Source organism: Dermacentor albipictus, chromosome 10 (assembly GCF_038994185.2).
Source record: "Dermacentor albipictus isolate Rhodes 1998 colony chromosome 10, USDA_Dalb.pri_finalv2, whole genome shotgun sequence".
Classification (NCBI taxonomy): Eukaryota; Metazoa; Arthropoda; class Arachnida; order Ixodida; family Ixodidae; genus Dermacentor; species Dermacentor albipictus.
Genome location: NC_091830.1, coordinates 20,233,387 through 20,493,070, shown reverse-complemented (window position 1 = coordinate 20,493,070; position 259,684 = coordinate 20,233,387). Strand labels below are relative to the sequence as shown.

The following is a 259,684-nucleotide window of genomic DNA, read 5'->3' as shown; positions in this document are numbered from 1 at the left end:
CTTCGCTCAGGGGGTCCGCGAGCCGCGACCAGCACGACAAAGGACCAAAGGTGCAAGGAACAAAAACCGCTTTAATTTACGATAGAATGTAACACTCAATATTACCGCAGTCTCGCGGCCAATAGCAGAAAACAACAAGGCAAGGAAGCAGGCAACAAAGATGCAAAGCAGCAAAAAGCAGCAAAAGCAAAGAGGCAAGCAGCAAAACAGCGAGGCAACAAAATATACAAGCGAAAGGGAGCGATGAAAGAACGGCCGCTACCAACCATCAACCAACACAATCTTTCGGGCGATAACCGAATGCATAAAGCGCAGAAAGCAAGCAAGCACCGGACCAGGCGCGCAGACAGTCCCAAAAGCGAACAACAAGAACAACAACACTCTTTCATGCAGACACAATGTAAAGACGCTTTTCCCCCTGCTCTGCAGCACGCTCGGTAAAAGAAACCTCAACGGGCAACGCCCCACCAGCGCCTCCCCAAGCCCGCGCCCCGCAAAAAGCCCCGAGAGCCGTCTCCGCTGCCTTCTTATCGGGCAGCCGCCTTCCCGGCAGTCCCCGCGCGAGTTCTTACGCTACCGCGATCGACGCGCATGCTCCATGCGACGAGTGCCGTTGTGGCGCGCGATTCAAAGGCTTCCCCCGTGCGCGCTGCAGAGAGGGCCAAGGGCCCGACAGGGTAAAAACAAAAAAAGTGAGCGGTGGGCACGGCATGGGAGAAAGGGGGAAAGGGTGTGGAGCGGGTTGGCATAATAAAAACAAAAAGGAAAGAGAAACGTTTGGGAGAGGAGGTGCCGTGCGGCTGCTGTTGCTGTTGCCATGACAACGTAAACAATCATGTGCGCCGCCATTTTGCTTAATGCGTCGCCCATTGGTTAGGGCCGTAACTGAAGGGGACCTTGGCGCTAGCGTCGAAAGAGCGTCTGCTCGAAAACGGCCAATGGGATGTATACGGAGTGTCCCCCCCCCTCTGCTTTGGCCGGTAGAACGTAACACCTCTGTACAGCGGCAAACCTCGCAAGGCCCATAAACGTCCCGTGGAATTGGACGACAATACATGTTAACGCATGTGTGTGGTGTACGTGCAACACTGCACCGTTCTGGACTTGCGATTTCTCGAGCCGTTGACTGCTGGTTGCCGGCGCGAGATCCTAAGTCCTCAGATGTAGCCTTCGTTTGCAGTGGCGCTTTTTTTCGCGTCTACGGCTCTCCTCCCACTTCAGGGCTTCTTGGCACCTGTGAAGGAAAGAAGGAAATCAACTTCATTCAAGGTCATGCAGGCCACGATAGCTTTGGGGCTCTCATGCAGTGGGCGTCTGCCATGACGGAACCGGGAGGTTGAGTTTCCTGGCGTCGGCGTGGACCTGCTGGACGGCCCAGAGTTAGGGAGCGAGTTCTTCGCTCCGCAGCAAAACACTTGATGACGTCGATTTACGCGATGAATAAACGGATATGAACACACTGGCTTTTCCGGAAGAAAAAAGGTAAGTCTGTAGCCCATTACAAGGTCAGCACAGCCAGGTCCACCCACTTCTCAGGAAAGCGCCGGTTAGGCCGATGCGTCACTCTCCAAGCTAATGCACTCGCTGACGTCGATTTACGCGATGAATAAACGGATGTGAGCAGATTGGTTTTTCCGAAAGAAAAAAGGTAAGTATAAAGCTCATTATAATGTCAGCGCAGCCAGGCCCAACCACTTCTATGGAAAGCGTCGATTAGGCGGATACATCACTCTCCATGCTAATGAACTTGCTGAAGTCTATTTACGTGATGAATGAACGCATATTCACAGATGGGCTTTTCCGCATGAAAAAGGTAAGCCTATACCCCATTACAATGTCAGCATAGCAAAGTGCACCGACAACTCTGGAAATCCCTGATTCGCCGGATACATCACTCGCCATGTTAGCTCTTACCACGCCAACGAGCTTTGGGAGAGAGCCTTGGCCAGCACCGACCTCGAGGATCAGCATCGGCTGATTGCGAGGGCCCAGGACGCATCCCGAGGTCAAGGCGTTCTAGAATGAAGACGCCTCTCCAAAGTTGCATTCACAAAATAAAAATGTTTATTCTCCCTCTCTCACACACTCGCCATGTTTATGCACTTGCTGAAGTTGATTTCCGCGAGGAATAAACGCATATGCGAAGATGGGCTTTTCCGAATGAAAAAGGTAAGCCTATAGCCCATTACAATGTCAGCATAGAGAAGTGCACCCACATCTCTGGAAAGAGCTGATTCGGCGGATACACCACTCTCCATGTTTATGCACGTACTGACGTCGATTGAAGCGATTAATAAACGATATGCACAGACATGCCTTTGCCGAAAGAAAAAGGTAAGCCTAGAGCCCATTACAATTTCACAGCCGCCAAGTCCACCCACTTCTGTGGGAAGGATTGGTTCGGCGGATACATCCCTCCCCACGCTAATGCACTTGCTAAATAGGCGCAGCATAATTTTGTCAAATCAACGAAAAAAAATTAAAATATCGTTTCAGAAAGGCAAAATAAATTTACTCGGAAGAGCTTCGCACTAATTTCAGCGAAATCACTACGCACTATCCCCTTGGTAGGAGGACTTCTCCTCCCTCTCATTGCACACTGGCTTGTCCTCTGGCGTCCACATTACGCAGGCTTCAGACTAAGTGCTATCCAAAGCTGGTCCTTTTCCATACGATCACTGTGGGGCGCTTAACATAACAGCCCCGACTCTGGGGCTGTTAGAAATCTCGCACACATGCTCTTGCAATGCCTCTCGTTACAGGGACCCAATCGCATCACGGAAGTAGAATGGAGCTCTGCCACCCCGAGCTCAGAACTTTCACGACAAACGGGCTGTCCAGAGAGCCAACGATGCGGCGGTTAGGCTCGGCCTACCAGGCCCCACGCGGGATCGGCCCGCAGCTCTGACCTAGAGCAAAGCTTCCCAGGAACTTGTACATAAAGTTCTTTGTCGGTCGAAAGCGCAGATTATTCCCAGAGAGGACTCCCCCCGCATTTTTAGGAGATAAATAAGCCAATAGGCATAGAATAATATTCTCGAAAAAAGTGAAAAACAAGCCCATGAAAATGTCCTTTCGGAGAGAAACATAAATTTACTCGGAAATGTGGATTATTCGCAGAGAGGGCTCCCTCCGCAAGCGCTGATTACGGTTCAGGCGGTAAATAAACGAATGGGCCGAGAATAATTGAAAAATTAATTTGCTCACTAAAGCCATATATTCGCAGTAAGGACTACCCCCGCACGTGCTGACTACTACTTAGGCGGTAAATGAGCGAATAGACGGAGAATAAATTTCTCGGAAAAATTGAGAAAACACTAAGCCGATGAAGGTTCATCAGGTTAATGTTTTTTTAAGGAAAATATCGTTTCAGCGACTAAAAATTAATTTGCTCGGTAGTGCCAATTATTCGTAGAGAGGACTCCCCCCGCACATTTAGGCGATAGATAAGCGAATAGACATAATCTTCTTGAAAAAAGGGAAAAACAAGCCCATGAAAACATCGTTTTGGACAGGAAATATAAATTTGCTCGCAAGTGCCAATTATTCGCAGAGAAGACTCCCCCACGCACGCGCAGACTAATATTTAGGCGGCGAATACGATAATAGGCCAACAATAGTTTTCTCGAAAAAATTGAAAAACACTCATTTTCCTGGCAAAAATATCATTTTTGCCAGGAAAAGTGAAGTGCCTCGAAAGCGCCGGTACTCGGCCTATATCAGCCCCTGGGCATGCGTGGAAACCGTTTAACACGATAAGTAAACGATCAGGCAAAGAATAATTTTGCCCCTAAAATGGAAAAAACCGCAAGCCTATAGCCCATGAAAATATCATTTTTGAGACGAAAAATAAAGTGCCTCGCGAGCACCGGTACTCGGCATATATCTGTCCTTGGGCATGCGTAGAAGCCGTTTAAGGTGATGAGTAAACAATCAGGCAAAGAATAATTTTGCCCCAAAAATGGAAAAACAGTAAGCCTATAGCCCATGAACATATCCTTTTTGAGACGAAAAATAAAGTGCCTCGAGAGCACCGGTACTCGGCATATATCTGTCCTTGGGCATGCGTAGAAGCCGTTTAAGGTGATGAGTAAACAATCAGGCAAAGAATAATTTTGCCCCAAAAATGGAAAAACAGTAAGCCTATAGCCCATGAACATATCCTTTTTGAGACGAAAAATAAAGTGCCTCGAGAGCACCGGTACTCGGCATATATCTGTCCTTGGGCATGCGTAGAAGCCGTTTAAGGTGATGAGTAAACAATCAGGCAAAGAATAATTTTGCCCCAAAAATGGAAAAACAGTAAGCCTATAGCCCATGAACATATCCTTTTTGAGACGAAAAATAAAGTGCCTCGAGAGCACCGGTACTCGGCATATATCTGTCCTTGGGCATGCGTAGAAGCCGTTTAAGGTGATGAGTAAACAATCAGGCAAAGAATAATTTTGCCCCAAAAATGGAAAAACAGTAAGCCTATAGCCCATGAACATATCCTTTTTGAGACGAAAAATAAAGTGCCTCGAGAGCACCGGTACTCGGCATATATCTGTCCTTGGGCATGCGTAGAAGCCGTTTAAGGTGATGAGTAAACAATCAGGCAAAGAATAATTTTGCCCCAAAAATGGAAAAACAGTAAGCCTATAGCCCATGAACATATCCTTTTTGAGACGAAAAATAAAGTGCCTCGAGAGCACCGGTACTCGGCATATATCTGTCCTTGGGCATGCGTAGAAGCCGTTTAAGGTGATGAGTAAACAATCAGGCAAAGAATAATTTTGCCCCAAAAATGGAAAAACAGTAAGCCTATAGCCCATGAACATATCCTTTTTGAGACGAAAAATAAAGTGCCTCGAGAGCACCGGTACTCGGCATATATCTGTCCTTGGGCATGCGTAGAAGCCGTTTAAGGTGATGAGTAAACAATCAGGCAAAGAATAATTTTGCCCCAAAAATGGAAAAACAGTAAGCCTATAGCCCATGAAAATATCGTTTTTGAGACGAAAAATACAGTGCCTCGAGAGCACCGGTACTCGGCATATATCTGTCCTTGGGCATGCGTAGAAGCCGTTTAAGGTGATGAGTAAACAATCAGGCAAAGAATAATTTTGCCCCAAAAATGGAAAAACAGTAAGCCTATAGCCCATGAAAATATCGTTTTTGAGACGAAAAATAAAGTGCCTCGAGAGCACCGGTACTCGGCATATATCTGTCCTTGGGCATGCGTAGAAGCCGTTTAAGGTGATGAGTAAACAATCAGGCAAAGAATAATTTTGCCCCAAAAATGGAAAAACAGTAAGCCTATAGCCCATGAAAATATCGTTTTTGAGACGAAAAATACAGTGCCTCGAGAGCACCGGTACTCGGCATATATCTGTCCTTGGGCATGCGTAGAAGCCGTTTAAGGTGATGAGTAAACAATCAGGCAAAGAATAATTTTGCCCCAAAAATGGAAAAACAGTAAGCCTATAGCCCATGAAAATATCGTTTTTGAGACGAAAAATAAAGTGCCTCGAGAGCACCGGTACTCGGCATATATCTGTCCTTGGGCATGCGTAGAAGCCGTTTAAGGTGATGAGTAAACAATCAGGCAAAGAATAATTTTGCCCCAAAAATGGAAAAACAGTAAGCCTATAGCCCATGAAAATATCGTTTTTGAGACGAAAAATAAAGTGCCTCGAGAGCACCGGCACTCGGCATATATCTGTCCTTGGGCATGCGTAGAAGCCGTTTAAGGTGATGAATAAACAATCAGGCAAAGAATAATTTTGCCCCAAAAATGGAAAAACAGTAAGCCTATAGCCCATGAAAATATCGTTTTTGAGACGAAAAATAAAGTGCCTCGCGAGCACCGGTACTCGGCATATATCTGTCCTTGGGCATGCGTAGAAGCCGTTTAAGGTGATGAGTAAACAATCAGGCAAAGAATAATTTTGCCCCAAAAATGGAAAAACAGTAAGCCTATAGCCCATGAAAATATCGTTTTTGAGACGAAAAATAAAGTGCCTCGAGAGCACTGGTACTCGGCATATATCTGTCCTTGGGCATGCGTAGAAGCCGTTTAAGGTGATGAGTAAACAATTAGGCAAAGAATAATTTTGCCCCAAAAATGGAAAAACAGTAAGCCTATAGCCCATGAACATATCCTTTTTGAGACGAAAAATAAAGTGCCTCGAGAGCACCGATACTCGGCATATATCTGTCCTTGGGCATGCGTAGAAGCCGTTTAAGGTGATGAGTAAACAATCAGGCAAAGAATAATTTTGCCCCAAAAATGGAAAAACAGTAAGCATATAGCCCATGAACATATCCTTTTTGAGACGAAAAATAAAGTGCCTCGAGAGCACCGGTACTCGGCATATATCTGTCCTTGGGCATGCGTAGAAGCCGTTTAAGGTGATGAGTAAACAATCAGGCAAAGAATAATTTTGCCCCAAAAATGGAAAAACAGTAAGCCTATAGCCCATGAAAATATCGTTTTTGAGACGAAAAATAAAGTGCCTCGAGAGCACCGGTACTCGGCATATATCTGTCCTTGGGCATGCGTAGAAGCCGTTTAAGGTGATGAGTAAACAATCAGGCAAAGAATAATTTTGCCCCAAAAATGGAAAAACAGTAAGCCTATAGCCCATGAAAATATCGTTTTTGAGACGAAAAATAAAGTGCCTCGAGAGCACCGGTACTCGGCATATATCTGTCCTTGGGCATGCGTAGAAGCCGTTTAAGGTGATGAGTAAACAATCAGGCAAAGAATAATTTTGCCCCAAAAATGGAAAAACAGTAAGCCTATAGCCCATGAAAATATCATTTTTGAGACGAAAAATAAAGTGCCTCGAGAGCACCGGTACTCGGCATATATCTGTCCTTGGGCATGCGTAGAAGCCATTTAAGGTGATGAGTAAACAATCAGGCAAAGAATAATTTTGCCCCAAAAGTGGAAAAACAGTAAGCCTATAGCCCATGAAAATATCGTTTTTGAGACGAAAAATAAAGTGCCTCGCGAGCACCGGTACTCGGCATATATCTGTCCTTGGGCATGCGTAGAAGCCGTTTAAGGTGATGAGTAAACAATCAGGCAAAGAATAATTTTGCCCCAAAAATGGAAAAACAGTAAGCCTATAGCCCATGAAAATATCATTTTTGAGACGAAAAATAAAGTGCCTCGAGAGCACCGGCACTCGGCATATATCTGTCCTTGGGCATGCGTAGAAGCCGTTTAAGGTGATGAATAAACAATCAGGCAAAGAATAATTTTGCCCCAAAAATGGAAAAACAGTAAGCCTATAGCCCATGAAAATATCGTTTTTGAGACGAAAAATAAAGTGCCTCGCGAGCACCGGTACTCGGCATATATCTGTCCTTGGGCATGCGTAGAAGCCGTTTAAGGTGATGAGTAAACAATCAGGCAAAGAATAATTTTGCCCCAAAAATGGAAAAACAGTAAGCCTATAGCCCATGAAAATATCGTTTTTGAGACGAAAAATAAAGTGCCTCGAGAGCACTGGTACTCGGCATATATCTGTCCTTGGGCATGCGTAGAAGCCGTTTAAGGTGATGAGTAAACAATTAGGCAAAGAATAATTTTGCCCCAAAAATGGAAAAACAGTAAGCCTATAGCCCATGAACATATCCTTTTTGAGACGAAAAATAAAGTGCCTCGAGAGCACCGATACTCGGCATATATCTGTCCTTGGGCATGCGTAGAAGCCGTTTAAGGTGATGAGTAAACAATCAGGCAAAGAATAATTTTGCCCCAAAAATGGAAAAACAGTAAGCATATAGCCCATGAACATATCCTTTTTGAGACGAAAAATAAAGTGCCTCGAGAGCACCGGTACTCGGCATATATCTGTCCTTGGGCATGCGTAGAAGCCGTTTAAGGTGATGAGTAAACAATCAGGCAAAGAATAATTTTGCCCCAAAAATGGAAAAACAGTAAGCCTATAGCCCATGAAAATATCGTTTTTGAGACGAAAAATAAAGTGCCTCGAGAGCACCGGTACTCGGCATATATCTGTCCTTGGGCATGCGTAGAAGCCGTTTAAGGTGATGAGTAAACAATCAGGCAAAGAATAATTTTGCCCCAAAAATGGAAAAACAGTAAGCCTATAGCCCATGAAAATATCGTTTTTGAGACGAAAAATAAAGTGCCTCGAGAGCACCGGTACTCGGCATATATCTGTCCTTGGGCATGCGTAGAAGCCGTTTAAGGTGATGAGTAAACAATCAGGCAAAGAATAATTTTGCCCCAAAAATGGAAAAACAGTAAGCCTATAGCCCATGAAAATATCATTTTTGAGACGAAAAATAAAGTGCCTCGAGAGCACCGGTACTCGGCATATATCTGTCCTTGGGCATGCGTAGAAGCCATTTAAGGTGATGAGTAAACAATCAGGCAAAGAATAATTTTGCCCCAAAAGTGGAAAAACAGTAAGCCTATAGCCCATGAAAATATCGTTTTTGAGACGAAAAATAAAGTGCCTCGCGAGCACCGGTACTCGGCATATATCTGTCCTTGGGCATGCGTAGAAGCCGTTTAAGGTGATGAGTAAACAATCAGGCAAAGAATAATTTTGCCCCAAAAATGGAAAAACAGTAAGCCTATAGCCCATGAAAATATCATTTTTGAGACGAAAAATACAGTGCCTCGAGAGCACCGGTACTCGGCATATATCTGTCCTTGGGCATGCGTAGAAGCCGTTTAAGGTGATGAGTAAACAATCAGGCAAAGAATAATTTTGCCCCAAAAATGGAAAAACAGTAAGCCTATAGCCCATGAAAATATCGTTTTTGAGACGAAAAATAAAGTGCCTCGAGAGCACCGGCACTCGGCATATATCTGTCCTTGGGCATGCGTAGAAGCCGTTTAAGGTGATGAGTAAACAATCAGGCAAAGAATAATTTTGCCCCAAAAATGGAAAAACAGTAAGCCTATAGCCCATGAAAATATCGTTTTTGAGACGAAAAATAAAGTGCCTCGCGAGCACCGGTACTCGGCATATATCTGTCCTTGGGCATGCGTAGAAGCCGTTTAAGGTGATGAGTAAACAATCAGGCAAAGAATAATTTTGCCCCAAAAATGGAAAAACAGTAAGCCTATAGCCCATGAAAATATCGTTTTTGAGACGAAAAATAAAGTGCCTCGAGAGCACCGGTACTCGGCATATATCTGTCCTTGGGCATGCGTAGAAGCCGTTTAAGGTGATGAGTAAACAATCAGGCAAAGAATAATTTTGCCCCAAAAATGGAAAAACAGTAAGCCTATAGCCCATGAAAATATCATTTTTGAGACGAAAAATAAAGTGCCTCGAGAGCACCGGTACTCGGCATATATCTGTCCTTGGGCATGCGTAGAAGCCATTTAAGGTGATGAGTAAACAATCAGGCAAAGAATAATTTTGCCCCAAAAATGGAAAAACAGTAAGCCTATAGCCCATGAAAATATCGTTTTTGAGACGAAAAATAAAGTGCCTCGCGAGCACCGGTACTCGGCATATATCTGTCCTTGGGCATGCGTAGAAGCCGTTTAAGGTGATGAGTAAACAATCAGGCAAAGAATAATTTTGCCCCAAAAATGGAAAAACAGTAAGCCTATAGCCCATGAACATATCCTTTTTGAGACGAAAAATAAAGTGCCTCGAGAGCACCGGTACTCGGCATATATCTGTCCTTGGGCATGCGTAGAAGCCGTTTAAGGTGATGAGTAAACAATCAGGCAAAGAATAATTTTGCCCCAAAAATGGAAAAACAGTAAGCCTATAGCCCATGAAAATATCGTTTTTGAGACGAAAAATAAAGTGCCTCGCGAGCACCGGTACTCGGCATATATCTGTCCTTGGGCATGCGTAGAAGCCGTTTAAGGTGATGAGTAAACAATCAGGCAAAGAATAATTTTGCCCCAAAAATGGAAAAACAGTAAGCCTATAGCCCATGAAAATATCGTTTTTGAGACGAAAAATACAGTGCCTCGAGAGCACCGGTACTCGGCATATATCTGTCCTTGGGCATGCGTAGAAGCCGTTTAAGGTGATGAGTAAACAATCAGGCAAAGAATAATTTTGCCCCAAAAATGGAAAAACAGTAAGCCTATAGCCCATGAAAATATCGTTTTTGAGACGAAAAATAAAGTGCCTCGAGAGCACCGGCACTCGGCATATATCTGTCCTTGGGCATGCGTAGAAGCCGTTTAAGGTGATGAGTAAACAATCAGGCAAAGAATAATTTTGCCCCAAAAATGGAAAAACAGTAAGCCTATAGCCCATGAAAATATCATTTTTGAGACGAAAAATAAAGTGCCTCGAGAGCACCGGTACTCGGCATATATCTGTCCTTGGGCATGCGTAGAAGCCATTTAAGGTGATGAGTAAACAATCAGGCAAAGAATAATTTTGCCCCAAAAATGGAAAAACAGTAAGCCTATAGCCCATGAAAATATCGTTTTTGAGACGAAAAATAAAGTGCCTCGCGAGCACCGGTACTCGGCATATATCTGTCCTTGGGCATGCGTAGAAGCCGTTTAAGGTGATGAGTAAACAATCAGGCAAAGAATAATTTTGCCCCAAAAATGGAAAAACAGTAAGCCTATAGCCCATGAAAATATCGTTTTTGAGACGAAAAATACAGTGCCTCGAGAGCACCGGTACTCGGCATATATCTGTCCTTGGGCATGCGTAGAAGCCGTTTAAGGTGATGAGTAAACAATCAGGCAAAGAATAATTTTGCCCCAAAAATGGAAAAACAGTAAGCCTATAGCCCATGAAAATATCGTTTTTGAGACGAAAAATAAAGTGCCTCGAGAGCACCGGCACTCGGCATATATCTGTCCTTGGGCATGCGTAGAAGCCGTTTAAGGTGATGAGTAAACAATCAGGCAAAGAATAATTTTGCCCCAAAAATGGAAAAACAGTAAGCCTATAGCCCATGAAAATATCGTTTTTGAGACGAAAAATAAAGTGCCTCGCGAGCACCGGTACTCGGCATATATCTGTCCTTGGGCATGCGTAGAAGCCGTTTAAGGTGATGAGTAAACAATCAGGCAAAGAATAATTTTGCCCCAAAAATGGAAAAACAGTAAGCCTATAGCCCATGAAAATATCGTTTTTGAGACGAAAAATAAAGTGCCTCGAGAGCACCGGTACTCGGCATATATCTGTCCTTGGGCATGCGTAGAAGCCGTTTAAGGTGATGAGTAAACAATCAGGCAAAGAATAATTTTGCCCCAAAAATGGAAAAACAGTAAGCCTATAGCCCATGAAAATATCATTTTTGAGACGAAAAATAAAGTGCCTCGAGAGCACCGGTACTCGGCATATATCTGTCCTTGGGCATGCGTAGAAGCCATTTAAGGTGATGAGTAAACAATCAGGCAAAGAATAATTTTGCCCCAAAAATGGAAAAACAGTAAGCCTATAGCCCATGAAAATATCGTTTTTGAGACGAAAAATAAAGTGCCTCGCGAGCACCGGTACTCGGCATATATCTGTCCTTGGGCATGCGTAGAAGCCGTTTAAGGTGATGAGTAAACAATCAGGCAAAGAATAATTTTGCCCCAAAAATGGAAAAACAGTAAGCCTATAGCCCATGAAAATATCGTTTTTGAGACGAAAAATACAGTGCCTCGAGAGCACCGGTACTCGGCATATATCTGTCCTTGGGCATGCGTAGAAGCCGTTTAAGGTGATGAGTAAACAATCAGGCAAAGAATAATTTTGCCCCAAAAATGGAAAAACAGTAAGCCTATAGCCCATGAACATATCCTTTTTGAGACGAAAAATAAAGTGCCTCGAGAGCACCGGTACTCGGCATATATCTGTCCTTGGGCATGCGTAGAAGCCGTTTAAGGTGATGAGTAAACAATCAGGCAAAGAATAATTTTGCCCCAAAAATGGAAAAACAGTAAGCCTATAGCCCATGAACATATCCTTTTTGAGACGAAAAATAAAGTGCCTCGAGAGCACCGGTACTCGGCATATATCTGTCCTTGGGCATGCGTAGAAGCCGTTTAAGGTGATGAGTAAACAATCAGGCAAAGAATAATTTTGCCCCAAAAATGGAAAAACAGTAAGCCTATAGCCCATGAACATATCCTTTTTGAGACGAAAAATAAAGTGCCTCGAGAGCACCGGTACTCGGCATATATCTGTCCTTGGGCATGCGTAGAAGCCGTTTAAGGTGATGAGTAAACAATCAGGCAAAGAATAATTTTGCCCCAAAAATGGAAAAACAGTAAGCCTATAGCCCATGAACATATCCTTTTTGAGACGAAAAATAAAGTGCCTCGAGAGCACCGGTACTCGGCATATATCTGTCCTTGGGCATGCGTAGAAGCCGTTTAAGGTGATGAGTAAACAATCAGGCAAAGAATAATTTTGCCCCAAAAATGGAAAAACAGTAAGCCTATAGCCCATGAACATATCCTTTTTGAGACGAAAAATAAAGTGCCTCGAGAGCACCGGTACTCGGCATATATCTGTCCTTGGGCATGCGTAGAAGCCGTTTAAGGTGATGAGTAAACAATCAGGCAAAGAATAATTTTGCCCCAAAAATGGAAAAACAGTAAGCCTATGAAAACAGTAGGCCCATGAAAATATCGTTTTTGAGACGAAAAATACAGTGCCTCGAGAGCACCGGTACTCGGCATATATCTGTCCTTGGGCATGCGTAGAAGCCGTTTAAGGTGATGAGTAAACAATCAGGCAAAGAATAATTTTGCCCCAAAAATGGAAAAACAGTAAGCCTATAGCCCATGAAAATATCGTTTTTGAGACGAAAAATAAAGTGCCTCGAGAGCACCGGTACTCGGCATATATCTGTCCTTGGGCATGCGTAGAAGCCGTTTAAGGTGATGAGTAAACAATCAGGCAAAGAATAATTTTGCCCCAAAAATGGAAAAACAGTAAGCCTATAGCCCATGAAAATATCGTTTTTGAGACGAAAAATACAGTGCCTCGAGAGCACCGGTACTCGGCATATATCTGTCCTTGGGCATGCGTAGAAGCCGTTTAAGGTGATGAGTAAACAATCAGGCAAAGAATAATTTTGCCCCAAAAATGGAAAAACAGTAAGCCTATAGCCCATGAAAATATCGTTTTTGAGACGAAAAATAAAGTGCCTCGAGAGCACCGGTACTCGGCATATATCTGTCCTTGGGCATGCGTAGAAGCCGTTTAAGGTGATGAGTAAACAATCAGGCAAAGAATAATTTTGCCCCAAAAATGGAAAAACAGTAAGCCTATAGCCCATGAAAATATCGTTTTTGAGACGAAAAATAAAGTGCCTCGAGAGCACCGGCACTCGGCATATATCTGTCCTTGGGCATGCGTAGAAGCCGTTTAAGGTGATGAATAAACAATCAGGCAAAGAATAATTTTGCCCCAAAAATGGAAAAACAGTAAGCCTATAGCCCATGAAAATATCGTTTTTGAGACGAAAAATAAAGTGCCTCGCGAGCACCGGTACTCGGCATATATCTGTCCTTGGGCATGCGTAGAAGCCGTTTAAGGTGATGAGTAAACAATCAGGCAAAGAATAATTTTGCCCCAAAAATGGAAAAACAGTAAGCCTATAGCCCATGAAAATATCGTTTTTGAGACGAAAAATAAAGTGCCTCGAGAGCACTGGTACTCGGCATATATCTGTCCTTGGGCATGCGTAGAAGCCGTTTAAGGTGATGAGTAAACAATTAGGCAAAGAATAATTTTGCCCCAAAAATGGAAAAACAGTAAGCCTATAGCCCATGAACATATCCTTTTTGAGACGAAAAATAAAGTGCCTCGAGAGCACCGATACTCGGCATATATCTGTCCTTGGGCATGCGTAGAAGCCGTTTAAGGTGATGAGTAAACAATCAGGCAAAGAATAATTTTGCCCCAAAAATGGAAAAACAGTAAGCATATAGCCCATGAACATATCCTTTTTGAGACGAAAAATAAAGTGCCTCGAGAGCACCGGTACTCGGCATATATCTGTCCTTGGGCATGCGTAGAAGCCGTTTAAGGTGATGAGTAAACAATCAGGCAAAGAATAATTTTGCCCCAAAAATGGAAAAACAGTAAGCCTATAGCCCATGAAAATATCGTTTTTGAGACGAAAAATAAAGTGCCTCGAGAGCACCGGTACTCGGCATATATCTGTCCTTGGGCATGCGTAGAAGCCGTTTAAGGTGATGAGTAAACAATCAGGCAAAGAATAATTTTGCCCCAAAAATGGAAAAACAGTAAGCCTATAGCCCATGAAAATATCGTTTTTGAGACGAAAAATAGAGTGCCTCGAGAGCACCGGTACTCGGCATATATCTGTCCTTGGGCATGCGTAGAAGCCGTTTAAGGTGATGAGTAAACAATCAGGCAAAGAATAATTTTGCCCCAAAAATGGAAAAACAGTAAGCCTATAGCCCATGAAAATATCGTTTTTGAGACGAAAAATAAAGTGCCTCGAGAGCACCGGTACTCGGCATATATCTGTCCTTGGGCATGCGTAGAAGCCGTTTAAGGTGATGAGTAAACAATCAGGCAAAGAATAATTTTGCCCCAAAAATGGAAAAACAGTAAGCCTATAGCCCATGAAAATATCATTTTTGAGACGAAAAATAAAGTGCCTCGAGAGCACCGGTACTCGGCATATATCTGTCCTTGGGCATGCGTAGAAGCCATTTAAGGTGATGAGTAAACAATCAGGCAAAGAATAATTTTGCCCCAAAAATGGAAAAACAGTAAGCCTATAGCCCATGAAAATATCGTTTTTGAGACGAAAAATACAGTGCCTCGAGAGCACCGGTACTCGGCATATATCTGTCCTTGGGCATGCGTAGAAGCCGTTTAAGGTGATGAGTAAACAATCAGGCAAAGAATAATTTTGCCCCAAAAATGGAAAAACAGTAAGCCTATAGCCCATGAAAATATCGTTTTTGAGACGAAAAATAAAGTGCCTCGAGAGCACCGGTACTCGGCATATATCTGTCCTTGGGCATGCGTAGAAGCCGTTTAAGGTGATGAGTAAACAATCAGGCAAAGAATAATTTTGCACCAAAAATGGAAAAACAGTAAGCCTATAGCCCATGAAAATATCGTTTTTGAGACGAAAAATAAAGTGCCTCGAGAGCACCGGCACTCGGCATATATCTGTCCTTGGGCATGCGTAGAAGCCGTTTAAGGTGATGAATAAACAATCAGGCAAAGAATAATTTTGCCCCAAAAATGGAAAAACAGTAAGCCTATAGCCCATGAAAATATCGTTTTTGAGACGAAAAATAAAGTGCCTCGCGAGCACCGGTACTCGGCATATATCTGTCCTTGGGCATGCGTAGAAGCCGTTTAAGGTGATGAGTAAACAATCAGGCAAAGAATAATTTTGCCCCAAAAATGGAAAAACAGTAAGCCTATAGCCCATGAAAATATCGTTTTTGAGACGAAAAATAAAGTGCCTCGAGAGCACTGGTACTCGGCATATATCTGTCCTTGGGCATGCGTAGAAGCCGTTTAAGGTGATGAGTAAACAATTAGGCAAAGAATAATTTTGCCCCAAAAATGGAAAAACAGTAAGCCTATAGCCCATGAACATATCCTTTTTGAGACGAAAAATAAAGTGCCTCGAGAGCACCGATACTCGGCATATATCTGTCCTTGGGCATGCGTAGAAGCCGTTTAAGGTGATGAGTAAACAATCAGGCAAAGAATAATTTTGCCCCAAAAATGGAAAAACAGTAAGCATATAGCCCATGAACATATCCTTTTTGAGACGAAAAATAAAGTGCCTCGAGAGCACCGGTACTCGGCATATATCTGTCCTTGGGCATGCGTAGAAGCCGTTTAAGGTGATGAGTAAACAATCAGGCAAAGAATAATTTTGCCCCAAAAATGGAAAAACAGTAAGCCTATAGCCCATGAAAATATCGTTTTTGAGACGAAAAATAAAGTGCCTCGAGAGCACCGGTACTCGGCATATATCTGTCCTTGGGCATGCGTAGAAGCCGTTTAAGGTGATGAGTAAACAATCAGGCAAAGAATAATTTTGCCCCAAAAATGGAAAAACAGTAAGCCTATAGCCCATGAAAATATCGTTTTTGAGACGAAAAATACAGTGCCTCGAGAGCACCGGTACTCGGCATATATCTGTCCTTGGGCATGCGTAGAAGCCGTTTAAGGTGATGAGTAAACAATCAGGCAAAGAATAATTTTGCCCCAAAAATGGAAAAACAGTAACCCTATAGCCCATGAAAATATCGTTTTTGAGACGAAAAATAAAGTGCCTCGAGAGCACCGGTACTCGGCATATATCTGTCCTTGGGCATGCGTAGAAGCCGTTTAAGGTGATGAGTAAACAATCAGGCAAAGAATAATTTTGCCCCAAAAATGGAAAAACAGTAAGCCTATAGCCCATGAAAATATCGTTTTTGAGACGAAAAATACAGTGCCTCGAGAGCACCGGTACTCGGCATATATCTGTCCTTGGGCATGCGTAGAAGCCGTTTAAGGTGATGAGTAAACAATCAGGCAAAGAATAATTTTGCCCCAAAAATGGAAAAACAGTAAGCCTATAGCCCATGAAAATATCATTTTTGAGACGAAAAATAAAGTGCCTCGAGAGCACCGGTACTCGGCATATATCTGTCCTTGGGCATGCGTAGAAGCCATTTAAGGTGATGAGTAAACAATCAGGCAAAGAATAATTTTGCCCCAAAAATGGAAAAACAGTAAGCCTATAGCCCATGAAAATATCGTTTTTGAGACGAAAAATAAAGTGCCTCGCGAGCACCGGTACTCGGCATATATCTGTCCTTGGGCATGCGTAGAAGCCGTTTAAGGTGATGAGTAAACAATCAGGCAAAGAATAATTTTGCCCCAAAAATGGAAAAACAGTAAGCCTATAGCCCATGAAAATATCGTTTTTGAGACGAAAAATACAGTGCCTCGAGAGGACCGGTACTCGGCATATATCTGTCCTTGGGCATGCGTAGAAGCCGTTTAAGGTGATGAGTAAACAATCAGGCAAAGAATAATTTTGCCCCAAAAATGGAAAAACAGTAAGCCTATAGCCCATGAAAATATCGTTTTTGAGACGAAAAATAAAGTGCCTCGAGAGCACCGGCACTCGGCATATATCTGTCCTTGGGCATGCGTAGAAGCCGTTTAAGGTGATGAGTAAACAATCAGGCAAAGAATAATTTTGCCCCAAAAATGGAAAAACAGTAAGCCTATAGCCCATGAAAATATCGTTTTTGAGACGAAAAATAAAGTGCCTCGCGAGCACCGGTACTCGGCATATATCTGTCCTTGGGCATGCGTAGAAGCCGTTTAAGGTGATGAGTAAACAATCAGGCAAAGAATAATTTTGCCCCAAAAATGGAAAAACAGTAAGCCTATAGCCCATGAAAATATCGTTTTTGAGACGAAAAATAAAGTGCCTCGAGAGCACCGGCACTCGGCATATATCTGTCCTTGGGCATGCGTAGAAGCCGTTTAAGGTGATGAGTAAACAATCAGGCAAAGAATTATTTTGCCCCAAAAATGGAAAAACAGTAAGCCTATAGCCCATGAAAATATCGTTTTTGAGACGAAAAATAAAGTGCCTCGAGAGCACTGGTACTCGGCATATATCTGTCCTTGGGCATGCGTAGAAGCCGTTTAAGGTGATGAGTAAACAATTAGGCAAAGAATAATTTTGCCCCAAAAATGGAAAAAACAGTAAGCCTATAGCCCATGAAAATATCGTTTTTGAGACGAAAAATAAAGTGCCTCGAGAGCAGCGGTACTCGGCATATATCTGTCCTTGGGCATGCGTAGAAGCCGTTTAAGGTGATGAGTAAACAATCAGGCAAAGAATAATTTTGCCCCAAAAATGGAAAAACAGTAAGCCTATAGCCCATGAAAATATCGTTTTTGAGACGAAAAATAAAGTGCCTCGAGAGCACTGGTACTCGGCATATATCTGTCCTTGGGCATGCGTAGAAGCCGTTTAAGGTGATGAGTAAACAATTAGGCAAAAAATAATTTTGCCCCAAAAATGGAAAAAACAGTAAGCCTATAGCCCATGAAAATATCGTTTTTGAGACGAAAAATAAAGTGCCTCGAGAGCACTGGTACTCGGCATATATATGTCCTTAGGCATGCGTAGAAGCCGTTTAAGGTGATGAGTAAACAATCAGGCAAAGAATAATTTTGCCCCAAAAATGGAAAAACAGTAAGCCTATAGCCCATGAAAATATCATTTTTGAGACGAAAAATAAAGTGCCTCGAGAGCACCGGTACTCGGCATATATCTGTCCTTGGGCATGCGTAGAAGCCATTTAAGGTGATGAGTAAACAATCAGGCAAAGAATAATTTTGCCCCCAAAATGGAAAAAACAGTAAGCCTATAGCCCATGAAAATATCATTTTTTGCGAGGAAAAATAAAGTGCCTCGAGAGCACCGGTACTCGGCATATATCTGTCCTTGGGCATGCGTAGAAGCCGTTTAAGGTGATGAGTAAACAATCAGGCAAAGAATAATTTTGCCCCCAAAATGGAAAAAACAGTAAGCCTATAGCCCATGAAAATATCATTTTTGAGACGAAAAATAAAGCGCCTCGAGAGCACCGGTACTCGGCATATATCTGTCCTTGGGCATGCGTAGAAGCCGTTTAAGGTGATGAGTAAACAATCAGGCAAAGAATAATTTTGCCCCAAAAATGGAAAAGCAGTAAGCTGTAATGGAAAAAAAAATGGAAAAAATGGAAAAGCAGTAAGCAGTAAGCCCATGAAAATATCGTTTTTGAGACGAAAAATAAAGTGCCTCGAGAGCACCGGTACTCGGCATATATCTGTCCTTGGGCATGCGTAGAAGCCGTTTAAGGTGATGAGTAAACAATCAGGCAAAGAATAATTTTGCCCCAAAAATGGAAAAACAGTAAGCCTATAGCCCATGAAAATATCGTTTTTGAGACGAAAAATACAGTGCCTCGAGAGCACCGGTACTCGGCATATATCTGTCCTTGGGCATGCGTAGAAGCCGTTTAAGGTGATGAGTAAACAATCAGGCAAAGAATAATTTTGCCCAAAAATGGAAAAACAGTAAGCCTATAGCCCATGAAAATATCATTTTTGAGACGAAAAATAAAGTGCCTCGAGAGCACCGGTACTCGGCATATATCTGTCCTTGGGCATGCGTAGAAGCCATTTAAGGTGATGAGTAAACAATCAGGCAAAGAATAATTTTGCCCCAAAAATGGAAAAACAGTAAGCCTATAGCCCATGAAAATATCGTTTTTGAGACGAAAAATAAAGTGCCTCGCGAGCACCGGTACTCGGCATATATCTGTCCTTGGGCATGCGTAGAAGCCGTTTAAGGTGATGAGTAAACAATCAGGCAAAGAATAATTTTGCCCCAAAAATGGAAAAACAGTAAGCCTATAGCCCATGAAAATATCGTTTTTGAGACGAAAAATACAGTGCCTCGAGAGCACCGGTACTCGGCATATATCTGTCCTTGGGCATGCGTAGAAGCCGTTTAAGGTGATGAGTAAACAATCAGGCAAAGAATAATTTTGCCCCAAAAATGGAAAAACAGTAAGCCTATAGCCCATGAAAATATCGTTTTTGAGACGAAAAATAAAGTGCCTCGAGAGCACCGGCACTCGGCATATATCTGTCCTTGGGCATGCGTAGAAGCCGTTTAAGGTGATGAGTAAACAATCAGGCAAAGAATAATTTTGCCCCAAAAATGGAAAAACAGTAAGCCTATAGCCCATGAAAATATCGTTTTTGAGACGAAAAATAAAGTGCCTCGAGAGCACTGGTACTCGGCATATATCTGTCCTTGGGCATGCGTAGAAGCCGTTTAAGGTGATGAGTAAACAATTAGGCAAAGAATAATTTTGCCCCAAAAATGGAAAAAACAGTAAGCCTATAGCCCATGAAAATATCGTTTTTGAGACGAAAAATAAAGTGCCTCGAGAGCACCGGTACTCGGCATATATCTGTCCTTGGGCATGCGTAGAAGCCGTTTAAGGTGATGAGTAAACAATCAGGCAAAGAATAATTTTGCCCCAAAAATGGAAAAACAGTAAGCCTATAGCCCATGAAAATATCGTTTTTGAGACGAAAAATAAAGTGCCTCGAGAGCACCGGTACTCGGCGTATATATGTCCTTGGGCATGCGTAGAAGCCGTTTAAGGTGATGAGTAAACAATCAGGCAAAGAATAATTTTGCCCCAAAAATGGAAAAACAGTAAGCCTATAGCCCATGAAAATATAGTTTTTGAGACGAAAAATACAGTGCCTCGAGAGCACCGGTACTCGGCATATATCTGTCCTTGGGCATGCGTAGAAGCCGTTTAAGGTGATGAGTAAACAATCAGGCAAAGAATAATTTTGCCCCAAAAATGGAAAAACAGTAAGCCTATAGCCCATGAAAATATCGTTTTTGAGACGAAAAATACAGTGCCTCGAGAGCACCGGTACTCGGCATATATCTGTCCTTGGGCATGCGTAGAAGCCGTTTAAGGTGATGAGTAAACAATCAGGCAAAGAATAATTTTGCCCCAAAAATGGAAAAACAGTAAGCCTATAGCCCATGAAAATATCATTTTTGAGACGAAAAATAAAGTGCCTCGAGAGCACCGGTACTCGGCATATATCTGTCCTTGGGCATGCGTAGAAGCCATTTAAGGTGATGAGTAAACAATCAGGCAAAGAATAATTTTGCCCCAAAAATGGAAAAACAGTAAGCCTATAGCCCATGAAAATATCGTTTTTGAGACGAAAAATAAAGTGCCTCGCGAGCACCGGTACTCGGCATATATCTGTCCTTGGGCATGCGTAGAAGCCGTTTAAGGTGATGAGTAAACAATCAGGCAAAGAATAATTTTGCCCCAAAAATGGAAAAACAGTAAGCCTATAGCCCATGAAAATATCGTTTTTGAGACGAAAAATACAGTGCCTCGCGAGCACCGGTACTCGGCATATATCTGTCCTTGGGCATGCGTAGAAGCCGTTTAAGGTGATGAGTAAACAATCAGGCAAAGAATAATTTTGCCCCAAAAATGGAAAAACAGTAAGCCTATAGCCCATGAAAATATCGTTTTTGAGACGAAAAATACAGTGCCTCGAGAGCACCGGTACTCGGCATATATCTGTCCTTGGGCATGCGTAGAAGCCGTTTAAGGTGATGAGTAAACAATCAGGCAAAGAATAATTTTGCCCCAAAAATGGAAAAACAGTAAGCCTATAGCCCATGAAAATATCGTTTTTGAGACGAAAAATAAAGTGCCTCGAGAGCACCGGCACTCGGCATATATCTGTCCTTGGGCATGCGTAGAAGCCGTTTAAGGTGATGAGTAAACAATCAGGCAAAGAATAATTTTGCCCCAAAAATGGAAAAACAGTAACCCTATAGCCCATGAAAATATCGTTTTTGAGACGAAAAATAAAGTGCCTCGAGAGCACCGGTACTCGGCATATATCTGTCCTTGGGCATGCGTAGAAGCCGTTTAAGGTGATGAGTAAACAATCAGGCAAAGAATAATTTTGCCCCAAAAATGGAAAAACAGTAAGCCTATAGCCCATGAAAATATCGTTTTTGAGACGAAAAATACAGTGCCTCGAGAGCACCGGTACTCGGCATATATCTGTCCTTGGGCATGCGTAGAAGCCGTTTAAGGTGATGAGTAAACAATCAGGCAAAGAATAATTTTGCCCCAAAAATGGAAAAACAGTAAGCCTATAGCCCATGAAAATATCATTTTTGAGACGAAAAATAAAGTGCCTCGAGAGCACCGGTACTCGGCATATATCTGTCCTTGGGCATGCGTAGAAGCCATTTAAGGTGATGAGTAAACAATCAGGCAAAGAATAATTTTGCCCCAAAAATGGAAAAACAGTAAGCCTATAGCCCATGAAAATATCGTTTTTGAGACGAAAAATAAAGTGCCTCGCGAGCACCGGTACTCGGCATATATCTGTCCTTGGGCATGCGTAGAAGCCGTTTAAGGTGATGAGTAAACAATCAGGCAAAGAATAATTTTGCCCCAAAAATGGAAAAACAGTAAGCCTATAGCCCATGAAAATATCGTTTTTGAGACGAAAAATACAGTGCCTCGAGAGGACCGGTACTCGGCATATATCTGTCCTTGGGCATGCGTAGAAGCCGTTTAAGGTGATGAGTAAACAATCAGGCAAAGAATAATTTTGCCCCAAAAATGGAAAAACAGTAAGCCTATAGCCCATGAAAATATCGTTTTTGAGACGAAAAATAAAGTGCCTCGAGAGCACCGGCACTCGGCATATATCTGTCCTTGGGCATGCGTAGAAGCCGTTTAAGGTGATGAGTAAACAATCAGGCAAAGAATAATTTTGCCCCAAAAATGGAAAAACAGTAAGCCTATAGCCCATGAAAATATCGTTTTTGAGACGAAAAATAAAGTGCCTCGCGAGCACCGGTACTCGGCATATATCTGTCCTTGGGCATGCGTAGAAGCCGTTTAAGGTGATCAGTAAACAATCAGGCAAAGAATAATTTTGCCCCAAAAATGGAAAAACAGTAAGCCTATAGCCCATGAAAATATCGTTTTTGAGACGAAAAATAAAGTGCCTCGAGAGCACCGGCACTCGGCATATATCTGTCCTTGGGCATGCGTAGAAGCCGTTTAAGGTGATGAGTAAACAATCAGGCAAAGAATTATTTTGCCCCAAAAATGGAAAAACAGTAAGCCTATAGCCCATGAAAATATCGTTTTTGAGACGAAAAATAAAGTGCCTCGAGAGCACTGGTACTCGGCATATATCTGTCCTTGGGCATGCGTAGAAGCCGTTTAAGGTGATGAGTAAACAATTAGGCAAAGAATAATTTTGCCCCAAAAATGGAAAAAACAGTAAGCCTATAGCCCATGAAAATATCGTTTTTGAGACGAAAAATAAAGTGCCTCGAGAGCAGCGGTACTCGGCATATATCTGTCCTTGGGCATGCGTAGAAGCCGTTTAAGGTGATGAGTAAACAATCAGGCAAAGAATAATTTTGCCCCAAAAATGGAAAAACAGTAAGCCTATAGCCCATGAAAATATCGTTTTTGAGACGAAAAATAAAGTGCCTCGAGAGCACTGGTACTCGGCATATATCTGTCCTTGGGCATGCGTAGAAGCCGTTTAAGGTGATGAGTAAACAATTAGGCAAAAAATAATTTTGCCCCAAAAATGGAAAAAACAGTAAGCCTATAGCCCATGAAAATATCGTTTTTGAGACGAAAAATAAAGTGCCTCGAGAGCACTGGTACTCGGCATATATATGTCCTTAGGCATGCGTAGAAGCCGTTTAAGGTGATGAGTAAACAATCAGGCAAAGAATAATTTTGCCCCAAAAATGGAAAAACAGTAAGCCTATAGCCCATGAAAATATCATTTTTGAGACGAAAAATAAAGTGCCTCGAGAGCACCGGTACTCGGCATATATCTGTCCTTGGGCATGCGTAGAAGCCATTTAAGGTGATGAGTAAACAATCAGGCAAAGAATAATTTTGCCCCCAAAATGGAAAAAACAGTAAGCCTATAGCCCATGAAAATATCATTTTTTGCGAGGAAAAATAAAGTGCCTCGAGAGCACCGGTACTCGGCATATATCTGTCCTTGGGCATGCGTAGAAGCCGTTTAAGGTGATGAGTAAACAATCAGGCAAAGAATAATTTTGCCCCCAAAATGGAAAAAACAGTAAGCCTATAGCCCATGAAAATATCATTTTTGAGACGAAAAATAAAGCGCCTCGAGAGCACCGGTACTCGGCATATATCTGTCCTTGGGCATGCGTAGAAGCCGTTTAAGGTGATGAGTAAACAATCAGGCAAAGAATAATTTTGCCCCAAAAATGGAAAAGCAGTAAGCTGTAATGGAAAAAAAAATGGAAAAAATGGAAAAGCAGTAAGCAGTAAGCCCATGAAAATATCGTTTTTGAGACGAAAAATAAAGTGCCTCGAGAGCACCGGTACTCGGCATATATCTGTCCTTGGGCATGCGTAGAAGCCGTTTAAGGTGATGAGTAAACAATCAGGCAAAGAATAATTTTGCCCCAAAAATGGAAAAACAGTAAGCCTATAGCCCATGAAAATATCGTTTTTGAGACGAAAAATACAGTGCCTCGAGAGCACCGGTACTCGGCATATATCTGTCCTTGGGCATGCGTAGAAGCCGTTTAAGGTGATGAGTAAACAATCAGGCAAAGAATAATTTTGCCCCAAAAATGGAAAAACAGTAAGCCTATAGCCCATGAAAATATCATTTTTGAGACGAAAAATAAAGTGCCTCGAGAGCACCGGTACTCGGCATATATCTGTCCTTGGGCATGCGTAGAAGCCATTTAAGGTGATGAGTAAACAATCAGGCAAAGAATAATTTTGCCCCAAAAATGGAAAAACAGTAAGCCTATAGCCCATGAAAATATCGTTTTTGAGACGAAAAATAAAGTGCCTCGCGAGCACCGGTACTCGGCATATATCTGTCCTTGGGCATGCGTAGAAGCCGTTTAAGGTGATGAGTAAACAATCAGGCAAAGAATAATTTTGCCCCAAAAATGGAAAAACAGTAAGCCTATAGCCCATGAAAATATCGTTTTTGAGACGAAAAATACAGTGCCTCGAGAGCACCGGTACTCGGCATATATCTGTCCTTGGGCATGCGTAGAAGTCGTTTAAGGTGATGAGTAAACAATCAGGCAAAGAATAATTTTGCCCCAAAAATGGAAAAACAGTAAGCCTATAGCCCATGAAAATATCGTTTTTGAGACGAAAAATAAAGTGCCTCGAGAGCACCGGCACTCGGCATATATCTGTCCTTGGGCATGCGTAGAAGCCGTTTAAGGTGATGAGTAAACAATCAGGCAAAGAATAATTTTGCCCCAAAAATGGAAAAACAGTAAGCCTATAGCCCATGAAAATATCATTTTTGAGACGAAAAATAAAGTGCCTCGCGAGCACCGGTACTCGGCATATATCTGTCCTTGGGCATGCGTAGAAGCCGTTTAAGGTGATGAGTAAACAATCAGGCAAAGAATAATTTTGCCCCAAAAATGGAAAAACAGTAAGCCTATAGCCCATGAAAATATCGTTTTTGAGACGAAAAATAAAGTGCCTCGAGAGCACCGGCACTCGGCATATATCTGTCCTTGGGCATGCGTAGAAGCCGTTTAAGGTGATGAGTAAACAATCAGGCAAAGAATAATTTTGCCCCAAAAATGGAAAAACAGTAAGCCTATAGCCCATGAAAATATCGTTTTTGAGACGAAAAATAAAGTGCCTCGAGAGCACTGGTACTCGGCATATATCTGTCCTTGGGCATGCGTAGAAGCCGTTTAAGGTGATGAGTAAACAATTAGGCAAAGAATAATTTTGCCCCAAAAATGGAAAAAACAGTAAGCCTATAGCCCATGAAAATATCGTTTTTGAGACGAAAAATAAAGTGCCTCGAGAGCACCGGTACTCGGCATATATCTGTCCTTGGGCATGCGTAGAAGCCGTTTAAGGTGATGAGTAAACAATCAGGCAAAGAATAATTTTGCCCCAAAAATGGAAAAACAGTAAGCCTATAGCCCATGAAAATATCGTTTTTGAGACGAAAAATAAAGTGCCTCGAGAGCACCGGTACTCGGCGTATATATGTCCTTGGGCATGCGTAGAAGCCGTTTAAGGTGATGAGTAAACAATCAGGCAAAGAATAATTTTGCCCCAAAAATGGAAAAACAGTAAGCCTATAGCCCATGAAAATATAGTTTTTGAGACGAAAAATACAGTGCCTCGAGAGCACCGGTACTCGGCATATATCTGTCCTTGGGCATGCGTAGAAGCCGTTTAAGGTGATGAGTAAACAATCAGGCAAAGAATAATTTTGCCCCAAAAATGGAAAAACAGTAAGCCTATAGCCCATGAAAATATCGTTTTTGAGACGAAAAATACAGTGCCTCGAGAGCACCGGTACTCGGCATATATCTGTCCTTGGGCATGCGTAGAAGCCGTTTAAGGTGATGAGTAAACAATCAGGCAAAGAATAATTTTGCCCCAAAAATGGAAAAACAGTAAGCCTATAGCCCATGAAAATATCATTTTTGAGACGAAAAATAAAGTGCCTCGAGAGCACCGGTACTCGGCATATATCTGTCCTTGGGCATGCGTAGAAGCCATTTAAGGTGATGAGTAAACAATCAGGCAAAGAATAATTTTGCCCCAAAAATGGAAAAACAGTAAGCCTATAGCCCATGAAAATATCGTTTTTGAGACGAAAAATAAAGTGCCTCGCGAGCACCGGTACTCGGCATATATCTGTCCTTGGGCATGCGTAGAAGCCGTTTAAGGTGATGAGTAAACAATCAGGCAAAGAATAATTTTGCCCCAAAAATGGAAAAACAGTAAGCCTATAGCCCATGAAAATATCGTTTTTGAGACGAAAAATACAGTGCCTCGAGAGCACCGGTACTCGGCATATATCTGTCCTTGGGCATGCGTAGAAGCCGTTTAAGGTGATGAGTAAACAATCAGGCAAAGAATAATTTTGCCCCAAAAATGGAAAAACAGTAAGCCTATAGCCCATGAAAATATCGTTTTTGAGACGAAAAATAAAGTGCCTCGAGAGCACCGGCACTCGGCATATATCTGTCCTTGGGCATGCGTAGAAGCCGTTTAAGGTGATGAGTAAACAATCAGGCAAAGAATAATTTTGCCCCAAAAATGGAAAAACAGTAAGCCTATAGCCCATGAAAATATCGTTTTTGAGACGAAAAATAAAGTGCCTCGCGAGCACCGGTACTCGGCATATATCTGTCCTTGGGCATGCGTAGAAGCCGTTTAAGGTGATGAGTAAACAATCAGGCAAAGAATAATTTTGCCCCAAAAATGGAAAAACAGTAAGCCTATAGCCCATGAAAATATCGTTTTTGAGACGAAAAATAAAGTGCCTCGAGAGCACCGGCACTCGGCATATATCTGTCCTTGGGCATGCGTAGAAGCCGTTTAAGGTGATGAGTAAACAATCAGGCAAAGAATTATTTTGCCCCAAAAATGGAAAAACAGTAAGCCTATAGCCCATGAAAATATCGTTTTTGAGACGAAAAATAAAGTGCCTCGAGAGCACTGGTACTCGGCATATATCTGTCCTTGGGCATGCGTAGAAGCCGTTTAAGGTGATGAGTAAACAATTAGGCAAAGAATAATTTTGCCCCAAAAATGGAAAAAACAGTAAGCCTATAGCCCATGAAAATATCGTTTTTGAGACGAAAAATAAAGTGCCTCGAGAGCAGCGGTACTCGGCATATATCTGTCCTTGGGCATGCGTAGAAGCCGTTTAAGGTGATGAGTAAACAATCAGGCAAAGAATAATTTTGCCCCAAAAATGGAAAAACAGTAAGCCTATAGCCCATGAAAATATCGTTTTTGAGACGAAAAATAAAGTGCCTCGAGAGCACTGGTACTCGGCATATATCTGTCCTTGGGCATGCGTAGAAGCCGTTTAAGGTGATGAGTAAACAATTAGGCAAAGAATAATTTTGCCCCAAAAATGGAAAAAACAGTAAGCCTATAGCCCATGAAAATATCGTTTTTGAGACGAAAAATAAAGTGCCTCGAGAGCACTGGTACTCGGCATATATATGTCCTTAGGCATGCGTAGAAGCCGTTTAAGGTGATGAGTAAACAATCAGGCAAAGAATAATTTTGCCCCAAAAATGGAAAAACAGTAAGCCTATAGCCCATGAAAATATCATTTTTGAGACGAAAAATAAAGTGCCTCGAGAGCACCGGTACACGGCATATATCTGTCCTTGGGCATGCGTAGAAGCCGTTTAAGGTGATGAGTAAACAATTAGGCAAAGAATAATTTTGCCCCAAAAATGGAAAAAACAGTAAGCCTATAGCCCATGAAAATATCATTTTTGAGACGAAAAATAAAGTGCCTCGAGAGCACCGGTACTCGGCATATATCTGTCCTTGGGCATGCGTAGAAGCCGTTTAAGGTGATGAGTAAACAATCAGGCAAAGAATAATTTTGCCCAAAAAATGGAAAAACAGTAAGCCTATAGCCCACGAAAATATCGTTTTTGAGACGAAAAATAAAGTGCCTCGAGAGCACCGCTACTCGGCATATATCTGTCCTTGGGCATGCGTAGAAGCCGTTTAAGGTGATGAGTAAACAATCAGGCAAAGAATAATTTTGCCCCCAAAATGGAAAAAACAGTAAGCCTATAGCCCATGAAAATATCATTTTTTGCGAGGAAAAATAAAGTGCCTCGAGAGCACCGGTACTCGGCATATATCTGTCCTTGGGCATGCGTAGAAGCCGTTTAAGGTGATGAGTAAACAATCAGGCAAAGAATAATTTTGCCCCCAAAATGGAAAAAACAGTAAGCCTATAGCCCATGAAAATATCATTTTTGAGACGAAAAATAAAGCGCCTCGAGAGCACCGGTACTCGGCATATATCTGTCCTTGGGCATGCGTAGAAGCCGTTTAAGGTGATGAGTAAACAATCAGGCAAAGAATAATTTTGCCCCAAAAATGGAAAAGCAGTAAGCTGTAATGGAAAAAAAATGGAAAAAATGGAAAAGCAGTAAGCAGTAAGCCCATGAAAATATCGTTTTGAGACGAAAAATAAAGTGCCTCGAGAGCACCGGTACTCGGCATATATCTGTCCTTGGGCATGCGTAGAAGCCGTTTAAGGTGATGAGTAAACAATCAGGCAAAGAATAATTTTGCCCCAAAAATGGAAAAACAGTAAGCCTATAGCCCATGAAAATATCGTTTTTGAGACGAAAAATACAGTGCCTCGAGAGCACCGGTACTCGGCATATATCTGTCCTTGGGCATGCGTAGAAGCCGTTTAAGGTGATGAGTAAACAATCAGGCAAAGAATAATTTTGCCCCAAAAATGGAAAAACAGTAAGCCTATAGCCCATGAAAATATCATTTTTGAGACGAAAAATAAAGTGCCTCGAGAGCACCGGTACTCGGCATATATCTGTCCTTGGGCATGCGTAGAAGCCATTTAAGGTGATGAGTAAACAATCAGGCAAAGAATAATTTTGCCCCAAAAATGGAAAAACAGTAAGCCTATAGCCCATGAAAATATCGTTTTTGAGACGAAAAATAAAGTGCCTCGCGAGCACCGGTACTCGGCATATATCTGTCCTTGGGCATGCGTAGAAGCCGTTTAAGGTGATGAGTAAACAATCAGGCAAAGAATAATTTTGCCCCAAAAATGGAAAAACAGTAAGCCTATAGCCCATGAAAATATCGTTTTTGAGACGAAAAATACAGTGCCTCGAGAGCACCGGTACTCGCATATATCTGTCCTTGGGCATGCGTAGAAGCCGTTTAAGGTGATGAGTAAACAATCAGGCAAAGAATAATTTTGCCCCAAAAATGGAAAAACAGTAAGCCTATAGCCCATGAAAATATCGTTTTTGAGACGAAAAATAAAGTGCCTCGAGAGCACCGGCACTCGGCATATATCTGTCCTTGGGCATGCGTAGAAGCCGTTTAAGGTGATGAGTAAACAATCAGGCAAAGAATAATTTTGCCCCAAAAATGGAAAAACAGTAAGCCTATAGCCCATGAAAATATCATTTTTGAGACGAAAAATAAAGTGCCTCGCGAGCACCGGTACTCGGCATATATCTGTCCTTGGGCATGCGTAGAAGCCGTTTAAGGTGATGAGTAAACAATCAGGCAAAGAATAATTTTGCCCCAAAAATGGAAAAACAGTAAGCCTATAGCCCATGAAAATATCGTTTTTGAGACGAAAAATAAAGTGCCTCGAGAGCACCGGCACTCGGCATATATCTGTCCTTGGGCATGCGTAGAAGCCGTTTAAGGTGATGAGTAAACAATCAGGCAAAGAATAATTTTGCCCCAAAAATGGAAAAACAGTAAGCCTATAGACCATGAAAATATCGTTTTTGAGACGAAAAATAAAGTGCCTCGAGAGCACTGGTACTCGGCATATATCTGTCCTTGGGCATGCGTAGAAGCCGTTTAAGGTGATGAGTAAACAATCAGGCAAAGAATAATTTTGCCCCAAAAATGGAAAAAACAGTAAGCCTATAGCCCATGAAAATATCGTTTTTGAGACGAAAAATAAAGTGCCTCGAGAGCACCGGTACTCGGCATATATCTGTCCTTGGGCATGCGTAGAAGCCGTTTAAGGTGATGAGTAAACAATCAGGCAAAGAATAATTTTGCCCCAAAAATGGAAAAACAGTAAGCCTATAGCCCATGAAAATATCGTTTTTGAGACGAAAAATAAAGTGCCTCGAGAGCACCGGTACTCGGCGTATATATGTCCTTGGGCATGCGTAGAAGCCGTTTAAGGTGATGAGTAAACAATCAGGCAAAGAATAATTTTGCCCCAAAAATGGAAAAACAGTAAGCCTATAGCCCATGAAAATATAGTTTTTGAGACGAAAAATACAGTGCCTCGAGAGCACCGGTACTCGGCATATATCTGTCCTTGGGCATGCGTAGAAGCCGTTTAAGGTGATGAGTAAACAATCAGGCAAAGAATAATTTTGCCCCAAAAATGGAAAAACAGTAAGCCTATAGCCCATGAAAATATCGTTTTTGAGACGAAAAATAAAGTGCCTCGAGAGCACCGGTACTCGGCATATATCTGTCCTTGGGCATGCGTAGAAGCCGTTTAAGGTGATGAGTAAACAATCAGGCAAAGAATAATTTTGCCCCAAAAATGGAAAAACAGTAAGCCTATAGCCCATGAAAATATCGTTTTTGAGACGAAAAATACAGTGCCTCGAGAGCACCGGTACTCGGCATATATCTGTCCTTGGGCATGCGTAGAAGCCGTTTAAGGTGATGAGTAAACAATCAGGCAAAGAATAATTTTGCCCCAAAAATGGAAAAACAGTAAGCCTATAGCCCATGAAAATATCGTTTTTGAGACGAAAAATAAAGTGCCTCGAGAGCACCGGTACTCGGCATATATCTGTCCTTGGGCATGCGTAGAAGCCGTTTAAGGTGATGAGTAAACAATCAGGCAAAGAATAATTTTGCCCCAAAAATGGAAAAACAGTAAGCCTATAGCCCATGAAAATATCGTTTTTGAGACGAAAAATACAGTGCCTCGAGAGCACCGGTACTCGGCATATATCTGTCCTTGGGCATGCGTAGAAGCCGTTTAAGGTGATGAGTAAACAATCAGGCAAAGAATAATTTTGCCCCAAAAATGGAAAAACAGTAAGCCTATAGCCCATGAAAATATCGTTTTTGAGACGAAAAATAAAGTGCCTCGAGAGCACTGGTACTCGGCATATATCTGTCCTTGGGCATGCGTAGAAGCCGTTTAAGGTGATGAGTAAACAATTAGGCAAAGAATAATTTTGCCCCAAAAATGGAAAAAACAGTAAGCCTATAGCCCATGAAAATATCGTTTTTGAGACGAAAAATAAAGTGCCTCGAGAGCACTGGTACTCGGCATATATATGTCCTTAGGCATGCGTAGAAGCCGTTTAAGGTGATGAGTAAACAATCAGGCAAAGAATAATTTTGCCCCAAAAATGGAAAAACAGTAAGCCTATAGCCCATGAAAATATCATTTTTGAGACGAAAAATAAAGTGCCTCGAGAGCACCGGTACACGGCATATATCTGTCCTTGGGCATGCGTAGAAGCCGTTTAAGGTGATGAGTAAACAATTAGGCAAAGAATAATTTTGCCCCAAAAATGGAAAAAACAGTAAGCCTATAGCCCATGAAAATATCATTTTTGAGACGAAAAATAAAGTGCCTCGAGAGCACCGGTACTCGGCATATATCTGTCCTTGGGCATGCGTAGAAGCCGTTTAAGGTGATGAGTAAACAATCAGGCAAAGAATAATTTTGCCCAAAAAATGGAAAAACAGTAAGCCTATAGCCCACGAAAATATCGTTTTTGAGACGAAAAATAAAGTGCCTCGAGAGCACCGCTACTCGGCATATATCTGTCCTTGGGCATGCGTAGAAGCCGTTTAAGGTGATGAGTAAACAATCAGGCAAAGAATAATTTTGCCCCCAAAATGGAAAAAACAGTAAGCCTATAGCCCATGAAAATATCATTTTTTGCGAGGAAAAATAAAGTGCCTCGAGAGCACCGGTACTCGGCATATATCTGTCCTTGGGCATGCGTAGAAGCCGTTTAAGGTGATGAGTAAACAATCAGGCAAAGAATAATTTTGCCCCCAAAATGGAAAAAACAGTAAGCCTATAGCCCATGAAAATATCATTTTTGAGACGAAAAATAAAACGCCTCGAGAGCACCGGTACTCGGCATATATCTGTCCTTGGGCATGCGTAGAAGCCGTTTAAGGTGATGAGTAAACAATCAGGCAAAGAATAATTTTGCCCCAAAAATGGAAAAGCAGTAAGCTGTAATGGAAAAAAAAATGGAAAAAATGGAAAAGCAGTAAGCAGTAAGCCCATGAAAATATCGTTTTTGAGACGAAAAATAAAGTGCCTCGAGAGCACCGGTACTCGGCATATATCTGTCCTTGGGCATGCGTAGAAGCCGTTTAAGGTGATGAGTAAACAATCAGGCAAAGAATAATTTTGCCCCAAAAATGGAAAAACAGTAAGCCTATAGCTCATGAAAATATCGTTTTTGAGACGAACAATACAGTGCCTCGAGAGCACCGGTACTCGGCATATATCTGTCCTTGGGCATGCGTAGAAGCCGTTTAAGGTGATGAGTAAACAATCAGGCAAAGAATAATTTTGCCCCAAAAATGGAAAAACAGTAAGCCTATAGCCCATGAAAATATCATTTTTGAGACGAAAAATAAAGTGCCTCGAGAGCACCGGTACTCGGCATATATCTGTCCTTGGGCATGCGTAGAAGCCATTTAAGGTGATGAGTAAACAATCAGGCAAAGAATAATTTTGCCCCAAAAATGGAAAAACAGTAAGCCTATAGCCCATGAAAATATCGTTTTTGAGACGAAAAATAAAGTGCCTCGCGAGCACCGGTACTCGGCATATATCTGTCCTTGGGCATGCGTAGAAGCCGTTTAAGGTGATGAGTAAACAATCAGGCAAAGAATAATTTTGCCCCAAAAATGGAAAAACAGTAAGCCTATAGCCCATGAAAATATCGTTTTTGAGACGAAAAATACAGTGCCTCGAGAGCACCGGTACTCGGCATATATCTGTCCTTGGGCATGCGTAGAAGCCGTTTAAGGTGATGAGTAAACAATCAGGCAAAGAATAATTTTGCCCCAAAAATGGAAAAACAGTAAGCCTATAGCCCATGAAAATATCGTTTTTGAGACGAAAAATAAAGTGCCTCGAGAGCACCGGCACTCGGCATATATCTGTCCTTGGGCATGCGTAGAAGCCGTTTAAGGTGATGAGTAAACAATCAGGCAAAGAATAATTTTGCCCCAAAAATGGAAAAACAGTAAGCCTATAGCCCATGAAAATATCATTTTTGAGACGAAAAATAAAGTGCCTCGCGAGCACCGGTACTCGGCATATATCTGTCCTTGGGCATGCGTAGAAGCCGTTTAAGGTGATGAGTAAACAATCAGGCAAAGAATAATTTTGCCCCAAAAATGGAAAAACAGTAAGCCTATAGCCCATGAAAATATCGTTTTTGAGACGAAAAATAAAGTGCCTCGAGAGCACCGGCACTCGGCATATATCTGTCCTTGGGCATGCGTAGAAGCCGTTTAAGGTGATGAGTAAACAATCAGGCAAAGAATAATTTTGCCCCAAAAATGGAAAAACAGTAAGCCTATAGCCCATGAAAATATCGTTTTTGAGACGAAAAATACAGTGCCTCGAGAGCACCGGTACTCGGCATATATCTGTCCTTGGGCATGCGTAGAAGCCGTTTAAGGTGATGAGTAAACAATCAGGCAAAGAATAATTTTGCCCCAAAAATGGAAAAACAGTAAGCCTATAGCCCATGAAAATATCGTTTTTGAGACGAAAAATAAAGTGCCTCGAGAGCACCGGCACTCGGCATATATCTGTCCTTGGGCATGCGTAGAAGCCGTTTAAGGTGATGAGTAAACAATCAGGCAAAGAATAATTTTGCCCCAAAAATGGAAAAACAGTAAGCCTATAGCCCATGAAAATATCATTTTTGAGACGAAAAATAAAGTGCCTCGCGAGCACCGGTACTCGGCATATATCTGTCCTTGGGCATGCGTAGAAGCCGTTTAAGGTGATGAGTAAACAATCAGGCAAAGAATAATTTTGCCCCAAAAATGGAAAAACAGTAAGCCTATAGCCCATGAAAATATCGTTTTTGAGACGAAAAATAAAGTGCCTCGAGAGCACCGGCACTCGGCATATATCTGTCCTTGGGCATGCGTAGAAGCCGTTTAAGGTGATGAGTAAACAATCAGGCAAAGAATAATTTTGCCCCAAAAATGGAAAAACAGTAAGCCTATAGCCCATGAAAATATCGTTTTTGAGACGAAAAATAAAGTGCCTCGAGAGCACCGGCACTCGGCATATATCTGTCCTTGGGCATGCGTAGAAGCCGTTTAAGGTGATGAGTAAACAATCAGGCAAAGAATAATTTTGCCCCAAAAATGGAAAAACAGTAAGCCTATAGCCCATGAAAATATCATTTTTGAGACGAAAAATAAAGTGCCTCGCGAGCACCGGTACTCGGCATATATCTGTCCTTGGGCATGCGTAGAAGCCGTTTAAGGTGATGAGTAAACAATCAGGCAAAGAATAATTTTGCCCAAAAAATGGAAAAACAGTAAGCCTATAGCCCACGAAAATATCGTTTTTGAGACGAAAAATAAAGTGCCTCGAGAGCACCGCTACTCGGCATATATCTGTCCTTGGGCATGCGTAGAAGCCGTTTAAGGTGATGAGTAAACAATCAGGCAAAGAATAATTTTGCCCAAAAAATGGAAAAACAGTAAGCCTATAGCCCACGAAAATATCCTTTTTGAGACGAAAAATAAAGTGCCTCGAGAGCACCGGTACTCGGCATATATCTGTCCTTGGGCATGCGTAGAAGCCGTTTAAGGTGATGAGTAAACAATCAGGCAAAGAATAATTTTGCCCCCAAAATGGAAAAAACAGTAAGCCTATAGCCCATGAAAATATCATTTTTTGCGAGGAAAAATAAAGTGCCTCGAGAGCACCGGTACTCGGCATATATCTGTCCTTGGGCATGCGTAGAAGCCGTTTAAGGTGATGAGTAAACAATCAGGCAAAGAATAATTTTGCCCCCAAAATGGAAAAAACAGTAAGCCTATAGCCCATGAAAATATCATTTTTGAGACGAAAAATAAAGCGCCTCGAGAGCACCGGTACTCGGCATATATCTGTCCTTGGGCATGCGTAGAAGCCGTTTAAGGTGATGAGTAAACAATCAGGCAAAGAATAATTTTGCCCCAAAAATGGAAAAGCAGTAAGCTGTAATGGAAAAAAAAATGGAAAAAATGGAAAAGCAGTAAGCAGTAAGCCCATGAAAATATCGTTTTTGAGACGAAAAATAAAGTGCCTCGAGAGCACCGGTACTCGGCATATATCTGTCCTTGGGCATGCGTAGAAGCCGTTTAAGGTGATGAGTAAACAATCAGGCAAAGAATAATTTTGCCCCAAAAATGGAAAAACAGTAAGCCTATAGCCCATGAAAATATCGTTTTTGAGACGAAAAATACAGTGCCTCGAGAGCACCGGTACTCGGCATATATCTGTCCTTGGGCATGCGTAGAAGCCGTTTAAGGTGATGAGTAAACAATCAGGCAAAGAATAATTTTGCCCCAAAAATGGAAAAACAGTAAGCCTATAGCCCATGAAAATATCATTTTTGAGACGAAAAATAAAGTGCCTCGAGAGCACCGGTACTCGGCATATATCTGTCCTTGGGCATGCGTAGAAGCCATTTAAGGTGATGAGTAAACAATCAGGCAAAGAATAATTTTGCCCCAAAAATGGAAAAACAGTAAGCCTATAGCCCATGAAAATATCGTTTTTGAGACGAAAAATAAAGTGCCTCGCGAGCACCGGTACTCGGCATATATCTGTCCTTGGGCATGCGTAGAAGCCGTTTAAGGTGATGAGTAAACAATCAGGCAAAGAATAATTTTGCCCCAAAAATGGAAAAACAGTAAGCCTATAGCCCATGAAAATATCGTTTTTGAGACGAAAAATACAGTGCCTCGAGAGCACCGGTACTCGGCATATATCTGTCCTTGGGCATGCGTAGAAGCCGTTTAAGGTGATGAGTAAACAATCAGGCAAAGAATAATTTTGCCCCAAAAATGGAAAAACAGTAAGCCTATAGCCCATGAAAATATCGTTTTTGAGACGAAAAATAAAGTGCCTCGAGAGCACCGGCACTCGGCATATATCTGTCCTTGGGCATGCGTAGAAGCCGTTTAAGGTGATGAGTAAACAATCAGGCAAAGAATAATTTTGCCCCAAAAATGGAAAAACAGTAAGCCTATAGCCCATGAAAATATCATTTTTGAGACGAAAAATAAAGTGCCTCGCGAGCACCGGTACTCGGCATATATCTGTCCTTGGGCATGCGTAGAAGCCGTTTAAGGTGATGAGTAAACAATCAGGCAAAGAATAATTTTGCCCCAAAAATGGAAAAACAGTAAGCCTATAGCCCATGAAAATATCGTTTTTGAGACGAAAAATAAAGTGCCTCGAGAGCACCGGCACTCGGCATATATCTGTCCTTGGGCATGCGTAGAAGCCGTTTAAGGTGATGAGTAAACAATCAGGCAAAGAATAATTTTGCCCCAAAAATGGAAAAACAGTAAGCCTATAGCCCATGAAAATATCGTTTTTGAGACGAAAAATAAAGTGCCTCGAGAGCACTGGTACTCGGCATATATCTGTCCTTGGGCATGCGTAGAAGCCGTTTAAGGTGATGAGTAAACAATTAGGCAAAGAATAATTTTGCCCCAAAAATGGAAAAAACAGTAAGCCTATAGCCCATGAAAATATCGTTTTTGAGACGAAAAATAAAGTGCCTCGAGAGCACCGGTACTCGGCATATATCTGTCCTTGGGCATGCGTAGAAGCCGTTTAAGGTGATGAGTAAACAATCAGGCAAAGAATAATTTTGCCCCAAAAATGGAAAAACAGTAAGCCTATAGCCCATGAAAATATCGTTTTTGAGACGACAAATAATGTGCCTCGAGAGCACCGGTACTCGGCGTATATATGTCCTTGGGCATGCGTAGAAGCCGTTTAAGGTGATGAGTAAACAATCAGGCAAAGAATAATTTTGCCCCAAAAATGGAAAAACAGTAAGCCTATAGCCCATGAAAATATAGTTTTTGAGACGAAAAATACAGTGCCTCGAGAGCACCGGTACTCGGCATATATCTGTCCTTGGGCATGCGTAGAAGCCGTTTAAGGTGATGAGTAAACAATCAGGCAAAGAATAATTTTGCCCCAAAAATGGAAAAACAGTAAGCCTATAGCCCATGAAAATATCGTTTTTGAGACGAAAAATAAAGTGCCTCGAGAGCACCGGTACTCGGCATATATCTGTCCTTGGGCATGCGTAGAAGCCGTTTAAGGTGATGAGTAAACAATCAGGCAAAGAATAATTTTGCCCCAAAAATGGAAAAACAGTAAGCCTATAGCCCATGAAAATATCGTTTTTGAGACGAAAAATACAGTGCCTCGAGAGCACCGGTACTCGGCATATATCTGTCCTTGGGCATGCGTAGAAGCCGTTTAAGGTGATGAGTAAACAATCAGGCAAAGAATAATTTTGCCCCAAAAATGGAAAAACAGTAAGCCTATAGCCCATGAAAATATCGTTTTTGAGACGAAAAATAAAGTGCCTCGAGAGCACCGGTACTCGGCATATATCTGTCCTTGGGCATGCGTAGAAGCCGTTTAAGGTGATGAGTAAACAATCAGGCAAAGAATAATTTTGCCCCAAAAATGGAAAAACAGTAAGCCTATAGCCCATGAAAATATCGTTTTTGAGACGAAAAATACAGTGCCTCGAGAGCACCGGTACTCGGCATATATCTGTCCTTGGGCATGCGTAGAAGCCGTTTAAGGTGATGAGTAAACAATCAGGCAAAGAATAATTTTGCCCCAAAAATGGAAAAACAGTAAGCCTATAGCCCATGAAAATATCATTTTTGAGACGAAAAATAAAGTGCCTCGAGAGCACCGGTACTCGGCATATATCTGTCCTTGGGCATGCGTAGAAGCCATTTAAGGTGATGAGTAAACAATCAGGCAAAGAATAATTTTGCCCCAAAAATGGAAAAACAGTAAGCCTATAGCCCATGAAAATATCGTTTTTGAGACGAAAAATAAAGTGCCTCGCGAGCACCGGTACTCGGCATATATCTGTCCTTGGGCATGCGTAGAAGCCGTTTAAGGTGATGAGTAAACAATCAGGCAAAGAATAATTTTGCCCCAAAAATGGAAAAACAGTAAGCCTATAGCCCATGAAAATATCGTTTTTGAGACGAAAAATACAGTGCCTCGAGTGCACCGGTACTCGGCATATATCTGTCCTTGGGCATGCGTAGAAGCCGTTTAAGGTGATGAGTAAACAATCAGGCAAAGAATAATTTTGCCCCAAAAATGGAAAAACAGTAAGCCTATAGCCCATGAAAATATCGTTTTTGAGACGAAAAATAAAGTGCCTCGAGAGCACCGGCACTCGGCATATATCTGTCCTTGGGCATGCGTAGAAGCCGTTTAAGGTGATGAGTAAAAAATCAGGCAAAGAATAATTTTGCCCCAAAAATGGAAAAACAGTAAGCCTATAGCCCAAGAAAATATCGTTTTTGAGACGAAAAATAAAGTGCCTCGCGAGCACCGGTACTCGGCATATATCTGTCCTTGGGCATGCGTAGAAGCCGTTTAAGGTGATGAGTAAACAATCAGGCAAAGAATAATTTTGCCCCAAAAATGGAAAAACAGTAAGCCTATAGCCCATGAAAATATCGTTTTTGAGACGAAAAATAAAGTGCCTCGAGAGCACCGGCACTCGGCATATATCTGTCCTTGGGCATGCGTAGAAGCCGTTTAAGGTGATGAGTAAACAATCAGGCAAAGAATAATTTTGCCCCAAAAATGGAAAAACAGTAAGCCTATAGCCCATGAAAATATCGTTTTTGAGACGAAAAATAAAGTGCCTCGAGAGCACTGGTACTCGGCATATATCTGTCCTTGGGCATGCGTAGAAGCCGTTTAAGGTGATGAGTAAACAATTAGGCAAAGAATAATTTTGCCCCAAAAATGGAAAAAACAGTAAGCCTATAGCCCATGAAAATATCGTTTTTGAGACGAAAAATAAAGTGCCTCGAGAGCACCGGTACTCGGCATATATCTGTCCTTGGGCATGCGTAGAAGCCGTTTAAGGTGATGAGTAAACAATCAGGCAAAGAATAATTTTGCCCCAAAAATGGAAAAACAGTAAGCCTATAGCCCATGAAAATATCGTTTTTGAGACGAAAAATAAAGTGCCTCGAGAGCACTGGTACTCGGCATATATCTGTCCTTGGGCATGCGTAGAAGCCGTTTAAGGTGATGAGTAAACAATCAGGCAAAGAATAATTTTGCCCCAAAAATGGAAAAACAGTAAGCCTATAGCCCATGAAAATATCATTTTTGAGACGCAAAATAAAGTGCCTCGAGAGCACCGGTACACGGCATATATCTGTCCTTGGGCATGCGTAGAAGCCGTTTAAGGTGATGAGTAAACAATTAGGCAAAGAATAATTTTGCCCCAAAAATGGAAAAAACAGTAAGCCTATAGCCCATGAAAATATCATTTTTGAGACGAAAAATAAAGTGCCTCGAGAGCACCGGTACTCGGCATATATCTGTCCTTGGGCATGCGTAGAAGCCGTTTAAGGTGATGAGTAAACAATCAGGCAAAGAATAATTTTGCCCAAAAAATGGAAAAACAGTAAGCCTATAGCCCACGAAAATATCGTTTTTGAGACGAAAAATAAAGTGTCTCGAGAGCACCGCTACTCGGCATATATCTGTCCTTGGGCATGCGTAGAAGCCGTTTAAGGTGATGAGTAAACAATCAGGCAAAGAATAATTTTGCCCCCAAAATGGAAAAAACAGTAAGCCTATAGCCCATGAAAATATCATTTTTTGCGAGGAAAAATAAAGTGCCTCGAGAGCACCGGTACTCGGCATATATCTGTCCTTGGGCATGCGTAGAAGCCGTTTAAGGTGATGAGTAAACAATCAGGCAAAGAATAATTTTGCCCCCAAAATGGAAAAAACAGTAAGCCTATAGCCCATGAAAATATCATTTTTGAGACGAAAAATAAAGCGCCTCGAGAGCACCGGTACTCGGCATATATCTGTCCTTGGGCATGCGTAGAAGCCGTTTAAGGTGATGAGTAAACAATCAGGCAAAGAATAATTTTGCCCCAAAAATGGAAAAGCAGTAAGCCTATAGCCCATGAAAATATCGTTTTTGAGACGAAAAATAAAGTGCCTCGAGAGCACCGGTACTCGGCGTATATATGTCCTTGGGCATGCGTAGAAGCCGTTTAAGGTGATGAGTAAACAATCAGGCAAAGAATAATTTTGCCCCAAAAATGGAAAAACAGTAAGCCTATAGCCCATGAAAATATCGTTTTTGAGACGAAAAATACAGTGCCTCGAGAGCACCGGTACTCGGCATATATCTGTCCTTGGGCATGCGTAGAAGCCGTTTAAGGTGATGAGTAAACAATCAGGCAAAGAATAATTTTGCCCCAAAAATGGAAAAACAGTAAGCCTATAGCCCATGAAAATATCGTTTTTGAGACGAAAAATAAAGTGCCTCGAGAGCACCGGTACTCGGCATATATCTGTCCTTGGGCATGCGTAGAAGCCGTTTAAGGTGATGAGTAAACAATCAGGCAAAGAATAATTTTGCCCCAAAAATGGAAAAACAGTAAGCCTATAGCCCATGAAAATATCGTTTTTGAGACGAAAAATACAGTGCCTCGAGTGCACCGGTACTCGGCATATATCTGTCCTTGGGCATGCGTAGAAGCCGTTTAAGGTGATGAGTAAACAATCAGGCAAAGAATAATTTTGCCCCAAAAATGGAAAAACAGTAAGCCTATAGCCCATGAAAATATCGTTTTTGAGACGAAAAATAAAGTGCCTCGAGAGCACCGGCACTCGGCATATATCTGTCCTTGGGCATGCGTAGAAGCCGTTTAAGGTGATGAGTAAACAATCAGGCAAAGAATAATTTTGCCCCAAAAATGGAAAAACAGTAAGCCTATAGCCCAAGAAAATATCGTTTTTGAGACGAAAAATAAAGTGCCTCGCGAGCACCGGTACTCGGCATATATCTGTCCTTGGGCATGCGTAGAAGCCGTTTAAGGTGATGAGTAAACAATCAGGCAAAGAATAATTTTGCCCCAAAAATGGAAAAACAGTAAGCCTATAGCCCATGAAAATATCGTTTTTGAGACGAAAAATAAGGTGCCTCGAGAGCACCGGCACTCGGCATATATCTGTCCTTGGGCATGCGTAGAAGCCGTTTAAGGTGATGAGTAAACAATCAGGCAAAGAATAATTTTGCCCCAAAAATGGAAAAACAGTAAGCCTATAGCCCATGAAAATATCGTTTTTGAGACGAAAAATAAAGTGCCTCGAGAGCACTGGTACTCGGCATATATCTGTCCTTGGGCATGCGTAGAAGCCGTTTAAGGTGATGAGTAAACAATTAGGCAAAGAATAATTTTGCCCCAAAAATGGAAAAAACAGTAAGCCTATAGCCCATGAAAATATCGTTTTTGAGACGAAAAATAAAGTGCCTCGAGAGCACCGGTACTCGGCATATATCTGTCCTTGGGCATGCGTAGAAGCCGTTTAAGGTGATGAGTAAACAATCAGGCAAAGAATAATTTTGCCCCAAAAATGGAAAAACAGTAAGCCTAAAGCCCATGAAAATATCGTTTTTGAGACGAAAAATAAAGTGCCTCGAGAGCACTGGTACTCGGCATATATCTGTCCTTGGGCATGCGTAGAAGCCGTTTAAGGTGATGAGTAAACAATCAGGCAAAGAATAATTTTGCCCCAAAAATGGAAAAACAGTAAGCCTATAGCCCATGAAAATATCATTTTTGAGACGAAAAATAAAGTGCCTCGAGAGCACCGGTACACGGCATATATCTGTCCTTGGGCATGCGTAGAAGCCGTTTAAGGTGATGAGTAAACAATTAGGCAAAGAATAATTTTGCCCCAAAAATGGAAAAAACAGTAAGCCTATAGCCCATGAAAATATCATTTTTGAGACGAAAAATAAAGTGCCTCGAGAGCACCGGTACTCGGCATATATCTGTCCTTGGGCATGCGTAGAAGCCGTTTAAGGTGATGAGTAAACAATCAGGCAAAGAATAATTTTGCCCAAAAAATGGAAAAACAGTAAGCCTATAGCCCACGAAAATATCGTTTTTGAGACGAAAAATAAAGTGCCTCGAGAGCACCGCTACTCGGCATATATCTGTCCTTGGGCATGCGTAGAAGCCGTTTAAGGTGATGAGTAAACAATCAGGCAAAGAATAATTTTGCCCCCAAAATGGAAAAAACAGTAAGCCTATAGCCCATGAAAATATCATTTTTTGCGAGGAAAAATAAAGTGCCTCGAGAGCACCGGTACTCGGCATATATCTGTCCTTGGGCATGCGTAGAAGCCGTTTAAGGTGATGAGTAAACAATCAGGCAAAGAATAATTTTGCCCCCAAAATGGAAAAAACAGTAAGCCTATAGCCCATGAAAATATCGTTTTTGAGACGAAAAATAAAGTGCCTCGAGAGCACCGGTACTCGGCGTATATATGTCCTTGGGCATGCGTAGAAGCCGTTTAAGGTGATGAGTAAACAATCAGGCAAAGAATAATTTTGCCCCAAAAATGGAAAAACAGTAAGCCTATAGCCCATGAAAATATCGTTTTTGAGACGAAAAATACAGTGCCTCGAGAGCACCGGTACTCGGCATATATCTGTCCTTGGGCATGCGTAGAAGCCGTTTAAGGTGATGAGTAAACAATCAGGCAAAGAATAATTTTGCCCCAAAAATGGAAAAACAGTAAGCCTATAGCCCATGAAAATATCGTTTTTGAGACGAAAAATAAAGTGCCTCGAGAGCACCGGTACTCGGCATATATCTGTCCTTGGGCATGCGTAGAAGCCGTTTAAGGTGATGAGTAAACAATCAGGCAAAGAATAATTTTGCCCCAAAAATGGAAAAACAGTAAGCCTATAGCCCATGAAAATATCGTTTTTGAGACGAAAAATACAGTGCCTCGAGAGCACCGGTACTCGGCATATATCTGTCCTTGGGCATGCGTAGAAGCCGTTTAAGGTGATGAGTAAACAATCAGGCAAAGAATAATTTTGCCCCAAAAATGGAAAAACAGTAAGCCTATAGCCCATGAAAATATCATTTTTGAGACGAAAAATAAAGTGCCTCGAGAGCACCGGTACTCGGCATATATCTGTCCTTGGGCATGCGTAGAAGCCATTTAAGGTGATGAGTAAACATTCAGGCAAAGAATAATTTTGCCCCAAAAATGGAAAAACAGTAAGCCTATAGCCCATGAAAATATCGTTTTTGAGACGAAAAATACAGTGCCTCGAGCGCACCGGTACTCGGCATATATCTGTCCTTGGGCATGCGTAGAAGCCGTTTAAGGTGATGAGTAAACAATCAGGCAAAGAATAATTTTGCCCCAAAAATGGAAAAACAGTAAGCCTATAGCCCATGAAAATATCGTTTTTGAGACGAAAAATAAAGTGCCTCGAGAGCACCGGCACTCGGCATATATCTGTCCTTGGGCATGCGTAGAAGCCGTTTAAGGTGATGAGTAAACAATCAGGCAAAGAATAATTTTGCCCCAAAAATGGAAAAACAGTAAGCCTATAGCCCATGAAAATATCGTTTTTGAGACGAAAAATAAAGTGCCTCGCGAGCACCGGTACTCGGCATATATCTGTCCTTGGGCATGCGTAGAAGCCGTTTAAGGTGATGAGTAAACAATCAGGCAAAGAATAATTTTGCCCCAAAAATGGAAAAACAGTAAGCCTATAGCCCATGAAAATATCGTTTTTGAGACGAAAAATAAAGTGCCTCGAGAGCACCGGCACTCGGCATATATCTGTCCTTGGGCATGCGTAGAAGCCGTTTAAGGTGATGAGTAAACAATCAGGCAAAGAATAATTTTGCCCCAAAAATGGAAAAACAGTAAGCCTATAGCCCATGAAAATATCGTTTTTGAGACGAAAAATAAAGTGCCTCGAGAGCACTGGTACTCGGCATATATCTGTCCTTGGGCATGCGTAGAAGCCGTTTAAGGTGATGAGTAAACAATCAGGCAAATAATAATTTTGCCCCATAAATGGAAAAAACAGTAAGCCTATAGCCCATGAAAATATCGTTTTTGAGACGAAAAATAAAGTGCCTCGAGAGCACCGGTACTCGGCATATATCTGTCCTTGGGCATGCGTAGAAGCCGTTTAAGGTGATGAGTAAACAATAAGGCAAAGAATAATTTTGCCCCAAAAATGGAAAAACAGTAAGCCTATAGCCCATGAAAATATCGTTTTTGAGACGAAAAATAAAGTGCCTCGAGAGCACCGGTACTCGGCGTATATATGTCCTTGGGCATGCGTAGAAGCCGTTTAAGGTGATGAGTAAACAATCAGGCAAAGAATAATTTTGCCCCAAAAATGGAAAAACAGTAAGCCTATAGCCCATGAAAATATCGTTTTTGAGACGAAAAATACAGTGCCTCGAGAGCACCGGTACTCGGCATATATCTGTCCTTGGGCATGCGTAGAAGCCGTTTAAGGTGATGAGTAAACAATCAGGCAAAGAATAATTTTGCCCCAAAAATGGAAAAACAGTAAGCCTATAGCCCATGAAAATATCGTTTTTGAGACGAAAAATAAAGTGCCTCGAGAGCACCGGTACTCGGCATATATCTGTCCTTGGGCATGCGTAGAAGCCGTTTAAGGTGATGAGTAAACAATCAGGCAAAGAATAATTTTGCCCCAAAAATGGAAAAACAGTAAGCCTATAGCCCATGAAAATATCGTTTTTGAGACGAAAAATACAGTGCCTCGAGAGCACCGGTACTCGGCATATATCTGTCCTTGGGCATGCGTAGAAGCCGTTTAAGGTGATGAGTAAACAATCAGGCAAAGAATAATTTTGCCCCAAAAATGGAAAAACAGTAAGCCTATAGCCCATGAAAATATCATTTTTGAGACGAAAAATAAAGTGCCTCGAGAGCACCGGTACTCGGCATATATCTGTCCTTGGGCATGCGTAGAAGCCATTTAAGGTGATGAGTAAACAATCAGGCAAAGAATAATTTTGCCCCAAAAATGGAAAAACAGTAAGCCTATAGCCCATGAAAATATCGTTTTTGAGACGAAAAATAAAGTGCCTCGCGAGCACCGGTACTCGGCATATATCTGTCCTTGGGCATGCGTAGAAGCCGTTTAAGGTGATGAGTAAACAATCAGGCAAAGAATAATTTTGCCCCAAAAATGGAAAAACAGTAAGCCTATAGCCCATGAAAATATCGTTTTTGAGACGAAAAATACAGTGCCTCGAGAGCACCGGTACTCGGCATATATCTGTCCTTGGGCATGCGTAGAAGCCGTTTAAGGTGATGAGTAAACAATCAGGCAAAGAATAATTTTGCCCCAAAAATGGAAAAACAGTAAGCCTATAGCCCATGAAAATATCGTTTTTGAGACGAAAAATAAAGTGCCTCGAGAGCACCGGCACTCGGCATATATCTGTCCTTGGGCATGCGTAGAAGCCGTTTAAGGTGATGAGTAAACAATCAGGCAAAGAATAATTTTGCCCCAAAAATGGAAAAACAGTAAGCCTATAGCCCATGAAAATATCGTTTTTGAGACGAAAAATAAAGTGCCTCGCGAGCACCGGTACTCGGCATATATCTGTCCTTGGGCATGCGTAGAAGCCGTTTAAGGTGATGAGTAAACAATCAGGCAAAGAATAATTTTGCCCCAAAAATGGAAAAACAGTAAGCCTATAGCCCATGAAAATATCGTTTTTGAGACGAAAAATAAAGTACCTCGAGAGCACCGGCACTCGGCATATATCTGTCCTTGGGCATGCGTAGAAGCCGTTTAAGGTGATGAGTAAACAATCAGGCAAAGAATAATTTTGCCCCAAAAATGGAAAAACAGTAAGCCTATAGCCCATGAAAATATCGTTTTTGAGACGAAAAATAAAGTGCCTCGAGAGCACTGGTACTCGGCATATATCTGTCCTTGGGCATGCGTAGAAGCCGTTTAAGGTGATGAGTAAACAATTAGGCAAAGAATAATTTTGCCCCAAAAATGGAAAAAACAGTAAGCCTATAGCCCATGAAAATATCGTTTTTGAGACGAAAAATAAAGTGCCTCGAGAGCACCGGTACTCGGCATATATCTGTCCTTGGGCATGCGTAGAAGCCGTTTAAGGTGATGAGTAAACAATCAGGCAAAGAATAATTTTGCCCCAAAAATGGAAAAACAGTAAGCCTATAGCCCATGAAAATATCGTTTTTGAGACGAAAAATAAAGTGCCTCGAGAGCACTGGTACTCGGCATATATCTGTCCTTGGGCATGCGTAGAAGCCGTTTAAGGTGATGAGTAAACAATTAGGCAAAGAATAATTTTGCCCCAAAAATGGAAAAAACAGTAAGCCTATAGCCCATGAAAATATCGTTTTTGAGACGAAAAATAAAGTGCCTCGAGAGCACTGGTACTCGGCATATATATGTCCTTAGGCATGCGTAGAAGCCGTTTAAGGTGATGAGTAAACAATCAGGCAAAGAATAATTTTGCCCCAAAAATGGAAAAACAGTAAGCCTATAGCCCATGAAAATATCATTTTTGAGACGAAAAATAAAGTGCCTCGAGAGCACCGGTACACGGCATATATCTGTCCTTGGGCATGCGTAGAAGCCGTTTAAGGTGATGAGTAAACAATTAGGCAAAGAATAATTTTGCCCCAAAAATGGAAAAAACAGTAAGCCTATAGCCCATGAAAATATCATTTTTGAGACGAAAAATAAAGTGCCTCGAGAGCACCGGTACTCGGCATATATCTGTCCTTGGGCATGCGTAGAAGCCGTTTAAGGTGATGAGTAAACAATCAGGCAAAGAATAATTTTGCCCAAAAAATGGAAAAACAGTAAGCCTATAGCCCACGAAAATATCGTTTTTGAGACGAAAAATAAAGTGCCTCGAGAGCACCGCTACTCGGCATATATCTGTCCTTGGGCATGCGTAGAAGCCGTTTAAGGTGATGAGTAAACAATCAGGCAAAGAATAATTTTGCCCCCAAAATGGAAAAAACAGTAAGCCTATAGCCCATGAAAATATCATTTTTTGCGAGGAAAAATAAAGTGCCTCGAGAGCACCGGTACTCGGCATATATCTGTCCTTGGGCATGCGTAGAAGCCGTTTAAGGTGATGAGTAAACAATCAGGCAAAGAATAATTTTGCCCCCAAAATGGAAAAAACAGTAAGCCTATAGCCCATGAAAATATCATTTTTGAGACGAAAAATAAAGCGCCTCGAGAGCACCGGTACTCGGCATATATCTGTCCTTGGGCATGCGTAGAAGCCGTTTAAGGTGATGAGTAAACAATCAGGCAAAGAATAATTTTGCCCCAAAAATGGAAAAGCAGTAAGCCTATAGCCCATGAAAATATCGTTTTTGAGACGAAAAATAAAGTGCCTCGAGAGCACCGGTACTCGGCGTATATATGTCCTTGGGCATGCGTAGAAGCCGTTTAAGGTGATGAGTAAACAATCAGGCAAATAATAATTTTGCCCCAAAAATGGAAAAAACAGTAAGCCTATAGCCCATGAAAATATCATTTTTGAGAAGAAAAATAAAGTGCCTCGAGAGCACCGGTACTCGGCATATATCTGTCCTTAGGCATGCGTAGAAACCGTTTAAGGTGATGAGTAAACAATCAGGCAAATAATAATTTTGCCCCAAAAATGGAAAAAACAGTAAGCCTATAGCCCATGAAAATATCATTTTTGAGACGAAAAATAAAGTGCCTCGAGAGCACCGGTACTCGGCATATATCTGTCCTTGGGCATGCGTAGAAGCCGTTTAAGGTGATGAGTAAACAATCAGGCAAATAATAATTTTGCCCCAAAAATGGAAAAAACAGTAAGCCTATAGCCCATGAAAATATCGTTTTTGAGACGAAAAATAAAGTGCCTCGAGAGCACCGGCACTCGGCATATATCTGTCCTTGGGCATGCGTAGAAGCCGTTTAAGGTGATGAGTAAACAATCAGGCAAAGAATAATTTTGCCCCAAAAATGGAAAAACAGTAAGCCTATAGCCCATGAAAATATCGTTTTTGAGACGAAAAATAAAGTGCCTCGCGAGCACCGGTACTCGGCATATATCTGTCCTTGGGCATGCGTAGAAGCCGTTTAAGGTGATGAGTAAACAATCAGGCAAAGAATAATTTTGCCCCAAAAATGGAAAAACAGTAAGCCTATAGCCCATGAAAATATCGTTTTTGAGACGAAAAATAAAGTGCCTCGAGAGCACCGGCACTCGGCATATATCTGTCCTTGGGCATGCGTAGAAGCCGTTTAAGGTGATGAGTAAACAATCAGGCAAAGAATGATTTTGCCCCAAAAATGGAAAAACAGTAAGCCTATAGCCCATGAAAATATCGTTTTTGAGACGAAAAATAAAGTGCCTCGAGAGCACTGGTACTCGGCATATATCTGTCCTTGGGCATGCGTAGAAGCCGTTTAAGGTGATGAGTAAACAATCAGGCAAATAATAATTTTGCCCCAAAAATGGAAAAAACAGTAAGCCTATAGCCCATGAAAATATCGTTTTTGAGACGAAAAATAAAGTGCCTCGAGAGCACCGGTACTCGGCATATATCTGTCCTTGGGCATGCGTAGAAGCCGTTTAAGGTGATGAGTAAACAATAAGGCAAAGAATAATTTTGCCCCAAAAATGGAAAAACAGTAAGCCTATAGCCCATGAAAATATCGTTTTTGAGACGAAAAATAAAGTGCCTCGAGAGCACCGGTACTCGGCGTATATATGTCCTTGGGCATGCGTAGAAGCCGTTTAAGGTGATGAGTAAACAATCAGGCAAAGAATAATTTTGCCCCAAAAATGGAAAAACAGTAAGCCTATAGCCCATGAAAATATCGTTTTTGAGACGAAAAATACAGTGCCTCGAGAGCACCGGTACTCGGCATATATCTGTCCTTGGGCATGCGTAGAAGCCGTTTAAGGTGATGAGTAAACAATCAGGCAAAGAATAATTTTGCCCCAAAAATGGAAAAACAGTAAGCCTATAGCCCATGAAAATATCATTTTTGAGACGAAAAATAAAGTGCCTCGAGAGCACCGGTACTCGGCATATATCTGTCCTTGGGCATGCGTAGAAGCCATTTAAGGTGATGAGTAAACAATCAGGCAAAGAATAATTTTGCCCCAAAAATGGAAAAACAGTAAGCCTATAGCCCATGAAAATATCGTTTTTGAGACGAAAAATAAAGTGCCTCGCGAGCACCGGTACTCGGCATATATCTGTCCTTGGGCATGCGTAGAAGCCGTTTAAGGTGATGAGTAAACAATCAGGCAAAGAATAATTTTGCCCCAAAAATGGAAAAACAGTAAGCCTATAGCCCATGAAAATATCGTTTTTGAGACGAAAAATACAGTGCCTCGAGAGCACCGGTACTCGGCATATATCTGTCCTTGGGCATGCGTAGAAGCCGTTTAAGGTGATGAGTAAACAATCAGGCAAAGAATAATTTTGCCCCAAAAATGGAAAAACAGTAAGCCTATAGCCCATGAAAATATCGTTTTTGAGACGAAAAATAAAGTGCCTCGAGAGCACCGGCACTCGGCATATATCTGTCCTTGGGCATGCGTAGAAGCCGTTTAAGGTGATGAGTAAACAATCAGGCAAAGAATAATTTTGCCCCAAAAATGGAAAAACAGTAAGCCTATAGCCCATGAAAATATCGTTTTTGAGACGAAAAATAAAGTGCCTCGCGAGCACCGGTACTCGGCATATATCTGTCCTTGGGCATGCGTAGAAGCCGTTTAAGGTGATGAGTAAACAATCAGGCAAAGAATAATTTTGCCCCAAAAATGGAAAAACAGTAAGCCTATAGCCCATGAAAATATCGTTTTTGAGACGAAAAATAAAGTGCCTCGAGAGCACCGGCACTCGGCATATATCTGTCCTTGGGCATGCGTAGAAGCCGTTTAAGGTGATGAGTAAACAATCAGGCAAAGAATAATTTTGCCCCAAAAATGGAAAAACAGTAAGCCTATAGCCCATGAAAATATCGTTTTTGAGACGAAAAATAAAGTGCCTCGAGAGCACTGGTACTCGGCATATATCTGTCCTTGGGCATGCGTAGAAGCCGTTTAAGGTGATGAGTAAACAATTAGGCAAAGAATAATTTTGCCCCAAAAATGGAAAAAACAGTAAGCCTATAGCCCATGAAAATATCGTTTTTGAGACGAAAAATAAAGTGCCTCGAGAGCACCGGTACTCGGCATATATCTGTCCTTGGGCATGCGTAGAAGCCGTTTAAGGTGATGAGTAAACAATCAGGCAAAGAATAATTTTGCCCCAAAAATGGAAAAACAGTAAGCCTATAGCCCATGAAAATATCGTTTTTGAGACGAAAAATAAAGTGCCTCGAGAGCACTGGTACTCGGCATATATCTGTCCTTGGGCATGCGTAGAAGCCGTTTAAGGTGATGAGTAAACAATTAGGCAAAGAATAATTTTGCCCCAAAAATGGAAAAAACAGTAAGCCTATAGCCCATGAAAATATCGTTTTTGAGACGAAAAATAAAGTGCCTCGAGAGCACTGGTACTCGGCATATATATGTCCTTAGGCATGCGTAGAAGCCGTTTAAGGTGATGAGTAAACAATCAGGCAAAGAATAATTTTGCCCCAAAAATGGAAAAACAGTAAGCCTATAGCCCATGAAAATATCATTTTTGAGACGAAAAATAAAGTGCCTCGAGAGCACCGGTACACGGCATATATCTGTCCTTGGGCATGCGTAGAAGCCGTTTAAGGTGATGAGTAAACAATTAGGCAAAGAATAATTTTGCCCCAAAAATGGAAAAAACAGTAAGCCTATAGCCCATGAAAATATCATTTTTGAGACGAAAAATAAAGTGCCTCGAGAGCACCGGTACTCGGCATATATCTGTCCTTGGGCATGCGTAGAAGCCGTTTAAGGTGATGAGTAAACAATCAGGCAAAGAATAATTTTGCCCAAAACATGGAAAAACAGTAAGCCTATAGCCCACGAAAATATCGTTTTTGAGACGAAAAATAAAGTGCCTCGAGAGCACCGCTACTCGGCATATATCTGTCCTTGGGCATGCGTAGAAGCCGTTTAAGGTGATGAGTAAACAATCAGGCAAAGAATAATTTTGCCCCCAAAATGGAAAAAACAGTAAGCCTATAGCCCATGAAAATATCATTTTTTGCGAGGAAAAATAAAGTGCCTCGAGAGCACCGGTACTCGGCATATATCTGTCCTTGGGCATGCGTAGAAGCCGTTTAAGGTGATGAGTAAACAATCAGGCAAAGAATAATTTTGCCCCCAAAATGGAAAAAACAGTAAGCCTATAGCCCATGAAAATATCATTTTTGAGACGAAAAATAAAGCGCCTCGAGAGCACCGGTACTCGGCATATATCTGTCCTTGGGCATGCGTAGAAGCCGTTTAAGGTGATGAGTAAACAATCAGGCAAAGAATAATTTTGCCCAAAACATGGAAAAACAGTAAGCCTATAGCCCATGAAAATATCGTTTTTGAGACGAAAAATACAGTGCCTCGAGAGCACCGGTACTCGGCATATATCTGTCCTTGGGCATGCGTAGAAGCCGTTTAAGGTGATGAGTAAACAATCAGGCAAAGAATAATTTTGCCCCCAAAATGGAAAAAACAGTAAGCCTATAGCCCATGAAAATATCATTTTTTGCGAGGAAAAATAAAGTGCCTCGAGAGCACCGGTACTCGGCATATATCTGTCCTTGGGCATGCGTAGAAGCCGTTTAAGGTGATGAGTAAACAATCAGGCAAAGAATAATTTTGCCCCCAAAATGGAAAAAACAGTAAGCCTATAGCCCATGAAAATATCATTTTTGAGACGAAAAATAAAGCGCCTCGAGAGCACCGGTACTCGGCATATATCTGTCCTTGGGCATGCGTAGAAGCCGTTTAAGGTGATGAGTAAACAATCAGGCAAAGAATAATTTTGCCCCAAAAATGGAAAAGCAGTAAGCCTATAGCCCATGAAAATATCGTTTTTGAGACGAAAAATAAAGTGCCTCGAGAGCACCGGTACTCGGCGTATATATGTCCTTGGGCATGCGTAGAAGCCGTTTAAGGTGATGAGTAAACAATCAGGCAAATAATAATTTTGCCCCAAAAATGGAAAAAACAGTAAGCCTATAGCCCATGAAAATATCATTTTTGAGAAGAAAAATAAAGTGCCTCGAGAGCACCGGTACTCGGCATATATCTGTCCTTAGGCATGCGTAGAAACCGTTTAAGGTGATGAGTAAACAATCAGGCAAATAATAATTTTGCCCCAAAAATGGAAAAAACAGTAAGCCTATAGCCCATGAAAATATCATTTTTGAGACGAAAAATAAAGTGCCTCGAGAGCACCGGTACTCGGCATATATCTGTCCTTGGGCATGCGTAGAAGCCGTTTAAGGTGATGAGTAAACAATCAGGCAAATAATAATTTTGCCCCAAAAATGGAAAAAACAGTAAGCCTATAGCCCATGAAAATATCATTTTTGAGACGAAAAATAAAGTGCCTCGAGAGCACCGGTACTCGGCATATATCTGTCCTTGGGCATGCGTAGAAGCCGTTTAAGGTGATGAGTAAACAATCAGGCAAATAATAATTTTGCCCCAAAAATGGGAAAAACAGTAAGCCTATAGCCCAAGAAAATATCATTTTTGAGACGAAAAATAAAGTGCCTCGAGAGCACCGGCACTCGGCATATATCTGTCCTTGGGCATGCGTAGAAGCCGTTTAAGGTGATGAGTAAACAATCAGGCAAATAATAATTTTGCCCCAAAAATGGAAAAAACAGTAAGCCTATAGCCCATGAAAATATCGTTTTTGAGACGAAAAATAAAGTGCCTCGAGAGCACCGGTACTCGGTGTATATATGTCCTTGGGCATGCGTAGAAGCCGTTTAAGGTGATGAGTAAACAATCAGGCAAATAATAATTTTGCCCCAAAAATGGAAAAAACAGTAAGCCTATAGCCCATGAAAATATCATTTTTGAGACGAAAAATAAAGTGCCTCGAGAGCACCGGTACTCGGCGTATATATGTCCTTGGGCATGCGTAGAAGCCGTTTAAGGTGATGAGTAAACAATCAGGCAAATAATAATTTTGCCCCAAAAATGGAAAAAACAGTAAGCCTATAGCCCATGAAAATATCATTTTTGAGACGAAAAATAAAGTGCCTCTGGAGCACCGGTACTCGGCATATATCTGTCCTTGGGCATGCGTAGAAGCCGTTTAAGGTGATGAGTAAACAATCAGGCAAATAATAATTTTGCCCCAATAATGGAAAAAAACAGTAAGCATATAGCCCATGAAAATATCATTTTTGAGACGAAAAATAAAGTGCCTCGAAAGCGCCGGTACTCGGCATATATCTGTCCTTGGGCATGCGTAGAAGCCGTTTAAGGTGATGAGTAAACAATCAGGCAAATAATAATTTTGCCCCAAAAATGGAAAAAACAGTAAGCCTATAGCCAATGAAAATATCGTTTCAGAGAGGCAAAATAAATTTACTCGTAAGTGCCAATTATTCGCAGAGAGGACACCCCCGCACGCGCTGGCTACTACTTACTTAGGCGGTAAATAGGCGAATCGGCATAGAATAAATTTCTCAAGAAACAGAAAAAACTGTAAATATAGGGTTTTACGTGCCAAAACCACTTTCTGATTATGAGGCACGCCGTAGTGGAGGACTCCGGAAATTTTGACCACCTGGGGTTCTTTAACGTGCACCTAAATCTAAGCACACGGGTGTTTTCGCATTTCGCCCCCATCGAAATGCGGCCGCCGTGGCCGGGATTTGATCCCGCGACCTCGTGCTCAGCAGCCCAACACCATAGCCACTGAGCAACAACGGCGAGTATATTTAGGTAGTAAATAAGCGAATAGGCTGAGAATAAATTTGGCGAAAAAATTGAAAAACAGTAAACCTATTATAGCCCATGAAAATATTGTGACTTGGTGGTGACGTTGAAGAACACAGTAGCAATACTGTGAAAGAAAAAAAAACTTTTATTGGGCGAATCCGTGCCCACAAAAAGAGGCTACACTTATAGCGCAACGATAGCAGCGAACACGGTTGGCGATCGTCGAAAATCTGATCAGCGGGTCAAGCGCGTCGGCTTTTATAGATAAGTCGTCGAATGTTCCAGAGTAACTGCTGGGACCCGCGTGTCTTCAATAAAGTTCTGCACTATACGCGTCGCGCATACATGCAATCAGAGAACACAGGTTGCGGGGAAAGACAGCGGATGGAACCATCGATAACATTCCAGAAACTTCTTTTACATGCAGCGCGTCCTGCGCTGTGCGATAACATTTGTTATGTGGTGAGAAGTGGTCGCTCGATAAAGATAAAGAAGTACACGCGTCATTACCCCCCTCTTAAAAAGCATCGTCTCGATGCTACAAATATATAAGAGCGAAACACAAAAGGACGCTTATTAAACAAAAGTGACAAAACATCGAAAAGAAACGAAGTGGCTGGGGGCTTCAACGCTCCCAACAAAGAATGTGGCTGTGGTCATCAGAGCGTCAAGGGTACTAATTTAGCAACCACTGCAAGTGAACTAAAATTTGCTCTTATTGCAGATGCTAACTTCCCAACGAGAACTGGCACCTCCACTACCAGGGATACAACCCCGGATGTAACATTCCTTTGGGGAATTGAAAGCCCATGGGACAATCTGCAGGAGAATTTAGGAAGTGATCTTTACATAATTGAAGTCATCTTACAGACGCAACCACCACCACCACTAAGGAAATATGAGTACGTGGACTGGGATCTCTTTCGTAAGTTGCGTAAGTTGCGTAAGTTGCGTAAGGGACGGATGGATGGACGGACGGACGGATGGACGGATGCATGGGCGGGCGGGCGGGCGGGCGGGCGGGCGGATAATGTCTTACATAGGTTAAAAAAGAAAAAGAAAAAGAACACTATGAACTCCCACAACCAAATTTTCAGATCACCTATTGTGAACTTTGCTTTTGTACGTCTCCGTTTTTTGTCGTTTCCTTTATTTTCTTCCACCAATCTTCCAATCGCCTCTTACTAATCTCTATTGTGGATATGTTTACTTTTCCACTGCTCTCTCTGAACCCAAGGCCTTCAAGGAGGCCAGTGGTGCCTAAATCGACTGCTGGGCAGACGTCTTCACATTCTAATAAAACATGCTTCATCGTTTTCCTAGCTTTACAGCAGCAAGCACATGCTTCTTCGCCTTCTTATATCTCGCTTTATAGGTGCGTGTTCTAAGGCACCCTGATCTCGTTTCGAAAAGAGATTAGCTTCCCTTTAAGTTATAATAAATTGCTTGTTTCCTGAGTTCGTTTTTTCATCTTAAGTAGTTACTCATGGCAGGTTTTTTTGTTTCCATTGCCGCCACCCATGAGATTATTTCAGCCTCTCTGACTTCCCGCTTGCCGTTCTTTGTTGCTGTGTAGCCCACCCTACAGGCCGCATACTTGCTCGTAAGCTTCCTAGTTCTTTTCCTCCCCTGTGAATCAGTGCTTTTCCTGCGCAGATACCTCAACACTCCTCCAGCCCATTTACTTCCTTCCATATTCCTCAGTCGTTCGTCATATGATATGGGGTGCGTGAAGCTGAGCGCCCTCTGGTGGTGTTCAGCAGGACCACAGCAGCAGCGCCCGTAAAGTTGTGAGGAGGGAGCGAAGCGGACGCACTACAACGCTATATGTTCAATTTACGAGACCGTAAAAGAAGACTCCAGCATTAATAACGCAGCAATAAATGACACACTCACTATCTCTACATATAAACTTTAAATACAAGAGATACAAAACAGGCACAAAACGTGATGGGAACGTTTCCCTCAGAAATCTGGCAATAAGTTTATGAATATCATCATATATTTATTTAAATGTGCTCGAAACTCCATGGTGATAGCTATCTGCTTATGCTAGACACGCGTTGCGTCACTGCCAGCGTTATGTAATACGCAGCTAGTGGCCAAGGTTTCACCAGTTCTACAAAGCACAAATACAGGCAAGTGACATCCCAGGGCCCTGACACAGAAGACGGGACGTCGTCCGAACAATGTCGGTCCAGCGGTTGTATACTTAAACAGTCGCACGTTGTGGGTTTTTTAGTAATCTGGGTATGGTTTATTTTATGTCTACTTTTTGTCTTTATTTGTTTGACTTTTATATATTCTTCTCCAGTTCACATCGCATCAAACGGTCATATGAAGTTGCAAGACCTGGAACAGCAGGGCTGACGTGTACATCATCCATTAAAATCTTGTTTTCTCCATTTTTGGAGAACTCTGTGGGTCGAAAAGAAAAATTACAGCGCATTCTTGTGGGCCCTGCTACAGACTCTTGAAAGACGAGCATAGTTGGATCCTTCATGGCTTGAAACAACTACGCTATAGTGGGCATATCTTCTCCACAAAACTCGTACAATCGAGTATTAGACACGAATAAGCTTTGCACAAGGACTTCGTTTTGTTTGCTTTAATATTTGCCCACATTGCTAGGTTTCACCGAAATGGCCGTATGAACTTTTGTAGCGGCCCAATATGTAGTTGCCAACCACCTGCGTTCAATTTTTTTTATATAGAGGGTGTGGCAGCTAACTTGGACCAAATACTAAAGAAGAAAACATAGGCCCTACGCGGGTCATATCGGCGCAGTATTGTTCTGAGCCGTATGGAAGGAAGGAAGGAAAACCTTATTTGGTCCTGCAAGTAGTGATAATTCATCACTAAGCGGGCCGCCTCCACGTCGGGACCGGAAGACCAAGCCTCACGGCCACATCGTGAGCCTGCTGGACAGCCCAGAATTGTTCATCCAGGTCTGGGCTGCGAAGTGCAGCCTCCCACCTGGACGCATTCTTGATCGCCGAGTCTTCAATTATTTCGCAAGACCAGAGCATGTGTTCGAGCGTGGCTAAAGCACCACAATCTTGGCAGTAAGGCTCTGTATACGTCTCTGGATAAAACATGTTCAGTCTCCGTGGGCAAGGATAAGTACCAGTCTGTAGTAAGCGTAATGTGAGTGCCTGAGCCCTGTTTAGTTTAGGATGCGGCAAACTGTAAACCCTGCGATTAAGAAGGTAATACTTCGTGATTTCATTGTATGTGGAAGGGGAGTCTCTATTCTCGGGGAGTACCGCCACGCCGTTGCGCGGGGCAGAGCGGAGGAGCACGCCATATTTATTCCGATCCGCCAAGCTGGGTTATTAACAGATATTGCTTAATTAACCTTTCAAATATTAACTCTAGCGAAAAATCTTCAATATAAAAGTTGTAGCGCTTGTTCAGAAACATCGGACTATTTCATCTATCCTAAGACAACCGCCCTGTTTATAATTTTTTTTCAAGCCTTTCTTTAAAGAGCGCGAAAAAAAAATATCACGTAACTTCCGGTTAACGCGCCGCGTTTTTAGTGCCTTCTAATTTAAGTTGAACTAGTAATTGTTGAATTACTTACAGTAATAGTTTAATAGTAAGTTGAATTAGCAATAGCTGCCCCCCGCTCAGAGGTTTGTTACTTAGACTGAACTACCTTTCGATATTGGCCTATATATTTAGATTTTACTGCATCCCGGTCCATATATTTATCGACTAAATGTAGCCACACTTCCTGCAGCGGTTTAGACGCGCCCAATTTCAACGACTGCATTTAGATTTAGTTTGAACATATTTGCGCTAATTACGCGTTGTTACTGCTGCGTTCATGGATATACGTTAAAGTGGGGTGGCTTTTTCATTCCAGGCTCTATTTTGATGATTTTTTCGTTCTCCTGCGCGCACTTGAAGGCCTCATGTCCCCTTATGACAAATGTGGGCAGAAAGTAGCAGCTAAATACGCAGGTCCCATAAACCCCCATCTGAAGTGTCGGAAGACCTTGTCTTCAAAAAGAGGCACTAACGATTAGTTGGTTATCTGAACAATTGCTCTGGTGGCGCTTGTTGATTAATCGAAGCCGATACACCTGCCAAAGGTGACGGAGGACGACGGAACAGCAAGCAGACAATGAACGGATAATTAAGGCCAATAACGTCCACCAATAACATAATAACAACCAATAACATCAATTGGTTTGATCATATGTACTTATTTGACAGTTCATTATCCCACTTCCATAGCCAATTTTTCCGCAAATCATGGCGCAGGAAAGGCTTTACGTCTGTGGGAGAGATAGCTATGTTTGTGTCTGTATATTCAAAAATTACTGACGTGGCACTTTCATCTGCAGCTACATTGCCTTTCATGCCTTTGCCCGGATACCCAGCATAATATTTTCTTACAGTTTATGAGATTTAACGCCGTTGAAAAGTCAAGAAAGTGTTCCGAAGCCTTATTTTCTTTTCTTCGTGCTTGGATACGGACCTCGTTCCAGCAGAGAACAAGTCGTTCTGAATGCTTTCCTTGTTTTTCTGGGATGCATATGGACGCTACGTTCGCAATAGGTGCTGTGAATTATGCCACTGTATCGTTGATGTTTAGTGTACAGATGTCATCCCATGAGCTCTCTGTATTGCTTCCAGTCGGCCGCGTCAAATTTGCACTGAGGGATATGCGGAGAGTTTTCATCACTTTTGGTTAATGTAGAAGCGATCGGAAAGTGGTCAGTCCCATAAGTGTTTTTGATGACGTTCCACTCCAAGTATGGCAGGAGTGTACTTGATGCGATGTTTAAATCTACAGATGAGTATGTTTTGTATGTGGCGCTGTAGGGTGCGGGCTCCTTTTTATTTAGCAAGCACGCACCTCTGAAGAAAAGAAAGTTTTCTATTAATCGCCCTCTAGCGTCACAGCGAGAATCACCCCACAGGTTGCTTTGGGCATTCAGATCTTCAACAACAATATATGATTGGGGAAGTTCAGCAATTATGCTTAGAAAATGTGATCTAGAAAGTTGAAAATTCAGAAGGACGTATAGGGAACTTACAAAGACCAAATTCTTATAGAGCACCTCTCGGACTGCGACGGCTAAGCCGCACACGGTTAAACTCGGGAGGGTCCAACCCTCGTGTGTTCGGGTACATGGTGTCCCAACACACCAAAGGTCTGCCGTACCAGACGCCCCTGCGTTGACCTGTCACCAATCACAACTCATGATATCCCTTGAGGGAGTTTCAGTCGAGCAGCGCTGTTTGGCGAGCTAGTTAGTCCTGTGTACATGCCCCCTTGCTATCAACTTCCCAAAACACTACTTTAGAGCCTAATCGATGAACTTCCCTAGACATAAAAAACTGTAGTAGATATAAGTGCACATAACATCCTGTGGGGAGACCGTCGTTGCGATGCGAGAGGTCGCATAATCGAAAACTTTCCCTTTTGCTCAGGTGCATGCATACTGAAAAGAAAGAGTCAACACACAAAAGCATTGCGCTTAACACTTACCCTGCATAAACTCAAGCATAGTGTCAAGTACATTAATCAAATACCTGGAGTGATCCGCTCTGAAGAGCCCCTTACGGAGTGACCACTTCCAAATTATGTTAAACCAAGAGTAAACAAGATGGATACACGCCACATTTTTCTTCTTGGAACGTCCACTCAGCCAACTGGGAACTGTTCCGAGAGCTGACCCATTTAGGCTGGAATGACATTGCTGCTTTTAATATTCAGGACGCTTTGGCATCCTTAAGATATCTTACTATTAACGCTGCTACGAAATTAATTGAACAAATTAGCGGACTGGCTGAGAAGCGCGCATCCCATGGTGGGAAGAAGAAATGCCAGAAGGGCACAAAAATCAAAACAAAGCTTGCGGACTGCTTCGCGATTATCACACCACCACATACCTTATGAATTTCGAACAGGTTAAATCACGAGGATAAACACGTCGACGCTCAAAGAGAAACAGTTGGGAGAGGTGCATTTCCGGTACAAGAGGCTCACGAATACATGCAAAAAATTGGAGGACGCTTAAGCTTCGCCTTCAAGAGTGGAACGCGATAGCGTTCCCGTCGACCCGCCAATGGGTGTAAGACAATGGGCTACAGGGCAGCCATCACTTACGAGGCGCCCCGCATCAGACGCGGTGAGCGTCGAGCCATATGGTCGAGCAACGCGGCGTTCGGCGCAGCAATGAAACGTGCGCCTGAGCAAGCGGAGCGAACCAAAGAACTCGGTATCCCGGAGGGGGAAATGATGCACGCCAGCCAAACGCCGTGATCGGCACGGGCAGAGAGATAGAGAGATAGTGATCTAAAGAAAGGAAGGACGCTTGATTCTACAGAGGGAGAAGGCGAAGCGTTGTCAGGGGAGAGAGTCCGAACCGCGACAGCTCCAATGCGCGCGTGGCGCGCCATCTGTCGGGGCAGCACCGTACATGGAGAGGAGGGGGTCTTCTGTGTTTGCCGCAAGATGGCTCTCCGTGTGCGGAAAGCGCAGAAGAAATGCAGCGAAACGCACTTCGCTACTCGTGTAATTGCGACTTCTGTAAGTTACATGTTCATAATTACCGATATACACCACAGTATAACTTTCCACGGCTCGTTTCGAAGGCAACACCGCATTCACTAGAGGCGCGTTTGTACCTTTTGGAAGCATCGAAATCGTGGCTGAGTGGTAGCGTCTCCGCCTCACACTCCGGAGACCCTGGTTCGATTCCCACCCAGCCCATCTTGGAAGTTGCTTTTTATTTATGGAGTGCCTGCCGTGATTTATCGCTCACGGTCAACGCCGTAAAACGCTGACGCCGACACCCGACGCCGACACCGACACCGACGCCGACGACACCGGCTTTTCTGCGACACGAGCTCCTTAACGCTATCGCGTTAAAATTGCCACGCGACTGGCCGCTTGAGGCAGTTTGCGTGTATTCGCGTGCCTCTTTGACGCTCGAAAAAACACTTTTATGTAGCACATATTGAGCTACAGAAAGCTGTATCGGGGTATCTCATGTTGTTGTACAATTTTCTCCTTCTCAATTTCCATCTTTACATGACATTTGAGAACTTGTCCAAATAATTAAAGCTAATCATATAATTGAGCGGAATGCAAAAAATAATCTCATTACCTCCAAGCGACGCAATACGCTGCTTTGGTAGTTGTGACACACTGCATATATATATATATATATATATATATATATATATATAGTCATATAATGAGAAGCCAACAAACACCGACACCAAGTACAAAATAGGGGAAATTGCATGTGCTTAATAAATGAAATAAAGTAATGATAAATTAATGGAAATTAAAGTGGATGAAAAAACAACTTGCCGCAGGTGGGAACCGAACCCACAACCTTCGCATGTCGCGTGCGATGCTCTACCAATTGAGCTACCGCGGCGGCGTTTTCCCATCCACTTTCTTGGGTATTTATGTGTACTAGTAGAACCCTGGGAGTGTTAGCCAGCGCCCCCACTCACAAACCCTGGCGGCGGACGTGGAACGTCTTTTTCGCCGCAGGCGTCACGAGAACGTGATCTTTTCGGGTGAAGGCAACTGGTCAATAAACCCACATATGCTACCTGAAGGCATCAATGTTGCCGGATTCGAGACCCTCGTTAAGTAATAAACGAGAAGAAAGGGGGTTAACCGAGGGACCCGATATCGGGTCCCTCGGTTAACCCCCTTTCTTCTCGTTTATATATATATATATATATATATATATATATATATATATATATATATATATATATATATATATATATATATATATATATATATATATATATATATATTTATATATATATATATTTGCACACATGTTCTAAGCTCTTCTATGTTTTCTCTATCTCTACCACCTTGCCGGCCTCCCCACTTATCAGACAATAAATGTTTTTCCACTTTGACCCTCCTGTTAATTAATACGGTTTATTTAAGGGAATGATGGCCATGGGAGGTATATGTAATTGTTGCACTAACAATATATAGCTACCCTTTGATGTAAAGCTAAGCATTCCTTGTGGACCTTCTCGGAGATTCCTTACCGTGGCTGCTGCTGGGTACTGCGGCTGTCGCCTTTAAGAGTTGTTCAAATTTGAACTCTTAGACATTTCACGAATCGGTTTGTATTAGCATATGTGCTTTTCCTCTTGCATTTATGTAGGTGACCTGCTCTAGTTTCTAGGGAATCGCGCAGTGAAACAAGAAATGATCCATAAGTATCCTCCCTGCAACAAACGTGCAGGTTAAAGGGATTGATTTCTTTTTTAAAACTTAACTTTCCGTGCCTCATTTCTTCCTATTTGGCGCGTCTTCCCTGTCAGCTACTTCTCCGGTAAGATGTTACGCTCCTGGAGATATTGTAATAGCAAGCTAGCTGCATTTATCTGTGAGGTGAAAAGTGGGCCTGTCCCGGAGATGGAGTGGCCACGTGACCTCCGGTTGGGGACACCTGGGGCTCTTCATGTCTTTCCGTCGTGCCGGGCAGGCACGTGAACGCCATGGTGAAATCACGGTGCAGTAGACGAATAGTTTTAGGCCATTTAGATAATGATTTCACATCTTCAAATGTGTACATCCCAAGAGCTATACTTGTAAGTTTCATGTTTAAGGATGACACACATGGATAAGAGATTTTCGAAGTCGACTGAATGCCGCGGTCTTCTTATTGCGCAAATTCTGGCAAAATTGTTAGGCAATATTTTGGTTGCTTCATGGGAAAAAGAATGTATACGTTTTCACATTAGTTCTGCTTTTCTTTAGCACTGCAACTTTAAGGCCTCCTCAGCAATCTTTTACTTCCTCCCCAGTGAACAAGGGCACAGCACGTGAACATGCCTCTCACACTCAAGCGACAGTTGTGTAGTGGGAGATCAAGTCTATCATGTGGCTGTGGAGAATATCCGTTGCGTTAAAGCCCATGATGAAATCTAAATGGCCAAAGTCTGGATCCGGAACCATATACTTCAGCACCAGCACATGCTTGAGCCGCTCGCTCAGGTCATCCATGTCCTGGGGAACGGCGAATTTGTCGCCCGGTCCCTGATAGATTGCCACAGGGACTCGGATTTGTTCCAGGGGATAAGCTGGCGGCTTCACCTGAAACAGGCATCGAATTTTCAAGTCTTCGTTTTCACATTTGAGCAGCAAGAGCTTTCTTGTGCTTTATTAAAAGAGAACATGATGTAACAGCGCGATCTTTAATTGAAGCGAGAATACGGTAGAAGCAACGTAGCAGCAGATGCTGGGGTATGATTGCTTTAATAGGCCGACGAACACGACGACAGTAGAGAATACGTTTACTTCTCGGACTGTCTTCGCCTTTATTGACCTGCGAGGCACTCCTGCCTTCGTACAACCTCTTCCCACCCTCAGTTCTTCTAGGCAGCGGCAGAAGTAATAGTGTAATAGTGGTGGCTCTGCTGCTATGGTGTTCCGCTGCTCGACGCGAGGTCGTGGGATCGAATCGCAGCCGCGGCGGACGCATTTTGACAGCAGCAAAATGCTCAAACGCCGGTGTCTCGTGCATAATAAGTACGTTGAAGGTATCCAATTTCCGGAGTCCCCCTCAACGGGGTCCCTAATGATCATATTGTGGTTGGGGCACATAAAACCTCATAATTTATTTTTTAGTGTAGTGATGGTTGATGGTAGCAGTAGTAGCCGTAGTAGTGGAAGTAAGACGAGAAGGAGGAGGATGTTAATTTCAGCGTATACTGTTGGCAGTTATATATAGCCGGCACATTCATGTTTATTTGTAAACTTTATTCCGTAAAGTTTCGAGACTGATTGATTTTCTTCTTTAGTAATGATTCCCCAAGGCAAATGCTTGTGCGTATGTGTAGCCCCATCTTTTCGGGCTAACCTGAGCTATTTCTGTTAATTGCTGTGACAGGCCTTAGATGGCACTACATGTAGAAAAATACGTTGTCACTAGTCGTCTGCGCATTCTACTGTGAGTGAATGTGTACAGATGGGCGTCCATCTCGAACAGCGTGTAAACACAAAATTCTGTGTGAAGCTTGGCAAGACAGCCGCACAGATGTATGAGCTCCTTCGTGACGCTTACGGCAACGAGACATTGTCGCGGGCGCGAGTTTTCGAGTGGCACAAGAGGTTCTTTTCGGAAAGAACGTCGGTGGAAGACGACACAAGGCAGGGGCGCCCTGCAACCTCACGGAATGAAAACAACGCGGCTCGGATCAGGGAGATCGTACAGCAAGACCACACCATTACACTGCGCATGCTATCGGGTGCTCTCGACATTAGTAAGACAACATGCCACCAAATTTTGTGTGAGAACTTGGGGAAACGAAAGCTGAATGCTAGACTTGTGCCGCACTCCCTCACACAAGACCAGAACTACACGCGGGCATCAGTGAGCGCTGTTTTGCTCTCCGAGGCAGAGAAGGATGCTGCATTTGTCGACGGCATCATTGCTGAAGAAGAAACTTGGGGATTTTAATACGATCCTCAAACAATGAGGCAGAGCGCCAAATGGCGGTCCACAAGCTCTCCAGCGTCGAGAGGTGCGGCGACAGAAGACCAAGACAAAGATGATGCTGATAGTTTTTTTTTTCGATGCTAGAGGTGTCACACACGACGAGTCGGCGTTATAACGTGGAAAGTCTGGGATCCAAATAATTATAGTGGTTATTGTTTAGTAGGTTCTTGTTAATATAATGCATAACGAAGAAAATTGCGCTTGCTAAAACTGTGTATGTCATCAGTAGAGATCGCTGAAGAATTTTTTTTTTCATTTGCATTTTAGTCGGTAGAGGTAAATTAAATAAAACATTGCGGCATACTGCACACTATCATTGAGCATACATTTCTTATCCCATACCCATGTATGCCCTGAGGCATTAACCCTCGCATAAAAAAAAGTACGTATGGGCTGGTGTTCAGCCAGTCCTATTTGTCTGTAGCGCAGAATTCTGCAGCAAGAAAGCAACAGCTTTCAGACAGCCTTCCCGTTCCTGAAACTTACGCATTCACTTAAATATTATAATCGCGTGAAGTATGTCGTACTGCGCAATACAGCCTAAAAAAAATTTTTTTCTGTATAGCGAGCACATACCTGTCCATACTTGACCAAGTTCTTTAAGATTCCGTAGTCAAACCTAACACATTTCCTTGCCCTGTAGACCTAAAAATATGAAAGAAAGAGTTAGAAAATGAGGAGGGTCGTTAGATTGTAAGAGAATAAGATAGCAAAGCAGTCCGCGCAAATATGCCTGCATGACGATTTAAGGCGTCATGGCGACGTCAATGCTTAGACGAGGTCTTGGAAATACATTTTTTTTCATGCATAGCAGAAATCTTTAGCGGAGGCGGACATCTGAATACCGTCAGGCGGACATGCAAGTGATTTAGCGAGCCTTCATAGGCATGTATACGCCACTTGAGCGTTTGTACGAAGGCTTCATTTACGAGCCACATCGAGAATGAAGCACGGGCGAACGTCACGCGTTAGAATTGAAGTCAGAAAATAGAGGGCCCAACATGAGATCCTGCCGCGGCAAGTTTTATGCTACCTTCGGCTTGTCGTTGTTGACCACACTAGAACCCCCTGACACGCAACTCTGTATTCGGCTGGTTCAAACGGAGCACTCAAAACGTGCTCAGCTGGTTCCATCTATGTAATCAGATCCGATCCAGATCATTCTGAACCACTCTAATTCGCCCGTCGGAGCAGCTACGAGATCTCGCCGAGCTCCACTCTCGTGATGCTCTCTACTTCTGTTTGCAGAGCGGCGATATCGGATGTCAAGTGACAGTGACAAGAACTTTATTAGAGTGTCCTGAGGAACTTGATTAGGGGGCAACCGAAGGCTCCCCGATCAAGTTGGTGGCTCCACCCACGACGGGACAGGGAGATGGTGACTCTCCGCGACGTCGCGGGCCCTCTGGACGGCCTGTAGTTGGCTTGGGAAATCCGAGCTCTTCAGCAAGGCGTCCCACTTGGACTCGTTATGAAAGTCGGAGCCCGCGTTGTACGGGCACAGCCAGAGCATGTGGTCGAAGGAGCAGCACGCTAGACCGCATTTGGAGCACGATTGCGGAAAGTTCGGGTCTATCCAACTAAGCGCTCTCGGGGTGACGTACGATCTCGTCTGTAAAAGCCTGAAAGTAACAGCCTGAGCCCTGTTCAGTTTAGGACTGGGGGGAGGGAATTTTCTCGTGCTGTGTCTGTAATGTGACGTAATTTCGTGAAAGGTTGTAAGTTTATCTTTGAAGGGGCAATCCTGCGGGAGAGCCGGACTGCTAACTCTGGCGCGGTTCGTGAATTCACCGCCAGGCAGTTGGCCCGCTCGTTAGGGTTGCAACCCGCTCGGTTAGTTGCATCGTCCATGTGTGCCGGGAACCATGCTATGTTGATATGACCTGCAGTTTCTTCTCGCGTATTAATACGAAAGCATCTGTTAACGATGTTGGCTGCGTGTTTGCAAACTAGAGCGGACGAGAAAGCCCTGACCGCCGTGCGCGAGTCAGAGAAAATGGACGCCGGGCCTTTTGCGGCTTGAAGAGCCAAGGCTATCGCGGTTTCCTCCGCCTCATTCGCGTGTTTGGCGTAGATTGATGCGGCGCTGATAAGCGTTCCGCGCGCGTCAACGACCGTGATTCCAAAGCTGTCTTCGCTGCCATATTTGGCGGCGTCAACGAAGAATGCATCTGCCCCGTAAGGATCTATTCGTCGAAGGATGGCTCTAGCCCGCGCTCTTCTGCGACCTTCGTTATATATTGGGTGGGTGTTCCTCGGCACGGGCTCGACCTTTATACCTTCACGGGCTAATTTAGACAGGGGGTGTCGGTTGAGCGGTGCCTGTATAGGGAGTTGACCAGCTTCATCAAGAATTTTGATTCCCGGCTTAGTTGACGAAAAAGGAGATCTGTGCAATAAACTGTGCTTCAATTATTTCGTCTGTGGTATTGTGAATTCCGAGTTCAAGTAATTTTAACATTTTTTTTTTTTGCGTCCGTGCGTGGTGGGCGAAGACTTTCTTTCTCGTACTTGTCCGAGTGTCGTGCGCATGCGTGAGTTGCAATAGACGCATCCGAGGACTTTAGCATCTCAGGTTATGCCTTCCTCGAGGTACACAGTACCACGGAGGAAGACACAATATGTCCTGTTTGCCTACAGTGACATAATATGCCTAAATGTATACTTTTCTTTGTCTTTTCTTCGTAGCCACAAATAGGCGTCAGCTCAAAGAGCGTTCACACAGCGGCTTTCTGTTTCATGTTACCATGGGGATGCCGCTCCCAAGTTCGTCTATTCGAGGATACCTGTAAACGGAGCATACACGGACAAGCTAACGTGTCCCCTCTGTGGTCAAGCAATGAAATATCATGTTTACTGGTATCTAAGCCAGCCTAAAATCTAAGCTGATAGCCCGTAAACGGATGGCATGAGGAGGACGAGAAGCCAGCAGATGTCAGGGATTTCTCCTGCTTCAAAGTTTAGATCGCGACAAGTTTGAACATGTTTCATCAAAGAGGACATGGGCCCTCTTTGACTGCATTTGAGAGCATTATGACACTCTGAATGTCGTTCTAAATAGGGGGGGGGGGGTATATTTTGGCAGGAAGTCATGACTGTATTATGGAAGCTCTGCACATAGCAGCATATATAACGAATAAATAGATATATGTGGACCGCCAGGGTTCGTTAATGCTCCCTGATGCATTCAAGGAGGACAAATTTTCGAAACACCGGCGCACAGCTTCTCGGTTCACTGTACCTGTGTATAGTGCAAAACGGTTTTAGTCGAAGTGCCCGCAGGGAAGCTTGCGATGTAGACAGGTACCCTAGTCTTCGTAGATGAAAAAGAATTGTATTTCATGAGACGTTAAAAATACAAGTTGAAACCTGTTGGTTTCAACTTCTTTTCATCCTATCTTGAAATTTTTATAGTTATAAAAAATGTCGTACTACGAAATTATTAGAGCAGAAGAGAGCAGTGAGAACATAGATAAAACATACGGAAAATGCTCAGAAATAAAATTTATTAGCAGGTGAAAATTAACAAAATTCTAAATTGCACAAAAGCAGGATGGCAGTAAACGACATTAAAAATTTAAGAACTCTCAAAGCTACAAAGTGTTTTCCACAACTTTTATTTGCGGGAAACAATAAATCTCGAAGGACATTTGTTTTTGTGCTTGCATCCATTTTACAGACAAACCTGTATGTTACAAGCCACCGAGAGCAAAAAAAGAATTCCTTCCAAGCCTGTTATGTGATAGCATTACAAACGAAACTCATCGTCCTTTGTTCGAGATTTCGAGAGAAAAATGACAGTTGGCCCATCGCGAAGGCAGCGTAATCAAAGCCGTGGTTAGGTTGATCCTGACACAAGTGCGAGTCGTATGTGCTCGCGAGGGTCGAAGCCAGAAAGACAAATCAATAATTACAAATGTTGTGCTTGATTCCGCACTTTGTGAGTCAAACTGTAGTGTCGCTGTGTTGCTGTGGTACATGGTGTACCACCGACCATAGCGCGCAATAAGCATAGCACTACTTATTACATAGCATTGCGTATGTATGTGGTAAGCGCATGGGGGCGCGTATATATATATATATATATATATATATATATATATATATATATATATATATATATATATATATATATATATATATATATATATATATATATATATATATATATATATATATATATATATATATATATATATATATATATATATATTACACAACTGCCGCCTCTATATCCGAAGTGTCTATCGACTGCAAGAGTCCCAGAAAACTGGAAGCATGCAAACTTCATACTAATCCACAAAAAATAAGACGTTAACGAATTGAAAAATTATAAACCCGTTAGCTTACTTCCAGTATTATATAAAATAGTCACCAAAATAGTATCTAATACAATAAGGGCAACGCTAGATTTTAGTCAACCAATGCAATAGGCTGGCTACAGGAAGGGATACCCTACAATGCATTACATCCATGTCATTGATCATGTAATCGAGAAATCCGTAGAGTACAATAAGCCTCACTATATGGCTTCCATAGATTACGATAAAGCGTTTGATTCAGTAGAGATACCAGCAGTCATAGAGGGACTACGTAATCAAGGAGCACAGACCGCATACGCAAATACCTTCGAAAATATCTACAGAGACTCCACAGCCACCTTAATTCTACACAAGAAAAGTAGGAAGATACCTATAAAGAAAAAGGTCAGACATGGAGACACAATTTCTCCGTAGCTATTCACTGCGTTCTTGGAAGAAGTATTCAAGCTATTAAATTGGGAAGGCTTAGGAGTAAAGGTTGATGGCGAATATCTCAGCAACCTTCGGTTGGCCGATGACATCGTTCTATTCAGCAACAATGCAAACGAGTTATAACAAATGATTGAGAATATTAACAAAGAGAGTGTAAGAGTAGAGTTGAAGATTAATATGCAGAAGACAAAGATAATGAAAAATAGCCGGGCAAAGGAACAAGAGTTCAGGATCGCCAGTCGGCCTCTAGAGTCTGTGAAGGAGTACGTTTACCTAGGTCAACTAAACACAGGGAACCCTGATCATGAGAAGGAAATTCACAGAAGAATAAAACTGGGTTAGATCGCATACGGCAGACATTGCCAGCTCTTGACTGGAAGCTTACCATTATCATTCAAAAAGAAGGTGTAGAATCAGTGCATTTTACCGGTGCTGACATATGGGGCAGAGACTTGAGTTTTGACAAAGGAGCTTGAGACCAAGTTAAGGAACGCGCAAAGAGCGATGGAACGAAGAATGCCAGACATAACGTTAAGGGACATAAAGAGAGCGGTTTGCATCAGAGAGCAAACAGGTATAGCCGATAGTCTAATTCACATCAAGAGAAAAAAATAGAGTGGGGCAGGTCATGTAATGCGCAGGTTAGATAACCGTTGGACCACTAGCGTTACAGAATGGGTACCAAGAGGCCCTAGGTAAACGAAGTAGAGGATGGCAGAAGACTACGTGGCGCGATAAAATGAGGAAATTTGCGGGCGCTAGTTGAAATCGGTTGCCGCAAGGCAGGGGTAATTGTAGATTGCAGGGAGAGGCCTTCGTCCTGCAGTTGACATAAAAGATGATGATGCTGTGTTGCTCCACAAAATCTGAACGAATGATCCAATTAAATTCCGGGGTTTTACTGGCCAAAACCCCGATTTCATTTTGAGGCATGCCGTTTGACCACCAGAATAATTTTGACCACTAGAGAATATTTAATGTGCCCCCAATGCACTGGACCTTACTACACAGCAACGGAGCCACCACGATGGCACCGCTGCCTTGGCATTCTTCTTTTCGGCACGGCATCATGTAATCGACTCCCTGCTGCAGCCCCTGCATTATTTAGCAAGGGCTTTGGATAAGGGTTTTTCTGTTCACTGTTTGTTTCTAGATTTCAAGAAAGCATTCGATGTTGTCCCTCACTCTTTGCTTATAGAAAAATGTGAAATGTATAATATAAGCAGTAGGACTGTTCAATGGATAAAAGAATGCCTCAATTAACGAAAACCGGAAGTTGTGCTTAATGGCAAAACATCCCATGAAGTTTATGTGTCCTCTGGCGTGCCCCAAGGATCAGTCATAGGATATCTTTTGTTTCTTATCTATGTAAATGATATTTGCTCCGGTATTTCATTGCAAATCAGGCTATTTGCCGATTATTGTGTTTTGTACAGGGCTATTCATACTACCCACGACTGCAATGTTTTACCGAGTGACCTGTATAAGATAAATGTGTGGTGCAACGAGTAGCACATGCTCATTAACTTGAAAAAAAACGTTCATATGCGTTTTTCGAGTAAAACAACAACTCACGACTTCTGTTACACTTTAAATTCAACCACAATATTATCGATTCAGGAGCACAAGCACCTCGGTGTTTATTTCACACCTGTTCTTTCTTGGAGCCGTCACATTAATCATAGCACAACTAAATCATGCCTCGTTCTAGGTTTCCTGCACAGAAATGCAAAAAATCTGCCACTGGAGACAAAGGTGTCATTGTAAAAATCAAATGTCCGATCGGTTGTAGATTATGCTTGTGCTGTGTGGGATCCGTGGTCGGCACGTGATGCGAACAGTTTAGAAAGAATTCAAAGCATAGCCGTTCGTTTTGTTTATTCAATTTACACCAGGAATTTCAGTGTTTAAAAAGCAAAAGAAAGCCTCGGTTGGGAACCACTACAGCAACGCAGGAAATATCCCAGAATTTAACAACATATTCCAGTCTCGAACAGGTATAGATCTCGGTAAATATTTTTCCAAGCCTGGTTACGTTTCTCAGGGGCTGGACCATGAAAAAAAGGTTAAAGATATAGCCTGCTAAACTGAAGCGTTTAAAATGTCATTTTTCCCCAGAACCATAAAGCCAATGAAACAATCTACCATCCGATGTCGCAACAATTCTCTCAACGATGTATTTTCAAACTCTATACGCCTACTGAAGTAAGATAGTGTTCTTGTGTGTATGTGCGAGTACAGAAGTGTTCCGGGCACATGTTTTGTTCTGCCTGCTTTATTTATTGGTTCTTCATTTCCTTCTCCCCCCCCCCCCGCTGTAATGCCTACGGGCGCTGCGGGTATTGTGATAAATAAATAAATAAATAAATAAATAAATAAATAATTAAATATATATATATATATATATATAAATGAATAAATAAATAAATAAATAAATAAATACAAAGAACAAAACAAGACGCGTATCGTACTTTCAGTGCAATATAAAGAATCCGGAAGAGTGTCAAAATTAACCAGCGCTATTCTAATACGGAGTATTTCATAACAAGCGCTGTGTAGCTTAGGATCATTGAACAGCAAATATTTTATGATTTGGCTCTATACCCAAAACCTCAACTAGAATCAAAACACTAAACAAAAGAAAGCAAATACGTATTAAAGTGGGATTACCGTCAACGGTTCTGCCAGTGGAAATAGTAGCCTCAGTGGAGTAGTGAAGTGCGTTATGTTTGCAATGGGAGCGTAAGCGACAAAGATATTTACCTGAAAAAAAGAATAAAAATGACTGTCGACTTAACCTGGCGGACTAGGCTGGCGAACTAAATCAACAAGCGCTTCTGCGCAGATAGGCCTGCTAAACTCAGTGTGCAGCAGGTACTTTTGTGCGGCATGGGAGATAAGGTAAACAGAAGTGCACTGTGTAAGCACACCGTCTGTGGCCTTGATAAAAGAAGAAACGTCTTTTCTTTTTTGCGAGAAGCTCCAGAGCGTTATAGGGGATAAGATTTGGCGACGAAATAAAAAGCGTGGGAATATTAACGAAGAAATCAGTTGGCAGTACAGTTAACTACACGTCTGTATCGTTCCTTTATGTGTCCATGTTGTACAATTTCTGCTGTTACAATCCTTACTACGCTGCCGAAAAATTACGTCACCAGTGACGTAAAATACACTTTGTTACTGCAATATTAACTGTGTTTGTATGGTTGTTCGAGCTGTGCGCAAGCAGGTAGCTGCACCACGCAGAAATACATTAACTCAAAGTGTAGGGAAAGAACTAGGAAGCTTACCAGAAAGTATGCGACCCGCATAAATAAACAAACATGGCAACAAAGAACGTCAAATGCGATCAGAGAGGCTGAGACGATCTCGTGGGTGGCGGCAATACAAAAGAAACGTGCTATGAGTAATTACACAAGAAGAAAAAGCAAAATCAAGGGTACCCTTTCAGTTTCACGGACTCCAAGCGCAGGTAATAGTGGCGAAATTCACCCGGAAGCTCCATCAGGACACGCGTAGTGACTGCACAGCCGCAATTATGCGCCATTTTGGCTCGCTGACTGCTACTTTTTTTAATTGAAATTGAAGCCAAGAAACGGAAGCATTGCAAAAAAAAACATGCTGCGTTTACATGAAGATGGAACTCTACGTAAATATGTGCACTTAAATGAAGAACACTCGCCTTTTATCAATGTAAGTATGTTGCGATGTTAGCACTTTAAAAAGTGAATAGTAGCGAGCACAAACCTGCGCAATGCATTGGCAATTTTACGCAGACAAAGAACGATTTACGCAGGAAATATTTGGCGAAGTGGATGTGCTAAAAAGCTGTAAAATGAGGATATGTGTACCTAGTCTAGGCATTCGCAAGTAAGCATTTTTGTGAAGCAACCAAACCTTTTTTATAAAAAAAAAACCACACTCGCCTCCAATTCCAGAATGCAGCGTCATTCGTGGTCAGGGTCACGTGATAGTTGGACTGTGGCACGCCCCTAGTGTTTACTAACCAGACGTCGTAGCCAGAGTCTGCAAGAAGGAAACCTGGAAGGAGGAGAACTCAGTTGTACGAAGAACAACTTATATATGGCGACGATCCAGTAACATTGCTATGAATAACGACCATATAACTTGGAGATTTCTTATAAATACGGGGGTCAGATGATCACGATAGCTCATTTCCGTGATGTCTCAGTGCAGGTGAGCAACCTTCATTTTTGGATTCTCTCGGAAGATATTTTCTATGCGGAGGTACCGTGGGCAGGTACAGTGGGTTCTGTGGGAGAAGCTTATATTAAATTCTTAAGTTGTAGCTAAGTTTAGTTTATGTAGATATCCTCCTCCAGGGTGAGATTCAGTTCGTTGAGCAATGTAGAAATGTGGGTCCCTCGAGCTTTTAAAACAATCGCCTTTTGTGGCCCAGTGCTAGCACTAATATGTTCCTGATGTGTCGTGAAAAAAAAGGTATTTCGCACCCCGTGCTTTTCATTTTGAAGATTTCAGCTAACGACTGTGTCTAACAGCGCCACCTAGTTTCTGTTGTACAATTTGTTGAAGAAGCGCGAAAAACTACACCGACAAAGATAACTTAAAATTTAATCACCTTCCGGCTTCCCATAAGTAAACGTTTATATAAATAATTTAACTAAACATTCATAATTTATATAAACCATTTAGCAAGCCACCCCTAAACTCTCCACCACTTTCGATCATTTCTGTTACGCCAAATCTTACGCAGTTATTTGGCAGCTATGTATCTAAATACGTGAGCGCTGGTCAGTGCTTCAATGATAGTGCACAGAAACACTAACTCGCCGCTACACTGGTGCAATCCGACAACGGAAGGGCTAGATAGATGACAACACTTAAACGCCCGACTGTTTGTCACCTCACGACGCTCTAAAGACACTGATGCGTATTGCGCCATTGTTTGGCCTATGTGAACATGCGAGGTGCTCGGTGTTCGTTTCTTATGTGCGCAAGTGTCTGCCGGAATGTGGCGTCAGATATCTGGGCTTCTATTTTTCGAGATATTCCCACGAGCCTTCCTTTTATTTATTTTTGCATTTTCTCCGTGATCCTTACGATTGTTTCGTGGGCGTTATGTCATGTTATTAAACAGCACATTTCCATTTAAATACATTTTCTAACGTATCTCTATTTATTTCTTGTGAAGATGTTGGTGGATGAAATGGTGGATGAAATGGTGGACGAAATTTATCCATAGCTAATACTTACAAATAAGAAGAAGAAATATGAGAGGGACAGGCGGTGCGGCGCCAAACATTGGGATCGCTCCCCAGCCCGAAGTGGCGCCAGGTTGCTGTTGCATAAAACCCTAGCCCAACTTACCGGAAGCATACAAAATGTTCTTCGGTGCGTTTAAAGGAAAACAAAGATACTTCGCATGTTTCAACTCACTCTAACTCTTCTTTCTCTGGAAGATAGATGCGCTTTAAAAGAAGAAATCTGGACCGACAATTCTTTCTTTTTTATTTTGCTCTCAAACAACTGCCCCCACGACGTCAGGTTTTCGTAAAGGTTGTGATTGTATTTCTGTGTGCTTAGCGTCCCGGCAGTGACGCTAAGCTGGTGCGGAACCGCTCACATGGCGCTTATGCTATGACATCCCACGAAATTGGGACGAAAATTTCAAGGTGACCCATTATCTTTTTGCGTGGTTTCTGGTATTGCTCTCATGCGCAGCCGATGGTGGTCCCGAGAGCGGTGATGTAATGGCGTCGGCTAATGAACTCATTTTTGTAGTCTGCTAATTATGCTGAATGCATACTCTATGGCGTGCTCGTCTAGCATGACGCAGTCCTAATACAGCCTAAACCATATCTTTTTCTAATGCTAGTTTGGTAAATGTAAATGTAGATGTAAATGTCAGTATTACAAGGACCGCGACCTACCTTTGTTATATGCCTTCCGTCAAACAACAGCTGTTGCAGTCTGCGACACGGTCTCGTAACTCAGCTGCAAGATGTCTAGGCCAGTGGGAAAACTAGGTAGACAGCATCTCCAAACCGAAGCTATATGTTACAAATCATATGCAAAATGGAGAGCTGACTAAGCCGCAATGTAATCTAATGTACATTTTGCATTTCGCTCATAACTCTACTTACTTGTTCTGACATAACTAAAGCTACTGTTGACGAGCAAATCTCATAAGTTCACATTCAAATGACTGCTGCTGTGCAGTAGTTGTGCCATGCTTTATTATGTTTTCTAATAGCAAAATACAGTTTCTACTATCCTAATGCAAAGGAGCATCCCGGTTACTTTTCAATGTAAAAATGTAATTCCCCAGAAACGCCCATGTACCGTGCTTTGGATGCACGTTAAAGGAAACCTTTAAAAAGGATCAAAGCTAATACGGAGAGCCCCACAGCGGGTGCCTCATAATTATATTGTGGTTTTGGCACGTACAACCCCAGAATTTATTTTATTCTAATCCCCATTCTGTTTAGTAGAATGTTGTGTTCCTGTATTAGGCTCATCTTAAGAAAATATAAAACCAGCCGCAGCACGTCACTTTGGCAATGTATATATATATATATATATATATTGCCAAAGGGACGTGTTGCGGCTGGTTCTATATTTTATATATTTATATATATATTTATATACATATAAATATGTTTCGTAACATATTGCTTCGTTTTCGAGCTGCTTTCAACCTAGTTTTCCCACTTGCCTAGACATTTTGCAGCTGTGTTACGCGACCATGTCGCAGACTGGAAAAGCTGCTGTTTGACGGAAGGCACAGAGAATAGGCAGGCCGCTGGCCCCGTCATACTATCATTTACATTTTCAAAATTAGCATATATGATTTAGGCTGTAAGAGAACTGCGTCATGATATATATATATATATATATATATATATATATATATATATATATATATATATATATATATATATATAAAGAAGAGAGCGATGAGGTAAAGTGATAACAAAGTATATATAAAGAAAGAAAGGAGCACAGGCATACAATCACAGTTGGTCACTGTCGCCGCACACTGTCACCGCACAGCACAGTCGCACTTGCAGCACTATGAACATCTGTTCATGCTGCAGCCGCTTGTCCAATTCTGTAGCCCTTAAAAACTGCAACAGTGCCTTGTCACCCTCTGCTGCGATGGCTTGTGATGGCGGCATTTTAATATAAGTTCCTCTGTTAGAGTCTTCGGTCAAAGCGCCCTATCGCGTTTACGAGCGATCGTCTCTAAACTATAGCGAGGACAGTCACAGAGGAGGTGCTGAGAAATGTTAAGCGATAGACTGGTCGACTTCTGTTTTGAATGAAGATGTATGTGCGATGTGAATGATGGGAAGCAGGATGGTGGTTCAGGTCGACGATAATGCGGGGTAAAAAAGAATCGTATTGTACATGTTCGCTCGGGAGGATGGGACAGCAACTTTATATCTATAGTCATATCGAGATGAAACAGAGAAAGGCTGGGTGATAAGTTCATTCTTTAGCACGTCGTTAGAGTGATAAACATTGTGAAATAGGCCAAAGGCGAGAAAGTTTGCGGTGTAATGAAAGATCTGGCAGATTTAGGATTTTTTTCATACGTTACACTGGAACGGCACGAATACTTAGATAACACAAAAAATCTATAAAGAATAAAAATTGTTTTCAGGCTGCAGGAGTAGCCCGTATAACTTTATAATGATGATTGTGATAATGAAACGCTTTTATGGCGCGTAACCACAAAAGTTGAATAGGCCAAGAACTCTATAATTCGCTTCTGCGCGTATCCTACCTTGTACATGTCTCTTTAACACTTCATGTACTCATGTGGTCAAGTGCTCTAACGAGCCCAAATTACTAAATTTTATTGCTTTAGTTTCAAAATGCATGAGACGCGCCACAAAAATATATGCACTAACTATCTGGCCGTGCTTGTTGTTTGTTTCATTTGCACAATAGCACTCATTCACATAGATTTTGGTGAAATTATCGTGTTTGAAAAATATATTGCTGTTGAGCTCTGTAGTGCCCAAGGCAGGGGTGAAGAAAGAACTGTCTTTTATAAGAATTAGTTTACCGGCTTCCGTTTCTTGTTCGGAACGCTCAGAGCATTAACGTGCAGGGGGCCGAGCTGAGTCCTTTTTGAATGGTCGTTTGCATAGTTAAGGGCGTAGTGAATATGATCAAGTTTTATTTTCCTCTGCCATTAAGGACTACAGCAGAAGACTAAGTAACTTTGTCTGCTGGCCCACTATGTTTGTCCGCCCTAGCGCATGGTTTCAGATGTTCCAAAACCGCAAGAACGCCTACAAAAGCGTCTGGAGGTGCATATTAAAACGTGTACCGTGGTGCTTCTCTGAGTTTAGTCAATTTGCGGGTAATAAAATAATGTTATTGCAGTTTATTCATAATAGACCCACGTCTGACGTCATTATTTATAGTAAAAGCCAAGAACCTTGCTATCGAAAGTAAACATGGAACGACAGGAAAACCTGGGACCTAGAACTCAGCTAGGCAGTCCAACGATCTGTGTTTTCACACTTTCTTCGTGCTTTCCGTGCACGCAGGGCTTGCATCATGCTCAGCCAATTAACCCCGCTTTCCGTCAATCACTTAATGCCACATTATGACGCTAATGGAACACTAAGTTGCCGCTAAGGCACTGCATTAAAACGCGCCACGCACACCATTGAATTTTTCAGTGGTTACAGGATATTTTTAGTGTGAATTTACAGCCTCAAGCAAGTTCTGCAATGGGCTTAAAGTTCAGGACGACCACAAAATTTAAATATCCATTGTAAACGTAGCATGCGACATGTCATGCTGCGCACACGGGACAAAGGGAAACACTGTTTTACTGCTGCGCAGAGATGACAGCGCAATACGTAGGTTTGAAGCTAATCTTCATAAAAAGGACAGGCAAGTTATTGTGAGCACACACCATCAAGAGGCAACTTTTCCAAAAGATTTTCACCCCCTCACGCACGCATGCACAGTTGTGGCTAATGGACGACTCGATGAGAAATTACAATAAGAGTGGATTTGGCTGCCCGCCAGACGGCTACTGTGGTTCATCTTGCGGTGAAGAGCGCAATAGAATATCCCGTAAACTGTAGCAAACTTTGCAGACTAAGAAAGGTTTGGAAACTCGACCGGTGGAAGTCCACATACTGCTACGAGCCGCATTCAAGTAATGACCACGCGCATGGAAGCGGGGCCGCCAGGTGACGTCACACGGTAGGAGAGGGCGCCACTCAATTCTCTCGCAGTGAATACGAAACCGCAGATCGCGACATAAGGGTCACCTGCTGTCAATCCCTAATGTGTAATCTATCACGCTGAATGTATAAAAGTACTGTTTGGTTCCTCTTGATGTGCATGTCAGTTATACTGTTTTGCATTAGGATATAGCGTACTGGAATAAAAAGATATGAAAATACACCTGCGCTTTGCGAAGGCAAGTTTTTCACCCAGGAGCCAGCGTCTCCGAGCAGTCCGTGCACAAGCAGCATCGGCGTCCGCATTATCGTGGCGCCACCTGACGACCTTGGAAGAATCCTGTCCACTTCCAGTATGTAGCCGTCTTCGGTGGTAACCTTGTGTACTTCGACGTCGTTGCCAAAGTATCTCATCACTCCAGCCTGTTTAAAGCGACAAATTATTTTAATTGTCCTTATTCTACGCGTTAATGATTTCTTTTTCTTTAATGAACTCCCATTTGGGGGAGTTGGTGTAGCTTTTAAGCAGCACAACGCAGAAGTGACACAAATAAGCACGAACAAGCAATGGTAATGACGTTCGGCTCTCAACTCGGATCGTGGTTTACTTACTGCAAAACAATCCATGCAGAAAACCAAGTCACGTGGATTCTTAAGAGTGCCGTGCGCAGTAGCACTTTATCGCGTCAGCCCTGCTTGAGGGCAGCGAACGTTGGACTTCTCATTCCCTCCCCGTTCCTAACGTGACCAAGCAGGTGCTAGCAGGTGGAACAGGAGTGGGGGAGGGGGTATCGTGGCCTACCAAAAAGCTAGAGGCGTTAACGTTGTCCGTGAAAGAGGCTAGAGGATAAAAACCGGCTTACCTGGTTCGTAAATGGCAGTAACTTGCCAAAGAAGACAATAGAAAGTATTAGCGTGTCCGCTATTCGAGTGAAATTAAGCAGACTGGGCGTTCCAGAGGGTGAGCGGATGCGCAAACGTACACGACCTGCACGGTGAAGCCATCCGGTAGCGAAGAACTCAACCAGACAATCACATAGCTAACATTTCAGTAACAAAGTGCATATATCTGACTTCGCTGCTGGTGCAAAGTTTCGGCAGTAGCGTAATATTGTTGCTGCGGAAAATTTACATCATCAGCTAAGTAATATACACTGCATATACATTATCCAGACCACATGACTTGCAGTTTGGACTCTGCACACTCAAAGTTTGTAAAAAGAAATATCGTGCTTCCTTTCTTGCTGGGCGCTCATTGCAAGTCATGCCATCATTTCATGGAAGAAAGCCTTCAAACGCAAGGCGCACGCTGGGAGGAGGCTGGTTATCTGAGGCGTATGGTAGACTCAGTTACCGAAGGCCTGTATCGCAAAAGGAATGCTGAATAACGCATGAGCGATTAACAGAGAGTGGAAGACAAGAGAAAGAAAGAGGAGACAAGGAGATAGCAGTGATTGCTTATCTGCATTAAGCCCCTCACACTCTCATAGTAACCTTCTTAGGTAGGGCAACGTTCCGGTGTCAACGTGTTGTTACCAACGCCAAACCAGTTTGTGAGTTTGTGTAAGTTGAGTTGCCTCACAAGTAAGCGGAATCCAGACTGCACTATCAAGCTCCGGGTTACCTACGTCCCCTGCGAAAGGGGCGTTATTTCCCAAATCTCACTACCATGTGAACGACACTACATAGGGCAAACACGCAGATGCCTGAACGTGCGTCGGCAAGAACACAACAATAAAATTTGCAACATTGCTTCAGACGACCAACTGGCTGTCGATTGTAAAAAAAAATTGACTCGCCATCCCGGCGCTACAACACTGGATGTCCAGTGAAGCTGTTGAAAACCACCACTACAACTGCTGAGGGTGCTATTCAATGCTTTCTATTAATGATAGTAATGGCAATTTAGGCCAATGGTAGTAACGGAAGTAATATTATTTGCGGCAGCGCACCACCTCTAGTTTAGTGCCGCATCTTTTTCCCTTTACCACTCCTCGTATTCCCGCTGCTCCTCTGGAGTCCTAACTATGCGTTGCCTACCCACAGCTGTGCTGCAATAACAAGGAAATCAGTTCCTAGGCAGATACTTTTATTACGAAAAGATAGTGACATCACTCCCCACATCGCCAGCTGCCGTCGCCATGGCAGTTCGCGTAACAGTAATCTTTACCGGAAAATGTACGCGAGAAGCGCTACGTGCTTCACATTGTTAGCATCTATATTGTATACCTGCCCTCGATACGATGTCCACGCCTCTGCGGGCAACTTTACACCGACTGGACTCGAGACCGTTGACCGAGTCAAATATACTCGGACTGTGGCGACACCCGTCACTGGCTTGAAAAGTGATTCGTGCACTAGTGCAATACTTCAAGTGCACCGGCTTAAGAGACAGTTTATAGTGTCCGTATCATGTGGTCCAGCAAGCATCGCCCGTGAAATACGCCGTCGAACCAATTAAGCTTTCTTCTCATCAACGACGTCGAGAGCGTGAGATAGTGCATATAGAACGCCTAAAGCCTGCAGTCGTGTCCTGCCTCTCAGTCGCCAGGACGCCACTTTACCGGAGGGAAAATGAATGTAATGAAGAAGATCAGCAGTGCAAGCCTAGCGCCGATTCATTCATTGCCGGTTAACTTTCTGCGTTTTAACTAGTAGTAAATAAGAGTACTGATACCAAATGTTCCATTGTAACTGAAATATTGATAGGAAGTTTCAACTCCCCGGAAGTGGATATATAATGGTGGGGGGAGGAGCAATAAAGGAGGTCAGACCAGATAAAGTGAGCTCGAACTTCCAAGATAGGACAACTTCCTAAGCAGTTGATTGTGCGACACAACGTGGAATACCTGTCTGGAACCCAGGAAAACTGCATCGTTATGCGCACGTTGGTTGATACCCATTGTAATATTGAAGCGAAATAGGTTTGCACGTGTTGACACCGGACCCTTAAGGCGAGAACGACGAAGTTCGTGGTTGCGCGCGGGCTCTCCGAGGACCAGCCATCGCTAAAGGCAGACGTTTTGTCCCAGTCTGTCGGTGCTAAACTGTTTTAGTTGCCATAGCAGGGTGACATTTCTGGTGGAGGTGCTGGGTACGGTCGATGTTAAGATCTCCGGAGCATACCCCAGACCTAAGCCCGGCGAGTAGTTCAACCGAGCTTACCCCTGTGCACGTACGTGCCAGCCGACGCCTCCAGGGACTCCAGCCACAGCACGGTCTGCTACCTGAACGAACTAAAATGACGACCCAACCACCTCCCGCCACTCCTGCAGCATCGCACGTTGTCGTCAATCACATCCGGACGCCGAATCTGTTCCACGGAAGTGCTTCCGAGGACGCCGATGACTAGCTTGACCATTTTGACCGGGTTGCCAACCTCAACGACTGGAACCACAAGCGTAAGCTACGTTACGTGTACTTCGCTCTTGAAGATTCCGCGAAAATATGGTTTGAGAACCACGAGGCGACACTGACGTCATGGGAAGAATTTCGTAGGCAGTTCCTCAGTGCCTTCGCCAGGGCGGACAGGAAGGAGAGAGCGGAGTTAGCGTTGGAGGCAAGAATTCAAGGCCCCAATGAGCGAGTGACTGCGTACGTAGAAGACATGAATCGGCTGTTCAGACGTGCGGACCCTTTGATGACTGAAACAAAGAAGGTGCGCCATCTCATGCGCGGCGTCAAAGAGGAAATCTTTGCTGGCCTAATTCGAAATCCGCCGACGACACTTGCAGAGTTCCATGACGAAGCCACTACTATGGAAAAGGCCCTTCAACAGCGGGCCAGGCAAAACAACCGCGACGCCGTGATTTCAAGGGAGCTCTCTGCCGTTACCCTCGGTAACGACGTTGGCGCCTTGCGAGAACTCATCAGGGCTGTCGTCAAGGAGGGACTGCAGAAGATGCAGACGACCACGGCCCCTGTGGGACAACTTTCCATTGCGGAAATGGTGCGCGCCGAGGTCCGACAGGCCGTCCATGTTCCTGGACAGTACGAGGCACCACAGCAGGTACCGCACGCCGAAATGAGTTACGCTGAAGCAGTACGCCGTCCGCCACCCTCAAGTGCATGCAGCATGGTACACCCCACTCAACAAATGGACGTAAGCTTCAGGCCGCCTCGGAACCCACCACACATCGCCGAAGCAAGGACTAGGAAGAGCGACGTCTGGCGCACCCCAGACTACAAACCTCTTTGTTTTCATTGTGGCGAAGCCGGGCACATCTACAGAATGTGTCCTTATCGTCATGTGGGGCTTCGTGGATTCTCGCCGAATGCACCTCGTCCACGACCTGGTGAGCGGCCGCCGGATATAGAGAGTTTCGTCGCAAATCGTCGCAATGTTGATCAGCGATGGCCGGAGCCCCGTTCGTCGTCTCCTGCTCGTTACAGGTCTCCGTCACCAAGCCAATCCTTTACTCGCGGCGCTCTGAGACGCCGCTCGCCTAGCCCGGTGGGTCGGGAAAACTGAGTTCAGCGACCTCCGGAGGTGAGGCCGCTGACGACGACCGTACGCAATATCCTCCACTACGACGACAACGACGAAAACAGAACGACGCAGACGTACAGACGGAGTCGAACACCTTACGAGAGGTAGTAACGTCGAACATTCCCGTCACCATAGACGACGAAGAAATAACGGCGTTAATCGACACTGGAGCGGACACCTCAGTTATGAGCATGGACCTTGCCTGCAAGCTGAAGAAAGTTTCTACCGAGTGGACAGGGTCACAGATTCGAACTGGAGGAGGACATCTGCTAACCCCGGTAGGAAGATGCACAGCCCGAGTGAGCATTCGTGGGTTTACGTACCTCGGAGATTTCGTTATCCTCCCAAGCTGCTCGAGGGACCTAATTCTGGGAATGGACTTTCTGCAGGCTAATGGAGCTGTGATCAACTTACAAAAGTCGCGGGTAACGTTTTCGACGGCGCAGGCCTTAGCAGGGAGCAGCACTGACGACACGTATGTCAACGCCTTGAGGATTGTTGACGAGAACATCACGGTGCCGCCAAGGAGCAGCGTATTGACCCTCGTCACCTGCGACGCATTCGACGGCTATGAGGGTATTGCCGAGGCAAATATCCAGCTGCTGCTTGAAAAACACATCTGCATCGCCCGCGGCCTTGTTCGAATACAGCATAAGTGCTCGCAAGTGTTGTTGACAAACTTCAGCCACGAGTATCAGCACGTCCCTCAAGGTACAGCTGTGGCATTGCTGAACGAAATTGCTGACTTCTCCGATATCGGCACGTTACAAGTGACTTCACTGGACGCAACAGCTCACGCCAGCCTGAATACCCGCGTCCACATTAATGCTGACTTAGCAGATGTCCAGAAGGATCAGCTGCTGGGCCTACTGACAGAATTCTCCGGCTGTTTTTCCACGGAATCCAAAGTCCAGCGCACTTCCGTTACGCAACACCGGATAGTTACAGAGGAGTCGGCGCGGCCTGTTCGTCAGCATCCGTATCGCGTGTCACCTATGGAGCGGGAGGCGATTAAGCGTCAAGTTCAAGAAATGCTAAATGATGACGTCATCCAGCCGTCGACAAGTCCGTGGGCATCGCCTGTCGTACTAGTAAAAAAGAAAGACAACACACTGCGCTTCTGCGTTGACTACAGACGGCTTAACCGAGTCACCAAACGCGACGTTTATCCCCTGCCACGGATCGATGACGCTTTGGACCGTCTGCGTCATGCTCAGTTCTTCACTTCGTTAGACCTAAAGTCAGGCTACTGGCAAATCGAAGTGGACGAGCGTGACCGTGAAAAAACCGCCTTCGTGACTCCCGATGGGCTGTACGAATTTAAAGTGCTGCCTTTCGGTCTCTGTTCCGCCCCTGCTACGTTCCAACGAATGATGGACACTGTACTCGTTGGACTATAGTGGCAGACGTGTCTAGTGTACCTAGACGACGTTGTTGTGTTTTCCAGCACGTTCGATGAACATCTCGCCCGGCTACGAAGTGTTCTTACCGCAATACGCAAGGCCAACCTCACCATCAAGCCTGAAAAATGTTACTTTGGCTTCCAGGAACTCAAGTTTCTAGGCCACGTGGTCAGCGCCCAAGGAGTACGACCAGACCCAGAAAAACTCGCTGCCGTTGCCGAGTTTCCTCGTCCTAAAGACAAAAAGTCTGTTCAGCGGTTCCTGGGCCTCTGCGCTTACTACCGTCGTTTCGTTGAAGGCTTCTCAAGGATTGCTGAACCGCTCACGAGACTGACGCGACAAGATGTGCCCTTTGCGTGGACGGAAGAACAAGAGCAGGCCTTCACCGAATTCCGTAAACGCCTTCAATCCGCTCCAGTACTGGCGCATTTTGATGCCACCGCGGCAACTGAAATACACACCGACGCCAGCAACGTAGGACTCGGGGCCATTCTGGTTCAATGGCAAGATGGCGCAGAACGTGTAATTGCGTACGCCAGTCGTAGTCTGACAAAAGCAGAAGCTAATTATTCAACGAGCGAAAAAGAATGCTTAGCAGTCGTGTGGGCCATCAGCAAGTTCCGACCCTACTGATACGGCCGGCCATTTCGAGCGATCAGTGATCACCACTCGCTCTGCTGGCTTGCCAATCTACGAGACCCGTCAGGTCGCCTCGCTCGTTGGAGCCTCCGCCTCCAGGAATACGACATAACTGTTGTCTACAGATCCGGCCATAAGCATAGCGACGCTGACTGCTTGTCACGTTCTCCTATTCCCTTGACATCCTCCGACTTGGAGCTAGATTTGCCGTTTATTGGTGTCGTCGACGTGGTGCGCATGACTGACTATCAACGTGCAGACTCTGAGCTGCTTCCAGTCATCCGATATCTCGAGGGAGCTGACGTTGTTGTCCCACGCCCACTTTCACGAGGATTGACGTCGTACTGCCTGCGAAACGATGTCCTGTACAAGAAAAATTTCGAGAACAGCCAGGAAACGTTCCTTCTCGTCGTTCCGACGGCACTGCGCGAGGAAGTTTTACAGGCGTGTCACGACGATCCCTGTGCCGGCCACTTAGGCTTCGCGAGGACATTAGCGCGCATACGGCAAAAATACTATTGGCCACACCTATTTTCACCGGTTCAGCGCTATGTGCTAACATGCCGTGACTGTCAGAGGCGTAAAGTTCCACCCGTCAAGCCTGCCGCCCTCCTCCAGCCTTTGGATCCGCCTCCGGCGCCGTTCCAGCAAGTGGGAATGGACCTTCTTGGGCCGTTCCCCACGTCCTCCTTGCAAAATAAGTGGATAATCGTGGCAACTGACTATTTAACTCGCTATGCGGAGACAAAAGCTGTGCCGCGGGGAACTGCTGCTGAAGTCGCCAGCTTCTTCGTCCACAACATCGTGCTTCACCACGGTGCACCCGCTGTACTCATTACTGACCGCTGTGCAGCGTTTACAGCGGAGTTATTGAAACAAGTCGTCACACTGACGCACACCGACCACCGAAAGACCACAGGCTATCATCCCCAAACTAACGGCTTAACAGAGCGCCTAAACAGAACATTAGCCGACATGCTCTCCATGTACATTGATGTGGAACACAAAACATGGGATGAAATTTTGCCATACGTCACGTTTGCTTACAATACCGCTGTGCAGGAGACCACCGAGTTTACACCATTCGAGCTTGTTTACGGACGTCGCGTTACAACCCCCTTAGACGCCATGCTGCCGGTAAACCAAGGAACCACAAGGAATGACAACACTGAAGATTTCGTCGAGAAAGCCGAGGAAGCTCGCCAGCTTGCTCGGAATCGCATCCGCACCAAGCAGAATGCCGACGCCTGCCGTTACAACCGGACCCGACGGAATGTCCAGTACTTACCAGGCGACCGCGTATGGGTGTGGACGCCTATCCGGCACCGCGGGCTCTCAGAGAAATTGTTGCGCCGCTACTTCGGCCCCTACGAAGTCGTACGCCGCCTCAGTGATGTGAACTACGAGGTGGTGCCTCGAACCTCTGATCCTGGTTCGAACCGACGCCGTCCACGTGCTGAAGTCGTCCACGTAGTACGGATGAAGCCGTACTACGCACGCCAGGGCTAAGCAACCCTCACAAACCGCTTCAGCATTGTGTACATTCCTTTATGTGTTTTTTTTTGTCTTTTCATGTTGACACTCTTGCCCATAGTGCGCGCCCGCTGCCCTTGAAGCGACCGGGCCGGTCGCTTTTGAGAGGGGAGCAATGAAGCGAAATAGGTTTGCACGTGTTGACACCGGACCCTTAAGGCGAGAACGACGAAGTTCGTGGTTGCGCGCGGGCTCTCCGAGGACCAGCCATCGCTAAAGGCAGACGTTTTGTCCCAGTCTGTCGGTGCTAAACTGTTTTAGTTGCCATAGCTGGGTGACAATATAATGACTTAAATAGGCAGATCATATCGTACAGGATAGGCGATTACCATGACACGATCGACGAAATTGCTGAACAAAGCATACTTGGAATTAAATGGCTTATACGCTCCTTTCTCATTCCCAACTCGCTGTGGACGACGTTGTCTTTCGTCAACGCCAACTGCTTTACTGCATTCGAGCATAATAACGCAACATCTGATGCATATCATCATCATCAGCCTGGTTACGCCCACTGCAGGGCAAAGGCCTCTCCCATATTTTTCCAACAACCCCGGTCATGTACTAATTGTGGCCATGCCGTCCCTGCAAACTTCTTAATCTCATCCACCCACATAACTTTCTGCCGCCCCCTCCTACGCTTTCCTTCCCTTGGGATCCAGTCCGTAACCCTTAATGACCATCGGTTATCTTCCCTCCTCATTACATGTCCTGCCCATGCCCATTTCTTTTTCTTGATTTCAACTAAGATGTCATTAACTCGCGTTTGTGCCCTGACCCACTCTGCTCTTTTCTTATCCCTTAACGGTACACCTATCATTCTTCTTTCCATAGCTCGTTGCGTCGTGCTCAATTTGAGTAGAACTCTTTTCGTAAGCCCTGATGCATATATCCGCATGCTATGCCGACTCTACTGAAGCCAGGGGTCCGATGGCATGTTCCAATGGCCGACTCATACAGCCACTTCGGAGCTCTAACTTAGATTGCGTTGGTGGCTTTCTCAGTGACGATGCATAATTGACCCTGGGGCGGATGCGTTCGATGTTATACGACACGTACTTTTGTGTTCTCACCGTTGTCCTGGTAACAGAGCCACTGCAAGCCTAAGAAGCACTCTGCATTGCTGGCTGTTCTCTCGCTGACATTTGATGCCGATGACGCTGCCACAAGAAAACCATTCAGAAATGTCCCCCTTGTCAGCTTCGGCATAAAACGCTTACTCGAACTTGTCACATTTAGGCATGTGATACCTGAATCCTTACTAAAAAAAAGGAAAACACAAGCGTCGACATACCGGGTCCAGAATAGCCTCTTCGGCAACATCGCTGCCCGCCGACCTCGATATCGTCAGCGGGGCAAGCAGCAAAAACAACCTTACCCAATGCGGTGCGGGCGCGAGCACAGCCATTTCCAAAGGGTGTAAAACAAAAATTCCCTTCTTTCCTCGAAGGTGGGCATGTGTGCTTCTAAACTGGTGGACAGGGAACAGGGAATTGTGGCTGTGCTCGCAAGTTATTTACAGGTGCGCGGGAGCAAGCTCCTCCCTTGTTTAATTACACTCAAGGGCGAAAGCAGCTGCAATTGCACAATGTTACCCTTCACATAGCAGCATACGGACAGCAGAAGACATCTGTAAAAATGAACGTTCGCTGTAAAACGGGTCTCCAAACTGCGGGCACAGTTCTCGCCGGTCAGTGCTGCAATAATGTGGCTAAAAATAGCTTGTGTAGTAATATCTGGCGGTGGATCTGCAGTTACGTGCTACAGGTGGGAGAGAGAGAAAGAAAACAAGGGCAGGAAAGGTAGGGAGGTCAACCAGAACCAGCTATGCGGTCGAGTATGCTACCGAAAACGGAAATCAGGCTGCGGGCCGCCATTTCGACGTCACCGAGAAGATGATTCGCACGTGGCGACAGTCGTCCGCCAAACTGCAGGCGATGAAGAGCGGAAAGAAGGCTGACCGCGGGAAGAAGGCGCGGTGGCCTGAACTTGAAGACCGGCTCCTCAAGTGGGCTCTTGAACAACGGGCTCAAGGTAGGGCTCTGTCAACCGTGCAGTTGCGCTTGAAAGCACGCACTTTCGCGAGTGAAATCGGTGCCGCTGATTTTGTTGGTGGGCCGTCATGGTGCTATAGATTTATGCAGCGCAAAGCCTTGTCAATAAGAGCGCGAACGACAATGTCTCAACAACTACCAGACGATTTCGGAGAGAAAGTGGAGAAGTTCCATGAATTTGTGAAGAAGGAAGTCGAAAAGAATAACATCATCGACAGCCACATCGTAAACATGGACGAAGTGCCTCTAACATTTGACATCCTTATGTCAAAAAGTGTCGCTCAGAAACGTGATAAGACTGTCACAGTACGAACAACTGGGCACGAAAAGTCTCACTTCACTGTCGTACTTGCGTGCTGTGCTGACGGAACAAAGCTGCCGCCGATGATAATTTTTAAAAGGAAAACGATGCCAAAAGAAAGCTTTCCGCCTGGTGTTATTGTCACAACTAACCAGAAGGGCTGGATGGATGAGCAAATGATGGGAGTTTGGCTCGAAAAGTGCTTTTCGAAGCGCCCGGATGGATTTTTTCACTCCCGGAAAGGCCTTCTGGTTATGGATAGCATGCGGGCGCACATTACTGACTTGACACTGAGGCAAATCAAGGCGAAGAACTGTACCCCTACAATAATACCCGGTGGTTTGACGAAGGTTCTACAGCCTTTGGATATTTCCGTCAACCGCAGCTTTAAAGCTATTTTGCGACGTATTTGGGAGGCGTGGATGACGGAAGGCGAGCACAGCTACACCGCAACTGGACGCATGAGGCGCGCTTCTTACAGCGAAGTTGCAAAGTGGGTCCATGAGGCCTGGAGTGCTGTTAGAGTGGCAACCATAACTGCAGGGTTCCGGAAGGCTGGCCTGCTAGCTTCATCGCCAACCGAGCACGACGACAATCAGACCAGCGGTTCTGAGTATGAAGAGAATGCTTCAGCCGCGTTGCCTCCAGAAATGGGCGAGCTTTTTGAGAGCGCATCCGAAGATGAAGACTTCGATGGTTTTAAGTAAAAATAAAATGTTGTTATGGACATATGGGAGAGTTCTTTCGTCGTATTTTTCTTTCTTTTTTGCTAAAACGTGGGCGGGTATGGCGTGAGTGTTGCCTTTTGCGATCACTTAGCGTTGCTTAAGAACTTCTCACAGGCCGCCGCGGTGGCTCAGTGGTTATGGTGCTCGACTGCTGACCCAAACGACGCGGGTTCAATGCCGCGGCGGCTAGAATTTCTTTGAAGGAGAAATTCTTGAGGCCCGTGTACTGTGCGATGTCAGTGCCCGTTAAAGAACCTCAGGTGGTGGAAATTTCCGGTGCTTTTCACTACGGCGTCTCTCATAGCCTGAGTCGCTTTGGGACGTTAAACCCCATAAACCAAGAACTTCTCACAGATAGGTAGGTAGGTGGGCAGGATAACTTTATTTAGCTCCACGGAGCTTTTATGCGATCAGATGAGTCCACCCATGGTTCATTTCGCGATGGTCGATCAAGCGTGTTTAATTAACCCTGACTAGCCTAAGTGGGTAAATTGGGGTGCGTCTTATACACGGGTGCGTCTTATATACCAACTTTTTCAATGAGAGCCTTCATATATGGCGAGTGCGTCTTATACAAGGGTGCGTCTTATACACCGGAAAATACGGTAATATGTAACTGCGGCAGTATCAAGTTTAAGGCGCTTGAAAAGATGGGGAAGAAAAAAGAGGACACAGCACACGTGCACGCTTTAAACGAAATGTTTACTTGAAACCAGTCGATTAAGGCAGAGGTACACAAACACTGACTACGAACATATATGCCACAAGAGATGACATACGCAGATATAAGCGCACCTTTAAAGAACGGTACCAGGTCTAGAAGCATAGTCAAGCGCTCGTGGATGTGTAGTTTGAGACGAGGTTTATCATGTGGCGGTGGAGAAAGTCAGTGGCATTGTAGCCGAAGATGAAGTCGAGGTGGCCGAATTGCGGATCCGGCATCACCTGCTTCAGCACGAGAACGTCTTGTAGCCGCTCTGCTAGGTCGTCCACGTCTTGGGGATCGGCGAATATGTCACCCAGGCCCTGATAGATTGCGAAAGGCACTCGAATCTTCTCCAAAGGATATGGTGGTGGGTCGGCCTACGAAAAGTCAGTTTAGGTATTTTGTCATTAGCATGCTGATCTGAAAGGCCCTTAGACGCAAACAGTCAATTGATCCCAAATGAGTTTTTCGCAGCCTCTGTCTGCAATTTCGCCGGTCCTGCTCAGTGCATAACCTCCGAGCACGCTGTCCAACGAGAAGCGATCTCGAAAACACCACAAGGGTATCCATAATACTCTGTCATCGAAGCGGCCTGAGACTAAGCGAAAGCCGTTTACACAATCATTTGCTGCGAACGAAGTGCATTTTATAAAAGCAACGCCAAATTCAATTCGAAGCGGGCAGCAGGGAACGCCGCCATGTTGATGGCGAATTCCTTCCCATCAATCCTAATGCGACGATCCTGCGTTTACATGCTCCGCGAGAGTCGACTCGCGCCCGTAAATCTACCCTCGCCTGGCGCGTTAATGCGATGCGCCTTCCTAGCGCATTACCGCTGTTTACATGTATGCGATGCGCTAGAAATGCGATGCGATGCGACACTGTCGCATTCATGTAAACGCGGCTATATTCACTAACTAAATACAAACACGTTACTTGTCCGAAAAAGCACTACCTTTTTAGTAAGTGCAAGTATTAAAATATTGGTTAGTACTTTTATAACCTGCTGAAGCTAGCAAAAAGCACTAACCTAGTACTAGACAAATACAACATCGGTAGTGCAGTTACTAACTCAATAGAAATATAATTACCAATAATGCAGTGGATCCTATTCGATTTATAGGTGCCGCTTCCATTTGCGTACGAAATCAGTGGTATTCTAAAACCATAAGGAACTATAACAATGAATATATATAATAATTACTAATAAGAACAGCGTCCTTTCGTTGTGTATTGCGGCATCAATTTAGGGCATATATATACGTAATGTTTACCAGGGACCTTATAAGGCGCACTGACTCCGTGTAAGAATGTGCTACGTATCTCCAACAAGCGACAGTAGGCAAGAACACACACACAGAACGACGAAGGTGCTACGCGGCACTTACTGATAATGTAATTTCAAGAGTATTTATATCCATAGATTGAGGGATCACATGTTGCACAGATGAGCACCTCTGTATTTGCTTAAATAATCAAACCTTTGCGCAAAAATTTCTAAAGCATACTGTCTGCATATATTTGTGCAACGACGTCGCACGTAGCTGTTAGTCCAACATAATAAACAACGCCACTGTTTATCACAGTTTTGCATAAGATTGCCACAATCACAGCATAATACGTCATGGTCAGATGACATAGTAGTGGCGTCGCTTAATAATTACTTAGTAAAACTATTAAGAATTATTCCTGGCTAGTTGTATGCTGGTTTGTCCTCATTGTGATTTGATTACAGTGATATGTTTGTTACAGTCCTATGTATGAAATGCTGTAATGTCACGTTTGCTTTCTACGCCTACCACTGCCTAATGCCGGGTACTCAGGCCGGCAGTATTCTTCTAAATATATAAATAAATTACAATGGCGCTACACTACTGCTAGAACGAGTTTGCTGGCTTGTGCGACTGCCCCGCTTCAAACGGCATATTCATATCAAATATATTCATACCATATTCTTACCGTGGGCCACCAGAGCCAGTCAGCCCAATGACCTCAGTTTAATCTCCAACTTTCAATAGATGAAGCGCCAAAAGTGACGGCACTCAAGAAGAAATACAGACAGATTTCTTCTTGTGTGCCGTCACTTTTGGCGCTTCATCTATTGAAAACTATGCACCAACTAGCCCCACAACGTGTTTTACTAATCTCCAACCCGTCCAAGGTTTCTGATTTACAGCACAGAATTACATTTGTGAACGTTCACCCTGTCAACATTGCAGCGCAGTGCAGCGTAGGATACGTCGATGACGTGCTTCTCGGAGGCCACGCAGAGGTCGAGAAACCGCAATACAGCGCAGTGTTACAGCACAGGTTCCTATAGAGTAACTCTAGTGCAGCAGTGCTCATGGCGCCGTCTTGCGACGCTGCCGTCAACTCAAGCACGCGGAACATGGCCTCTGAGATTGCGGAGGGCATGCGCGAAAGTACAACTGCAATGAGCACGTTCTATTCATCTGCTGGTCCGAAGGCGTCGACAAGCAACAATTATTGCCCTTATAGTGAACTTAATTCTTCTCGGTTTTTGCCCCTACGAAAACCAGCTTAGTGCAGACTCCATTAAGAGTCGCTCATGCCCCCCGGGCATGAGCGACTAGTAGTAGTAGTAGCGACTAGTAGTAGTACTTATTAGCACTACAACTACAATTATTTAAGTGCTATTCGCATTAGCCCGCATGATAGTGCAGTACTTGGGGAATAACTGCGCAGCATATTCGTTCACTTGAGCATGTACCTGTCCATATTTCGCCATGTTCTCTTCCTTTCCGTAATCGAATCTAACAAGATTCTTGGCCCGGTAAACCTGAAACAAACAAAGAAAGAAAATAAATAAATAAAGCTGTCAGTGAGGGAAGACCTTACTGGCAGCGTCTGTGCATTTCGCCCTCATCTAAATGAGGCCTACGCTGCCAGGATTCGATCCCGGGACATTGGGCTTAGCAGCACAATGACATAGACACTAAACCACCACGGCGGGTAAAAAGATAGTTTTTTTTTGCTGCTCCTTTGCTATTGCGTTAAAATTCAACTTTTTCTGTTAGGTTGTGCCTGCTTGATTCTCCTGCGGCGGTGCTTTGGATGCAACTTCCCGGTGAATATAGAAGAAAGGTTTCCTCACATCCAACGCTTTCAAATTCAGGTTCTTCACAGGCGCTCTTAATTTCATAACATTTGGTTTAGACCTTTCCTGGTTGCATGAATAAATTATTCAATCAAATAATGTATATAACATGCACTTTCTATCTTCGCACAATGTTCAAAGGCAGGAAATGGGGACCGAATCAACTGAGGTAAGATTTCCACGATTATTTTGCGCTTATTTCAGTGAAACTATTTCTTTTTCTAGGTGGCCATGCCTTTTGTGGACTGCGATAACACGACGAGAGGTCGGCGTCAAAGCGAACCAAGTTTCAGCACGGAACCCGAAACGTCAAAATTTTTATTGGAAATTGGCAAGTGGCCCTAATTTTCGCTCAATAAAGGTGTAGCTAAGCTGACGTCACGACCCGAAGCGGTAGCTCAGTAGCTATGGCGCTCTGCTACTGAGCACGGGATCACGGGTTTGATACCGAGCTCTGTGTGACGTCACGAGAGTACCGACCACGTGACAGCGTAAGCCACACTCTATATAGGAATAACACTATAATAAGAGTTAAGCTGACACATACGCGTTATCAGATGTGAGCGGTAGGCGGTATCCGAAACACACGAACCATGACGTTTTTCCGGCTCCGGAATCGTTTCCGGCGTATGCAACATGCGAAGGCATCGCGTCTGAGATCTGTTTCCGTGACATTGAAGGCGCGGTGGCTCGGGGATGAATTTGGACACCGCCTGTAGCTGTTGACTTACCTGGGCGTAGTGAAGCAGGTTTTGGCTGGAGGAGCCCACTGGTAAGTTTGCCACGTAGACAGGCACCCTCGTCTGCGTGGGTGAAAGTATACGACATCCGTTCGCTAAAAGTATACAAGTCTCAGAGAACGCTTCCCACGGTTTCAAGATGCCTCTACGGAAGTCTTTTGTGTCGCATTATACCTGAGTTGCTGTGGAGAAACTGAGGTAAAAGTACATCGGCTACTCCGTATTTCTCATGTTATGCTGCATAAAAGCTAAACGAATACATGATAATGACACAATAATAAATGATATAAAGTTATACAGATAAAGAAAGCGACTAAGCCACGGAGATTTCACTGATATCCATATAATATAGTCGTCTGATTTGGCAGCAAGCTGTCGCCCAGTAAAAAAGTGAGTGGCATTGTGACGTTGCCGATACTGCCCCCTTGCCCCTTTTCTAATATTTTTGAGCTCGAGATTTCGAGATGCCCGGAGTCTTGTGCAAAAAGCACATGGGTTCACACCAAGGCCGGAAAAAACATTTCATTCTGCCTATATTCCGAGATATCAGAGTTCGAGTTAACGAGGATCTACTGTATACCCTTTGTAGTCCCTAAATCTTGGCTCCAGATTCCTTCTCGCAATAATGAATGGTGTGTCTAAGCACACGCCTCCATACCAGTTCCGTCAACAGTAGAAAGCCCAAGCGCATCACTTCATATACATATGAACAGTGTTACTTTTGTCATAAAGGTCCATCTGTGTGCCCACTAAAAGGTATTTCAAATATATGTTTGCCTTTGACTATATAGATGACCTGGTGGCCACGATCACAGCAACTTCTTGCATTGTAAAGGGGGCGCTTGTAGAAACCTCGTAGTTTTTTGCTAACATTCTTCCTTTCCGCAATGTATTTTGAACATTCAGGAAGAAGGTAGCAACTTTCTCAATTTCATGACCGAAGGAGCACTCAGGCACTTTATTTGGCAAGTTTTTACTACAGACTGGCACTCGCTTTCAAAATAGCGTATCAGCGTTGCGAGCTACAGTATCAGTCTATTAACGATGATAACCATAAAATCCACTTTTGACACAACCGGCCTGAGCGACAGCCTGATCCGTCGCTCGAAGCCGTCGCTCGTCGCTGTCGGGCACAAGATCGCTCTCATCGGAGTTTAGTTTTTAAGGGCGAAGCTTAAGCGTCCTCCAAATTTTCCTGACTGCTTGTAAATATTCGCGGTAGCGCTGTTACTTCACCTTGTCGCTCAATCATGAGAGTTTGCCCGTGACGACGAGAATTTCTCTGCAGCTCTACTTCAACGTGCACTGTTTGAGTGACGCAATGACATTGACATTTTGACTCAGCGAGTTGTGCTGCGAGAGGAGGGCAGTGGCCCTTTGAATCACTTTGGCTTTCAGCCGTTCCTTCATACAGGTGCAACAAGCGCACTTTCGATCGCGATCAAGCCCGATCTGAATAAACTTTTTCGATCGTGATCGAAAAATTTCGCAGTGAAGCAGCGGCCAAGGATGGTTGTTGTTTCATGGTCAAATAATCCGGATTGCGTTGGTTGAGCTGTGCTCAGTATGACAGTGTAAACGACAGCCTACGATCGCAATTGATTGGATCCCGGTAACGCAAAATTGAGGTCGAAAGTGCCTGTGTAGAAGAACCCGATCTGGATCAGACTTGCCGGTGACCCAAAGTGCTTTTGTCAGGAGGGTACAAAATCGCCGTACATTTAGGGACCTCAGATAGGTCACAGTCGTGTCACCTGAAGCGATTCCCTTCGTATAATTGTGAAGCAGCTTTCCATGCGAGTCTCTTCCCGTTTATTATTTTCAGTTTCTGACAAAACTTTTGCTTGTTTCATTTCCTTTTACTTTTGACATGCATTGATATCGCATCACATGACGCCACTCACCGCACCTGCACAAAGCTTCCTGCGGTCAGTGGTGGCGCCCAGCTGAGGCTACAAGCCTGCAGTGTCCCGTTTAATAATGAGCCAGGGTTACACGCGATAGCCCCCATCGACTGACTTCAAGTTTACCATGTACTGAAGCGGATAAACATTTCACAAGCGAAAGAGAACAACCGCGACTTACTCGACCATTCCCACAAGAGTAGTGCTGCACTCTTGCCTCCTTTCTTTCCTGCGCTATGCATACCTGCCCGGAAATCCGTAGAACTTCACAAGCGACCGGTGTCGACCCTTCGTGTTTTCGAGGCCGTTGTGGCACAGAACGACATGCTTGTGCGAACAAATGCGTGGGAGATCCAGTCTTGCATCCAGTAGTTCCGTACACCGCACGCCAACGCAACAGCACACACACACTAGCCAATTTTTTTTTCATTTGCACACTCAAGCGGCGCTGCTAATGTAGCTCCCATAGCACCGCCTGACCCAGGCTTGGGAGCCTATACTAATAAAGTATACTGTTTTTAAATTGTACATTCGCTCATTTTGTTGGAAGAGAGTTATTGCAATAACTAGTAGAAAGAATGAAGGCTAAAATTTCCTGAATTTCTTTAATTTCGTGCGTATAGACCAGCGCCCGTACATCCCAGGGTGGCGTCATGGATTTCAAAGTACTCGCTCGTATTTGAGCCGTTGTGGCACACTAAATACTCTCGAAAATCTTAAGTATTACCCTCGGATCCTTAACAGCACAATGCAGTACGGTGTAGTCTACAACCTTTTGCAATCAAAAATATAGCTAGACCTGAGGAGATGCCATCAATATCATCATGGTTTGTTGCTTTTGCTGGTATGAATATATGGGATTCTTTCACCTAGTTCAGGAGCCTTCTTTGGTAACTATATATATATATATATATATATATATATATATATATATATATATATATATATATATATATATATATATATATATTGTCCAGCATTCATGTTGTAAGCGGACCTACACTAACCACTCATACACGTACAACGCCCATATACATCATCGCTCGTCTGCTGTAAGCGCCACTAATGTATTAGGCTGTCCTTACGCTGTTGTGCTGTTTGGGATTCTTTCCGAAAAGGATGGCCAGTGGCGCGTAGCAGATTTCACGAATCACGCTGTCGCAAGTCGTGGCGAGCGTTGCTTGTTGCACGGGGTTCGTCACCAGGAACCCACCACGCGTGATGAAGTCGTTGACCCCCTGCAGGAGGGTAATATCTCATGAAGAAGAGCCGGCTCCAACCCCCCTGTGCGAAAATGCATCTCAGCTTGAAGGCCACGCCTATTGACTTGATTTTAATGACGCCCGGTGTGAAAGTGCCCATGACCTTCATTGCATTTTCTTCGGCGCCTTCACGACAGGTGTCACTTAGATCACGTCAAGCGTGCGGCTTCAAGATTCGTTTCTGAATACGCGGGTAAGACAGGCCCGCGAAGCACGAACAACACAAAAGTGAAGGGTCCGTTTATTTTCTCTCAAATCCGGTCAGTAAGTTTTCTCGATTATTTTTTCCTTTCACTTTTTATTCCCTTCACCACTTTCCCCAGCACAAGGTAGCCAGCCGGTACTTACACTGGCTAACCTTTCTGTCGTTCCTATCCTTTTGTCTATCTCTCTCTCTGCCTCGTGCTGCTAACTGCACAGATTCGTTTGCATGAACCCGACAATAACCTAATCGAATCATATGACGAGCTGCACAGCCAAATCCGATTGTGTTTACGTCGCTGGCCAAGCGGGTTATCCAATGCGCACCTTGCAGGTTGGTGGCAGAAATTCGCCTCAATGCTCGCTTGGCCTGACAAACTATAATTTGCACCAGCTCGACGACCGTTTTTCGGGCCGACAAGCCGACTCTAGCCAAGTTTGTCGGGTTCACGTAAGGCAACTTTTGCGATGGAGTCTTGAGAGGAAGCTTTAGCTTGGAATATCTTATCTGTATACATCAGAAAGGAGAAATCGTTTTCTCGGCAACCACTGCACTGAATTTGATGAAGCTTGTCACAAATTAAAAAGAAATTTAAAACCTAGGACCTACGGAAGCGAATATTATTATCTAAAACTTCAATTTCTTAATTAATATTGTAAAGGATTCCAAAATTTACAAGAACAAGGCTATCAAGTTTGCATATCTGTAACGCAGCCATGAAAAACGATATCACAATTCTGAAAACGGCATTTAATGATACATCTAAAGTGGGAGAAAATTGTATATTTACACTCCTGTCAAATATGCTACTAGTACGAGAACATGATTTTTGCAAAACTCTTGAATACATTCCAGCGATCCCTGAGAGGCGGAAATAATAATAATAAAAAGAACAAGTTTGTCCGTTTTAAATGCTCTAACAGATGCAGTTAACATCCATATATGTTTTTGGTGCGACGCTACACATTTGTAAACTTAGCGCTTCAACTTTTCTTTCTTTCAAACTTACCAATTACAGGCAGCTTTTATAAAAAACTTTGCTACAGTGATTCCATGCAAGTTATCGTTTTCCCTCATATGCAAGGAATTTCATCAATAATCACCCCAGTGGTGTTCTCAGAAATGCAGTTCTGTGTTTTACACATTCTTGGATATGGGGCATTGGAGTTGGGTCCTAGCTACACCTTCCCATTAATGAGAATTCACATCAGAGAGAAAGAGTGCATACGTGAAATAGAAACAGGTTCATCAGGCAGTGTCAACGCTTGGCTGTCCTGTCAGAGTATTTCTGCACAAAAAAGCCGCAATCATTCTCGTTGTCACGATGATGCAACCTGAGCCTCAAAACCTGCTAGCAACCCATTTTGACACGGCCTTCTCGCAGAACTCGGTCGAGCTATTCTAGCGCATAATGAAGACAGCTTTAGTTTGTTCGTAAACGTATTACCCTTCACGAAATATTAGGTTACTGGAGACGTGAACTGCCGCAACATAGTTGTTGATGATGATAATGATTTATTGCCCCGCCCACCCTTTAAAAACAGCGCGATGACAAGTATTCACCTAGCCGGCTTAGGTTAATCAGGTATGCTGTGCATGCTTTTCATTATAGAATTTTCGTATGCATCTCCTTATTCTTGTTTCTCTTCCTCAAAACTTCTCTATCTACCTTGTACCACTACACATGCTTGTAACGGATTCGCTCGCATCAAACTCGATGCTACCTGTCTCGGTGCCAGCGCCACCTGTTTGGCATCGAGGCACGGTACAGCAACAGCGCTGGTTGCGACATCTTGTAACGCTTTTTTGCAACCACAATTTATGCGCCCTGTTATTGTGTGAAATGTGCGTTCTTGTCGAAGAAAAATGGAAGCAGAAATAGGCTGCATGTTAAAGATTACGTCACTGCCAAAACTTTGCACCTGACGCGAAGTACAATAAACTTGGCTCTCGCGCTCTTTTCTTCCCGGTTAAACCCAACGCCACCAGATGGCGATACCAACCCGTACGCGTTAGTGATCCTGTGTATGCTCGGGAGCATATACAGGAACACTAGTACGCGTACGTCTGGTAATACGGCATTGAGCATATAGCGACATGCATACGGATAAGCTAGAAAAACCCGATTATAAAGAAAGCACTACACTCAGTGCTGCCAAGAGGGTGTCAATAGTACGGCTATCGATTAGATGCGTGGAGATATAGAAATTCAAGGTGAAGGTTCGTACCTTGACTTCTTCAGCGAACGGAATGAGCAGCCTCACCGGCGAGGTGAAGTACGTCAGGTTTCCCACGGAAGCATAGCCGACGAAGATGTTCACCTGAGAAATAATTGACTCCTAAGTTCCCGTAATACATGTCGCCTGCAGTGTAAAGGATTTTCAAAATGCGCCGCCATGGCCGTCAGTGTGCAGTGGCAAACACTCCCAGGGCAAGAGCCTGTACACACATACAAACACCCAAGAAAGTTATGGGAGTATGGCCACAGCACCAGGTTAATTTATAGCTTAATGCTAAAGCACCGCACGCATAATGCAGAGGATGTAGGTTTGAGTGCTGCGGCAGGTTATGAATGCGATAGCATTAATGGCGCCGTGTCGCAGAAAATCCGCTGTCGGTGGAGTTGTCCGTGTGCGAAAATTTTCTGAATATATTTATGTGTGTGTATATGCCATGCATCGCTATATGACATGCGATATATGCGGGTTACATTCACACGCCATTCTACTACTAACTACAGGACCGGTCTATTGCGCCTTGTTCTTTACAGATTCAAGCATGAACCAACTAGCCCAAGCAAGAGTTTTACTATAAGTAAGGTTGCTCACTCCATGTCTTACATTCCTGACAAAGTCATTCCTCGGCATTTTGAGCATGACAGCCCACAAACAAATATCATGAAACAAAACACCGGCAGCTCAAGCCTCCTCTGTTAATTCTTCTCAGACTGAATTATTAAAAGTGCGAAGCCATAACAGAAACCTGGAAGTTATGAAACTTTCTGGCGCGGCTGTGCAGTACCTCCGGTATCGGCCCATGCAAGGGGCGTCGTTTCTACAGAAAGCTCGCATTTGTGCACAGCATTCGTCACCAGCCGTTCTCGGTAAACATTCCGGCTACATAAGCTGCTGTTGCAGAGAAGCCTGAGAAACAGTAAGCGATCTTTGAATGCTATCGCACTCCAGTCCTAAAGGCGAAGCTTGAGAGTGCTCTAAGATTTTTTTCGTCCAAGTTAATCTTCATTTTTATTGCTTTTTCACATTTTATTGCTTCTTATTGTTTACTCTTATTTTCATTTCTTCTCAACATTTTAGTCAAGCTAACAATTAACATCCCTTACGCTTTTCCTTGCGTTACTACCTAATTGCTTATATTTCGCACTGAATTTTACGGGTTGTGACAAAAGTGTAGCGTTGCTAGCAACGATGCCGCACCATATTCTGCGCATCCCTTTGATGTTTTCCCATGCACCCTCTATGAATACCTCTTTATAGAAATATGCTGTGGACGGTTGAATAGATAATTGTTTATTTCAAGCACGAGTGCTGTGCATCGGCATAGTGTTGCAGTGGAAGTGTTAGCTCATTTATTGACCACATGTATTTTGCGAAGATGCATTAGGAACTCGGTTTTGAGTTAATCTTTCCCCTGACTGCAATTTGTAATGTCACAGCGAAAAATATTTTAGTGAAAGCTCATGATATTTGGGCAGTTTAAGCAGAATTACTGCATATGAAAGCATTGATGACACTGCCCTTCCCCACACATACACTGGAACCATCTGCTCTTTAAATAAGTACCTGAATGCAACATTGATGCATTCAGGTAGCATGTGTGGGTTTATTGACCAGCCGCCTTCACCCAAAAAAGATCACGTTCTCGTGGCGCCTGCGGCAGATTGGCGTTCCACGTCCGCCGTCAAGGTCTGTGAGGGGTGGCGCTGGCTAATACTCCCAGGGTTCTACTAGGAAACCTAAATACCCAAAAAAGTGGGTGGCAAATGTTGCCGCGGTAGCTCAATTGGTAGAGCATCGCACGCTGAATGCAAAGGCTGTGGGTTCGGTCCCCACTGCGGCAAGTTGTTTTTTCATCCATTTTCATTATTTTATCGTTTCTTTATTTTCATTTATTAAACACAAGTAATTTCCTCCATGTTGTCCTTGGTGTCAGTGTTTGATGGTTTCTTATGATTTGTCTTCAAGCATGCCATTTGCTTGAGGGTTTCCAAGGTAGCCTAAGTGGCACATTCCAGAAATGGGAAAAAAGTCCTACTTTACTTGCTTGTATTAGTGCATCTTCTTTGCTCTTTATTTTGTTGGTTTACTTGCCTCAGTCCATTTTTTTAAGTGAAGCCACAATGTAAGCATCGTAACCTAAGGAAAGAGTACTGAACGGAGGGGAGCAATATAGGTAAACGCACGGCAACTCGCCTTTCCTATATAGGCTTCCGGCCAATGACGGTTTTTGTCGCGAACGGCAAAATTCACCTGCCGTAGACTGGATGAGTTCAGGACGAAGTTTTCGGGCAGCCGCACGGCGACGTGACCTGCAGTCAGTGGTCGCTGACTGTGGGCACACCCACGCAGGTTCGCCGTGCAAAGCTAGCAGAGCCGGAATTCTCCTTTGTGCATACCGTTTGCCAGTGGATATCGATTTTTCACAAGGTGTACAATTTACGCCTTCCTTTTACCTAGCGGACAGTATTTTTCGATGGGTTCCCGCTTACGCCATGATCCTTAGTGATCGTCGATTGGCTCGTCGGTCGTGCAACAGGTGGCGCGCCACCTAGTAATCACTCACATTGAAAAGTAACGCAGGAGTTGAAACTCCATTGCTCGCGATGAAAAATTAATACATATCGCAATTCGGTAAACTCTAACAATTAGGGTGCCCAGAGCCAACAAATATAGAAGATGAGTGTTTGGCCTGAATCACTATAACGCATTTTGCAATTTTATGGTAAACCAATGTCACTTGCGCACGCTGGTTTAACTATTGGTACCTGAGCATATGCTGCTGAAAGGGACTCTCATAGAATTTCCTTCCATCTCCGTTATTGCAATTTTTCTTATATTCTTGTGCAGAAGGCTACCCTGATGGTGCTTTACAACAGACACAACATACGCAAACTTTTGGACAGAGACAGATGACGTGCCCTTTCAGAGTGAAATACTAAATTTCCTGTCCTTGCTTTTTCTTTTTATCTAGGATGAATGATTGACCCTTTTCACGGACCTTGTCGTTGTACTCTGGTAGCATCGACAATAGCACCAGTGACGATGTCGTCCCCTGCGACGTGGTTAGGAGGCCCACCTTGGAGAATCCTGTCACGTTCAGGATGTAGTCGATGGTGGCAGGTATGTCGAACGTGCCAACCTCCTCGAAACTGCGTTGCAAATACGCGATGTCATCCTATACTTTGCTTGGCGCAGGTTTATTTCATAGAGTAATTCACTTACTGATTGCTTGAATATCTGAACTGGAAAGTGCGTTTAGGTTCCGCTACCCGATATTTCAGACAGCATCCGATCTCGCCAACACAACCATTCCTGCCGGTGACATCCTTTTAGAAAGCAGTCACCGTTTCACTCTGCTCAATACTTGCTAGAGTGTCTCAATGCTCACCTTCTCGTCCGCTTCATGTACGAAGCGGAGTGCTAGGAGAACGTTGGGGCACCCTGAACGCTGCATCGACATCCATCGATGGTAGCAACGCTGGCCCTCCTTTTCACAGAAGTGCACGTCCTGCCAAACTTCTTTTCCGTAACTATGACGTTAAGAACAGACTTTGGCCCTGATTCTTTAGGGTGACGCGACAGGCCGCTCAAGTGTGAAGTGCTTGCAACGGACAAACCCTTGGCAACATTTGTTTCAGGCAATGATCCCGCAGCTCTCGTCTTCATTCTTTTCGGCATTCTTTTACCCAGAAATGACACGTTGTCGTTCGGATGGCGTAACTCTATCAGCAGCCCTGAGGGCCCGGGGACACGCTTACCCATCTGGTGCAGGAATGATCGGTTCACAGCAGCGAGTATTCTGCCTAACTTGTTCCTTGTCGAAGGTAGGACATAAAAAGCAAACTTTGGCCATACTTCCTTAAAAAGGCCATGCAGGTATTAGAAATTGGCTAGCTTTTCGCAACAATTGTTTCAGACAGTGAACCCGTAGCCTTAATCTGACTTTTTCAGGATTCTTGCACATAAAAATGCCACGCTGCCCTTAAGATACCATGATTCTATGAGCGACCCTGCTTGGCTGGTGAAGCTTTCGCCTACTTGGGACATGCATGATGTTTTCAAAAGTGTTATTAAAACAAAAGACGGCAATATGGTTCTTTAAAATCATTCAAGAAGCCAATAATGGGCTTCATAGACCCTAGCAAACACACCCACCAAGCGTGACAACTTCCATATTGTAAACTCAGCTCCAAAAACTGCATGCATCTGTCATTAGAGGCCTCAATCGCCGAGTTCCCCTTTAATTTTTTTTTCGTTTGAATACCTCGAAAATGTCCATTGCAGCGTCAACGCATCAGTGCGTTGTTAAATAAAGCAGTTTTGAGCGTATCAAAACGTTTTCACCTCAACATCTGCGAAGTCGATTCAAGCTCTCGGTTAGCCGCACTCAAATAAATGTCGTCATTTTTCACTCTGCAGGACTCCACCCTCGACGACCAAACCTGGGCGACCCCGCACGCCCGTGAGGCGGTGGCGAGGAAAGGACTCGACGTGCCCTCATGGGAGGCCATGGCCCTGCCATCATAAAGTGCTGGTTCTACAATAAATGTTTATCCCCCCACCCCCTTGACGCTAGCCCTCCACGATTAGTCAAAAACGTTTTGGTTCATCCACACTTCGCCCGTCTGTCATGCAACAGCACGCAAAGTGTCAAAACTCCACACCCGAAATGTACATTGATTATGCGTTTGAGACCGAACGAAAAAAAAAAGTAATGTTTCTACGCCATTTTTTGTCATGAGTCCTGTGCCGTTAGTCCAGTCCGTCAAAAATGTTTGGAGTGCGTCGATTTCACTTGCCTGTAACGCAACGTCACAGAACCGCGAAAACTCACTATGTCAAAGTCACGTGTGCACACTAAGCGTGCATTATAATGCCGAATAAAAAGAAAAAGTCTTTTTCTTTGGAATAGCCGGTGACTGCCAAGTCCCAAGGTAATAAAAGATGCCTGCCCGCCGATTGCTCTTGCGCTGACTACTAGTAGCTGACGAGTAGATTGAATCCATGATAGAGCGTGTAAGCGCGACTGAATGAGGACGTAGAAAGAAGCAGATACACAGAGAAAGCGCTGTCTCTTTGTATCTGTTTCTTTCTACGTCCTCTTTCAGTCGCGCTTACACACTCTATCCTGGATTCAGACCAACTATCCCACCAACGTGTCTTAACCAGGTAGATTGACGTTCTCTGCGTATAACAGAAGTTTTTGAGCGGCAGTATATGACGTTGGCGGGCCCTTTCAACACGTATGCGATATCGCTGTGCCATCACTTCTTTGCTGAGGATGCACCCTAGCGGTATTTTGAACCTTCCGTTGCAAGCCGTCGCGATTTTCAACCGGCCACCGCAAGCTAAGCAAGAAGTGAACCAATCGTGGACCCTGGTGCCGACCTCCTCAACCGGTCGTTTACTTACACTGCGATAGCTCGGAGCCACCAAACCCCACTGAATATATCCGCACTCTTCGACTGTCGCCAGCCAATTAGGTAAGAAAATACTGTCAAGGTAAGCAATGGCTTTTTAAGCAAACAAAACTGAGCTCTTATTAGCGAGGAGAACGATTGATTGGGTCGTTCAAACAACGCCGGATGTCGCTGCCTGATGCTTGCGCTGGCGGTTACGTAAATTTGACGTCACAAGATTGCAAATAACTCAGATTGGAATCATTTTCGTTAAATGGCCCTTGTATTCTAACACATCAACCCTGTACTCAGTCATGACCGAAGTAAAAAAAAATACACAAACGTTTATTGAAAAGACAAAAAAAATAAAGTACTGTTTAAAAACTATGAAATGTTTTTGTGGCCATCTTAATAATGACATACATTATAAAACAAAACGAAAAAGGTGCCACATAACAAACTCGCCTCCATTTCCAGAACTTCGGGTCATTCGTGGTAAGATTAACGTGGTAGTTTGACTGCGGCACACCTCTCTCGTTTAAAAGCCATACGTCAAATCCGTCGTCAGCCAAGAGAAAGCCTGAAAAATGATGAGAAGTGAAGCCAGCAGGTTTTCTTTAAAACAGAGCTTTCTTTGCCTGCAGGAATATACATCAAAATTTGTTTGCTTGTGCACTGAGTACACGCGTGACATTTTCAACGTTTGACGTTTTTTTTTACCTTATTTGCGTATCCCAGACCTGTAAACTTCTGCAAAAACTACTGCAAGTTTTTAAGCACCCCCTAATAATTTACTAAAAAACATTTATTAAACTTGGTAGAGGAAACTACTGCGCTACAGCATTCAATATATCAGGGCAATAATTGCTGGTATACCCGCCGTGGTTGCTCAGTGGCTATGGTGTTGGGCTGCTGAGCACGAGGTCGCGGGATCGAATCCCGGCCACCGCGGCCGCATTTCGATGTGGGCGAAATGCGAAAACACCCGTGTGCTTAGATTTAGGTGCACGTTGAAGAACCCCAGGTGGTCAAAATTTCCGGAGTCCTCCACTACGGCGTGCCTCATAATCAGAAAGTGGTTTTGGCACGTAAAACCCCGAATATTATTATTAATAATTGCTGGTATAATATTTTCCCGCGACTGCGAGTCGCTTCCTGAAGATAGAAAACTGCGACTTCTTTTACTGCTCTTTGTGGTTTAGCTGTGTTGCGTGGTAGTCGGACGAAGGTTCTTTAAAGCAGTAGAGTAGTGTACGTTAATGAATGCCTCATTTCGTTATGCACTTTTGAACGCATAAATAATCATCAACGTTTCCAATTATGCATGCCGCTAGATCTGCGTTAGGCCGTGACAGCACTCCCCATTGGTATCTATTTTATACATCATGAAGTGTTCGTCTGACTTGTGATATTCTCAAAGCAGTTCGATGGTAAGCATTGCAGGGTAAACCAGGCTAAGCTTGCCACACAGGAAAATGTTATACCACAGCATTATGTTAGAACAAGAGCTCATAAACTTATTCCATGCGAAGAGAACGTTGTTTAGACAAATCCTTGTACAGCTGTTTCATCGCACGCAGGGTGACAGTCTGGGCCGGCAGGTTGTGGGGACAGCTGCGTCAGATTCTGCACAACAACACTTTGTATTTCCCATGATGAACCTCGCTTGGAGCACATATGGCGCGACTTGCATGACAAGTCATAACCTACAGTTTACCGTTACGCTTAAAATGAAAAGTGTACAATCATTCCATTCTACCGGTACTAACATAAGGAATTGGTGCTTGGAGGTCTGCCAAGAAGGTTGAGAAGAACCTAACCAAGCACTCAACGAGGGATGGAATATAAAATTATTGGCGTAACGCTAAGACATGGTAAGACTGCAAGTGAAACAAGTATAGCCCATATTCTGGTTGAAGTCGACAAGAAGAAATGGTGGTTTTTGGGTTGGCCATTTAATGTGTAGGACAGATAACCTATGCTTTATTAGCATTACTGAGTGGGGCATGGAGAGGGGAAGCGCAGCCGAGAACGGCAAAGAACTGGGTCATGGGATGAAACAGGAAATGTGCAGACATAGCATGATGACAGCTGGTGCAAAACAACGGTAAATATAGGTCGATAGAAGAGAGCTACAAGGTATGCAGGTATGTAAAATGAGATGATAATAATCATGACCATGATGATGGTGATGATGCTATTCTACATAAAATCCATGTAAGAATAAACGTATACAAGCGTGGTCGCCTGTATCGTTGAATGAAATGCGCACCTGGACTTTGCGAAGGTAGGTTTGCCACCCAGGATACGGCGTTTCCCAGGAGACCATGCACGAGCAGCATTGGCGTCCGCTGTTCCGTTCTGTTATCCTTCGAGTTGGGTAGTATCCTGTCCACTTCTAGGATGTAGCCGTCCGCAGTGGTGACCTTGTGGACTTCGACGTTGTAGCCGAAGTACCGCATCAGTTCCGCCTGTGAGATTTTTTATTTACTTCAAACAGTTATTCAGCATCATTACACTCTTGAAGGCTACCTTTTACCCGCCATGGTTGCTCAGTGGCTATGGTGTTGGGCTGCTGAGCACGAGGTCGCGGGATTGAATCCCGGCCATGGCGGCCGCATTTCGATTGGGTGAAATGCGAAAACACCCGTGTACTTAGATTTAGGTGCACGTTAAGGAACCCCAGGTAGTCTAAATTTCCGTAGTTCTCCACTACTGCACCCCTCATACTCAAAAAGTGGTTTTGGCACGTAAAACCCCATAATTTAATTTAAGGTTACCTTTTACGTGTGAGCTGAGCCCGACCAATGATTTGTCTGAGCTCGTATGTACGACTGTAGGACGGCTGCTGTAAGAGAGGATTTGCTTTGTGACACCTTATTACCCAACTGCTTCCTTTATCACCAATGCTTTTAGCCAGAATACTCAGACATACTGAAGCCACCACCACGGTCCAGTGGCAACGGCGTTTTGGCGCTCTCCACGAAATCGCTGGTGTCGATTCTCAAAATATAAGGGACGCAAAAAACGATCGTGTGTTTCTAAATTAAGCTCTAGCTGGTCGAAATATTATTCCCCCCCCCTTCCACTATAGCAGCTCTCATAGCACGTGAAGTGGCTTTGGAGCTGTAAATCACGTAATTTGATCTCGCTTTGACCTAATTATACTTTACATTAGTGCGTTTAAAATGTAGCATTATAACGTGGGACAAAAGAGACACAGAGTGAGAAGCGGCCGTTCGAAAGTGTCTCTCCCGCTTTCACGTTCAGAGCAACATTTCGAACGCCCTTGCACACCAATTGGCTCGGCAATCAACAACTCTACAGCTGCATCCAGCATCATGTGGCCTCTTTGGGACATAAGCTGGCCGAACCACGCACATGCGTTGAATACAACGCTCATATCTATCTGCGCGCATTCACCTTACAGACAACTGCAGCTGTCACGTTGCAGCTGCAACTGCAAAAAACCACAAAAGCTACGCGGTCCATAGGCAGCAATTGCTTTTACAGCCAAGCTTTCACTGGGACTATAGAACCGTTCGAAAAAAACGTAACCGTGAGCACCGGAAGTGCGAAACTTGGTGCTGTCGGCCGATATTAGAACTGAACGTTGTAGCTTGCTGAAATTTGAACAGGATGTGAGGAGTTAAAAGGGTGACGGGGGCTTGAGCAAAGTTGCAAGTCGAACTAACAGCGTCGTTGGAAAGTATAGACTACGATACAGCAGTACGGTGCTAGTCTCCTGTTTTCTTGTTCAATTTATTTACATGCTGCGTTTTTTTTTTTCTTCAGCGAAGCACTGCATTGTTTTCATGCGCAAATATAACAATGTGCTTTGGAGCGTAGAAAATTCTGGCACATAAGGAAAATGAAAGGCAGCGATAACGTATGCTAAATAAGTGACGCAGATGTGGTATAAAGCAACAGCGGCTCATTAACTATGAAAGATCCGCAGTTTCAGCAGGATTTCAAGCACTTATGAGGGCTGCCCTATATAAGCGTCACTGTAGGAGCAGAATGTGCGCGCACAACAAGGTTACAAAAATCTACTCGCCCCAAAAGAAGCTACACATTTCTTACTTTTCTATATATACGCTTGTCGGCGTATTTCAATAGCCAGACGCCGACATGCAAAAATTCTTTTTTTTAACAGTTTTATTCCTACTGCGTTGTTTACTTAGCGCTGATGCCGACCAAACACATTACGTGCGCATCTTTTCGTATGTCTTTCTGGATTTTTATTTTGTTTTGTTTTCCTTTCCGACGCGTTCACTGCACATTGCAGTAGTATTCGGAAGGAGTAGCTTTGTCCGCACCTTGATTATGCTTACTCACCAGAGCGCGTTGTTCGGCTGCAATTCTTTGCCGGGCTTTAGTAACGGCAAAGATGCTTAATAATTCCGGTGAGGACAAGCAAGCGACCTCCAATTCTCTCAAAGTGGAGAGTGCAAGAGAAAAGGAGAGAGATTCATTCCGAGGGAAAGCTTTGTCCGGTTTGAATTGCTGACTTTAAGCTTGCTGCTCAGCGTTGCGCTAGATGGAAAATGGGGGCAAAATCGGAGGTAGAAATTGAAGAAAACTACCATGATGAGGAGTAGCTCTAATAAAAAAAGAAGTATAAATTATAAAGTATTAAAAAAATAAAATTATAAGCGCGTAATTTCCTACGCTTTCACTCGTCTATTATAGCGGAACAGTGAAAGCCTAATTCTTTATTGAACTGAAATACTGTTTAATGTCAAGTTTAACTTCCATTGGCAGTGAAGTTTTATGAGTAAAACGGGGTTAGCAGTGAGATTAACCGTACCGCGGACTTTTGTAGAGTGAAATGCTCAGATTCCATACACTTTGCCCATGTCTGTTGTGCCCCTCATCGTTTCCGCCGATGAAAAGACGCTTCAGGAACAGCGACACTCCGGAGCTATCAAGTACGAAGCCATTTTGAAATGGTCGCATGACGACGATTTTGTTTGCTTCTGTGATTGGCTGGCGTAGTAATTGCGCGGTCCGTGTGCCTTGGCTGCCAACTGATGTTTTTTTAAGTTGTATCCTACTATAGCCGCTTAGCTGAAGTATATATATTTAATATTTGGGGTTTTACGTGCCAAAACCACTTTCTGATTATGAGGCACGCCGTAGTAGAGGACTCCGGAAATTTTGACCACCTGGGGTTCTTTAACGTGCACCTAAATCTAAGCACACGGGTGTTTTCGCATTTCGCCCCCATCGAAATGCGGCCGCCGTGGCCGGGATTCGATCCCGCGACCTCATGCTCAGCAGCCCAACACCATAGCCACTGAGCAACCACGGCGGCTCGCTTAGCTGAAGTCCTCTCACAACCTAATGACATTGCTCTGCTATTAATGCTAGCCCGATCGGAAAGTAACAGCTCATTATTTTGAGGTAAATCGATTACATAAGGGTGAACTCCAATTTGCTATGACGCTCAGGTTTCGTCCTAAAACCAGCGCGCGAGAGAGAGAAACAAGCTTTAGTGATGTGCTGGAGATGTTAACATATAGCTGTTCACCCGACATGCTAAAAGCAGTCGTAAAAAGACAGGTCTATACAGAGAAAAGGTACGTTTTTAACATGCAAAACTGCATGAATCTATGGACAGAATACATTTTGCTTTTGAGTGGGACATCGTACATGTAACATTTCTATTGTTGCGTCGTCACCGGCTATATTTAACTGATGTTCATAGAAAACTGGATAAGTCTTAGCAGGGAACGTCCATCGATACGGAACAGCCCACTAGAGAAATACAGCCTCCACCGTTAACATACCGGAGGTAGCTTTGCCTGTTCAGCTACTTCGGTGGCCGCGGAGCCGATAGTCATCGACGGATTCAGCAGTGACAGCGACCCCAGCAAGAACGCGGCGATGAGAAATCCGGTCATGGCTTCGGAAAGAAGAAGGCAGACTCTTCGGATATCAACTTCACTCAGGCGAAGGACATCATGTGAGGGACTTCACGTTCGTTTCTACACGTCGATGCTTAACGCATCTGGCAAAAGCACCATCCCTTATAAACGCGCGTGTCCGTTGTCAACGTCCCCACACGCAAAACGCCAACAAAAGGAGAGAACTATCGCACGTCGACCGCTGATGCTGGCGCCTGGAAAGCGTTATGCGCGCGTCCGCGCAAGTGCGGCAAAAAAGCAAAAAAAGAAAACAATAACAAAAAGAAAATAAAGGAGACAAAAGCGTGTCTGTGTCCCGCATGTTGTCGCACGGAAACACGGCCCATATGGGATCATTTCTGTGCGCCCGACAACAGCCCGCTACAGTTAGGTTCAGCATTAGGTGTGCTTGACGGAACCTCGCCGATTGTGCGGCGCGGCTGCTCTTCAAAGGCAGAACGGGCGTGGAACACACTCTTGACGTAATATTCGCGCTACGGTGCGAGTTACAAAGCGCGCCCTCTTTGCCACGCGCTTTGGCATTGTAACTCATAGCGAGCGCGATAGTGCATGTATTTTCCCGAGGCCTCCCCATCGTCGGCGCGTCCGTTTTACCGTGCGCCTAATTGGACAATTCTCTTCACATTTCTTTTATGGTTCGAAAGCGATGAAACACCTTCTTTCTGGGCAGTTCGTTTTTTTTTTGCTTTTCTTTCCTCTTCGTTATTGTCTCTTGCTTTTCTTTCTTCTCTATAAGGTGCAATGTGAACTGCCGTACTTGATATATATTATCAGTTCGCTTGGACACGTTTGCTGCTCTACACGATATTGTGTGTGCAGCATTAAATCACTTGACACTTCCTAACTGTTAGCTGCATATCGAAGAAATCATTGCGTGCGTCAATATAGTGCAGCCCACTGCCTGTGTGCGTGCGACTCGTTGCGCGACCTTTTCAACACTTTAAACCCTGCTGCATCTCCGGGATGCAGCAGATCACGTGACCTCCAACGATGGGTGCACGGAAAGGTAGTGCACGCACGAAGCCTACCCATGGCGGTGTGTGTGTGTGAAAACATTTATTGGAATGAGGTCCGGAGGCTCGACCTCTTAAGTCAAGGCGGGCCGCTCCCACATTGGGGTGGTTTTCCTTTTGTATTGTCTTTTTTTTTGCAAAGCCTTCTTGAAGCCACCAGCGTTCAGGGCTCACATCGGCAGCAAACCACGTGTCTTTCAAACGCGGAGCGCGGGTCGCGTTAATTTGGCTGCGCGGACAAAGCGCATGGCAGAGCTGGCTCGATCCAAGGAGGCTTACAAAAGAAAGCATACTTGGTTCGATCGCCTGACGTCTGACATTGGATACGAGCACAGAGGTAGCGCACAAAAAGATCAACCCGTCTTGTTGGCTCGCCCTTGCCTGCGCGTGCTTCAGCTCTGGCAACCGCAAGCAAGTGACGTGAGCCCCAACACACGCTGGGCTCGGCCAGGCATGCATCTCGCACTCGAGACGGCACGGCGACGGCGACGGCGGAGGTGAAAACTTGCCTCGCAGTAATATACACTCCACAGGTACATGGACGACCCATCCCAACGAGTTCAACGAGAGTGATACAGGCGACGGAGAAGAGATTACCAGTACTGCGTGCTATAGCGAAGAAGAACTGGGGGTCAAAAGCTGCAAACGGGGACGCCTGGTCAATTAAGAGCAAACTGAGGCTAACAAATATTGGGGCAAGATATAGGAAGTATGTTGTGTAGCGGGTGCTCAATGAGTACAGGAATCTTTGAGGTATGAAAGAATGAAATGTACATAAACAAAATAATGTCGCCATACGATAGAATAGGAATAAACTTTATTTGTCCAGCAGTTGCTGATGTTGGTGCCCGGGGCTAGGGTGCCAGGGGTCCATCGCCCGAGGAAGGTCTTTCAAGCATGCCAGTAACCTCTTGGTTCTGGTGGCAATTAAGTTACTGGTGCTGTACTTTTCTTTTTCATTTCTAAAACATTGCAAATACCTCTATACTTAAAGATATGCAAGTTGTGGTCGTAAATAAAATCTTGCGTCACGCACCTATATGAATGCATGACTGAATCAACTTTTTAGAGTCTGCACACAGAACATTAAGTGGAGAAGCACTGATACAACAACCCGCTGTGGTGGCGTATTGGCTATGGCGTTGTGGTACTAACGAGGAAGGCATGGGATCGAGTCTCGGTCCGGCGGCCGCATTTCGACGGGGATGAAACGCAAAAACTTCCTGTACCAGGCATTGGTAGCCCGTTACAAAACCCTAGATGGTCAAAATAAATCCAGAATCCTCCACTACGGCGTGTCGCGTAATCAAATCGTGGTTTTGGCCCGTAAAACACCAAAGTTTATTTATTTTTGTAACTGACAAGAGCTGAGCAGTTTAGTTCAATAACGCCTGAGAAACTTTACATGCCTTCATGCCTTAAGAAACGCCCGCCGTGGTTGCTCAGTGGCTATGGTGTTGAGCTGCTGAGCACGAGGTCGCGGGATCGAATCCCGGCCACGGCGGCCGCATTTCGATGGGGGCTGGGGGCGAAATGCGAAAACACCCATGTGCTTAGATTTAGGTGCACGTTAAAGAACCCCAGGTGGTCAAAATTTCCGGAGTCCTCCACTACGGCGTGCCTCATAATCAGAAAGTGGTTTTGGCACGTAACCCCCCCCCCAAAAAAAAAATGCCTTAAGAAACAGACTTCGAGGAGCCATAAAGAGTGGAATACATATTTAATTTCACTCGATTTCAATGCTGCTTTACGCTCTATACAAAAAAGAAAGAAATGGCGATTCGTGTGAGTCACTCCACCCTCCTCCTTAAAATATGGCAGGAAAAATGTAAAGCAGTAGAAGCTCTGTTCGTACGCAAAAGGGATGAAGCAGCTCTGAGTTGAACTAAAGTTAAATCTTAATAAGGGGAACACTCTATGAATGCAAGTATAGTTTAAACAAACGTGAATTTATTTTTGTGTGCTTTTGCTGTCGTGTGTGTGTGTGTGTGTGTGTGTGTGTGTGTGTGTGTGTGTGTGTGTGTGTGTGTGTGTGTGTGTGTGTGTGTGTGTGTGTGTGTGTGTGTGTGTGTGTGTGTGTGTGCGTGTGTGCGCGTGCGTGCGTGCGTGCGTGTGTGTGTGTGTGTGTGTGTGTGTGTGTGTGTGCGCGTGTGTGCGCGTGCGTGCGTGCGTGCGTGCGTGCGCGTGTGCGTGTGCGTTTCGCTCGTTCTAATTCAGGGTGCCTGAGCAGCTGTATGGTTGATATTGCCCGCAATCGTCGACATCCAGAGCAGCGAACACCACAACGGGGACATTATTTATCACAGTGCCGTGGTCCCACTCACACCTGCCTGCATGTCACATTAGATAGATTTAGTTACACGTACGTAGAGGCTTCACGTACGCAAACGTGAAAAGCCTACGTACCTTACGTGCACGTTATCTGAAACGCTTTTAGCTACACGTACGCGACGCACGCCAAGAGGGACCCCGTAGCTCCATCTATCGGGAAATGTGAACACGGCGGTAACCAATTCAACCCCGTCGCCATGTTTCGATGCGAGCCGTCTGCGCGCGCGCGGCCCGCTATCGCTTGTTCGTGATCTTGCGGAACTCCCGCGCGAAGCTGTCTACGTGCGCAAGAAACGCACGCAAAGAATTGAATCTCACGTACGTCCGTGAGACGCGCGCGCGCCCGCTACGTTTTACGCATGCGCACTCCTGACACGTAGAAGCTCTACGTACGCAAAGCCTCTACGTACGTGTAACCAAAACTGTCTATTAAGCCTGCTGCTTCGTTATCTCATCGTCGCGTTGACGCAGGGTGCCATATGTGGAACGAAGCGCCGCTCTTGGACGCAGATGCAAATGTATATCCTTTTAAGCCCGCACCCATCCGCTCTTAGATTGCTCCCACACTGCTCGTCTATTCAGTACATTCACCTTTATACTGGTGAATAATGATGGTGGGTGAAAGCTGTGGCATCTATAGTCAGGTTGTTTTCGTGAACTAGTAAGCCGAATTCTATTATTTAAAAAAAAAACGTTGAACTTTGTTCATTCTGTACAGAGTCATCACCAGCTAGAGAATACCCCCAATTTTGAAAATCCACCGAATTCAGTTATTCCTCCGCGCTTCTCAGCTAATTTACTGCTGCAACAGCGAGCTCACGCAGTGGGGGGTGTCGTATTCTGAAGAACTTAGCCTTTGCTCATGCAGACAACTTCGTCCTCGTCCGCTACAATACTGCAATTGTCGTGACCTCGGAAGTGCTCCCAAGAGAAAAAGTTGTACATGCACATCGGTGATTCTGCGAAAATGCCGTTCTTTTTTCTTTGACTACGGATTTAACTTGAAATTGAGGAACGCCAGTCCAAGCTTGGCAAAGCGAACTTTCCAGTGCACTCATGAATTTCCGTTTGTGCGCAAGAATACTGTTATGTTCAGTGACCATGTGGTCTAGTGTAGGATGCGTGTCACGCCGATGTGCTCAACCAACGCAAGCGACGTGAAAACGCCGTGGTTAGTGCATGTAGCTCCCAACTGCACATTGACTTAGGGGGGGGGGGGGGGGAATTCTAATACTAGGAGGGTTGCTAGAAAATGCCTGTATAGCGAATTATTTTTTACCATAAATGCGTGTGATGAAAGGTTGGCATCATTGGTTTTGCCCGCTGCTCTTTCTCTTCTAGGCAAACCGTGCATTGCAAAAACGTAGGGCGGTTCAAGCAAACAAACGAGCCAAAAAAGTGCATAACAAAGCTAAGCTAGCTCAAATTATTCGGATAGATGAAAATAAGTGCCAAGAAATGCCAAGAGCACTAACGCAGAGCTCACATAAAGTTCAAGTTAGCACATTGTGCGTCAAAACACTCACAACTTGCACAGCAAGTAATACCATCTACGATTACAGAGCAGTCAGTATCATTTCAATTGTATTTCAAGGAAGCACAGTGTACAGTAAACATACACAAGGTTACCCCACCCATCAACATCAAGGGACACTTCGCAAGAATCCTCAATCGGAAGCGCATAACCGCTGGATATATTCCATGGAGAGAATCCTGTTAAGCTCCGGCAAATACAACAACGGGAAGTCTGCTAGATGCCTAAATGACCGTCGATTTTGGAGAACACATCGGTAATGTGCGCATGCCGAAGGACGGTCTTCTTGCCACGAACTGCAGCACGTGGGGTAGTCAGCCAGATTTTCAGGAAGCTGAAGAGATAGTGAAGAATAAAGAAAAGCTAGCAAGAGAAATAATTGAGATCGAGAGGATGGACAGGCTTGGCACACGATGTGTCAATACGCCATCTGTAGGGTTATCTGGAAAAGGACATTGCGTTCCTTTGTGCATGTATATTTAGGTATGTACCGCATCAAATAAACATTTGTCGAAAGTTAGTTCCTCTGTTGTCTTGCCTCCTTTGCCCCGGTATCAAGTATGCGCTATGGAACGTTTTCCAGAAAGGGCCCCTCTAGCGGCCGCCACGTCAACTAAATTTTACGGGCAATAACACATTTTATATTTACCGACGTGAAGGTGACATGCATGCAACGTGCACACCGTTTGTAACGAAGATTTGAGAGATGCACCAGCCTTTTTTATATAACAACTTGGCGAGTACTTTGAGCCATCTGGTAAGGACATGAGTAAGCGTCAAACAGGTCTCGGCAGGACAGTCAGTAACATGAGGTTATTTCTTTTTTAAATTGACGAGCGCGCCCTGCCAATACAATATGTTGAACATTCCCAGCCGGTTTGTGCATGTGACGGCACAGCGAGTGTCTGGCATCAGACTCGTCGCACTGAGCCTATCGCTCGAGCGTTTGTTCTTGGGGTCGTTTTCGTCGACAAAACTGCTTGCAGTCTTTCCTGGGAACTGCTGAAGTGTTTCCTTTAAACGATATTCACACTCCTAACACGAGCAAAATTATTATTCAGTCCCTCAAGCTCCGGAAATTGCCGCCGATCATGCAAGGGATGGCGCACTCGATTCGCACACCTACCCTGCGGTAATGACGGTGCAGCTTCGAATACAGCTGGGGCGAGGGTACGCGCATGCGCATAGCAGGATAGGAAAATAGCACCGCCCTCCCCCGCCCCCCCCCCAAAAAAAATAAACTTGTTGCCCACTTTGCAGCAGACTCGTCATAGCATGCGGTGCCGGAGACGGGCGTTGAAAAATAGGATAATAAGGTCTGGCTTCTCGAAACTCAGCTGCACAGGAAGCACCGAACATGAATTCATTCCGGTACACACAACACGAAGGTTCTCTTTTAGAAGAAAAGAAAAAAGAGAGCGAACACAGACCGCACAGGCCATCATTCGATAATAAAAATTTTATAAACTGAGCCCTCCCGTTCTGAGGCCACATTTCAGGGGCTCCAAACTTAAAGATTGTGCGGCGACATCACCGATTCCTTTCTCTACATACGAAAGCCAATTGCCATCGCACAGTAATTCGGCAAATTCGGCATGATTAATGAACACTTCTATACAACGTATGCTAATGCGAAGCCATGCGCATGCTTTCAGTGCATTAAGCACCTAATGCGAATGTTCTCAAGCAATTCATGGCTAAAACGACTGCCATGTGCAGAGGGAAACGTGCAGGATATCGCCAGTGTCAATGACCGTGAACGAAGAGTTCTTCCCTTGAATGCAATACCACTCCTGGTACATGCTCACACCCTTTTTTCCACATCCTACCTTCTCCAAAAAAGAAGCAAACGAAGAGAATGTAAATACTATGTAAACTGGCATGTCCGGCGATCCTCTAACGTTTTTTCCTACTCTGACCATGACGAAGTAGCAGTGCCTGCTAGTAATCTCCTATGGCTGAACGCGTAAAACGGGACACTTTTTTTGTATAGTTTCAAGTCAAAGATCCATTTAGCAGACATTTTACTGTGATGGATTCAGGCCAATGAATCAGACGTGAATAAATTGTACTCAATAGAAATTTCACAGAGCGCCAATGCTGCTTTCCTCTGGGAGATTTCAAGTTCGTTTACTGACATGCCTTTTCACAAACACCCCACGTACCAATTTTTTCTTATAATGCCATTATTAGTAAAGACCGTTCCTTAAAGCAGGTTAGGCATGCAGAAGGTTTTAATTATTGATGGGCAGAGAAGCAAGTATAACCGTGTGTCACGGGTTAGATCTTTTCACCGTACTAGGTTCTTTAACGTAGTCAAAACAGACCAATTTAGGAAATACGAAGCGCAAGCTCTTTGTCGCACATGCACAAACAATGATTTATATGAATTCGACGACATATAACTGCTCACAAAGGTCAATATAGATCTCTTAAAGTATGGAGTCTCTAAACAGTCTCCAGACTACACAATCAAATTATTAAAGTTCACATATCATTTTATTTCTCGGTGTGGGGCGTCGGATGACGTCATGACTGTAATGGTGCAGACAAGTGGGCTACTGCTGAGGTAAAAACGTCTGGTGGCTGGAGTCGGGAGGTGAGACGTGTCACGACGTGGTAGGAACGTAAGCCATGAGGGAAGGTTGCGAGCACAGAAGCTGTGGTTGGTGCTCCACTGGACGGCTCGCAGACACACACCAGCTTCAGACGTTGAATCGTAGGCTCAAGAACACCAGATCTAGACAGGAGCCCGGACCCATGGGTCAACGGGCTGCTTCTTCCGCCGTGGGTCTTCTTCGCCCGACTCCTTTATCACCAAGGCAGGAGGCGCTCCAGCGTTCCACGCTCGCGCCACGAGGCTCCCAGGAGGTCTTTTTTTTCACCTTTTTCTGGTCCCTTCGCACGATCATGCTCGCGCCTTCGTCGTCATCGTTGTCGTCTTCGCCTTTCCTTTTCAACGCAGTATGTGCACCTGAGTGAGTGAGTGAGTGAGTGAGTGAGTGAGTGAGTGAGTGAGTGAGTGAGTGAGTGAGTGAGTGAGTGAGTGAGTGAGTGAGTGAGTGAGTGAGTGAGTGAGTGAGTGAGTGAGTGAGTGGGTGGGTGGGTTAGTGAGTGAGTGAGTGAGTGAGTGAGTGAGTGAGTGAGTGAGTGAGTGAGTGAGTGAGTGAGTGAGTGAGTGAGTGAGTGAGTGAGTGAGTGAGTGAGTGAGTGAGTGAGTGAGTGAGTGAGTGAGTGAGTGAGTGAGTGAGTGAGTGAGTGAGTGAGTGAGTGAGTGAGTGAGTGAGTGAGTGAGTGAGTGAGTGAGTGAGTGAGTGAGTGAGTGAGTGAGTGAGTGAGTGAGTGAACTTTTATCGGGTACAGCAAAACGCGATAAAACGCGCACCCAGCTAATCCTACAACGGGACTGACAGATCTAGCCTGCCGGCCCAATCGCGGGTGCGCCAGACAGCCAGGATTTGTTCCTCAAAGACGGGACTTCATGACGCATGCCTGCAGAACCTTTTTTCGAAAGGATTCAAAGATACAAATCCTTAAAGTGATTTCAAAGACATGCAACAGTTAGTTACCGTGTCTGATGTGTGGAGGTTATATCAGTATTTGTCATAAGTGGGCTGAGGTAATTATGTATGCAGTGGTGCACTTATGTTCTCTTGTGTAGACTGAGCCCGAAGTTTTATGTACGCCTGGCATTTGCGTAATATGTAACAGACTTCTGCAAAGGTTAACCCCGCATTTGTGTAGCAGCGTGTACAGTGGTTTGAGAACGGAACTGCCGTCGTGGTGTTTTAATCTTTATTATCATTCTAGTTACTATCACATTTCTCGTTCATTGTTCCATTAATCCCAATAACACAGATAAAAAAGGAGCAGGAGAGCTGTTTTTGACCTCATTATGCCCACACTAACCCCTTTATTGAGTAATATTGAGAACCGAGTATTTTTTTTTCAAACAACATCAGAGTTGTCGTTGTCCTATTAAGTGTGATGAACGTTGCACTTATACAATGCCACCAACTGGTTTGGATGACATAGTGGCATATATCCACTAGGTGAGCTGTTTTACTGCTAGTAATATTATTCCTTTTCTTTTGTCTCTAAGATTCGATAGGAAATATTCTTTTGTTTCCAGTGCTGACGCAGGGTTCTTTGAGAAATCCCGCTGGTTGATCGTCCATTCATCTGCTATCCTAGAAGTGTCGTAGCTAGGAGCCTGTCCAACATCGGCTGGAGCAGGACGCGACACAACGTGACACCACATTTCTTCAAACTCTACTAACCTCGGCACCCCGTTCAACGTTGTAGTTGTCTCAGATTATTCATTCAACATCCTGAGGGCAGAAAATGTGGTTTCAGTGTTTTAGTTTCAAGCTATCTTCTGCTAAATGTGCGAACTGTATTCTTATGAACGATATGAGTTATGATAACTATTTAGTCAAGCTACAGACTTGGTACGTTAATCAATGTGCGATATGTCACGGGAGATGAGCCAGATGAAGTAAAGAGAAACATACATACGTGTGAACGAAACTGATTAGCACGTGAACTCCAGCAAACCAAAAGCCTCGAACCGTGTCCAATGCTGCCCTGCAGAATAGTGACGTGGTCTGTGACGCACGCTTGAAGGGGCCTATAAGGGCAGCCTTTAAGCATCAAACACGTCTCCAAATGCAAATTACATAATTATAGTCCTCGTCAACATTTCAAGTGAGACACATAGGCACGGCGAACAATCGAATTTTATATATATAGCGATTTCACTGATCCAAAGGCAACATGTGACATAGACACACGATGGCGCCTATCTAGATCCTTCCTTCCTAACAGTGCGAAATACACTGTTGGCAAGGTGACAATGCAGGGCCTATACGGCCGCTCATCTTAACGTAAGCGCTGAGTGGTACTAGGCGAGGGTAGCCGAAAACAGCCCCAATTTCCTTTCGTCTGAATCGCTATTTTTGTCACCCCATAGAGTACGCTTTAGGATCAATTTGGCTGACTCATTGTGTGCAGCTCTGACAGCGTGGGTAGCTTTAACGTTGCCGACTACGGCACAATGGGCGGGTAACAGGATAGAAGGAAATAACAAAGAAATAGCACTTCGCAACACGGTTGAAGGTAAACGTATCGGCCCGACACATTATCGTCACAACACATCGCGTGGTAGGCTTCAGTCTTTCAGTTCTGCAGGCATTGTTACGACAGGGCAGTTGAACAAGGGTGTACAGATGCAATATATGATAGCAGGCTGGTGCGAACTTGCAGAATCACAACCCAATCTCCAGCGAAGCTGGTTTGTTCGAGCAGTTGTAAGAATTTCAATTCTTTCATATTCTCTGCCCGTGACGGCAAATGACACAATTAACCCACATTCTTATTCTAAAGATGAACCAACCAGCCCCATTGAACACACTGCTAACCACTCACATTGAACTTGGCCTGTACATCACCCATTACCTGGGTGTTACCATCTCCAAACATAAACAGGGTGTCTCGTTTAGTCCACTGAGAACACTGGGTGAGCCTCGTATAACGCGTGAAAATCGAAAACACGAAAGGAGGTTTCCATAATTAGTTGAAATGTTATTATTAGAAAATAAACGTTAAAATTGCTGGACACTTTGACATTAGGGTGCATCCAATTTCAATTAAATACAAACTTTCTATAACCCTGAGTATCCTCGGCACATTAGGAAAGGTAGCTCATAACGGCAGCGGGACATTGAGCACTCGGCAAGTGTCTGCGCTGAAACCCAATGATGTGTTTTCAACGGGTCAGGTAGTTGTTCCTTGCGGGAATCCGTGTACCGTAAACCTTTAGCTTGGGCGAGTTAGTTCATACTTGGATAAAAAATGAAGCGCGACTGAGACAAAGACAGGAAGAAACGCAAAAGCTATATCACAAGTGCTTGTGGCATAGCTTTGTGTTTTGTAATCTTCTCCTGGCCACGGTCGCGCTGCGCTTTTATGCGCATAAAGGTTAGTTTCCCCAGGGTGGCAGCATGCTCAGTACTAAAGGACCCCGCGTCTCCATGTATGCAAGCGATTATTAGAGCCTCGTCTTCGTAACGTGCAGAAAACAGCGCGTAGTTTTCGACAGACTTCAAAGTCATGATGTATATTCAGTAAAAAGAAAAATGCCTTTGCAAGTACATTTTCTTCGCACCTAAAAATACATTTAATGTTTGTGACTGCGCAGGCATTAAGTTCATGCGCACCGTTTAAACAAATGGATTAGACAACCTGACCGAGCGACACAGTACAAAGCCCTGAAGCAGCAGAGAAAAATGACATGTACATCTAAACAAATAATTCAAAGCAGTAATATAGAAACAAATGCAGTACGCACATTTTTTGTTGTGGAAATCCGGTGACACACGTATACGCACCCAAAGAAAGAAAAGCGCATATGTTAGCGTCATATAACATTTTCTAAGCGATATCTTCACCTCTTCATACTTCATAACCAATGGTTGCCCAAGTGGCAACTAAATTCTCTAGATCTTTTACGGTGATTTGCGCATTCTCTATGCGCATAGTATTTTCCCGCTCTCTGTAAGGCTCTCTTTTTATGCGCTGGTATGTTAAAGTGGGCCTTGTTGGTACTGAAGATAGCGTGTCTGCGTGATTGCTGACGTTTGAGTGTATACCGTTGTTTTCTTGATTCATCGGTCTCGTTGTTCTATATTCTTGAACGATATGCAACGTGTCCATTCCAGGTATTTTAATTCTTCCATCTCTCTCTGCCTGAACAGGACACATCTTTCAGCGTTCCACATTTAACCTTACGGTGCCAAAAAGGGTCTTCGTGTTCGCAAAGAATGCAAGCGAACAGGTCGTTGGCACTCGTTCGGGGATAGTTCGCCCATCGCCTCCGCCTTCTCACACTTGCACCCCCGTCCCCCCCCCCCTGCACCTGCAGGAAAAAAATAAGAACCAAAGTCGTTAAGCTTATTTAAGTGTGACAGAGGGTCGCGTCTTTGTCGCCGGTTGACTTTGCTTCTCTTCTGGTAAGGGGCACCTTGCACGGTTAAGCAGGAACGTATTTCTTTTTTTAAGACGTAAATGTTGCTGGAGATGTCTGTTCGGCACGCTAGTCCAGGTGCGAAGGTGATGCATGAATTGTCTCATTCGTACAAACACGTTCACAGCACACCGAAGTAAAAATTTGGAGGACGCTTAAGCTTCGCCTTTAAGAGTGGAACGCAATAGCATTCAAGGACCCCTTAGTGCTTTTCATGCTTCCCGGTAACTGCCGCTTATGTAACCGTTTATCAAGAAACGCTTGCTCCGAAAGCTATGCACGAAGGCGAGCTTGATGGTAGAAGCGTGGCCTCTTGCGGGGGTCGATCTCCTGTTATTGTTACGCGCTTTTAATATTTCAGTCTGAGAAGAGCTAACATAAAGGAGATGCGCTGTCGGTGTTTTTTTTTTTCATTACATTTGTTCGTGGGATGCGATTCTCAAAATTCCAAGGAAAAACATTGTAAAGAATGAAAGACAAGGTATAAGCAAATTCGGTGGTAGAGAAGTGGTTGGATATGCGTAGTTCAGAATTTGGTTCAATATTCTTTTTGCCGAAGCGATGTGCAACGATATGGTCCAACGCCGACGCCTGACGCCGACACACTCCTTAAAGCTATCGCGTTAGAAGAACGAACAACGCTGCTCTAAGATCAAAGCCTTTTTTTATGTTTCCTTCCTTTCTCTTTAAAAAAGTTTTACATTTTTTTTTTCTTCAAAGAGGCATCAAAGAGAAATAAGACAAGCTATATTTTTTGGCGCATCGAAAGCATATTACATACCTCGCACGGAGAGCTGGCAAGCCGAACACGGCTGAAAAAAAGAGAGAAAAAAGGAAAAGGTATGCGATGACGCACATCTTGGAACTCCTGGACTACCCGGCGACCTCACTGTATTGACTTCAACAATGTGTGGGTGCGTCTCAGGAATGTTTCGTTGGGGGAAAAAAACCTCAACTCAGGGAGTTTAGAATAATTTTCCAGAGCAGTAGTAATTGGTTGTTATACTTAGGGAACAGGACAGCAAAAACAAACAAGTTGACCTGCATTAGTAAAGTGCAACTCTACAATACAAAATATGTTGCCCTTGAAGGTAGGCTTTGTAAGCCAGGAAAGACGCATGAACGAGAGGCGGGCGGTGACACCGCCTAGCGGGGTGACCATTAAATGGACTAAAGAAGCTAAAGGTAGCTACTGACACTGCATTGCGTTATGAAAGAGACAGAGTCTAAACGGAAGATGTTCGAACGAAATTCTCGACCCCCTTCCCGCCTCGCGGCTATATGCCGGTGGATGTGGAACATCCTTTCAACCGCAGGCGTCAAGTCTAATACGTGAACATAGAACCAGGCCAGGGCACCTTGCTTTGAGAGCGTGTAGAACTGCTCCAAGCGGTCATAACTGTTGCGAAGCCCTCGCTACGACGTCCTTTACAACCCCCTGCGCAACCCCCTTGCGCAGCCATAATTTAACTTTACTCGAAACTGTTGAAGTCAGGGCCCTCCACGATGAGAACTGAAGGACTCGATTTCCTGTAAGTTGCAAACGCGTGATGCAAGCACACACTGAAACCACGGAAAACATAACGGAGATCAACTGGTTGCTGCAATCGAAAAGTGAAAATAATACAGCACGGAAATCAGAGTGTGCGAAACGACAAATTGCCAAAGGCGGGAGCCGAACACAGACCTTCCGTATCCAAAGGTAGACGTGCGGCAGAGGGCGGCCTCGTTGCGGTTCTCTACCGTAGCTGAGACAACGCCGTTTTCAACCAGTAGGGAGTCACGAATGAACAAAGCATGCGAATAGGGCAATCGCCGTGTTTGCCTCATCTTATGCGCACATCACACGTCGGTAGGAATGAGTGTTACTAAAATGACAAATGAATGTTTTTTTTTGGCATTGCTAACTGACCAGACCACTTTTCTTTCTCACATCTTGGGCAAACGTTTAGCCGCGCGACAGGAACAAAAATACTCGGGGGGGGGGGGGGGGGGAGCTCTGGCTCCTGTATTGGTGCTAAACGCTTGCGCTTCACACACGAGATGTTCCAACACGAACTGGCCTAATTAGTTGCGCTGCTAAGTCGTTTTACGTTCCTGTCATCAAGCAGCCCCACTACAGTGATAACCAAACCTAACTTCACTTTGTTTACTGCCAGGACCTAAGAACGAGCTATTTACACGGTATGCAGTTTGGTATTTGAATTTCCAAAATGAACTATGGGAACAACGTACTCACGTACGGTTTCACATCCTGCATGCCCAATATCTTGAGCACATTTTTGCTTTCTTTATTTACTCACTTAATTATTTCGTTGCAGCAATCGCTATCTATAAACGTTCGGCGCTGGCAGTAGGCCACATGTCTTGCCTGTGGGGAGAGCACTTGTTCCTGTATTGGTGTTCAGCGTTTCCGCTTCACACACGAGATGTTCCAACACGAACTGGCCTAATTAGTTGCGCTGCTAAGTCCTTTTACGTTCCTGTCATCAAGCAGCCCCACTACAGTGATTACCAAACCTAACTTGACTGCAAAATGCAACTGCAACAACGTGGTAAAAGGAACGCGAACATGTCAAAATAAATCCGGAGTCTCTCGCTAATCCGTGCCTCAGCATCAGTATAAGACACGAATTAATGAAAACGTCGATGTAAGGAAGTACGCATATAGTCGCCCACACAAAAAAGTAAAAGAGAAAGTCAGCCGGTGAGATGGAGTATTCATACTGCTTGCCACTAAATGTCGCAAAGTTATGCGCTGATCTCCCAAGCCACCCTGGCGCTAGTCACTGCACGTGTTCAAAAACACCGGCAAACTTGCTCAGTATTTAATACCCACAATGGTGGAATTTGGCGATGGTAATTTATGTGCAAAAATATGGCACTTGTTTAGGGTCCAGTGCAGCTCCCATATTAAAATTAAAGACCTGGCAAAAATTGATCAAGCACTATAAATAAGTTTTGACCACAACCAATTTGTTAAGGATTGCCGTTAAGTAGTTGATCTCTTGATTTTATTAAGGCTATCGTCCAACAAAGCAACAATTTTTGTGGCCACTATTGCGTTAGATTATCGCCTGGGGTCCCATTTCATTTCACTTTATTTATTATGAACTCCCAGAAAGGAGTCGTATTAGATTTCTGCACCTTCAAGTGACATTTATTACAAGGGTACATGTGTGTTTGATGCATTCACCACGACCGCAGAAGTGCGCTCTTACCTTGCAGTCCGTGCCACTTGAAGCTGACAAAGTGGGGCAGCGACATGCTGTGCTTCAAAGCTGTGTTGCAAAAAAAAAAAAAAAACGTTGCGTTCACACAGTGCATTCTAGTTTCCAAAAGCAGGCAGGAAATCTGCAGCTGGGTTTCCAGGACACTTGATAAAAGCTGCATCGAAATGTTCTTGAAAAACCAGAGGGCGCAACGGTTAAAAAAGAAAGAGGAAGCGCCGTCACTGTGGAAAACTGAAATCGTCAAGTAATACTATACGTAAGGTACATAGGATGTAGCATAACAGTAAAAATCAGTGCCGAGCAGGTTCGATGCCCGCGCAATATTCTCGGCTCCTCGGAAGCAGCCTAACTTGTGCGGGTATCAGCCAGCAAAAGTAAAGAACAAGCAAGTGTGGTATCACCCACGCTATTAACTATGCTTCTTGTTTGACGCAGAGGATAAATTTTGCAGTCCGTGCCACTTGAAGCAGACAAAGTGGGGCAGCGACATGCTGTGCTTCAAAGTTGTGTTGCAAAAAAAAAAAGAACGTTGCGTTCACACAATGCATTCTAGTTTCCAAAAGCAGGCAGGAAATCTGCAGCTGGGTTTCTAGGAGACTTGATAAAAGCTGCATCGAAATGTTCATGAAAAACCAGAGGGCACAACGGATTAAAAAAAAATAGAAAGCGCCGTCACTGTGGAAAACCGGAATCGTCAAGGAACGTACGTAAGGAACACAGGATGTAAGGAACACAGGACGTAAGGAACACAGGATGTAGCCTAAGAGTAGAGAAATGTGGCGAGCAGATTCGATGCTCGCGTAATCTTCTCGGCTCCTCGGAAGCTGTCTAACTTGTGCGGGTGCATCAGCCAGCAAAAGCAAAGAACAAGCAAATGTGGTATCGCCCACGCTGCTAACTATGCATGTTTGACGCAGATGATAAATTGTATTTCATTGTCATGCGGGAAGGGACACATCGGCCAAACGCACCGATGCACCGATGATCACTCGAAAGAACACAAAGCATTCTTTCCAACAACCGACAGTTCATACGTGCAAGACGTATGAGGCAGTGCAGGTGCTCTCTCATATTTTAATGTTCTGAAATTTTGGGCCGCGGAAGCATAGTCAGAGAGGGACATTTTCGGGGCTTTTTATATTAGTAAAGTGACACGTAATTACCCTTCTCGAATAGTTTGTTTATCAGGTGATTTGTTTATAGATTAGTTTTATTTTCATTGGTTTCGTGATATATATAACGCATGCGCCTAAGGACTTCCAGAGGCTAGGTGCTTCTTATGGGTCATAATAAAAAGTTCTTAATCTTTATCTCGTCCCATAGTCATCTAATCTTGCGTACTTTGTCTATTTCGCTGGTTTTGGACGTTCAGTAATGCACCAACGGACCAAGCTTTCTACTTTGTTGCTCAACGACATCCCTGATATGCGATCACATTTTCTTCGTTGGTAGGTGTGGAACAAAATCTGGCAAGCAAAAAGTTTACTTGCCAGATGCGTGCTTTGCTTTGTATCTACAGACAGAAGAACTTTTTCTTTCAGTATATTTAAGCTTCGCGTCCACCCGGCACCCCGCCACCTTCTTCGTTCTTTTTTTTTTAATTCCTAGTACTTGCCCGAAGAAACTTTCTGAAAAGGCGCTTTCTACAATCGCGCCCTCTGGCAGCAAACTAGTCGCCATAAGCAAACACAGGCGCGAGCGATGGGGTCGGTGAGCACATTCTGAACGGCTCTGCGACGACCGCTGGATTCGACACGCTCACTCCGCCGACGCGGCGCCTGCCCGACTCCAATGTCTCCGTGACGTAGCACGCGGGGCTGCAGTGCTCGGCCTTGTGCTTTGGCTACTGTCCGCAAGTGTAGCTTCTGCGCCCCCTCCCACCGGCGCACACACCTCAGCGTATTAGTGCCTTTGTAATGCCGTTGTCTGCTTTGCTGTACTGGCGTGTTTGTGCGTGTCGAACGTTTGCACGTGCTGACAAGACGGGACACGTGCTCATTGCAGCGGCAGGGAATATGGGCGCCTCTTAGCCACGGTGAGCTTGGTGGTGTCCGAGGACTTCCACGAAGCCGGAGTTGGTTGGTCGGGAAAGGGTTGAGGGGGACTGACCTTTGGCCGGCGGGTCCCTCTCTTTCCTTCTCAACCTTTCGGGGGACCTACTCGGACCGGTTTGTGATTGCATGAGGCTTTGGCGCAGTTACAAACGGCCATCGAAAGTTCGTTGCTTCAAATCAAGGAATAGGATGCTTGTATTCATTTCAACGCGCAAGAAATGTGGCTGGAATCCTGCTTTCTCCATAGTCTTTTGAGAGTTCTACAGGCCGCTCAACGCTATGCGACCCTTTCAACCAGCTCTTCATGACCAAGGGAAGAGCAATGCCCTCCCGCTCCCCACCTCCCCTATTTTTGAGCCAGTCTATGGCTGAGGATTAAACAGGATAGCGAGGTGTGGTTGGGGCGGGGAGAACAGCGTTGTTTAGCCCTTCTCTCACTTGTGCTTTCTTGGACCAGTGAGGAGGAAGGAGGGACTGAGATGGTGAGCCTACTTAAGGGCTGCGCTGTGTCCCGGGCGGCTCATAAGCGTCGGAAAAAAATACTGCCCTGCTTCTCGGAGTGAATCTGAGGTGAGTGATCATTGAACCTTGTTTGGTCGTAGCATTCGAATAGTCATTTTTGAGACCGAATGAAGTATGAGCCGAATATCGAATACTTTTTGAAGATATTTTCGAATAATAAGCAAGCCCCCGCCTCCCCTTCCCATTCTCACCAATATATTAAAGTGATCTTCACATCTCTCATTAGAATGCATTTTGTGAAGGGTCCTTTCGTTAATGTTTTCTAAAAGCGGAAAGGGTGAAAATATTGCAACGATCACCACGTTGCAATCGTGTTGAAGTCTTGCAGGAGGGTGCGCGGTGTTAAGAGGAAGCTTTAGCTCGGGCCCAACTCCGACGCGGCCTATTCAAATACATCCGAAAAACAGAAACGCTTTGCTGAGATAACCCCTGGACAGATTTTACTGAAATTTGTTGCACTTGAGAGAGAATATTAAATTCTAGTGACTGTTGGAAGCGTAATTTCTATTTAGGGCTTGAATTTTGTTAAAAGAATTCAGAAGTTCGAATAAAATAGAAGCACGAAGTTTACAAGTAAGTAGCTCTGCATCAGGAACTGATATCACGGTTCTGTAAACGGCATCCATTAGATCATTCAAGCAGACAAATTCATTATGTCAATATATATCTTACATGGACTTGTTACGTTGTGTACAAGGGTTCTGCAAGAGGTGTAATTCCATATTATTAAATTTTTTAGATTCGTGTGTATCGTGTCAATTTTAGCTGTTTTAGATGTACTTTTATATGCAAATAACACAATCGTGGTGTCATGGAAGCCTTAGCTTGGGAGCTCCCGTTTAAAGACATGGTGAACCAGAAAGCTTTTTTTCTCGGCAGCCACTGCACCGAAATGTTAACTCACGGATTTGTAATCTTCGTGCTTCTATGCTTAAAATTTACGGTAAATCTTTCGGCAAATCGGCAAATCGGCAAATCTCGGCAAATCTTGTCCTAAATCGGGAATCTGCTTTTCAGACAAGTTTCTCTCTGAAAAGCATCAACTTTAATTCAGATCGCCCTGGCGGGTGTCGCATGCACAAAAAATTATTTCTGCGTTTTACATGTTTTCGAATAGGGTAAACGCGGTTAGCACCACGCCAGCAGTTTCAAACTTGTTTGTTGACCATTACGGGATCTGTCTCGCTACAGCCTTGCTGCTTCAGGAGCTTGCCCATGTCGAACTATTTCAGCAACCGGAAATAGTTGACGCGATTGTATCTCAAGTTGTTTTGTTCATCAACATCGTCGCCCTATAATGTGTTCACTGCAGGGCGAAGGCCCCTCCCAACAATTACAACAATCTTAAGGCGGCAAATTTCCTATTCTCGGCACATGCAGTAGGCATTGTGCGCACAGTTTCGACTTCCTTTTTGAAGTACTCAAGGAATGAAGGACACTAGCTCATGGCTTTTATAATACCAGTGATCAAGTTGTTGTATCTTGGGCACGCACACTGCTAACCGATAGCAAGCTAAACTGGTGAAGCTAAGACTGTCAGTACAGGCTGGGAATCCTCTAAGAACTGGCTGCGACAGCCGCAGGCTGCTGACATAATTACTGGTGCGCAAACTATTTTAACTATAATTTTGCTGCTGTTATCGTTAACCAGAATCTCAAGGGTGGCCACCACACCGCGTCATATTCTACGTCCCTTTCATTCAGGACTTATGGGCGGCCGACAAATGTCGCCCAACTTTAACAATACGCTGTAAACTCCACTGCAAAAATTTAGATCTGTGTCGGACTCGTATTTACCGGTGTCTACGAGTATATGCATGTGGACTTTATTCACTCTCATCTAACTCTAGAACTCCCGAGCCTTTGATCTTTGTTCTTATTTTACTACGTTTTACTCGTTATGTTTACTATCTGTATAGTAGTAGTTATCGTTGGCGATTAAATTTATTCTGGCAAATTTTTTTTCTGGCAATTCTTTCTGGCAGAAAGAAAAACATGCCGAAGCCGTAATATGCCTTCTGTAATAGCGGACATTCTGTACACGAACCCCCCTCCCCCCCCCTTTGTGTTTGGGTTAACCATTCAATTCCCTGCCGACGATTGCAGCTAATGGTCTTTTTCCCTTACGTTCCAGTCCCACCTGCAGCCATGACCAATGGTGTTTCCCGTGAGTACCTCATCGTTTCCTTCCTTATCTCGCTTTCAGGTGTGTCTAATCCGATTACACGTTATTTTACTACATCGTTATCCCTCCTAGAATCATCACCCTTCCGCAGGCCGTGCTTGCAGTAGTCCGATTAACGTGCTGGAAAAGTGCCCACTTGTTGGAATGCTTAGATTAGACAGTTTCGAGCCATTTCATGTGAATTTCTGCGTTGAATTGCGTTGGCTATCATTTTGATACAATTGATTAGGCCATTGATCCATATGTGAAAAAATTTCTTGGCGGACGTTTCAATCAAAAAGGTATCCTGGTTCATGTATACATTCTACTGATTTTCGCCGCGTTTTGTGTGCTTATAGGGTCGAATTCACTATGCCATTGGCCGGACATCCTCCTTGCCTAGGGTGTTCATTTAAGAACAATTTTAATGTAAGGGAATTTTGTGAATACAGGCCCCGATTCGCTTACAGAATTTCAAGGAGCTCAACTAGTTATTATTGCTTTATGCATGTCAACTTTTACAGTGCAGGCCTCAGGCACGAATAACTTGTTCACAATGCCACACAGATATGAGAATTTCGTTTTGTTTTGTGAATCGCGGGCTGCATGGCTGTCTTGGCAGTATGCTCAAGCTCGTCTTGAACTCAAGTGCACTGGTAAGGCAGCAAGGACTATCACAATCGCAGTGCTGGCGTGATTGGTTCGCACGCGCTCTGAACATGATTAAATCGGTATTTCGGCGTTCATGTACGGCACATGTCGCACGAAACAGCTAGCATAGACGAGGAACAAAAGCTGGATGCACAAATCGTTGATCTCTTCAACTATTACTCATATGTTCACTTCAACGTTAGATTTCAAATATAGGGCACTTTCCGTAACAGTTGCTGCCTTGCTACTGTAGTTGTAAGGTTGTAACAGCCCAGTCAGACCAAGCCATCACCACTGATCACCAGGCAGTGAATCCTACGAAAGATGGAGAATAAATGAAACCACTGCGAGTGTTCAAACTGTATTAAAGCAGTACTTTTCTCTGCCCTGTTTGCAGTTATCGTCCTGATGGCGGTCATCTGCACCGTGTCCTCTGTTCCACTCGTAAGTCTATCCCACCACACACATTTGCGCATGCTTCTGTAGAACTGATTATAGGTGACTTTTATTTCCCTGTTGTGAAAACGAGGCAATAAAGACATAATATTTTCTTTCTTTTACGGCTGTAGCAAATGCAAAGCAAATCAACACTGGGATGAAAGGAGGCTTTTGTTAGTCCGTAAATGTATTGCTCTTTTATGAATACTGGTGACCAAAGCATGAACAGTCAGGCTGATAGTGCCAACCGGCTCAGAGTTAAGCCAGAAAGGACGCGCGTGTTACTGCAGTAACCAAGCATATTCTACTTAACTGCTGGTTTAAAGTATCGGCAGTGATATGATCGTTAACACGGTGCCTTGTTTTTATGTTTGTTAGTTTCAGTCAAGAACTCCCAAGTAGCAGGAGTACTTGTCTAGTGCGTGGTGCTTGGGCAACGTCTCGAAAGCTGCCGCTACGTTTATGGAGAGACCTCAGTACATAACATAACCCGCCTGTTACGCAGGATGTGGCTACAAGTTAGTTCAGGCTACTATGATTTTTTGTCGCCATGTACCTGGTACATTCTGCCAAGCTCAAGATATTTACCGTATACGTTGAGATTGTCATAAAATAAATTGTCATTAAATTGTCATAAAATCATTGCTATGGCCAGCGTCCCACCGACGCCCTTTTAGTACTTCTATAACGCTTGCCCTAAGTGTTGTCTGGAGTGTTCTTGATGCGACAACATAACCTAAGTGCATGCCATGTGTTTTTAATTATCTTTTTTACTTCTATAACAACTAGAATCAGCCTGGACAGGAGCAGGACTCTGTCCACAGCGAGTCGCCCCAGTCGGCTTACCTGGGCCTTCCGTCCGGCTCGGATGACATCGTTAGCCCTATCGACATCTCGTTCAGCTGCGCCCACCGGAGCCTTGGCTACTACGCTGACATCGCCAATGAGTGCAAGATCTTCCATGTCTGCAACCCCGTTCTTCTGAGCGACGGACAGGTGAGCGATTGAGCTTGTTTGAAGATCCCAAGAGATCATCATAGGTGATATTCAATACATGGCGTCTATGACGTGTTGAAGGCTCCGCATTTGCTTCCGGTGGATGCATTCTGTAAAAGAATGCCCCTCGGGTTTAGCTTTTGTAACCTTGAGAGAGCCGTAGCCTGGGCATGGATTTGGTCATGACGTACTGCGAGCTCTCCACTATCGGGTGTCTCATAGCCTCGCTGTTGCTTTGGGACGTTGAACCCCATTAAACAAATTTGTTACCCTTGCGCACCTCCCATCTACAGAAAAGCCTGACAGAGCAACAGCTGCTCGTTGTATCCAGTCACCCTATGTATTCCCTTTCTCCGCCGGTAGGTTATGCATCAAAAGAACCGCTTCTTGGTCTAGATTTGGCAGTTTTCGAAGGACATATTGGCTGCAAAGAGGACACACGGGAAAAGCAACCGGAATGTAAACCGAGTGGCCCCATTTTTTTTAGTCGCAACCACATGACACCAACAGATAGCGGAAGACGAGGAAAAGAGAGAACGACAGGAGCAGCACGTGTACTAATGCCACTCGTATTGTCATTAATGGCTGCCTTTTTGCGGGTTCCCATATACGGCAAATATGACTTTCATCAGGTTATGCATATTTGCGTAGGGCATGCAGCCAGCAGTCACACGAAATGCGCGGGTAAAGTGGTCGTCGAAATATCACCGCGCTTTCGTTGTCATATATTTGTTTTTTGTCGCGAACAAACTTCGATCGGTTTTCACAGCGTTGGCTGCAATAAAAGCGATGTATCTAATCACGGCTGCAACATAGTCTTGCGCTTTATAGCCTTTATGCCTAGAAAGCTCGAGAGTGCAGGTGCTAGTCTCCATCGATCAGAATGTACGATTTCCATGTCCATTTATTTGTTGCACAAGTGGCACATGTACAGCATGGACTCCCAGCCAAAAATGGGGTGGTTTGGACGTCATGCGTTAAAGGCGTCTGTAAAAAAAGGGGAAAGGGTGAATGTACTAAAGAAAGGTGCGTTACCGAGTTGTCCCGCTACTTTCCGTTATCCTAGTGTAAAGAATTGAAAAGATAAAACTATCGTTCTTCTAGGGAGGCAGGCGATGTGAATCGAGAATGAAATCTTTCGCAGCATTTCGTGAGGGGCTCGAAGAGAAAGCAGCCAAGCTCGTCCTTTACAAACTTCACGAAACATTTGAAATGTCACCGCTAAGGAAGTAGTTTACGTTTCCGCTATATTGCAACACATCTTTAAAACATGCTATCTCTGCCTTTCTTTTTCCCCCACCAGGTGGCCATGATGCAGTACAGCTTCGTGTGCCCCAACACCACCATGTTCGACCAGCAGTCCCTGACCTGCACCAATCCCCCGGGAACGGCCCCGTGCCAGCAGGCTGAGAGCTTCTACTACCTTAACCGCCACGTCGGCCAGGGCGGAATCGGTGGCGTTCCCGTTGGCTCGCCCTCCGAGCAGCCGCGACCGGCAGTCTATCCCGAACCCAAGCACCAGGCCCCCGTCGATCAGAGCGTAAGCAGAATCTGTCGTCGCTAGTGCACACTGTGCTAGCATCTGGTGCAAATGGAAGAGCGACGATACTCCCAATATTGTGGCACTACGTACCAGTCGTTAGTCAGCTTAGGTCGCTAAAGTATAACTCTAAGAAAGGCAACACTATCCGAGCTCTTAGCAAATTACCGGGCTACGATACGAAAAAATAAAGGCCCTTTGAGACAGGAGTGACAGAACGAAAGACTTGTATCGATAACCCCTTGCAGTCCCCGCGCAAGCTCACCCTGCGGTCCTGCATTTTTTGTGGGTAGACCTTGACTGCATTCCAACTTACTGAGCCACAAAGCCCCCCTCCCCCCTAAAAAAAAAATTGTGACGTCACGCTGACCTTAGTAGAACTTTGGTATGCACTTTCTCTGCTTACTCCTTAATAGCATAAACAACTAATGCCAAACATGTCTTTATTCAGTTCAGCCCCAAAACTTCAGCAACAGTGTGCCTGCTCCGAGTTTTCTCGGCTTCATTGTCCTAATCCCCCCCCCCCAAAAAAAAAGTGTGGCACCCTGGGTTCATTTAGAATGGAAGTAGTCTGCATTTACAGATGAACAAGACAAAAGTAGGCGTCGAATTTGACATCAAGGCGATCGGGTGTGGGTACTATAAGACGCTGGCGCCACTCGCATTTGGCGTTCCAATGTCTTCTGCCTAGCCTTAGATATTAAATAAATGCCGCTAGGTCAGTGTGATTTAAATTTCCTATCGTATTTCACCGCTCTGGCATGGTGTATGAAGTTCAAAACAAAACTGCACAGTTTTCGATGAAATTATTCCACTCAAAGTTTACTATGGGGCAAATAAGTTTCATTTACGAATCGCTGCATTTACGTCGTACCGTCTCGCCTCTCTTTCAGCAGCCCGAGCCGGTTCCAGCCAAGCCTGCTAGTGAGGACGACAGCGTCGTGAGGCCGGCGTCCTACTACGGCGGCAAGAGCAGCTAGAAAGGACACTCGCCACCGGTGTGACGCCACAACCTGTGGGATAGCCACTCTGCACTCGCTGCAGAGATTCGTGCCAAATATGGGAACTGTGTAATTGAAAAAAATAAATGTTTGCCTCTGGCATTTCTATCTATATCGCCTCAACTGAGTCAGGTGATGTTTCAAACCTCACAGCCATGAAGCTTTCCCTATGTACGAGCTCTTGCACGCGACGGAAACACAATATGCACAAGACCTGCAATTTGAGTTATGCACTGGGCGAAGAAAAATTACCTAAGAAACCAATGTTTCCAGACGTTGCACGACAGGAATATGCACAGAAGGCGCAGTGTCGTAGCTACTAGCCTGAGCTAACATGCTGTCGAATAGACAGCGTGTTAGCTCCTTGCAACGGCGATAGAGTTGCAGCTGTGTTGCCATTTTCTTCAGGAAATGGGAAACGCGCTATCGCAGGAGAATCGCTATCGCAGGCTCCTTTGATCTTCACTAGATAGGCTGACTACGTCCTCGCAGGAGGCGTCTCCCAGGACTGCGTGCGGTATATCCGAGGCGGCAACGACAATGGATGTCACATTGACCAAATCCGGCGAGAAGTTTGTCGATGTGTTGCCTTTTAAAAGCGGTGGTTTCAAAATGCGTCGCCAGGTTTCCAACTACAAATTTTTACACTCTCCCAATAGTGACAAAAGGACCAGTGGTATTGCTCTAGAATATTTCCTTTACGCGCATTACCGCATGGAAGGGAAACGCAAGAAATACCAGATGTGCGGGATTCTTCGCTCTCGGTAGACCTCTCGCGAGATGCGGGCGTCGTAGTTACGGTTTCCTGTTTTGTGAAACAACTTTACCAAACCTTGAAATGGCGGGCATTATAGCAATGCAGCCTGCAACTGAAAGCCATCTAGTTCGTGAAAGTGACAAGATATACGGCTACAGTTCCATGTTTTCGTTTTCTGAAGACATGTTAAAGAGTACAATTTTTCTGTAGGCTTCCTATCTGGAGCTTCTGTGGGCCAATTAGTTATGGGTTTCCTGATGAGGGAATCACATATATTGACTTGTATGCTTCAAGGTCTAGGTAGTTAATTTTGTTCTCTTCAAGAAGTTGAGCGAAAAGAGAAAAATAATGATGTTGCTCGCACATGACGTTCACTTTATCGGTGGCGACATATGCCAATGATCGACCGAAGATGACTACCGATGGAGGCGAAGGAACTTGGTACCGAAAAACGATGTATATGAGCCTGTGCATGCTTTCATACGCGCATGATTAAATGGTAATATAACGCGCCGAAATACGAGTAAGTGGCCAAAAATATAGAAAGGGAGGCTGGGGAGTTGGTGACAAATTTTAAACGCCACACACTTCAATACTGTAGCACATTTGGCGCAGAGTAGTCCACCCAAGGACAACACTCATGTCGAATAAAATCATGCTGTGCGCTGCAGCGGATGCTACCCATGCTTGCAAACTGCCAACTACCATTTTGGACAAATTGAGAATAAATCATTCATTACACAGTGGCTTGATGTAGTGAAAGCTGCACGCTTTTCAGTGTGATCCTCTTGTTAGTGCCCAAATAAACTTTTTGCTAGTTAACGAAACCAAAACTAAAGCAAAGTTCACATATGCGTGGAAACCTTTCAGCGCGTGGCAGCACACCCATGCGAAAGCCTCAAAGCAGCGAGTGAAGCGGCCACTACATAAGCATAACTGTGCAGTTCTCTGAAATCGAAACCCCGCGCAAATAAATTTGCTTTCCTTCGTTTATTGTACGAGTGAGTCTTTGCACAGGTTCCGGCGCTCTAACACCGGGGTAAGTTCACGCACGCTACCCCTTTGGGCCTGGTCGTTGCACTACTTTGGTGCCACGGGATAACTCAATATTTAAAACAGTGTGATTACGACATAGAGCTATTCGTAACGGGCTAGCTACGAATAACCGGAAACTTTTATAAAATAACTTGTATTGAAGAAAAAACAAACTTTCCTCGAAAACACAGGCGTACACTACTTGCTATTCATTAAGATAATTCATTAAGAAGTTTCCACGCCACTAGTGTTCACGTCTTCGATTCGTTGCTGCCCCGGCTTCCCACTGGTGTTCCTCGCAGTGTGCGCGGTAGACTAGTATGATCGACCGCACTTTCTGCAGACCGGCCTCTCCAGGTGCACCTGCTGGTACGGATATCAGGGGCCCTGAAGTTATCGCCGAGCACTTAAGAACAACCTTAGCTTCGGGTCCGTCGGCTTGACTGAAACGGGAGCAGGTAGTGTCCCGTTGCTCGGTGAACTAAAGCACGCATCGGAGTGGCACGCAACACTCCGCAGCAAGCTTCGAATACGAGGCGACTTCCGGCGCGCTAATTTCAACCTCGCCCGCCAAATCATACTAGCTCAGTCCAACCACTCCGCCTTTGCTCCAGTAAATTCTCGACCATGCACAATGAAAATGCCTATCGGTTCACGTATACTAATTGGCGGCGGAATTTGTTTCCCCGTCACCTTCAGCAGACGCAGTTTGCAGAAACGACAGGCGACAAGAGATGGATTGCAGGGTCTTGGCGGCAGCTCTCGGCACGGACACGTCGTCATGCTTATGGCCACACCGCTCGGCGGTCAACACGTTTAAACCCGTCAAAGTGGACACCGGCGGCTTCACGTTAAGGGGCTTAGCCGCACTACAATGGCGGCATTCTAGACAGGCGGATGGCATTTGCTATTCTACTCCAGCTTTTGCCTTCACCGAGGCGTTCGTACGGTGACCCCGACGCGTAGTGCTTTCGAAGAGGGTGGAGAAGCCGTCACGTCCCCAACACTGAACTGCTGTAGCATATCTATCTACACAGTAGTAGTCGCCCCGGCAGAACTGCCACCGTCAAGTATGACTTTCTAAGAAAGCAACCTGCGACGGGGTTACATGGAAAGCTTGAACTGGTTGGAAAACGCCCTCCTCCTCCTTGTTCATACTTTACAAAACAGCGTTGAAACTGACGAGGGCTGAAACACCTCATCACTTACAAGGGAACCGTAGCGCCCCAAAACGTCAACGTTTAATTTAAACATTGTAAGCGAGTGCTCGTTTTATTTTGACCATGTGTCATCCTCGCCTGACGAGTTTTATCGCAATCATTCAATTATAAATATTGGGCTAATACACCAAGCCAGACGGTTTGAGAACGACTGTAGATTCAACTAAAATGTTCCATTCGTTGCCGAGCCTTCTTACATCTGAAGTGACATCTATTTACGTGGGCCAAGCTTATACGGTGGAGTGCCTACAACCCCGACGATGGGTGTCAGTAATCCTTTATAATGGTGTGGATTGAGCAATACTCATTTATGCCAGTCGCAAATTGTGCCATGAATATTGAATGATCTTTTTTCGTAGAGTTCTCTCACCTAAAAAAAAAATTGTTTTCAAGTTTCTCCGGATTCCTTCCCGCCTGGTCTTTACATATCTAAGTCGAACCGATGGCGTTGTAAGGACGGCAATGAGGAATCTGCTTCAGCAGTCCTTTAGAATTTTGTTATCGTCTGACCGCAATTTTGCAATTACGGCATGCTCCTTTAAGTGCTTAGGGGAAATTTTATTTAAAAACATTTAGTTACCTGGTCCGTCCACAAGTGGTGGAAACATAGGCAATGAGCTAGATGGCGCCGTGAATCAAATGTCTTTACACGAAAATCGTCTACAAATCGCTAATGAGTGCCCTCATAATCGATTAATATAATCCCTGAAAAGACACATGGTGTAGTGTACCTGGGAAAAGAGCCTGATACGTGATACACCGAGACCCGTCACTGACGCGATAACTGTCAACCAACAGAAGGCGGCAATGGGGCAAATGAGACGCACTCTACTAATTACGTTTTTTTTAATTTTATTTGACAGAACACCGGAGTTTAAGCATCCCCCTGTCTTGACGCTGTAGCTATAGATGGTGTTGTGGTGTCGACAGCGAGCGTCAGTGACTAGACCGATACGGGGAACTTACCCTTCCACATTTCACCTGAACGCACTCGGGGAAATCTATTTGTACTCTCCATAGAAAGTCTAGAGACGATTTTGTATGGAATTTCAAGGCGAAGAAGCTTATTGCAGCGCATTGCGCGAGTACGGAAACAGAGGAAGATGAGCACGGGTGCTGTTTTCTTCAGAACTTATCAGGAAAGATGCCACACATTTCACACATTCAGCCCAGCTCCTGACCACCAAGCCATCTCTGAGCGTCATCCACGAAAATGAAAAGCAGTCAGGTATCAAAAAAGCAAGTAACCTGCTCTATAAGAAGCCCAACGGGCCAGCAGGTTCAGTCAAGTTAAATGGTGAGTCCCTAAATGACCAATAATGTTGTCCTTATTGGTGCTTTTTCATCGAAAGTAAAGTTTCAAGTGCTAAAGTTACTTTAGCTGTGAGCCAAATTCTACTGCCCATGCGCTATATACTATTGTGGCCAGTAATGACTAGGTATAACTTATTTTACAATCTTGTTTGACCCCACAGCACAGCTGCTGGTGTCACAATTAATATGCAGTTTTCTCGTGTACACTCGGGGCTAGCATAAAGAAAAGAACATCTAATCAACATACAAACAGAATTTCTTAAAATTGTGAGTCAGAACTCGCCTAAATCCTTTTTGGCAAAGAGTTATCATGTTGAGTGATCATGTACATGCATATTTTTTAGAGTACTCGAAAGAAAGAAATGCTGGAAGAAAAACCTCTTTAATACAGGGGGGGGTTACCATTTAGAACCATCGATTTATTACCTACTTTTGTGACCCAAGGGTCATTTTTACTGCTTTTCAGAAACACTAACAATCGTCAAGCCTTGTCGCTCTTATTTCTGCGTGATCATACCCTCAGGAATGAGAAACGCTTGCTAGCTGCTAGCCGAAAGCTAGCTAGCTAGCTAGCTCGACGAAAGCTTTCAAATTTCTCTTGTATGTGGATGCGGATGTTGTGTGAAACTTCCTGAAGAAAGAAGTGGCCACTAAGAACGTGCAGCATGATTGCGTACACTTTAGTACAACTCTCATCTTAACAAACACAAATTCCGTGTCTTGGAGTTTCATTAGGAGTTTAGGGAACAAGGTATAACAGCGGGAGGGATACAAGTGTCCACCATGAACGCGTCTACCGTTCCAATTGAAAATGTTGATTTTATTACAGCATTTCGTCGTCTTATATGCCACTTTCCTTCTTCAGTAATTTTGTTCTTTCCTGTAGAAACAAGATTAGCGTAAATCCGGGACTTCTTACCACCTCATCGCGCCAACTTATAGCGGTCAACCGCTGCAATAACAGCGCCTCGTCTTCGTCCAAGCCAATCACGCATACGCAAAAGAACAAAGAAATATGAAATAAAAGGGTCGCGAATTGCGGCCCACGGCTTTTCTTTTTATAATGGTTCACCATGATGACTTACGAAGAGCAACACGCAGGCGAATGTGACCAACATTCACACATGACTGCCTGGCTTTGCAAGGCCTGGCTAGAGTCAGTGAAACTGTGTTATAAAAGAAAGGTTTCCTTGGTTCCTTCCCTCCACTTTGTGTGGACAGCTACCTGGCCGAGCAGTATCGGAGTTCAGGAGACAGCATCACGTAAGGCAATGATGACACCTGCACAGTGTTCTGATCTTGATACCAGTTCACTATGTGCGCCTACGCAATGTTCTAAATGTGGTCTCTAGGCACGTGACACTGGAGTCAGCGCAATGTCACAGCCGTCATGCACCTCTCAACATAACCCAACGGAGGTATCCAATAAGTGAAACTTTACCAGGAAGCTATCGCGTGATTTGGACAGTCAACCTACAGTGGCTCCCACCCATTTTCTTTTTCTGCGCATTTTCCCATGTGCGGCTTTCCACTCTTTAAACGGCTGCGAGCAACTACGCATTGCGGAGGTAGCGATGCAGGTGTTTCGTATTGATGGACTCATTGTTCCACGCTCGGGACCGGAAGGCGCAGAGTCTGCAGGCCCCCAGAGCCGCCGCTGCCCCGGGCGTAAATCTGCCACTTCAGGCTTCTGCATCTCATGTCTTATTCGAGCAGAACAATGTTTCCGGCGGTGTAAAAGCAATTCAAAGAGCCTGAATTATTAAATTTGCAATTTGTAGCGAACATTAAAAAGTGAGTGAACATCGCGAATAACAGACCTGGGCGTGCGAACGTGATCACTCCAACCGTGTCACTATGGCCTCAGTAGTATGCTTCCTCTACTTTGATATCTTCAAAAAAGTGCGGTGTTCAACGGGAGAACGTTACGGGGCCTATAAGAGGAAGGTTAGATCGAAGTCCGGACTCCCAGCATACTTACCTGGTGTCGGGAGCCATGGTGAACAGGAAGGCCAGCTCCCCGAGCTAAGGCTTACCATTGCACTATGGGTTCGCTGAGGTTCGCCACTCCCCCCAAATAGGGGTAGTTGGGGCATGCAATTTTTGCGATGGGGGATCCGGCGTTCGCGCTGGTCCCCTGCAAAGCGAAATCGAAAGACAGACCGATAAACAACGCGAGGTTGCAGGTATACTGCGGTGCTCGATACCGGCGTATAGCACGGCCTCCGAGAGCGTGCCGCGAACGAGGCGCGGTATTCTCGGAGGCCACGGGTTAGATGCGTCGTTGCTCTCCTGCAAGCATTACCGAGGGCTTTGAACGCACAAAGTTTTCCGCAAAAATTACTAGATGCAAATGTGACGCAGTGTCTGTTGGTGTCTATGGGAGCTGCAATTATGCCAGCACTGTAAGGGAGGAGATGACGAGCAATAATACATGAATTTGCCCAACTTCCTTTTCCTAGCTTCAAGCAACCCTAAGGGCAAATATTACGTTACGCTAAAGTCATATATCAATTCTCGAGGACGCCTAAGTTATCAATATTACCGCGAACAAAGCTTTAGTAATCGAGAAATTGGCATAAATGGACGACACAATTTGCGACTCACTAGCCCGGTGACGAAGGCACTCCTCATTTATTTCTGCCGCTAGCACTCAACTTCCCGAGATAAAAAGATAATTTGATTGCATTATAAGACCGAAGGGCATGCTACTTGTCCAGTTCTATTCGATGTTTAAAAAAAGGAACTCATTGCCCTTCAAAACGACACGGGCGGTTGAAAGGTTTCGTTTTCGCTCGACTCTGCATCACCCGCGCCTTCACGCTTGAGTAGCTTCCTTATCGCCTAGTACTGCGCTGGTTTCACTGCCTTGCGAAATGCTCACAAAACGCAAGTAACAAAGATTTGCACGTCTACGCGATGTCACGCGTGATACGCGAACGGTCCAAGCCACCACTGCAGCGGTGAATTCAACGCTCTGTCTTGGCTCGGTTTCTATATAGCTGCTCATTTGCGTTTTTCGCAAGAAAACCATAGCGCCATCTGTAGGGCGCCTTTTTATTCACACACCAGGCTGTCAAGAGCTGCGACAGCGTATTCAACGTCATCACTCCCCCGCTAGGGAGCAGGCGATTTGAGCTGCGTTAAAGGTATCCGCACCCTTCAGACGCGAGTTTCTCTTAAACGATATCTCTCATGGCACATAACAGGCGCCGCGAGGTTACTGAAGTGGTATTTTAACATTCTACGTTGACTCAATATTTGCCCTTAGCGTCCTTTTAAAACGACTTTGTCACTTTAGAAACTGATCATTTCAACACAATATTGACGTTATAAATGCAACAGTTCGCAATAATTACGCAGTTGCGCAGAGTGTTGTCGCCTTCTTGCACCTAAATAATATAATTCCTCGAAAATTTAGGCCAACAGAAGCAGGTAAAGCCTAACGACATATGTTTTAGCGCGAAGGCACAATCACAAAGAAGACCTACAGCGGCGTGCGTTTGTGTGTCTTCTTTAGGATTGTACCTTCGTGCTACCATATATGTCATCAAGCAAACACCAACTAGGTCAACAAGCCCTCCTGCAGGTAAAGCTTGTATAACTAATTAATGAAGCTGCAAGAAAGTGCAAAGCCACGGGCAAGTATATTAGGCAAATGTACGTGCTTCTCACCATCCACGGGTTAGATGAACCGTCGCAATTCCTAGAGTTGTGTTTTGTCAAGGCACTTTAGTATAGTGACAAAATTCCCCACTACTTACCATGCAACATGGCAGCATTGTTACTTCGGTATACCTTGCTTTATTTCTTTATTTATTTAGTCTTATTTATTCAAAATTTCTTTTTCATATGTATAAAATATGCACACTAGACCAGCCCGCAGAAGTATTTATGCCTGAATGAGAGGGAGGGCAGCCCGCAAAGTTGCGCACCGCAAGTTAAACATTAGATCCTGTACTAACCAGCCGGAAAAAAAATTTCACTACTAAGCAATATTAAGCCTAATACAATCAGGCAGTCATGTCTTCACACATTATTTTATACACACATTATTCCAGGGTACGTTCATCCGTCGAAATCAAGTTCACTTAGAGTATGCCATATCATAAGTTGTGTTTATATCTTTCTATAAAGCCTTTGATATGTAACCCTCAACCACAGATTTGCAGAAAGAATCTCTTGCATCCTTATCAAGTTATGCACGAACACAATGCGATATTCATTTATATTATAAACCAAAGAAAGAAAATAACAGAAATTTGAAGCGAGTGAACAATAAAAAGAAGCCCAGGTTTGTCTTGTAAGAACTTCGCTTTGGCCTAGTTGGTATTTACTGCATATCATTTTGACCGCAAATAAAGACGGGGACAGAAGGAAAAAACACATAAACAGCACGGGCGGTAACTTCGTCAAATATATAGGCGCGCTACACTATGCTGCCAATATAATAACCACCGATGATTTCAATCACGCATGAATTGCACATTCACAATAAAAAGAAAAAAAATACTACAGAACCGACCTCACGATGACTGTCGACGGTAATCCGACTTGGACTCAAGAAATGTAGTGACACGCCGTTGCTGACGTCACGTTTATTTAAAACATGTAGTTCTCATTTTTAGTTTTCCCTTTATTCCGCCGTACGTGACACACACTAGCTGTCTCCTGTGTCGGCCGACTTTGATATGTCCCTCGACTGCCACAGGCCAAGGTCGCCCAAGGACGGCATGACGGCGACTGTATGACAATCATGCAGTGACGACGACAGAATGGTGAAGGAGTGACGTCGATGGAACAACAATGGCGGTGTGACGACGGTAGCACGATAACAATGAGATGACGAGGTCGATGGCGTAGAAAGCGTGGCGACGACGCTATCAAGACATGCGAAGGACCAAGCTAGAATGGTGGTGACGTACGGCATGACCGCGGCAGCGCGTCGACGACAGTATTACAAGAGATGCATGATAGCGACTCCCTCACGATAACGCACTGACGAGGTTGGCAAGGCACAGTCGCGATTGAGCGACAAGAGCCTGATTACCATAGAAACACGACGAAGGAATGACCTCGATGGAGCGACGAAGGTGGTTTGACGACGACGCCACCAAAACAGTCGGATATTGTTTCTCAAATGACGACGATCATAAAATGACAGCGTCACGATAATTGCATGACGATAGCGGTATGAAGGCGATGGCGTTACGATGATGACGTGATGAGAGTGAGAGTACGAAGTTCGAATGACAACGATGAAACAGCCGTGACGGCACCACGGCGACAGTATTACGAATGCGTGGCGACAACTACTCTATGGCGACGACGCACACGACGAGTGTATAACGACCACACAAGGACGACGATAGCATGACAATGATTATGCGTACAATACGCCGACGACAAGCGTATGACGACGACTCTATTACGAAGACTATGTGATGGCATGACAACGACGTTATGACACCAGTCGGATGCCGAAGCTGGAGTGACGACAATCCAACGAGCATGACAGCATCGCGGCAACGGTATGACAATGAATGCATGATGACGATGGCTTGACAACGATGGCATAAGGAAAGCCTGATGACAACGCTAGAATGATGATGTAATGGCCTCACGGCACAATTGCTGCATGACTGGAGGCTCGAGGCACTTTGTGTGTATACGTGGGCTTCTTTTACGCTCGGAAAAACACTTTCAACGCGACAGCGTTAAGGGCTCCGTTTCGCAGAAAATCCGGCGTCGGTGTCCTGCGTCGACCGAAGTTCCGACAAAAATAATTCCGAACCTAGTAAACACAACCACGTATATTCAACTAGAGTCACTGGCCAGTGACTCTATATTCAACCACGCAGACCCTCCCTCTAGAGCAAAGTTACTGAACTAATTGAATTCCTCGAAGTAAAATACGTCAAAAAAACCGTAAAATACCGTAAAGTACGAATTACGCACAAACTACAGAGATGATAGCGTCGGCATGTAATTTGAATATACTAGAAAACATCGTTTTCTTACGCGGAAACAAAGAAAAACTATTTTCCAGCGTTCCTACAATGCATAGGTCGGCCACGGCATCCGAGACTTGCACCACCAGCGGGTGCCTATCTCGGACGCCACGGAGCGGCGCGCCCGGTTCCTTGCAACACCTCCAAATGCAGCTCGCCTCCGCCGCATCGCGGCCCACGCAAGAGGCCACGTTTCGAGCAGAAAGCTCGCATGTGTGCAGTGCGTTCGTCGCCATCGTTTCCCCGTAAACGTTACGGTTACATAAGCTGTATCTCCCGGGAAGCGTGAGAAGCAGTTATCAATCTTTCAATGCTATCGTGTTCCACTCTTAGAGGCAAAGCTTAAGCGTCCTGCAATTTTTATATAGCTCGTATTGAGCAACAGAAAGAGGTATCGGGAGTTTCTCATGTTTCTCTACATGTTTCTCATTGGCACTTTTCATCCAGTTATAATTTTAGTTAAATAATTAATATTAACTACGTAATTATGAAGAATGCAAAATAAAATTATTTGAGTATCTCCGAGCGATGGCAAACAACATTACCTTGGTTCGGTCCAGCTATGTGGAATTAGCCTAATTTATAACTTGGTGCATGATAGTTGGAACACCCTGTATAAAGGATATGCTCGTGGGCAAAACGCCCTTACCACGTGATCAGCAAGCGGTAATTTCTAGCCCGGGAACACTCGGAGAGCCCGAATAAGTGTGAAGGGGTTAGGAGAAGACCGATGCCGACGAATGCCTCTCTAGACGTTGCCAGAAACTAAGCGATTCTTTGTAAGATCCGGCACCGACGAAACGCATATTCCCCGGTAGTCAATATGCGCACAGGCCCTGAAAGAGCGTAGAAGCGGCGTATTAGGCGGTTGTGTTGCCGAGGCCAGCTGCCTGACTTCATGCTCTCCCTTTATGTATTTTGAAGCGAAAGCGTGAAATGGCTCATTGAGCAAAACAGCTGGCGTCAGGCGTCTGTACCAGACTAAACTCTCATTCGCTGCGATACCACGTCACGAGCGCCGACGGACGAGAGCGGGCGAAGTAGAACACCAGGTTCCAGTTGTTGCGTGAGGGGAGAGGGCATCAAAGCGAAGCTGCGTTGAGCCAACGCCACCTATAAAGCCACGCTATCATCGCTTTCGCTCTGTAGGAAGCCTGCGAGCCCGATCCTTTCGGCGCGATCCTTTCGGCGCGAGCCCCCCCTCCCCGCCTCCCATCCCCCCACGGCCTTTCGCGCGACGGAAGACGCCGCGTTCGCTTTCCGTTTCTCCCTTCGAGCGCGCCACATTGAGCCGCGATCGCCGGCTTCCCTCGCGTGCTTTCTCACTGGCACATACAGCATACGAATTTCGATGGGGGCGAACTGTGAAAGCACCCGCGTACTTAGAGTTAGGTGCACGTTAAAGAACCCCAGGTGGTCGAAGTTTCCGGAGTCCTCCACTACGGCATGCCTCGTAATCGGAACGTGGTCTTGGCTCGTAAAACCCCATAATTTTTACAGCATACGACGTGCGGCGACAGTGTTATCGCCGCTGCACTTTATGCGGAAAGAATGAATGCGCCGGAGTGTCCATATAATTGCTACCGTAATGAAACGGCGATTGCAGCAGTGCGATTAAACATAAACCAATCCTATACTGCCTTGACCCAGTGCTATCTAGAGTTCTCTAATGTCACGTGAAAAAGAAGGGCGGGTGCTGGCATGCAGGCATATATATATATATATATATATATATATATATATATATATATATATATATATATATATATATATATATATATATATATATATATATATATATATATATATATATATATATATATATATATATATATATATATATATATATACTGTGAACTTCGGAGATAAAAACGGCTTATTGGCCGAATATGCACACACAAATCCAATTGCAATATAACTCGGCATTGACAGCAATGACGTAGACTGCGCAGTCGGTGGTTGTACCCACGGACCCTGCGCAACTCTGTTTGCGCATGCGTGACCGAAAGTTTCAGAGCTGTCGATTCTAGAACTCGAGAATTCGAGAACTTATACTGGATAGCTGGAGTTCGTTTTTTTTTTTAAATTCTTTTGAGCTATACAGCACTCTTGGCACAACGCAGGTGGCTTGCTAAATCCAATGCATCTCGCACTGAAAGAACCGCTAAATAATGATAATTACCGGGTGAAAGTAATTCCCGGCTCAGACCGTTGTGTTGTACGGTGAGACGTTATGATCCAAGCGATCACCTTAAACACACCTGATCGCCAACTATCTGGAGCTTATTCTTAGTGTCCTAATTGCTTTTGCATGACGTATATACTTATCCACTGTCCACGAAATATTGTTTTAAGGGTGCAGGGGCACCGGTAAACCATCGTACAACAAGCATTTATATTCTACACGAGAAATACTTTTTTGTATAGAAAGAGCAACACCACTCAAATGATCCGAGTTGTGGATATAGTATGAAAGAGCTCCAATACGGCAAAGAAGACGAGGAAGTGCAGTCGGTTGAAAGATCAGTCGAAGAAGAAGAAAGAATCAACCAGTTCCCCAGCTGTTCGCATCTAGGCTCTACATTCGATTCCTGTATTGCCCAAGGTAAGGAGAAATTTGCGTCCTAATTGATTGTATAGATAATTGTATCTACCAGGAGGTGCGACGCTGTTTCACAGCTATTCACGGAACGCACTAGTCTAAACAAATGTAATGCTTTTATTGTTGGAACCCCCTCTGTGCCTGCGTTGGTGCCACTGTTTCTTGGAGACAGGTCGAGCATTGTTGCTTTTCTTTTCGTTTGTGTTCAAGGTATTCGAAGCGGTGCTGCCTTTCCCATTATTAATTGCGGCTGTAGGCTGCTATGGTATCCATCGTAGGGCTGAAAGCCGGTTTTCTACTCTGAGACGGGTGAAGCAACGCTTTAGCTTACATTAGAAAGCAAGTTTTCCGTGGGTGGCTTCAAAGGCGAGGCACACCGGTAATATACCTCAACTTTTTTGTGGTATGCGCCCCTACCTAGCAAATCACCAAAATATTTATGCGAGCGCGCAAACACAGCTATACCAGTTTGAAGAGCTACCAACGGCGAGATGCTTGAGCTCTAGGACTCTCACGTCATCGTAACTCTTGCATTTTTGAAATCGTACGCTTCAACGGGTGACACATGCTACTATTACGCAGACGCATGTGCTTTTGTGCTTAATAACCGTTGCTATACATTGTTACTAGGTCGTCGGGCGTCTTGCCGTAGCGCTTCTCCAGGAATAAACCATCGCCAAATGAAGCTGGCTTCGATATGTGAATTGCATTGCCTAACATCGCGCCATCTGAACCCCGACGTCGGCATATATCGCCAGAAAGAAAGCAATCGACCATTAACGAAATTAACCGATTGGTTTAGCAGGACTGCACGTATAGCTCCGTCTTTTTACACGAGTGCCGCTAGCTCGTTTCACCATCACCCTCAGTCCGTATTTAACTCCACTTCACGACGGCGGCTTCTCACAGAGATCTTCAATCAACCTGTAGAGGTCGCCACAGTTCAGCCCCATTTGTTAGGCTGCCACCAGAGTGTGGCGCCCCCTGCGTGTGTGTGTGTGTGTGTGTGTGTGTGTGTGTGTGTGTGTGTGCGTGTGCGTGTGCGTGTGCGTGCGCGTGTGCGTGTGCGTGTGCGTGTGTGTGTGTGTGTGTGTGTGTGCATGCGTGTTTGCGTGCGTAAGTCCTCACAAACTGCCTTCATCTGCTCATCCTATAAGGGGTGTGTTCCAATTCTGACCAGCAACAGAGACAGTCTACATAGACAGCGAATGAAACAGCCGAGACAGCTTCGAGGCCATGTAATGTAACGCGTTTCGAATCATATGGAAGAAGTATGGAACATGCTTCTGCGACGTCACGCCACCTCGGGGCGGGAAGAAGTGGAGAAAAGCACACAATATTTCTGTATTTTAAGTCTTTGTGCCTTCGAACCTATGAAAAACATGATGTGACTTACATTGAGGGCATATGAAAGCGTTCCTACGTTTCCTTGCGCGCATGCGACCTTCCCATCGAATTTCCAAGCGTACAGCTAAGCTGCCATCTTGTTTGGAAACCAAAGTAGCGTGCATAGTTTTTGACTTCGATGCTGTCTCCGCGAAGCGGTCTAATTTAGTGTCTTCGTGATAATGGTAACGACGCTTGTAAGATGGCCACCGTCCGCTGAACCGTCTACTTTGCCGTGTACGGCCAGTAATTGGAACGCAGCCGTAATGTTCTGCTACGTTTCACTACGCTTGGTACGCATTCCCTTACCTGGTTGGCCACCGGGTGTACTTGGGCAACAGAATAGATTATGTTCTCAAATTCAGTTTTGTGCCACAATTTAGTTTTCTGGTACTATTTAAAAACTATACTGCAATATTTCTGTCTCCGAACGTTATGCCTGTCATTCTCCATTCTATAATTCCATATGTGGCCCTAAGCCTCCTTTCGAATTTATTTGCTGATCTAAATGTTTTAGCTCCATAGGCGAGAATTATGAAAATGCACTAATTACTTGCTTCCCTTTACAGGGATATTGGAAGCTTGCGAAACCTTTTGGGACTGCTAATACAACGCTTACGCAAACATTTTTGCAGAAATGGAGGGTCCGGCTACAACCAGCGCCACCTACGAGAGCCAGCCGGAGTACGGCACCTTGCTGCTGCTGCTCGTTGTGATTGTGTCTTGTAAGTAGGAAGTACACGATACTGAAGCGCAGCAGCGCTTACAGAGGTCCTGATCATGCCGAAACAAGTGATGGGCATTGAAGTGTTGTCTGTTATCCCATTTTAAACCTGTAGCAGAACTTTTTGTTGGGCTAGTTGGTGCTTGTTAGGGAAGTACTAAAGCGCCAAACAGACGGCACTAGACACGTGTCTCTTCTTGTGTCGTCTGTTTGGCGCTTTAGTACTTCAGGTAAACCAGTAGGCTATGCCGGAGCTTCGTCACTTGCGATCGGGGTCGGCACAAGGTTTCTTTTGTGCATAGGGAGTAGGGCCGGGGAGGAGATATGATTTTTTTTTTTTTTTTTTTTTTTTGCTGGGAACGCAAGAGCGCACGCTGTCACTTGGCGTTCATTGGCGCTAAGAGCGGAGCTATGTTCAGAAGGGAGGCGGGAGCACAAATTTGGCGAAGTTCGCCCCTCCCCCCTCTACCATGTCCCATTTAAAGCCGTCGCTTCTTTTGTTAAAGTAGGTTGATGGTAAGAGATTCTTGCAGGCAAGCGCTGGTTCACTGGCCGTCCCTTTCGTGCAGCCGTGCTGCGCATGGTCAAGCGCATGATCAACATCCCAGTGGTGGCCGTCACGGTGCTGTGGGGTTTCCTCGCCGGCTGGCTGGTGAGCCGTTACGGTGACAAGGAAACCTTCCTGCCCGTCACCGACGCCCACGTGGGTGAGCTGCTGCACCTGTACATGCCCGTGCTGGTGTTCACGGTGGCGCTCAACGTGAGGTACCACATCTTCTGGCGCTGCTTCTGGCAGTGTGTGCTCCTGGGTGCCGTGGGGCTCGGTACGCCCTGGTTCCATTTCACTCACTCTCACGTGGCACATACTTACCAAAGCATACGGTCGCATGATTAGGCTGTCAGATTTCGATTAGGCTGTCAGGTTGTCAGGAATAGCACGTGAAGTACCATGTGCTCATGATCCGCGGATCGCACCTCCTGACTAAAACACTTAATTCAGAGGAAAAAGACGAAAAGGTAAAAACTGGAGCCAACGTTTCGACAAGTGGACTTGTATTTTCAAGGCGAAATGTGCTTGAATGTTCTCTCTGTAAGAAACAGTATGTCGATGAAATGGGACAATCAATTAACGTCAGGTTAAGCGGACATCACGCGAAAGCATCGCGGAGCATTTCCACCAACCAGGTCGTAACGTTGATGAACTCGAATTCTACATCCTACAGTCACGTTTCCGTTCTGCGCAAGACAGAAAATTCGGAGAATCATTCCTCATCCATAAGTTCAAGACTGTGCAACCAATACACATAAATGCTTCAAAGAAAGCTTCAGAATCTATTCGCTAAGCTGAATTTCAAGTTATAGACATCACTTATTTTTCATCATCATCATCATCAGCAGCAGCAGCAGCAGCAGCAGCAGCAGCAGCAGCCTATTTTATGTCCACTGCAGGGCGAAGGCCTCTCCCTGCCATCTCCAGTTACCCCTGTCTTGCGCCAATCGATTCTAACTAGCACCCGCGAATTTCCTAATTTTCATCGCCCCACTTAGTCTTCTGCCGTCCTCGACAGGGCTTCCCTTCTCTTTGTATCGATTCTGTAACACTGATATTCCAACGGTTATCTAACCTGCGCTTTACATGATCTGCCCAGCGCCAATGTTAATTAGAATATCGGCTATACCCGTTTGCTCTCTGATCCAAACCGGTCACTTTCATACCCGGCTCACACGCGGCTGACACGCCGCGCTACCTCAGATTCCTCCAGCGACGCTGAATAGCACACCTTTCTTTTCAATTCTACACCCTCGCCACTAACACACCCTCGATCGCTGCCGCGGCCACCCGCTCACACCACTCTCCCCTTTAAAAGGCTGGACCGGTGGCGCCTCCGTGCGCCGGTGCCACGAATGTAATGGCGTATGATGGCCGGGCAGGACACGGCAGGCGCTGCCGCCAACTATATTGATTTAATGGGTTCCGTCGTTTTTTTTTATTGCGAAAGCAATATTACGCCAGGTATAACTGGTCGCGTATGCCGTGCCCTCCCCCCCCCCCCCCGCAGAGGTGGTGTTACATCAGCTCTCTCAGGTATGACGACGCGTGACGTCAGCTTGCTCCTCGCCGCAGCTAGAAGGGAGCCGCGTTAAAGACCTCCTCGCCTTAGACTCGCTCTGTGGCGGCTTCATTGGGAGCTAAGCAAGCTAGGAAGAACGAAAGAGGTTGCAACGTGCCCAGTAAACTTTGCTTTCGCAATTCAACCAGGTTTAACCAGAGCTAAACCACAGCCAATTTTTTTTCTGTTTTGCACTGCCGAAATACCACGTGACACCAAATCTAATCAAATATGCATTCTTGTGTACATGAACACTTGCTGAAACATGGCTGAAGTTGGTTAGGCCATTCACTTCAATCGTTTTTCATCGCGGCCTCACCAGATGGAACAGCGGAAAGACTGGATACGCACGGTCTGTAGGCAAATGTACGTACAGTGCTCAGTAATTGAGACGCGATACTGGAAGCACATGGTCGCCGATGCTTTTTACACAGACTGTGTGCGCTAGAGACACCAAGCTGATGCACCATGGCATACAGTGAGGGCGAGAACCTCTGTGGCGCATTGTGACTGCAAATGGTCCCACGGCGATCACCCATAGCTCAATTGTGGAGCAGAAAAGAAAAAAAAAGCCGGCGCCAGGCGCGCGATCCGACTATCGCGTTTCAATCGCTGCGTACTGTACATTTCCAACGGTACTTTGCCATGGTTTAATAAGTCTACCATTAATCAAGGAGCCGTTCATACGCAAAAGCTTCGCGTCCCAAGGGAATTGCCTGGCTTCGCCTCCGCAGCTGTAACTGCTCCGGAGCTTCGGCTATGAAGGCGAGCACCCAGATTTGCAGCCGCCGTTTTACCGTCGTATGCGTGCATCAGCCTTCCTTCTAGGGTATATTACCCGGTGTGGTTGCTCAGTGGCTATGGTGTTGGGCTGCTGAGCACAAGGTGGCGGGATCGTATCCCGGCCACGGCGGCCGCATTTCGATGGGGGCGAAATGCGAAAACACCCGTGTGCTTAGATTTAGGTGCACGTTAAAGAACCCCAGGTGGTCAAAATTTCCGGAGTCCTCCACTACGGCGTGCCTCATAATCAGAAAGTGGTTTTGGCACGTAAAACCCCAAATATTATTATTATTAGGGTATATTTCCCTTCCCCACGCTTCCCAACTCTGGTTCCGTCCTGTACATGACTGCTTGCTGTGCATCGATGGCGAATGCAAACGCACCAGTGTGTTCACAATCGCCGCTACTGGCGGTTCTCGTCGCGCTAAGCTGTGTGAAATGGACCATGACTGAAGATTGGTCTAGTATATAAGACATAAAGAATGATGAAGCATTACAAAGATAAAAATAATTGTAACGAACAGAGAACGGTAACCTAATGACATATGGACGATCGGCGAAGGAGCTCAAGAAACACAAAAGGAAGCATATGCCTCCTTTTTTTGTCCATAATTTTATAGCGCAGCTGTTAGGCGCCCTTTCCTGCGTTGCTCGCCGGTGACAGCGTAACCAAGCGAAGGAGCACAGAGCGAAGGATGGAAGAGCGAGAGTGGAGCACAGCGAGGCATGAAAGACGGCGATAGCGAAAAGACCGCGAGGAGGAATGCGGAGGAAGAGGGTACGCAGAAAGCATGAGAAGAAAAGCGTAGTGCCGTGCAAGACGGCCGCGGGCTCTGCGGCAATGCCGCTACGGGATGGCGCCAGACTAGTTCGTCGGCATCTGTTTACCGTTACCACATATGGAAACAAAGTGCTGCATGAGCAGGGGTCGGTCTGCAGCGGCTGCTCTGATTCACGCCCACGCTTCACCCACGCGCTGTCTATAGCAATCTCTCTATTATGGAGGCAGCTGCGCTGCAATTTACTCTATTTGCAATGGACCGCACGAGACAGGTTATCCGCGCCAGCAAATATATCGCGAAATGAAAACGCGTACAGATTTCGCATTCGGGAGTCTCTTAATTGTCGGTGAATTTTCAACTCTGGAAAGAAACGGTACAGCCTGAGCAGAACGCAAAGGCGGTACAGTGTCTCGCAGCATCTTCGTAGCATTCAGCAACGAGGAAAGGGCCGGGTAATGAGAGCTGATCCCGAAGGCGGGGGCGCAGCTACACAGTGTCCCAAAGCTTTAGCTGCCACGAGGCGAGAACAGCACAAGCGAACACGCTTCGGTCGTGACGCAAGGAAGGAATTCAATTAATTCTGGTGTCCAAATGGAAGCTAGAGTGCGCACAAGTGCTTTAGCTCGTGCTGTTGGAACGCGACGTATTCGCGACAGTCGAACGCCTTTATGACGAAGCGCTTGGGGCGTCCGAAATCCTTCTTTATAGAGAGGTCACTTCGTTGTAAAGGTTTCACAATGCACCAGCTCGCACAAGAACAGGTCACTCCGTTCTACACGGCGGGGCTCGACATTAGTTAGCATAGGCATGAGAGAACCACGTGAATGGCTTGAACATCAGGGTGACGATCGCACCTTCAGTTGGGTTGGGAACTCTGGTAACTGCTGGTGGAGCCAAATAATACATGTGCAAGCCTACGTGTTACCGCTAACAACCACTGCAATCACTCTGGCAATCTTTGCAGTCTTCTGATAAGTACTTCGTAATTTTATGATTCATGAGAAAACCAGAACATTCTTCATGCACTGCTTCGGCAGCAGCGAAAGACTATTAGTGAAATGTCACCCACACAAGCCCTTAAAGAGCACAAAACGCGATCTTGAAGTTGATTAGAATTGCACATTGGGCGTGTTGGCACATCATGATGGAGGCAAAAGGCGTACGTAGCGCATCAGAAACAGGACAAAAGATGAACAAAGACGACACAGGTTTATAGCTAGTCAATCTAACCAATGTAAACTTCACGCAACAAGTGAAACGCCTTCGTCATTCTGGAAATTCTACCCTCGCCATTGTATCGGTAGCTAAGGGATTACTGAAGCAACTTCAGTCGACAATATCCTCGCCAATTTGCCTCTACACAGAGAAGAACAGGGCAGCAGTCACACCGTGCACGCATGGATTGTCGCATCGACTCAACATAGCACAACGCAATAACATTCCTGTGGCGTTTTCGGCACCTAATAAGTTAAGCAGTCTGTGTAGAAAGACCACACCAAAGAAGACGACCTGCGAAAGAATCACCGGATAAAGCTTGTAGGGTGCATGTATAAGAGGTGTTGTCTACCAGGCACCTACGTCCTGTGGAGCTTGCTACACCGGCCAGAACGGACGATGCCTTAATGATAAGCTAATATAACATGATGGCAATCTAAGCAAAGAGCAGATCGATGGTTTTCTTGCACAGCACTGCAACAGATGCCCCCGCCAGCCTCTCTTTAAAGATACAGTCATGCTAGGAAAAGGCCTTAACGAGATGAAGAGGCTCATCAATGAAGCACATTACATCGCCACCTTCAGTGGGCCTTGTATCAGCAAAGCACCCATCTCTTTGTCACGAAAAGAGGTGGAGTTTATGCGCCTGGCATGATTCTTAACACAAGTTTCCCATTCTGCCACGAGAGACGCTATCAGGTTGCTCGGAGCACGTTTTCTAATGCATGCGTGAGGTATACATGTATGCTGTGATCGTGCCATAAATACTCGTTGTTGAATGTTAGCGCCAAACGTGCGGGTTGTCTGTGTTCTTCTTTGGTCCTGTTTCTGATGTGCTACTCCTTTTGCCTCCATTGCGATGTTGAAGGTCATGTTTGGCAAGAACGCGCTTTTTGACAGCTAAATAAAGGAAACCTACAACACCAATGTCTACCCTCATTTGTAAGACATATCGCATCACCTGGCACATATACCCGTGGCACGCACCCAGCGGGCTCATGATACATGCCCAATGCTATGTACTTTATACATTTTATTTGATACATTTTTTGTCCTCTTCCCCTATTTACACGATGAAGTACGCGACAATGTTAACGTACATGGCAAAATAACATCTGGAATATAAATGGTGGAGCTCCACGTCTTATAGTTTACCGCGGCAAGCTCTGTTGGTGAGGCGCATTTGCATCGAAGTTTGCACTGTTTTTTTTTTTACTTTATCTATTACCGGGTGCCATGAAGGTGGCCTGCCTCGTACAAGTGGCGACCTTTCTCGAAGCAGACACTCGAAAATACGTTTTCCGATACGTCATGCCTCAAAACCTGCTGCGCGAAATAACTGGATACACCGTGAGCGCCTTCGTCCCATCGTCTTCTTCACATGCCAGTGCTCTGACTTCTGCCGTTCGTGGCGCTCCAGAAGTAACTCTATATAGCACGTATGAGTGCTGCGGTGATGTTTGTGGCAGACGGAAGCATTTTTCCAGGGCTCCGTGGCGGCTACGAAAACATGTTTTTTTGTGCATGCTTTGAGCTTGCTTCTGTTTTGATTTGCTCATTTTTTTTAGCCTCGAAATAGTAATTGTCTATAGTTGTCATTTCTTTTTGCTTTTATGCCTTTTTTGTTTGTGCCCGGGTGTGTTTTGTGTATATTTGGTTTGGCTGGACCATCAGAGGGTCCTTCCGCGCCACGCGTTTCAACACGTGCAACCGTGTGAGACGTCAAGTCTTCATAACCTTTAAATAGCACTTTGGAAAAAATTGAAATTATGGGGTTTTACGTGCCAAAACCACTTTCTGATTATGAGGCACGTCGCAGTTGAGGACACCGGAAATTCCGACCACCTGGGGTTCTTTACCGTGCACCTGAATATAGGTAAACGAGTGTTTTCGCATTTCGCCCCCATCGAAATATGGCCGCCGTGGCCGGGATTCGATCCCGCGACCTCGTGTTCGGCAGCCCAACACCGCAGCCGCTGAGCAACCCCGGCGGGTAGAAGTTTGGAGGTGGCAAGGTTATTAGCTATTAGTGGTCTTAGGGTGTGTGCATTGGTGTCGGGAATATTATTTCTAGGTAGTACAGTGAGAGCGTGGCTGCGCGCGTTTGTGAACACGTGTGAAGGCGTGTCATGCCTTAAGTCTGTGAGGCATTTATTGCTTCTAAAACATTAGTGCATAATTACTTTGCGGCATTTTAGGAATTCACATTCTGTACGCATAGGCCTGTGCTAGAAAGCACGTGCTCTGAAAGCTTCGGTGTTTGCATTAGAAAAAGATAAATGATTAGAAAAAGAGATTCGAGGTAGACGAAGGGAAGGACGAGAGTAGAGAGGAAATAGAGACAATGGGTAGACACTGTGATGTCGATGCTAGGCTAAAGAAAATGGAGGACTTCCAGGATGAATTTGTCAAACACGGCGAAGAGCTCAAAAATGAGCTAAATATGGAGCGTGATGCACGGAAGGCGGAATTAGTGTTAAGAATTATGTTTGGGAAGAGTGGAACATAACTAAATCGGAAAGAAAAGGTGGTTGAGAAAATTATGGCTGATCCGTGTTTCAGAGGAATCGGTAAAACACGAAAGGGAAATGTGTCTTCACGCAAGCTATTGCATGTTTGCTTCGTGAACGTGCAACATGCCTTAAACACGCACCTATAGGGCGAGATAGAAGATGGAAGAAGCAGCATGTACTTGCTGCTATAAAGCTAGGGAAACGATGGAGCACGTTTTATTAGAATGTGAAAATATCTGACCAGTAATCGATTTAAGCACCCCTGGCCTCCTTGAAGTCCTTGGGTTCAGCGAGAGTGAGAGCAACTAAACATGTCCGCACTATATCTTCGTAAGAGGCGATTGGAAGTTTGGTGGGAGAAAAGTAGGGAAACGACAAAACACGGAGACGTACAAAAAGTTCACATTAGGGTTTCAGAAAGTTCGGTTATAAGGATTCATCGCGGGTTCTTTTTGCTTTTTTTCAACATTGGTAAGACATTGGGCAATATAATAACAAGAGCTTGGTGGCGCAATTAAACCCCCGCTCTGCCTATAAAGAGGACGCTCATAACATCAATCCAGCATCTATCCATCCATCCATCGATTTAGCGCCGCTCGCGCCTTACGACGACTGACCGGTGCCCCTAAACAGGGCATGGCATGGCATGGCATGGCAAGAACTTTATTTTAGTCCAGAGAAACTAGGGTCCGAGGGCACAAGCCCCTGGGCTATGTCGGTGGCTCCGCCCACGTAGGCGCCGGTAGGCCAAAGGCTTTCCCGATGTCGTGAGCTCTCCGGACGGCCAGGAGTTGATCTTGGAGGACTTCGCTGGATATGCGCCGACTCCAGTCCTCCTCACTGTTGAGATCTGAAGCCCTTTGGTTGGGGCACAGCCAGAACATAAGATCAAATAGACATGGGGTGTGTCCACAACTTTTACATTCCGCGGGAAAGTCCCGGTCAATTTTGTTAAGCACAAAAGGTGTGAAATAAGATTTAGTTTGAATCATTTTTAATGTGACTCCCGGAGCTCGGTTGAGCTTCTGATGGGGGGGGGGAGGAAAAAACCTCCTGCCGTCCCTATAGTGTGAGGTGATCTCGTGAAAAGTAGTAAGTGGGTCTTTGTAGGAGCCGCAGTCATCCTGGAGCAGTTCCTGATCTGATGCGCGGCATGTGAGATCTCGCACCGCAGAGTGAGCTTGCTCGTTAGGATTGCAGCCACTGGGGCTGACCGAGTGGCCCTGATGAGCCGGAAACCAGACTAGGTGTGAGCTATCCAGTTGGTCGTAATTATGAGTATTAATACTGTGTTTAAGTAACTTGTGTGCTTCCACTGAGACGAAGCCGGCTGAGTAATTCCTAATAGCTGTACGGGAATCGGAGAAAATCGTGGAGCCTCTCCTCATTGTAATTGCAAGTGCTATGCTTGCTTCTTCGGCGGCATGAATGGAGCTCGTTCTTAGTGACGCCGCACTTATTAATTTACCGCTCTCATCGACCACGGCCATAGCGTAGCGGTTGCCCGATCCATAACTAGTTGCATCGACAAAAAGAGCTGAGCTGTGTTGTTGGTGCAGTTTACCCAGAATGCATTTGGCCCTGGCGTCCCTTCTGCCTTTGTTGTACACAGGATGAATATTTCTAGGTATGGGGTCCACAACTAATTGTGTCTCCACCTCCTTGGGTATTTTGAGCTTAGAAACGTCTCCTCCTCGAGGCAGTATTCTGACTTCATCTAGAATTTTACACCCTGACTTAGTGTTGGGGAGTCTTGCAATTTGTGACATCGAATGTGCCTCAATGAGCTCATATATAGTGTTATGTAGTCCTAACTTGTTGAGGAGTTCGGTACTCGTTCCATGCGGGAGTCCCAGAGCCCTTTTGAGTCCGGAGCGTATAAGTGCGTTTAGCTTAGCCTTCTCTCCTTTCCCCCAGTTCAGGTATGATGCAATGTACGCCACATGACTGATGAAAAATGCATGATATGCTCTGATGAGATTGTCCTCCTTGAGGCCTGCATTTCGGTTTGAAACCCTGCCCAGGAGCTTTAAAGTACTGTTGGCCTGACCTGTGATATGGTTCAGGGCTGTAGCGTTACGGCTCCTTGCGTCAATGAGAAGACCCAGAATTTTTATTTGCTCTACTCTGGGTATGACCCGTCCTGTGTTGCCTGTGATTTTTATTGGCAGAGTTTCTAAAGGCACGAGGTTTCTAACACCTTGTCTCCCCTGTCTAAAAAGCAGCAGCTCAGATTTACTAGGTGATAGCCTGAGTCCGGTGCCCTTAAGGAAGGATTCTGTGGTGTCTACCGCTGCCTGTTGTGTCTGCTCTAGTGCTGCGAGTGACCCCCTTGGGACCCACACTGAAGTATCGTCAGCGTATATGACGTGCCCCAAGCTCGGGATTTTGGACAATTCCTCCGACAGCCTGTGCATGGCAATGTTAAAGAGGAGTGGGGACAATACTGAACCTTGTGGTGTGCCGTTGTTGCCTAAATTGTATGGACCGCCTGTGACTATACCGAGTTTGTCCCGAGCTGTCCGATTAGCTAGAAAGGACCTCACATAATTGTAAAAATTGCTTCCCAGGTTCAAGGTTGAGATTTCATGTAGGATATGTTTATGTGCAACCGTATCAAATGCTTTGTTAAGATCCAGACCCAGGAGGCCCTTTACGTCCCGGCTAGGGTCGTCAATAATAGCCCGTTTGATCATGAGCATGGCGTCCTGTGTGGAAAATGCCTTCCGAAAGCCTATGAGATTGTGCCTGAAAAGCTCCTGGTTTTCTATGTGTTCTATTATCCTGTTATGAATAGCACGTTCAGCTACTTTGCCAATACAGGATGTAAGTGATATGGGCCTGAGGTTCTCCTTTGTTAGTGGTTTGCCGGGTTTCGGTATAACCGTCACCTTGGCCTCCCTCCATTTCGGTGGGACAGTGCCGGACCTCCAGTGACTATTAATGACTATTAATTGACTATTAATTGGCTATTATTTAGTGACTTATTAGTTATTAGTGACTATTAATTAGTGTGAGGCACCCTAAACAGGGTGCCTCACATTTTTGAGCCGAACATTAAACATATGCAAATGCCACGTAGCTGGACAGAACTAAAGTAATGTTTGCCGTCGCTTGGAGATACTCAGCTAATTTTTTATGCGAAGCATATTACGAGAGCTCAACCCAGCTCCTCAGGCGCGGCGGTGTCGCCTTGAATACCACGTGACACCGTGACGTCACGACAGAGGAGAAGTGGATTTGGCTCAACTCTTGCAAGATGGGCTGGGTGGGAATCGAACCAGGGTCTCCGGAGTGTGAGAGGGAGACGCTACCACTGAGCCACGAGTACGATACTTCAAAGCGGTACAAAAGCGCCTCTAGTGAATGCGGTGTTGCCTTAGAAACGAGCTGTTTCTAAGGCTCAGGCGTGCGTCGCTTGCTCAGGCGCACATTTCGTTGCCGCGCCGAACGCTGCGTTGCTCGACGCTCACCGCGTCCAATGCGGGGCGTCCAAGGCGAAGCAGAGTAACGCATGAGTTGTTTCTTCGTCTAGCCGAACCAAATATAGCCAAGCAACAGCAGTTCACCAGGCTAAACAGTGGTTCAACAACTAAAATAAAGGCTAGTATGCTTCGCATCCTGGGCTTAACCTTACCTAAACCACAGCCATTTTTCACTGCGCCTCAATTGAGAAAATTGTACAGCATCATAAAAAGCTGCCGACACAGCTTTCTGTTGCACGATATGCACTACACAAAAGCGTTTTTTCTGAGCATGAAAGAAGCCCGCGAAAAAACGCAAGGTGCCTCGAGCGGCCACTCACACGTCAATTTTTCGTGTACTTGCGGGCTTCTTTCAGGCTCGGAAAAACACTTTTGTGTAGCACTATTGAGAAAAAGAAAGCTGTATCGGCTATATGCTGTAGAATTTTCCCATGACACATTTAACGTCACTATAATATTTGACAACTTGATCATTTATTAATTAGGCGGAATGAAAAAAATATAATAATCTGAGTATCTCCAAGCGACGGCAAACATTACCTTGGTTCCGTGCAACTATTTAAAGGCTATAAATACTTAACGTCTCACATGGTTGCACGTGTTGAAACACGTGGCATGACACGACCCAGCCAAATATACACAAAACATATCTGCACACACAATAAAGCACGAAACAAAGAAAAGAAGACTTCCCAATTACTATTTCAAGGTTAAAGATTGAAAGTCAAGAACAGAAGCAAGGTGAAAGCATGCACGAAAAACATGCTTTCGTCCCCGCCGCGGAGCCCTGGAAAAACACGTCCGTCCGCCACAAACATCACCGCCGCACTCAGACGTGCTGTTACTTCAACAGCGCCGCGAACGGCAGAAGACAAAGCACTGGCATGTGAAGCAGACGACGGGTTGAAAGCGTTCATGGTGCTGCCAGTGATTTCGCACTGCAGGATTTAAGGCAAGACGTAGCGGAAAACGCCTTTTCGTGCGTCTGCTTTTGAGAAAAGTTGCCACTTGTACAAGGCAGGCCACAAATTCACGGCACCTGGTAATATATAAAGTAGAAAATCAGCACAAATTTCTATGCAAATGCACCCCACGAACAAAGCCCATCGCGGTAAGCTATGACGTCGAGCTCTGCCATTTATATTCCAGATGTTATTTTGCCGTACACGCTGACATTATCGCGTAATTAATAATGTAAATAGGGGAAGAGGACAAAAATGCATCAAATAGAATGTATAAAGTACATACCATTGGGTATGTATCATGAGGCTGCTGGGTGTGTGCCACTGGGTATGCTCCCCAGGAGCCAACGGGCATCTGTCGCTCTTCAACGAATCTTTTTTTTACTTCATTTTGGGCCGCTGCAAGTATCACAACCTCACACCTTGACGGTTACGTTCAGGTGATTCGATATTTATTGCAAATGAAGCTGGTGCAATAGCTGGTGGTCGCATATAGCTGGTGCAAAAAGTGCCGGTGACCATGTGCTTCGGGTGTCGCACTCAATTGCTGAGCAATGTACGTACTGTTGTCTATAGACCACGAGTATCCACTCTTTCCGCCGTTCCGTCTGGTAACGTGGGACACGCTGTATACTGTGCCAAAAAGGTAAGTACACTTGTGGAAACATTGGCTCCCGCTTTTACCTTGTTCTAGTTGCGCTCATCATCTTGAATTTCCATCTCTCGCCTTCCCCGTGCCTCCTTTGATTGAGGTCAGTGGCATAGCTAGGAATATATATTTTTTTCGATCGGAGCGCGGGGGGCGGGGGAGGGGGTGAGGTGGTGCGAGTCCGCACTTAATGGAGGACTGACGGAGGGGTGTCGATAGGCAAGGCTGTGCCGGCGGCTGCCTGGTACACAATTCCAGAGTCCACACTTAATCTAGGACTGAATGAGGGGTGTCGATAGGCAGGCTGTGCCGGCGGCTGCCTGGTACACAATTTCAGTGAGAGGGGGTAGCGCCTGCCAGCTGTGACCCCTCCTTTCCGAGTGACGCCCCAGGGTGAAGTTCGGAGCGTTGGCTCGAAAGACCGGACTAGGTACAACCACAGAAGCACGATATACATGTCCTACAGTTCTGTACTTGTTGAACCTAAATTAGTATGACCCAAGTTGCTTGCAAGGTCGACAGAATGACGCAGCGACACTCCCTCGCCAGAGAAGCGGTTGGCCACCCTGGTGCAATAATTTCGGACTATCTCGCACACCTTCAGACATTACCGAACAACGGAATCTTCCCGCTGCGTTTCTCAGTGCTCTGCTGCTGCATGTTCGTGCTGTACATGATGTTCATGGTGCCCTCAAGCAAGGAAAACGGCCATGGACACGACACCATGGGCCCGGGTCGGGACGGCCTAGGGGACAACTCTGCCACATCAGCTCTCATGGGCTTCCTGGTCTGCTGCCCGGAACCCATGTTCTACACCGAGATTGCATTTCTAACCACAGGCAAGCAATGACCCCTCAATATTTCCTGTGGCCGCGCCGCGCTAAAGCCAAATGTAAAGTCAAGTTAAAGCGCGTCAAGGTTAGTCTTTTTGTCCACGGACAATCTGTAGTAGGCTGTTTTACCCGCCGCCGTTCTTTTGTAACTGGGACTTTATACTACTATGCACAAGGTCCTTAGTACAATTCAAGGCTATGGTAGCAGTCGCAGTCCTGTTTGGGCGAGATGCAAGAACTTTCGGTTGCAGTGCTTTGGAAGAAAACGAAACAACCCAACATAGTAAAAATTAAAAAGGAATCTTCCACTGCGGCATTTCCAATAAGCCCGCTGGGACATGTAACACCATCAGTTTGCAAGCCCAGCAATTGCTGATAATTCACGGGTACCGTGTTCACGGCGGGCAGCTTCATGCCATGCGAACATTTTCAAGCAACGAAATAATGTACAGAGAAATTTCAGGACCGGCAATTCCTTAACTACCTGCCGATGGTTTAGGCACCAGACCTGTTTATCTTGCAACTTCAGGGGTGTTCTACACACAAATGCACAAATGACGCCTGAACCAAACAATTTAATGGTGATGCTTCTAAGTACCCAAGATGTCTTCATAAACTGTTATGGCAACTTGACCAACGGCAATGGCGTCATATTAGGAGCATGGTCAGCCAATCAGGTTGCCGCAGGCATGTAAGATTCGCGATGCAGTATTACGTTGCGAGACTGTGTTCTCCTTATTCAAGTCGTAAGCTACACGGCAAAGAGACGTGCGCGAAAAACACTGATGACCCTTATATTTTGTTGTCGAAATGTATTTATGTGTTTCATTGTCTTAGGAGAGTCAAATTTTTCCATCAGATTGTTGATTTATTACGAGAATGAATAATTAAAATTGTGGTCGAAATATAAAGAATAGTCTACCGGTCCTAGCGGAGGTATGACAGCAAGTATAACGGCACACAGATAATAGCAAGAATTTTAAGGTTATAATATTGTAGTGCATTAAGGAAAGACAACCATAGTGCTCGAGTTGCTATCCTGAATGACGACTGATTCTCCATCCGGTTCCGCATGGTTATTTCGTTTCAAGTTACGTATGCTTCATGCAGTAAACATTCTTGCGATAACACCAGATTTTACTACATTAAGAACTTTCCGTAGCCACAGCGTATGCGTCAAATGCCTCACATTAATTTTTTCATGCAGCCAAGTCTCACATTCTCGAGACTCTGGTCATGGGCGAAGCACTGGTGGGCTTGTCATTCTTCTGGTTCATCTACAACAGCGTCGCAGTTGTCAAGGGGTTCACCTTCTCCAGTAAGCAGCGCACAGCGCATAACATGTTCACAAAGTGACCGTGTTGACAAAAAGAGAGGTCTTACGGCAGAACTCATTGTATGAACAGACATAAGCCAATAGCAGTGTTGGACTTGTTGTCGAAAAAAAACGCTGCAAAATCCTCTCACAGGGTACGTTCGACAGCAGGCAGAGATGTACGCAACTGGAAATCCAAAAAGAACACGTAGTGCATGTCTCAAAAAAGTATATTGCATGAAGCACGTTTCCTTCATTTACTCAAGATGTGGCACGCGGCGAGTAAGACGATACCGCACGTGTCCTTATTCCGTCACAGCTCCTTACTTCCCCGCATCCAAGCAACGTACACGTTCATGATACATGCAACTATGCACGCGCTACACGCCATTCTAGAGTGGCTGCCGGACACCAGGTGAGGCAGGTGGAAGAATTCGCTCACTTCATCGCTCGTGAGAGACAAACGCCGAGCTCCCGAACTGTGTGGCCCGTTGTATGCCCGACGCACTCAGTACCCGATCATCCTCATGCATTCCGGCGCCATGACGCTTCCCTTATCTGCAATGCCCAAAACGCTAGCAACGCCCTACGTGCCATCACACATAGTACATAGTATCATCATCACCACCACCACCATCATCATCATATCTTATGTCCACTGCAGGACGAAGGCCTCTCCCTGCGACCTCCAATTGCTCCTGTCTTGTGCCAACCGATTCCAACTAGCACCCGCAAATTTCCTCATTTCTTCGCACCTCCTAGTCTTCTTCCGTCATCTGCTGCGCTTTCCTTCTCTTGGTACCTCTTGGTACCCATTCTGTCACCCTATTGATCCAACGGTTATCTAATCTGCTCATTACACGACCTGCCCAGCGCCACTTTTCTCTCTTAATGTCAATTAGAATATCGTAGATCGCTGCCAAGGTCATATCTCCGGTCTGGCATGCGGCGATGTGCCCTTATGTCCTTTTCACCAACTGTAAATGGCCTCACGCTAAATATCCTTTTTACTTCCTCCAACGTTTTCCTCTGCCCCTATCACTTCTTCGCTCATGGGTGAGCTGGCCCGCTCCACTAGAGGTGGTGTTCTCGAGCGACCGCTTTCAGGGTTACCATCACTTTTACGAGATTTCGGGTGACACAGCACCGGACGTTCCGACGGCATTCCTGACACTATGCCACTGTGCTATTGGGGGCGAGGACTTACGGAGTCGCCATCTGTCGGAAGCGCCTCCCTTGCGTAGTATGAGGGATAACGCGGCACGCTTCTCATAGGTTTGGCTTACGGCGCCCAATAAAAACACCAGGCAGTGGCCCTCCTGGAAATTTATTTAAGCACTCTCAAAACGAGCGGAGTTTCTATTATCAAAATAATAATCTTGGGAAATTGAAAGCGCAGAATCGTTTACAGACGCTATGTCGCTTTACCGAATATCTACAGTGAGCGCCACTGCGCGCGGTCGCCTCTATGGCGTCGCCCGAACCGGCTTCTTGCGTGAAAGGTGGGCAAACGTTGAGAGAAAAATATGTGATATATGTTCTTCTAGTGGGCCGTCTGTATAGCCGAATGGAACATAACAGAATGAAGCCTCAATGCAGCGATCGCACGGGCTCGCAGCGACCAACTGCGCGTCTGCATGCATATCAGCGCACAATGTTTTGCTTTCGCTGCGAGCGCGTTTTCGCCCCGTGCCGTGAGTTCTGGAGCGCATAATATGAGCGTTTGACAGTACACAAACAGCCATTGTATCGTGGACGCTATCAGAGCTGTTCAAAAATAATATCGTGCCGTCGGGACGAATAAATCCGTTTTTTTCTTCTTCTAAATTCTTAAATGTTTCAATATCATTATCTCTCATGCTGCGCCGCACATGTTTATCCGTTTCCTCAGCGTGGGATTTTCCGCTGCTTCTTTTTCGTAATCCAATACATTAATTCATAACACGAACGTGACCATGTACCATGCCTTTATTTGATGTCCATTTTACCGTTCCCTTTCTATTCAAGTGAACTTGCCATTGTCTAGCATCAACAAGTTCATAGACCAAATAACACGTCATGACACTTGCCGGGCAGCTGAGCGCGGGCGAGCATCTCAGTGCGCGTTTTCTGCTATTCACCGAACGTCGCAGTCCCGACGCCGTAGCAGAACTATTCCTCGCCTCTGTTCTTGCTGCTTACCCGAGTTGTAGCCGATGGCTGTTTACCGGTTCTAAGTTTCGTGAGCCAAGCTTCAAGCAGCTTCTTGTCCTGCGGCTACGTGTGAATAAGGCTGACACCAGGCTCCGTCGCCCACGTCCGGCACTGCGGCACCGAGCAGTAGCCTGCTATGCAGCACGCCTCCAAAAGCAGCCACTACCTATTATAGTGCTTTTAAATGCTGTCAAGCAGATCCCCCCAAGGGGGGAAAACTTCGCCACTTAATCAGAACTGCAGCGTAGGTGGGACTTTCGTTTTCAGTTCGCTTCGGTGCTTCGGAAGCAGCCAACGCGGCACCTTTGTCCACGTGATCCCTCATGCCACGTCACGCCGATGGTGGCGCCAGCTTTTCCAGTGGTGGAGCTCGTCCCCAATACTTTCGCACCATGTGAGCAACGCAGCGGAGCAAATACTTCGTCACGTCCGGTGCCAAGTCATGTGAAATTTCGCAAAGGTGATCGTATCCCTGATAGTGATCGCTCCACAATACCGCCTCACAACCCCCTCTCCACATGCGCCGCCGAATCCTCGTGCAGTAGATCAAGCACATTCAAGGGAAATTCCCCGCCTAAAAGCAATAACTGATGCCCTACTGGCGACATCGGCTCGGGTAAACAGCCGTCTTTACAATAAAGCCCGTTTCTCTCTCCTACACCAGCCCTTGTCACAGCAGCTTGATCGAAACCAGCAATCATTTAAGTTCTGTCACGGTTTCGAAGTAAACGTTTATAGCCTATTCCATCCTGAGTCACTCCGAAAGGCTCAACTGGAAACCGCGTGTTTAAACCCGCGGACTTCTTTTCGCTCACAGACTTTGGCCTGTCCGTGCTGACCACGGTGGTGCTGGGCCCGCTGTTCGGAAAGCTGGTGGGCCACCTGCTGGCCTACCTGCTCATCGCGCTGTCGCAGGACGTGTCCATCACTTACCTGGTCTCGCTGTGCGCCGTCTACTTGACCTTCCTGCTGAGCGAGCACGCGTTCCAGGGCAGCGGCGTCACGTCAATCATCGCGCTCGCACTCACCGCCAGCGCGCACAGCGCCTCGACCATCATGGACCCGATAGTGCTGCGGAAGTAAGGCTCGATTCCGATGCTGCGCGTGCTGTTACGTTGGAGCAAGCAAGGATACCGCTCTTGAGTGACGTATAAGCATGAAGCCTGATGCTGGCGATTGCAGAGATTATCAGAACTGCAGACAACAGCCACAGCCGCCACTGAAGGAAAAGTGGGATGCGTTCCGGATTGCATTTGCATTTGCGCGTCTAACATTTCACTTCGTTACTCGGCTGGTGGGTGTGTGTCTATACTTCTTCCCATCCTGTCTACTTCGCGCTGTACCCACGATGTTTCTACGATACACAGCGCCAGCCTGCTCATTGTGAACGTCACTTGCGAGTGTGTGTAGCGCACGGGTTCAAAGTGTTCAGATCTGTGTTTCGCTCATACAGCTGGTGCTGTTTCCATGCTGTCTTTTGTCTGCGTGCGTAGTCGGGGACGAAAGTTCGTGAACAGCGCGCACGGTGAAAACGTTGGGGTTAGTCGAATTCGGCGTGTACAACCGTGACTGAGAGACGCAGTAGCATCCTCGAGCGAGGAAACATAATGGACCCTTCTTTGTTAGGAGTTGCATGCGCGTTTCGTGGCGGGATGCAGCGTACTCTCTGTGAGCACGGCGTGCAACCGTTTGCCTCTGACTGCAGGTTCGTCGGGTTTTGCACCCTGCCGCAACGGCCTTGCGCTTGATTTCTGCATGTCCGCAAGGCTGTGAGCTTCCTCTCTTTGAATGCATGCAGCTCGTGACATAAGCCCCTTCCTGGTTATTGAGAAATGATGGCGCCTTTCCTTCGGGCGTCGACGAGCCGCCGAGGAAAGCGAAAGGATGGGGAGCGGACGCAGCATGGTTTTGTGGGAACACCTCACCCTTCGCTCGTATCTTCAGGCTCAGTTTTTCTGATCTTAATAAAACAAAAATGGCACACCTTTCAGAGCAGGATTGCGTATGAAATGAAACGCTAATTGCGATATTTCACGAGAACGAGAATTTGCTCGTATAATCAAGAATTTCGCAAAATCCGGTTTAGACTCTGTGCTCTCTCACTTTTTGTCTCCCTGGGGCAGGTTCTGGATGCTGTTTCGATACACGTACAATACGGTTATCGTGTTCCTGGCCGCCTTCAAAGTAGGCCGCGACGCTGTCGAATACCTGGGCGCGGAGGACATTATCCTGCTGGGTCACACGTACGCCGCCAAGATAATCGTCAGGTGAGTTATAGAGATAGGGCTTAGTAGATGTCCGTATCTGCGGGCACCTAGTGCAATAACCCGCTGTGCTGGGTCATTAATTCTGCTTCAGCGAAAACAATGTTGAACAAAATAGCAACTGTTCTCGTTAAACGTTTTAGACGTTCGAACACCGTTACTATAGAGAGCATGTCCCAGCTAACTTTAGACCAGCCGTTCGACGAAAATAAAAATAAAAAACGTGGTGCATGATATAATTAAAAGACATACCGTGTTTGGTCATCAACTCTTTGACGATCGATGACCATAGGTTTTAAAAGCACGTCCGGCGTCGTGTTTTTTCTTTCAACTTTTTTTTACCAGCTTGACTAAAGTTAGCTGGGGCACCCTATACATGAATAGAATATACTGACTCAACGTACACCTTGGAACCTAAGTGGAGCAAAGTTTTAGCAAAGCGTTTATTTAAATGTTAAACTAACGACCACGCAGTACACCATTTTTTACTTTCATATCCTATATGCAACGAATAATTTCATGCAATATGTTCATGTTTGTCCACGACGAATGTTCCAACTTTAATCTCGTAGAAACTGCATGTTTATGCATTCGACCGCTCACAAGTTATTCCATAATAAAAAACCAAATTTGTCGCACATAAAGCGCCAGCCGCGTCTAAACGCACTGATGTAACCAGAACGAATGCAGTGCATAATGCTTGTAGAGGGAAAAATAGCGGTGACAGTTGCACGTATAGCAAAGTACCATGCATATCTTGCTACATTTAGGCATTTTGCACTTTTTGTGTTACAGGGGCAAATATATCGCTACACACATCCCAAATAAGCGGGTTGCCTATCTTTGTGCTTAAATGACGAGCTTTTTTCTCCCCTACGCCAAAATAAAAAAAACACACAAACAACGTGATCGGCCGCGTTCTAGAGCAATCTGGTGACGCTGAGTTCAACCAGAGCCCCCAACCGGAACACAGCCAGAGCGCAACCAGAACATAAGCATTGCCATTTGTTGGGTGTGTTGGTAAACTGAAAGCATATTTAGCGCCAGCAAACAAGGACGGAAGGGAGACGCATTGTAGTGTCGTCTCCCTTCCGTCCTTGTTTGCTGGCGCTAAATATGCTTTCAGAACATAAGGAGCACACGTGGCGTTAAGCTTATAACTCACGGCGAAATTTTACTGTGCATCTGTGGAAGATATGAGCGGGAGTGAGCGATTGTGGATGAAGAGGCATGCATACCTGGCGCTCCTATTCTTCGCTACACTCACTAGAAGCAGGATACGGCGATTGTTCAATCCTCCACAACGCGCGGCACTTCCAGGGGTCTGATGGTGCTCGTCTTGTACCCGGTCCTCTGCTCGACGGGCTACGACCTCAATTGGCGCCAGTGCGTGGCTCTGGTCTGGATCAACTTCAAGAGCGCCGTCATCATGGGCTTCTCGCTCTCGTCGTGGATCTCAAACATCAACGTCAGCGTGGCCCTTAGGGTACACCGTTAGACGAAGCCATTCCGCCGCATTCAATAGGGCTGCTTCGCGCGGGGTCCCAGCAATAACAACCCCGCTGGTTAGATACGAGAATGATGTTGCGTGTCCAGTACACTTCTGAAGCTGGAACCGAATTCGGACTTTTAGCGTCGTCAAAAGGTCAACTGCGACCGAATGTCCGGACCACGTGAAAGGCCCAGTTCCAGATAGAACGAGATGAATTTTGCAATTTTGTAATTTTGTTTTCCGAGTGATGAGGCCAGTCAAGCTGTGAAATGCAGCTTTTTTAACCATCACACCTAATTATGTCTATGTGTACTATATGTATCTGCCATATGGTTGAATAAACGCAAACACAAATTCAAGAATGGGAACCAAGGAGTCCGGTTGTTGCTAGTCGCCACCGTGTGAAGTTAACAAATAGTGTATTCATTCACACCAACCGCCGTGCAAGACTTTACTTTTGCATGTGAGTGGATGCGTCACAAAACTGTGGCAAACAATAAACGCTGTTGATATTAACATTAAAAAAGAAAGAACAAAAATACGGCAGTTACCGTTCTCTGGAAGTGGCGCAAGACCGACAACGCTGAAAACCAGCTTGGATCCTCATCGTAAACTTGGAAATTATGCGACGCCGGGGCATGCCTGCGACGCGGTGAAGAACTACGTGGGTGACGTGGTGGTATTTATGCCATATTCGCTAACTATTATAGCTGCACGCATCGTCTGCTTGCATCGTCTGCTTGGTTGAAATAAGAAACAAGAAATAAGAAACATAATTAGTACCAGGACTGCAGCTTTGCCAGGATCGATTCAATAGTATATACTACTACTTTTTAACCCATTCAGACAAAATCAAATTTTGTTGTATTCGGTCGTTGTAACAGAAGATAACAGGCGCAATGTCTGAGTGTCTGTCGCGGATAAAGAGGCTGTCAACTTCGTCGTGCGTCATGGATGGTACAATGATGAAACGGAAAAAAATCCTGTTTAAGAAATAAATCAATTTGTTAACTAAAGGGATGAAAACGTAGATACCTTTTCACATCTAATAGCCCCGATGATTACGTAGAATGTCATGACAGTTGTTTGTGGGAGACACCATATTTAAGTACAGCCCAGCAGACATAAATACAATTTTTACAGCAACACAGCATTCGTGGCGGCGGCCTATATGTGACAATTAATAATGCACCGAATTACCATTATTCGATAAGCATCCTATTAATCAACTGCATTAGAGATTATGCCATAAGTGCAGAATGGAAGCAAGGCAGTACGCAAATCAAGCCCATTTGCAAGCAACCTAGCTCCTTGAACCGGTTTTAGGAAATGCACACTCAAAGTATATGGCGAAGTACATTTATCTTGCAGCTGGCGTTTGAGAGGCTTTCCGCGAAACATCTCAAGATCCTTTCGCTGCATATTTTGAGGAGATAGTTATCTGCCTAGGCGTTTCACTCGGGATTACCAGCGGGTGAAAATTTGCCACCCGGCAACGCACACGATAAGCCAATTAGTCAATCTTAGTTAATTGTTCCATCCATGGCATTAGCTATTATCAAACAGAAGCTGATGTGCATGCCAGGGCAAGTGATGTATAGCCGAAACAATCGGCCTCTTAATGATCGCTGTACTCTCTTTGCTTACAACACAAATTCTTCATTGAAACACACCGCAGATAGTTAGACCTACGTGATCATAACCTAGGTATAAGACTTTTTCTGCGCATCGGTTTGATCTAAAACTATGAAGTGGCCCGCCAACAACTACTTCAAAGTTTCGTGCTTACTTTTGTAGCTGTGTAGAGAGCTCAACCAAAAGTTTTGCCAACGCTTTTTAAAAAACCCTAGGCACCGGGCGATGCAGAGGACGTCGTAATTACGTGAGTTAACAGGAAATAATGAACTTAAATTGTGCGCGTTATTGCTAATGTGATGTCCAGAGTGAGAGCCTCTAGGAAAAGCTATTTTTGTTTTCGCTTGCAGGAGGACGCAATACGACTTGGTCTGGTATTTTTGGTGCAAGCCATAAACACCCTCACTCTGCCCTGGCTTATGTGGACGTTAGGTGAGCGCGCCATCTTTCTGAGGCCTCGCCTCCGAGTTGGTAGTCTCCTTGAAGCGAGCTCGAACTTTCTTTCGTTTTCTTCTTCTCCTCGGGAGGATGTCATCGCTTTCTCATCAGTTTATCGGTGCTGATGAAGGATGACAGCTTGAATGTGTCAGTACAGTGCTGCTCAGAAAAGAAAATTGTCACGAGCTTTGCGCCTTGCTGCAGTGAAATTACTATAGCGCATTAGGCGACACAATGGTCGTGGTGGCCGAGCAGAAGGTAGGGGGTTCGAATCCCCAGCTGCGGACACCGCACTTCGATTGCGGCGTGATACAATAAGGAGCTCGTGTACACCCGGCTTTCGGTGCGCTTTAAACAAATGCAGGTAGTAAAAACTTCTCTGCAACTCATCAGCCAATTCAGTCACTCACGGTCCCTCTCTCTAAGAAACTTGTGTGAAGCCAGGCGTTACCAGCACGACGGATACTTGAGACGATCAAAAGTAGTGGAACAAGAGCGTTTCGAACGTTTATATGAGGGACCTTGACGAAGACAATTCCCCTACACTCTAAAACCAGTTGCACCCTTTGGGGTGTATATCTGCCACACAACAATAATCGTCATCTCTCTTGCTTGCGTTTCCTTTCTTGAAAACGCTGGGCTCGATACTTACCTGTCAAGAATGCTCTGTCATGCTGATAGCGCGCGTGCCGTTCGTTACTGGGAAGTACCGGGCTCGCAGCGTTAAAGAAAGGAAATGCGGGCAGGACAGATGACGATTATTGTTGTGTAGCAAATGTACACCCCAAAGGGTGTAAACTTGTTTTTAGAGTCTAGTCGAAATATTGTCTCAAGCATTGCTGATGCAATGCTTCATCATGAGCTTTGCAGTTTCTGGACACTATATAAACTTGGGCTTGAGCGATGGCATGTCTGCCGGCGATAAGTTGCGAAGCGAAATGATCCTGAAAAAGAAAAAAACAGCGCGAAAAAAAAGAAAAGATATATTAAATACAGAGAGAGGTATAGGGTATTCGCATATTGTCTTTCTCTCCATCTTCTCTATCGAGGTTTTCTTTACCTCTAGCCCACACTTTGCTGGTGCGATCTTACTCAGTAAAAAACAACCCGGGCCACTCGGTAATGTCCAAATGGTTGTGTGGCCATCCTTGGATTATCCCCCAGTTGCTGTAACGCCACTGGGATACAAGGAGTATCTATTTAGATATGTGTCGTACTTATCTGCACATACATCTCTCATGGACCCATGACCTCCTCGATAAACATCACACATCGCCTTCCACCTCGGTACCCAAAGAGGTAACAGCTAAAAGTGACGAGGTCGTGCTCGTTGTACTCGCTACGTTACTGCTACATTGCTAACAGAAACGAACTTCTCCTCCTTTTGATTCCAACACTGCGTTCCATCTCCAAATTTTGTTTTCACTATACAAGTGCATACCAACTCATCGCCCCCCCCCCCCCCATTCTCTCTCTCGTTCCGAGCTAAAAAAGAATCTCATGCTGTATACTGCACCTCCCGGTTTCGCGCTCTTTAGGCCTAGTGCAGATGTCGGAGGCCGAGAAGGCCAACATGAACGTCGTGGTGACGGCGCTGCGCAACACTGCCAAGCAGTCGACGAACAAGCAGCGCCGCGAGAAGAACTTCAGCGGCGCCGACTGGAAGTGGGTGCAGCTGCACACGTTCATCGAGAACCCGTACGCCGAGGTTGCGGCCGCCGGCTCGGATCGCAGCACCCTGGGTCCCCGCCTCACCCTGCAGCGGCGGGAGGACACGCTGGCCGAGGCCAAGCACAGCGCCAACACCAACATACTGCGGCTGCAGAAGGTGCGTGGCCAACTTTTCAACGCCAGAGCCACGAGTCCCTTGATAATTGGCACTCCGCTAGAATATCTAAGCAAGGCCTCAACGTTCTAAAGCGTTTATTTATTTATTTATTTATTTATTTATTCCAAATACCCTCAAACGCAGATGCATTGAAGAGGGGAGTGGTGATAAACGAACGGTAAGTTATACAAAGTTATACAAAAGAAAACGGTAATACAAAAACTATCAAGGCAGAAAACAAGAAACATCAACAAAACAAAAAACGAACAGCATGATACAAACAAAATGACTCGCAATGTGGCAAAGTTAGTTACAACGAAAAGATGCAAATAAGTATTGTGTGAACAAAGCATGATCCGTGATGGAAACGAGACTAGCAGGAAGGTGGTTCTAGTCACGTGAGGTGACTGCAGACTTTAGCTTTCTTTGGGAACTAACCGGTGATTTCTTGGGAGTGCCTAAGTGTTTTTTTGTGGGCCGATGCCGAAGATACTGCAGTCTTACGCATTTGTAGAAAAATATCACAGCTGTAGCGGTGTTACACTGGCCGTACCGTGTGGTACCGCACCGTGGCACGGAGTTAAGGGGAGTGTTCTCGCATTGGTTCCTTGAGATGCTGTCGTTGAGGCGCTACGTACATATGGCCATAAGATGAGGTGCCTCGATGCGTTAGCCCTCTCCCGCGTGGTGGCGGCCTTGGTCAAGGACGCATGCGCTGTCGGCCAAATGTAGTCGCAGACCACAACCATCTTGACGTCTGCAGTTGCCTTTGGTGTTTTCTTGTAGCAAACTCGTTGGCTAGCATGGAAATTATTGCGGATACATTTATTGCTGAAGGCCAAAAGTGTTGGCCTGCAGCATTTCGAAACAAATAAATAAATACTGAGTATAATAATTTAGCTAACTAATTAATTTACTTTAAAACTGTCATTGTTGTTCAGAACGTCAATCGATAACCTTCAAATGACTGTCAATGCAATAATTTTCCCCATTGTGATCCTCTTGGTTTTCCAGCTGCTATGTCTAGCATGAAAATCATTGCGAAATACACCCCATCTCCCTGAAAGTTGAACCCTTGATTTAAAAGAATTTTGTCGGTTCAAATATTAACTTCCTTGAAGTTCATTTTTCCCGCTAATTCGTTATAAACAACTAGCCTCAATTCGCTTTTGATTTCTACCATTCGGTTGTTTAATGTACATAGTGAACAAAAGTACTTTTTGTATTATTAAAAAAAACGAATTACGTATTATTGGTATTTTTAAACAAGCATATCTACATTTGATCACACGCAGAAATGTGCCGTCGGCTAGTGAGAAGTTGTGCAGGGAGTTAAGCAACAATAACAAATAATCGTCATTGTAAAGCCCTCTTTCTAAATAAATGTTATAAGACTAGCACGCAGTAGAAGTAAAAAAATGAACGCTGAAGAACAGCATAATGTTAACAGTGAAATAAAGTTACGTACTACTCTTACTAAAAAAACTTTTTTATTTGCAAGTAAAGCACGCTGTGGAAATAGGAAATCTGTGGCACAGCTATTCCGTTAAACAATAATAAGGTGTAATCCTTGCGCCGATACTACACATATTTTTTGTCTACGTCGACGTTCCGCATGTGTTGATAAATTACTAAAATAAAATTACCTTTTCACATTTTTTTTTGTCTTTGTGGAAATTGTAATAATGAAGGCCCGACTCAAACGGTGGTGAGCTCGTGTGAATGTTTCTCGAAGTTGTACAACATAGTAAAAACAACAGTATTGTGTCTTTTTTTTTTCCTTCGCAGGTGTGCTACAACAAGCAGTACGAAGACGGCATGATTCACAAGCGCACAAAAACGACCATTCTAGCCGCCCTGCAGTACCCGCTGGAAAGAGAATTGTAAGTAGAGAACTTGGAGAAAGTAGCGCATGCCGCTCTCATGTTGAACCACACAAATCTCGACTTTTGTGCTAGGGTTGCCAGACCTGGGGGACTCTCGTTCCCCAGCCGGCGTTTCAAGTGCAGCGCAAATGCTTCGTTGACTAATCATGAACCTATAAAGGTGTGTGATTGTCATAACGAGGAATTCTAACCATTTCACATTCGATTATTGTGATCACGAAATTCCTGAAAAGCTTTTTATGACTGCTGCTCGCTTAGATTACTTTGCGTCATGTAGGCGTAGTAAAAAACAAAAAGAGCATACATACATACATACATACATACATACATACATACATACATACATACATACATACATACATACATACATACATACATACATACATACATACATACATACATACATACATACATACATACATACATACATACATACATACATACATACATACATACATACACACACACACACCCGCCATGGTTGCTCAGTGGCTATGGTGTTGGGCTGCTGAGCACGAGGTCACGGGATCGAATCCCGGCCACGGCGGCCGCATTACGATGGAGGCGAAATGCGAAAGCACCCGTGTACTTAGATTTAGTTGCACGTTAAAGAACCCCAGGTGGTCTAAATTTCCGAAGTCCCCCACTACGGCGTGCCTCATAATCAGAAAGTGGTTTTGGCACGTAAAGCCCCATAATTTAATTGAATTTTAATACATCCGTACATACATACATACATACATACATACATACATACATACATACATACATACATACATACATACATACATACATACATACATACATACATACATACATACATACATACATACATACATACATACATACATACATACATACATACATACATACATACAAAACCATAAATCATTACCCATAATGACTGTCAATGTGCCCTCAACATTGAGTAATTCTGCTTGTTCCTAAAATACGTCCTGCACAAGAGCCGTTATTTAAGAATGCCGTGTTGAATAAACGTGTGAGCGCAGTAACTCTTTCACCTGGTAGCAGAATACGTAATGGCAGGTCATATGGTTTTCTATAGTGTCGCATCAAATGCCCGCGTTATGTATGGTGCTATTTGGTGAGGGAGTTGCAGGAGTTTATGCATTTTTTAGTAAGAATGCATTTGCTTCTGTATATTTAAAAACGAGCGTACATTTTGCAGGTACCTGAACATCGACATGATGACACAGTACATAACGGTGCCGGCTTGGATTTATTCGCTGGTGAGTCGGGCGACGCACTAAATCTTTTGCAAGTTATCTCGCCAACTAAACCATTTTTATATCTAATCGAAGCAGTTTCAAAGCTGTTTCTCGTGGGTATCGTTGCTGCAAAATCATTTCGAAACGCCTTACATTTATTTAAACTCATTCGGTTGTGCGCAGGCTACACCTGCCATAAACTATAGTTACAGGCAAGTGGTTTACTGACTCTATCACGAGACAGTTAGTCGCAGCAATGCCGATAAATAAAAAATGTGGGCAAATGAAGACGGTGGAGCGGTGCTTGGTGCAGAGCGGGGTTTAACCGCATTGCGCGCTGTGACATACCCGTATATAGTCAGTGGTGGCTGGATGGACAGTATACAACTTCTGAACACGAGGTCGCGGATTCGACTCAAAGCCACGACGATTGTATTCCTATGGAGGCGAACACAACAACGCTAGTGTTACGTGCATTGAATAAACATTGAAAAAACCTAGGCGGGCAAAATTAGTCCGGAGCAACCCGACTACTTAGCCCTTCATAACCGACCGATCAATGCGGGGATGTAAACCCTACAAATAATAAACATCGAATTTTTTCTTAAATTTCTTGTTACAAATATAGTAGAGTATATAGGAGGTGAAATAGATATTCTCAACATTCAAACATAATATATAGTATTGTAATAAGAGATGAAACTTAATATTAGTGCGGGAACTGTTAACGTGGCAGTGGCTGGTTGGGAAGCCCCGACAATATTATGTGTAATAAGCAATGAATTATGAATCATTCAACCTAGCAAACCACGGCCAAAGATTTGTTTTCGTGCTCCTCTTGAGTGATGTGTGTCTCGGCTCTTCTCCCTTCGGCAGAAGAACGTCCTGCAGCGATTTGCGGGCACCGAGGTCATCGAGCGTCGAAGCTCGGGTCGCGTCAGCGCCCGCACTGAGGACACCGAGACCAGCGTGGTCGAGATGGACCTGCTCTCCAACTCCATAACGCAGGTGTGGAAAGAGCGAGGCTTTCATTTACCGTGTTGAACCCGAGCTGATGGCAGCTTCAACCGCGCCCTCCGATGGGCTTAAACTGCGAATTTTCGCCCTTTATTGAAAGATGGGTTTCCTGGCCTCACATGGAATTTTTCGACCGACTGACCATATTCTGCTGCGCATCTAAGGGCGGGACTTTCTGTATCCATTCCTCGAGCGATAGCTCCGTGGCGCAGGTCGAGGAAGGTTCACATGTAGCTTTTCTTTCAACTGCCATTCTTCGGGCATCGCTTAGAATTCTTGTCTGGACCCGCCGTGGTTGCTCAGTGGCTATGGTGTTTGGCTGCTGAGCACGAGGTCGCGGGATCGAATCCCGGCCACGGCGGCCGCATTTCGATAGGGGCGAAATGCGAAAACACCCGTGTGCTTAGATTTAGGTGCACGTTAAAGAACCCCAGGTGGTCAAAATTTCCGGAGTCCTCCACTACGGCGTGCCTCATAATCAGAAAGTGGTTTTGGCACGTAAAACCCCAAATATTATTATAATTCTTGTCTGGCTTCACGTTCGTTTCACTCAGGGCTGGTACCACGTGCTTGTGGGTCTCGTGGCAGTAGGCTTCGTGCTCCTGCTCGGAGGGCTGGCGTTCTTAACCCAGTACAAGATGAATGACGTCATCATGTCCGTCGTGGTCAGCGTCCAGGGCTTGTACGTCCTGCTGTACGCTCTCGAGATACTCCTCGTGGTGAGTACATCTGGCATTTGCCTCTTCTTTAGTTGACCAAGTCGTTGTCCGGGGTCGTGTATGGAGATCGGCAAAACCCACTATGGTAGCAGTGTCTCATGCTCCTGGATTTCGACAGAGGGTCATATACCAAAAGCACGGCAGGGGCGTTTATAATAAAAAGCATTTGTCTTGGCGAATCAGAAAGTTGGCAGCTGTTTATTTCAAAACTTGCCAATTACTTAGTAACTGGAGCTATACTAATGGTAACATTAGTAAATGTTACTATTTATAAACTGGTTCAATGAATCAGTGAAGTAGTTAAAGTTAAATGAGCATGATTATCAGTTATAGCATTTTACTGGGGTCTAAGTGATGTAACTGTATGTGTTCTACGGCCACATGAGCGTAAATTTAGACCTATTGAAAATAAAGAAAAGGAAGAAATAAATGCAGGAAATTGTGTAGTGCTCATATAAGGAACATCAAGCTACGGCTCATTAACCTGTCCAGAACGGAACAAACAACAAAGCACTAGTGCGCAGCGTACCATACAAAGGACAGTCACCTATAAGCGGGAATTGTCTGTCAAGAAAGCCGCTGTTGGTTGCAATGTGGCTCTTTGGGCTTGTTGGTACAATATATTAATGAATGAATTGCAGCGCAGATATGCACAGCGACAGAAGAAACGACATGACAGACTCGGGCTAACTTCCAACTTGTTGGAAATTAGCGCTCGTCGGTCGGAACACAAGTCACCCTCATACGAGACGTGTTATCGCGGCGGAAACGAGGTTATCGCTGTCGATGATTTCAGCACCTTGCAAAGATGATCCTCGGATTTACTTTACGTGATTATCTTGCGTTTGTAAATAGGTAGCAGGAAGCTGGGCCCGCAATGTGCAGCTGGTAATTTCGTTTTTGCTTAATTTTCACCCTTCATCACTCAGTCGCGCACCGCCGCGCTATACCTTTATCGACGAGTTGACGCACTCGACGCGAGAGTTGAATAAAGAATTCTATGATATGAGAGTGATCAAGAAAAGAAAGTCTCTGGTAACCGCCAAAACGAGGTAGCAAACGCTGCAGTTATACTAACTTACGGCTAACTCTCATTTGTAAAACTAACTCGTGTGCAGCTGTCTCGCAAGTATATCTTTATACTTATTTCATAATATAAATGACAATTTCCATGTTTGCCCTTCAATGTAAGAAAACTGTTACCAAACAGCGGCTAGAGTTTGCTACAATATCGCCACCTCGTATAAACCTGCTTAAGGTCAAAAGACCGGTCGGCAACGCAAGCTGCTGGTTCACGCTACTGCTCTTTGTCGCCTTTGCTTCCTTGCAGGTGTACTCAATGGGCATGTTCAGGATGGGCCGGGACGTGTGGCGCCAGTTAGACCTGATCATCTTCGTCCTCGTTGTGTCCGAGTTCGTGCTTACCAGCTTCGTCTCTGTTAGCATGGAAGACACGAAGAACAAGTGGTACGCCATCTTCCTTCAGTGCAGCTTCATACTGCTGGTCGCCTGCAGGACCGTCAAGACGCTGCAGAAGAGAGCCGTAAGCGTCTATTCCTCGCTTGTTCACTGTTGAAATGAATTCAATGTTTGTACGTGCATTCTGTAGGCGCCTCTCAGTCCTATATGCCATCCCACAAAGTTGATCTTATTTTTAATACAATAGCATTAAGCGGAAAGGGCACATAGATATTCTTTAAAGTATGTCTTTGGTTCATTCATAGCTAACAGTCTATAGCGTGTAAGTAGTCTATAGACTATTGACACTTGTTTAAGGCATATCCTAATGCGGCGTAGACGAACGCTTGCTATCCTATAGTTAACGCTCATCACCCATAGCGAACAAAGAGTTTGACTACTTTCCGTAAGGGTGCCTGCAGAACTTCTATAAAGTGCACGTGAGGCTCGGGTGAAATTCACATTGTGTTCAAGTGTAAAGGTTCAAGTGTAAATAGTGTTCAAGGGAATCCATTATATGCATAGGTAAGGGTACAAAGTAGATAGAGATGACTAAAGAGATGTATACAAGAATGCTAGCCGGAAAAGCATAGATAGCATCCCTGAGTAACTCGACCAGGCTAGCTGATGATCTGTCTGCGTCCCGTTTCAGAGGGGATGCCAATAAAACATCATTATTGTCACGTGGTAGTGACGGTGAACAGAGAACACAGTAGCAGTACTGTGAAAGACAAAACTAGCTTTTATTGGGCGAACCTGTGCCCACAAAACAGGCTACACTTAAAGCACAACGATAACGGCGAACACAGTCGGCGATCGTCGAAAATCTGATCAGCGGGTCAAGCGCGTCGGCATTTATACAGCAATCATCGAATGTTCCAGATTAAACGTTGGGACCCACATGCCTTCTAAAATGTTCTACACCGTTCGTGTCAAGCGATGAAATCAGATAACACAACGTTCGGCGACAACAGACAGCGGGTAGAAGCATCGATAACTTTCCAGAAACATCGGATACATTCAGGCGCGTCCCTCGCTGTGCGATTACAGTTGTCAAGCGGCGAAACGTGGTCGCCCGATAAAGATAAGTACACGTGTCATTATCATAATCATCATCACAGGTATTTTTCGTGTGGCTGTGGGACATGATGGACGGTGTCTTGAACCGGAAGCTTTTCTACGCTTACGACGTCAGCTGGGCCTACATCACCGCCGAAGACGAAGCCATGGCCAAAGCGAGCCGCTTCGTGAAGAACACCCAGCTGGCCAACAAGATCCGGGACTCGTGCGGACGCAACAAGCTTCAGGTTGGAACGACCGCAGACTCGTTGCAAAAACCACAGATGCATCTGTACGGTAACCGTGTAGAACAAAACGGAAATTAGAAAAATGTGGCAACCGCATTGATGGCTTAGTGGCTATGGATTGCCGTTGTTGAGCAAAGGGTCGACGGTTTGCTTCCCGACGACGCCGTCAGTATCCTGGTGAGGGGACTGGAAAATGAGTTGCGCAGTTGGTTTAAATGTCACCTAAATAACTCTAATGGGTGTCGCTAAGAGTGAATGTATAATTTATCCCCTCAAAACCCAACAAAAATATTTTTGCTTCGCTGAGTTCGATACATTCGAATTCTAGTGTAAGCGCAGAATTGTTAACGAAACGGCCATACTAGCGTTTTTGAGACACTGGAGCGAGTTTTTTAATTGTGGATAGATTAATGAACTAGTTACCAACCAATTAATTCTTACATTATATAATTTCAATCAATTGACATCTAATTGTTTATTTTGTACGATATAGTCTTCCCACCTAAAAATAAACGGGCATAAAGTATAAAATTCTATCGCTATGCGAAGTGGCGTTGCAGTTCTTCAGAATTATGTAACTTTTCGAAAATTGAAAGTTATAGGGGAAACATTTTTCAGTAAAGAGCGATTCCTGCCTAGCATGCGCCTAGCGCAAGAGAACCTTTTACGCTTCCATAAAATTTCTCACTTTTAATTGTTGATAAATATAGTCCTATATTCGCAAGCGTCTGAGGTTTTACTTCAGTAGGGAGAACATGAAAAGGACTGCAAGGGGGGTTGTGGCATCATCATCATCATCATCAGCCTGGTTACGCCCACTGCAGGGCAAAGGCCTCTCCCATACTTCTCCAACAACCCCGGTTGTGGCATAAATGTAACCAAAAACTCCGTGAAGGTGCCCTTTTCAATTACTCCTAATTTAACCTTGCGCTTAATTATAGTTAAAGACCTAACGTCACTTCGCAAAAGATCACTGATCTTAAAGAAATAGAAAAAGCTCAGTAGCACTATATGCAATAAACCGGAAGCATCTGACACCACCATAATTGAACAAAGACAATTTTAAGGTCTATTCATCCAGCACATCCGTCCTTACTGTGCTCACAGAGATTTCATGCCTGCGGGAAGGGTCTCGGAAGTGAATGTGAAAATGGACAATAATGAGGGTGATGATAGCAGTTAATCCTTGTGGAAACTTTAGAGGCAGCGAGCGAGTGCCTGCCATTTCGTGCATTATGCTTGACTTGTTCGATGCATATGCGCAGACGCTGAAGAACGTGATCGACATACAGCAGAAGTACCCAAACATCGAAGTCGCCACGAAGACGCGCCAGGCGGCGCGCAAGACGCTCAACAAGGCCCTGGACGCTCTGCACGACCTTCACGATGGCGGTCTCCTAGACGACAAGCAGTTCGGCATGCTTTACGAGGTGACTACATGCGTTATATACGGCATCTGTCACTCAAACTAATACATCTGCTTTGCCTGGGTAACCACTTTCACGGTGAAGTTCAAATGGGTTAGAGTTTTCTTGCATTTTATTATTTAGCAATTGTTCAGCAGTACATTCACTTGTGTTGCTTGAAATTATGCAACGCAGTTGCGACGCTAAGACACACAAAACATGACGTGCATTTCACGCAAACATGTGTTCCGTCCTTCTTAGAGCTTTGACTATATTTCATAATGTCATTACTGAACTCACCCAACCTCCAAATGATAGTACCAATACTGCTAGTAAAATGGCAACTCTAACAGTACACGGATGTGTTATTGACTGTGAGACATACCCTACTCATCATAGCCTTTCCACTAAAAAAAAATACAGTATGGGTCTTCCAGTGCTGGTACGCTGTACCACATCATTTGTTTTGCTGGGACCATGACTCACAGGACCTGACGTGGATGATCCACCGCGTGGATGGCATGCCTACCAACATCATCGTGGGGGACACGGCGCACTGCATCCTGCTCAGCATCCCTTGGCTACCCAGGGAAGAAGTGACCAAGCTGCTCAAGGTATTTCTGTCTTGGTCTGCCTACAAACGGTTTAGAGCTGTCGCAACATACCACCCTGATCTCTCTACTACGGCTTTCCTTGTTAGTCGAACCTCGCTCCAGCGAACATGTTTATAACAAATTGTTGGCTATATCCAATTTTTGCGTTCTTTATACTTAATCCGCTTGGTGACCGGGCATGTACGATACCCTGGTCTCAAAGCTGACTCGCACCAGACACATGCACGTGACATGCTTATCCGCATTCTTAATTGCGGCTATCCGCAGTGGATATGCCCACAGGTTGATCTGACGCTCTGTTGACTACGTCTTATGTAACCAACGCTACAATTCACCGTGTTCCGTTTTGCTTTGCAGTCGTTCTTTCTGACCCAAAAGAAAGGCAACGTGCTCGCTTTTGTCGGCCACGAGCACGAGAGAGTCTCCATCATCTGCTCAGGAATCGTGAAGGTAACTCATGAAAGATCTGCGCCCAAAACGAAACCAGAATAAAAGCTGCAATGTGCTGTTTATATCAGCGGCCGTATCACCGACAGTCACCTATGGTCCTCTCAGTTAAATAGTGCTTTACTTCAACGAAAGTAATACTAAGGTTGGCAAACAAAGTTATTTTGTGTCCATTATATTAACTGAAATTTGAAGAAATCATGCATGCGACTTGAAGGATAACCATTGGCCCAATGGGGAAAGAAATAAACGACGTTCACCATTCGCAAATGTGGCTTTCGACAATCACCCATAACGTAATACGTCTGGTATTACGAACGAACTCAAAACATGTAGTAACAACGGAGTCATGTTTGTTATGCTAACCCGCTATATGATACAGCCACGTGTCTTACCAAATTGCTTATCGCATCTTTGAAAAGCGATCATCCACGCTTTGGAATAACATGAAAAGCGAGAAGGAATGAGCGATGATATTCTGTCTGTACCCACACGCAGGCTACGACGTCGATTTACACGGAGTTTCGTAGGCCTTGAAATAGAATCGTGCTACTAGAAAATTTATTCCAAGCAACAGCGTGTAGCTGCCAAAGGCTCACGGCGGCAGGGAGCAGTCTACAACTAATGCAGAAACACAGAAAGCAACATAAGTGAACAGCAATACTGGTGCAGTCGATACGTTTGGCTACTGCAGCCATCGCAAACTTCTGATTTTATGCGCGCAATATTTCAATGGTTCGCATGTCAATTCTGGCTTAGTAACTGTTTCATACTGAGGTAAAACCGGTAGAAGGGTCAGATATTTGTATTCTTTTCCACAGGATAGAGGAAATTTGCACTGATGCTCATATACAGTGGTGATAGAAACTCAAGATAGAGACAATGCGCACACACAGCACTATCGCTAGAACTTTTGCTCCTGCGTCGCGGTGCTCAGTGCGTACATAATTCAATAGCAGAAATTATTTGCACAAGTTCTCTGCCTGCTTTCACCTTAAAAAAAGTTGCCGTTTTTAATCATGGATGGTAACTTCCGCTTCACAGCCCTAACAAGACACACACGAAGAAGCATCCGTGATTATTCCTGTCTTCGATATTGTTTTTTCCGTCTGTTATAGCTATGCATAGTTTTATGAAAACATGAAACTTTGTGTGATAATGATGTGCATAACTTTATCCTCGACATTTTCTGTGCCTATTCTGATATACAATGCTCTGTTACTACGCGCCACCGCTCTAATACTCTCATCGTAGGTCTACGGCAAAGGCAGGCGACAGGGCACGGATGCAGGACGCCTGCCCAACGCAGACTCGAACCAGTACTTCTTCAGCGAAGGCGACTTCAAGGACTACCTGGTGTCGCCGGACTGCATCGGTCTCATCGGTTTCCTCACCGCGCAACCGTCTGTCTGCCAGGCGGTCTGCGAGACCGACGTGGAAGTGCGTGCAGAACGGAAAGCGTCAAATCCTTGCATACGCATTCCGGAAAAACAAGACCCTTGAAACGTTTCATTGTAGCGTCACGTGTGCACCAAATTGAGCACGAAGTCTAATAACAATTGAACAGAAAAATAGACATTATGAGACGATGTCTTAAGCGAAGCATTCTTCTTCGAGTGCAGCAATTTTCTTGCGGGTGGCCGGTTTATCTCGCCAATTCAGCGGGCCGATTCCAGTGTTAGTGCATTCTAAAATATTGTTACACAACAAGGGTGACGGAATATGTCACTCTGTATCGGCCTCTGTGGCAACGGGGCAAACGCCACTGTGTGTGTACACTGGGCCCATCGGGCCAGTGCACATACACATGCCAGTGGGGATTACATTTGCATTCAATCTGGCATTTTTCCATCACAAACGTTCTGTCATACTCACTATAAATGAGAATAATTGAATCTTCATTGGAGAGGCTGGCCCTTTGGCCTATGTTGGAAGGCTAGGAAGATTCAGGTATGCGAATGGGTGGAAAATGGGGAATGAACAGATGAGGGTTATTCAGCTGTCTACGTGGTCCTCATGGTCCGAACAGCAAACCAGACTCGTCAGCGAAGACGAGAAGCGAGTCGTACATGGCACGCTTATCGAGGCCTTCCGCTTGTTGGAACCTCGTAGTGCGGAATCTTCGTCCTGTCTAGGTGTTTGCGAAGTGCCTCATCGTGAGCCCAACATTCCCAGAAGGGCTGTTAGACCGTGTGACGACGTGGTGTGTGGGAGTAGGGGCACTGACGTAAGAAGTGCATCGGTGTGTCCTTGCCTTCGTGGTAGGTCCCTCTTCTTTCTGTTGGGATACAGGAGTTCCAGCGAGCAATCACTTAAGGGGCTGTAGGGCAAAACCATATTGTAGGCCTGTGGAGAAGTGCCTGTCCGGCTGTTAGTATTGTCGACGGAAGCGGTTAATCATTGAATTGCGTTCTCTGGCAAGTTTCAGGATTTCTCGGCGGTTGTCGCACGTCTGTATTTGCTGCGAAGACGTTTTTTTTTTTGGCGCTTATGGGCGACGCGTGGTAAGAAGAGAGGGCCACGGCTGCGGCGCAGGTGATACGGCTTTCGAACATCGCCACCTCCCGTGCTCTCCTATATCCATTGATGCTCGCATGTTCTTGGTACTCGCCGCATTTTTACCCGGACATTTTGATTATCTGCGTTGGTTCGCTTACGTGGTACATTTTTTATTGTTTCAATCAACCAAGATGTTGATACAGTGTCGGTCTTTATTATAAGTATAAAGATTACAGCATATAATCTCTACATAACATTTCGCTACACAACGGACCTCTACAAATCATCAACGCTTCGCATTACGTAAACGTCAAGTACAGTAGAGTGCCAAATTTTGCCGTACGGTGGGGATGGCGAAAAAGGACGTCAGGATATATGCGTTACTCACGAATTCACAACCTACGTGAAATTAGCTCATTCACTTTTTAAGTAACATCTGTACGGAACACGTTGCTTTTCTTTTTTGCGAAATTTAAGCTAGCCAGACCTTAAAGTCCTGTGCCAAGCTATAGTTTCGAGAAGCACATCCTGAAAAAGTGCGGTGAAATGCGTGGGAGCTTTAGTTCACAGTTATAAGCTCTGCAAAAATTTAGCGCTAATAAGTTTTCATTAGCGCGGCAATGCATGCTGCCTCGAATTTTGAGGATGCAATTCTAGAGTCTAGTATTAGGGACTGGATTTAAAGTAACTGAGTGGGTTTAATAGTCCGGCTAGCTTTAATTCTGCAATTACGATGCCTTGAAGTGTGTTACTTTTGTTTACTGTTCGACACCTACAATGCCGTACAAGCGTTAATAAAAAGTTAATCACATTAGTTTAGGCAATTAGCTCTGGCGACATTTCAGTAAACGCAATGCCATGAGTAGTACTATCCGAAAACCCTTCTTTTAGCGTATTTATTTCAACGCCACTTGTCGAAGCGGGCTATGGTCAGAATTTTACTAATAGCTTTGGACATGTGAACAGGTGGCAAGCGAAAACATAAATCTTGCAAAAGGAGATCACAGAAGCGCTAACATTACACCATCATACGAAGTGACAGGCTCGACTGGGACTAACAAAAATCAAGCCCTGTGGTTACCCCTGTTCTTCTAGCGTTCAACGAATTATTTGAATGAGATCGAATCACAGATACATGTGTTGGTTGCAAATATCGGCGAACCTCGACACTGTGTGTAACATAGGGTGACATGTCCGAAAGCTTTCGGCATGGAAATAGCCGCGATGCGTGCATAGTCCATAATCGCAGGGCATATGCACATCTGTTGGCTGATGACGTTTGTCGGGTAACTATGTGCGATCCGGCGTCAATGAAAAATAACGTTGTTTAAAAGTTAGCGCATGAACACCTGTTTTCAGTATGTCCTCCTTTGAAATTGCTTATTGCGCTAAACGCCAGTTCACGAAGTCGTGTATGCGAACAAACTCGTCGCCCAACGCTTGTTAAGTTTGCGATCGTGCCTTTTGCGCAAGAAGCTTCGCGCATGGAAGGCTTCAACGCAAGCCTGTCTCCACCGCTCGCAGCTGTGCAGCATACCGATGGAAGTGATGCAGCGCGTCATAGAGCTGCACCCGGACCCACCCACAGTCCTCTACCGCATGTGGTTCTCGGTGGCCGTGCGCGTAGCTCTCGGCGTTCTCATCAACCACAAGCGGTACCAGGTGTGTGGCAACCTTCAGCGTCGTAATATAGCGAATTATGACACGCTAGTTGTTTTCGGAATTTCCCACCTCGGGACGTGACCAACTGCGACGAGGAGACTTTGCGAGAGCCTCGCCAAAGACAAGTTCTGGTGTCGAAACCTTGGCTCTATTCAGAGGACTGAAAGTTGGTCTAGTTGATATCGGTTTACTGTGGTTTGATAGCACCGCAGAAACTAAACGAAGGCAAATAAAGACGCTCAGGGCACAAGCACGATATAGCTGCTTTCTTTCTCACTTGGAACTCTTTTCGCATAACTTACGGGGCTCAAAAGACACCCGAAACTAGAAATATTCTGCAGTTTTCTTAAACCGTTCAGCTTTTTCCTTACAGGATAACAGTTTCTTTATAATGATAATGAAAATGTAATGAAATGTACACCAATAAAATCAATACATAGCCGAATCGGCCTTCTATTATGGCTAGACACTGCTCAAGGACACCCGATGGAATGCATGCTAAAAAATGGACACTGACAAAACGTTTCATTCGTTTAAATTTTATTGTGTACGATAATTCGCATGCGATTATTATGTTATGACTAAACTACCGAAAAGTTCTTCATAGCTGTTGTTGGAAAGGCTTTAGCACACAAGATGTCTTTGTGCGCTATAAGGACATCGCACGTTTTCACCTACCATGGCCAGAGTATACCCTACCGGCAACGCACGTAGCATTATGTTTTACCAAACGAATGTTATGTGAAACATTGGATCTTTCCATTCTGCAGAGCACACCTTCGGCGAAAAGTGGTGTGGTTCTGGCGTTCAAGTGTTCTTAAAGAAATTATTCCACGGAACGATAACAAATGAACAATGCAGTCCGTGTGAGACAAAGGAAGCACCTTTATTGTTAAAGGGGGTTCAGTGTTTATTTAGGCGCTGAGGAAACTATGCATATTGTAGTTTCTGTATATAGCATTGGGTGTTCATACATATGATGACTTGTATTGTGTAACACCGTTCTCATGCTTTGTTGAAGACGTTTATAGTTAGTGAACTCACCCTCTTGTCCTCGTTGTTTTCCATGTATCAGGGAGATTCGGGTTCTCAAGTGACAAATGTCACTTTTGTCCCTACCCTACCCTCATCCTTGAGAACAAAATAAATTTGAACAAGAATGTGCGCAAGTATGCTTGTTCCATGAATATGAGTAACTTATTGCTTCAAAACGCACAACATTATGTGTTCCCCCACGAAATAATGAAAATACGATGACTTAGAATGCAGAAGCATAAGTTTGCTGGAACTGCGGAACGTAAAAGTGACTCGTGTGGTCGCTGTTTTTTTCCCCACGTTGTCGAGACAGGACTGGACACACGACAAGCTCAAGCAGTTCCTGGAAGGCGGCATCATGCCGAACCTGTATTACGCCATCGAGTTCTCCCTGGACGAGGCCGTGCAGGACGTCATACTGGTGCAGGGCTGCGTCGCGTCGGCTGACGGGCAGCACCGCTACTACGGGCCTTGCTACTTGCCGCAGTCCCTGCGACAGATGAAGCTGCCGGTAGGAGTGAGTGAGTGAGTGAGTGAGTGAGTGAGTGAGTGAGTGAGTGAGTGAGTGAGCGAGCGAGCGAGCGAGCGAGCGAGCGAGTGAGTGAGTGAGTGAGTGAGTGAGTGAGTGAGTGAGTGAGTGAGTGAGTGAGTGAGTGAGTGAGTGAGTGAGTGAGTGAGTGAGTGAGTGAGTGAGTGAGTGAGTGAGTGAGTGAGTGAGTGAGTGGAGCACAGCGCTGTGTGCACGTGTGTTTTCGTAGTGCCTGTGTTCTTGTGTTTTGTGTATTTTGTGCATTTCTGTGCTGCGTGTTAGTGGCATCCGTACAAGACAAGGAGGTCAGAGGAAGACGAAGACGACATAACTGACAGTGCCCCAAAGAAGAAAAAAGCTTCGGTCTGGAGCCGACCATCGAACAACGGGATCTCTCTACCCCTCGTCGAGACATTCGCTTCAGACGGAGGCTTCTCTTGTTTGCCCCATGTTTTACTTATGTGTTTTAATGTGTTTATGTGCTAACGAGCAGGGTTAGCCGGATCCTCTTTGCGTCATGCGTTGCGTAAGCTGTCGTCATGACATTGTATCGACAGCCAAATCTGCGTCCCTGAAGAACGTAGGCGTCAGGGGAGGCGCGGAGCCCTGCATGCAGTACACCGCCTATCATTCCTATCGATTACAGGTGCATCGACTTTGTAAACAACCTTGCCAAAAATGCCTTTTTTTGGGGGGCAGGAAAACGCGCTGACATGTGGAGCCTTTGGCAGCGAGAGCGCATAGTACAAAGAAAAACATTGCCGAATGCCTAAAGGACTCGTTTCCTGTAGCTCCCTAGTGTGTCCTGTCTCGCACTGTTAGGGTCATGAAGGGGCACCAACCATGTTCTTCTTGCAACACAGGACGCACCCAGTACGCGTCCTCGGCCGGTGATGCTGATCACGACTTTGATGCGGTACCACCTGCCCCCGGAACTCGACTGGTACCACCAGCCGCTGCTCCACCACGACTACATCCCGCGGGGCAGGACCGACGACGAGTATTCGCACTGGTGAGCTGACGTGCTGCCTTGAATTATACTTTACGAGACCGAATATTTTTCTTTTTTTGAGATGGAATTGAATACGAACCTAATAGTGGGAAAACCGAATTGTACCAAACCGAAGATCGAATCGTTTTCGAATATAAAACAGCAGTTTCCCCCGTTACTATTAAAACAATGTTGACATTGGAGCGTACATTACATTGACGAGTTTCGATCTTTGGTATTCCACATTATGAAATACACTTTAACAAATATTCAAATGCAGTATTAGGAACACATGATCAAGTGAGCGTGATCACTTACGATGGGAATGAGACTTTAATATGCGCAGTTGTGCGTTCTCACAATTAAGTTTTAATTAATAGGCTGTCTTGTCGTACTGTTAGCGCTTCTGAATACCTTCAATAATAAAACAGAAATGCGCTTGAACTTCAGTGATAGCAGAGCAAAACAAAAGGCACTTATTCTCTAGTCAAAATGGTCGCTGAAGATGTTGCCGTTACTATAGAAAATAATGTGGTAAGCGATTGTGTTGAGAGTTAAACACAATAGAACACCCAGTTGCAACACTGATAAATAGTACGGAACAACATTATTGTCCATTGTCATATTTAATGCAAATGGATGTGGTTTGACTGCAAAACTATAGCTTCCAGTGCAACACAGAAAGCCTAATGTATCATATATCCACTGTGCGAAGGATGAAATTGCACCACAATTTCATGATTCACCGCGTACAGCTGGTACTGTGAAATATTCGAAAACTGATCGAAATTTCTTCGCAATTCCATGTAGTTGCTATTCGATTCTATGAATGAATCAAGCAGGACAAAATTCGAGCAGGACTCTTTGTTGGCAAATTTCGAATATTCGTAGACGCCTATATTGCCAAAATGGCTATGGAGCCATACAAGTATAGCACCATTCAGCGCGATCAAGCTTGTATGAGAGTGCATAGAGAACAGAAAATCTGTGAAACAGAAATAACTTAAAAGCAACATCGTGCTAGGAAACGTGCATTTGCTGCCATTCAACATAATTATTTTTCTTTTTCAGGGGATAACATGGGAAATACCTACCTTCCAAGACTCCACTTTCACTCTTTTTCTTTAAGCTAGCAATAAAGCGTTATTTACTTTGCTTAACGTATATCGCACGTTCTTTTCTCATCGTAGAGATATATGCAAGAACAGGTCGATGGTGGCGTTTATCACTGTGAACTGCGAACGACGGTTTAATACAGGCCCTTTTGTCACAGAAATGCTGATAAGCTGACTAGGAAAATTGAAGCTGAAACAATACCGTGCACTGATTCTCATAGCATCCTCTCTTTGCACCTCACAGGTGAGGAACCATCGTTTCTCGGAAAACGGTACTGAGCTTGTCACGTGGTTGTTTAGTGAGCGTATAAAAGTGTGCTTGCGGCGTGAAACCTCCTTCGTATTTACGGCTAGTGTTTTATCCTGCTTTGTAGTTTTGCTTGGCCTCTGCCACCAAATACAACGACCATTGAAGCACTTCTGAATACCTTCAATACTAAAATAGAAATGCGCTTGAACTTCAGCAATGGCAGAGCAAACCAAAAGGCACTTATTCTCTAGTCAAAATGGTCGCTGAAGATGTTGCCGTTATTGTAGTGCCATTTGGTGGAACTCCACCAGCGCCACGTAGAAGTTGTGGCTTCGGCTCCTGCAGGCAGAAAAGTTGTATTTTCTTCCATTTTTTATTATTATTTTCATTCAGTGCATGAACGTAACCACAAGTTTAATGCTCACATATACGTGGTGCCCTAACTATCATGCACCAATATTTAAAAATATACAAAGGCCACGTAGCTGGCCCGAATGAAGGTAATGTTTGCCGTCGCTTGGAGATATTCAAATTACATATTTTTTTACATTTTCCCTAATTACATAATTAGCCTTAATTGATTTAACTTCTCAAATATTATAATTACATGAAAGGTGTCAATTAGAAATTTGTAGAGCAACACTAGAAACTCCCGGCAATGCTTTCTGTTGCTCAATGCATGCTACATAAAACTGTTTTTCCAAACGTGAAACAAGCCCACGAATACACGCAAAGTGCCTCGAGCGGCCACTCGCGCGGCAGTTTTGTGTGTGTTCGCGGGCTTCTTTCATGTTTTCACGCTACTTTTTGTCCACTTGCTTTAAACGCAACCCAGTGACCCTTTACCATTAATGATTCAATAATACTACGGTGTGAGTGGAACTAATGATAGGAGCCCTTTTGAGACTGGTGAATTTAGTGACTCTGTTACAGAAGGACGAACTTAAAGAGAATCTTTAATAATAGCAGCAGTGGATGCATTCAAAGGGCATTAGCGTCGCGCGACAATCATCGTCAGAAGCTCTGCTTCAAAAGTGGAAGCGAAATCTGGAAGGGGAGAGATTACGTACTTTCACCGCCTCCTCCCTCACTGGAGCAGCTGATGATAGTGTAGGAGTAGATTCTTAAAATAATCAACCTATACCCGCTCTGGACGATTAGATTCTTTAAGAACCGCCTAGTTTAATATGAATTAAAAAATGTAGAAAAAGTGAAGACTAAATTTGAGAGTTGGCAGATCAGAATCAAAGGAGATAGATTGGAGAACATGTCCTCATAAAAATGGAGAAATAAACAAAAACACATAAATAAAATGAGCCGAACTCAAGTTGTTAAAAAGAAGAGTAAATCTGATGCTCTGAATTTAGAATTCAGGTCGCATTTACCCTACAAGAAAACTCGGAATGGCTGTGCCAACCTTGGCGTCGCTGCGGCCAGGAGTTGATGCACCCAAAGATACTAAATTAGTGCGAGTAATTCTTTATCTTCTTCTATCCCTTCATTTTTTTTTCTACCGCTAGCTTCATGGCCGATTTCCCGTTGTCGGTATGTACCAATGTTTGGGGCCACCATCATCGCCATCGTCATTAAGGTCCACGTGACACCCTGCTGCCAGAGCGAGCTCCCCCGTAGCCTGCCCCGTACACTGAGGGATAGCACACCGTCCATCGGACGTCTGGCCTATCACGTAGCTGCCTTCTTTATAGCGCCTCCATGGAGCCGGCGCCATTACAGGAGTCCGTGCACGAGCAACACACCCACTTAGACGAAACAAAGGAAAAGCAGGAAAAGAAGAAACGCCACAAGAAGCGAACAGGTGAGGAACCGCAGGGCCTCGCTAGAAGAAGGCTCAAGTTAACCATCGCATGTTTGGTCAAGTATTGCAATGGGTGTCTCAGAGATGATTTAAAATGTCAATAAACCTAGCGCAGCAGACAGTAGGACATTTCTTTTTACCGATGGCCCGCTCGCGGTGACGGACGCTAGGGTCTATGAATTACTGTGCTTTCTTTTTAAATAACCAAAATACCCCAATCACTCTCTGATTAGCAACTTCAAAGCTGCAATACATTTAAGGAGCCCTGAACCACTCTTTAATGAATCGGAGAAATGCATTTGGATTTTTAAGAGGCTTCTTTCAGAAATACTTCGCCGCAAGAAGTGATTCAGTGGGTTCAGCAGAAACGGAGTTACTGTCAATCAAATACTCCCTTCGCGGTTCTTCCTTGCCTTCCTCAATGCCTTGCACTGCGAAGGCTAGGAGTAGCGGGCCGTGCCCACAACACCTCGCCTACTGAACGTCACCGTGGACCGCAGTTCAAATTTGATTTTGAATGTTAACGTAGACGCCGCTACGCCCGATTTTGGCACCTGCGACGCGCCAAAGCCAAAGTAAGCCAAAAGGCGGTTGTCCTCAGCGAGCCGCAATGCTTTCAACCAGTGGACTCGTCGCTGCACCCCGCGGCGGCCGCGGTATTGACGCTACATTAGACGCTACATTGCCATGGCCTCCGAGGTCACACCCGGAGCGCCGGAGTGATCACGGAGGCCATGTATGCGTAGCAGACCGCAGTTACATGCAACTGTAGTGAGTGCGCGCAGCGTTTGCCTTGTGCACGACAGGGCTTCAGTGCATGCTCGCGCTCATACACTCCAGCGTGACCGCGCTACTTCGTGCGGTCCGGCTTTGTCCTTCCCCAGCTTGACCGACGGATAGTAGCCACATCCAACTTGCGCATTTTGAAGCGCTATCAATAAGTCTGCCAAGGCGTCCAACCCGGAGCGGTCAGGAGTGAGCATGCATTGGCAAGAGTGCGTGTAGTCTGACCTTGAATTTCGAGTGGTTCGAGGCTACTTGAGCATTCAAAGCTAGTCGAAATTAGCAGGAGCCGATGGCTACGATAATGATAAGCAGGGCGGCCAAAAGTAAATTCCTACGTGGGCGACCGAGGCCGAGCTTGAGCAGATAGATAATCCGCTTCCTCCGGAAGTAAGTAACTATTATCGAAATTCAACCGCACACTTTCGCTTGCTTCAGCCGGTTTATTAAATTTCGTCGATAAATACGCACAGTTGCCGTAGGAAAGAGGCGCACTGACCCAAACACTCTTCTTGATTGACGTCAGCTATTGGCCAATAGCAGCCGCGCATGGGAATATGCTGTGTTACGAAATAAAGCGTCCAGAATAGCGTGGGGAACAGGCTTTTGTTGAAAAGAGAGCGCTTCAGAGAAAGGTGAACTCACGCCCCGCTTGCGAGCTCCGCGCACCGCGCACGACTGCCAAACTCGGTTGAGATGTTCACAGCAGCGTACCTTATCGGTGAGCAACGTTTCTTTCACCAAGCCCGGGAGTGTGGTTCAGGACCCCGCTAATTCACTTTTCTTTGGCAACCTTTGCGCACATATATTTCCAAAATTTAGGCCAGCTAGTCGGCAAAGGGTGCCAGTTTTGCAGGAATTATGCAACTATTTCACTATAGTTTTGAGAAAGAGACATCAAGAAATGCTCAAAATGCCATGGTTGTTCCAGTGAATTTTCCCTGACTGTACAAGGCCGCAAAGTGCAGCCTACTCTTCCTTTTATGTTATAGCTTGTGACGACAGCGTTCAATGAATAAACGATGGTGACGATAATGATGAAGATGATGAAAGGTCATCTGAATGAAATGCTTTGTCATTCTTGAGCTGACTTCATCAGATGATTTTATCGCTGAATCTTTGCAGCTCTAACAAATGCAGTGAAGCTCTAGCGCGTATAATTGTGGAGATAAGGCTTTAGTTTCGTCTCCGCTGTCAGTATTATCAATATCTCGAGAGCTTAGTCTACTGCAAGACAAAGGCCTCGCCCAGTGTTGTCCAGGTGACCTTGTTCTTTGTTAGCCGACGCCATTCGACTACTGATTTCAGACGTATCGTAGTTAAAATTAAGGAATAAGTGGAGCAGATAACTGACGGTCTATTCTACAAACAGTGAAAGGAAAATCTACCCAAGAACAGCGCAAAGCTATTTATTTGTGCTTGTACGGACTTCTCGGAGAGTTGGCTGTTGCAGAAAAAACTTTTTTGTGCTCGTCAGGAAATCAAACCGAAGGCCAAGGCCTTCGCTGGGCGATCGTTCTATTTAAGCTAACCAAGAGGCTAGCAGTTGTGCTACCTCGTGCTACTCATGCTCGTGTTACCTCGGGCTACTCATAAGAGAATGACAATGTCGCTATTTCATAAATTCCTTCCTGTTAGCGAGCTACAGCGTATCTGATTTGCCTTAGACAAACCTTGTGGATGCCGAGGGAAGAAAAAGGCAAGTGAAATGCTGCGGATGTTTCTGTGCTTTGATAAGATTATCAAACTCGAGAGTCCCATCAGTAGCTAGCTATTCAATGAGCCTCTCAAGTGCCCTAATCGGAATTGATGGCAAAATGAGCCTCATAAATCAGGTGCTCTTGACGCTTTAAGCCCAACTTAACTAGCAAAATGTGGCCTGGCTGTTTGCCAGGCTGCCGCTGCCGAGCCTGTAGGCGTGACTCAGAATTTGTGAGCATTTTGGGAGTATCGAAGACGCACATCCTGGTCGCTATGTCGAGCGTAGTGGGAGCTATATCTGAACTGTCAGGTCATAAGTGCCTCGCAAAGGTTGTGATACATGCACACCCATGCGCACTCATCGCTATCGTTCGGTGTTCTTTGGCCGGCATGAGCTGCGATAAATGGAGGTCGGCCTTATTGCGATGAGTGAACGTGTCTTAGAAAGTGCATTAAAATAACACTCAATGCTCTTTATGTTAAAGTTGATAAATACGTTCATATTTTACAGCTGAAAGCGGAAAGAGTAAGCTCGCTGGAATTTCTTTTTGTTCATTTTGTCCTTCACTTTTTGAAGGTTCTTCCACGTAGAAACTATGTCGCTTCTTGTAGAGACTTTGCAACTTTATCCACACTTAGCTTTAATCTGTGGAATCAGTCTTAACTTTGAAACATTAGCCAACGTGTTTTATCTAGTCGTAACATTTCTGGTTATGGAGGGAAATGTAGCAGCCCACATTGCGGTAAAACGTTCGGAAGTCACTGTAGTAGATGTAAATGTAAATTAGGTATTATCCTGCGCAGCCGCGCAGAAAATTCAGTGCACTCGCCGAACCCACGTGCATGGTGCCACTTGGTTTTATGCCCCATGTCTACGTTGCAATATATTTTTAAACACTATTTTTACGGCACCCCTGGTTTTCCAAAGTTTCGCTTTTGTGTACCTAACTCGAACACGCGCATGAGTTTGTTTGACTTTTCCTGCAGCATGGTTTCAGTTAGTTTTCTGATTCAGCATTGTGTCTCTGTTGTCCTTCACTGTCACAACAACGTGACAATATGATGGTAAATAATTTTTGTTTATAAATCATACAGTCGAAAATGTATTGGTGAACGTTGTGAACCGAAAATGCGACTTTGTACGGGATTTGAAGACTACCAAAGCAACGTTAAGCGCAATATCGTTTTTCTAAATCGTTAGAAAAAAAGCACGGGTTGCTTTGTGGGTTCCTGGGTAGAGGTTTGGATATACTTCGAAACAATAAGTTATACAATTCTCACTAAAATAAAGCGTCGTGGTTACTTAAGAATCACATTTCTTTCTTCTTATTGTGCAATGTTAGCTAAGGCTGAACAAAATTGAAGATGGTCTGTGAAGGTTTCAGTGGGTCGAGGAAGGTGGTTCTTGTGCTTTGATATTTTGGGCAGAACTAAGTCGTAAAACAAACAATATAGATATTCACGCCATGGATGGTCATGACCTCTAAATGATGTCCAAAGGGTGATTCGATTCGCCTTGCACTTCGCAAACTATTTCACTGCGGTTCATTGCGAATACCCGCCTCTTGCAGAACCAACTCGGTAACTCTTTTACTGGTCCCGCACTACCACTCCCAGAAATACTAGGAATGCAGTGACCTTGCTCTGCCTTAAATATAAACCACGTGAAACGAATGGAAACCTGTACACGAGACAATGTTGTTCTGGTGCAAGAGCGGCAGAAGTGTACAACTTCTTCGTTCTTCTTTTAACTAGTCCACGGTTACATAGCATCGATACTTTGACCCTCTTCACTTCCGACAGGTCACGCTAATAGATAGATCATTGGCTCTGCTTGGAGATTACCCTGCTGACACTGCTTTGAGTAGTCCTTTTTTCAAGAAATATAGCTGACGGGAAAAGGCCTTTTGAACAAAAAGTAACAAAGTATTTCTCACAGTTTTTAAGTGCATCGCCATTAAAATAATATTCCTTTTACTTCAGTACTTGTATTTTTCTAGTTGTTTCTCCACACCATTGGTACTGCAACAACAGCAATTCGGCTATGTAGAATTTTTTCGTAACGTACGTTTACCAACTGCAATAATTTATATAAGATTGATATAGTTATATAAAGAACTAGTTCAGGTATTGCAGTCCAGCGGAATGGGCCTCATATTCGCTTATCATAATATCTGATAAGTGCACACATTTCTTCACTCAATTTCAAGGTCCGGACCCCCTGAGCCCCCCAACGGAGGTCGGAGACCCAGCACTCGATGCTGGTGGGTAAGCTTTGTGCGGGTGCGAACTCTGATTGCTCTGCATGCATTCAATATGCGCCTGTTTGCCTACGCTGAACACGCGACATTCTGTACTTTGAACTTTTGTGCGCGTGCATGTGAAAAAAAAAGCTTGACGTATGTTTTCTTTCTTCAATTTCTTACCTTTATTATTAATTCGCAAAAATCTGTCGTTGACTTCTTCTTTCCTAATTTTACAAAAGGCAAAATTACTTTGGAGTTACTTTTACTCGATCGCCGACAGTAAATATTATCCTGTGAGACCGGTAATTTAGATCACACAAATAGGTACACAACTATGCTACTTAGAACATATGAAAAGCGACCAGGCACCCTGCATTGACATTCTTTTTTTGTTACCCTTCCTGGTACAAAATAAGACTCATAGTGAACGCATATAAACATAATCTCTGCCAGTACATATAGCCATGCAACAACTTGTGTGGCTGGCCCGCGTTGAGCAACTGCCCTTTTTCCCCTTAGCATTAGCACTTATTGGCTCACGCATACGAGATCTTTCTGCCTGCACTTGCGTGGGTGTTCAAGGTTCACAAAATGTTAGTTTAGGATGATAAAAGAACAAAAAAGGGTATTTTCTTGAAAGTGTTTATGTCGAAATTTAGTTCTGGTAACATCAAGCAGGAGAAATATCGTTAGCAGAAAAATAATTTTTAGAATAAAACAATTCTGCCTTGTTTGTATATATATATATATATATATATATATATATATATATATATATATATATATATATATATATATATATATATATATATATATATATATATATATTTATTTATTTATTTATTTATATGTATATGTATATTATTTATATGTGTGTGTCTGTGTATTGGAAACGCCCTATATCAATAGGTGTTTCAATGAGAGAAAACTCTGCTGTCGCCATTAATTTCAAATCTCCATCGTTGTGTGAACCTGTTTTGTTTGGACCTTGCAGATAAGCGAGCCAAGTCGAAAACGAGCAGACGTGAGTACACGTGACGCAGCCATTCTTTCTAGCGCTCCGATGCACGTCTTCACTTTATGCACGCACGAATAGAAGTGTTTCCCCAATCAATCCCGCGAACTGCATCTCACGTGCAGCCGGTGGAGCTTCTTCCCAAACTTTCTAACGCATCTGCGCCTGTAAAACTTCAGCAGACTCGGCCGAGTCGCGTATCGGCGACGGCTCCAGCTAAAATGTTCGCATGCAGATTACTGCTGCCCATTTGAAGTTTCGTTTTCGAGCAGCCGCCGTGGTTAACGATGTGCGCCTATAAGGAGCCACTTATAGTCCGGCGTTTTCAAGCGTCCCAATCAGCGGCCGGCGAAGTCGGATGCGTCACGCCGGCGACGCCAGAATCGTCGCACACTGGCTCTCGTGATCGTTTCGCGCGTTGTACGTGGCCCGCAGGAGCGAGGTGATCAGCTGTTTCTCCAGCGCATGCGCAGAAGCGCGCACAAACTCGGCTCGCTCTTTCCAGTGCATGCCCCCGAAACTGGGGGCCATCATGCATCCGGCCAGTGAAGCTGGAGTACGATGCTGTCTGCTCTTTCGGCTTCGGCGTGACTGGCTTCACGCTGGACTGCGCCGGACGCTGGACTGCACCGTGCACACTAGACTGCGCACTATGCTGGAGCTTAACTTACGTTAACCGTTTGCGCAGACGTGTCAGCGCTTCCATTTATGATACCTTTCTGGTCCAAAGTACTGTTCTGTAGCGAAGCTTGTTTTGTATCTTGCCGCGATTTTGCGAATTCTGCTGTCTTGCTGAGTACCGGCAGCAACTTGGCCTAGTGGGCGTGTGCCACAGGCAGTAACTTGGCATGCCCCAACAGACAACTTACTGCTGGCTACTGTCTGTCCGAGTAGATAACTTAGGACACTATGTGTGGGCCATTTGGGATGCACCCGAAGACAAACTGTAGGAACAATATTTCCTTCGGTCTTTCTTTCTTTCTTTCTTTGTTGCTTTCTTTGTGTTTTTGGTTAGGCCGTTCACCTGTAATCGAACGGGCTAACGAAACAAAAACACAGGCACTGTGGGATGCTCACCTAAAACTGAGTCTCATATCCCCTTAATAATAATATTTGGGGTTTTACGTGCCAAAACCACTTTCTGATTATGAGGCACGCCGTAGTGGAGGACTCCGGAAATTTTGACCACCTGGGGTTCTTTAACGTGCACCTAAATCTAAGTACACGGGTGTTTTCGCATTGCGCCCCCATCGAAATGCGGCCGCCGTGGCCGGGATTCGATCCCGCGACCTCGTGCTCAGCAGCCTATCGCCACTGAGCAACCACGGCGGCTCTTATCCCCTTCAGTCACGAATTATATTGGGTGTGGATAAATGTGTAAAATTTACATCATTTTATGCCAACGTGCTGGAGGCTCCATAGAAAGCAAGTCAAGGCGAGACGAGAATGATTGTGCATTCTATAGAGAGCTTCCATAATTACATGGTAATTATATATTCATTTATTGTACAGTCAGTAATGCTCCGTCTCTTCATTATAAATATCGATTCACTTGCTCGAATTATACGCAAAGGGTAATTATTTGACCCAAGCATTGCAACAAGGGAGAAACGTCTTTCGAAATTACTACCGAAACGCCCCACTTCAAATGTCCCGTCAAACACGGTATTGCCTTCACCAAAGCAGTCGTCTAAAGCAATAAATTTCTCTCAGAAGTGAAGTGGGTGTACTTTAGGAAAGCAGGATGTTCAATTTACTCAATGCTTAATGTTCGTTGTCGATTCCTTGCAACCACGGCTATGTAACGGCAAAAATAAGTCGGGCCCACAAACGCGTAAGCCGCGACTGAAGGGGATACACGTACAGAATATTCATCCTCCAATACGTGAAAGAAAGCTGAGGGAGAGATACGCTTGTTCATGTTTCACTTTCCTATTTTCGTCAGCACTGTCGCTTATTTGGTGCCAGTGCTTCGCTTCATGCGGCATGCGCAGTCAAAATTCTCGTACGTTCTTTTTCTTTCTTCCGCGCAGGAAAGCCCCGCGACGCTGTGGCGTCAGGTAAGGCAAACATGCACTATAGGGTGCGCTTACCAATTAGATAAGGTAAACACGCAAACTCAAACGAACACTCGGGGGGAAACAGTAAATCAGTCCAGAAAGATAACGCATTCTTTCACAGCAATACTTTCGCCAATTTTGTACGAAGGGTTGATTACTAGAAGAAAAAATAATGACCAAACTGTCTTTTTCATTTTAAATTTCGCTCGATACCTTAGTGCCTCTACGTCCGCGTGACGTCACAGATTTCAATGCTTATTTTCTATTCGGGTAGTCGCGGCTCTGTAAATATACTGGAGACTTGGTATGTTCAAACCCTGGCTCTTTTAGAACACAGTGTAAGTCATTTTTGCTGACAAGAAAATTTCCATGGCCGAATGGGCACCGCCAAAGTTAACATGACGGTAATGACCGGCTAGCGCGGGAACTTCACGGTGGTGTCGCCAACAGTCATCCACTTTTCCTCTTTTCTGGCTTGTTAATCCTGCCCTCATGGTAAGGGTGTCATCCTTCGTATTCTAGAAGAGTAGTTTGTTAATATATCTTACCTAACTTTCTCGGTAGTGTCCGTTTAAACTTAAGTCGTGATCGATAACTTCCAGACGGAACCTAGCTACCCTGCATGGCAGGCGAAGTGCTCGTCCAACATCTGATTCCATTTTCAACAGTTCGGAAGTGTTATTTCTCTATACTCCGAAATAGCACCGAGACGTAAATGTCTCCCTCTTGTAAGCGTCTATTGCGTTTCTATGTTAGCATGCACAGCATCTAAGCAACTTCCGGATAAGCCCTCTGGAACAGCGCAAGTTGTAATACCTTACAAATATATACAATTCTACAGCTGGCACAAGTTTTGCTGTGCAGTGAGAGTATTTGACAAATGAGTTTTGTATCCAAGTACAACAAGGATGCTAAGTACATGCGCCCGGCGCATAAGACACGTTCCTTTTATCTGAATACACCAAGAACATACACCTATAGTCAAATACGGCACAAAAAATTAATTTTCCCTTGGCTTAATGTCAAATATTTATGACTGGAAGTGTTCTGGGGTTGCACACTATTGCAACAGCACGAATAAAAGGGTCCCAATTCGAAAACATGGCATTATTTCACGTTAGGAATAATAAAAGTGTGCAGAAGACGTGGACAACAAGAATGACGTTTGATAAAAACACACTCCCGTTTGATATCGTCCAAAGTGACAGTCGACTGGTATATGGAGCTAAATTTGCTCTAGTTTCGGGTGATTACACCGGACGTATACCACGCGGGAGCTACATAAACTCTCTGAATTTAGGATTTAAATTAAATTATGGGGTTTTAGGTGCCAAAATCACTTTCTGATTATGAGGCATGTCAGAGTGGAAAACTCCGTAAATTTCAACCACCTGGACTTTTTTAACGTGCACCTAAATCTAAGTACACGGGTGTTTTCGCATTTCGCCCCCACCGAAATGCGGCCGCCGTGGCCGGGATTCGATCCCGCGACTTCGTGCTCAGCAGCCCTACACCATAGCCACTGAGAAACCATGGAGGGTCTTTGAATTCAGGATGAAGTATATGCGATTGCAAATGTGCAAGCGACGCAAAAAACAATAACAAGGAAACGCAAGCACGAGGAAGACGAGATGTGTGCTACAAAAAAATTATTCCCTTCCCAGAATCACATCTATTATCAACATGAATTCAAACGCGAACAAGCCGAGAACTTTGATCCGCGGTTGCGTTACCAGCATTTGTAGCAGTGACTGAATTCGATCTCTGAAGCTTACATTTGCGGATACTACGTCTCGCAAGCCGTTTGCAGCACTGTGGAAGTCGGAGGACTCCTTGACGTAGTAGTTCTGCGGAAACCCGCAAGGTGGAGAGAAGTGATGAGTAAAGGGAAAATCAGACATCCACCCGTTTGTAGCAATTGCTACAAAGGAAACCCATACGGGTCCTCGATAGAAAAGCCTCATAATTGAAGAAAAATTCGTCCTGGTCCCGGACTCGAACCCGGGTCCACCGCCTTTCCGGGGCAGCCGCTCTACCATCTGAGCTAACCAGGCGGCTAGCAGATGGCAGGGCGAAGTCGAATTTGTCGACAACACGAAGCAACGGCAAGTGTTTCACGTAGTAGTTCTGCGGAAACCCGCAAGGTGGAGAAAGTGATGAATAAAAAGAAAATCAGACATCCACCCGTTTGTAGCAATTGCTACAAAGGAAACCCATACGGGTTCCTCGAAAGAAAAGCCTCATAGTTGAAGAAAAATTCGTCCTGGTCCGGGACGGGAGGACTCCTTATACAGTAGGAGGGCCGAGTGCCCCTCGACATGCGTTTATCCGCGCCGCGTCATCTGCTTACTGCCACAGCATACTTAATACGCTATATACGAAGCGCATGCGCAACATGGTCCTAACGTGTGACGTATCGCTGTAAGGTATCGTGTAGCAAGCAGAAATAAAACTCTCGAATCCCACAAGTAAACACGTGTTTACGCGCATTTTTCTCAGTTTCGCCTGGCCATCATGACGAAGTGTTGTCGGACGCAAACACGAAAGGCGAGACGGGGAGTCCATTGCAGCAAGAGGCTCAGTCTCCCCAAACACCACAAGAACAACCGCAGCAGCCGCAGCTGTCGACGCAACCGGCTGCCGCAGGCAGCGCGGAATCACAGGAGCAGCAGCAAGTCGGGAAACAACCAACTCCTGCCGACAAACGTGAGTCTGAATAGCGGTCACAGTTTTGCACCTGTAGCTAGTATAATGAGCCCACGTAACGGAAAAAAAAATATGCAGATCAAAAGCACATATTTAAATCTATGAGAAGCGATGCTTAAGTGTAAATCCAAAATCAAGAAGGGGGGGGGGGGGGGGCGGAGGCACCGATGGAGTAGGAAACTGTAGTAGAAAAGTTACAAACAGGGACAAGGTGCCTGAGAAAGGCAGGCACATGTTTCCATAGGTGGGCCTATCTAAGTCAAAGGCCGCCACGTCAACTCGGCAGGTTAGTCTTAACGGGTTAAGAGGGTGACGTCACGTGCGGTCATTGTCGGCGGCTGGGCCGTAAAAAAATGAGAGACAAAAAAAAAATAAGCCCTGTCATTGAAGTTCCTAGGCATGATTTCTAGGACGTTAAAATGCGGTGCTCAGTGACTCCGCCCGGTATTATCTCACCCCGAGCTCACTCAGGAAGTCTTTGTCTTTCGTCGACTTCAACTGGAGGCTGAATCGCCGTCCAACCCGATTTTTTTTCTTCGCAGCCGAAGCATCAAAGCTCAAATCAAGTAGGGCAGCCTCCACGCGCGAGTTCAACAACCGGAATGCACTGAAACTATTTCACGTGGCATCACGAACGTTTTTACTGTACCGCAAGTGTAGTCCACTGACTCGGAAGAACAATGGAACAGACACACACAGTTTTATGCGCGTGTGTCTTGTTCTCCCTCCGTGTCTATGTACCAGTCCATGTGTAAGCTGAACGCCCTCGTGGTGGCGTTACTACAAGCTCCAAATCACAATCCACGTTGCATTTGTGCGCTACGAGAAATTAAATATTTTTTTTTTACTAATGCAATGCTCCTTAGACTTTTGCTCTGTGGGTACCACAGGCCGATCTCTCTGCCCTTCTTGTGTAAGCCAGAACGTGGCTGACGTGTGTGTCTCATTCGCAGCGGTAGCGGAAACCGCAGACGTCTCTATCCGGCCGAGCTTGGCCGCCATAATTGCGGCCTGCCTGCTTGCGGTCATCGCGATCTCCATCAGCGTTGTGATCTTCAACTTGTTCGACCGCAGTGTAGGGGAAGGCTGCGTTTACGCTGCATGCAAGGAGGTAAAACTTCCGTTCACAGGCTCCGAAATCGGACGGCGCGTGAAGACAGCGCTCGCCGCTTGATCTCTTAGTCAATGCATCGCTCTTGTTTGTTTGACTGCTCGGTATAGCAGCTGAAACTTTATGAGGAGGCGGTGGTGGCATACCCGTCTCCTGGCCCCTCCATCCTTATTTAAAGAAAGAGTAAAGATAATGTCTAAATTGCTTATTTTGATCACGTATTCATTCGAAATTTAATATTAGTATATTAATTTCATTTGCATTTTAGGATCCAACCTTTTTCCTTCACGCCAACTTCGGTCACTGAGTATGTGTAAATGGGCATGTGCCACTGAGTGAGTGTCGCTCTTCGTAATAACCATCATAACATATTCAATAAAAAATTACACACCCAAATAATTTCGGTGTGTAAGTGGGAGAAGACCACACGAAGCCGGCTCCTACAAGACCAGCAAGAGGCCGTCCAGCAGGCTCGCACAGCGGGGAGGAGGGGAAGAGGTGACAAGAACATACAGGTGCAAATATTTGCATCACTGTGAGGCACGTTTGTACTGTAGAGAAAAAAGAGTTAGCCAATCAGCGCATTGTAATGGAATATGCCAAGGTATCCTAGAACTGCAGGGAACGTTCGCCTTCCTGAAGCTCCACGGTTCAATTGTGACGGTGGAATTAAGTTCAATCAGCGGTTAAGATAAGCGAGAGACTTTCAGAGAAATGGTGGAGGAAAAAAATGTGTACAAGAGATGTGGATTTCGATCATCACAGGCATATGTAACTGCATGAAATAAAGAATACAGTAGATCGTACTACATTACGATATGGTAACACATAAATAGCTCACACAGGCAATTTATCACCACTCCGATTCCAAGAGATTGTTGCCATATATTGTCGTGAACGAGTCAAGATTAAATGCGAAGTGTAGGAACGTTCTAGAATGCGCGAGTAATTCTCGACCCGCCACAGGTGCTGGAATACATGGATGCCATCGTGGACAGGAAGGTCAAGCCATGCAACGACTTCTACCGGCACGTTTGCGGCCACTGGCTCCCACGGGAGACCTCGCCAACGCCGACGCCAGCGCCGCCAACGTCTTCCTTCATGGCGGACGTTCTACGAAACTACACCGCTAGGAGGCACCGCGAGATGATGGCGCGCGAGTCGTGGGCTGAGCCCGCCGACTCGGTGTCACGTTACTACGTGTATTGCGTCGCCTACAACAGCGTCCCGCGGACCCTGCAGGAAACAGTGGAGAAGCTCTTTGAGGTGACGCTGCTATGGGGACGCAATTGTCGGCACTGTGCATCGTGGACAGATTTAAGGCTAATCACTCGCCAGATCGCTTGCGCCTGTTTGTATATGAACGTATAGAATAAGCCAGGTCTTCTTGGACGAACCGCTAGAACTCAACAGACAATGACGACAAGAAAATAATGAGGAAAGTTAGGTGTTACTTTTATAGAATGCCAGACACAATGACACTTGGCTGTGTGCGTGTGCGTGTGTGTGGGTGTGTGTGCGTGTGTGTGTGCGTGTGTGTGTGTGTGCGCGCGCGTGCGCGTAGCAGCTGTTTCTGGAGCACGGAACATCTGAATACCTTTTTGCATCTGCAATTTATGTCTACAGCTGCGACGAGCTGCATTCATGACGCAAAATCCGAAAGTATCTTTAGGTTGCGTTCGTCCTGGCTTATCGAATTTCGTTAACGCTGCAGGCATTTATCTCTTCGTGACCATCGGCCTACAGTTAATCAAATTTGTCGTACGAGCTGCATGCATGGCGCAAAGTCTTTAGCTTGCAATCTTCCCGGCTCATTGAAGTTAATTAGCGCTGCAAATATTTATGTTTGGGACCATCATTCCGCAGTGCGTAATATTTGCAGAAGTAATGCTACTCTTTGCCTTAGCATAGGCGTTCTTGCATTGCTTTGCGTATTGCCGCATGAAACCTGGTGTTTCTCCAGAGATAGCAGCAAGATTACCAATTGTGAACACGCAGTTTAAAGCATCGTTGTGGTGTATGGCGCAAGTCTTATAACATTCACATTTAGAAAGTTTACCAATGCGATAATAGAGTGACCGCAGTTTCTCGCTAGCGGTAGACAGACGTTTGTAGGTACTTACATTGTCAGCGCATTTACCTAATAACTTGCTTCTGTTCAATCTAACTCAAATTGAATTGTTTTGCCACAGGTCACTGGCATAACTGTGGCACCATGGCAAAACATTTCCATGGATGCTGCAGTTGCCGACCTCGTACGGCTGACCTACGTCTATCGGTTGCACTCCCTCTTCAGGATCACTACGCGCAAAGACGATTTCCATACCTACTTAGAAATAGACAGGTGGACTTCCTTCAAACGCCGGCTTCCCAACATCGGCAATGACAGTCAAGATAACGCGTTTCTCGAATCCGTGCTGAATACCATCGCAGGCAAGGACGCCAATGCCACGGTGGTCAAAGAATGCTTGGCTCTCGATGATAGCATCGGGCTTAAGGAAACGCGGGGTCACAATTCCCCGCCAGGCCCAATTTCAGCCGACGATTGCACCGAGTTTCCGCCTCAGAAATGGGTTACGCTAGTCAACGCTGTTCAAGACGCACCAAAGTTGCCCGCCAACGTTACTGTCATCGGGAGAGAATTCAAAGATGCGTGCAGCGATATCATGTCCGTTTTTCTCCACGTCGAAATGCCCGTAAAGGCACTGTACCCATTGGCACTGGTGGCGGTCAACGTACTGAAGCTCGACTACATGCTCGCCTCAGGTTCAAAGCTCGAACCGGAGCTGGTGCAGAAGGTCTGCCACCAGGACACCATGGCCGTCTTCAAGCGCCTCTGGCTACCATCCTTGACCAAAATACTGTCCATCTCGTCGGACACCGCCTTAACCGTGGGCAGCTACTTCTCGGTCTTCAAGACGGCGATGGAGCAGCGCATCGACGACGACCTCAAATGGATGAGCGAGGTCGACCAGGAAAGCACCTTGTTGAATGCGAAAGGGTTGCAGATGTCCGCGTTCATCAATAGCTCCCTGTCTGAGCAGGAAATTGGCGACAGCCGCTTCAACCCGAGTTTCGGTATGCGTGAGAACGACTGGATCTTCAACAAGGTGACCGTGCTGAAGAGGCTCAAGCTAGCCGACGACGCGGACGACGACGCGGACGCGGTGCGAGACGACGACGATTACGCGGACACCGTCGAGGTCGAGCTGGCTATCGACCCCGCCGCTGGCAAGATCACCGTGCCGCACATGTTTGCCGTCCCGCCGGTGTTTTTCGACGACCTGTCGGGTGCCAGCTACCCCAACATCGCACTGCTTGGTGTCCAGATGGCACGCAAGATGCTGGGCCTTCTCATCGGATCGCAGGTCGCCGGGTACTCGTGGTCTAACGAGACAGCGACTGCTTACAGCGCCCTACGAAAGTGCTACGCCGACCGGTCGGCCGCATTTCACGCACCTCTGGAAACTGAACAGCAGTTTGACGAGGCCGTCGCGGCAGCCCTGGCGATCAAGCTGGCCTATCGATACAGGCCGTTGATGGGAGAGGGCAGCTCGGTAGACGACCCTAAAGTTTCATCAGAGGGCTTGTTCTTCAAACGGGCTTGCCTTTCCCTCTGCGCTGGTGGGCAATTGCGCCAGGACTTCAATTCCTTGGAGAGGGACGTCGCGTCAGCTGCCTGCACGCTTGCCGCGTCCAGCATGCCGGAGTTCCACAAGACATTTCGTTGCCGCGATCAGGACCCTATGGCGGCACCGAAGCTGTGCACATTTTAGACTTTATTAACTTGTCCACTGACGAACACGCCACTTGGCCAGACGATCTAGGATACAGTGCTGGACCCGTGACCCTCATGGGTGTTTCGTTTTCGTACGTGATTATCGCCCCTGAGAAGAGGGACAACCGCTTTTCGCTGATCTGTTATTTTTCCTTTTTTGATTATTGTGCGCGCAATTCCCGTTGTCCTTTCCACAAGGCTTTCTGACATTTTATGACCGCACGATATCTGACCTTATTACCGGCGTTAGACATACGGTGACGATTCTATGCATGATTTCATATATGTGATTGTGTTAACAGCTTTCAATTGCGAATGAAATCGTCCTCTATGAATAGGCTAGTTATAAAAGCGGTTATGTATGTAAAAGGAGCTTTTAGAAATTCTTGTAGTAGTGTAAAGACGAAACCACCCAGTCAAGCCGGTAATTTCAGTAGCTTTTCATGGGTGCTCCTTCCTTGTATGCGTCTCAGTCAAAGAGAATATTTTCGATATTGTCAGCTCTAGCGGTTCGCTTCTTGGTTTAGTAAGAATAAGCTGATAGTGCGGGGAAGCGCGACTACTTAGAGCAGCTTGGTGCAGTATGTGTTTGCCTCTTGTTGAAGGAATACTGTAGATGTGATTATAAGCGTTTATCTGGGCCAACAACTGGTAATTTCCTGTCAAAAGTACACCTAAGCAGCATGGTTTAGCCATCACCAATTTTGTTTCGATATAATAATTGATAAATATGCACTTCGACACAATGCCGATAACTTTCAGTATAAAAAAATAAGAAATGACACTTCATTGAAGTGTCCCGCCTGTAGGGCATTTAAATAGTAACACATTACTAGCAAGTGCGTCAAGAATCGTTGGACATTCTGTTGTTGACCACTACCATGACTATTTAACGCATATCATTGTTGTCAAAACAAAACATTCTCCAGTAAGAATTCTAGACAGTGTGAGCATAGAAGCAGTCTGACAGCAACGTCACAGCCTTGAAGCACCTTCGTCCAGCGAAGTGATTCGTCTGAGGCTGGCACGTTCGCTTCGTAGAAAAGGATGGTAATTCGAATCATAGTTCTCCTGCAAAAAAAAACGCTGAAGCTCCTCTGGTAGTTGTCTAACTATGCGTTATCATTGTGCAACCTGCTCACATCCACGAAACCCGGTGTCATTACCAATGTTATGGAACTTGATCCGACCAGTATAAGCCCTTAACAACCCTCATGGTTCGTTGACTTATGTTCGATAGCAAACAAGATAAGGCAGGTTTAATTAAGATAGAGTTAATTGCGGCACTATAACCCACGACCGTTGGTGTTAAGGTGAACGTAATTAGCCACATGTAGTGTTGTTGAGAGGTAATACGGGCGGGAAGAAACTGAGTAGACAGGACAGACACTCACTTGCAAGTGAAGTTTAATGAAAGTTTTTCCAGGGAGTGGAGGGCAGCACATGCCCAGTCAAAAGACTCATACAAAGCTCAAGCACAATCACTCATAATCATAATAACGCCCAAAGATATATTTAATTTTTTTATCCGTCAAGGCAACTGACGGGACACTGACACACGTGGAAGAGTGGCCAGCCTCAATAATTTCTCTCGGATGGATGCATTTCTAAATATGTGCAACCACAATCTTTGATGTGTGCAGGTAGCTGCATACCACCCGCAACAGCCTTTGAAGACACCGAGTGCTCTCAGAGTCGGTCGTTTATACAGCTACCCGCTTGGCCAATGTGAACTTTACCGCAGTAGAGCGGAATCTGGCAAACGACCTCAGTGGCGCAAGTCACTGAGGTCATTTAGCAGACTTGCGCCGGTGAGGTCGTTTACCAGATTCCGCTCCGCTGCGTTAAAGATTGCAATGGCCAAGCGGGTCGCCTGTTCTTTTGTATGGCATGCTTCCATCCATTCACGTGCAGTTTGGTCTTTGCTTTTGCCTAAAATCTTAATCGTCTGGAAACTCGGCTCACACAAGCAATCGATGCGGTGGACAGGCAAGTGTGCCAGGTCACCTTTATTTAAGTTTTCGCTCGTATTCCCTGATTAGGTGTCTTCGTCTTTCTGTAACAGTACGCATGTCATGTTATGGAGCCACATTGTTGCGGAAACGTTTTCACGACCTCTGGGATGTATGCCTGCGGTCTCCGGTATAGTCGATCGAGGACGACCGATTTTGGTTGGCCGAGCTGCTCTTCAAGAGAACATGCTTTTCCCTTTGCGCTGCTAGGAAGCTGCACCAGGATTTTCAACTTACTACACGAGGAGATATAGCACAAGCGTTACCTTTAGGCTGCACGCTCCCTATGTGCAGCATGCCGCAGTTCCGTTAGACGTTCGCTGCAGAAATATTGCCCTAATAACGGCGTCTAAGCAACGTAAATTTCGGGGTAAGTATTAGGTCTTTTTATTGAGCAGCTGCAGAATGCCCTGCTGGCAAACATTCTGGTCACTAAAACATTTTTCGGGGGTTGAGTTGGTTCACAACCATCACTGACCAAATAGCCCTTCAATTTGATCTTAACCGTGTGCAAGAATGGTGTGATCTTTGGTTGATAACGTTCAACTCTAATAAATGCAAACTTGTCTCATATACCCTTCGTCATCACCCGGTTCGCTTTTTTTTATCGAATTGGTAACGTCACCGTGGAACTAGTAAAAGCCTACAAATACTTTGGTGTCATCTTGGCTAATGACATAACCTGGAACGCGAACGTTACCAATGTTATTTCATCGGCTAACAAAACCTCGGGACTTCTAAAACGTCATCTTCGCTTTGCTCCATTGCATTTAAAACTATTAGCCCATACATCATTGGTAAGAACAAAACTTGAATACGCATCTGCCCTCTGAGATCCGCATCAAGCATATCTGGCCAATGCCCTCGAGGCAGTTCAAAACCACGCCGCCAGGTATATTCACTTGACCCTACACTGTTACAAAGCCAGCATATCATACTTGAAAAAAGTATCTTCCTTATCACCTCTATCCTTTCATCGTCGTATTGCCACCCTCTCCCTCTTCCACGTGTTCTACTATTCGACGCTTAATCGCCCACCATACAATACTCCGCCGACGCACCGATCACGGTGCATTGGCCAGCAGGTAGCACAACCACATTCACGCACAAATAGGTTTTGAGCCCCGTTTCTCTACCGAGCATCACATTAATGGAATGCCGTTCCTCATCAAGTCGCTGCCGTCACTAGCTCTTCACAATTTATACAAGGCTTTTTATTTACAGCTTTTTATTTACAAAATTCAATGCATTATAACACTTGTTTGTATATGTTGTATCCCCACCCCTTGAAGAGCCCTGCTACGGGGTCATCAAGGAAATAAATTGAAATGAAATAAAATAAAAAAACTGAGAAGGAAAAGCAACAGTGCGAAAGAAGCAAGATCGAGACGAGACGGAAACGTCAGTCCTGTGTAGTCGTCTAGTTCCTTTACAGCGATTAAGGGCTACTTCCCCCAGGATCGTATCCGTGTGTAGACACAAAATTTCGAATATAGTGCAATGCTGGGCGGTCCTACGGCAGAGGTGAAGCGGGCGTTAAGCACTCCCCATACCTGGGCCGATCCAGAAGATAGTGCAATACAGGGCCTACCCACGGCGCAGGAGAATTGGACGTTGAGCAGTTTCCATACGTAGGCAGCTCCCGGAGATAGTGCAATGCCGGGCCGACTTTCAGCGTAGTTCGCCATTAAGGGGCCCACATATACAGCTTCACTGGTCATGCTTCGCAGAGTGGAAGGGCAATTAATTAATTTTTTTCTTTCCCGATACTATTTTTCATTATCAGCGCTGTAGGGTTACTCAACAATGTAGCCTAGTTTTTATTCGTGATTACCATTCGAACAGATGAGATGTACTTTTACGCACTTGTAAAGGCAGCTTGTGGCGCCTTCCATTGGCTAAGCTGATGCATGAGCAACATGCAGAAACATAACTAAAAGAGAAGTGGCATTAGCCCAGGTGTGGCATCACGTCCCAAAACCTGCCTGCGCCTACCTGAAAGAGCGAACTTTCACCGCCACGATGCACACGAACGTACTCTTAAATTTTGTTCACAGTAAATCTTTCTGGCAACGTTACTACATCAATGATTCACGTCTTAGCAATTTTAGTAAAGCACGCCTAATACTGGTATTTTATAGAAAACACTGCGCTCCTGTAACGCTGCACGGCAGTACATGGTCCAGCTCGGAGACCTGCATTAGCCTTCACGGCAACGACACAACGTGCAGCGTAGACGCCGAACTAGGCGAACATATTCAGTTCGACTGACATGCGCAGTTGGTGTTTAAAAATTTGGTCATGCTGAGAGTAAGCAAGTTGGTGAGTGCAGCTTATGAAACGACGCTTAGTGCTAAGTCAAGCAAGGATATGCGCACTAATCTGCAATGTCATAAGGGAAAATACTCTCGGCTTCTTATCAAAGATATACGATCCGTATTCGCTCCCTAATCGCTTTTCCTTTTCGGATCGTTGCACGCGGCATCGAAGAACTTCTGTAAAGTGCGATGAACAAATAATACACACCAAATTCTAACTTGTGCTACATCAAATATAGAAAGAAAAGCAGACTGAGCAGCATGAAACCCAAGATATCAAGGACGCATAGGTGGCCAAGGGAAATTCTTTATTGAATTTCGTTCATCCATAAGAGCGAAGGACAGGTGACAATAAAAATGTTGCATACAACGTTGCCGCGGGCCATTGCGGCTCGTCAATTTCACCATAGTATGTTCGTTGCCGCAAAACGGCGCAGTCTGCAATACATTCGAAACAGTTCAAGCACAAAGACAGTCTGACATCAATGTTGCAGCACTTCTAAGCACATGTCTAAAGAATATCGGCCACAACCAGAGCCGCCGCCGCATGGTAAAGCCTTGTGTCCGAAACCTTCATACAATTCATGCCCCTATGCTGCAGTGCTCTTTCCAAGTCTTCCCTTAAGGAGCACATGACAACGAAAATTTTCTGGCTATTCACAAACATCACGTATATTTTGCACTTTAGCTTTCATTAAAAGAACGTTCCATTCCCCCCAACGTGAGCTTACAATGAAGCCACTAAACGATAAGAGCAAATGTAAAACGGCAAGTACAACCTAGTATGTCAACAGATACACGCACATCTGATTGCTTATTTTGAAACTGATCGTCCAGGCTTGGTCATCAACTCGTGCGATTCGCAACTGCCAGTCATGCTGACAGGATAAGCTAGTACTGCAAGTGGTCCTCCCATTGTCTTAGATTTTCTACTAAATACATCAGTGTTGCACTTCGTGACACTGTCACTGAAGTGCATGCATGCTGCGTATAGCAAATGTATAATGGCCCATATACGAGACGCTCCAGCAACTGCAAAGAGTGACACCTCGTTTCGGATGCGTTCCAGTCGTTTCGCTAGCACATGACACTGAAAACGTCCGCCTTGGCTTCGTAACTACTCAGCATTCCGATCTTTGCGGGAGCGCTTTCGAATAAACGAGAAAGACCGCCACAATTGCGCGAAAGCATTAGGCGAAGTCGGGGAGCCGTCCTTTGAAGACGGCACATCTGCTAACGCTTCAGAGTGTTGTGAAGGCGATGGCTGCAGTATTACTTCCGACACCCCTGGCGGAATGCACTGTTCGCCGCCTTCCGATGGTTTTCCGAGCAAGTCGTTAGGCGAAGCGTCTTTTGCCGGTGACTCGGGATGCGGTCCCAGACGTCCGCTTTGCGAGGAACACTCGTTTTCCGAAGCGGTGGCTCCTAACGCGGATGGTGGCTCGACGGGACGGTTTTCCAAAGCCGGTGTCGAGTCCATCCCAAGCCCACTGTCCTCCTCCCGCACGACAGCTTCCGCGGGTGGTGGTGCTGTGGACGGCGCTGAGCGGTCCACTCTACTCCGGTCTTCCGTAGAAGATGGCGTCAGCCTTCCTGTCATGCCAAAACCAGGTGGAGTCGAAGGAGTTCCTGAAGGTTCAGTTTGACTCATCGTAAGGGGCGATTTTTCAGAGCAGGGCCCAAGATCGTGGTTTCCGGTGGCGTGAGCCGCCCCTCTGTTCAAGTCACGCAGTTCTCGACGTGCGCCGCCAAATCCTCTAGGAAAACCGCCGCGCACTCGTTTTGCCACAGCGCTGACGTAGTCAACTTCTTGCGGGGAGTTGCGTCGTTTTGAACTCTGAGAATGCCGCGACGGAGGCGAGTTCATCACTGACTGAATGATGCAAGACTGCCACGAGCGATAGAAGTGCGCTTGCTGTGTGGAAGCGTGGCCGTGGTTGGCGCAGGTGTGCTCATCTTGCCAGGAGTTCCCGTATCGTTGTGGTGAACTTTGCACTTTTTGCTGCGTGGCTCCTGTTTCCTCGAATCGACTGCAGGCGTCCTGTGGGTGACCCTGGGCTCCCTCCGACGCAGCATTAACTTTGGTCATGTCCACTGAATACCCGAGTTGTTGCGAGAACGTCTGAATGAGCCGAGCTGAGCACTCGACAATCGAAGCAAAGCTGTGTAGGAGTTTGCCGAGGCTACGCACTTGCAGCGTAGCGCAAGGTGCTCGGGTCTGAGAGTTTGAAACCTCTTGTGCAAAACTGTCGATTTCATGCTTGATCTGCTCTGCTCGCTGCTGAAAGGTCTTGACTTCAAGAACTGTCTGGACTTGCTGAGGGAAGTTCTCGACCTCGAGTGAGAACTGCTGTAGTTGTTGCAACAAGGAGCGAACTTGCTGTACGAAGCTCCCGACTTGCGAATGGCTTAGCGGCGCAGATCGCAAGCTGCTTGGTTTTTGACGTGGCGACAGCATTATTTGTGGCCCGAAACACTCACTTCTTTGTGTGCCACACGACACGCCGTCGAACGACGATTGAGCTCTCTGGTTTCCGTGGTCTTCACTTGGGCTTCTTTGTACCAGGTTATGCAGCTGCCACTCTATGTCATGCTCATCGGCTGGTGCAAAAGACAACATTGGCCTTCTTGAAGCAACAACCAGTCTGATTAACCGAACAATATTACGTAGAAGCTGGGGATCATCAAGAAAATTCCAAGCATACGCGCTTGCATTTCTTCGCATACGGAGCAGTCTTCCCGTGGAGGCTTCAATTATTTTTCGGGCAGCAACTCTGCCTATAGGTGTTTTCATGCCCAAGATATCGTAGTCGTCCGTTTGCAGAAACCATTCGTCAGGAAAATATATTGCGTGCTCTGGGGGTGTGTCTTGGCGTGTTAGCAACCTGGCAATGCTGCATGAATCTTCTCGACACGCAAACGTAGATGAAGACGTCGGCAATAACTCGTTTCCTTGTATCTGGGCTTCCTGGCCGTAAACGCCTCGGGCAAGTAGTTCCTCGTCAACGACATTGTTTTCGTGTGCATGAAGTCGCCTCGATGATTTCAGGCATGCGCTCACGAGAAGGGCCTGCTCGGAACTTGAAGAGTGGGCTTCTAGGTGTGAGCGAGGCGTTGCTTGGTCATGAAAAGGCAATGGCGAAGCGCAGTTTTTCGCAACTCCAGGATGTAGCATTTGTTCAGGAAGTGCGCTTACCACCGCTGTCTCCGGTGACATTTTCATGAGCGTTTCCTTCGACAGGCAACTTGAGGGACTTGCGATATGATTTTCTGCGTTTCCGGAATTGAAACTATGAGCAGGATCGACAGTCGAAGGTTTTACTTCTACGTTCGTTGAGGCACATTTGTCTTCGTCGACAATTTCAGCGATGGTGGACGTCGCTGTTACGCAAAAAACGCAGCTTGGTGGACAAGGTCTACGTTCGCATCTCATTCGCAAGAAGCGCTCCGCATCGGCTTTGTAGCGCAAACTCTCCATTGATGACGATGACGGCTCTAGCATATCCGGCATTCGAAAAGCGTCTGCTCCATTAGTCATATCCACGGAATACGGCGGCAGCAAGCGTGGCAATGACGCACCCCAAGCAGTCTTCCCTGGATTTTCTGACACCTGACGAGTAGGTAATGAGGAAGAACTCGGTAGATTGCGGTTCTCGCTCAGAAATTTAGACGACGACGGATTAGAAGGAGTGGAAGAAATGGGCGCTTCTTGCACTGATGTTAAATTCAAAGTACGCACCGATTTCTGGTGACTCGGTGCGTGAACTTCGCTCGCTGCTTCGGCCGAGTGATGTGGGCCCGAGTGCCTAGCTTCTGTCCACAGCCCCGTCGACTCCGCCGGGCCGGTGTGAGGGTCCTTCAGGTCTCGACGTCCATCTGTGCAATCGCCTTGAGGCCCTTCCTCTGCGACAGCGTTGTCAACGTTGCCTGAATGGTTAGAGCCTTCTTGTCTCTCGGCCACTGTGTCACTGTACGCTGAAACAATGTCTCGCACTTCTATCGTCTCGTCTGGAAGCATTGAACTCTGGCATCCCAACTGCGTAGGGGTGCCTGCTTGCACGCTCGCCTCGAGGTCTTGGTCATCCTGGGAACAGTCTTGGCCGTTCACATTGCCTTTTGAAGTTTTTTTGCTGACCTTCAGTGGTGACACTTGGGGTTCGCTTGCGATAGCAGACTCCTTGAAGCTTGGTTCAGGATAGGGAAGCTTGCCGTCGCTGCTGAGTCCGTGGTCTTCAGTTGGAATAGCTGGAAGCTGCGTCCGCTCAGGTTCTTCCCGTACAGGAACTTTCAGAGCCTCGTGATGCGCGGTGCGAAATGCAGCCTGTTTGTTCTGCTGACTTTCGCCATCTTCAACGCGAGAAACTTTTCCAGAAGACTTCTGCTCGCTTTTGCTAGGCGAGTTGCCCATGGCTGAAGGCGGACGGCGGCAGGCAAATTGCTCTAACCTGAGTGATCACTCGTTTATATGAGCATCGAATAGACTGGGCCACCGCCTCCTGGTTCAGTGACGTCTTAGATTACTAATGCTACTGCCATCTTGCGGAAGGAACTTCGCTGCATCACGCTACATCTATATAAAAAAATTGCCGCTTCTTTTCTTAACGCTTCATCAAATGCCTACACGTGGCTCAATAAAGAAACTGCAGCACGCATGCGCTCTTATAGTCGGTTGATTGGCTATCAGGTACCCGGCGAAGAATACTGCGTAGATCTGTTTTTATCAGCTTATCTTGAGTCGTGTTTGTCCCTACGTTTGGTAATTCAGTACGCGCCATTTATGAGCAAGGGCCACGCAACTGACAACACTTTCAATTGTCGCAAAAAAATGCTTTCCGTACGGCTGATGGTTCGGAATAATGAACGAACGCACAGCTAATTGCAAACATAACCTGAGAACACATATTATTGCGTCCTTTTAGCAGCGTGCATTGCTTTTTTTAACTACAAGCATAAATTTGCCTTTGAGCGCAGGGTATCGTACCATCACTTTTGCATTGCATTGATTAGAGATTGTATATGCTGGGGTAAAATGTATTACGCACTCAGCGAGCAGTATCTGCGCGCAAATCAAATGTGCGCGAAGGCGAGCTTTATGGGGTAAGGGCAAAAAACAAGTCGGTGGAACTACGCGGCTTTTTTATTTAGCTTCATCGCTAATAGATAAAAAAAAAGCGGACGCATATCAAGTTTTGACAGCACACGAAGCTGCTGCTGTTATTGTCTCAAAAACATGGCTCGTACCCCCAGGGGTGATTCGTCAAGCTGGTATCCTTGAAAAGTGCATCTAACAAAATATCTATAGGGGCAAGGCAAAACAAAGTCGAAGCGTATTACTAAATTACCGTTGCGAAAACCAAAGAGAGGGAAATCTTGCCATGCGATGACGCTTCACCAGCCAGAAAAGACGGGGGGAAAATGAAAGACGACGCCACTTTGAAATTCTCGAACCGACTCACCGTCACCTCATAGATTTCGGCGGCGTCCTCTCGAGCCCAGTTAAGCTTTGATCGGTAAAGATTAAGTCAAAAATGCAAGGGGTCCTCGAGGACAGCAACCGACGCTTTATACTAGGATAAGCCACAAGTGCACTGGGTCTCTGCCGCTCTTCAATCGCCAACTTGGATCGCTAATTAGGTGTTAATGTGGGTGCGTCAAGCAAGGGAACAAATTCCCAGCTTTCGCAAGCACCGGTGCGTCATGCTTCTCGTCTCGGAGGCCATACGTGGACTTCGGGGCAACCCCACTAGATGGCTCAGCTTTTCAACCAAAAAAAGAAAGAGAGGCGCGTAAGAGAGCGAGAGGAACAACTTCATGTAGTCGCCTGCAGAACGACACCATGACTAAATGGCGCCGTGACGCGGGCCCTGACGTCATCTTAGCGGGTGGTCTCTACTCAACTCCAGCGCGTGTTACTCCTGCGGTCGCGTGAGAGGAGCTCCGTTGCCGCATGACGCGTTTCTCAGCGTTCGCACGCACCTGCACGCCACGCATTTCGGAAGCCACGTCCAGGCTTCGTGGCGGTGGCGCTAGATGGCGCCGGGTGTTCCTGGAGAAGAGTGATAGACAAATCACCGCTGCAATACACGCCTCATAATTGCTCATTTTGGCGGTGAGAATACGTTGTATCGCTATATATATATTCCTTGCTAAATGCAATTACAGTCGACAGTCATCATGAGATAGGTCCCGCTCCATTTTTTTTTCTTTTTTCGTGATGGTTATGCTATTTGCTTCATTGTGATTACCCAGGATGAAATTCTCGGAGTTAAGCTGAGTCATTTCTAACGGGCGGAATTGTTATGGCGTGGGTCCCGCTCTGAAGCACCGTATTCGAGTTTTGAGCGAACGCCTAGTGCTGTGGGTACATCTATGATTTCAGGAAAGAAGACGCTCGTGAGAAGTAATGTCGAATTTGCCCTAGCATTGCCTGAGCATTGTATGACGCCTCTTCACTTTTGTCTGTTAAGTTTTGCTACACACGACTGCTTTACTGAAAGGATGTTCTAGCTGCGCTATTCCGGACTGCAAACATGCCTCGACCAAAGGTGGTCGAAACATGTTTGGCTGAGTAGACCATAAATATGATCGCTTGGCGCAAGCAAGGAAGCAGGGAAGGAAACGAGGGAAGCACCCCCTTGTTCCTTTCCGTCCTTCCTTGTTCGCGCCAAGCGATCCTATTTATGGTCTACTCAGCAATATGAATCGACTAGCCCAGCAACATGTACTTCTGGACTAAAATTCGTAAATTGCCATATGTGCCGTAAATAAATAATTTTGAAAGCAATTATTAGTGAATCATTTTTAATTAGTTGAATATGTGTTTCGATTTATCAGGCAAGTAATGCCCACCTGTCAGAATAATCCAGCTCAAGGATAAAAATTATGTTGTCTGCAGCAAGCGTTCTTTTTTTTTCTTTTTTAAATTTCGTTATACATAAGAATGATCGCCCCGTATATGTGAATCGCACACCAAAATATGATGTCTTGGCTCCGTGATTGAAACTGGGATTGCTGGCAGCGTGAATTAGTGCTATAGGGCATTATCGCGCATGCAACACGGCGTTGTCTGCTTACACTACATCATATAAACGGAAAACATGCACCTCGCGTACTGTTTACATTTAAAGGTTAGCCTCAAAATTAGATAGTACACCCTACGCAATATTAACGAATCCCCTTATAAGCAACTAGCTAGGTACATGGTAAAGCTTAACTAATGAAGGATGGATTCTTAATAGTTATGGTTCTCTCGAAAACAGTTCTTACCTTTTCTGTAAGTTTCAATGGAGAAACCCTATGTAGGAAACAGCTGCACAGCTTACTTAAATATTATCGGCAGCATTCTAGAAGTCAAGACAACGAGCAACGGCAGATATTACAGACATAATGGCCACCCAGCCTTTAAGTAATGCTAACCACGCACTCCACTTGCTAGAACTCCAATTTAACGAGACGGTATAATATGCGTTGCGTTCGATTAAACAAAAATGGCACCATGCTAAATTTAAAGAATCGTAGCTGCTGGCGGACGTAAGGCTGAATTTTCGAGAAAAAAAAAAGCCAACAGAAAAATAAAAATAGGAGAGAGAACCATTTTCACAAAACTGAATGCGGTCCCGTTTCACTCGGGCGGAGGCGGGACGGTGGCAGCCTCACAATGAGCCTCATCTCGTTGGAAACACGCCACAGGTGGTCACGTGGTGCACACGTGATTGATCCACGCGCCAGCTGCGGTGCGTGGGCCAGATAGAGAACCATCGTCTTCTTTTTGGGTGTATATATATATACGGCGGTGGCCGTCGCACTGCCACATTCGCAACCCTTTTTTTTTTTGCTTACACTTGGTTCCGACGTTTATCGCTCTTCCAGCGTGGGCCTCCTGCCTTCTATTTTTCTTCACTCAAACGTTGCCGGTTAGGGCCCGATTATGCCGAGTGGCCCTGCTATCTCTGGGAATGTTCGACGCCATCCTCATATCCTCCCCTTTCCCCTTATCTATCTTTCTCTCTCGGCCCTTTTTGCTGTGCCACCCGTCCGGCAACCATCATCGATCTCTGCGCCTCCCACGCAAGAGCCCGATGAATCACATTTCGAGGAGCGGCAGCACCCTGGGTATAATGCGAAATAGCGGTGCCGTGGAGCAAACGGGAGTCAGAAGCCCGCTTTTAAGTACCCGCCTAGAAGGAATATCAGTTTTCCGTAGCACCTTAATCACGGAGGAAGGAGATGGGGGGGAGGGGGGGGGGAGGGGAGAGGGAGGGCGGCGCAGAGTCTGTCACACAGAGCGAAGTACAGCTAGCTCGAACCTGGGACACGCACTGCATTGACAATCAGGATTACATTGACGTTATTTGGTGTAATAGCATTATATGAAGTACTTATTCGGTACATTGCCCCCAGAAAGGCCAAACACCTTTCTATATCAAGGGAAATTAGAAGCACTTGTTCGACATTATTTCTGCCCACGGAGAATACACTCGTACAAAAAATCTCTCAAGTGTTACGTGAGCCACAACATAACCAGTGTAGTAATAAACTCAATAATTATTATTTGCCTGTGGAAGTATGCACTAGCTAAATGTGCAGACGCTTCTTTTGTTTTTCTCCACTGTGCATGTGGTGACTTCAAAGCTATGCGTAGTGGTCAGAATTAATCCGAAGTCCCTCACTACGGCGCGCCTCATAATCAAATCATGGCTTTGGCAGGTAAAACACCAAAATTCAAATCAAGCTGTGTGTAGTTTCGCAAGACACCTTTGCTATTATTGTCTTAGATAGCATGACCATCCGAGAACATCCGGGCGCAAAAGAGATTCTATCCGACTACAATTGACATCTGATCGCCAGGGGGCTTGCAATGACTGACACATTTCTAATTTCTGTCAAACAAGAAGGAAAATGTTCTCGCCTTTCCAACTCGACCCTTCTCGACTTTCTTAAAAATTATTGCATGAGCAATATCAGACGCGTAGGTCCTGCATGGTCTTTATCAATATAATATGACATCAAGCGTAAACTCATGTAACATAGATGGGTTACCGATGACACACGTCAAGTCTTTCAGTGAAGAAACGCTTCGGTACCAGAGGAACACTTCAAATCAAGAGTGTATTTCATGTTTGAAAAAAGTATAACATGCGCACCTTACTACATCCCCCTGCACGTATTTGGTTATTGTTATTGGCGTTGTTGTCATCTCTGAACGTCACGTAAGCACTGAAAACTGATTTCAGGTGCAGATAAGGCATTGTAGTACTTGTCCACCATAGCGCAGCCACCTTTACTGAAGAAGGCCGCAGAAGTCACATATGATAATGTTGGTAGAATTCGTCGTAAAGTCAACACGCGAACTCTGTCGCCAAGTTCTGTCGTTACCACCACATACTTGATAGCCTGACTTTGTTCCCCCCCGCATCGCACAAGCTATTGGCAATCCGAGGTGGCTTACACTTCGCATTTCTATTATCCGGATCTCTCACGTGTGGGGAATAGGGTGAAATGCTTGTAGCTCCTTTAGTCGACGATCTTGTGATCTTGTGACCTTGAGCCAAAAGCCAGAGCCGTTATCCGGGCACTCAAACGAGAACATCCGGGCAACCAGTCAAAACTTAAAATGCGGACGCTGGTCCCTAATCCTTTCTACAGGACTGCATTACATGCGCTAGTTACTGCCCAAACAAGTTACAACAATATTGCTTCCGAGTTCTTCCTAATGTTTCTTCGCAATATCACTCAAGCTGTAACTTATAGTACGCTGAAGTTTTATTTGTCATTTTTAATAGCGCGTTCAAAAGGAAGATACAGGGCACCATGTACTTCAATGTCATCTTTTGACGCTGATACAAGGTTGCCTGTGTTCTTTTGAACGCCATCGGTCCGTGAGTTCCGCAGCGCGGGTTTTGCGTCGCCTCAAGAGATGGCACCACGCGGCATGGCGCCTCCTTCAGGCGATTTTCCTTTTCTAGCTGGGCAGTGTGCCTCACTCGCTGGCGTCTTTTGCTGCCTGTCGTGCCGCCTTCAGCCGGTTTCCTTCTATAGTCGGGTACAACTTTAGAAAAAAATGGGCGTATACTCCTCCAAGGCGGATGCACATGAGCCTCCGCCTATATTGGTGCTGAGTGCTTTTAGCGAAAAAATTAATTAGTTATATTATTTGGAAATTACCCGCACGATGAAAGAAATTGTGATGTTAGCTTATCTACAAAGCCTAACTAATAAATCCTAATTTTCCTTGCATTACTTTAACATTACTGTTATTGGCCTAGCAATTGATTGATTGATTCAGCATTATGACTGAGTCAATCATAACACTAATTTGAAAGCACTAAGAGCTGTAAAAATAATTGAAAACCTCAAATATAGTTATTTCTTATGAAAGCGTGCAAATACAGTCTCGATTTAGTGATGCTCATATGAGAAGGTGTGGAGCTTTACTAATTCGGCGTCAATTGCATTATTAGCTTACTGCATTGTGTCATTTCAATACACAACTCAATATGGTACACGAGCGTTTTCGCATTACACCTCTATCAGAAAGGGCCCGCCGTGTCTAGGATTGAGTCTGCGCGACCTCGTGCTCAGCCGCACGACAGTATAAAACACTATGCCAAAATAAATGTGGGCAAATTGAGGGTCGTCCTTACCTCCGCCCCTTACCACCACCATCATCATCATCATATTAATCATCAGCATATGGTTATGTTCACTGCAGAACGAAGGCCTCTCCCAGCGATCTCCAATTACGCTTGACTCGCGCTAGCTGACTCCAACTTGCGCCTGCAAATTTCCTAAATCCATCACCCCACCTAATTTTCTGCCGTCCTTGACTACGCTTCCTTGGCACCATGGCACCCATTTGGTGACCATAATGGTCCACCGGTTATCTTCCCTACGCATTACATGTCCTGCCCAGCTAGTGTCTTTTTTTTATAATGTCATCTAGAATACCGGCTATCGCCGTTTGCTTTCTGATCCATGCCGCTCTCTTCCTGTCTCTTAACGTCTCCTAACATCTTATCATATTTGACAGCTTCACTCGGCGTCAACCTTATGCCATTATATTGAGGTGTTCTTAGGAAACATCATCTATAGTTTCAGGGGCCCCCAGCGACCAAACTTTCACCTCACTTCCACATCATTGCTAGAGTACTGAGGTAGGCAGTCAGTTTGCAATGTACTTAGTTATCTGTGTTTCTCGTGCTTAAGCATAACAACCTTGTTTTGATGCCACTTACAAAGGCATTTTAAAGTTATGACAGAGTGAAAATGAAGTTTCCTGAAGTTTGGAATGCTCCGATTTCCAAACATGCTATAGCAAGGCTTTTTATGACTTGCCCAAGCACCTCACGCAGCACTCGACGCCCCTCAAAGTCAAACATGAGTGTAAAGATTAAGTTGCTGGCTTTACAGACAGAATTTTCGTCCGTCGCAAACATCGGAAATAGAAGGTCAAATTGAGGTAGAGGCTAACCTCAAAAGGTCGAAAGCTTAAGGTTACCTGCCTTGTGAATTGCTTGTTAGCTACCTGTTTGAGCCGCATACACATGGAATGGCCAGGAACGGCCATTGTATCTCGTTCTTCTTGTGTTTCAGCGAGCTTACCGAAGAACACGTCCGCTCCACTTGGGTGACAGCTCCCTCCGTCGAAGTTCCAGCGAAAGCGAGCCGAGAGAAGGAAAGCGGAAGAAAGGAGCGCACCCTGGAATCTTCATTGGCATTCTGTATTTCAGCACCTCTCCAACGCCATCCCCACGTTGTCCCGTCTCCTTTCCCTTTTGTTCGGCGCACCCGCTCACAATCTCTAGGCGCCAGCCAACGGAAGGCGCCAGATGCGTCCGCCAGGTGGCACACGCGTATCTCTCGCTTCCCTAACTTGGCACGGCTCTCGAAGGAAGAATGGGAAAGGGGCACACGAGGGAAGAAAGGGAGGTAGGCGAGGAGTTGCAGTCCTATAAGAAGTGATAAGAGGATGGGTGTTGCGTACATTTTTCGATTGGTGATCGCTGCGGCGACTCAAACCGCGTGCGCTCTCATTGTTTCGTGCGGCGGGCGCGCACTCTCTTCTAACCCCAGTGCGTTTTCATCTGCGGGAAAGAAAACAGAAAAGAAACATGGCGACGGACGCAACTTCCGTGAGCAGACGTAAACTTTTCCAGAGCAGACGCTGCTGCAGCACGCCGGCAATGGCGAGCCTATCCGACTTTCCCGATTCGTTCATCGAGGAGATAAAAGTGAGTAGTGAATGGTGTGAAGCAACCCTTGTCATGGGTGCATCGCTGCGAATAACTTTGTTGTGAAGCTGTACTAAGGGGAACTGGCGCAAGTTCAAGCCACCTGTTGCTTTACTGTTGCCCCCATTTCGCGGGTCTTCATACCAATACGCGATACCCACCAAGCGAAACTATTGGTTCATTCTAGTTATTCTATGTTCACATTCTTGAAAAAGACGAAAGCTTGGCTATTTCCCTCTACGACAGCTTGCCCTGCACCTGCACTTTGCTTGCTTTAAAGCAAGAATAAAAAAAAAGAATTGAAGCACGGTGCCCTTATAAGCCGACCTTTGACACTTATCGTTTGCTTGTGATGTTCTACTTCGGCACTAAATATTCCGCAGAATAGCTCACATGTTCATTTGGCTGGGTTTGCCACGATCTTGCTTCTCGAAACCCTGTTCATACGAAACGTCGCTGATCTTGCGATTCTACCGATGTTATGGTCACTGTAGTTCAATGTTCTTAATTTGTAATACGTCACATGTCAACTTCCTGCTCTAACGTGGTTATGGGTGTGGGTTGTAGGTCTACTTTTTTATTCACCTTCGACACAGCACATCAGATGACACTTCAGTAACAGATTCACTGCCTTCAATGAACGGTGCGGTGCGTTCAGTGAATCGAGGCGACCGCGATGCAAGTCTGTAGCAATATCTACAAAACACAATAAGTCTGATTGTTGTAACTCTTTGTAAATTTATATTGACGTATCTAATACTAATGGTATAAACAACGTAGTAAGAAAGACCACTGGCTATAAGCGCTTTTTCTCAAAAGTGTACTAATACTTTCGTTTGGCCAACGCTCGATTCTCATGCATAAGCCATTCTTCAGTGTGGAATCAGTCGCAGTGGTGGCAACCTCACGACCCGCTGACATTTTTTGCTCTTACGAGCAGTTTTCTATAGGGCAGAAAAGTTTACGTGAATACGGGCTCCGATTCTAACAAAAAACTGGATGCTCGCGCTTTTCTCATTCGTAAATGGCGTAACCGGATTTCCGCCAGACAGAGTGACAAAGTCGCGTTATAAGCTGAACTGAGCTGCAACTACAAGCATTGCACCACTCCGCCCGTTGGATGGATGGAATAACTTTAATGAAAGGTCCTGCGAGCTACGGGGCGCAAGGCTTCATAGAGCGGGCTACTCCCACGTTGGGACCGGGAGTTGTAACTCCCTGGCCGCATCGTGGGCTCGCTGGACAGCCCAGAGCTGCTCCGCCAGGGCCGTGCTGCGTAATACTTCTTGCAGCCTGGTGGACAGGCTGCTTTGTGAATACCGCAAGTTACGTTTCTCGAAAACGAGCCGCCATCTCTTGGTCACTATGCTGTCTTCACAAATATTTTTCCTATTGTTCTAACACATAGCATGTTTGTCATACGCCAGCAGAGCTAAAATTTATACTTCCGTTTGTTGAAAATATTGTCACGAAGCAACAGTGTCGATTGGTGATTGATATTGTGCGCAATATATGATTGATCAAATTCGGCTCAAGAACTCCACCTCGTGATAACTAAAGAAGCTAAAATGTCAGTAGTGAACGCATATCGTGCTAACCACAAATGAGAATTGCTTGCAATTAGTAAAATGGCACTCAAGCACCTTCTTTAGCACCAATGTCTTCAATGTCGTTGTCGTAACCACTACAAACGTTTTTGAAGTATGTTGCAATGCCTCATGCATTTCACTGACGTTCGCATCTATGTTGCGAACTTACCTTAGGAGGCAATTATATTTGAAGTTGTGTAGCGTATGTAATGCTATATTATGTGCTTTATACCTGTGTCAGCACAGACAGATTCTTCAAATACGGGCTGCAAGATTAGAGCACTTCTATAGTTAGAGGCTTATCATGTTTCTATCTTTCTCCCATTTTCTGCTCCTCAATTGGAAGGTAGCTAACTGGACACGTCCTGGGTTACCTCACTTCCTTTCTCTTTTCAGTTCTTCTCTATCTCTCTCTTTATTACGTTACTGTCTCCGCAAGCTCCTCAACACATTTTGTATCCGTGATCGCTAGCCTGTTCTTCCTGTAGGCTTAGCCGTTGCTCTGCCAGCTGAAGTTCGCGTCACGCTGTTTAACAGCCTCACAGATTTATCCCATGAATACGCACTTCTTGTCACTCTCAATTCATGCAATTGTTTTAGGGAGGCCGAGATAACCCACCGCAAATTTTAAAGCGATGTTGTATTTGCCTGCTCCTTGAACTTTCCTGCTGCCGCTGCTGCTGCTGGTTATTGTCTCGCTGAATAGCAAACTTTGGTGACAAGGTATGTGCCTGAATAGGCAATATGCTGCTGTCTGCTGTCTGGTCCAGAAGACAACTGGGAACACTGGTTTTGTGCCCGAACAGAGAGTTTCGGCACTGGGCACGTGCAACTAGATATGTGCCAATGGGTAGAGGCCCATTCCTGGCGAAATCGCCCAGAATGAATATGCTAACCTGACGTACTAGGTATAAAGCCTTGAATGCATCTAGATAATTGTCGTACATCTCTGTGCACATACCGCACATCAACAAACCCCTTCGTGATTATCTGTTCTTTTTTATAGGGGGGGGGGGGAGGGCGCAGTATCTTTTCCTAAGCATTATGTACGAACTCACCCAATAACAAGCTTTATTGAACATGCTTCGCTCGACATGTATCACAGATCTACGTACTCGTGTTGTAAGCAGCTAACTGCAACAGGCCACGAGTCTGCAGGACCCTCACTAACTCAAACAAGCTCTGTGTCATTTACATTAAAACACTGCGTTAAATGTGTGTGTGTGTGTGTGTGTGTGTGTGTGTGTGTGTGTGTGTGTGTGTGTGTGTGTGTGTGTGTGTGTGTGTGTGTGTGTGTGTGTGTGTGTGTGTGTGTGTGTGTGTGTGTGTGTGTGTGTGTGTGTGTGTGTGTGTGTGTGTGTGTGTGTGTGTGTGTGTGTGTGTGTGTGTGTGTGTGTGTGTGTGTGTGTGTGTGTGTGTGTGTGTGTGTGTGTGTGTGTGTGTGTGTGTGTGTGTGTGTGTGTGTGTGTGTGTGTGTGTGTGTGTGTGTGTGTGTGTGTGTGTGTGTGTGTGTGTGTGTGTGTGCGTGCGTGCGTGCGTGCGTGCGTGCGTGCGTGCGTGCGTGCGTGCGTGCGTGCGTGCGTGCGTGCGTGCGTGCGTGCGTGCGTGCGTGCGTGCGTGCGTGCGTGCGTGCGTGTGTGCGTGTGTGTGTGTGTGTGTGTGTGTGTGTGTGTGTGTGTGTGTGTGTGTGTGTGTGTGTGTGTGTGTGCGTGTGTGTGTGTGTGTGTGTGTGTGTTTGCTCTTGCACCCTTTATAGTCACATTTATTCATTTTGTTCACCAAGTTTGTTCATGGTACTAGAGTGCGAGGTTGACTCATGGATTTCGCATCCCAAAACAACACGACAACCTTCGCCGTTGCGCGGTGTTGGCTAACACTCCTAGGGCTAATCCAGTACGCGTACATAAACACCGAAAGAAGCGGAAGGATGGTGGCCGTTTGGTGAAGCATGGAACACGTAATGCGGACGGCGTGTGTTCGGTCCTCACCTGCGACGAGTTATTTTGTCATCTGCTTTCCGTTACCTTTGTATCATTACTTCCACATTTGAATTGAACACAGCCATTAACTTCCCCTATGCTTTCTCTGACTTCACTGTCTGTTTCGACGTATTGTTGAAACTAATAAAAAGTTCGAGCCCCTCAGTTTCTTACCGCTCAAACTACTACACAGGGCTTCGTTTTATTTTCATAACCTGGGATCCTTTCACAGGCGCTCGAAGCGAGGCACACGAAGAAGTTTCGCATTAAGCCAACATCGAAGTGCAGCAGCTGAAGCACGGTATCTAACCCGCGATGTCGTGCTCCGCGACACCAGAAAGCCAACGCCATTGCGCAGGCACGACCTGGGTGCCTAGTATTCAATGTGTTTTTTTTCTAGTCCTATGAGTTATTTATTTGTCGGTTGAAGACCATGTACAACATGTTTAAAGGGGACATGGATGAATGAAGGCATGGATGCAGAAATGGGCCATGCTACCCTGGAAGCGACAGCTACAAAATTTTCGCTGAGGTATCGCGACGAAGAATAACGCTACTAAGAAAATGTCGATCAATACAGGCGTCTTATGTGGCAGGAAATTTCTTTAAACTAAGTATTCTTCACAAAAACCATATGCATGATGTTAGGGATACAAGTTTTGAGCAATGAAGGGAAGGCTCACTTTGCGCAACAATATACAGGGCGGCAAATACACTTGAACAATGAGTTCGAACTCTCTATACATCAGTAAGGAAAAGGTCTTTCACCAAAGGTTTAATAATTGCTTGTGAAGGTGGGCACCAGTGTGTGTAGCATGGTGGCCCCTCCATTTGATAAATTGTGATTTTGCGAACGTAACATTTACTGACCAGAACTTGCGCACGAGCGTTGTTTCATTGTGGAATTGCGTCTGAAATTGTGTGCGCTGTCTCTTGCGTGCTATACAAAACGATTCATCACACTATTCACAGAACGCATTCACATATCTTTTCGCTGTCCGTTCTTTCGAGGCGTGGTGGCATAGCCAGAAAAGGAACCGAGTTCTCGAAGTTCTGACACGGCAAAGTGTTATATACAATGTCCAATCCCGCACGAAACGTCGATATATGTCACGACTTTTTCCTGCATGGCACCACCTATGTCCTACTTCCCCAATATCACTGTCAATTAGCGACCGCATTCCGCGCTGCCAGTGCAAGGCGAGATTCTTGAGGAGCGCAGGGAGGCCACCAGCCGTATCCCGGGTAACCGCTTCCCGTCGCGTAAGAGGTTGTCCCCTTTCTTGCAGTCGAGCGACGACGATTACGGCGCGCTGACGTCAAGGCTTAATTCTGTCACGGCAGTGAAGAGGACATGGACTGGCGCGACAGTGTAAGGTTACAGCAGCTGTCGCAATCGACGAGACAAACTCGATCCCCGATGAGTTGAGCCTCGCATTTGCGCAGAGCACATCCGAAACGATTGACGGGTCATTATTGGTTCACCTAGATTATCTTTATCTTGACCTATCTTTACCTCTTCAAAGCCCAGTCCAACATGACTGATAAAATGGACAGGCAATCAAAAAATTTTCTTGCTGAGTTTTGGTTTAAACACAAAATTTATGATTAAATGGGTTCGCCCAACGCTGAATGACAAGAAGCAAGTATCCTCTATTCGATCGGAGCAAACTAAGAAGCAGTTTGGTTCACGACTGCTCTGTTTTAACATCGCGGCGGCTAAGTTTTGGACGCGTGAATTTATGAGAGGATTATCAGACCCAATATACACACCGCTAGTTCAGTTTATACGCACTTAATATTTCCCTGGTCGAACAAATTCTGGAGCACATGGATGTTTGAGGTCGCCCTTAACGTATGATTGTGAAATTTGGGGCCCTTTCCTCTGTGCTCTTTTTCTAAAGGACAAACAATCCCACGCTTCATCCTGTCTTGTAGTCACTTTAGGGTTGAAAAAAAAAATCTTAGAACTGCCTCTACGAAGACCTGGTCTCGATTTAACAAACTCTGTCATTCTTTCGTTCGGAGCCTCGACTCTGGGATTGAGCCACACTGGTGCTCGTCCAAACAAATTCCTTATTCAGACCAGCCGAACGCTCTGTTAAATTTGCATCTTTCTGTTTCTTTTCTTTTTTTTTGTACTTTCCACTTAATTACCACTGGTCATCATTACTGATATTCCTTTCATTTTAATATGTAACTTTGCCTTTCAACAGCATTTACTCTATCATTTCGCATTACAACTTGGCAAGAATTCATGGTCGATTCTTCACGTGGGAGCCACATTATCGCTAAAGAACAATATCCATGTTCAGAGTCGTATAACAAGTGTAAAATCCCAAACTGCAGTGGTATTACACAGGTAATATATAAGGAACTGCAATGCACTCTTCTCTTTTACGTCTGTTACAGAAAAAAAAATATCGCTTAAGGAAATTCTCGCGAAAACGTTTTCAGCTTTTTATTCTCGGTGTATTTTGCAAATTTCGATGAGGAGGAGGAATAGAATTTGTTTGTAGAAATTAGCTGAGGGTTGAATCGTCATCCCTTGTCCAGAATTCCGTGGGTCTTAGCAATAGCTTGGCCCTGCTCACCAGTCGATACTGGTCTTCAGGGCTCGGGCTTGTCAGCTGGGCCTCCCATTGCTCGATGGTTGCTTTAGTGATCGGTGGTGTCGATGGGTTGTGCTCACACTCCCATAACGTGCGGTAAAGGTTACTTGGCACAGAGCAGAAGGCGCATTTGTAATTGTAGATCGCAGGATACATGGCGTGCAGAATGGTGCCATGTACGGATGTGCCGGTATACAACTTCCGGAACATCACCGCCTCTTCTCTGGTAAGCTAGGGATGCAGGCGTGGGCAGCTAAGTTCACCTACCCAGTCTGTAATGGCACAGGGTGTCGATGCATCTTTTCGGGATGCCATGAACCCGGCGGGATAGCTCGGAGAATGTGATTTTGGGCGGTGGCCTGAGCTGCTAGAGCACCTGCTAGGAACTCGTGTCCTGGGGCCCAGACATTAGATATTTCTCGAAAATTGCCTAGTTTCTTGATGATGCCTAGGACTCGTTTGGAAGTGCGGCCCGCCCCTTTTGGTAATTTCTGCATGTTGTTTTAGAGTCCGTGATGGCTGTGATGTGCTCTTGCTCTCACTTGCTCGTCGTGGCCGCCATGGGCTATCACCGTTACTTTTACCTAGTGAATATCTGGAGTGTTGACTGAAGCAGCTGCTACCTCTTCTCCCTGGCAGTTGAGCAGGCTGACAGCGTGGGCCACACTGTTCTTGTGCTTTGCCACGTCGGTCTGTCTGAATTCTCTTCTTGGTCCTTCGTAGACGTTGCGTCGAGATTGTACTCTGGCTTGCCTCCTTTCCTTGTTTTATTCGGGGTGCATGATTCTGGTAAAGCTGGCCACCATGATTTTCCCCCTCGGGGGTAGAGTAACCCGCTGCTTGCTTGATTCAAATCAACTGGGTGGCCCAGTCTTAGCGTGTCTCTACCCTTGTTGTCGAGCTTGAGTCGCTCTATTGGGCTGGTCCTTGTGGGTCTCTGCTAGTTCCTCCCAAGTATTGTGCATGTTCATGCTGAGTAGCTTCTCCGTCGAGATCGTCGGTGAAAGCCCCAGTGCCAGCGTGTACTTATTTCGTATGAGAGTGTTCAGATTGCCCCTCTCGCGGTTCTCGAGACCCAGGTATTTTCTTCAGATATATTTATGACCCGCCCTTAAAGGTTAAAGGGACACTCACCGCGCCACATAGCATATTTTGCTTATACGTTGAAATGCCTTACGTGCCTTCTAGTGAGCGTTCTATCGCAATAATTTTTCATCTCTGTTTATTATTAGCAAAGCTATAAATATTTAAAGTGTCGCGAACCCATGACTTCTGGAGGCTAGCTTCTCTGCCAATATAGTCACTTTCGTGAATTGTCCTGTCTAGCCTCCAAAACCAAAATTGCTTCCCTGCGTTCTCCCATACCGGAGCCGGAGGATCGCGTAAAGTACACGTCACAGATCCCGCCTTCTTATTCGTTTTCCTCATATTTTGCTACGTGGCGCACTTCCAGTGACGATCTCGCATGTGAGCCTGCGAACTGTTGCGTTTGTTTAGTTTCGCTTCGTGCACGATCTTGAGAGCTGTGCACGAGAGCATCTGCATTGTTTTCTGACTGTTTCGGCTGACTGGATCCCTCGGTGCGTACACGTTTAGAGACACTGGTCCGTCTCATGGAGCCTTACCAAGATACTCCACGTCGTTGTACCACTGGCACCAGACTGGCGGTATGATAAGAAAGCGCGCATAAACACTGAGGTAGACGCGAAAGGATCAAAGACCATGACTGCGCTCTTGAACACGCTAGAAAATAATACAGCTTCGTTCTCTGTGCGCACGTCTGCACGACGTGGGAACAAGCAGATGAAACGAAGATACAGTCGAGTGCAAAAGCTCAAGGACCAGAAGTGCCGTTATTTTTTTTCGTCGCAGCCTAGACAGGAAGGCTGAAATCAAGCGGTACGGCTTACGTGCGCCAGTTTGACCAGCGTCATGCGTTAATACAATTTCACGTTGCACGTCGGAGCTAGGAGAATTTACATTTTTTTGCTGATGCCGTCATCTCTAGACTTTTGCACTCGAATGTACGTCATCACGGCATTTCTGCGAACTAGGTCTCCAACCGCTTGACTCTAAATTTAACCCACCGAGCCGACGCCTAGGAATCCGAAACCGAGCGCATACATCCTCTAGTCTTGTACCAAGACATCACACAACATTGCAAGCTAACCCGCAGAATATACGCACCCCGACACACAAAAAAAAGATGACCGTTCCTGAGAGCCTGCGGATCATCATTATAATGTACCGCATTTGAAAGATAATATGCTTAGCTGAAGTGAGAACGAGACTAAATGCAGCAGCATACCGTGTAATGTTAACTAACAAAATTGGAAAATAACGGGGAGGACCGCTTCTGGAGATGGTCCCGACAGGGGCCTCTGTGTCAGCAGGCGTTGTGTTCGCTGCGACATCAAGGACCTGAGCACATGTCGGTCGGACCCTACCGCGCTTAGGCGTGTGTAGCTTAACCGTGTCTGGGGAAAAGGTGATCGCCGGTGTTAAGTCGACACCAAGAGTGCTTGGACCTTTAACGCCCCTCGGTGGAGGCAACAGATCTTTTTGGCCTCGACTAGATGGCCTGCCTGGATTGACCTGTCCGGGGGAAGCGATTATTCATCTTTTCTTTAAGTCCACCTCTCTGATCTTTCACTTTCCTATTTTATCAGTCTTCTCTTCATTTTTCTGCTATTGTTCTTCCTACTTTCCGTTGGCGAAGGTTAACCCTGTGTAATGAGGCTCAATCGGCAAGAACTTGGGTGTTTTACCCAAGGCTGTGCAAGGATAGTTTGCGAATGTATTGTGATGCAGATGCAAGATACTAAGGCGATAAGTACTCCAGATACAAATACACGAGAAGAGCAAAGTAATTACATCCGATAGAGTGCTTGCCACTTGTAGCTTATGATACTTCGATACAGTAGTTAATTTCTTGTTACGCCTTCACTGTAAGTGCTTCTGAAACTATAATAGTGCCTCTTGGAAATTTGTTATCTTCCACCAGCAGACCTCGTTCCTTTTAGATTTCCTCTATAAACACGTAGGAAACTTTTACACGTTCTAGCAAAGTAGACATGAACCTATATTTGTCCCCTGCAGAACGAAGGCCTCCCTAAGTGGTCTCCAATCACTCCTGTCTTGCGCTAGCTGATTCCAAGTTGTGGCTGTAAACTTCATAATATTATCCCATGACGTAATTCTCCGCCGTCCACGACTGCGCTTTCCTTTCCTTGGGAGCCACACACGCGCGCACGCGGTACATGCAGACATTCCTCGACTATGCCAACTGCTAGTCTCATTTGTGGTGTTCGCAGAGCAAGATATCACTTAAGGAGGCTCCAGTCGAAACGGAAACCTCGGAAGCCTCGGAAACCGAGATTCCAGTCGAGAGTAATGGCGCCCCGGATCCGAAGGAAAACTCCGCCGTGGTCTTCTCCCTGCGCAACCAAGTCGGCGGCTTGGTCAGGGCTCTGAGAGTGTTCAAGGTAAGCATCGTTGGGAACTGTACAAGGCGTTGAGGAGGAAACGTCGTGACCAATCTCAGACTTGCTCGGAGCTCTTGCATACAAAGGAAACCGATAGAGGTTGCTCTGAAAAGTAACTGCGCAGTTCAATAAAAAGTCATTTTGCTCCAGGGTTCAAGCACGAAACTTACGCCTTTTCAGGACAGTCGCTCTACTACTGTAAGCTAAGAGAGAGGCCAGTGGGTGGAAGAGAGGAAAAACGGGATAGATCGAGGTGCTCGATGTGGTAGTAATAACCGTACGAAGTTAACAGACAATGGAGTCTATATGAAGCGTAGGAGAAATTAAAGAAGAAAATACATTTGTATGCTTCATATAACAGCTGCATCATTTCCAGACTCAATTTCATTTAACAAAAATTCTTCCACCTTGTGAATTTAGGCAAGGTTGCATCTCAGGACGCGAACAATTTTTTTTTTCAACTGCCGCGCCTTGTCTATAAATAACCCGTAGGTATTTCCCAAATGGAAGCGCATTCCCGAGAACATTGTTAAATAATGTCATATTCAACATAATTATTAAATTCCGAGCGGACTTTCAAAATCACCCGGTATATATATATATATATATATATATATATATATATATATATATATATATATATATATATATATATATATATATATATAGATATATAGATATATATATATGCTGCCGTGTGATTCCGAAAACCCGTTCGGAATTTACAAGATTTTTTTATTATCGAAACGAATCGAATCATTTTGCTCGGTACCCGTGTGCCGTCCGTGCTTTTTCCGTTGCGTCCACATACCGCTTCCCAAGATTCGTTAGACGTGCACTTCCGACACCGACTGTCCCGCAGGAAAAGAATGTCAACGTGCTGCACATCGAGTCCCGCAAGTCTCGCGTCAACCCGGCGCAGCACGAGATCTTCGTGGGCGTCGACTGCGACCAGGGCACCATGGACGACGTGGTGCACGCGCTCCAACACGAGGTGGAATGCATCCAGCTGAAGGAGTACTACTCCTCCAAGGGTAAGCTGCTGCTGCAGCAGGATGGCTCGCGCGAGGGCTGCTGCGACACCCCGACACCGTCGCCCCCCGCCGCCGTCCTGCGAGGCGGTCCCACCCTGGCACCCGGCGAGTCGCTCTGCATCGACGACCTCCCCGGTGAGACGCGAAGAATCCGCGCATGGCGCAATTTAACGCACAAACTTGTTTACAAACTAAAGAGGCAACCACACGCGCGCAATATAAACAGCTTGCACGTGCATCCACGGATGCAGCTTATCACCGCACCCGTGCCCAAACATGACGGCCACGATGACGTCAGTGCAACGTATCATCAAGCGTACATAGTTTCGCTTTTTAACGGAGACTGTCTTTTTTACGTTACCCGCCGGGGTTATGCAGTGGCTATGGTGTTGGGCTGCTGAGCATGAGGTCGCGGGATTGAATCCCGGCCATGGCGGCCGCATTTCGATGGAGGCGAAATGCGATAACACCCGTGTACTTAGACTTAGGTGCACGTTAAAGAACCCCAGGTGATCAAAATTTCCGGAGTCCTCCACTACGGCGTGCCTCGTAATCAGAAAGTGGTTTTGGCACGTAAAACCCCATAATTTGGGGGCTGTTCTTCCACCGGATTATCAGTGTTGCTGATTTGTCGCATAGCGTAAGACGCGCCCACCGTGCTGTCACGTTTCTTGTTTATGCAGCTTCTCGACATGCTTGTACCCTATAAAATGGCAGGCACAATGACGTCAACGCAAACCGTCAATTTAAGCGACGGCGACAAACGACGCGATGGGTGGGCCCTGCCTGCGGTCGCGTCGCCGTGTTTAGTTACCATATGGACGCGATACGACTAAAACAAGCAACGACAATTTTGTATTGCTACCCGAATAAGTGAAATTGTACACAAGTAAAAACATTGCGAACCTGTCGCGACGTAAACGCTTTAACCGGTCTGCTCTAGATCCTATTATGGTAAGTCATCAGGGAAAAAGTGCTCCATGTAGCCACTGTGAAATGTTGTGGCGCCATCTGGTATTCAGGGGAATCAAAACTCTTTCGTAGCTGATGGCGTCTCAGGGTTAACAGCGTCAAAACAAGAGAAAGGTAGAGAGAGAAAAGGAGGCAATGAAAAGGCAGGAAGGTTAGCCAGATGCACGTTCGAATTGTTACACTGCCCTGGAAGAAGGAATAAAGGTGTGAAAAGAGATAAAAATGGGAAAGAGCACTAGTCGCAAGCCCACTCGAAGTAGCACACCAAGTCTACAAAGGGTTGCAAAGACCTTTCGATTTTAGATACTGTAACACCGCCTTCGCTGCTTTCTGCGCCACCGGCTTGTACGGCCATGGTCAAAGAAGTTTGGCTCTTGAAAACGGTCTTCAGTCCAACCGGTTTATAACGGTCTGCAGAGAGCAGCGTTGGACGTCATAACGATACCAAATACACAGGACATGCTCAGTATTTCCTTTGATTCCGCAGGAGTCACAAGTATAAGTATGAGACATTCCTCTGCGGAAAGAGCATGCTTTCGTGAAAGTAATCCCTATCCGGAGACGGCCTAACAACGTTGCATTGGAGTGGGGAATTCATGATGGATGTTGCAGCTTTAACGAAGGATCAAGTTTATGTAGGCGACACATCGGGGAACTAAGACAACACCGATAATTGCGCGTCATTCTCAGAGTCAGGAAATAACGTTGCCTTGCAGCATCGGTTCTTGATAGTGGTATAGGAACGACTCGGGTTCCTTTATGAGCGGACTGGGCCTCCTCGTCGGCGAAGTCATTACCACAAATACCGGTATATGCTTCCACTTAAATTTTATTTCCTGTCCTTTCTCACAGGTTTGATGGTGAGCATTTCTTGTCTGCTGTACCAACTGCTCGTGAGCCATGGGGCGCAGGGCAAACTGCTAGCTATGAAGGGCTACCTTTGATCCGCAAAATATGACCCATTTGCGTGGACAGTCATGTAGAACGAGATGTATGGCAGCCCGCAGGGCAGCAAACTCCACCATGGATGTTGTTATGTGCGAAAATTTGAATTTCACTTGGACTAGCATATCCGGAATGACAAAGGCAGCTGTTCAGCTGGTGAGCGAGACCAACTCATCAGTATAGGTGCGCATTTGGTCTCCATAAGTTTTCGTCGAAAGAAACAGCTGATCATATAAATAACGACAAATCATTGTCAATACTTCGATTTCAACGCGAGATGAGGCCAAGCGAAGGCTGATTATTTTGTTATGTCCCGACAGAGAGCAACAGCAAGAGTGAATTCCCATAGAAGTTCCTTTCGACATTGTGATCTTGCTTACAAAAGCTCCCTTGGCGTTTGTCATAATGTCCCATTGGGATGTTGTGCACCCGCGTGAGTCGCATGCTTAAAAACACTGTAGAAGTGGTGACAGGTGTACTTTGTGCTAAAGTACAACCGCCCAAAAACTTGAAGCTTTCTACGCACCCCATGGAAAGGTCACACTTACTCTGCCACTTAAAGCCGAAGATGTCAGGCATTGGGACACGCGGTTAAACGATATGCGGACATAGGCTCAATCGATCACATCCTGACAGTCTTCAGCGCTGCAAGGAGTCAGGGTAAAGATCACCACTCAGGTGCTCTTCTAAAATCTACAGCACAGACGCTTCAGTTACGGCTAAAGATATAACCGCGAGTAAAACTAATGGTGCAGCAGCTATACTGCCCAGATAACGCGTTTCAGATACTGTGTCAAGAGCAAAAAAAGAAAGTAGGGAAACAAAAAGCATTTATTTCTCGACAGGAACGTAGACTCCGAAAGGCAATGTATACGCAAGATATTTACAAACGATAAGCAATAAGGTGGCGAGTGAGAACAACACCATGACGTTAATGTTGTGTTCCTAAAACCATAGAGTTTCCTATAAAAATTACCAGAGGGAATATTGGCGATACTGTCTACGGAAGCTGCAAGTATGACGGTTCCCTCAGCATGGGAATGATGGACAGTGCATGCCTTTGCCTAAACTTCGTCCTTCTGGCTTCAAACGACCTGGTGACTTCGCAAATTCATCGTTTTCAGCGGCATACAACGTTTTCAATGCCACAATTCAGAAAGATTATGCATAAGTACTTAACCTTGTTTAAAATACCACGAGGGCTTGGGAACTTATAAAGACAAAGCGTAATAAATAGCTGAAAAAGAACGATTGAAGGACGAGCACGAAGTTTAGACAAAATTATGCACTAACCACCATTACCGCGGTAGCTGCTGATATTGAGGCACCATAGAGTAGTTGAACGACCACAGCACCGCAGTTTCATCTAATAATTTTGTAGGCAACTCTCAATCCTGAAACTCTGGAATTTTGACTCTTAGTCATACGAAAACATGAACAAAACGCCCCTGGGAAATAGGATCTGAACTCGCAACAGGCAAGTGGTAATTTCTAGCTGCCGAGCGTGCACGGAGTTTGGCGGATATAGTAGAGCGGAGAGCGGGTGAAAAGGATTTCATTTTTTTGTTACCGCCAACTAGGCAAACCGTTGAACAGCCCAGCAACCTGGCAGGGCCTACTTCCCAAAAATCAATGCGCCTAAAACCCGTAGAGTGGGAGGGGTGGCATCAGCGGAGGTTGCCAAGGCTCATTGGTCGACGTCGTGCTCCACCTAGTTTTTTTTTTTCTTTCCTCCATTCATGTATCCACGAAGACGTTCTACCATATACAGCTTGTTTCTTAACAGGTCGTCGTTTTTATAAACACCGTTCCCAAAATTGAGAAAGGAAACATCCAGAGCAGCGCCCGAGCAACCTATATACTCCTAAGAACCGATGTCCCTTTCGCTTCCTCCTCTTTCTGATCCTGTATTTCCCGTTCGATGTCTAAACACGTTGCTCATGACGTGTTTCCGGCTCCCGCGATCACTTCCGGTGTTTGAAGTACGACCTTCAAAACTGGTTTCTATCGCTCCGAAAGAGCCGTCGCTGTGGGCCGCAATTTGTACATCTCCTATGACAAGTATCATGACTAAAGCTGTCGCGCGCTGCCTGTGTCGGCCGCCAGGCGGAACCACTATTTGCTGAAATTTCGATAAAGCATGTTAACTAAATTTCTATTTAATTTAGCATTTTCAACCCGAAAGTTAGCAATAACCAAACCCCTGGAAAGGCTTGTCGCTCATTTGGCTTGAATGCAATGCGTAATGCGAGAAGGTTTGCATATTCACACATATTCAAATGCTTGAGCATGCTTTTGTCTTCCTGAGGCAACGCACTGTAGTTTCGTGAACAAATTTAAATATATATTACTCATAATTGAAGGTTAACTCCTTAGTGAAGCCTTTTTCTCGCAGAATTTGCCGGTATGCCATGGTTCCCGCGCAAGATTTCCGACTTGGACAAGACTTCCAACAAGGTGCTCATGTACGGTGCGGAATTAGACGCCGACCATCCGGTAAGTGACACATCTCGTTAAAGAGGAATTAAACTCGCGCCTAAAACCTCCATCAAATTGATTCGCTTTTCCCGAGAAGACGTAAAATGTGGACAAGTGTAAAAAAGAATAAATTTCAGAAATATTCCCGCACCATCGAACTATGGTAAAAAGCGTATTCGTAAAATCAACAGAAGATGGCTTAGAGGTAGCATAAAAAATAGTTTTCTTATTATGTCAAATTGAAGCGCTATGAAGATAAAATGACCAGACGCACCATCCCAGCATGGGTTGAAAAAAAAAAGCAATCAGAACTTTTGCATGTACAAAAGTAAGATTCTTGTGCTCCAATTCAATTCTTGAAGTTAATACAAGTTGAATCATTGTGCTCACAGCTTCGCGAAGATAGGTCCAGTTATGCATATCAAAAATACCTTCTTGACAATCAAATACTACATAGGCACAGAATAATTATCATTGTTAATTTATTCGTGCCTTAGTAGTTATAGGCTGGTAAAAGATAACTCCTTGTAGTTTTCTGAAGGGACCTTTGCAAACTCAAGGATGCCACACATGGCAGCCACAGATGAAAACATGACGCCACGGGCGGAATAATGTGACTAAATTTCAGCATTCCCTAGTTGTCCAAGGCATTTGAGTGGCACAGCTCAACGCAGTGCTGACTTCTGCGCCTAGAGTGAGCATAGCAGATATACCAGAAAGCTGACTATATGACATGGAAAACAAAGACAAGAAAATGCTTATTTCTTTACAATGACAGAATATTATTTATTTTCTTCACCTAAGAAATTTGCAACAAATAGTTAGACATGTTGTGCACAAGTGTCGTATTTAGCCATTCCAGTCTGCTGCTATTGACCATCTGCATCCTGAAGTGCGATGTACCATGATATCACATCCATTTTTCCGTTCTGTGTGGCTCGTGCTGCAGGGCTTCAAGGACCCGGATTACAGGCAGAGACGGATGTTTTTTGCTGACGTTGCGATGCAATACAAATAGTAAGTGTAGTGGTGCCCGCGTTCATTCTTGAGCAGCAATGAATAGTGTAACCTTCAAAAACGAAAAGTTTCCGAATACACTTCAGCTGCCAGGCATAGAAATCGTTTCTGTGAACTGCTTCCCGGCAAGTTACCCACAGATAGCACAGCGATCACTTTCTGTTACCTTGTGCACAGAGAAAAGCGTTTTTTTTTGTGGGTGTGCGCAAATAGGATGGCAAAGGTCTAACTACGGGGCTTGACCCAGAGTGAGCTTTGACATCTATTCCTTGTGACAGCTACTTTTGTACCATAAAACCCAACATCATTATTTTGACAACGTATTCTGTGAATTTAAACTGGCATACCGACACGGAAGTTTTGGTGCAAAATAAAAAGAATTAATAATCATACAAAGCAGAGTTCAGCTTCCTTTTATTTCACTAATAATCACACATTATCCGTATGAAATGTGTTTTAAAGCAGTGCTTTTCAAGGATATTTTACCAGTCCTAGTTTATTTAGCGTAGATATTTAGTCTCCCCCCTCCCTATATATCTCGAACTGAAAGAAATAAAGGTACCGCTACGATTTGGATGGTGGTTTGGACGAGTTGTTCAAGGCTCATTACATGAATGCAGCGTAATGCGCCAAAGTGTGGTAGGATACGTTCAAGTTGAGCTTAAAGAAGTATGGTAGCGGAAAAAATTGCTCGCCCTTTGAACGTGTGTACCTTAAGATGCAATATTGTGGACTCCTATTTTTGGTATATATGCCCTTTCAAAGTGATGCTGCTGCTGTTTTCTTCCACCTGACAATATTCCCACGTGTCTTCAATATTGTGCTTGATAGTGATCTTGCAGTTTATGTGCCTATATAGTTCTTTGGCCAATACAATTAGTCAGTGACCGCCTGCGTTTCTATTTCTTTCCGCTAACCGCATTCCGTACTTTGGTGTTTAAGTTTCTTGCGCTGCATTCACGTCATGTACCGCTGTGATATACTTCCCAATGTGTGAGAAGAAATAATTTGCGTTCCATTTACCTATGTGCTTGAATGCGTGAAATACCATTTTGTTGAAAAACTAAATGAAAGAACATTGCAGCGCTGTGTGTGTCAGATGTGCCATCTGTTGTCCGTGTCAAGCTTGCGCTATAACAAAATAAGATATGTATTTTTACAGCGAGTTTGATGGCGCATATCTGCAAACTGATATCATCCTGGAAATTCATTCGAAGTGAATACGCCTTGGAAACTTACCGGCTGCTATTCGCAAATTGCAATATAGGCCATAATCTAATTAATTAAGAAGTTAATTAGTGAATTTTTGCTAAGTATTGGAATATCTGCCTCCATTTTTTGTGCAAGTAATGTCCGCATCTCAGAATAATCCAACTCATGGACTAGGATTATGTTTTCGGCAACAGGCGATTTTGAAAAATTCCGCAAAACACAAGATTGATCACCCCCTATATACCCTTGTAAGGGGTCCATGTGCGCCATTTTCCATTGTAATTACCGGGGTAATACTACTGATGACAAAGGATTTTCATGGTCTGCTGCAATTACAGTGGCTCGCCGATACCACGGGTGGAGTACACCATCGAAGAGCGTACCACATGGGGACGCGTCTTCCGGGAGCTCAGTCAGCTGTATACGACCCATGCCTGCTCCGAGTTTCTGGAGAACTTTCGCCTACTCATAAAATACTGCGGTTACAGGTAAAACTGAGCTTTCGTTGCTGCCTCAGCACTCTTTCAATGACGAGCGAATGGTCCAACATTTTTGTTCTAGTTTTCAATATACGCTATACATGCTTTCTCGACTCCCCACAACGCTTCATTGCTTTTCGGGTTTCTCTTTTTGCAGAGAGGACAACGTACCACAGCTGGACGATGTCAGTCAGTATCTAAAGTGTAAGTTTCAATATTGCGTACTTGTAATAGGCGTGCAAGTAAAGGATACTGTTTCGAGAAACCCGGAACCCGTAAAACATGCATTCACCTGAAGAAGAGTTCCAACCTCTTTCAGGCAACTGTTTTTCTTTATTCTGGACAAAACCTTCACAGTGCGAAACACTATAATATTCCTTAATCCTCGTTACTCTACTTGTGATTGCAGGTACGTTTGGTTTCCCACTTAAGATATCTGCACGAAGGTCAAACTTTCGCTATATTCAATTATCGTCATCACCGTTTTGTCAGCATTTAAAGGCACAAAGCGCCTTACCGAATGAGAGAAGCACACGGAAACGTAGTTAGCAACCAGTGCAAACACAAACTGACACCAGAGTCGAAAGTTGTGGCAGAATCACCCTTCATGTACTTACGAGAAGCAAACGTTCAGTGTGCGAACATGATCCGTTCAACAGTACCACAAAAGTGCGCATAGTATGGTAATAACTCGATCAGGTAGCTTCAAGGCGTATGAACGTCAGAACTGACCAGTTCGCATACAAAACAGCGCAGCAAGCTGAACAATAAGCAAGAATGGTCTCCTCTGGCTGATATTTGGTAGGCTGGCAAGCACCCACTCGTACGTTTCCTTGTTAAGAAGATTCTCCAACATTTACTCTCAGAGATAGTATAAGGGAAAATTAAGGTTGACTAAAATACGATTCGCCGCCAGTGGCAGCCGAACCCACAACTTCTGCCTTGCGCACTTTACGTGGAGGTTCATAACAGCAGCGCGCAACACACAGCCTAACGAATTAAGGAAACAGTTGTCCGTATCACATGCGGCGACTTCGCGCCGGCCAATTCACCATGCCTCTGGACGTACGCGTATCCAGCTGCTGACCTCGAATCGGCGGGTTTACAATTATAGGAACGCATGCTACCCTCACACAGCACATGGTCGTGGACAGAGCTTGGCTGGACGCATCGTACTAAAGCAAACGTTGCTGCCGGTACACGTCTGTTACCATAGAAATTTTCCCGAAATTTTCGTGGCCTCCTTACTGGTTGACATCAGCGTATTTCGAATGCACACTCAAACTCTCATATAACCTCTTTGCCAGCGCTTCGTGGTTCCTCGTAGTACCTCATAGAGATGGGTCGTGATGTTTTGCAATGATAGAGGAGCAAACGGGAAGAGCGTGACGTGTTCGCTTCTTTCTGTGTCCTTGCAGATAGAACGGGGTTTCAGTTGAGACCCGTGGCTGGTTACCTGTCGGCCCGAGATTTTCTGGCGGGCCTCGCATTTCGCGTGTTTCATTGTACGCAGTACATACGCCACGGCTCAGATCCATTCTACACGCCGGAGCCGTAAGTACTTATTTACGTGCTCGTGTAATTCGCGCAACAATTCTTGCTCGTGCTTATTTATTTATTTATTTATTTATTTATTTATTTATTTATTTATTTACTGGGTACCTGCTTCGCCATTCAGGCATTAGAGCAGGGAGGGTACAACTCGTATAAGCAAACACTCAAAATTTCATTCATTTATCGTCGATCCACAGAATGGCTACCACGTGCGGTCAGACGTCGTTCTCTTGCAGAAACAAATTTACATAGTCTACAGATTGCCTATTGACCTTTCTCAGACCACTTTCTTTCTTTTTCTTTTCTTTTTTTTTATAGACTTGTCCATTTGGCCATGCGAAATTCCCCACGTGTTTCTGCGACGACTGCCTTCGATCAATAAACATAGGGGAGACGATATAATCATTTTGTTGACCAAGTCTCATGCGTACCAATAGTTTTCATTAGAATTAGTATTATAACTTACTAATATTATTATCAATTAACAAGGTTGTGGCGTTTATTAATGATAAATAATGAATGAACAATAAATTAGCATAACACATTGATTATTAATAAGTATTGATTTACGCCGATTAAGCAATCCATGTACCTCTCATAATCCAATTTTTGGCATTATGTATTGCTTTTAATTGCTCAGCTTCGTGTCCTCAATAAAACAAAAACCTGCTTGATCCTTCTACGAAATGCAACGTGGACTGGCACCAGATCAATTGGCGTTTTATGGCAGTAAAAATTGTAGCGCTCAAGTGTAATGTAACGATAAGAAAATTGTGGCACAGGAACAGTTTTCAAACGAAACAGAACCATGTTCAAAAACGCAGTCTTCAATACAGAAGAGCAATTCTTTGGGCATACAGGGAGCTAAGAAGGCTATTCATGAAAAAAAAAATGATTTCACAGGACAATGAAGAACTCAATTTTTCTTTCGTGCTTTTCTGTAACCTCAGGGATTGCTGCCACGAGCTTCTGGGTCACTGCCCGATGCTGGCCGATGCGAACTTCGCGCAGTTCTCACAAGAAATTGGACTCGCCTCCCTAGGTGCTTCAGATGATGAGATCGACAAGCTCGCTACGGTGAGTCGTCTAAGATTGTATTTTTATTAAATTTGCGCTACTTTGTACGCTGCTTCTATATCGAGACGAAGCTCTCATGCATAGAAGATCTAAATGTGAGTTCACTAAGAGGCTTGAATGCTTAAGATTTATTAAACCGTGTGCTTAATTTTCAGCAATTTCCAATTACGAGTATTACAAAGCGAAAAACAACTGCATTTTATCTCTAATATCTCTCATACAGTTATTTGAAAATCTCTCGCGTTGTTTGCCGGTAGCAAACCATAACATGATCCTAGTTTCTAGCAGGCCTTCTTAATGTGACAAGCGCCGGAGATACCATACTCAGTCCCATTTGGGTCACGGCGTCAACATACTGATTGAAAAAATTATCTTGGCGTTTGGCGACCACCAGTAATAACTTTTGTTTGCGTTGTAAAGATCATCATGGTTCAATGAAAGAATGTGAACCATTCTGTATTGGCTTCAAGCATTTTATTCTATATTGGTTTTCTTTTTCAATCCTAAACAGTTGTATTTACCTTCGATCCGTCCGTATGGTGGTGACGGTTCTTAGATTTTTGAAACTATAAGATGCAATCTTTGTCCGAAGCTTCGGAGGCTATATTAAATTTGTTTCAACAAGCAAGCCACCATGCGCAGTTTCAAGAAAAGTGCATGCGTCCACTGACCAACGGTCTTTACTGTTCCATAGAAAACATGCGATGGAAAAATACAGCAACGCAATAATGATTACAAGTGCCACATCAAGTGCCTTATTAACAAAATATAGCGTAAAGTACATTTAAGTACAGACAAATAATTCGACGTTATCTGTTTCACGTGCTTAATTTCTCGAGGCTATGTCTCCTAACAAGGCACTCAAGATGAGATTCAAAGGCTTTGAGCTACAGAACTAGGCTTTTGATGTAGCTGCTCGCAGTAATTTTGACAATATCAGGATACTTCGCTGCACTGTTGCCGTAGAACTGATATGCTTTTATTATTATCGTGTCGCACTTAACTTCTTTTTTTCTTTCTCTCTGTTGTGACATTCCTTGTAGTGTTACTTTTTTACGGTGGAGTTCGGATTGTGCAAGCAAAACGGTGAAATGAAGGTGTACGGAGCTGGTCTGCTTTCTTCAGCGGCAGAGTTACGCGTAAGTATAGTTTAAATAACTAAAATAAGCATAAGGATAGTTATTATATTGCCCTTTTAAAAACTAAGCTGTACATTGAATTCTATGTCAGAACGCAGGTATGTCAGAACTCTATGTTAGAAGGCAGTTATACTATGCAAAAATTTATTAATTTGCTCTATAATAACAGCTTAGCGATCTGTCATTCTACGGATAGAAGTCCACAATGGATACCGTGTAGACAGTACGTGGATTTATGGCCATATACCATTCGTCGAATTATCTCTAATAGGATTCTGCAAACAGCCCGTTTGTAAGTCTATGGGCAGCAATAACTTAAAAGACTTGTTGAAAAAATGTGTACATACACAGTATCACACTTGTTAGCCAAGCGGGCAAGTACATATGAAAAGGCAAAGTGATTCGCAACAATTATTGGGACTATCTATAGAGTCAAAGAGCCTGAAGGAATCCTTCAGGCTGTGAATACTGAACTCTGCTTTTTTTTTGTTTTACTTACAGCACGCCCTTACGGACAAAGCAAATGTGCTGCCATTTGACCCGGCCATAACGATTGAGACTGAGCCGATCATCACGGCTTTCCAGAACGTCTATTTCTACACGGACAGTTTCAACGAAGCGAAGCTGCAAATGAGGTAATGTTGTACACTGCGGAATGCTGTTATTGTGTTTTTACCTGAAACAGCAACAAAACAGAATTGACCATGGTAAGGTGGTGAGGGCTGCTGCGCTGTACTTGCTACTGTGAAAGGAAGTTACCAAAAAGTAAATCACAATGAGCGGTGAGATTTTTAGTCGAGGGCTAAATGTCCTGTAGTATAGGTAGCTTTATTATCATGTAAAACGAGTGAAATTAGCCGATAATGAGATTAAACGAATGTAAGATGGAGTCATATTTCATGCTGTTAAATAAACCTGTCATCTTAACTCAGAAGAGTCCGTTGAACCCAATGGCATTGGTTTCATGAGGTTACAATGCATTTTAAACAGAAATTTAACGACCAGCCCATCCCGTCTCAAAGACGACAGGCATGTTGTCAATACGCTCGGTGTTGTTCGAGGTGAGAATAACGCTAACTGGAGACAAGCCTTTTTTTTTTTCAGTCAGTCTCACCTCTGCTAAGCCTTAGCCTATCGATTACCAACAGATCTCCATGAAACTGATCAGCTGCGAACAACACGGCCCCTGTTTAAATCAAATTTAATCCATCCACTACTGAGACTCTTGACAGCTTAGGTGAAACTGCAAGACATCAAACCCTGTCAAATGGCAAATGATGCGCTTCATTGCGCGTGTTGTGTATTTTGTGTGTTTTTGTTGCGCACTTCCTTTTCTTTGTGTGTGCCAGATATCAAGGTTTGTTACTTTCAAATCTATTTACTCACTTTTTTGTTTTTCTCAGGGAGTTCGCCAAGACCATCAAGCGCCCCTTTGGCTTGCGCTACAACCCGTACACCCAGACCGTGGACGTCCTCACCAACACCCGCAAGATTGCCAACATAGTCAGCGAACTGAAGGGAGACCTTTGCATCGTCACCAATGCCCTAAGCAAATTGAGGGTGTCTGACACAGAAAATCCCAACCGTTAAACAATCTAACGTACTCAATCCCGTGGCCAAGTGCTGACAAATAGAGAGCTTTAGCTGGCCGTACATGTATTAACAGCGTTTGCGTATTACAGTAAAAGCTCGTTAATTCGACCCGCAAGGGGAAGCCGCTTCAGTTCGAATTAACGAAAGTTCGAACTAACAAAAGTGAAGGAAAGCAACAGTACACTGCGAGTTGGAAGCAGTAGGGCATGTGAGAAATTTGGCGTGTCAGAAAGTGATCAAGTCGAAGCTCTGGGTCCGACTGTGCCACACCACCGATGTCCACCAGAAACGAACGTTAGCCGAGGCTTAACACCATCACAATGAATCGCGACAGCCGATACCTCCTAAGCTGAAAACAGAGGTGCACAACTGATGAAGACTGCCGAGACAAAGACGCTGAACGTGTGAAGGTGGCGAAATCCCTGATTCGTTGGTTCTTCATTGCAAGCGCAGCTGCGACGTACTTGATTCGCTGTGTTTTGGCACTTGCCGTGCCATCTCCGCACAACATTAGCAGCTGTACAAGATTTGCAAAGCCTCCGAGATTCGCAAGGGGCAAGAAGTCTCGGAGGTTACGTAGAACAGAGAGGCGGCAACCGCCGCTGCCTTTTGGCTGACCCCGCGTCGGTTAGATTTTTTTCCGATTTTGCCTTCTCTTGACGTTCTCTCCGTTTCGGAGGCAATACAGCCTTGTGTGTAGGCAGTAGGCGCGTTTCTCTGGCCGTGTGCCAGGCGAGCGTAGTTCGAATTATCCGTGAGGGAACCTTCTCGCGGTCGAATTAACGAACTTTTATATACATAGACTTCTGTGGAGCTTGGCCGGACCAAATCGTACAGTTCGAATTATCCATAAATTCGAATTATTGAAGTTCGAATTACCGAGCTTTCACTGTATATCGTTACCGCGTCAGCTCAATACGACAGACATCAACTGGAGCAGAAGCATTGGCGGTGGAGTCTTGTGGCCCTGCTTTCAACCTGTGCGCATTAGAACATGGCCTTCGAGATTGGTCGGCTCACGCGGACACCGCGCACACTGTATATCTCGAAGGCCATCATAAAAATATCAAGTTGAACAAATTTTGCCTGCAAAAACAAAGAAAGAAAGAGAAAATCTTGCTGGTCATTTCGCCACTGCCGAAGCCTTTCAAACAGCAGATAAGTATAGCTCGGCCCGTCAATGCAGCGCGAATTTGGCATGCTTTTTCTAAACACACCGTGCAGGATTGCACCACTGCGTCACAACATTGTGTTAACCATAATAGGCGTACGTCTGGCTAGAATTCGTTAATTACAAAAATTTAGCATGGACCAGTTGAAGGAAGGAGATGCTAGGAACTAGCCCAGTGCTAACTTAAATTCTGCTTGCTCACAGGAATTCCCGTCATTTTATCTCTGCTCGCTCTCTAATCAGTATCAGCCTAACAAAATAAAATAAAGCTTAATCATTCACATCTTTCATATCAACAGATATAGGCCACGAAAAAGTAAACTTAAAAGAACGGCTGCTAGAAGTTCCTCATAATCAACCAATATGATCCGACTAGCGAAATTTTTTAACTGCGTCTCAAGATGGGTAAAGGCGTACGCACGACAAATATGGTTGCAGGCCGGAGAAGCTTAGTTATTTAGTGAGCATGCGTCAGTATTCACTCGAAATTTTGTGACACGCAGCACCCCTACGAATATTTTTTTTAGACTTTGTATAGCAAAGCGTCATATTTTTCTAAAATACCAAATGGTATTTACCAAAAAGCGCCCCTATGGTGTGGTATTCACGCAAATACGACTCCCCGTTATGTCTTCCTAAAATAGTTCGGCAAAACATAGAGAACTTGTGATAATTGTATGTTAATATTGTTCGAACGGGTAATATACCAGTCAGCCGTAATGTGAAGGCGGCTTGCAACAAACTCTGAGGGGTTAAGAGAAAGCCGTAACTCTAGGCCAACTTGAATTGCCTTCTCCACAATTTGAATGAAATTTGTTGCATTTGATCATCATCATCAGCGACAATATCATCATCATCATCATCCGCCTATTCCACGGCCACTTCAGGACGAAGGCCTTTCCCTTCGATCTCCAATTACGCCTGTCCTGCGCCGTCCGATACCAACTAGCACCTACAAATTTCCTAATTTCATCACCCCACCTAGTCTTCTGCCATCCTCGACTGCGCTTCCCTTCTCTTGGCACCTATTCTGTAAGCTTAATGGTCCACCGGTTATCTAACCTACGCATTACATAGCCTGCCCAGCTAAATTTTTTTGTCTTGATGTCTATTAGAATATCGGTTAATCCCGTTTGCTCTCTGATCCATACCGCTGTCTTCCTGTCTCTTAACATTGCACCTAACATTCTTCGTTCAATCGCTCTTTCGCGGTCCTTAACTTGTTCTCGAAGAAGTCAAATTCAAACGTTTCCAGCAAGCGCAATTTTGATTTGAACTTTCAACTTTTTTCTTAAATAAATTGCACAAAGCATGTTTCGTAAAAATAGAAGCACAACGTTTTCAAATATCTAACTTGGAACCAAAAACGAATATCGCAGTTCTGTCAACTACGGCTGTTACCGCATCTGAGCCACCCAAATTTGATCACGATTTTTCTTTAAAATTACAGTGCTTTGGGCAGTTTTGCAAAAGTCCTCGTCACAATTGGTAGTATATTCGAAAGTGGTGTGAGATGCATCAATTTTTTTCCAGTTTAGACCAATTATAAGGAGTAGTTTACAGAACTATGATATAGTTTTTATTGTTGAGTTGCAGATTATGAAGTTTGGTACATAAGACATTCATTTGAAATTTTTAACGATATCTTTTTAATATTGAACGTCTAAACAAAGAAACGTTCTTTTTTCAACGCTTGCTACGTTTTAACATTTCCCTTTAAATGCAACAAACCACCTCAAAATCGGTGCAGTGATCGCCGAGCAAATTTATTTCTCTCTCTTTATGTATTGAGCTCCTGAGCTTAAGGTTTCTCTTAATTAAGCGTTACTGTTCTTTACAGTATCCTGACAATAAAGCCGTCAGAGAAATCATTGACATGCAATTAGCTGCCTGAAGAAGAAAACAGTTGCAGCTATGCTGTCGTAAGGTGCATGACACTATGGTGAAAGGGAGTCTATACCAACATCGATTTCTGACAGCATGCTGTTGCAGACAGGGCATGTGCTTGGTCGATGCCATCCAGCCTGAACTGTCTACGTCGTTCGTGTTGTGTAGGTGATGACAACCATGAGCCATTCAATCACACCAGTTTCGAAACTGTTTGCATACCTTATGTTTAGAAATACGGTCACAGTGACTGGAAACGGATTATGAGGGTCTGACTATCGCGTCACCTATTGACAAAAGAAAACATCCATAAAACGCCACATTTTGATAGCTTTCGACTAGAATTCATGTAAGGCACTCTAGCGTTGCGTTTTTTCTGCGATCATGGGAATAATGGGTAGTACATGTATTCTCATATTATTCGTGTCTGTAGGTTTATATGTTTTTGTGTTACTTATTACTCTTTATCTTCTTACGTTTCGTTTCTACATTTCCAAGCAATCATACTTTTCGAAACGCATGACGGCCACAAGGTTCTGTACTGATATATAATAACTGCGAATTGTTACATTCATACAGAAATATTTTACTGAAACTTATTGATTCACAAAGTCGCGAAGTGGTTTGAAACCAGAAATATGAAGCCTGAGAAATGAGAAATTCGCGTAATACCTTTCATATGGGGGCAGAATCGCTGTACTCGTAGCTGGTGTAGACACTATAGCAAGAGTTCCTCCTAAGAAATGTTTGCAGGAAGCTTATGGCTTGAAGATCGCAGCAAGGCTTTGCTACAGCCACTCGCTGTAAGCAAGGCAAAACAAACAGTATTTCCATTCAACGCCTGTGTTTCAGTCCCATTAACCATTTCGAGCCCATTTAATACTCGATGTGAGCTTCATCTTGTGGCTCCCTGGTGACACATCAGTCAGTGAACCCTCCCCCCCCCCCCCCAGGAACGTAGCTGAGCATGTCGGAAGTTCGAAACGAAGTTTCAGAATCAGTGTGATTGAAGCATCAGTCAGTGAACCCTCCCCCACAAGAACGCAGCTTAGCATGTCGGAAGTTCGAAACAAAGTTTCGGAATCGGTGTGATTGAAGCATCAGTCAGTGAACCCTCCTCCACAAGAACGCAGCTTAGCATGTCGGAAGTTCGAAACAAAGTTTTGGAATCGGTGTGATTGAAGAGCTTTGGTGACAAGTGTGTTTTGTGCCAGTACAGCACTGGTCGAAGTTTTGTTCCGCGCCCGCTTACGAGACAGGTACCGCGGTCAGTTGGCCGCACTTTCGCGAAAAGCGTGATGCTTTTTAAGCGTTGTGTGATGTTCCGAGAACACGGTGTGGAAATGTCGTCGCTGTCTGTGCTCGTCTATGTCGGTAGCACGTTTGTTTTGTCCTCCCAATATTGGGAGAAGAAAAAAAAAACACTATAGCGCAGGGACGACGAGACACGAAGATGGCACAAACAAAACGCCTGTAAAGACGGAGAAATGCGGCCGCTGTCTTTCAGTGCAAACTGAGGCACACCAGAATTTGGCTATCCACATAATATGTAGCAAGGCCCTAAGCATAGGCACCAACTACGGAGGAGAGGGAAGTGCGAGCCCTCCCACTTTCCTTACCTAAAGTATCATACCAGAGTTCTGTTACCCACACCATTTCAGGCTTCATTTGAGTTGCCTCGGATTTTTCAATTAAAATTTTATTGCGGCTAAAAGCTTATTGCATCACTGTTGGCGCGGACGTGCACGGCTTTTCGTTCATATTTTCGCGATATTTCTACAAATGCTGACAACAGGAGGACAAGGGCATAAAAGTACCAGCGGCGGCTACCGCATTCACATTTTCTCACTTCAACATTTTTTTTAAATTTCCACTGTGAACAATATGCACAGACACAATATAAGTAAATATAAACAAAGGACATATATATATATATATATATATATATATATATATATATATATATATATATATATATATATATATATATATATATATATATATATATATATATATATAGTTTCTCTGTGGACACGTTGCCCAAACAGGTCGTTGTGGTGTTACGTCTCAGTGAACAGCGAACCTGATTGAGTAATTCGCCGTTCTCTCATCTTGCATCACGTTGCCAATCGTGCCAGCGTCAACCCTTGTTCGAAAGCACAGTCATTTCGTCCTGGCACCCTGCCCATGCAGACACCGCGAGAAATCTCGGAGGCGTATTACATCACCAAGAGGGCCGCTCTGTGCGTAAGCCAACCATTCTTGTCACTTAGTGATAGAGATCTTAACAACCTTGATCATTGTTAGACACGTGCTTTCGATGTTTGTTTTTAGCTCAACTTAGCATGCACAGTGATACTGCATATTTTCCCCCCTAAGCGCAGTAAAATTTAGTTGAGAATAAAGAACGCTTGTTTGGTTCATCTTCGTGTCTCGTCGCTTCCAAGCTCTACGTTTTTTTTTTCAATGTTTAACCACCAAATAGCCCAAATATCCATTTTTTCGTCTTAACCCATGTTGCAGTTTGTGTTACAGCAGTAGTAGTTCTCAGCTTTGACAAAGCTGTAGCATGTACAGATCGTTCGTGCGAAATGCGACAGGATTTAAGGTGACTATATTCGGCAGTGTACACTGTGTAAAAGTAATTAGTATTGTCATTTTGCTTGTCACGTATTGTTTCTCGTGTTCATGTGAAAGTCCAGAGTGTCACGAAGCACAAAAACATGTTTATGAGAAGTAGACTTTTGCGGCAATGTTTTTTTTTTACGGAGCGGGAGTGTGGGTTTTTTACTTCTTTGTGTGTGTGAGTGTGTGTGTACGTGTGTGTGTGTTTGTGTCTATGCGTGTATTTTTGTCTGTGAAGTATTTAGTTGCGTTTGACTTTGGTTCCTTAATTCGAGTCAGTAGTTTTTGGTTTAGTTATTCGGAAACAAATTAGTTAAATTTTTCTCAACGCTCTTGTTCAAACTACTAAGTGACTAATAAGGCCAAGAAAATATTTATTAGGAAGAATCATTATTTAAATCAAGTAATAACTGGGTACTAGGATATACGACTAGAAAACACACAAATCTTAGGGCATTTGAAAAAAAATGCTTCGTTTTTTTTCTACAAATTATGTTATCTTTTATTTTGAATAACCTGCGGATTGAACCACGGAAGCTGGCGCACATCTTTAGCGAACCTAAACCTCTTCGCTTTCAAAACACATCATTTGGAATCTGTTATATATTCCCACAAGGAACGGGCCATTCCTCACGAAGACGACTAAAGTTTTAGCGTTTAGTGCCGAAACAAATCAATTGATAAATGTCTAATCTTTTTTGCTATAGCTATATTGCTTAGAGGCGGAAGGAAGACGTTAGTGATAACTTGCCGCACCGAAAGGGACATTTCGTTGACTATTTATTTTGTTTTCATTATTTTAGCGTCCGTCAGAATTTCATTCAAGTAATTTTCATCAATGAGCGCATTAGGCCATACGGAAGTGAATGGAGAAGCAGGAGGTAAATGCTTCGAACGTTTGCGCCTGATCTCGCATGTAAACGTAATCTAATCTACCAAAGAATCAATCTAAATTGTCACGTTACCTTTCTAGAAACTTCGAAATGGGTGGTGGTGTTTTTGTGCGAATACATAACTTTCAGACAACAGTGTCATTGAAGGCAGCGAACAATTTTCTTGCAGTTCAATCTGCACGCGTTGAATGTCGTCGTGGATGTAGCATAAGTTGCGGGGGTAATCTCGAAGGTTACCGCCCTATCATTGGGGTTAGCAGTATTTCATATGTATGTATATATATATATACATATATATATATATATATATATATATATATATATATATATGCGTGTGTGTGTGTGTGTGTGTGTGTGTGTGTGTGTGTGTGTGTGTGTGTGTGTGTGTGTGTGTGTGTGCGCTATTTCTGACAACTTCAAATTACCTATTTCTCATGTATTTCTTGTTACTTGTACCACTCTACCACGACCCCTGTCATTGGGGTTAACAGTACTTCAAATAAATAGTAAGGAAGGTCGCCTCAATCCAACAATGATATTCAAACTTGTAGAGGTAGTAGGAAGGTGAAGAGCATGAACTTGGAGGCATGCGTCATCAGCCCGTTTTCAATGGCATGTTCATGACACCTTGATCTCCTTCATCCCCATTATCATTGCAGGGATAGAGAATTGCAAACAGGTAGAATCAGTGGGGTCTTTTCAGCAAATTCCAATAGCGTTGGCTAAACAACGCTTTCTTTCGCTATGAAATACAACTTAAGTTAACCTTTCAATTTCAACTGTTCACTCTCACGCTGGCCATTGGCTCCGAGATCAGGTGGCATGTGCATTTAGCGCCACGAAATCTTGGAGGCCATATGCTGGCTCCAGTATTTGAAGTTCTTGTTGAAAGATGGGGACGAAATTCTAAAGAAAGATAGGTAAGACAAAAAGAACTTGGTGGCACAACCAACCGCACCGTTTCAAAGGGGCGCTCGTAGTATCCATCCATCCAGCATCCATATGTAGGCGACAACCTCAACAGTCAGTTCAAGCTCCACCCACACAGATGCGCTGTATCTTCCATCTATGCCAGCATTCTCCAAACCGGATGGTACTCGAGACACGCCGATAATTAAAGAAATTTGCCTCAACCGCGAAGTCACGGAAATGGGCGAACGTAATTGGCTGGCGCATTTATTCAAATACTTCGTAAGTTGAACAGCGGCCCCTGCATTCTTAGGTTACCACCGACTACAAACAATAGCAATTGAACAACTAAAATGCATGAAATAGAGCGAAACTGAAGGCCTGCCTTTTCGCCTCCGTTCAAATCAAGGACTTGCTTATAGTGAATGAGTCTCTACGCGTGGCATCTAGAGGTGCTGTGACCAATAGTGGGTTTTTAAGCCATCATTCTCTTGCAATGTTCTTCCCTTAATATTTCCCCATTGTCATAAGTACACTTGTCCTATCTGGTGTGGATCCGTGCCTGTATTAGTTTCTACGGAGTCATACGTTTGTTGTGAGTCCTTTGATGTACTGTCTCTCTCTCTCTCGCTTTCTCTGGGATGCTAGCTCATTGAGTGATGAGAAAAAGATGTCGGAGAAAGAACGGCTTATGCTAGTTCTCTCCCAAACGAGCAGATATTCTTGCTGGGCTACATCTGTACTTATGACATTTCTTGTTTCCCTGTCTTCTTCGTATATCAAGATTTTTAGAAATTTAGTCCTTCTTGTGGAAAACGCACGTCGACGTATTACTGAATTTCTGTGCTGCATTTATTTATTCAATGTGATAATAGCAGAATCGTAGTCTCGTAGCGCCGCGTATTTTAAGCGCACTAGTAATCTTGTGAATCAATCCCAGGGTTGCTTCGAAATGGTACGACGTAGGCCCGAAAAAAAAAAGTGAGTCTGACAGTATTTCTACAACCCCGTGAATAACTCGTTATCATGTATATATAGGGAAGACCGTATTCGCAGATGATAATAATAAATATATATTGTATATCGTTATGTAAACATATTTCAGAATCTGCAGCAAAAGAAAAAAATCACATCTCGTGCTATGTCGGTTTCGTCTCATCCTCGCAGTTACAAACGGCTAATAACACCGGTCAAGGCGTTGTCAGTGACGTCACTCGGTTTCAAGAAAAGAGCTCAAGTGTTTGTTTAAAGGTGGAACGTGAGTTACGGATGAGTTCTGGAGGTTATAATACTCCACGGAACAGTCATTGCAAGTATGACTAGAGAGGAGGACCTTTTGTTCTCCTGGCAGACGCGATTGTGTGCAGATGTAGGAAGAGCAATAGCTGTTTGATATATTCCGAAAACAATGTAATGCTGTTAGTTCCTTTACGCTGCAGTAGCTCCTTGTTCTATTCCTATCGGAGAGCTCTCCATCTCATACACCTAGATAGAAACCTTTTACACTGCTTTTGTCCAATCAGAGTACACGTGCTTCCTTATGTGTGGAATAAGAAGACTAAATATAGAGTTAAATATGCGATCCCGTTTGAAGAGTTATATAATTTTATACGCCGAGAATGAAGGGATCCGAGACTGTTTGAGCCCCCATCCAAATAAACTTACTTATTCCCCTTCATGGAGGAATGAGAACTCTCGTAAAAGGTGTTAAATAGTCAGCTAGCACTTAGTGCCGCAAAAGGAGTCTAATACTCCCTTTCTTAATTACTGTTCATGCT

The 259,684-nt window shown here is 45.0% G+C and overlaps 6 protein-coding genes and 1 non-coding gene across 12 annotated transcripts; 5 read left to right on the top strand and 2 right to left on the bottom strand.

The window, feature by feature from the left end:
* Positions 1-63,015: 63,015 nt before the first annotated feature.
* On the bottom strand, positions 63,016-79,037 carry LOC135911501 (lipase member N-like). The gene is made up of 3 exons (XM_070527626.1): positions 78,876-79,037; positions 65,249-65,317; positions 63,016-63,267 (listed from the first exon to the last, which is right to left on the bottom strand). The coding sequence occupies exons 1-3, from the start codon at positions 79,035-79,037 to the stop codon at positions 63,016-63,018; spliced, it is 483 nt and encodes a 160-aa protein (XP_070383727.1).
* An 11,427-nt stretch (positions 79,038-90,464) lies between these two features.
* On the bottom strand, positions 90,465-168,724 carry LOC135911477 (gastric triacylglycerol lipase-like). 3 transcript variants are annotated; one of them, XM_065443785.2, is made up of 9 exons: positions 168,593-168,724; positions 107,611-107,809; positions 105,804-105,918; positions 102,938-103,088; positions 99,931-100,023; positions 97,324-97,476; positions 94,326-94,397; positions 93,208-93,276; positions 90,465-90,853 (listed from the first exon to the last, which is right to left on the bottom strand). In XM_065443785.2, the coding sequence occupies exons 2-9, from the start codon at positions 107,798-107,800 to the stop codon at positions 90,599-90,601; spliced, it is 1,098 nt and encodes a 365-aa protein (XP_065299857.2). In that variant the 5' UTR covers positions 107,801-107,809; positions 168,593-168,724; the 3' UTR covers positions 90,465-90,598. The 3 variants fall into 3 exon arrangements, with proteins under 3 accessions (XP_065299857.2, XP_065299854.2, XP_070384306.1); XM_065443782.2 differs by lacking the exon at positions 168,593-168,724 and adding an exon at positions 111,131-111,396; XM_070528205.1 differs by lacking the exons at positions 99,931-100,023; positions 168,593-168,724 and adding an exon at positions 111,131-111,400.
* On the top strand, positions 128,119-135,881 carry LOC135911468 (uncharacterized). Of its 2 annotated transcripts, none has more exons than XM_065443770.2 (6): positions 128,119-129,027; positions 131,114-131,146; positions 132,192-132,238; positions 133,022-133,228; positions 134,532-134,768; positions 135,665-135,881. In XM_065443770.2, exons 2-6 carry the CDS (start codon positions 131,128-131,130, stop codon positions 135,746-135,748), a joined length of 594 nt encoding a protein of 197 aa, XP_065299842.1. In that variant the 5' UTR covers positions 128,119-129,027; positions 131,114-131,127; the 3' UTR covers positions 135,749-135,881. The 2 variants fall into 2 exon arrangements, with proteins under 2 accessions (XP_065299842.1, XP_065299841.1); XM_065443769.2 differs by having other exon boundaries at positions 135,662-135,881.
* On the top strand, positions 142,069-142,234 carry LOC135911506 (U1 spliceosomal RNA). The gene has a single exon (XR_010567370.2). It is a non-coding gene; the product is annotated as a U1 spliceosomal RNA (small nuclear RNA).
* Positions 148,612-193,275, top strand: LOC135911476 (sperm-specific sodium:proton exchanger-like). The gene is made up of 24 exons (XM_065443781.2): positions 148,612-148,711; positions 150,730-150,819; positions 151,388-151,642; positions 163,963-164,157; positions 165,359-165,469; positions 168,477-168,738; positions 169,783-169,926; positions 171,244-171,409; positions 173,401-173,482; positions 175,027-175,316; positions 177,105-177,199; positions 178,392-178,452; positions 179,308-179,439; positions 180,003-180,167; positions 181,498-181,710; positions 182,747-182,932; positions 184,198-184,362; positions 184,827-184,952; positions 185,310-185,402; positions 186,654-186,839; positions 189,423-189,560; positions 190,909-191,106; positions 191,988-192,136; positions 193,187-193,275. Exons 2-24 carry the CDS (start codon positions 150,732-150,734, stop codon positions 193,191-193,193), a joined length of 3,507 nt encoding a protein of 1,168 aa, XP_065299853.2. The 5' UTR covers positions 148,612-148,711; positions 150,730-150,731; the 3' UTR covers positions 193,194-193,275.
* Positions 193,276-195,114: 1,839 nt separating this feature from the next.
* Positions 195,115-210,893, top strand: LOC135911478 (uncharacterized). 3 transcript variants are annotated; one of them, XM_065443786.2, is made up of 9 exons: positions 195,115-195,296; positions 198,292-198,306; positions 199,991-200,044; positions 201,021-201,050; positions 203,075-203,101; positions 205,601-205,807; positions 206,761-206,918; positions 207,885-208,184; positions 209,111-210,893. In XM_065443786.2, the coding sequence occupies exons 1-9, from the start codon at positions 195,194-195,196 to the stop codon at positions 210,692-210,694; spliced, it is 2,478 nt and encodes an 825-aa protein (XP_065299858.2). In that variant the 5' UTR covers positions 195,115-195,193; the 3' UTR covers positions 210,695-210,893. The 3 variants fall into 3 exon arrangements, with proteins under 3 accessions (XP_065299858.2, XP_070383243.1, XP_070383244.1); XM_070527142.1 differs by lacking the exon at positions 198,292-198,306; XM_070527143.1 differs by lacking the exon at positions 195,115-195,296 and having other exon boundaries at positions 199,991-200,048.
* Positions 210,894-227,145: 16,252 nt separating this feature from the next.
* Positions 227,146-250,418, top strand: LOC135911502 (tryptophan 5-hydroxylase 1-like). The gene is made up of 12 exons (XM_070527625.1): positions 227,146-227,256; positions 236,751-236,921; positions 237,784-238,090; positions 242,268-242,368; positions 243,300-243,367; positions 244,918-245,067; positions 245,216-245,262; positions 246,477-246,612; positions 247,563-247,689; positions 248,733-248,828; positions 249,330-249,463; positions 250,232-250,418. The coding sequence occupies exons 1-12, from the start codon at positions 227,209-227,211 to the stop codon at positions 250,416-250,418; spliced, it is 1,572 nt and encodes a 523-aa protein (XP_070383726.1). The 5' UTR covers positions 227,146-227,208.
* Positions 250,419-259,684: the final 9,266 nt, after the last annotated feature.

Bases quoted from the DNA above. Each gene is read 5' to 3' on its own strand.
- LOC135911501 (XM_070527626.1), bottom strand. From the start codon at position 79,037: ATGAGATACTTTGGCAACGACGTCGAAGTACACAAGGTTACCACCGAA. The intron at 65,318-78,875 runs GTGAAAAACTTG...TCATATTTTTAG, and splicing joins TCGGAGACGCTGGCTCCTGG to GTCTACAGGGCAAGGAAATG. The intron at 63,268-65,248 runs GTATGTGCTCGC...TGCCTGTTTCAG, and splicing joins ACTTGGTCAAGTATGGACAG to GTGAAGCCGCCAGCTTATCC.
- LOC135911477 (XM_065443782.2), bottom strand. From the start codon at position 111,244: ATGACCGGATTTCTCATCGCCGCGTTCTTGCTGGGGTCGCTGTCACTG. The intron at 97,477-99,930 runs GTACGAACCTTC...ACCCTCCTGCAG, and splicing joins CGTTCGCTGAAGAAGTCAAG to GGGGTCAACGACTTCATCAC. The intron at 94,398-97,323 runs GTAAGGACAGCC...TCACCCACGCAG, and splicing joins ATCCCAAACAGCACAACAGC to ACGAGGGTGCCTGTCTACGT.
- LOC135911468 (XM_065443769.2), top strand. The intron at 132,239-133,021 runs GTAAGTCTATCC...TATAACAACTAG, and splicing joins CCGTGTCCTCTGTTCCACTC to AATCAGCCTGGACAGGAGCA. The intron at 134,769-135,661 runs GTAAGCAGAATC...CCTCTCTTTCAG, and splicing joins AGGCCCCCGTCGATCAGAGC to CAGCCCGAGCCGGTTCCAGC.
- LOC135911476 (XM_065443781.2), top strand. From the start codon at position 150,732: ATGGAGGGTCCGGCTACAACCAGCGCCACCTACGAGAGCCAGCCGGAG. The intron at 169,927-171,243 runs GTGAGTTATAGA...CGGCACTTCCAG, and splicing joins GCCGCCAAGATAATCGTCAG to GGGTCTGATGGTGCTCGTCT. The intron at 178,453-179,307 runs GTGAGTCGGGCG...TCCCTTCGGCAG, and splicing joins CGGCTTGGATTTATTCGCTG to AAGAACGTCCTGCAGCGATT.
- LOC135911478 (XM_065443786.2), top strand. From the start codon at position 195,194: ATGGAGCCGGCGCCATTACAGGAGTCCGTGCACGAGCAACACACCCAC. The intron at 203,102-205,600 runs GTAAGGCAAACA...CATTTTTCTCAG, and splicing joins CCGCGACGCTGTGGCGTCAG to TTTCGCCTGGCCATCATGAC. The intron at 206,919-207,884 runs GTAAAACTTCCG...GACCCGCCACAG, and splicing joins TTTACGCTGCATGCAAGGAG to GTGCTGGAATACATGGATGC.
- LOC135911502 (XM_070527625.1), top strand. From the start codon at position 227,209: ATGGCGAGCCTATCCGACTTTCCCGATTCGTTCATCGAGGAGATAAAA. The intron at 227,257-236,750 runs GTGAGTAGTGAA...TGGTGTTCGCAG, and splicing joins CGTTCATCGAGGAGATAAAA to AGCAAGATATCACTTAAGGA. The intron at 246,613-247,562 runs GTAAGTACTTAT...CTGTAACCTCAG, and splicing joins CCATTCTACACGCCGGAGCC to GGATTGCTGCCACGAGCTTC.